This window comes from Canis lupus, chromosome 30, assembly GCF_011100685.1.
Source record: "Canis lupus familiaris isolate Mischka breed German Shepherd chromosome 30, alternate assembly UU_Cfam_GSD_1.0, whole genome shotgun sequence".
In the NCBI taxonomy this organism is placed as follows: Eukaryota; Metazoa; Chordata; class Mammalia; order Carnivora; family Canidae; genus Canis; species Canis lupus.
The window spans coordinates 20999741-21245992 of record NC_049251.1 but is presented as its reverse complement, the minus strand read 5'-3'; the positions used below and the strand labels follow the sequence as shown (position 1 = coordinate 21245992).

General features: G+C 36.7%; 6 protein-coding genes, 1 long non-coding RNA gene and 1 other non-coding gene across 27 annotated transcripts; 5 read left to right on the top strand and 3 right to left on the bottom strand.

Moving 5' to 3' along the window:
• Positions 1–14237: 14237 nt before the first annotated feature.
• On the bottom strand, positions 14238–15952 carry LOC111093355. Its single transcript, XR_005381356.1, has 2 exons — positions 15466–15952; positions 14238–15323 (listed from the first exon to the last, which is right to left on the bottom strand). It is a non-coding gene; the product is annotated as an uncharacterized LOC111093355 (long non-coding RNA).
• A 515-nt stretch (positions 15953–16467) lies between these two features.
• On the top strand, positions 16468–47459 carry PYGO1 (pygopus family PHD finger 1). The gene is made up of 3 exons (XM_038580484.1): positions 16468–16837; positions 37890–37975; positions 39550–47459. The coding sequence occupies exons 1-3, from the start codon at positions 16789–16791 to the stop codon at positions 40672–40674; spliced, it is 1260 nt and encodes a 419-aa protein (XP_038436412.1). The 5' UTR covers positions 16468–16788; the 3' UTR covers positions 40675–47459.
• Positions 47460–65625: 18166 nt separating this feature from the next.
• On the top strand, positions 65626–140182 carry DNAAF4 (dynein axonemal assembly factor 4). 3 transcript variants are annotated; one of them, XM_038580478.1, is made up of 10 exons: positions 65627–65825; positions 66194–66341; positions 70031–70164; positions 90138–90369; positions 100996–101141; positions 102646–102755; positions 117282–117435; positions 118846–118951; positions 121251–121379; positions 139601–140182. In XM_038580478.1, exons 1-9 carry the CDS (start codon positions 65703–65705, stop codon positions 121358–121360), a joined length of 1263 nt encoding a protein of 420 aa, XP_038436406.1. In that variant the 5' UTR covers positions 65627–65702; the 3' UTR covers positions 121361–121379; positions 139601–140182. The 3 variants fall into 3 exon arrangements, with proteins under 3 accessions (XP_038436407.1, XP_038436406.1, XP_038436405.1); XM_038580479.1 differs by lacking the exon at positions 139601–140182 and having other exon boundaries at positions 65626–65825; positions 66194–66338; positions 121251–121531; XM_038580477.1 differs by lacking the exon at positions 139601–140182 and having other exon boundaries at positions 121251–121531.
• Positions 127641–142251, bottom strand: C30H15orf65 (chromosome 30 C15orf65 homolog). The gene is made up of 3 exons (XM_038581107.1): positions 141865–142251; positions 141302–141772; positions 127641–128159 (listed from the first exon to the last, which is right to left on the bottom strand). The coding sequence occupies exons 1-3, from the start codon at positions 142249–142251 to the stop codon at positions 127812–127814; spliced, it is 1206 nt and encodes a 401-aa protein (XP_038437035.1). The 3' UTR covers positions 127641–127811.
• On the top strand, positions 141658–181314 carry CCPG1 (cell cycle progression 1). 7 transcript variants are annotated; one of them, XR_005381686.1, is made up of 13 exons: positions 141658–141860; positions 158730–158798; positions 161201–161321; positions 163145–163221; positions 164092–164293; positions 166238–166333; positions 168162–168413; positions 170016–170027; positions 173173–173294; positions 176451–177856; positions 180158–180255; positions 180797–180923; positions 181185–181314. XR_005381686.1 is itself a non-coding variant. In XM_038580469.1 (12 exons), exons 2-12 carry the CDS (start codon positions 158739–158741, stop codon positions 180811–180813), a joined length of 2463 nt encoding a protein of 820 aa, XP_038436397.1. In that variant the 5' UTR covers positions 141658–141860; positions 158730–158738; the 3' UTR covers positions 180814–181147. The 7 variants fall into 7 exon arrangements, 6 of the variants coding, with proteins under 6 accessions (XP_038436397.1, XP_038436394.1, XP_038436396.1 ...); XM_038580469.1 differs by lacking the exon at positions 181185–181314 and having other exon boundaries at positions 180797–181147; XM_038580466.1 differs by lacking the exon at positions 181185–181314 and having other exon boundaries at positions 141659–141860; positions 180158–180937.
• MIR628 (microRNA mir-628) lies at positions 167491–167585 on the top strand. Its single transcript, NR_049509.1, has one exon. It is a non-coding gene; the product is annotated as a microRNA mir-628 (primary transcript).
• PIGB (phosphatidylinositol glycan anchor biosynthesis class B) lies at positions 180909–218913 on the bottom strand. 8 transcript variants are annotated; one of them, XM_038580472.1, is made up of 12 exons: positions 218554–218809; positions 216598–216733; positions 216054–216174; positions 212693–212797; positions 210846–210976; positions 200893–201033; positions 192874–192925; positions 191596–191807; positions 190930–190994; positions 183917–184130; positions 181821–182001; positions 180909–181282 (listed from the first exon to the last, which is right to left on the bottom strand). In XM_038580472.1, the coding sequence occupies exons 1-12, from the start codon at positions 218684–218686 to the stop codon at positions 181169–181171; spliced, it is 1605 nt and encodes a 534-aa protein (XP_038436400.1). In that variant the 5' UTR covers positions 218687–218809; the 3' UTR covers positions 180909–181168. The 8 variants fall into 8 exon arrangements, 5 of the variants coding, with proteins under 5 accessions (XP_038436400.1, XP_038436401.1, XP_038436403.1 ...); XM_038580473.1 differs by having other exon boundaries at positions 216054–216171; positions 218554–218808; XR_005381687.1 differs by lacking the exons at positions 180909–181282; positions 181821–182001 and adding exons at positions 185243–185314; positions 186229–186389 and having other exon boundaries at positions 184062–184130; positions 218554–218913.
• Positions 218160–220836, top strand: PIGBOS1 (PIGB opposite strand 1). 5 transcript variants are annotated; one of them, XR_005381690.1, is made up of 3 exons: positions 218160–218295; positions 218615–219163; positions 220463–220498. XR_005381690.1 is itself a non-coding variant. In XM_038580483.1 (2 exons), exon 2 carries the CDS (start codon positions 220544–220546, stop codon positions 220706–220708), a length of 165 nt encoding a protein of 54 aa, XP_038436411.1. In that variant the 5' UTR covers positions 218574–218866; positions 220463–220543; the 3' UTR covers positions 220709–220836. The 5 variants fall into 5 exon arrangements, 4 of the variants coding, with proteins under 4 accessions (XP_038436411.1, XP_038436410.1, XP_038436408.1 ...); XM_038580483.1 differs by lacking the exon at positions 218160–218295 and having other exon boundaries at positions 218574–218866; positions 220463–220836; XM_038580482.1 differs by lacking the exon at positions 218160–218295 and having other exon boundaries at positions 218575–219080; positions 220463–220836.
• The last annotated feature ends 25416 nt before the right edge of the window (positions 220837–246252 follow it).

Genomic DNA, 246252 nt, shown 5'->3' with positions numbered 1-246252 from the left:
AATTGGTTTTGTTTTTTAATATTCTTATTTTAAAAGGTTAAGAAATACTAAAAATGCTCCCACTAGATGGTCTAGAAATAACAGATAAAATAGGGCCTAAATAAGCTTTTGTAAGATGGCTGAATTCTTACTTTTTAAAAAAATTTCCTGATTTGGGAAATGAAAGGGAAACTGAAAAATAGAAGAGTAACTTCTTGAAATGATGTTGTACTGATTGTGGAGAACATAGAGAAGCATAAGAGAATAAGAAGCTATTTTTTAAAAAGTATATTTAAAATGAATATATTCATATTTCAGGTTTATTTCTAGAAATAAAAAGGTACAGTCATTGAATTTTTGAAAATCTGTTAAATATACCAAATACACTGAAAGAATATTCTAAAATTGGAAGATGTAAGGAAATTAACCAGGATGCAACACAAATAGATAAACAGAAAAAATAAAACAGAGGTAAAGAGAAATTTGACATACTTCTGACAGCCACTCTAAAATGAAAGAATGAAGGATAAAACAATATTCAAAGAGAAAATGACTAATTTATGAACTCATCAGATTGAGGAAGTACAAATCTCAATCTAGAAATATAAAAATAAATCCACATCAGATATCTCAGTGAAACTGCAGAACATCAAAGACAAAATGAAGAACTAAAAGGCAGAAAGAGGGAAAAAAGATTATACAGATTGCAGTGGGAGGATTTCTCAGTGATAATAAAAGAAGATGGTAGTATAGTATCTTCAAAACATCACAAAGAAAAATAACTACAATATGGAGCTCTATACCCAAATAAACTATCATATAATAAGTTAAATATGCATAATTCTAGATTAAGATTGAATTTACCACTCTTACACCTTTGCTAAATAAAGGGTATATACTTCAGAAAGGAAGAAATATAATCCACAAGGAATCTCCCTCTGCCTGTGTCTCTGCCTCTCTCTCTCTCTCTCTCTCTCTCTCTCTCTCTGTCTCTCATGAATAAATAAATAAAATCTTTAAAAAAATCCACAAGGAAGATATGAGAAGCAAGAAGCAATAATGAGCTGGAAATTCAAATCAAAAAGGCAGTGAGATATCACCTCATACCCACTAGGATGGCTATAATAAAAAAGATAGGTAATAACAAGTGTTGACAAGGATGTGAAGAAATTAGAATCCTTATGCATTACTCATAGTTATGTAAGGTGATGCAGCCATCATGGAAAATAGTTTAGCAGTTAAACACAAAATTATTATTTGACCCAGCAATCTCACTCCTAGTTATATACCCAAGAGAAATGGAAACATATGTTCACACAAAAGCTTGTACAGATGTGCATGGCAGCATTATTCCTTACACCCAAATGTCTACCAACTGATAAATGGAAAATGGATTGTGGTATATCAATTCAATGGAATGTTGCTCAGCAATAAAAAGAAATGAAGTACTGATATATGGTACAACGAGGATGAACTTTTGAAAACATGATAAGAGAAAGAAGCCAGTCAGAAAACCCCACATATTGTATGATTCCATTTGTATGGAATGTTCAAAATAGGCAAGTCTGTAGAGACAAAAATAGATTAGTGGTTGCATAGGACTGGCAGGTTTCAGGGAATAGGACATGACTGATGGTGGGTATAGATAGGGTCCTTTGTTGGGGATGACAAAAATGTTCTAAAATTGATTGTGGTGGTGGTTGCCACCACAGATGGTGGTTCACCACTGTGTATAGGCTTCCTATACTAAAGACCATTAAATTTTACCCTTTAAGTGGGTATATTATATAGTATATGAATTCTATCTCAATCAAGCTGTTTTTACCAAAAAGCCTGTTAAGCAAAGACATAGAGACATGTGGGTAAATCTAAATCAGCACTGACTATATATGACAAAAATATAAAGACCTTCTAAAATACAAGAAAAAGACTAACAACTCAAACATCAGCAAAGGAGTTGAATTGACATTCCTCCAAAGGAAGATGCAAATGGCCAATGAGCATAAAAAGATGCTCAACATCCTTAGTCACTGGGGAAATGCAAATCAAAACCACAGTGAGAAACCACTTCACACTTACTAGGATGTATGTAATAAAAATACTGGCAAGGATGTGGAGAAATTGGAAACCGTATACATTGCTAATCAGATAAAATGGTGCGTCCACTTTGGAACAGAGTTCAGCTTCCTCAGAAGAGCTAAACATAGATTACCATATGGGCTAACAATTTCACTGCTAGGTATATACCCAAAAGAATGAAAATAGGGACTGAAACAGATATACTCATACAGCGATTTTTATTGATAGGATTATTCACAATAACCAAAAGTTGGAAATGACCTGTGTCCATCCACAGATAAATGAATAAACCCAATGTGGTGCATCTATACAGTGGAAGGTTACTCAGCCATAAAAAAGGAATGAAGTTCTGATACGTGCTACAACATTGACAAACCTTGAGAACATTACCACTCCTCTTCAATAATGTGCTAGAGAAGCTAGACAGCATCACATACCTACATAGGTAGGTAGGATTGCTAAGGAAGAAAGAAAACTTCATTATGTGCATATAATGTGAGCACCTATGTAGGAATCCAAGAAAAATCTATAACCTATGAGTCTAAACAGAGGGGGCAAGTAAGACTGATGGGTTATGAGATCAAAATACAAAGTGCAATCAAGTTTGTAAATATCAACAAACCCCCAGAACATACAGTTTTAAAGAAAAGTATAATTTGCCATATCAACAAAATTAAGGACTAAGAATAAATCATACCAAATAGGTGTAAAATTATAAAACTATTGAAGGGTATGTTTGAAGACCTATTTAAAGAAGAAGGTAGGACATGTTTATGGAAGAAATATTCACTATCTCAAAAATGTCAATACCCCCGATCTCTATGTAAGGCAATTCAAAAGAAAACCCTAATATGGTTTCTCATGGAAATGTCCAAATGAAAAAGAGAATATTAGAAGCTTACCTCATGCCATAAATAAATGAAGAAAACATTCAAGGCTGGACTGTGAAAAATACAGCTAAATTGTTAAACTCTAGAAGAAAATGAATGTTTATGATATCAAGAGGGGCAAAGATAGTTTAAAACATGTAACTAAAAGCAAAAACTACAACTAAAAGATGGACAATTCAACTACATTAAATTTTATAGTCTTTCCATGACTAAAGATAACCTATACGAAATTAAAAGCAAAGCATGTACTAGAAGAAGCTATGTGCAAATACTAACCTCAAAGGGTTGGTATCCAGACTTTATAAAGAATTTCAAAAAAGCAATAAAACTTCAAGCCACACAACAGAAAGATATAAAATAGGCAATCTACAGAATAGGAAATCCAAATGACTTACAAATCATTGGATCTAAAACAAGGAAATAATTCTTCATACTCGTGATGTTGACACACATGAGAAAAGCCTGACAATAATAACTATTTGCAAGAATTGAAAGCTCTAAGATCCCTTAACCCTCTTCTAGGAGGGATATAATAAACTAATGCAATTACTTTGAACATCAATCTGGCAACTTCTAGCAATTGCATTTTGAGGTATCTATTCTAGAAAAATACTTTTTCATAGGTGCACAAGGAAATACAAAATTTTCCCTGGCAGAACTATTTATAATGGTAAAAATCTAGAAATAACCTTTCTCTTAGCAGGACAAGTAAACTACCATTTAGTTAAATTGTGGTGTATTATATAGCAGGTAAAAAACAAACAACTACTTATACCACCATAAACCAAGATTTACTATAAAACCACAATCAAGACAGTATATTTTCCATACCAAGATACACAGGACGAAACAGAGTACAGAACCAGACTAATATATATAGACACCCAATTTATGCCCAAAGTGCCAAACAAACTCAATAAAATTTAAAATTTAAGGATATTAAATTTAGTAGCTTCCTTTTCTATTTATTAAAAATTATTGATTGATCCAGGCAAGAATTTATTTAAATATACAATGTTTCAATGTTCCAGTTCACAGGGGCAGGAAACAAATATTAAAAAACAGAATTTTAAAATGTCCAAAAAATATGCAAGACCTATATTAGTGATTTTTATCTGAAGAGGCTTTTTCAAATTATTCACCACCTTCCCCTCACAACCCTCAACCCTGAGATTCTCATATAAAGCTTTATTAGGGCTCCATTTCACCAGAAGAAAGAGACAAACTGAAAATAGCAGTGAGTTGAACAAAATAGAAGTTTATGTCTCTCTCTGTAAGAAGACTGGAAGGGTTAAGTACAAGGCAGGTCAGGGACACAACAGTGTCAGCCTTGCAGGCTCTCTTTATCTCTTTACTCCACCTATGCATGGATTCCTTTTTGAGTTCATTTGCAATCATCTATGGCTGCTGGAGCATCATTATTATATTCACATCCTGTTCCAGCTGACATAAAGGAAAGAAGAGAATGGCTCCTACTTTTAAGGACATTTGCATCTCACGGCTCAGAGCATAGTCTCTTGTTACACGTTTCTGCAAGAAAGCCTAGAAAATATAGTCTTCATTCTAGGCATTTTTCCAGCTAAGTATAGAGACAGAGTTCTGTTACTCTGAAAAGGAAGGAAGGAAGGAAGGAAGGAAGGAAGGAAGGAAGGAAGGAAGGAAGGAAGGAAGGAAGGAAGGAAAAGACAGAGGCAGGAAGGCAGTTGAGAGACAACTTGTAGTCTCTACTGCACCATCGAACCACTACGAATCATTTAGCGCGAGACATTGTTGATGGTAGGACATGCCCTTTGTGGATAGGATGGGATGGAAGCAGAAAACGTCATTGAAAACCAATGGAGGAAATAGTTTTCCTTCCTCTTGGAGGAAGGAAATTCAAACAAGTTACTGAAGGCTATACAACTTAATTCAACTTTTTACAGGGCAGTTTGGCAAGAATATAAAATTATCAAAGTGCACAAGATATATGTACAAGAATGTTTAGCACAGTTTATAATAGGAGAAATGGAAACATCCTGTCTCATCAGTAGGGGTTAAAAATTAAGTTAGAGTACACCCATATAAATGACTATTATGATGCCATGAAAGAGAATAAGGCAGGTCTTTACTCATTGGTGGGGAAATAAACATAGGGAATATAATCGAGTTCACGTAACAGGTATATAGTATTTGATTCTATCTTTGTAAGAAAACAGACTAAATGCAGCAATAATAGCAAGCATTTACAAAGCACTTCCTGTTTTAGGCACTCTTCTAAGCACTCTATGTACATTAACTCATTTCATCCTCACAGCAACTTTATGAAATACATATTTTTATTGTCCCTATTTTGCAGATGAAGACAGTGAGGCTCAGAGAGGCCAAAGATTACACAGCTAATATACATTGAGGCAGGATTTGGAGTCAGGCAGCCTGGATCCAAGAAAATGAGCACTTGACCACTCTACGTACACTGACTCTATATCACTATATGTACTGATGACATATGTTTACACAAATATTCATGCTGAGATCAATGCATACATAAAAGAAAATTGATCAGTAGAAAGCTTTAACTTTGTGTATTATCTGACCCTCCCCTACTTCCTTTGATCCTTAATTCTCTCTGTCCCAAACTTCTTCACCTCCAATTCCCTCCAACTCAACCTCGTGAGAGCTATCTACTAATTTCTGTGTAAGGTATTAACTAATTATAAAGCTGTAATTTACATTTTAATAGATAGCTCTTCAAAAGCAAAGCAATTTTACAATCCAAAAGAATGAAGACATAATAGTAGAGTGGTAAGTGGTAAGGTTTGCATTTTGGGAAAAGAAGACCTGACTAAAACTCATTAAAATGAATGACCATATACTCTCAAATGATCTGTACACATATACATGAGTGCGTGTGTTTGTAATTTGTGTGTGTTGTTAATACAATTTTGAAATTAGAAATGAAAACTGTGCTTTCACATTTTGCTTATTTAATGACAAAAGCCCTAATAAAAATGGGAGCTCAGGGAACCAGAGTTCTCACCGCAGGGGAAGATACAAAGAGAGAAGGGATAAAGGCAAAGAAGAACCATATGAAATTGGCTCAGAATTAGAGGTACCCACATGTATTGATATGAATTCATGATTTAATATATGTGGTTGAACTATATGAAATTGCATTCCCTCCTTCTCCCCCCCAAAAGCCTGTAAGCAGTGACACTTTAGTGGCAATAGCAAACCAAGCACTCAGAGTTTGTTTTCTAATTCTCATTCCCCCCACTGGGGTATCTGGGTGGCTCAGTTGGTTAAGTGTCTGTCTTAGCTCAGGTCATGATCCCGGGGTCTTGAGATCAAGCCCCATGATGAGCTCCCTGCTTAGTGAGTAGTCTGCTTTACCCTCTCCCTCTGACCCTCCCTCCTGCTCTCTCTCTCTCAAATGATTAAATAAAAAATATTTTTTAAAAATATCATTCCCCACTAAAAAGGGACCAAGGCTCCTTGGGGGAAACTGCTAATCCCAAGGCTGGCGCAGAGACAGTACTGGATTCCCGAACGTCTCATTGAGTCAGAAAGTAAGGAAGTGTTCAAGGAATTATGGGATATGTTCAAAAGATCACAGCAGCCACCCGAGGGGCTCTTCACAGCCAATCTGGGACAAATTGAGTATCAAAAATGAAAAATGAATAATAATATAACCCATTGAATAAAATAAGCTTATTCTGATAGGAAGGAAGGAAAAGGAAAAAGAAGTAAGGCAAGATCTTTCTTACAGTAGAATTCCAACTAAGAACCATAGAATGAATGACAGAATTAAAAATGACTGTTTTTGCAACTAGGATAATAATAGCTGATTAGGTTAGGAATCATTAATGGATGTAAAAAGTAGTGAATGAAAGCTTCATGAGGAAAGGAACACAATCTCAAAATATTTTCCCAGAGAGTATTTACTAACTTTACAGCAATGATGAGTTTGTAGTAGAGAAATGTAGAGGACACCATATTAACCAAGTGATCAAAGTTAACACCACCAGTAATAAAACTTTGGTATCATGTGCCTCTATTGCAATGATGCACCGAGGAGGACACAGCCTCACTGATCCATTATTTCTGCCATGAATGCAAAAATCTTAATCAAATCCTAAGAAAACACCACAGAAATCCAAACGGGGCATCATTCTGTAGAACAACATGATTTCAGCATCATGAATGACAAGGGAAGACTGAAGCAGTGTTCCAGATAAAGGAAGACCAAAGGGACATACATAATGGTTAAATGGAATATGGATCTTTGATCACAGAGAAAAGACTCGTATGAAGGACATTACTGGGAATATTAGTGATGTTTAGATATGGACAGTGTATTAGATACTAGCATTTTACCAGTGTTAAACATTCCTTAATTTAATCATTGTCCTGTGATATGTAAGATATATAAGCCATCTCATAATTAGGAAATACACACTGAATGTACTAGGCGTAGAGGGGCGTGATGGTTCAGAAAAATAATAAGAGCAACAAGGATAATAATGTGTGTGTATAGAGGGAAAAGAGCCTGAAGGAAAGGAAATGGGGCTAAATGTTAGCTCATTTATCCGGGTGAAGGATATATGAGAGCTCTTTTGATTGTTCTTGTACCTCTTCTGTAATTTTGAAAATAATTCAAAATTTTAAAATTTAAGAGGGGAATGTTCTGTACACCCTTACAGTGGCATATTGTTTAGCCAGAAAAATGAATGAATGATACATATGATGGAGGAACCTTGAAAACATTATGCAAAGTGGAAGAAGCCAGACACAAGAGGCCATATATTGTATGATTCCAGTTCTAGAAAATGAAATATCCAGAGAGGACAAATCCATAGAGACAGGGAGTAGATTAGCAGTGGCCAAGGCTGGGGGGTTGGGGTGGGGGAGAGAAGGGGAAATTCATGATTGAAGGTGGCTGCTAACCACTACAGGGTTTCTTTTTGAGGTGATAAAAATGTTCTGGATTTAGATATGGTGATGGTTGCACAACTCTGAATATACAAAAATATACTGAAAAGTGAATAAAATACTACATACTGAATTGTACACATGACAACAGTGAATTTTATGATATGTAAATTGTATCTCCACAGAAAATGTGAACTTACAAAGAAATGGGGAGACTCGAAGGTTATTGCACGAAGTTGTTATTTGTTATTACCTTGCCTTCTTTTTCCTGCTCTTCCGTCCAAACACACATACAAACCAAAAAGGCTTAAAATTGCACATTTTCTGTCTTTTCAAAGAGATTTCATAAAATGCCAATTGTTCCATATTTACAGTCTGTTGTTTTAACACCAAGAGTTGTCATGTTTCTTAGGTAGTCCTGCTTTGCTGTGTTTCATTCACGAGTATGCACATTTCTTGCTCATTCCCACATGCTCTTAAAAAATTTCTCAAGCACCCACAGTGTTGCAGTCTGCCTATGTTGGCAGTATTTACATCCTGAAAAAAATCTGCCTCTTTTCCCATTGCTATAAGAAACAGAGCAAAACAAGGCAAAAATCCCACATCACTTTGCCATATTGGTTTCATCAGCTGTCACATAAAAAGCACATGATTCACCATCTTTAAAATCAAAGATCAAAAACCGGTGCCTCACTCGAGTCACCTCTACTTAACTATGAATATTTTTAACCACATTTTCTCAGGAAAGGTATACCATGGACTTTCTTATGATGGTTATGTTAAACAAAAGTCTTTGGGCATTGATTACAAAAGATTTGTCAGGTTCATATGACAATGATCAAACTGGGGAGCTACCCAGTCATTTGTTCCCTTTTTTGACATCTAAGCCTCCTTAATACTTCTAAGGAATTACAAATGCCGTATTAATCCTTTCCTTATTTATTTATTTTAAAATGTATTTATTTATTATTTGAGAGAGAGAGCACAGAGGCAGAGGGAGAAGCAGACACCCTGCCAAGCAGAGAGCCCGACATGGGGCTCAATCCCAGGACTTTGAGATCATGACCTGAGCCAAAGGCAGATGCTGAACTGACTAAGTCACTCAGGTGCCTCTCTTTTTTTATTTCCCAATAATATTTATCTAATAGAATATTTAAAAATAAATCTTAGCTGAAATAATATATATTTCAGAATGTATTAACATCAACTGTGTATGGATCTGAAATTCAGCTAAAGGAATCTGTTGCTTGGCAGACTACCCTGATCATGAGTAATTAATTATCTTTTTCCCCCACCAGCTTTAGAGTAGTTAATACATCTTAAATAATGGATAAACACAATTACTGAATATTAAGGCTTTGACATTGAATTCTTTGCAAGTACATCATTCATTCATTCATTCATTCATTCAAAAATTAATGTGTTTTTTGTTCTTTTGTTTTTAGATTTATTAATTTATTTTTAGAAAGAGAGAGTGCCCATACGTGAGGGGCGAGTTGGCAGAGGGAGAGGTAGAGAGAATCTCAAGCACACTCTCCACTGAGCACAGGCCCAATCTCAGGACCCCAAGATCAGGACCTGAGCCAAAACCAAGAGTCAATGCTTTCCTGACTGCACCACCCAGGCGCCTCACAGAAAAATAATGTTTATTGAGCATCTGATATATGCTAGACAATACTAAGCAAAAATCAACACAACCTTTGCTCTCATGAATTTTAAAGTCTGGCGGTGAAGACAAAATTTGATTAGATATTCACATAAATTAATATGTAATTTCAAACTGAGAGAGGTGATGAAGGAAAGGATAGATGAAAAAACTGAACCTGAGTTAGACTAGAAGGAGGCTTCCCTGAGGATATAAATACTTGGGATAACTACTTCAAGAAAAAAAGTCAAGGGACGCCTGGGTGGCTCAGTGGTTGAGCATCTGCCTTTGGCTCAGGGTGTGATCCTGGGGTCCTCGGATGGAGTCCTGCATTGGGTTCCCCGCAGGGAGCCTGCCTCTCCCTCTGCCTGTGTCGTTGCCTCTCTCTGTGTGTCTCTCATGAATAAATAAATAATTTTTTTTTTAAAGTTGAATTTGACTTAATTAGATGAGAACCTGGGAGAAGAGGACTCCCCAAAGAGGCAACATTTACAAAGCCCTCATGGCAGGAGAATGTTGGAGGAAATTTTTAAAGGCCAGTGAGCTTCAAGAGCAAGGGGTGTGGCATAGGATGAGGCTGGAGAAATCAGTGGAAATCATATTCTATAAGCTTTATAGTACATCTTAAGAAAAATCTAGTCTTAATTATAATAGCAATGGAAAGCCATTGAGGAGTTTAATGTAAAGTGATGACAGGATGATTTCTGTGTTTTAAAAAGAACACTCCACACTCTGGAAAATAGTTTGGCAGTGACTTTCAAACTAAAAATGGGCTTACCATACAACCCAGCAACTGCATTCTTGGGCATTTATCCCAGAAAAACGAAGACTTATTTTCACACAGGAATTTGTACATTAATGTTCATAATGGTTTTATTCATACTAGCCAAAAAGTAGAAACTACCCATGTAGTCTTTTTCAGTGAGTGAATGCTTTATCTGTGGCATATCCACACCGTGGAATATCACTAAGTAGTTAAAAGGAACAACACACTGACACACACGATGCAAGGAAATTATGTTATATGGGGGAATAATACTCAAAAGGTTACATACTTGATGATTTCATTTGTGTAACCTACATGAAATAACATAATTATAAAAATACAGAATAGATTAGAGGTTGCCCCTGTTGGGTTAGGAATGAAGGAGTGAGTGGGTGGGGCCATAAAGGATAACACAAGGGACTCTTGCTATCAGGGAGTCTTGTGGCATGATATTGTTGAGTATCTTGATTGCAGTGGTGGTCATACATGTGATAAAATGACATAGAGCTCTATATACCACACAAATATACATACAGATGCATACCACTGCATGCATAACTGGTAAAATATGAGTAAGCTTTATGGATTGTACTAATGTCAGTTTCTGGGTTTTGATACTACACTGTGGTTGTACATGATGTTGACATTGGGGGAGGCCAGAGTAAGAAGGCACAGGCCTTTCCTGTATCTCTTGTGAATCTAAATTTTTTCAAATGAAAAAGGAGCATTCTGGCTACTGAGTGGAAAATGGATTTGAATAGAGATTAAGGTGAATGTGGGGGAAACTACTGTGTGATTAGGGTATTAGTCTAGAAAAGATATAAAGGCAGGAATAGAGCATGAACACATCTGAGAAATGTTTAGGAGGTAAAGTTTATGGAATTTATAAAATTAATGGATGGGATATAGGAGGTTAAAGAGAATGACTTCAAGGGTATTTTGAAGTTAAACTTTGCCTCATATTTCATAGCCTTGAAAACAAATATACATTTAGGACAAGATAGCAAAAATTTGGAAGGCACTATTTTTTGATAGAGCATATTCCAGAACTAGAGGTGCTGTTGATAATGAGGTCACTTAGGGAGGTCTCCTAGGTTAAAGTGCATGCTAGCACTCAACCTCAATTTATCCTTCACTCCCTGCTCTGCAAAAATTAAGATAGATCCCCCTTTTTTATATACAGAATAACCCCCAGTGCCCGTCACCCATTCACTCCCACCCCCCGCCCTCCTCCCCTTCTACCACCCCTAGTTCGTTTCCCAGAGTTAGCAGTCTTTACTTTCTGTCTCCCTTTCTGATATTTCCCACACATTTTTCTCCCTTCCCTTATATTCCCTTTCACTATTATTTATATTCCCCAAATGAATGAGAACATATAATGTTTGTCCTTCTCCGATTGACTTACTTCACTCAGCATAATACCCTCCAGAAGATAGACCCCTTTTAAATGTTCTTGCTTTCCAGCTGGGATGATGTTATACTTTGTCAGTAGTGGGTGCAGGAGGAAGGCGCTTGCCTTCCTGTTACGGTTGCTTCTCTTGGTGGGCAGCACCCATGTCTTTTCCAGCCTCCAGCTTCTGTAGTGTTGGCAACTTATCCAGGGCCAGGCTCCATACAGGCAGCACGCAAGAGCCGACAGCTTCCTCTGGCAGTCTCCAATTAGGTCAAAATCTCAGCTTGGAAAGAGAGGACCCTCTCCTTTGGGTACTCTATCTCAGCCTTAAGAGGAGTGGCTTCTCCCCCCTTAAGGGAATGCTTTTCCCACATTCTTTTTTTTTTTTAATATGAATTTATTTAAGTAATCTCTGCACCCAATGTGAGGCTCAAACTCAGGACCCCAAGATCAAGAGTCACATGCTATCCTGACTGAGCTAGCCAGGTGCCCCTGCTTTTCCCACATGCTTTAGCCTTCTTTTGACTTTTTACTATCCAATCCCTCCCTACAGCAATCTCCTACCATAGTTAATAATTCTTTGTATTAAACTTACCCTATTCAAATTACTGTGTGGCTTTTGTGTCCCAATTGAATCCTGACTCAAGCCATCCTCAAAAGTTTGCTGTTGTGATTCTTTCCATTTTGTGCTTTCTTTTTTCTTATTCATTTATTTTTAAAGATTCCATTTTTTTTTTTTTTGGAGAGAATGTAAGCGGGGGAGGCGGAGAGGGTGAGGAGGAACAGACTGCCCATTGCACAGAGCCAGGATTCAGGGCTTGATCCCAAAACCCTGAGATCATGACCTGAGCTGAAGGCAGACGCTTAACTGACTGAGCCACTCCGGTGCCCCCAATTTTGAGCTTTCAATAACCCATCTATTTTTGTCAACAAAGGGCTCCTGGATGTGGTTGACTAATGTACAGAGGTTGCTAAACTGAGCACATTTGCAATTATATCAAGAAAGGATTTAAACCAATGTTGTAAAACTCCCGAACACCTAGATTTGGTTTCTTTTTTCTATTCAATTTTTTAAAGGATTTTATTTATTTATTTGACACACACACACACAGAGGGAGAGAGAGAGAGAGGAAAGAGAGAGCACAAGCAGGGGGAACAGAAGAGGGAGAAGAAGTAGGCTCCCTGCTGAGCAGGGAGCCCAGACTGGGCTCTCAATCCCAGGACTCTAGGATCATGACCTAAGCTAAAGGCAGTCGCTTAACCAACTGAGCCACACAGGTGCCCCTCTTTCTATTCAATTTTAAACACATTTATGATTTTAAGTGTTTGAATATAGAACTTACGGGAATATTTTTTCTTGGAAAAAAGTTTACATGTAAATCTAAACCAACTTATATCAGTCTTTATACTTAAACACATCATTATGCTACCTTCCACAATACAGATAAGCAAAATTTGAGATGTTATATATTTAAAGAAAAAACTATAAATTCAATACTTCAAAATATATGAAACAAGGAGTTTAGTAGATTCCAGGCAAAGGATGGCTGCTGACAGAAATGAGTACTTCTTTCTGCAGCATGTGATAATGTTGATCATTTCTTTTTTTTTTTTTCTTTCAATTGCCCTAACAGTCTTGTTTTTTTATTTTTCATTTCTTTTCAATTTCCTTTACAGGTTCCTCTACCTCTACCCATCTTTTAAAATACCAGTGTTAGGGCGCCTGGGTGGCTCAGTCAGTTAAGCATCTCACATTGGCTCAGGTCATGATTCAGGGTCCTGGGATCAAGCCCCTTGTTAGGCTCAGCAGGGAGTCTGCTTGTCCCTTCTTCCTCTTCTTCTCCCTCTGCCTCTCCTCAACCCCCACTTGAGCTCTCTCTCTCAAATAAATAAATAAAGAGAATAAGATAAAATATCAATATTTCCCTGCATTCCGTCCTTGGATCTCATTTCTCATTGGTCCTGAGTAGTTTATCCATTTTTAGCTAATGCCCCCTTCATTTGTATCTGCAGCAGAGGCCTGTCCCCTGTGCTCAGAAGTCCTTTATGTGATCCAACCTCCAGTCTAGGAGTCAGCAGATTAGTTTCTGGCTGCCCGTTTTTATAAATAAAGGTTTAATGGAACACAGCCCTATCTATTAGTTGACATATTGCCTATGATTGATCTCCTACTACAATGGCAGAGTTGAGTAGCTGTGACAGAGAACACAAGGCCTGTGAAATGTATAATATTTATTATCTGGCCCTTCACAGAAAAAGTTTGCTGACCCTAAGCTGTGCTTTCTACTGAGTTTAAGGCATAACTGAGCATGTATTTTTAAACAGTGGAGTAAGCCCACCAACAAAAGATTTACCTGAATCTCTCTTTATGAAAGAGGGAGTAAAGATGAACTCCGGAATTCATAATCAAGTCTCATGGATAAAACTACAACAGCAAAGTGAAGGGATATTTTCTGTCATACTGGAAGCATAAGGAATATAAAGCACAATTCTCATTGCTGCAGGATCACACAGAGAACATTTAAAGACAGATTTCCAGACCTCATTCTCAACAATCATGACTCAGTAAATCTGGAGAGAGGTTTGGGAATCTGAAATTTTATTTTTTAAAAAGATTTTATGTATTTATTTGACAGAGAGAGAGAGAGGGAGAGAGAGGACTAGCAGGGGAAACAGCAGGCCCAGAGGGAGGGAGAACCCCTAGGGAATGTAAAATTTTAGAATGCCCTCCAAGTAATTCTGGTATGTAGCAAGTAAGTAGTCAGAATTTGGAAGTCAAATCAATCTAAAAATCCATCGCTGAGTAAGATGGTCTTTTTATTCTTGATAAATCGTTAGAAACCGGCCAATTCGCTTCTCTTGATTTACATATTATTTCTGAGTGTCTACCTTTAGGGAATTACAATAAAGAATTCAAAATCTCTCAGCAATGATTTTGCTCAACCACTCTCCTCGCACTTAGGTTTATATAAAGAAAACTCTACATTTCCATATTGGCTGATATTTCCAAAGTACATCTCTCAACACCCTGTAAGGTATAGGGTTTTGCTTTATCATAAAATTAGCTTAGGCTTTATCACACTCAACAAAACCGTCAATCCTGTCATCCCAGAGCCATTTTCAGTCTAATTCACACGTTCATTCAACAACAACAGAAAATGTTGAACACTTGCCCATCATTGTTAGGGACCAGAGGAGACAGTAGTGAACTGGATGAAATTCCTGCCTGCAGGGAGCTTGCATTCTAGCTGCTGAAGGGTGGGGAGGAGGATGGGCTTCCCCTCCTATGTGCCTCCTGTACAAAATTTTCCTCAGTCTCCATCTTCTGAGACATTTCCTCAAAACTTACTAGAGAAAGGGTGAAAATTGTCCCCTGGACATCCATATCCTTTTAAAGCTGCTTCTGAGGTGCTTGCCTGTTACGTAGCTGTTAGGACTATACATTGGCTTCATGTTTGTTTTTGTCCTTTTACTGTATGTGCTGTGGAGTGAGTTTTAGGAGTCTTGTCTCCGGAGGGATGAGCCGCCTCTTGTTTGTGGTTAGTCCTCCTACGATTCATGAGTGCTTTTCAGTGATTCTAACACCGCAATAAGCTCAGTCTCACCTGACTGAAGTTCAGAGCCTGCACCTACAGATTCTCTTTAGCAGGATTACTGGGAAACCTATAAGCACAAACAGGGACAAGAGTCTTGTAAACGCACGTCAAAGAATGTCAGGACCAGAAGAGACCAGAAGAGGACCTCAGAGATGCAGCCCCGCGGCCTTTTATTAAAGACCGTGCAGTGTGAGACTCAGAGAGGTTACCTAGGTTGCCTCAGGTCACAAAGCCCACCTGAGGGATGGGAATCAGCGACCAAATCCAATGTTCAGTCGATCACACTGGGGCTCCTTCTCCGAAAGTGTAACGTGTACCTCAGGGCCGGTCTTCTCGCCGCCCCACCCCCCTCCCCTCTTGTATGAAATTCCTCATCTCTCTCTCTCTCTCTCTCTCTCTCTCTCTCTCTCTCTCTCGAAGAGTCAAGCGATTAAAACTTGAAGTTGGGGCACTCCACAAACAGGTGTCCCGACCACGGACACGGAGCCGGGAATGCGGATCTCCACACGCCGGCCGAGGACTCGCCGGCTCCCGCTTACAAAGTTTCCTCGGGTCCTGCGTTCCTCTCTCAGATCCCCGGCCGCGAGGCCAAGATGCCTGCTGTGGCCTCCGACGAAGTTCGGAGACGCCGTTTCCTCGCAGGAGCGCGGCCGGGCCGGGCCGTGCGGGCCGCAGAGCCGGGCGTCCGCAGGCCTGGCGGGCGGCGGGGGAGGCCGGGCGCGGGGCTGGGCTGGGCTGGGCTGGGCTGGGCTGGGCGGGGCGGCCCCTCGGCGCGCGACTGCCCGCCCCGGCCGCGAGGGCCGCGGGCCCGCGAGTCCCGGCGCGGAGCGAGAGGCGCGCGCGGGCCGTGGGGGCTGGGCCGAGGCGGAGCGCGAGACGGCGGCGGCGGCGGCGGCGGCGGCGGCAGGCGCCGCGGGACCAGGCAGCGGCCCCCGCCCCCCGAAGTCCGTCCCCGCGCGGGGCTGGGGAGCTCAGGGCGGGGAAGCCGCGGGGCCGCGCCACGTCCCTCGCCCGCCCCAGAGCGGGGTTTGCAGGCGGCTCCAGGCTGGGGGCTTTTGTGTCTGCGACTCGGGAGCGGCGAGAGCGCGGACCTCCTCCTCAGAGGGCGCTGTGAGTGCGCCGCCAGGGCCCGGCCGCCCGCCTCCTGCCTCCCCTGTCAGCGGCTCCCGAGGCGGCGGCGGCGGCGGCGGCGGCGAAGAAGAAGAAGGAGCGGGAGTGGGAGGCGGCGGCGGCGGCGGCGCGCTAGTCCTCCGCACATGCCGGCCCCGGGCGGGGGGCCGCCCCCAGGCCGCGCTCCCGGCCGCCGCCGCTGAGCCCCGCCGGCCCCCGCACGCCGCCCGGCCGCCCCGAGGCCTCGTCTTCCTCCCAAACTTTGCAAAGTCGGCCCGCGTCCCCGCCGCCCTCGGCCGCGCCTCGGCTCGGAGGCTCGCCTCGCAGCTGCAGCGGCCCCGCGAGGAGGAGGAGCCGCCGCCGCAGCATCAAAGAGACCGAATTCCCGCGGCCTGGGGGGGAGTCATGCTTTGCGGTCTGTAATGTCAGCAGAACAGGAGAAGGATCCCATTTCGCTGAAGAGAGTTCGAGGTAACCGGGCAGGGCGCGGGATTGGGGGGGTCGGGGCGAGCGGGGCGCGCGGGGGCCGCGTGCCCGGCCGCTGGGAGGCCACGGGGCTCCGTCCGGGCCTAACTCCGCGCAGCCCGCGTCCCGCCCGCGCCCCGGGGCCGAGGCTGCGGTTCGAGGCGCGCGGCCCCGGAGCCCGCTCGCCCCTAGACACCCGCGCGGAGCCCTCGCCTCCTCCACTTTGTGGTAGGCGGCAGTTGAAGCCGCACTCAGCATCCCTGCGTACCCCGCTCCTCTCCCACCTTGGCTCATTCGCAAGACAGCACAATAGGCACCTCGAAGGGTGAGAAAGAAACACCCCCCGGCAGAGACCACGAACGATGCCCACCCCCCGAAAAGTAAGTTGGACCGCTCAAGAGTTGCCGCTGTTGAGGACGGTGTGCCACCGGGCCTTCGCGTTTCCCCCAGCGCCCCCGGCCCCCCCTGCCCACCCTCCGAGGCAACAAATCGACAGCTTATTTTCCTTGGGTTTAAGAGGAGACACTGTATAAATTCAAAAGGCATTTTCTTTATTGGCTTATGGATGAGAATCAAATCACCTAAAAGCAATTTTATACGTGATTGGTTTGCTTCTTCCTTGCACGCTAGTTAGGAAATTTCCTGCTGCCTTACTATCTAAGAAAAATCGGAGGGAACGCTGTACCAGACAAAAGATAATGCATGTAAGTTCACAGACGCCAAATACCGGCTGGAAATTTGGGGGATATCCGCCAGCTTTTATTTTCAGCTCTAAACAGGGTTAAGGCTGAAAGTCCCAAAGTTGAAATAACACTGTTTGTTCATTAAGCAAATATTTAGTGAACATGTACTGTGTGCTATGCACTGTTCTTGGCACGGGGCGGGGGGGGTACAACAGCGAACAAAGCATGAAGAGTCTTCACCCAGCAGGAGTTCACGCTCTAAACAGATAATAAACAAAAGGCTTAGAATGTCAAATAGTAACAGCTCTGGAGAAAAAACAAAGCAGGTGAAGTGGTTAGGTGGAGAGGTAGGGATTATAGGTACGAAGACTCATCTGGAAAATGATGTTTCAGGCAGGACCCAAAAGAAGTGATAGACCAGAGCCATATGGATATGTGTGGGAAGAGCAGTCTCGGCAAAAGGAACAGCAAGTGCAAAGGCCCTGGATCTGGAATTTGCCTAGTGTATTCAAGCAACAGAAAAGAAGTTATGGTAACCAGCAGAGATTGAGCAAAGGGAGTGCAGTACGTATGAGCAGCGTAGAAAGATAGGGTGAGAGGAGTTATATAAATATATATATATATGTATGTGTGTGTGTATATATATATATTTTTTAACGATTTTATTTATTTGAGAGAGAGCATGAGCATGAGGGGGGAGGGGCAGAGAGAGAGGGAGAAGCAGAATCCCCCCCCCAACACGGAGCTGGACACTGGGTTCAATCCCAGGACCCCGAGATCATGACCTGAGGCAAAGGCAAACACTTAACCAACTGAGCCACCCAGGCACCCCAAGAGTTATAGTTTTAATAGGATTTCTCTGGCTGTTCTGTGGAGAATAGACCCTAGGGAACAAGGGCCGAAGCAGGGAAGCTTGTTAGGAGGCTATTGCAATAATTCTTTCATCCAAACAGGATAAAGTGCTTTATAAATCAGTAAGTAGTAAGGTAGATTTCCAATTGACTTAAGTGTTATAGAGATCAAGAACCACAGTCATTCATCCATGTTTTTGTTCCACATGACTAGAGATTAAACCTATAGAACTGGATTGTAACACAATGACAATGTGGTATCCACAAAACAGCAGAATATTGTTTTTAAGGCTTAATATCAACACAGTCTTTCATTGAGTAAAGGTTTTCTATTTCAGCTTTCTTTTCTGTCTGTGGTTTTGAGTTGCCAGACCCTTTACGGAATAGACCTTTCTGAGATACAATTATTCCTCTGATATTTTTGCCATATTATTTTGCCTATTATTATAAATTACTTTGGGGCTGAAGGAAAAGAAACAGAGGTTTCAAGTTTCTACCTTTGAACTCAATTATCAGTCTTAAATGTAGTTTTTTAAAAAGTGGATGGGTATTTTATTGTAGGTCTAGAGCACAGCTTTGTCTTTAATTTGTTTCAGTTACTGCTTTTAAGTTTGGTGCCTTAGCTGTTTGCAGTTGCCTCAGGTGTCATCTTAAGAATATTCTGTGAGTTAAGTAGCAGAATAAAAGGCAAAGCACTTTTTAAATTAAGTCAATATGAGGAGGGGTTTTTATAATAAGTCACTTTATAGTGACTTTAATGTTAATTTTTAAGACATTCTGGGTTATTTTATAGAAGGTACCAGAATATCTACATGAGCTCTTCTGAAGCACAATTCTGCTGAACTTCACTGCTTTGGAACTTTTTGTTGCAATTTATATTCTAAGACTGCATGCAGGATGTGGTCTTTGCAGAATATAAACTGTGAGCAGTGCTTCTTAAACTTTTCCCATCCACTGATGTATACAGATAGACTTTTAAGTAAGTTATGTCTTTATTTTGTGTGTATTATAAAAAAATATGTTACCAAACCTCTTGTTTAGGATAAGGCTAAGATACACAGTTTCAATTCAATTTAAAGAAATTAGTTAAGCAAATAATATTATACATGGAGCTTAGATATGGCAAAATTATGACAACATGGATGACTAAGGACTTTACAGTAATATGCTCTGTAGACCGGAAGTATATCTCATGGGATATTTGTTAAAAAGAAGGTGTCTGGAACCACAGAATCAGGATTTCTGGGAGATTTCTCTGCATCTTCAACTAGATCCCTTGGTGATCTTTATGCCTACTAGGTTTTGAGAACTGATGATGATAGACCTGAATCAAGAAGGTGAGTGGGCCAGAGGAAGCTGATCTGTAGTCTTCTAAACTTGTCCTGATATTTTAAAATTAGATTCAGAATTTCTATTTAGTGGCAAAGTATCTCTTATTTTTTACCAGTTCTTACCATCCCCAGACCCTCAGCTCTTGATTATAGGAAAGATCCATGAAGATAGGTACAGTATCTTAGTTATCTTTCTATTTCTCCCCTCATTTTTGCCTGTAGTAAATGCCAAATGAGTGAATACATGAAGTAACTCATTCATATATTTATGCTGCTTTTTGATTGTTCTCTTAGAATGTTACCTTGTCATCCTTATTTTAACCAACATTCCCACTATTATCCAATATTCTTAGAACTCTTAGGTGTTGATCTGATCACAATATCCATTCATTTATTCAGCAAATATTTATCGAGCAGTCGTGGTGCCAGACAGTGGAAATATTGATTAAGAAGGCATAATGCTGTCTTCAAGAAATCTTTAGTCTAGCATAGAGACAAATAAGTAATTACAAACAGCATGATAAGTGCTGTGGTCATCTACAGGAAATAATAGGACATATACCCATCTTTAAGGAAATCAAGGAATGCCTCCTGGAGAAGAGTTCTAAGAAGCAGTGAGTATTCCTTTGTGGGAGTGATGTAGAAAGAACATGAAAAAGACCTAGTAAGTCAGCAGTGGTTTTAAGAAGGCACTTTTGGTGGGCAGCCTGGGTGGCTCAGCGGTTTAGTGCTGCCTTCAGCCCAGGGCATGATCCTGGGGTCCTGGGATCGAGTCCCATGTCAGGCTCCCTGCCTGTGTCTCTGCCTCTCTGTGTCTCTCATAAATAAAGTCTTTATTTTAAGGCACTTTTGGGAGAAAACCACATCTTAAAGTAGTGAAAATTAAGTGATAAAGATGTGATGTAAAGAAGCTTGGTGGTAGACAGAAAGACATAGCCAGTAGCTTGGAAAGATAAAGTGTCTTTTTATTTCCCTTGAAAAATGACAAACATTATTTGTAGACTTACAGAAGAACCTGAGAGGGGAGAAACTGAAAAGCAGCAGAAGAGTGGATAATTCATTAATAAAGCATTCAATACATGTTTTAAAATATGTACCACGTGCTAGGGGCACTCAATGTGGGAAACTAGGGATGAGAGAGACAAGGCTGCTTTCTCAGAAGTCAGATCTCTGCAGGTGAGAGATGGGAATAGCATCAAGGTTTCAGTGAAATGAAGAGGTAGTCTTGGAGGAAGGAAAAAGAGAATGAAGAAAGAGAAATTTAGAGAAGAAGAAGGAAGTTGAGGCATTCATTCCAGGTGGAAAGTTTTTAACCAGAGTTAGCAATTACATTGGAGAGGTTAGGAATGTATTTTATATATATTTTTATTTATTTCATATACATATATTTTTAAAGATTTTATTTATTCAGAAAGGTAGAGGGAGAAGCAGGCTCCCCATGGGGAGCCTGATGCAGGACTCTGTCCCAGGACCCCAGGATCATGACCTGAACCAAAGGCAGATGCTCAACCACTGAGCCACCCAGGTGCCCAGGGTTGTGTTTTAGAATGGGAGAATAGCTTAGAGATATCATAAAAGTACTAAAAGTAGACATTGCTAAAAATGTAGGCACATGTCTAATGAGTATATGGAGGATTTGGATGAAGATTGGAGAAGCAACATAATTTATGTAGTCATAAAGTGGAGGGGAAGAGCCAATGAAAGGAAAGATTTTAGGGAATTTTGTTGTTATATTTCTTAATTGGTGCATAGGAGGGGTAGGCAGAAAAGTAGTTTGATTTTCAGCACATTAAACGAATATCCCCTTGGGTTGCTTCAATGTGCATAATAGATCTACATGGTTTGAAACTGAGGAAAGTGGGCTGAGCCAGAAATAGAGATCTGGAAGTTATCAGTAAACAAGTGAATACTAATTGATGCCTTGGGAGTATATAGCTCACCCAAGAGAGTGGAAAGTAAGAAGAGAAAAGCATTGAGAAAAGCAACTTTGGGAACGCTGATATTCAGGAGACAAAAAGGAAAAGAGGACGCTGAAAAGCAGAATATGAAGGAGTAGCCTGAGAGGCAGAAGAAAAAAAAACAAAAGAATAGTGTCACAGGAATATTAAAGGAAGAGCAGATTTATGAAGGAAAGATAAATGAATTTTGTTTTTAACATATTGATTGAAAGGTACCCATCTATGGGTTGTCCAGTATGCTATTTCTCCTACCCGGTCTTGGTGTATATCATTTATCCAGTGACCCTACCCATTTCCCACTCCCACCCAGCACTGTTCCAAAGTCTTAGAATATCTGTCTCCTTACTACTTTTTGTACCTACCATCTCCTTGACCTTTCTATAACCACTTCTTGAGTTCAGACTTTATTTCTTTATTATCATGGGTCTCTTGCTGGTTTCCTGGCCTCCTGTTTTATCCCTCTTTATCCATTTTCCATATTACTATTGCTGGTGATAAATAATTACTACCTATTGACCACTTACCAAGCAGTCTGTTAATTGTTTTATTTATTTAAAAAATATCTTTTTTGTTAATTTGTTTAAATGGATGTCTTGTTTGATCCTCTCAGTAACCCTTTTGAGTTAGATGTTATTATCATTCTAGGTTTACAGTTGACGAACTGATGCTCAGAAAGGTCAAGTACTATGTGGTTAAATAACATTCAAGTTTACTCAGCTAGTGTCAAAGCTAGAGCTAAACTCTGGCTGAAAGTCTTAGTTACTATGTTCCATTGCCACTGTGCTCCAAAACACAATTCAGTCGTGTTACTCTTTTTTGGTAAACTTCTTCAGTAGTTATCTCTGGATAAAAATCCAACTTTTCTTATATTGGCTCTTTTTTATTTGGTCCAGGCCTGCCCCTTAGTTCTTCATTCTTCATACTCCATGAAACACTCTCCTATGCTCCAAGTGTGCTCCTTTCTAGACGTCATGGCTTCTCTTGCCTTTAAGCCTTTCTTTTCACATTTTGTTCCTTCTGTTAGGCTCGCTCTCTTTTTTCCCCACCTTTAGTAGGTTACTCATCCTCACAGCATCAGCTTTTTGAAACTGCCCAGGATGTCTTTCCTAATAGTCCTCCCTCAGTCAAAATTAGATGGGACTTCTGGGGATCCCTGGGTGGCTCAGTGGTTTAGCGCCTGCCTTCAGCACGGGGCGTGATCCTGGAGTCCCAGGATCGAGTCCCGGCGCATTGGGCTAACTGTGTGGAACCTGCTTCTCCCTCTACCTGTGTCTCTCCCTCTCTCCCTCTGTGTTTGTCATGAATAAATAAATAAATAAATACAAATTTAAAAAAATTAGATGGGACTTCCTTTTGTTCCCTCAACATCTTGTGCTCATCTCGATCATAATATTTATCACATTAAATTTAAGAGTTTCAAGAAAAGAAACATTGTTTTCTCTAGATTATGGGAGAGAATTCCTCTTTATGGGGAGGAATTATTATTTATATTTCTATATTTAAATAAGCTCAACAGATGTTTCTGAAATCTAATTTGATGAATGTTGACCAAGAGGTTTCAACAACTTAGGTAATTTAGTAATTTAGTCTTCCAAGTTTGCTTTCCCAGAGGTGGGGAGGGGTTACCTCTTAGGAGAAGATTATACAATTCTCTCTTCTGACCCTCTTATTGCAGGAAATTCAAGGGGGTATAAGTCATCTTTGCCTTTAAGACATCCCTAACTTTAGTCAAGAATGATTATAGGTCTCTTCTATTCCCAGTCTCTATAGACATGGTAATAGCAATGCTGAAAAATAATACAGCTTTTGTCTTTGGAGCCCAACTGCTGGGTTCTTATCCCATTTCTACTGTTTACTATCTATGTGGTCCTTGGCAAGTTACTTAACCTCTCTGTGCATCCGTTTTCTCATGCAATATGAAAATAATACTTGTATTTATGTCATAGAGTTGTTTAAAGAATTCATTGTGTTAGTATATGTAAAAGCACTTACAACACTGCCTGGTACATTTAAAGTTACCTGTTTACTTTTAAAACAGAAATAGAATATGCATTCTAAAATACTCATTCTAAAATACAAGTAATGTGATCAACATTGACGTTTAGGTATATTTAATCAATTACTAAGTAAAAGACAGCATATTTTTTCTTGTTTTGATTGGGAGTGAATATGAACTGAACAGAAATGAAGACTCTCTCCCTTTATAGAAAAGACAACCAAAAAAATTTATAAAAGCAGAAACCCCTCAGATTTCATAGTTTTGCTAAGCAAATAAGCTGTTTATTACACGATTTTTATGAATATTTGCAGTTTTGTTCTCCTTTATTTCTGAAATTTTTTGTTTAAAAAATTTGATTGACTTTGTTAATAAAATAAGCTTATTATTAGAGGCATCCTTGTATAGAGTCAGCCTCACACATGAATGCCATCCACCCACCCTCCTATAAATAAGCTTTACATTTGTTCGCAACTTCATTTTTTTAAATTAAAATTTTAATTAATTAATTTATTTATTTGACACAGAGTGAGAGCACACAAGCAGGGGGAGCCACTAAGGAAGGGGGATTAGCAGGTTCCCTGCTGAACAGGGAGCCAACTCAGGGCTCTGTCCCAGGACCCTGGGATTATGACCTGACCAAAAGCAGATGCTCAACTGACTGAGCCACCCAGGAGCCCCTGTTAGCAACTTTAAACCTCATGCACTTCAGTAATAAAAAGATCATTAGTCTGGGGAGAACAGCTGGTCCAAGCATCACAAATATTTGAAATCTTAAATCACAGATGTTGAGGGTTTTCAGAATTTAATATTTATTATATACCCAGATTGCTCTAGGTTCTGGGCATCACATGGCGGACACTTTCTGCGTTACATTCTAAAAGGGTATAATGGCATTTTCATTTCAATCATATAAGGCCATTTCTTAGAATACTGTATTCACATACTAATTCATAATTTTGCCATTTAATGGTAGAGACCAGTATTAGAGAAGTACATTTCAGATGAAGGCAAAACTGTTAGCTAAGATGTTCACATCCATAGTAAATGATAGAATAAACTGACATTATATCCCAGACTTCTGTGCTACTATAAAATACTGATATTTGATTGTCGACTGAATGTGTTGACAATGCTTAACATTAGATCTTTTGATAGGGTGTTAAATATTATAGAAACTCAAATGAAGTGGGACACCTGGTTGGCTTAGCAGTTGAGCATCTTGCCTTCAGCTCAGGGCATGATCCTGGGGTTCTTGGGGTAGCATCCCACATCGGGCTCCCAGTGGGGAGCCTGCTTCTCCCTCTGCCTATGTCTCTGTGTCTCTCATGAATAAAAAAATCTGAAGAAAGAGAAAGAAAGAGAGAAAGAGAAAGAAAGAAAGAAAGAAAGAAAGAAAGAAAGAAAGAAAGAAAGAAAGAAAGAAAGAAAGAAAAGGAAGGAAGGAAAAGAAAAGGAAGAAAAAGAACAAACGAAATAGAAATGAAGTCAGCTTATGGTATAGTTTTGTCTAAAGGAAAGCAAAATGAAAACTAGTATTTGAGGGTCCACTGTGTGCCAGGCAGTGTGTTAAGCACTGCCTTAGCTCAGGCTGCTATAACAAAATACCATAGACTGGGTGGTTTATAAACAATAAGCAATTTAGCACAATTTTGGAGGCTAGGAAGTCCAAGATCAAGGTGCCAGCAGATTTTGTATCTGGTGAGGGCCTACTTCCTGGGCAGTCTTCTTGTTGCGTTGTAACATGTGAAAGGGCCAGAGGAGCTCTCAGAAGTCTGTTTTATAAGGACACTAATTCCATTCATGAGGGCAGGGTCTAATTACCTCCGAAGGCCCCTCCTCCAAGTACTATCAAACTGGGGATTAGGATTTCAACATGTAAATTTTGGGAGGGACACAGACTCAGTTTGTGTCATTTAAGCAGCATACTAATTAAAATGTATACTTATTTGAACTACTCTTGAAGCAAAGCTGTTTTTGAAGGAAAAAATAGAAAATACTAAACCTTTTTTTTAATTGAAATAAAATTAACACACTGTTAACATTGGTTTCAGGTTTGCAACACAGTAATTTGACAACTATTCGTTATACTATGCTCACCACAAGTAGTTGCACTACCATCTGTCAGCATACAATGCTATTATAATATTCTTGACTCTGTTCCCTATGCTGTACCTTTTATCCCCCTGACTTACGCATTCCATAACTGGAAACCTCTATCTCCCACTCTCCTTCACCAGCCCCTCCCCTCTGCCAACCACTAGTTTGTTTTCTGTATTTATGAATCTGTTTCTGCTTTTTAAATGTTTTTTTTTTTTTTTTTTTAGATTCCACATAAAAGTGAAATCACTTGGTATTTGCCTTTTTCTATCTGGCTTATTTCACTTAGCATAATGCCCTCTAAGTCTACACATGCTATCCTAAATGGCAAGATCTCATTCTTTTTTATGGCCGAGTGATAGTTCTAGTGTGTGTGTGTGCGCGCGCATGTGTGTCCATCCGTCCGTCCCATCTTGTTTATGCATTCATCCAGCAATGGACACTTAGGTTTCTTCTATATCTTGGTTATTGTAAATAATGCTACAATAAACAGAGTTGCATATGTTTTTTTCAAATTAGTGCTTTTGTATTGAGTAAATATCCAGTTAGTGGAATTACTGGATCATATGGTATTTCTATTTTTAAATTTTTAGGAAGCTTCCATAGTGTTTTCCAGATTAGCTGCAACAATTTGCATTACCACCAACAGGGTCCAAGGGTTCCTTTTTTCTCCAAATTCTTGCCAACACTTGTTATTTCTTGTCTCTTTGATGCTAACCATTCTGACAGGTGTAAAGTGATATCTCACTGTGGTTTTGATTTGCATTTCCCTGATGATTAGTGATGTAGAGCATCTTTTCATGTGTCTGTTGGCCATCTGTATGTCTCTTTTGGAAAAATGTTCATGTCTTCTGCCCATTTTTAAATTAGATTATTTGTTTTTTTTTGGTGTTGAGTTGTAGAAGTTCTTTATGTGATATTAATTCCTCATGAGATATGTCATCTGCAAATATCTTCTCCCATTAAGTATGTTATCTTTTCCTTTTGTTGATGGTTTCCTCTGCTGTGTGAGAGCTTTGTTATTTTGGTGCAGTCCCAATAGTTTATTTTTGCTTTTGTTTCCCTTGTCTTAGCAGGCATATTTAGAGAAATGTTGCTAAAGCTGATGTTAGAAAAATTGGTTCCTGTTTTCTTCTAGGAGTTTTTATGGTTTCGGGTCTCATGTTTAGGTCTTTAATCCATTTTAAGTTTGCTTTGTGTGTGGTGTGAGAAAGTGGTCCTGTTTCATTATTTTTAATGTAGTTGTCCAGTTTTCCCAGCACCATTTATTGAAGAGACTATGTCTTTTAAAGATAGATTTATTTATTTATTTATTTATTTATTTATTTATTTATTCATTCATTCATTCATTCATTCATTTATTTATTTAAGAGAGAGAGAGAGAGTACTTGTGTGAGCAGTTCGGGAAGGGCAAGGAGAAGGAGATAGAATCTCAAACAAACTTCCCACTGAGCGTGGAGCTTGACATGGGGCTTAATCCCATGACCCTGAGATCATGACATGAGCTAAATTCAAGAGGCTGATGCTCAACCAACTAAACCACCCAGGCAGCTCTTGAAGAGACTATTTTTTTCACCATTATGCCTCCTTTGCATAGAGTAATTGGCTATATTAACATGGGTTTATTTCTAGGCTCTCTATTCTGTTCTCTTAATCTATGTTACTGTTTTGGTGCCAGTACTAAATTGTTTGATAACTGTAACTATTGTAGTATAGCTTGAAATCTGGGATTATGATACCTCCAGCTTTGTTTTTCTTATTCAAGATTGCTTGGACTGTTTGGGCTCTTTGTGGTTCCATACAAATTTGGTGATTATTTGTTATTTTTCTCTGAAATATGCAATTGATTGAGCTACCCAGGCACCCCCATTATTTTCTTACTTTTAATTATATCCTTTTATTTTCCACTTAGAGAAGTTCCTTTAACATTTCTCATAAGGCAGGTTTAGTGATAATGAACTTTTACTTTTGTTTGGGAAACTTTCTCTCTCCTTCAATTCTGAATGATAATCTTGCTGCCTAAAGTATTCTTGGTTATAGGTTTTTTTCCTTTCATCACTTTGAATATATCATACCACTCTGTTCTGGCCTGCAAAGTGTCTTTTTTTCTTTTTCTTTTTTTTTTAAAGATTTTATTTATTCATGAGAGATACAGAGAGACATAGGCAGAGGGAGAAAATGGCTGCCTGAGAAGAGCCTGATGTGGGACTAGATCTTAGGACCCTGGGATCATGACCTGAGCCAAAGGCAGATGCTCAACCACTGAGCCACCCGGTGTCCCTCGCCTGCAAAGTTTCTGCTGAAAAATCTGCTGATAGCCTTATGAGATTTCCCCTATATGTAACTATTTTATTTTCTCTTGATGCTTTAAAATTTTTCTCTTTATCTTTAATCTTCAATATATTTTTAGATGATTTTATTTATTCATTCATGAGGGACACACAGAGAGAGAGAGAGAGGCAGAGACACAGGCAGAGAGAGAAGCAGGCTACATGCAGGGAGCCTGATGTGGGACTTGATCCTGGGTCTCCAGGATCATGCCCTAGGCTGAAGGTGGCACCAAACTGCCAAGCCACCAGGGCTGCCCAATCTTCAATATTTTAATAAATATATGTCATTGTGTGGACTTTCTTGGGTTCATCTTGTTTAGGACTCTCTAGGATTACCAAACTTGAATGTCTGTTTCCTTCCCCTGGTTGGGGAAGTTTTCAACTATTATTTCTTCAAATATGTTTTCTGCCCCCTTTTTTCCTACTTTTCCTTTAAGAACCCATATAATGCAAATGTCTGTTTACTTGTTGTTGTCTAAGAAATCCTTTAACCTATCTTCATTTTTTAAAAAATTCTCTTTTCTTTTTGCTATTTGTGTTGGGTTCTTTCCATGACTCTGTCTTCTAGAATACTGATCCATTCTTTTGCATCCTTTAATCTACCATTGATTCCCTCCAGTTTTTGTAATCTTCAACTCTGATTGGTTCTTTTTTGTATTTTCTATCTCTTTGTTGAAGTCCTCACTAAGTTCTTCCCCTCTTTTCTCTGGTCCAGTGAGCATCGTTATAACCATTACTTTAAACTCATTATCAGGCATATTGCTTATCTCTAGTTCATTTAGTTCTTTTTCTGAGGCTTTGTCTTATTCTTTCATTTAGACCATATTCCTGTCTCATTTTGGCGGACTTTCTATTTTCTGTGAATTAAGCAGAACAGCCGCTTCTAAAGTCGAAGGAATGGTCTGATGTTATGCATGATCATCCTCTGTGTAGACCATGTGTGCCTGGTGACTTTGGCTGCCTGGTTGGAGTATGGCTGGCTGGACTGGTAGTCTTGGGGAATTCTGTGCTGGGGCTGCTCTGGTGGGATGGTCTGAGCTGAAGTGGGTGTGGGCCAGTGTGGTCCTAGGACTCTCCAGGCACAAAGCACCCTGGCCAGACAGCTGAAGCTGAAGCAGGCTGGGTTGGAGTCCCAGGCTCTGTGAGAGTACCCTGACAAAACCACTGAAGGTGAAGTGGATGCATGCCAAAGGGTGAGAGTGGTCTTGAGGCTCAAGGGGCACTGTAGCTGGGTGTATGGAACCAAAGCATACACAGATTATGGGTCCTGGGATGTTCCACATAGAGGGCATTGGAAGCCAAAGCAGGCACAGGCCAGGAGGTCCTAAGGCATCTGCACCAGGTGTGCCCTGGCAATTTGTCTAGCACTAAAGTGGTGTGGGCCTAGAATGTTCTGAGGTGCTTTGCACTTTTGTTACCTTGGCCAGAGGGCTGGAACTGTAGTGATTTCTGAACAGGGGTGTCCCTGTGCGTGCTATACTGGGGCTACCTTGGTGGAACAGCTGGGGATGGCTAAAAGCCTTGGGCTCACTGAGGTGGTAGGTCAGCCAGGATACCTGGACCCTGCTCCTATCCACTCTATCAAGGTGGAGGGGAAACATAAACCATGGTGCTCGCCAGTCCTCCAACCCACAGGGTTGCTCCCCAATCATTTGGCAAGAGTTCTAGGCTGGTTCCTTTTAGTTCCCCTTTTAGTACCTTTTTCTGTGCCTCAGAGGTGATGAATGTGCTCATAGTCGGCCTTCAGTGCTATCCCTCCCCACTAAAGATTGCAGCTGTTGAGGGTGAGGATTCCCTTCATTACTGTGTTTCTTGTTGTTCTCTATGTGGTCTCTATATCTTTTGTTGTGCAGAAGCTGTTCAGTTAGCCCTCAATTGTTCTTCAAGAGGAATTGCTTAATAAATAGGTGTAGATTGGTGTGTCCATGTTGGAAGTGAGTTCAAGATCTTCCTACATCACCAACTTGGATTGGAACCCCATTATAAAATGTTAAAATAAAACACTCACTATTTATGAGAATAGTCAGTATCACAAACGAAACCATTATTGCAAATAAGGTGAAGATAAAAATGAAAACTTAAATGACATAAAAGGTATACCACATCTAGTGTACAGGACAATACCCTTACTTCCTTTTTAAGGACTTTAAAGTGAAATAGATTCTTTGGGCAGCCCTGGTGGCTCAGCGGTTTAGCGCCGCCTTCAGTCCAGGGCGTGATCCTGGGGTCCTGGGATTGAGTCCCACGTTGGGCTCCCTGCATGGAGCCTGCTTCTCCCTCTGCCTGTGTCTCTGCCTCTCTCTCTCTCTCTGTCTCTAATAAATAAATAAATAATCTTTAAAAAAATATTCTTTAATAGAAGAAATAAAAAGGTAGAATTTATATAATATATAATTAGAGCAAAAAAAAATACATAAAATCCCTAGAGCAAATACTCCACAGTTTACAAAAATAAAAAGTACTTAGAAGTAGAAAAAATAATTTTATACTTACAAATAGATTTCAAACAAGAAAATCTTTAACAATTTGTAGATTCTGGGATGGCTGGGTGGTTCAGTGGTTAAGTCTGCCTTTGGCTCAGGTTATGATCCTAGAGTCCTGGGATCGAGTCCTGCATAGGGCTCCCCATGGAGAGCCTGCTTCTTTCTCTCCCTATGCCTCTCTCTCTCTTGTGTTTCTCATGAATAAACAAATAAAATCTTTAAAAAAATAATTTGTAGATTCTTTAGATAAGAAAAATTGCCGGGGGATCCCTGGGTGGCTCAGTGGTTTGGCGCCTGCCTTTAGCCCAGGGCGCGATCCTGGAGTCCCTGGATCGAGTCCTGCATCGGGCTCCCAGCATGGAGCCTGCTTCTCCCTCCTCCTGTGTCTCTGCCTCTCTCTTACTCTCTCTCTCCCTCTCTATCATAACTAAATAAATCTAGAAAAAAAAAAGAAAAATAGCCTTAATATATTAGACTTTTCTGTAAGACTATGAAGAGACACATAACTTCAACTTTCAGCTTTAGATGAAGGTTAAAGGGTAAAGACGAGATAAGAGATTTATTTTGTTTAGTTGAGATTGAGTGGCATAACATAGGGTGATAATATCTAGAGAGATAAAAATTTCTTTGCTTTCTTAAGATAAAAGAGTCTTCTTGTTCCATTGTCATTACCTTTTCCCACGTCCATTGTCCATTTGGCTTGTACATTCAGAGGTCGCTGGGCAGGTAGGAGTGAAGAGATGAGATAAAGAAGTTCAAGTATTAACTGATTAAAAGGATCACAGTGGCTAGTGTTAACAGTAAGCTTTGACAGTTCCCCTTTTCTTGGTTTTCTGCCCCACAGCTTTCAGCTCCTGATTGAGTATTCATGATTTACCTTGCACAGTTAACAGCAGCAGCTATATAGAGCAACTACAGAGAAGCTTTGGTACCTAAGCTCTGAGGGTAACCTAAATGACTAGATATAATCACTACTTTCCCTTTCCCCTGAATCCTGGACTTTCACTTTATTTTTAAACAGTAAGAATCATGGAAATTGTTGGTAGCTTGTATTCTAATTAGCTTTATCTGATCTAACATAATGATTACCCAATAGTGAAGAACTACCAGTATTACAGGCAGCAGGAAGGACCCAGGTAAGACCAAGAGTCAAAACCATTGAAAATGTTATATATTTAACTCTTTAGACAAATAATAAATGGAGCAACAGACACCAGTGGGAACTTGAAAATTTGCTTTATCAGGGGGAATGTTAGACTCTTAAATAAAAAATTAATACCTTAAAAGTCAGTTTCTAAAAAGGACTTAAGGTGGCTTTATTCAAAGATTACTTGAAAATAATAAAATTTATTTAAATAGTCGCAAATGGGGGCAGCCCAGGTGGCTCAGCAGTTTAGTGTCACCTTCAGCCCAAGGCCTGATCCGGATTGAGTCCCACGTTAAAAAAATTAAAAAAAAAAAAAGTCCCACATTGGGCTCTGCAGGGAGCCTGCTTCTCCCTCTGCCTGTGTCTCTGCCCACCCCCCCTCTGTGTCTCTCATGAATAAATAAACAAAATCTTAAAGAAAAAATATAGTTGCAAATGTCAGAGCCTTGCCTTATAGTGAATACAAACAATTGTTATTCAATTTTTGGAAAGTGAACAGAGATGTTACATAACATTAATTAAGGGTGCTTTTTGTCCATCTTTAAATTACAGCATTTTAATTATAAAATTATAATTTTTAAGTATTCATTTTTTAAAGATTTTATTTATTTATTCATGAGAGACATAGAAGGCAGAGACATGGGCAGAGGGAGAAGCAGGCTCCCTGCAGAGCCCAATGTGGGACTTTTTTTTTTTTTTTTTATGATAATCACAGAGAGAGAGAGAGAGAGAGGCAGAGACATAGGCAGAGGGAGAAGCAGGCTCCATGCACCGGGAGCGTGACGTGGGATTCGATCCCGGGTCTCCAGGATCGCGCCCTGGGCCAAAGGCAGGTGCTAAACCGCTGCGCCACCCAGGGATCCCTCAATGTGGGACTTGATCCCAGAACTTGAGGATCACGCCTTGAGTGGAAGGTAGATGCTCAACCACGAAGCTACCCAGGCATCCTATTTTTCAGTATTCTTAATGCTATAAGTAGGAATTTATATATTCTAGGTTGGAGATTAGTGACTAATTTATTAGTAATTGTTTATATTTTTAGGAATTATGTTTTTCTTTTTATATTTTTGTTATAAAATACCTATGACAGATGTTAGGAATATAGGACTTTGTTGTTTGGTACCTTTGTTTATTTATATAACACTCTATTATTTGACCTCTAAAATCATTGCTAATTCTTTTTTCCTACCACATTCATCAAAATTTCTAGGTATTCATATTTGAGAACAACACATTTCTGTGCTCAGCATATCAGTATGTACTGTTAAGGAAAAGTGAATACGATTTGTTAATATGGAATCATCAGTTTATTTTATATGGGCTACTGGACAGTTATAAATTAGTAATAGATTCAATCATTCTTGAACCATCAGAGTTTGGATCAATGACTGAGAGTTGGACTGGATCTCACTATTAGTTCTTTACTTACCATCTACTAAAATGGGATTCCTACCACATCAAAGAATTTAAAAATAGGAGCTCCTGTAGTTTGAACCAGAAGTTTTCATTTTTGTCTTTTGTGGTAAGATTTTAGGGAGGCAGGTTAGAATATGAATCTAGTTCTATCCAAACAAGCAAAAGAAAAATAGATAAATTGGAGTTCATCAAAATTAAAAATTTTTATGTGTCAGAGGACAGACACTATCAAAGTGAAAAGATATGCCACAGATTGGAAGAAAATATTTGCAAATCTTATAACTGATAACACTCTAGTATCCAGAATACATAAAGAATTCTTACAACATAACACAAAAAAGATAAACAACTTAACTAAAAAATAGGTAAATGTGACTGGAGTAGACATTTCTTCAAGTAAAAAATACATATGAATGGTTATAAGTATATGAAAAGATATTCAATATCATTAGTAATTTTGAAAATGCAAATTAAAACCACAATGAGAGATACCAGTTCATACTCTCTAGAATGGCTGTATTTAAAAAACAGAAGAGTCAGTCAGTTGAGCATCTGACTCTTGTTTTCAGCTCAGGTTATAATTTCAGAGTCATGAAATTCTACCCTGCGCTGCCTTTAGCCGGGAGTCTGCCTTAGATTCTTTCCCTCTCTCTCTCTGCCCCTACCCCTGTTCTCACTCTTTCTCTCAAATCTTTAAAAAATAAAATAAAAAAGAAACAAAATAAGTGTTGGAGAGGAAGTGAAGAAATTGGAACCCTTAGACTTAGCAAGTAGGAATGGAAAATGGCACAGCCAGTATGGAAAAACAGTTGGGCAATTCCTCAAAATGTTAAACTTAGAGGTACCATATCACCCAATGATTCTATTATTGGGTATATACTAAGAGAATTGAAAACATATGTTTATATAAAAACTTGTACATAAATATTCATAGCAGCATTATTCTTAGTAGCTAAAAAGTAGAAACACCCAAATGTTCACCAACTGATCAATGGATAAATATAATGTGGTATATCCACACAGTCAGCTATAAGAAGGAAATAATACATACCATAACATGGATAAACCTTGAAAATATTACTCTAGTATAAATGAAAGAAGTTATAAAAAGCCACATATTGTGATTCCATTTATATGACATATCCAGAATAGGTAAATATGTATGAGTAGATTTATGACTGCCAGGGCCTAGGGGACTAGGAAATGACTGCTAATGAGTATATGATGGGGTGATGATAATGTTACGGAATTAAATAGCGGTAATGGTTATACAATCTTGTGAATATGGTGAAAAACTTAAAAGGAAACAAAACTCTGGTTTTAGATTTCAGTGCTGCTTTTTACCAGTGGTATGACTCCTTTACATTCTATTTCTTTTTCTTTTTTAAAAGAGTAGAGCTGAGAAAAAAAAAAAAAAACTAAAAAAAGAAAAAAAAAGTAGAGCTGACTTACATAGCTTACATTAAATTAAATGACTACTCTTTATCTTATTCTTTTGAGTAAGAAAAAAATGCATGAAATAGAAGGTTTAAAAAAGAGAGAGAGAAGGAGAACTTTCTCTGACAAAAAAGAAGTCTCCAGGGATATAAATTGAATCAGGGAACACAGGGAAACCTCCCATGAGAATGGGTTACTACACCTCCTGACTAGGTAGATGAGCATTTAACAAAATGTCAGAATTAAAAACCTGGAGGTTCCAAGGAAACACAAGAAGTTAATCTTAATACTATAGGCAAGCATTCTAAAGAGATATCTCCAGTCACATGAAAATAATAACATTCATATAAAAGTGAGTATGTTGGCTTTATTTCAGGAATATCAGTTTTAAGTTGAACACACATAATTTAAAGGGAGGGAAATCACATGATTATTTCAGTACATAAAGCATATCTCCTAACTGAAGTAATCTTAGATGTGAATAAAAGAGAGTCAGAAAGCACCCATGTTAAATCAGAGCAAATAAAAGATCTAGACAGAATTGCAAGGTAAAAATAAAAGCACAACTGTGCAAACATGCTAGAGTAAACTAATGAATTAACAAAAGAAAGAAAAAAGAAATAGCATGCAGAAGATGAAGACTCATAACCTAAAGGACAGAAGGAAATATCTCATATGTGCTTCAAGTGGTAGACCTTAATGAAAAAAAACAAAAACAAAAGTAAAAATAAGAGTTCAAAGACAGGATGATAATACAACAAAATTAGATTAAATGTAAATTGCAGAACTCAGGAAACCAATTGAGGACTAAACCAACATAATTATAGAACAAATAAATTAAAAATAAAGAACATAATATATATGGTTAGCAATTGAGTTATAGATAGAAAAACTACAGATATTTAGATTAAGTAGATAAGAAAAACAGTAGTCAGAAGAGCTAATTAATAGATATGCTGCTATAAGTTTCTGTAGTGTAATGATAACTGGTGCCCCCAAATACAGTACTCGACAAATAGAGCAGAAAAAGTATTCAAAGATGTGATAAAAGACAATTTAGCTGAAATAAAGAATTGAATCTAGATATAGAAAAGTAGATGGATGGAAACAGGATGGAAAAAGTAGAATAAGATGTGATACCATATTATCTTAAACATTCAATGTTTTTTTATTACATTATAATAAAGTTCAGTGCTTTTATTTAAAAATAGTATCCCATCTTTGTAAAGGTATTACTGTTGCCCTGTATTCCAGAAGGAGAAGTAGGTAGGTAATAATCTGGATGTCTGGAATGATGTTAACTTAATAGTAATGACAGTTTCTGGCTAGTGGCACTTGAGATATATATCAGTCAGGATCTAGTCAGGAGATAGAAACCATACCAGTTATTTTTAGTAGAAAGAATTTAAGGTATTGTTAACAGACATTAAACTGAAGTGGCACAATAGGATACTGAAGTTTCCACAGAGGTATCGACTAGGAAGCAGCTACCATTCCTAAGGCCACAGGAAAGAAGCTGGAATTATTAGAATGTGTAAATTCACAGGAGGGCCATTGTGGAGTTTAAACTCAAATCTCTGAGAAGAAGGTGTTGCTTATTCTAGTCTTGGTCTGCTTGGGTTGCAAGAACAAAGTATCTTGCAAGACTGGGTGGCTTAAACAACAGAAATTTATTTTCTTACTGTTCGGAGGTTGAGAGGTCCAAGATGAAGGTGCTAGCCAATTCACTTCCTGGTGAGTACTCTCTTTCTGGCTTGTAGATGCCCACCTTCTTGCCTGCGTCCTCACGTGGTCTTTGCTGTGTTTGTGCTCCACAGTGGGGTGAAGAGCACACTCTTCTTTCTCCTCAGGCTACTAATCACATCATAAGGGCCTGACCCTCATGACCTAATGTAACCTTCATTACCTTTTTCAAGGTAATGGGTCCTACCTCTAAATACTATCATATTGTGGGGTAGGGCTTAAAAATAGAAAATTTGAGGAGACACATTCAGTCCATACTACTCTAAATGATCTGGTCCCTCCCTATCTCTTTAACCTCTTCTAGTGGCATTCTCCAGAGTCCCTTAACACACTGGTCTCTCTTAAATTTCTCAAACACATTGGGCTTCTTTCTACTTAAGAATCTTTACATATGCTCTTCTCTGCCTAGAGGCTCTTATGCTGTTTACATGAGAGATTTGTTATCCTCCTATAAGTCAGTCTATTTTTTAATTTAAATTTTTTTTATCCTGTTCATCTCAGTTTAAAGAACCTTTCTCAGAATCCACATATGTGATCAGGTCTCCTCTAATTGTCAACTCACTGAACTTATTAATCTATTACAAATGTGTATCTATATATGTATCATAATTTTATTCTATCTACTTTTTTAATGATCAGAATCCTCCACATAAAAAGTGTTTTTCAAATGGGAAAAAGTTCTCTTGATAAACTATTTTTTTTAGATCATGTCAATTCTGTACTTTTTGGTTTTTATTTTGGTAATGTCTATATAACATAAAACTTTCCATTTAAACAATTTTTAAGTATACAAATCAGTGACACTAATTCATTCACAATGTTATGTATTGATAAATTTTTAAGCCTCTTTAATTCACAGTTGACCTTTTGCTTTAGCTTGATCATATACTGTTGAGAAAATAATACATACATTATTGTACTTTGACAATTACCCTTAAGAATTTAAAGACCACATACCTTTAATGTCATAATTCCTGTTCTATGAATGATTTGTACATGCATTTAAGAAATGTCTGCATTTCATTGCAGACAGCAAAGGTTTGGAAACCACCTAAATATCCATTAATAGGGAGAGAGCTAGTTTAATGAATTATGGTATAGTCATGCCATGAAATACTATTCAGTCATTAGGTGATGGAACAGTTCTGTATGTAATTACATGGAATGATTTCCAAGAAGAAAGCAATATATAGAGAGCATTGTGTATAGTATGCATGCCATGGTTTGTGTACTCCTGTCCAAAGATACTATGCTGGAATTTATCTAGATTACCTTTTGGAAGATAGAGCAGAAACTAGTGGTTGCCTCAAGGATAAGAAACCAGATGACTAAAGCTTTGAGGGTAAGATAGAGACTTTCCCACTGAAAGAGTAATAAAAAATACTGTGAGAGTAGAGATGAATATTTCTGGCTGAAATTATAGGGAAGACTTTTTTGAAGGATAGAGATTTAAAAAAAAACTTAGTATAGCTTTTATCTAAGAAAAATAGAACACATATTAACAGATAATTATGATATTGATGTGAGAGATATAAAATGATTTCAGTTACAAGTGGAAATGTTACCTGGATTTTATTTTTTAGGTGGTGATAGTGGACTGGATGGGTTAGGAGGGCCAGGTGTACAACTAGGAAGCCCAGACAAGAAAAAACGCAAGACAAATACACAGGTAAATTGACATTTTCTTTAATAACAGTTTTTGTTCACTTATAAGATGAAGCTGATGAGGTAAATTTAAATTTCGTCATGGGTTTGTTTCCTATCCTCATTCATAACCTAAGAGTGAATTCTGCAGTGATTTTTAAATTATTTTTTACTCTGCAACTAGTGGTTATTTGGTGGTGTATAGGCCTAAAGTGGATATTGCAAGAAGGAAACATAGACAAATTAAAATGCCTATTCTTAAATCTAACTTAAAAAGCATAAATATTTGGGACACCTGGGTGGCTCAGCAGTTGAGAGTCTGCCTTCAGCACAGGGGTGATCCCAGAGTTCCAGGATTGAGTCCCACATCGGGCTCCCTACATGGAACCTGCTTCTCCCTCTGCCTATATCTTGACCTTTCTCTCTCTGTGTCTCTCATGAATAAATAAATAAAATCTTTTTTAAAAACCATAGATATTTAAAAGATTTTAAAATAGATGGACACAGGTTTAACCTGAAGCACTGTTCAGCTGTTAGAATGATTCAGTAGAATGTACATATCATTAAGCAGTCACAGAAGTATCTTTTGTATATAACCTGTGCTGGAATAAATAGTCACAAAAACCGGCTTTTTTGGTTTTATCATTTGAAAATTTGAAGCCCTGTTTTATTTTATTTTATTTTATTTTATTTTATTTTATTTTATTTTATTTTATTTTATTTTATTTTATTTTATTTTATTTTATTTTATTTTATTTTATTTTTAATTCCATACTTTATTCAGCTACCTTCATTTTTACTTAACAACCTTTTTCTTTTCTTTTTTTTTAAATTTTTATTTATTTATGATAGTCACACACACACAGAGAGAGAGAGAGAGAGAGAGGCAGAGACACAGGCGGAGGGAGAAGCAGGCTCCACGCACCGGGAGCCCGACGTGGGATTCGATCCCGGGTCTCCAGGATCGCTCCCTGGGCCAAAGGCAGGCGCCAAACCACTGCGCCACCCAGGGATCCCTACTCTGTTTTTATTTTAAAGACTGTGAATAAATATGATGTGTGTACAGATTACTTTTTCCCCATTTTGGCTACCATGTGTTAAACTTGCAATGTGGCTAAAACTAGAACTATATTTTCCATTCTGAGGCCGGAAGCATAGTAGTTAGTGCATGGGGAAAACTTTAATAGCTACTCCCTGAAGTTAAGCTAGTAAAAAAAACTTAGATCCTATTTATAGTTACTTAATTTTATTGTTTAAGTGAAAGATTCTAGAATTATGGTTACGCATATTAAATGAAAATTATATAATGAAGCTTCTTTTGAAGATTAAATACCTTTGGAATTTGAAGTAACAATGAGTTTGAGCTCAGAAAAGCATACCTTCTTTCCTTTTGTAAAGGAAAGAAATATACACATTTTAATCATTAAATATAATTAAGTATGAAAAACTATTTAGAATTGAAAGGTCAAATGAAGAATTAGATTTTCATAACACATAGCAAGAGAAATTTGATTAAAGCTAGGTTCTTACATGTTAAGATAGCAGTTTTAATGACTTCTTTGATATAAACCTATATTTTACTCTACATTCTCATTTCAGGGGCCTTCTTTTCCTCCATTGTCTGAGTATGCTCCACCACCGAATCCAAACTCTGACCATCTAGTGGCTGCTAATCCATTTGATGACAACTATAATACTATTTCCTATAAACCACTACCTTCATCAAATCCGTATCTTGGCCCTGGTTATCCTGGCTTTGGAGGCTATAGCACATTCAGAATGCCACCTCACGTTCCTCCAAGAATGTCTTCCCCATACTGTGGTCCTTACTCACTCAGGAATCAGCCACACCCATTTCCTCAGAATCCTTTGGGCATGGGTTTTAATCGACCTCATGCATTTAACTTTGGGCCACATGATAATGCAAGCTTTGGAAATCCATCTTATAACAATGCACTGAGTCAGAATGTTAACATGCCTAATCAACATTTTAGACAAAATCCTGCTGAAAACTTCAATCAGATTCCTCCACAGAATGCTAACCAAGTATCTAACCCTGACTTAGCATCTAACTTTGTCCCTGGAAATAATTCAAATTTTACTTCTCCATTAGAATCTAATCATTCTTTTATTCCTCCCCCAAACACTTTCGGTCAAGCAAAAGCACCACCTCCAAAACAAGACTTTAGTCAAGGAGCAACCAAAAACACTAATCAAAATTCCTCTACTCATCCACCTCACTTAAATATGGATGACACAGTGAATCAGAGTAATATTGAATTAAAAAATGTTAATCGAAACAATGCAGTAAATCAAGAGAACAGCCGTTCAAGCACCACAGAAGCTACAAATAACAGCCATGCAAATGGGACACAGAATAAACCACGGCAACCAAGAGGTGCCCCAGATACATGCACCACTGAGAAAAGCAATAAATCCTCTCTTCACCCAAGCCGTCATGGCCATTCTTCTTCCGACCCAGTGTATCCTTGTGGAATTTGTACAAATGAAGTGAATGATGATCAGGATGCCATCTTATGTGAAGCTTCTTGTCAGAAGTGGTTTCATCGGATCTGCACTGGAATGACTGAAACGGCTTATGGCCTCCTAACTGCGGAAGCATCAGCAGTATGGGGCTGTGATACCTGCATGGCGGACAAAGATGTCCAGTTAATGCGTACTCGAGAAACTTTTGGCCCACCTGCAGTGGGCAGTGATACTTAGTCACAGGAATTAAAGTTTTTTTTTCCTGTGTCTTACAGAGGTTTGGTGACACAGGATTTTAATGTTTGACATTATTTTTTTAAATGCACATGCAAAAAGATTATTTGCCTTTTAGTTTTTATTAATATTCTACTTCATCACCAGTGCAAATTTTGTATTGTCTTTGTTGTCTTAAATGAGACTATTGTATATGGGGGTGCTTTAGAAAGTACTATACAAATAAATGTTAGTTGTTGTTGTTAATCATAAACATAAAAGCCTCTTGAAGCTTCAAAATAATATATAGCAAATGTAGGCAAGTTTTGACTTTTAAAAGTTAGAATCATTGAAAAATGTACATTGCAGAGCTGAACTTTGGCAATATTACATTAAACAGTTCAAAAATCTTTCAAGGATCTATTTGACATGTTTTCAGAAAAAAGTATATGTAGCTATAACATGGAAGAAAGCATACATTTTAATGGATGTTTTAAAAAGATAATAGGGTATGATACCAGATTTCTTCCCATTAGGGTCCTTGAAACTAGTGATTTTTCTATTTTTGAGTCAGTCTTTCCAAGATATCTGTTTGTACAGATACGAGATGGATGTTAGCATATAGTAGATGCTCAGTAAGTATTTGTTGATTAACTTGTGGATTGTACCACATGAAATTGCTAATATTAGATCAGTTGAAAAATGACTGCAATTAGAGTTGAAGTGAAGTATGTTTCTAGTTGTGCTGTTTAGAATTTTAATAGTATGTTCTTCAGTTTCCTTTGATTATTGTTATTTTATTATTTTCCAGAGAAATAACATAATATCCTCGGAAGATTTGTGAATACGTCTTTTAATATGATTTCAAGCCAGGACATACTGCAAATGAGATAGGTGGAAATATCAAATTGGCCTTAGAAGGCTCAGCTGATAAAAGAACTGCTCAGTGGTGGTTTGAAAAATCTTGTTATGGGGATCTGGATTTAAAGACAAGCCTCAGGGGAGATGAGACTCCATTTTGAGCAAAGACCAATTAAGAGCCAGGGTGAAAGCTAACTTACAAACAACAATTTCAAGGCCTTGAAGTAGGAGTTTCTCTGGTGACTGGGGAAAGTGTAAAGATGGACCCAAGAACATCCTCCTGGGAGATGATCAAGAATGGAGACAGAGGTATACTCATTAAGATTCAGAACAGTGGAAACCTGTTTTTAGAGCGGATCATGACCTGTGACAAAAAAAGAAAAAGAAAAGAAAGAAACTGTATGACAATTCATAGCAATTCATACAATGGTTGGATGTTGGTGAAGCTCCCAAACTTGGGCCACCATTAATGATTGTAACCAAAAAAGTTCTGAAGACCATGTGGTGATCTGCGAAAGATAATTAGTTACTACTGTTTAAACCCTGGTGAAATGACAGTAGCAGCATATTGCCAAGAAATTAAAATTATGCATGAAATTTTTGATTAAAAAAACATCGTTTGGTTAATAAACATGAGCCCACACTATTACATGGCAGCACTTGACCTCATATGTCAGAAGCCACTAAAGCAAAGTTAATTGAATTGGGATATTAAATTTTGTCCTGTCCATTATAGTTACCAAACCTTTATCCAGCAAACTACCATCTTTTTCATCATGTGAAGCTTTCTTATTAAGAAACGTGTTCTCCAATTAAGCAGTAATTGGGGAATATGAACAATTTATATAGTTGAACAAATGACAAGTTTTTAAAAAATGAAATATTTAATATCCTAGTAGAAAATTATTAATGCTCATGCATATTTTGATTGAATAAAACTTATTTTTTTAAATATAGCATTTTAATTTTGACCTACAAAAACAGCAATTTCATATGGTACAAGGTAGTAGAAGGTTTTCTCCATTTACCTGTGACTAGTTAGAGGTGAGTACAAAATATTTTCAATATAGTTGTAAATTATATATCTTTAAAATTTTAGGAAATGAAATGGCATAGACTCTAATACTAGGTACTCCTTGGTGTGACAACTTTACCAATTGAAGCAGGTTAAAATGCAGTATTTTTAGCTGACTCTGACATTTGATGTGTTCAGTAGCATACTTGAAGATCCCATGTTGCTTACTTTATAGTTTATATTAGAAATACATGATTTTATAAATCTTTAAGGACCTAGTTCTTGAAATCCTAGTGAGTGCTGATTTTGAAGAAATGATGCACTGCATGCTACAAGCCCAGTCTTAGCATTGAATCATGGTTTTTATGACAACATAGTTAGATATTGAATAGGATCTTCCAGTGTCCTCAGAAGTTAACATTTTACATGGTAGTACTTGAGTTGTACTTATTGTTAAAATCAATTCTGCAGTTTCTTAAGCCATCTGTTGGTTACAGTTTAAGTAGTTTTGTGAAAGTAAGGTAACTTCTTCCAAGCTAGTCTAAAGGTACTTGATTTGTAATGTGATTCTTTTCCGTTTCCAAATAGTTTTTGAAAACTTACAAGTGAATTTTTATTCAAATGCTTAGGTCTTCAGAGCACCTTATTTAAATAAGAGTCTGTAAATATTCAAAAGAAAAACCCATGATTGACTACCAGTGAGTCATGGGCAAACTATAATCATAGTTTGATCAAAGTTTGTGAATCTTTTCATGTATTTGAATTACTCTTCTTAACTAGTTCGACATTTGTCTCTATGTGACACTAAGTCAAAAACTACGTAGATGGTTTTTGATAGGAAAATTGAGGAACTATAAGAATGTTCAATTTGACCCAAAGAAGGCTATTATACAAATTGGTATGGCTTTGTTAGGACAAGTGATGAGTTGCCCTGAACATTTAAAAATATTAAGTAATGGAAAGAAATACACATAGGTGGAATAATCTTCCAGTAGCACTGCACCTTTTTTCATGTAATCCTTTTCCTTCATGAAAGGCCTCATCTCACATGCACACATATACACAAAGGCACATATACACAACTAAGAAGGAAATCGTGAAGTTTCTCTTATATTCTCAAGTTTTGTCTAAGTTTAACTTGACTAACTCTCAGCAATGAGGCTTTCTCATGACAGCTAGGTTGTTGCTGATAGTTTTAAATCGTCAGTTCCTTTCCCAGAACTTGCTTTATTCAATTCAGTAGAGAATTCCTAGTCCATTTGTTCTAGATGCTACTGGACTCACTAATGCTGAAACAGCTTAGCTGAATAAAAGAAAAATTATTCAGATAGAGTGTTTAGAATTAGTTTTGTGAACAGTGTTTTCCTTTGGTGTGAAATACTTTTATAGTACTGCTATTAGGATTCTTGTTATCCAGATTAGGAGATTATGTACATAAAGCAAGATTTTCCTGTAGTAGGGTTTATTCTTCATAGATTAGCACAATATAAAGAAATCATTTTTTTAAAGACTTCCAACTCTGCCTACTGGTAGGAAAAAACCTCAATAGTGTGGGTCACCATGAATTCTGCTGACTTTAATCATCCAAATAAGTATCAGGAGTCCTTATCTAGTATTCTTTCAAACTTGTTTGTCTTGAACATATTAAAAATGCTAGTACTTATTGTCCAGCATACTATAGTAATTGTATTTAACAGGAAAAAATATGTAAGTAATGATTTTTTTAAGGGAGCTCTAAAGAATTTTTGGATTTCATTTTCTTACAGTGTATAGAGGTTTCATATGCATGAACATTTGTGCTATTTTAGTTTTTTTTAATTAAAAAGTTCAATTAAGAGCATCCAGGCTCCCAAAGTTCATTTGTAAATAGTAGTTTGGAACGTTATATAAAATAATTAGATTGTTAGGAAAGCTCATAAAAGCTTATTTAAACCATAATGTAGTTAACCAGTAGTAAACCAGCGCTCAGTTTTCTTTAGAGAACCAGTCAATGTAGGAGGTAGAAAGAAACAGAGGTCTTTCCTTTTTCCTAATGTGATTCAGGAGAGTTAAGTTTCTTGGTGTTAGTGTTTCCTAGTTGCCCTCTTTCCATCCTAAACCCTCTGGCGGAATACAATACAAGCCAACTTGCCTTTTCCCCTAATGGATGCTCTGTGCTTCAAAATTTCATCTTTCCTCCACTTAGAACTCCCATTTTTTTTTCCTGTGGTTATGGCTGGCCAGGTTTAAGGGAAAAATGTTTTCCACCAAAATGCAAATGAAGATAGTGAAGAAAGTGGGATTAAACTTCCTTTTTAAGGCTGCTTATTCAGAATAGATTTTTATCTAATATCTAAGATTTCCAACAATAAGACCACATTTCAGGCATTGTGGGAAGCAGTCTTTTTATTGAATTGATGGATGCTATCTTGAGAGTACTTCCCAATTTCCTTTAATTGTTTGGACTTTTCACAGTTTTCTTTCCTCAACTTTTGAACTCAGAGTTTTCTCACTTCCAAATGTTAGTAACTTGCCCCTTTTGCCTATTCTGTTTATCCAGTAGAACAGTATAGAAGTCGCATCTGCATTTTTCTAACTCTTGGTACAGAGGTGGAAGTTTAGAGGTACTCCTGGAGTAAGGAGACTAGGGCTGGCATTAACATCTCCCAGGACATAGAGTCTAGGGGAAATGAAAAATGGCTATCTCAGACATGAATACATCAGAGGCCTATATTTAGTTTAAAGTTTTTAATGAAACTCAATGGATAATCTTTGTCATAGTTTGTCAAAATCCATTACTTGCAATTATATTAAAACTTACTCTAAATACTTGTACTTTCCTTGTTCTGTAGGTGATATAGATGATGTTGCTTGTTAGTTAAAATATCTTTTATAAAAGAAAGTCCTGCTTCTTATCATGATGTATGTGACTTAAATGACTGTTTCATATTAAAACTATTTCTTCCTTATGTACTGTTTACATATACCTCTTTTTGGGATATTAGTTCAGTACTTTTATACAAATCTGAGTGTGTTCCACATTGGTGACATGTATTTTTGCAGTAATTTTTTTGTTTTGTTCTTAGAGCATGTCTAAAGTAACACATGCACTAGTGCTGTGGTCTGTGGCAAAATTACTGTAATTCAAATTGGAAAATAAAATGTTTCCAGACTTTGTCCAACATTTATTCCTATGGCAAAGGAAATTACTATGTAATACTAATTATTTCTTATGCTGGTATGTTTAAGCTACTCTATGAAGTATGTGAAACATCAATATTTATGGATTAGTAGATGGCCTGATGTTTTGAAATGGGAGAGGGGGTAAAATTAGCAATTCATAACACTCATAATACAATAAATACTTCTTAAAATTTTTATTTTCCTCTCACAGTTATCACTAAGGAATTATTATCTTAATTGATTGTGCATATTAGGATTTTTTTAGCCTTTACCATTAAAATTACATACTAGACTTTGAACCTACTCTGATATCTTCCAGCCAAAAAAAGATTCCATTCACTTCACCATAGCAAAATAAGTAGAAATGCTAATATTCATTTAAAGCTGTTACAGTACCATAAAAGTCCTCTAATTTACTTAGAATTTGTAACCATTGATCCAAGGCTTAAATGGTGTTTACTTTGTACTATCTGATGAAAAGATTTGTTAATGAAAGTCATAATGAAGATTTTAAAGAAAAAAATGTTTGATCTTGGAAGAACGTTAAGCTTTATAGAGCATTTATTTGAGAATATCATTTAAAAAAACATTCTTTTGTCTTTAAACAAGTACCCAAATGGATTGTAATATGTAATATTTGGCCAATGCAAATTTGTATATTTGAAATTGTATACTTGAAAGCAAAAAAAAAAAAAAAAAGCTATGAGTGCTTAAACTGCATATCTTTTTAAAGCATTCAAATTTTTAGACTTTTATCAGTTCAAACTATCCTGAATAAGGTTTTACTATATTAGTGATGTATATTACAAGATAAATGTTTACCTATGTTACATAAATGATATCTCTATACAGCATCATTTTTGGCGTGGTTATGTAGTGTATTTTGTAATTTGATTAATTATTGATAAGACTGACATAGCAATAAATCTGATTTGGTTCTTAATGTTTTTAAAAATGCCATGTATCATATGGTAGTATAATTCCATTATATTTGATTTGAATGTCCAGTGTTTACATGGGTCTGTTTTGGGGGCTAAAAATTTAGAATTACATGTTAAGGATTAATTTTTTTCTTGGTATCTTCACATACAATCTCTTAGAAATGAGTCTGTTTCTATTTAAATCATAGAGGTTTAAAGAAGTATTAGTATTAAATGATTCATGAATTGCATTGTGGAAAGATTTTAAGTTATGAAATGACTAGGTTACCCCCAAATTGTTTATTTTTTTTGTATGGTTTTGTACAAGTTACAGTTTTCAGAGAAATACAATTGGCTTGGTAACTGATTGAATATAGTGAATAATGGATAGTTTGTCTAAGGGCTTCCAAGTATTAAACCAAAAATTATCAATTCTGAATTACTTTTTAATAATTACTATTAATAGTGGTAAGCCAACTTTACTTTTTCTTTTTAAAATCTTTAATTCTTATAATTTCCTCCTTTTGATCCCTTTCTTTCTTCTTTAAACACCATGGTAAAATTTAAGAAGAATTTATCTTCCACATTTTAGTTTTTTATTCTGTAGATAAGTAGCAAGACAAATAGAGGTTCTATCAAAACAGTCCATGTTATTGTTGGCCATTCTTTGTAAGGCTCATACTAAATGTCATTTGTGCATTGTATAAAGAATGTTATTTATCAACATTTAGACCTACTATTAGTAGAAATTATGTGTGGCAGGCTTTCTTGAACAATATGTATTGTAAGTTTGTTCCTATAGTGTTATGCTTCGGATTCTTTTGAATAAAGCTAGTTTTTAAAGAGAAAAACAACTGTTTTTTTAAGTGCTTGACATTCAACAGAACAATCTTAGGTTATAGGTATGACAGTCGTGGTTTTGAGTAGGAAATGTTCCAGAAAACATTTACCAGGGCAATAACCTGCAACTTACCAGGAATTTTATTTTATTTTAATTTTTAAAAATTTTTTAGGAATTTAACTTTATACTGAGGACCAAGCTAGTATTTTTGGATAGGTCGTGTTATATGCATTCTTTTTTTTCCCCTGTAAAGTTTATACATAACACTGAGTCCTCAGTTTCCCTTAGAACATCTGAGCATAACCTATCTCTGATTGATTTTAACAAATTAGGACTTCAGTTCCGTTAAGAGAAAATTAATTGGAGAAAAGTTCTACAACCTCAGCAGCTTAACAATCCCTGAAACAGAGACACCACTATAGCAATATTAAGAACAAACTTGCCTGAATTGTAAGATCAGGTTTACAAAAGACCTCCAAAATTTGTTGGAAATAACCATTAGGTTTCTAGAGTCTTACATGAAAAGATGTATGTAAGTGTGTCAGTTGATGCAACTTGGCATAAGAGGTAATAAAAATGACAATAAGAAAATTACATCAAGGTAAACTTTGAATGGATGGAAGTTCTATTTAAATATATGAAAGGGGCTCAGTCTGTTAAGTCTCCAACTCTTGATCTCAGCTCAGGTGTTTTAGGATAATTTCAGATTTTTTAAAGAAAAATTGTGAAGTATGTATTTAAAAAGTCACAGTTTAAGTCACAACTAAAATATAAATACAATAAACTTTAAAAAAGGGTAAAGCAGAATACAGAACATTTAATAAGCCAATAGAAGATAGGAAAGCAGATAAAAAACAAAAATGGAAATAAACCAAATTATCAGTAGTTACATATATGTAAATGGATTAAATTCACATATCTGACAGATCAGACCAAAGAGTTTTTTTGGGTCCAAATACTATTTACAGGGACACATGCAGAAATTTCAAAAGCAAAGAAATGAGGGATGTACAATGATATTCATTAAGAAGTGGAAAAGCCAAATTCTAAATGATTCTATACTTTAAAAAAAAGCAAGGCTATCTATATAATGTAAAATTATGAAGAATTAAAACTTCATGCTGTATAGAAAAGTGGAACAAATGATGACAATTGTTGAGTTAAAAACTTAAAAAAAAACAAGTAATATACAGGATGATCACAATTAGTTTTTAAATAATTTATATATTCATGTATACCTACCTAGAGATAATTGTCTGGAATGGTTACATGCCAAAATATTACTGTGGTTATTCCTGGATAATGAAAGAATGTGTGACTTTCTCCTTGGTATTTTCAGCAATAAACATGGATTCTTTTGGTCATCAGAAAACATAATTTTTAAAGTAAAGAGATAGCAATATGTATAACAGGAAAATACTAATCAAAAAGCTACTGTAATGTTAGTATTAGACAAAATAGAATTTAAGGCTATTATCAAAAAGATAAGAGGTAACAAGTATTATGAGGGTGTGGAAAAGAGGGAATCCTTTTGCACTATTGGTGGGAGTGCAAACTAGGGTACGCACTATGGTAAACAGTATGGGTTTTCCTAAAAAAAATTACAAGTAGAACTATCCAACAATTCCAATTCTGGCTATCTATCCAAAGGAAATGAAATCTCTATGTCAAAGAGACAATTGCACCCTCATGTGCATTGCAGCATTATTTACAATAGAATATTATTCAGCTATAAAAAGGAAGTTCTGCCATTTGCACAACATGGATGGACCTTGAAGGCATTATACTAAGTGAGATAAGTCAGAGAAGGACAAATATTACATAATCTCACTTTAATGTAGAATCTAAAAAAACTGATGTCACAGATACAGAAAATGGATTAGTGGTTGCCAAAGGCAGAAGGGTGGGGGTCACAATGGTCACAATGGGTAAAAGAATCAAAAGTTATGAACTTCAGTTATAAATTTATAATTAAGTTCAGGGGATGTAATGTGCAGCATGGTGAATAATATTGATATATATTTGAAAGTTGCTAAGAGAACAGATCTTGAAAATTCTCATCATAAAAAGATTCTGTGAAGTGATGGATGTTAACTTACTGTGGTGATCATTTCACAGTATATATATCAAATCATGTACACCTAAAACTAATGTTACATGTCAATCGTATCTCAACGAAACGGGGAAAAAAGATTTGTTTTGTTTTTTTTTAAAGATTGCACAAAAAATAAGGACAAAAATATCAGTAGGAAGGAGAATATTTTGGAATTATAAAAGTAAAAACCCACCAAAATGATGGGATAATCATGAATACATATGTTTACAACAGAGCCTCGACATACATAAAGCAAAAGTTAGAATTACAGGAAGAAAAAAGTAGCAATTGTGTGAGATTTTAAAAAAATTTGTATATGAAAATGAGACCTCAAGTATATGTTCTGCTTATATATTAAACAAACATATATCAGGATGCATTTAGAATATTTAACCAAATGTGGCAAAAACTATCATTTTATTATTTCGCATAAAATGAACTTTGAAGATAGTTCCAGGACCAGTTAATTCATCAGCTCAGTATCAGGAAACCATGTAGATTTCTCTATGGTTCTCTTAGCTTTCCTCTTAGGATTGCAAGATGGATACCACTGCTCCATATATCCATTTTCTTACAGAATAACATGCAAAGCAAGCAGGAAACGAGGCTCATGTTGCTCTATTTTTATGAAAGAGGAAGATCCTTCAGAAGTCTCCAGCAGACTTCCCCTTTGAGAAATAGGAATCATTAGTTTAGACCAAACATGATTCTTCCTTTGGAGCTAGACCCAACTTTTCTGAAAATACTGCCATCCAAACAAAATAGAGGTTCTGAAAGCAAGGAAAAGAGGAGAATGGTTTTTAGATAAGCAACCAAGAGCACCTGGCCCCAAAATGAACAAGCTTGATCTAGTAACCGGTGCTAAATAAAGAAATAAACATTCCTTTCAAACACTCAAGGAACATTTGCAAAAACTTTTCCATATCCTAAGTCATGGAGTCTGAACACATTTCAGAGAATTTTTATCATGCACACTATGTTGCCTGGCCAAATGGTATTGAAAAGAAACCTATATATTTAGTAAATAAAAATAACCTCTTAACCACTTAAAACAAAAGTTATTAACATTTAAACCTGAAGACAATTTAAATACTACATATCAAAACTAAAAGCATAAGTTTAGGATATAGAAAGTTACAAACAACTTCACTTCCACCCTAACAATAAAAGAAGTTGGACAATCTTACAAAACCTTAACTTTTCCTAACATCATCAGAGAGCTGATTGCAAAAGCTACAATAGCACAGAGGGACAAGCCTTTCCAATGAGAGGAGCAGTACATTAACTGTTTCATGCGCTGATAAGACTTGTGCTAACAGAAACATTAAAGTTCTGTAGGTGAGATTAGACCAGAGAGAAACTACACCAAAAAAATTAAAAGAATGTTGGAAATGGCAAAAACAGAGGTTAAATATAGAAGACTTTTTTTTTTAACTGTTTTGATGCACATATACACAGTCAATTGATTTTGGAAAAGTTGCCAAGAGAAGTCAGTTGAAAAATGATTCTTTAACAAATGATACTGAAACAACTGGATAACCATATGCAAAAAAAAAAAAAAAGTTGCCTGGACTTACACATGTGACACTGTATTTTTAAAAAACTCACAATGGAACTCAAATCTAAATTTAAGACCTCAAACTATAAAATTTCTAGTTGAAAACAAAAACTTTGTGAATTTGGGCTTGGAAACCATTTCTTAGATAAAACTCAAAAGGACAAATATTTTAAAAGTTGATAAATTAAGCTTTATCCAAACCACAGAATGTGAGGAAATACTTGAAAAACATGGATCAACAAAGGACTTGTATCCAGATATGCAAAACATGCTCACAGCGCAAAATAAACTATTTTTTAAAAAAAATGATTAAAAGATTTTAACAAATACAAAAAAGCACATAAAAAGGTGCTCAACATCATTTGTCTCGAGGGAAATGCAAATCAAAAGCATAAGAGATACCAATACATCTATTAGATTTGCTTAAAAAAATTCTTTTTTAATAGGGCTAATGTCAAGTGTTGGCGAATATACAAAATAACTGAAACTTTTCATACATTGCTAGTAGGAATGCAACATTTGTACTTTTGAAATAGTTCTGCAGTTTCTTGTAAAATTCAGCATACACCCACCATATGACCCAGCAATCCAATTTTCCTGTTGTCTACTTTTAACCCCTTGCTAACCTGCTAAGCTGCAGCTGTAAGATTCTTATGTTTTGGGCCATCTACAAGTGAAAAAAGCCGTTATCTCTGCTTATTTAAGTGAGATACAATCCTACCTCTGGGCTGTATTAATAAATTTTAAAGTTCTTAAAATAAAGGCGCACTATTCTGATTAGGTTTACAGCAACTGTCCCCTTCTCCCCTTGAGTACAATGTCTAGAGATATTTCTGGTTGTCACAACCCGGAGGTGTTTCTGGCATCTGGTGAGAAGAGGTCTGGCATGCTGCCAAACACCTCACAATGCCCAGGCTAGCCCTGCACATCCAAGAATTAGCTGCCCTCCATGTCAGTAGTGGCAAGGGTGAGAAACCTTCGTTTATAGAGACTAAAAAGCACTTATATAAATCTAATCATTTCAAAATTTCCCCAAAATGAACTCTACAACTAATACTTTAAATGTGGTAATCTTTTAGAGAAAAAATTATTCTCACAGAAGCTGCTAGCTTAGAAGCATTTTTTTAAAATAAGAAATCAAGTTCATGCAATCAAATCAAACTTATTTGATAATTTAGGTTTAAAAAACAGCTATACCTTCTTCCTGATTATATCAGTGTGAAGTAAAATACAAATACACATTTTATTCTTTTTAAAGATTTGGATTTGCTTTCTCTTAAAAAGAGAACTTCCTGCGTTTTCTATATAGAATGGATCTGATGAACCAACATGGCTCCTGCATATTCAGGATAAGGAAAAATGAAAAATTTTGTTTGGGGCGCCGGGGTTGGTACAGTCCATTGAGCAACTGACTCTCGGTTTCCACTCAGGTGATGATTTCAGAGATTCAGCCCCTTGTTGGGCTCCAGGCTCAGCCCATAGTCTGCTTGAGATTCTCTCTCCCTCTTCCTCCACCCCTCCCATTCGTGCTCTCTCTAAAATAAATAAATCTTAATTTTTTTGTTTAACCTAGTTGCTTTATAATTCTAACAAAATTTTTTTTTCTAACAAAATTTTTAAACATCAAGAATATATTATGTCCTATAGTGTGTCAGTTTAAATGTTAACTTTAAGACCTTGAACTATCTTAAATTGAGTTAATTAATTAATAATCTTTGGATGCTTTGATAACTTCTAAGTAATATAGAATGTTACTCTGTGCCTAATTTTCATGCGTACAGTTTTGGATTATATTCTTTTGGTTACAGAGTAGCTCTATTTTTGGGTCCTGTTAATGAAGCTTAAAGCATGAAAGAGATGACTGGCCATATTATGTGTACTTATGAGCTGTACTGCTCCATTAAATGCTTGCTGTATATGACAGGTAATCCTCAGTGGTCTCTTCCAGTAGTTTCTGTGAAGTGTAAGTAGTTTCTTTGGTTGAATGTGAGTGATTGAGACCATCCTAGGTGCAGTAGTGGCAAGGAAGTATGAAGAGAGTAGTTTTATTCTAAAGTATTTGATATGGAATGTTAAAGAAGATAAGAATATGAGGAAAATTATAGAAGTTATACAGAAAGAACTTTATTTGCCTTGGCTCATTATTTGCACAGAGAATGAGTCTAAATAGAAGCAATGAGGAAAGCCTGTGTGGCCCAGCGGTTTAGCACTTGCCTTCTGCCCAGGGTGTGATCCTGGAGTCCTGGGATCGAGTCCCACATCCTGCTCCCTACCTGGAGCCTGCTTCTCTCTCTGCCTGTGTCTCTGCCTCTCTCTCTTTCTCTCTGTGTCTCTCATGAATAAATAAATAAAATATTTAAAAATAAATGAATAAATAAATAGAAGCAATGAAATGTGTTACAGTTTCTGGCAAATTTTGCTTAGTTTTTATTAAGATTATATTTAAAAATTTAAGATTTTTTAAAAATTTAAGATACATCTATTGCCAATAATCATATCAATGCAAAACTGGAGTTTGTTTTTTTCCCTTACATTAAAATGATAAATTGGTTTTAGAGCATTTAGTCTGTTGTTAATGAAAAGTAGTTAAAAAAAAGTTATTCTTTACAGTCTGTAATACACCCAGATAACTAAAATTTTGTATCTCACTGGGAAAGTTTCCAAGTTTTCTGTGCTTTGTGGTGATTTTGTCATGCTCTTGATTACTAACATGAAAACAAACACAGAAGTCCTCAAGTCTAAAAAGCTAAAGTTCCTTATAATGGTGTTACCTTCTATGATTTCTGTCACTTCCAGTGTGCCTTGGTTAATAAATAGCCAAGTAAAACTCATTCATTGTTTTTTTACTTCTATGACCCTTTCTTAATTGAGTGACAAAATCTCCCATGATAACTTTTTTGATTATGCTAAGATTAGACCCTACAAATAAATATAAATATATTTTTATTCTATATTTTAATATGTTAAATATATATAATACATTTCCAGAATGTCTTTTAGACCTAAAACATCTGTTTCCAAGAGGTTCCCTGGGAAGTCACAAAGATTTGTTCTTTTACCTTACAAAAAAATAGTAAATGGTAAAAATATTTGGGATTGTCAGATATATTTCCTATTTCTTAACTGGCTCAACATGATTGCAAGAACTGCATCAGAAGAGGTGTCAAATCAAAAGGAAATTTCAATCTTCTCTAGGTCAACCTTTAGGTAAGTACTCCTTATACAAAAATATTTCAAAGATTATGAACTAAGGATAATATGTCAATGTCCTCACCATCCACAGTATGTTTTTCCCCTTGGGGGAAACAGTGATCAAATCCTTCTTATATAGTCATGTATTGCATCCTAATAGAGAATATTACTCTCCTTCATTCTCATTTAGCTTCAGCCATTCAGTCTTATCATCAGAGCTTATTTCTGTTTTTCTCTCATACTTGCTGGAGTGTCTGCTGTAAGCTGCAGGCTAGAAATTGGGTCTTCAGTCAAGGAGGAGAGTCTTGGGTCTTGAAGATAAGATTGTATTAGATACTCTCAGATACTTGGTTGCTTACCTAGTTATTCTTCTACTAGGTGATTACTGATAACTCAAGAAATTAAGACAGTGGCAGTGAAAAGTGAATGGATCTGAGAAATACTCTAGACTTGGAGATTGGATTTGTAGTCTCTATCATAGCATAGTTGTCAAAGTCAACAGCATTCAGTTCAAGATTATTAAAAGATTCACCTTTATTCTCACACAGGTGGAAAGCCATTTCATGTCCAGGATGTGTGTCAGAAAAAAATGCTTATGCTGAAGTAGAGGAGAAAAGCCCTGGATCTGTTCAAATATCTATATAGCAACAATAATGAGCACTTTACACAAAATCCTGTTTAATCATCCTAATGCCCTACAAATAGATATTATTGCCTCTATTTTACAGAATGAGGAAACTAAGGGTCAGGGAAGGGGGGGCCGAAATTGCTCAAGATCATACAGTTAATAAAAGTAGAGTGGGGTTCTAACCCAATTAGCCTGATTTCGAATACTAGATTGTAGTACCAAATTTTACCATCAAGTGTAAAATAATCAAACAATCAGTGATTTTAGCTGGAAAGGATGTTAACATTCCCCAAATTCCTGCCTTGGATCTTGAACCCCTTGCTTTTGAGGGCCCTTCTCTGACCTTCTTCTATTTGCACTTTCTCCAAAAGGCAAAGAAGCTGTGGGTCAAGAGGATGTACCACCATGCTCCCTCTTCTAGACCATGTTTGGGCTGCCCAAATCTGGAATTCCTGCCCAGTATCCCTAGGAACATCATAAGTCTTTTGTTAGCTAGCTTGCAGAGGGTGGCCTGTGCTGCTGCTGCTTTTTCTTTTTCTAAACTGAGCTAAGATTTATACATAACATTATTAGTTTCAAGTGTACAATCTAATAATTTGATCTTTGTATACACTACAAAAAATCACAATAAATCCAGTTACCATCTGTCACCATACAATTAACCTACCTCACCCATTTTGCCCACCTCCCACCTCCTTCCCCTCTTATACCCACCAATCAGTTCTCTCTATGAGTTTTGTTCTGTTTATTCTCATATTTTCTTATATTCTCATATATATATTCCACATATAATTGAAATCATACAGTATTTGTCTTTCCCTGTCTGACTTATTTCGCCTAGCAAAATATCTTCAAAGTCTACTCATGTTTTTGCAAATGGCAGGATTTCCTTCTTTTATGGCTGAGTAGTAGTTATATATATTATATATATATATACACTACTCATATATATATAGTAGTATATGAGTATATGAGTAGTATAAATATAGCATAGTAGTATAGTAGTATAATATATATATATCAGATCTTCTTTAACCATTCATCCATTGATGGGCATTTAAGTTGTTTACATATCTTGGCTGTTGTAAATAATGTAATGAACATCGCAGTGCATATATCTTTTTAAATTCATATTTCATTTTTTTCAGATACACAGAAGTGGTATAGCTGGATCATATGCTTAATTCTAGCTTTAATTTCTTTAGAAACCTCCATACTAGTTTCCATAGTGGCTGCACCAATTCGCATTCCTGTCAGCATTGTATGAGGATTCCTTTCCCTCTACATCCTCTCCAACACTAGCTATTTCTTGTTTTTGTTTGTTTTTTAAGATTTATTTATTTATTTATTTATTTATGTATTTATTTATGTATTTATTTATTTATTTATTTATTTAAGACAGACAGCAAGCAGGGGAGGAGCAGAGGGAGAGGGACAAGCAGAATCTGGACTGAGTGAGGAGCTTGACCCCAGGACCCTGAGATCATGATCTGAGCCTAAATAAAGAGTTGGGATGCTTAACCAACTGAGCCACCCAGGCACCCCTGTTTTTATAGCTGCCATTCTATAGGTGTGAGATGGTATCTCATTGTAGTTTGGACTTGCATTCTCTAAAAATTAGTGATATTGAAGATGTTCTTATGTGCCTGTTGGCCTTCTCTATGGCTTCTTTGGGAAAATGTCTGTTTGAATCCTCTGCCCATCTTTTAATTGGACTGTTCATCTTATTTGCTTTTGAGTCCTTTATATATTTTGGATATTAACTTCCTATCAAGTATATGATTTGCAGATGTTTTCTACTATTCAGTAATTTACCTTTCACTTTATTGATGGTTTCCCTTGCTGTACAGAAGCTTTTTAGTTTGATGTAGTCATACTTGTTTATTTTTTCTTTTCTTGCCTAAGCTTTTGGAGTAAAATCCAAAAATGCAATGCCAGCATTGTCAAGAAGCTTACCACTCCTTCTAGGAGTTTTATGGCTTCAGGTCTTATATTCAAGCCTTCAAACCATTTTGAGTTAATTTTTGTTTATGTGTAAGGTAGTTGCCCAATTTCATTGTTTTGCATGTGACTGGCTAATTTTCCCAACACCAGTTATTGAAGAGATTGTCCTTCTCCCATTGTATATTCTGGGCTCCTTTGTCATGAATTAATTGATCACACATGCACAGGTTTATTTCTGCGCTCTCTGTTCTGGTCCATGGATCTGTGTGTCTGTTTTTATGCTAGTACCATACTGTTTTGATTATGATAGCTTTGTAGTATAGTTTGAAATCAGGGTGTGTGGTACCTTCAGCTTTGTTCTTCTTTCTCAAGATTGCATTGGCTGGCCTGTACTTCTTGTGTGTATATTTCTTTGCTGAAATATAGGCTTTTTCTCTGCTATGTTTCTTTTTTTTTTTTTTTTTTAAAGATTTTATTTATTTATTCATGATAGTCACAGAGAGAGAGAGGGGCAGAGACACAGGCAGAGAGAGAAGCAGGCTCCATGCATCGGAAGCCCGACGTGGGATTCGATCCCGGGTCTCCAGGATCGCGCCCTGGGCCAAAGGCAGGCGCCAAACCGCTGCGCCACCCAGGGATCCCTCTGCTATGTTTCTGCAGAAAACTCCAGGAGACTGAGAATTCAAATTTGAATTTGGCCTTCCAGGTCATTTTGACAGTATATTAGTCCAAGTAAGAAAACAGAGCATATTTTACTAAATACTTTGTTGTCTTGTTTTAGAACTACTGTAGAGTAATGGGTTAATATTTCATTAATAATATTAATTGTATTAATTTTTATATTAATGTAATATTTACTGATATTCTTTGATAAATATTGGAACTTTTAACCGTTGAATGTTATGGTAACAAATATCTACATTTATCTAAAGATAAAATTTTAAATTAAACTCAGTTATACATTTTTTTTGGTTTTGGGAGAGAGGGGTGAGGAGGGGCAGAGGGAGAGGGAGAGGGCGAATCTTAAGCAGGCTCCATGCCCAGCACAGAGCTGGACGTGGGGGCCTAATCTCACGATCCTGTGATCATGACCTGAGCAGAAATTAAGAATCAGAGGCTTAACTGAGTTACTCAGTTATAAAATGTTTTAAAAAATTGTTGACAAAACAAAAAATTTATATTTGTTTATATTCTTCTCTTATAATACTCTTTAGTAACTGGCATACAAAATTCTCCTAAGAGCTGTTCTTCTTAATGATAAATTAAGATTTTTTTTCTTTTTTCTTTTTTTAACATACTTTATATTTTAGAGCAGTTTCATTTTCACAGAAGATACAGAGCTTCCCCATATCCCATTGCACAGCCTCCTAGAATGGTACATTTGTTACAGTTGGTTAACCTACAATGCCACATCATTATCATACAAAGTCCATGGTTTACATTACGGCTCATTCTTGGTGTTTCACATTTTAAGGGTTTGGAAATGTATAATGACATGTATCCATAATTATGTTATACAAATCCTTTGTACTGTACCTATTCATCTCTTCTTCTTCTCTCCAGCCCCTAGCAACCACTGATTTTTTTTTTTTTTTTTTTTTTTTTTACTGCTTCTGTTGTTTTGCAGGTTATACAGTTGGAATCATATAGTATGTACTTTTTCAGATTGGCTTCTTTCTCTTAGTAATATATGCATTTAAGTTTCCTCCTTGTCTTTTTATGGCTCAATAGTTCATTTCTTCTTAGTACATAATAATATTCATTATCTGGATGTACCACTGTTTATTTATTCATTCAACTACTAAAGGACATCTGGGTGGCATCCAAATTTAGGTAGTTATGAATAAAGCTACCATAAACATCTGTGTACAGGTTTTGTATAGATGTAGGTTTTTAACTCTTTTTAGCAAATACCAAGGAGCTGGCTGGATCATACAGTAAAAGCATGTTTCATTTTGTTGTTTTTTAACTTTTAAAATTTATGTTTGTTTTTTAGTTTTATTTATTTATTTACTTATTTATTTTGAGAGAGAGAGAAAGAGAGAGAGAGAGGAGCAGAGGGAGAGGGAGAGAGAAAATCCTAAGCAGGCTCCATACCCAGCACAGAGCCTGACTCAGGGCTTGATCTCATAATCCTGAGATCATGACCTGAGCCAAAATCAAGAGTTGGATACTTAACTGACTGAGCCACCCAGGTGCTCCAAGTATGTTTCATTTTTTAAGAAACTGCTAAACTGTTTTCCAAGTGGCTTTACCATTTTGTATTCCTACCACCAATGAATGAAGATGTTGTTTCACATGCTCATCAACTTGGTGTTGTCAACGTTTTGGATTTTGGCTATTCTAATACATGCATAGTGGTATCTCGTTGATGTTGTTGTTTTTATTTTCATTGTTGTTTTCATTTGCATTTCCCCGATGACATAAGATGTGGAGCATCTCTTCATATGTTAATTTATCATCTGTATATTTTCTCTGGAAGTGTTTTTGTTAAGGTCTTCAGCTCATTTTTTTTAATTAAAAAAATTTTTTTTAAAGATTTTTATTTATCCATTCATGCAGTATTGAAGGAGAAGAACAAAGTTGGAGGAGTGACAATACCCAACTTCAAGAGTTGGTACAAAATAAAGAAGAAGAAGAAGAAAGAAAAAAGACTTGGCACAAGGCTGGCTATAGCTCTTTGGAGATTTCTGGGAAGCTTGTATGTCTGGCCTCACAAAATGATTTAGAAAGTATACCATTTGCCTCTATCTTCTGAAAGAGATTGTAGAAAATTGGCATAATTTCTCCCTTAGAAGGTTAGTAGTACTCACCAGTGATCCTATCTAGGCCTGGTGCTTTCTGTGTCAGGAAAGTTATTCATTATTGCTTCAATTTATTTAATAGGTATAGGCCTACTTAGATAGTGTATTTCTTCTTCTGTGAGTTTTGAGAGCTTGTGTCTTTCAGTGAATTCATCCATTTCATTGAGGTTATCAAAGTTGTAGGCATAGAGTTGTTCATAGTATTCCTTTATTATCCTTTTAATATTCATGGAATTTGTAGTGATGTCCCCTTTTTTATTTCTGATATTAGTAATTTGTGTCCTCTCTCGTTTTTTCTTAGTTAGCCTGGCTAGAGGTTTGTCAATTTTGTTAATCTTTTCGAATAACCAACTGTTTTATTGATCTTCTCTATTGAGTTCCTGTTTTCAATTCCATTGATTTCTGCTCTAATTTTTATTCTTTTTTTCTTTCTCCTTACTTCAGATTTAATTTACTCCTGTTTTCCTGGTTGCCTAAAGTGGAAGCTTAGATGAATGACTTTAGATTTTTCTTCTCTAATATATGCATTGGATGATATAAATTCAGTTAAATTCTGATAAAACTCCAGTAGGTTAGGACCTGGTTAAATAGTTTCTTCTGAGGGCAGATCTTGCTAAAAAGAACAGAATGCTCTGCATATTTCAGAATGGTTCCTTTTCTCCTCTCCCATTGGGAGCACCAGGAGATTTTTCTCTTATGTGGACTGTGAGAATCTGGCACAGCTTCAGGTAGTAAAATTCACAAAAGTGTAGGGGATCCCTGATGGCGGGGTGCCCATGGAATTTTTGTCTGGGACTTACCCACAATGAGCTCCAGTGATTTGTAAACTACAGTTCAGGTTTCCTACCTTGATGCTGGTTCCCATGGAGATTTCTTCTCTGATTGGTTGTGATTCTCTGTATTCATTTGTTGGTCTCTCTATTTTGGGGGGTAGTGATTTGCTCTGGGACCTTGCTTTTTTTATGGATCTAAGAAGAGGTGTTGATATTTTGTTTTGTTCAGCTTTTTACACAGGTGGAGAGGTTACTTTCAAGCTCTTTATATGTTAGATCAGACATTTTAAAACAAATTAAATAATTGATATTGTGCTAAAGGAATCTAATAGGAAAAATCATCATGAATTATACTCTGTAACTATAAATCTAAGGTATATGGACCAAAAATAAAAGGAAAAGAATAGGCACTTTATAATTTCTAAATGAGCTCTAACCTATATATTCTTGTCTAATTGCAAACCACATTGTCTTTTTCTAAAGCCCAAATTTGAAATAGTAAAATAATCAGTGCATGTAAAATCTAGTGCCTAGATTTTGGTCTGAAATGCTATTCGCCATTAAAATGAACTAAGGTTCGTTTCTTGGAGAATGACTGATTCCATTTCCTAGAGGAAAAAATTTCAAAGTGAGTCTAAATCATCGTGTTTTAAGAATAGAGGATCTTTAAAGGGCTTTTAAAATTCTAGAATGGCATTAAAAGTCCTAATCAACCCTTTCCAATTGCCAATATGACAATTTGAACATCAAAAATAAACAAAATTATAGTTACTTAATTTTAGGTTAAGAATAACAAATCAGATTTAATTGTTGCTTCATAATGTACATTTTCACTCCATAAGAACTTCACAGTATGTAGGAAGAAAATAGAGACCTTCCTCTACCATAGAGCTAGTTTTTAAATTTTTACTTTAATACAAATAGTACATATCCATCACCCAAAATTACAGAGAGAGAAATATAACTTGGCAATTTCTTTGGTGCTCTGACGGCTTGCTTTGATGTAATTAATGGAATCAAATGAAAATGATTTTGGGTGTTTTCCCTGGGTTTTCTTAGGAAACCAGCCAAAAGGACCTGGACCTCTGGTCTTCCAGTGGGAGGGACTGCATCTGAACTCAACTGGCCATGGTACTATCTTACAACTAAACTTTCCATGTGACTCAAAGTGTGCAGATACTGAGTAGCTGACTTTCTTGGACAAGCCTTTTTTTTTTTTTTTTTTAAGATTTATTTTATTTTAGAGAGAAAGAGAGCCCGCAGGGGGAGGGGCAAGGGAGAGAGGGAGAGAGAGAATCCTAATCTCCCCATTGACCATGGAGCCTGAGCTAGGGCTCAATCCCACAACTATGAGATGATAACCCAAGTGGAAATCAAGAGCTGGACGCCTAACTGACTGAGCCACCTATGTGTCCATCTTGGATAAATCTTATAAATAGTTGCACCTAAACCAAGACTGCCTGGTGTCCCAGTGATTACCTTACTGGCAAGATTCTTTTCATGTTTGCCCTATAAGAAGGGAGAGCAATGAAGGGATGGAATTTCTCTCCTATAATGTAAGCTCACACCAGATCCAACAAAGTGCTCTGGCCCCAATATACTTCTCCTTGAGATAATGGCAGATGACCGGAGCCTGTGTTTTTTCCTTAGCTTTGTAAGCAAGCTTTCTTTTTCACCAATAAATCCTAGCCCTTAACCTAGTGGTTCTAACTTTGGTAGTGGGTCAGAATTACCTGGTGGGCATGGAAAAACACAGATTGCTGCGTCCCACTTCCAGATTTCTGGTTCAGTAGACCTGGAATAGGGTCTGGGAATTTGCATTTCTAGCAAGTCCCCAGATAATGCTGATATTATGGTCAGGGGACCACACTCTGAGAACCTCTGTCTTAATTCATGTGTCTATGTGTACATCAGCCCACAAAGGGTCCCATTGGCACAGCCTTCACCTAGGAGTTAACCACTGTCCTTTCTTGTGCCCTACTTTTTTTTTTTATTGTTTTACCACATAGGTAAGAATTCTTTTTTTTATTTTTTTAATTTATGATAGTCACAGAGAGAGAGAGAGAGGCAGAGACATAGGCAGAGGGAGAAGCAGGCTCCATGCACCGGGAGCCCGATGTGGGATTCGATTCCGGGTCTCCAGGATCGCGCCCCAGGCCAAAGGCAGGCGCCAAACCGCTGCGCCACCCAGGGATCCCTTTTTTATTTTTATTTTTATTTTTTTTTAAGAATTTTTTTTTTAAAAGATTTTATTTATTTATTTATGAGAGACGAGAGAGAGAGAGAGGCAGAGACACAGGCAGAGGGAGAAGCAGGCTCCATGCAGGAAGCCTGATGCGGGACTTGATCCCGGGACTCCGGGATCAGGCCCTGAGCTGAAGGCAGATGCTCAACTGCTGAGCCACCCAGGTGTCCCATAAGTAAGAATTCTTAACAGATAGATTACTTACTCTTCTCACTCATCCATCCAGTGTATAACCATAATTAATTCATTTTCACTGTTCTATGATATTCTGTTGTGTAAATATAACTATTGATAGACATTTGGCTTGTTTTCAGGTTTTTGCTTGGAAACTGCTATGAAGAGCCACATCTTTAAGTAATCATAGAATTACCCTTTCTTTCTGAAAGAACCCAATCTAGAGGGAATCCTTCTTCCCTCCGACCTTTCCTTAAATTCTAACATCCTCTTACTGAGACACTCAGTGGTATGTATTCTACCTTGCTCAGTGAGTACTGAACTCAACTTGTTCAAGTACATATGTGCCTGTAGTATTTGGCTGAAGGGTTTATATGTAAAATATCTTCACATTCCTTGTTGCTGGGTATGTATTTCTAATAGCCAAACTTTTGTGTTTAGTTCATCTGAAATTCATTTTTGTGTATGACACCATATGCATGTAGAAATCTAATCCCACTTTTTCTTGGTAACTATTTCTCATAGCAACAGTGCATTCAATGTCATTCCTTTCTGTGCTTTTTCCCTATCACATGCAGAGCCACCTCTGCCATATACCAAACTTCCACCTAAACATGGGTTAAATTAGATCTTATTCATTTTAAAAATGTAATAAGAAATAGTTTAAGACTTTAAGATTGAAGGTTTCAAGGCTGTGAAACACTGTTTAAATATGTAAATCATAAACCAATGTATACAAATTAATGTTTTAAGTTGGTATTAGTTGATGTAATGATTCAGTAATAAAACTTATCAATATTTTAAAAAGATCATTCATTCAGAGGGTAGAAAATTTAGTAAGACTATGGTAGTCCAGAGAAAAACTTAAATGCAGAGGTGTGTATATGCTTAACAAAGTGATTGCTAACAATTTTTTTCAAGGCCCAAACCACACAAAGTATCCCTTTCATTATCTTCCATACGGTAAAGAAAATATAAAAGGGACGCCTTTTATACTTTTACCTGTGTCTTTATATAGTCAGAGAATCTAATATTTAAAATTTTATATGAAAGAAATGCATAAATCTTTTCAAGACACAGGAAAGTCTGAAACAAAATGGTAGAAGTAAGAATAGAACCAAAGGGGAGAAAATGCCAAAAGTGAGGACAAGTGAAAAGAAGCCTAAGAATGGCTCCCAGTATTCAAAGTTATAGAACCTTGAGATGATGAACCCTTGACAAAATTGGATAAGACACACAAGAGTGGCCTGTTTGGGGGAAAAGATGATATTTTTTTTTCTTCCCAAGTCTCCTGCTCCTAAACTGTCCTCTAAGATATTTTCAAGAAGCTTGAAATTTGGTTTAATGGCTGGCAAAAGTAAAAAGTTTAAAATCCATAGGAAGCAAGTGGTTCATTGGTGCTTAAATTTCATGTAAATTCACTGTCCTTTTTTGCTCGCCTTTTTTTTTTTTTTAAAGAGATTTAATTTATTTTAGAGAGAGTAAGAGAGAGTAAGCAGGGAGAGAGGGGGAGGCAGAGAATCTGATAGACTCTTTCCAGAGCCTGCAGCCCATGCCTCTGCTCTCTGGCTCTGAGATCAGAGCCCCAATGGAAACCAAGAGTCAGACACCCAATGGAATGAGGCCAGCCAGGAATTTTGAACATGTAATTCCTGTAACTTATAGACTGAATCTAGAGGAAGCAACCTGGAGAACGATCATCGGAGTTAAGAGATCAGGATTTTAATCACAATTCTGCCACTAATCTAAGTGGCAATGGGGTTAAGTGTGTGTGTCTCCAGTTCCTCAAACATGCGGGATGAACTACATCACCTACAAGTTTACTTCCAGAGCTAAAGTTCTAAGTCTTAAGCAAATGTAAAATGTATCCCTGTAAATCCAAACTATCCTACAGCTGAGTTGCAGCCAAGCATTTGTCACGTGAGTCAGGGCCATTTCTTCCCAGGTCTTAAACCCTACCTCTTTTTTTTTTTTTTTCTTTTTTTTTTTGGTAGCCTTACAGTTGACAAGATTTGGAGCACTACAATAGTTAAGGCCGAGCTCCCAGGACTTGACATCTGTATGGTCAGGAAATCTCCAAAACAGGAACACCAAATGATGTTCTGACAGCCTCCATCAGAACAAAAGTCAGGGCTGCTTTGACCTGGGGACTTTGCACTCTTTTCCTTCCTCCCTCCATCCCTCCCTTTTTTTTTTTTTTTTTAAAGATTTATTTATTTATTCATTCATTCATTCATTCATTCATTCATTCATTCATTCATTCATGAGAGGCAGAGACATAGGCAGAGGGAGAAGCAGGCTCCTCACACGGGGGCTGATGCAGGACTCGATTCCCTGACCCGGGATCATGCCCTGAGCCCAAGGCAGGTGCTCAACCTCCACCGCTGAGCCACCCAGGTGTCTCTTTTATACTTTCTTTACCATAACTAACTTCCTTCCTACCCTCCTTCCCTCCCTCCCTCCTTCCCTCCCTCCCTCCTTCCTTCTTTTTTCCTTCTTCCTTTCCTTTCCCTTCCCTCTCTTTTTCTTTTTCTTTTTTTTTTTCGCATTCTCAGACGCAAGCCTCCTTTCTTAAAACGAAGCCCTATTTCTTGGATGATTCACTCAGGCCAGGGGAAGCGACAAGGGCCGAAGAAGTCCTCTAGGCCGGCGCAGGTGGCCCGGGCCGGCACCAGGCGAGCTCGCGAGGGGGCTGCGGGGGCGCGCCCGGGGCACGCTGGGAAGGCCGGGCGCCGCGGCCTGACCCGGAAGAGCTGGCGCGTGGTAACCCCGGCTTCCCTGGCAACCGAGCAGGTGCCAGCCCTACCCATCCGCATCCTCTGGGACAGCCACCGCCCGGGATGCCGCTGCTCGTTAGCGATTACAACTGGCAGCAGACGAAGACTGCGGTGTTCATCTCCGTGCCTCTGCGAGGCGTCTGCGTCAGGGACGCGGACGTGTTCTGCACAGAAAACTATCTGAAGGTAGGAGCTGCAGTTGGCCCGCCGCGTCCCGGGCTCGTGGTCCGCAGCCTCTGAGCGCTGCTGTGTGCTTGCCTCGGCACAGGCGCGGCCTTGCAGATAGATAAGCGTCCTAAAATTTAGTTCTTTTTTTTTTTTTTTTTTTTAACTGAATCCCATAAGGTGATACCTCATCCATAGACAGATATCATCAGACCAGAGATTATTTTATCCACAATTTCCTCATATGCCTTGTATCTTTCGCGACCTCGAGTAAATTTATAACAGGCATTAAAAAAAAATGATTTTGGCCTCTATCATTTTTTTTTTTTTAAGCCCGTGTCTCTATTTTGTGTGACTAAATTAACCTCTGTTTACCCTTTTCTGAATAGGTCAACTTTTCTCCATTTTTATTTGAAGTGTTTCTCTACGCGCCCATAGACGATGAAAACAGCAAAGCCAAGATTGGGAATGACACTATTGTATTCACCTTATATAAAAAAGAAGCGGCCATGTGGGAGACCCTTTCTGTGTCAGGTGGTAAGTTTTTTTTTTTTTTTTTTTATTAAAAGATGTTCATCTGGTTGTGCTTTTTATATTTTATACCTTAAAATTTTTTTCCAAAACAATTGTTTCTCTTCTAGAAGAAAAAATAGGAATGTGAGCATGATTTAAATGACATAGTGCTTCAGCTACCACTTAAATAACTTAAAGATTGAATAATTCAAAAGTTAGAGCACATTTATAATACTTCTCAAACATGTGGCCTTGTATCTTCAGAGGATAAAGCCTCTAGGTATGGTCTTTATTGAGCACTTATTTTGTATTAGGTAATCCTCAGAACAACCTATTACTTGGATTACCCCCCACTACCCCATTGTTTTTTTTTTTTTTTTAAGGCAAGGCTACTGAGGCACAGAAGGGTTGAATAATTGGCACAGGTCACACAACTACTAAGGGGCAGACTGGAACCGGAGCTTTAGCGGTTTGACTCTAGAGCAGTGGTTCTTAAACCTGGCTACATATATGAATCACCTACATAACTTTTATTTTTATTTTATTTTATTTTAAAATTTTATTTATTTATTCATGAGAGATAGAGAGAGATACAGGCAGAGGGAGAAGCAGGCTCCATGCAGGGAACCTGATGCAGGACTTGATACCGGGACCCCAGGATCATGCCCTGGGCCTGAAGGCAGGCGCCAAACCGCTGAGCCACCCAGGGATCCCCATAACTTTTAAATAAGACAGGTCTGAAACTTACCCTAGACCAATCGAGTCAGTTTCTGTGAGTGGGCAAAGCTTTCCAGGGATGTGCAAAGCTGAGATCCCTGTACTCTGTACTCTTAATAAGTACTCTATTGGCTCTGTGGGTCAGTAATTGCCCTCTATTGCTTTACCTCTATTTTCTTCTCCCTGTTCTAGTTGTCATATATTCTAGGGATTTATACCTATGGCCTAAAATTTCTCTTAGGCCTCTGGCATTGAGTCTTGAGTAGGAACTACTGAGAATGGGAAGATTGCAGTCATTCTTTTTGTTTTTAAGTAATCTCTACACCCAACATGGGTCTTGAACTCATGACACCGAGATCAAGAGTCACATACTCTTCTGATTGAGCTAGCTAGGCACCCTGCAGTCAGTCATTCTTTATATTAATTATTTCTTGATATCTTGCAGTGGAATTTAATTTTGGAATCCCCAAGACCAGGTAGAATTTTTCTCTAAAGTGAAAAAGTGATTTAGCGCCATTTTCAGCCCAGGACCTGATCCTGGAGACTTAGGATGGAGTCCCACATCAGGCATGGAGCCTGCTTCTCCCTCAGTCTGTGTCTCTGCCTCTCTCTATCTCTCTCTATCTCTCTGTTCTCATGAATAAATAAATTAAATATTTCAAGTCTAGTATTCAGCTCAGGAAGTACTGGTTAAGGTAGATTACCATAGCCAGACTACTTTAGCTCTTTAATCAGTTCCAGACAAACTTAAGAGTTTTTCAAAACCAAATTCTTGCTGTCCTACTCACTCCTTCCTTTGTGATTCAGTAAGTCTGAAATGGGGACTAGGACTATGTCATGAAACTTACCCAGGGTGTTCTGACTTTTTACCTAAGATTTAAATGTAAACACTTTAATTTATTTCAACTCTTATTGATAAACTTAAATTTTAAAGTAAGACGGGTCCAGAACCATCATCTACTATAATGGCTTATTTTAAGATAAACAGATTGGGAGTGGTGGGACCCCAGGTGATTCTGATGACTGACCAGGCTTGAGAACCACTGACTTAAATGTGTGTGTGTGTGTGTGTGTGTGTGTGTGTGTATCTATGTGCGTATCTGTCTCCAGGAAACATTTAGTCTGCCAACATTTTAGGATATAAAAAAAAAAAAATCATATCAGAGAACCTGTTACTTTTCCTTACATGACAGTTTCTTCTATGTCAAATTTCCTTCTTAACCTCTTTGGCCATCTTTTCCAGGAGTGGGAATGGTATTTTTGTTCTTAATCATGATCTCCCTCTCTGGTTTATACATCTGCTTTCGATGCATACCTGCTTGATTCTTCTCTCATGGTAATATGATCATCCATTCCAAATTTTGACCACTTAAACCAAGGTTTAACAATTTTTTTCTGTACCAGATAGTATTTTGAATATTATGAGGCACATGGTCATAATTACTTAGTTCTGCTATGGTAGCACAAAAGTAGCCAATAAACAATACATATTTATTGATACCAAAATTTGAATTTTATCTAATTTTTATATGTCACAAGATATTATTTTGATTTTTCAACTATTTAAAAATGTAAAAATTATTCTTAGCTTGTGTGCTTGAGGAAAACAGGCAGCAGGTTATATTTGGCTGTAGTTTGCCAACCTCTGATTTAGACTAAAACAGCCTTAAAACCAGCTTATGTAATAAGTATTGAACATTGATTTTACTTCAAAAACCAGGCTTGAGATTCCTTTAGAAATCAAACTCAGTTACACATGCAATTCAGTGAAATTATTTAACAATATTATTTTTCATGTACAGTATGTGGAACTCTAGTCTATATACCTAGCCGTCCTCATTTTTTTTTTTTTATTATTTATTTATGATAGGCACACAGTGAGAGAGAGAGGCAGAGACACAGGCAGAGAGAGAAGCAGGCTCCATGCACCGGGAGCCCGACGTGGGATTCGATCCTGGGTCTCCAGAATTGCGCCCTGGGCCAAAGGCAGGCGCTAAACCGCTGCGCCACCCAGGGATCCCCGTCCTCATTTTTCAAAACATATTTGCTTATTTTTTTTCCTGAAAATTTTTCTTGATATACTTTTCATTTCTTTTAGATGTGAAAGTAGGTTCTTTTAGTTATCTTTGCCCCTGAAGCTGGTCCAATTGTCTGCTAGTTTATTATTAAACAGGATGAGGGCTGGGAAAGGCTTCAGACTTAATTCCAGTCTTAAGTCCTAGCCAAGATTTTTGAATGAGTAAAAATTCCATGCTTTTTTTTCTTTTTAAGACAATTTCTTTGAAAATTAAAAATCCATACTTTTTAACTGCTAACTGAAATTTAGCATTCTCAACAACAGTTACCAACAAATATCACAAGTACATTTATATCACAAGTACATTTATCTTTTGTACTTACTACTTTGATATTATAGTATTTATTACACTTGTTGCTATATATTATTTAATGCATTAATGAAGAAGTATATATATTTATGTGATATTGTAGATCACAAAAAAAACCTCATCTCTTCTAGGAGACTTCATAGTGATGACTTATTATGATTCAGTTTATAAGCAAATAGCTCTGGTTGCTTGACAGAGAAGGAGAAGGATAAATATAGACTCTTTCCCTCCATACTGTCCCCTCTCCCTCTCTTTACTGCTTCCCCCTCTCATTTCACTACTTGCTCTCTCCCTTCTATGGCCCTCACCCTGTCCTAATCATCCCTTATTCATCCTCTCTCTTGTTCCCACTTTTTCTCATTTATGTTTTCTCTCTTTCTCTCTCATTCTCTCCCTCTGTAGTAATTAATTGCTGTTATAATTGCTTGCTTACTTTTTAATGTTAGCTTCTTGGCCAGTTTAATATTGAGAAAGGTTTTCATTTCTCCATGTGAAGTTGGGTACCCCCCCCACACACACGCAGTCTCATCCTGCATCAGTATGTTAAGCAGTCTTCTTGTAAGTCAAACATTCATCAAAATCCTAACTTAGTGATATTTCTTATTTTAGTTGACAAAGAGATGATGCAAAGAATAAGGGAGAAATCTATTTTACAAGCACAAAAAAGAGCAAAAGAAGCTACAGAAGCAAAAGCTACAGCAAGACGAGAAGATCAAAAATATGCACTAAATGTTATGATGAAGGTAAATAGCAGATTGATAGGAAAGTTCTCTAATTAAAGAGATAATAGTAAACTGTGTAAGGATAATTTATTCCAACCACTGTACTTCTTCACCTCTTCATTCAGACTTTGGTTATAGGACTTACTGTGTTAGAGAGGCTATCTACTACTTACATGTGTGAAAATCTGATGAAAATGAAGAGTATAAAGGTTGAACAATAGATTGTTTTAGGGAGAATGTTCTGTTTCCAAGGGAGTAAAAATATTATAATTTTCTATGATAAAAGTGTTTTACTTCTTTTTAAATTTTGTAATAATAGACATTATTTAAAACAAGATCCTAGCTAAACACTAAATATTGATATTAATGTCTTTCTAATTGTTGAGGCTTCCAAGTTAAAGCTTTTTAAAAGAAAGATTTATTTATTTATTTTAGAGAGAGAGAGAGCAGACAAGCAAGGGGAGGGGCAGAAGCAGGAGAGAATCACAAGCAGACTCTTACTCCCCGCTGAGCTTGGAGCCTAATGTGGGGCTTGATCTCACACCTTGAGCCAGAATCAGGAGTTGGCCACTTAACCAGCTGAGCCACCTCAAGTTAAAGCTTTAATCAGCAATATATTTTTTGAGGATAATTCACTTACCAAGAAATTCACCTTATGTAAAGTTTACAATTCATTAGTTTATAGTATTTAGAGATGTGCGTCCATTACAACATTGGGGGATATTTTCATCACGCCCAAAAGAAACCATGTGCCATTTAAGAGTCACTCCATTTCTCCCATTCACTCCAGCCCCAGGCAACCATTAATCCCACTTTTTTTCTTTATAGATTTACCTATTCTGATTAATTTTTACAAGTAATTTCTTATCTCATATTCTCATTTTGACATATTGAAATGATTAAAGAATCTATAACTGACATTTCCTCAAGAGCTCAGTGTTCATTTTGCAATTAACTTTATTCGATTAATTTGAATTTAAAAGATTAGGGTTTAAGTAATAAAGAGGACTTGACTCATCCAGCGGGAAAAGTTCAGAGATAAAGCAGTGATCAGATATAGTTAAAACAAGGCTCTGATTCCATGTCTCTACATCATCCTTTAGCACTGCCTTTTCTTTGTGTCTGCTCATCCTTAGGTTGATAGTGAGATGATCCACGTCTGCATATAACAAGGCCCAGTGGAAGACAGGCTCCCTTGTAAGCCCCACAAAACAATTGCTTTAGATGTTGTAAAATGATACTAAAATTTGGACACATTGCAACACATATTCAAGTGAATCTTGAAGTCTTTGTTGCTTACCACTTGGTTTATAGCATCAGCTTTTTGGTATCTTTGTGCTGATCTATCATTCGTTCATTTTAGAGTCATTTATTGAATACTGTGAAAGGTGTTGCTGTGAGTTGAACAAGTCTTCACTTTCAGTTTACTCGTGATATACAGAAGATGACGGACAAGAAAAAAGAGATTACATCATAGGATGCATGAGAAGTCATGGGAGGATAAAAAGAGAACACTGACAAAAGACTGGTATCTCAGTCTGAGAGTATAGGCAGGAAATACGAGGCAGTGTTGTTTATGCTGAGTATTGGAGAATGAGTCACAGGTATCTGAGGAATAAATGGAAAAATTACAGACAGCTTGGATAAATCCATGACAGAACATGGCCCAATGAGGCAAGATTTGTTGGTCAGAATAAAATCTTAATATTTTGAAAATTTTTCTGAAGGTAATAGGAACTCCCTAGGGATTTTTCAGCAAGACTATCAAATTAATTGGGTTTGTATGTTGCAAAAGCTCATTCTGGCTAATGAGCATGAAGTGGTTGCCAGGGTGGAGGCAGAGCTTTTGTATTGTAAGATGGAAAGAACCTGAGTGTATTTATATATTGAAGGAAGCTAGTAAAGAGGGAGAAGTTGATAGTACAACCAAGGGAGGGGATTGATGGTGATGGAACAGGGTGGGATGAAGGTTGGAACAGCTGAAAAAAATTAGTCTTAGCTAAGAGTGGGATATTTTATCTTTGGACACTAGAGGGCAGGAATAATGAATAACAGGATTTGGAAAATTCTTAAGGACACATAGTTAAAAGAAGCCTTTGTTTTCAGGATGAAGGAAGCAAGAGGGAAAGATTGAGATGAAGGTATGGGTTTTGAAGTGATTAATGAAAGTTTGAAATACTGATGCCAGGCTAATCATCTGAAGCAGGCTCTCTTGTCTGACAATTTTGACTGCTATGGCCTGCTTTTTCTCTTCTTTCCTGTTTTAGAGATTGCCCTCTTCTGAGTTTTCTTTTTGTTTTCTTCTTCAGGGGAAGTACTACTTCACTTTTGCCCTCTAAGCTTTTAATCTAGGTAAATTGAATTTGAAGTGCTTTCTTCTACTGTCATTTTCCTGAAGTTGAAATCAGAAATCTCAAAGTATGAAACAACTTTGCCTACTCATGCAGATGAGGTATGAATTGCTTTCTGTAATTGTCTGGGTTTTACTATAGGGCCTTAAAATGTTATCAGTGACCCAGATGCCCTGTTTATTGGAAATGTGTACAATGTACAAAAACACCACAAGGAACTGCTTGGCTCTTTTTTATTCTATTTTTTAATAGTAACGGTCATATTGCTAGCATTTTTTGTGTCTCCCAGGCCCCCTTTTTTTTTCTGTGTCTTCTTCCCTTTCAGTGTACCTCAGCACCTTGTTGACCCTATTGATTCTCTCACAATCCTGATTCTTGGTTTTACACATTTAGCATTTTCCCTATAAACCATTCTTAGGACTCTGTGCTTTTGGTATCTCCTGTTCTTTTTTTAAAAAAATATTTTAGTTATTTATTCATGAGATACACAGAGAGAGGCAGAGACACAGGGAGAGGGAGAAACAGGCTCCATGCAGAGAGCCTGACATCGGACTCTATCCCAGGTCTCCAGGATCACGCCCTGGGCTGAAGGCAGATGCTGAACCGCTGAGCCACCCCGGGATCCCCGGCATCTCCTGTTCTAATTTTTTTGATCTACTCTTTATATGTGAAATCTTCATTCTCTTACCTTGTTTGTTATTAACAGTTATTAGCATCATAAGACACTTAATTATGCTGTTAGTATACCCAGTCTTTGTATCACTGTTCCTTTTGAATTTTACTTTTCTTCTTTATTAGCTTTGATATTTCTTATTGAGAAGTTTTACAGACCAAATACACTTTGTTGTTTGTTATTCCTTCAAAGTGCTGCCATGGTGGCTTTTATTTTAAGTATTTTGTTTTTTAGTTATATTGAGGTGTAATTGGCATAAATTGTAATATATTTAAAGTGTATAATGTGAACATTTGATATACATATATTTTGTTAAAGGAATCCCATAGTTAAGTTAATTAATACATATGTCACTTCATATAATTACCCTTACATTAGATCTCACCACTTTTAGCTAAAAATTTGTATCCTGTTATAACTTCTTCCCCTTTACCCCGCCTCCTAGCCCCTGGCTACCACCATTCTGTTCTTTGTTTCTATGAGTTCAACTTAAAAAAGAAATTCTAGGGGAGCTGGGTTGCTCAGTGGTTTGGCGCCGCTTTCAGCCCAGGGCATGATCCATGTCGGGCTCCCTGCATGGAGCCTGCTTCTCCCTCTGCCTGTGTCTCTGCCTCTCTCAGTCCCTCTCTGTGTCTCTCATGAATAAATGAATAAAATCTTTTTTAAAAAAAAAAATTCTACATGTGATACCATGTAGTATTTCATATAAACCATGCATATATTATATAAAGTATATACATAGTATATATAGGTGTATGTATACATAATGAACATAATGACTGTATGTGTGTGTGTATACATATTTATCACACTTTCTTTAACCATTCACCCATCAATGAACACTTAAAATTGTTTCTGTAGAGATGCCTGGGTGGCTCAGTCAGTTAAGCATCTGACTTCTGCTCAGGCCGTGATCTTGGGGTCCTGGGATTGAGCCTTGAATTGGGCTCCCTCTCCCTCTGTCCCTCCCCCCTCAAATAAATAAAATCTTCTAAAAATATATTTTTTTAAAATTTTTTATTTAAATTCAATTAGCCTACATATAGTAGTTTCCAATGTAATGTTCAATAATTCATCAGTTTTGTCTAACACCCAGTGCTCATCTCATCATGTGCCCTCCTTAATGCCCATCACCCAATTACCCTATCCCCCAATCCACCTCCCCTCCATCAACCCTCAGTTTGTTTCCTATAGTTAAGAGTCTTTCATGGTTTTTCTCCCTCTCTGATGACATTCAGTTTTCCTTCCCTTACCCTATGATCCTCTATGCTGTTTCTTATATCTCACATATGAGTGAAACCATATGATAACTGTCTTTCTCTGACTGACTTATATTTCACTCAGCGTAATACCCTCCCTCTTCCTCTGCCCCTCTCCTCTCTCAAATAAATAAATAAAATCTTTTTTAAAAAGTTTGCTTCTCTATCTTGCTGTCATGAATAATACTACAGTGAACATGGTATGATAGTATAGACATTTCTTGGAGATAGTGGGTTTTTTTTTTCGAAAATATACACTTGTCATTTATATATCTTCTTTGGAATATGACTAGACAGATCCTTGATCCATTTAAATGTTTATATTTATTTTCTTGCTACTGAATTATATGAATTTTTCTATATTTTGCATATCAACCCCTTACTGGCTAGTGGCTTGCAGATATTTTTCCCATTCCGTACATTATCTTTTCATTTGTTGATGTTTTCTTTGCTGTGCAGAAGCTCTTAAGATGTTGTTTCACCTTTTTTCTTTTGTTGCCTTTCCTTTAGTGTCAAGACTAAAAAATCATTGCCAAACGAATATCAAGGAACTTACCATCTATGTTTTCTTATAGAAGTTTTAGGTTTCAGATCTTACATTCAAGTCTTTAATCCATTTTGAGTTTTTGTACATAGTGTAAGGCAGGGATCCAGTTTCATTCTTCTGTATGTGAATATCCATTTTTTTCTAGCACCATTTATTAGACAGACTATCCTTTCATCATTGTACATTTTTGGTGCTTTTGTCAAAAATTAATTGATCATACATGCACAGGTTTATTTCTGGGCTCACTGCACAGGTTTATTTCTGGGCTCACATGCACACGTTTATTTCTGGGCTCTCTAGTATGTTTCATTGATCTGTGTCTCTGTTTTCATGGCAATACCATACTGTTTTAATTACTATAGCTTTGTAATACAGTATGAAATCAGAAAATATGATACCTCCAGCTTTGTTCTTCTTGCTCAAGATTCCTTTAACTAGTTACAATCTGTTTTTGGTTCCATACAAATTTTAGGATTGTTTTTTTCTATTTCTGTGAAAAATGACATTGGAATTTTGATAGGGGTTGCATTGACTCTGTAGATCACTTTGGGTAGTATGGACATTTTAACAATATTACTTCTTCCAATCCATCAACATGGAATATTTTTACATTTATTTGTGTCTTCTTCAGTTTCTTTCAGCAATGTTTTATAGTTTTTAGAGTACAGGTCATTCATTTCTTTGGTTAAATTTGTTCCTAAGTATTTTATTTTTTGATGCTATTGTAAATCAGATTTTCTTCTTAATTTTTCTTTCTGACAGTTTGTTATTAAAAACTATCAGAATTAGATATTTGTTATTATTAGAAACTAGTAGAAATGCAACTGATTTTTTTATATTGATTTTGTGTCCTGAAACTTTACTGGATTTGTTTTTTTTGTTTTGTTTTTTTTTTAATTTTTATTTATTTATGATAGTCACAGAGAGAGAGAGAGAGAGAGGCAGAGACACAGGCAGAGGGAGAAGCAGGCTCCATGCACTGGGAGCCCAATGTGGGATTCGATCCCGGGTCTCCAGGATCGTGCCCTGGGCCAAAGGCAGGCGCCAAACCGCTGCGCCACCCAGGGATCCCTGGATTTGTTTATTAGTCCTAACAGGATTTTTTTTTTTCCTTTTGAGTCTTTAGAGTTTTCTATGTATGTCACTTGCGAACACAGATGCTTTTATGTCTTCCTTTTCAATCTGCATGACTTTTATTTCCTTCTCATGCTGAATTGTTCTAGCTTAGACTTTAGTACTGTGTTGAGTGGAGATGGTGAGAGAGCGTATTCTTGTCTTGTTCCTGATCATAGAAGAAAAGCTTTTAGCTTCTCACCATTGATTATGATGTTAGCTATGGGTTTATCATATATGGCCATTATTATGTTGAGATATGTTCCATATAGACCTAATTTGTTGAGAGTCTTTTTTTTATCATGGAAGGATGTTGAATTTTGTTAAGTGCTTTTACTATATTGATTGAAGTGATCATATGATTTTAACTCTTCATTTTTTTAGATTGGTATATGACATTGATTGATTTGCATATATTCGAACCAGCCTACATCCAGGGGATGAATCGCATTTGATCATGGTGTATAATCCTTTCTTTTTTTTTTTTTAATTTTTATTTATTTATGATAGTCACACAGAGAGAGAGAGAGAGAGAGAGAGGCAGAGACATAGGCAGAGGGAGAAGCAGGCTCCATGCACCGGGAGCCCGACGTGGGATTTGATCCCGGGTCTCCAGGATTGTGCCCTGGGCCAAAGGCAGGCGCCAAACCGCTGCGCCACCCAGGGATCCCCAATCCTTTGAATCAATGTACTGTTGACAATTTGCAAATATTTTGTTGAGAATTTTTACATGTATATTCATCAGGGATATTGGCCTACTGTATTTTTTTCTTGTAGTGTCCTTATTTGACTTTGGCACCAAGGTAGTGCTGGCCTCATAAAATGAATCTGGGAGTGTTCCCCACTCTTTAGTGTTGGAAGATTTTTAAAAAATGATATGTATTAGTTCTTTCTTAAATATTTGGTGGAATTTACCAGTGAAGCCATCTCATTCTGGACTTCTCTTTGTTGGGAGGTTTTTTACGACTGATTCAGTCTCTACTTATAATTGGTCTGTTTAAATTTTCTCTTCATCATTCAGTTTTTGTAGGTTGTACATTTCTACAAATTTATCCATTTCTTTTGGGTTTTCTAATTTGTTATATCATATTCTTGGTGGTTTCTTCTGATCCTTAGTATTTCTCTGTTATCAGTTGTGATGTCTCCTCTTTTATTTCTGATTTTGCTTTTTGAGTCTCCTCTTTCCTTAGTCTAGCTTAAGAGTTGTCAATTTTATTTATCTTTTCAAAGAAGCAGCTCTTAGTTTCACTGATCTTTTCTGTTGTCATTCTTGTCCTACTTCACTTATTTCAGCTTTGATTTTTATTATTTTTTTCCTTCTTCTAATTTTGGGTTTAATCCACTTTTTCTAGTTCCTTAACATATAAAGTTAGGTTATTTATTTGAGATCCTTTTTTTTTTTTCTTAAGGTAGAGGTTTATCAGTATAAAGTTCCCTTTTATAAATTGTTTTTCCTTCATCACATAAGTTTTGGTATTTTGTGTTTTCATTTTCATTTGTTTCAATATACGTTTTGATTTCCCTTTTATTTTCTTCTCTGACCCATTTGTTGTTCAGGAGAATGTTGTTTAATCTCCATATATTTGTGAATTTTCATTTTCCTCATTGCTGATTTCTACTTTTATGGCATTGTGGTCAGAAAAGATGCTTGAGATGATGAATAGTCTTAACATTTTAAATACTTTTTGGTCTAACATATAATCTGTTTTGGATAGTAGCCATCTTAGTAGGTGTGAGATGTCATTTCATTGTGGCTTTGATTTGCTCCTCAATGCTATTTTAATTTGAAATGTATCTTTGAAACCCACCTGTTACCTTCATTATTATCTCTGAGATTAAAACCTAAGCTGAAACCAAGAGTCAGATGCTTCATTGACTGTGCCACCCAGGTGCCCCATTTTTCCTACATTTAATTTCTTTTTGCTCTAATAGGAATGTACTAATTTTATGTGTAAATCTAACAAATTTCTAAGCATGTGAGATATTAACTTTACTCATTAATGTGGTAACATTAGAAAAGGCAGTATTCTCTAAAACTGCCTTTCTTATATATGCATTTTGTCAATTATGCTGACCTATTTCCTTTTTGTCTAAGTATATTCCAGGTTCACAGCATTTGTATAGAAGTAGACTTTTAGCAATCCTACATATGTCTACTTTTACTTCAAGCTTTTTCATCTTTTCCAGAGGCATGGTTAAAATTAATTAATTAATTAATTAATTTTACCCATTAGGGTATTTGTTGGCTTTCAAAAGAACAGTGTGTAGAAGAAGAAATACTTTTATTTAGAGAAAAATTGAAAGAACTGAAGTTGTTGAATGGTTCCTGTCTTCTCAACAGCAAAATCGGTTGAGATGGAAGTAGCAGAATGCAGTTAGGCATCTCTAAAAAGGAAATTGCAAAAGTCAATCATCAGAGACAAATAAAATTATTACTGAGAACCAAGGATGAGATAAAGGGCAGGATACAAAAATATATTAACTCATTTTCAGTAGTCCAAACCTGGTTTGAGAAGCAGTTTTCCTTCTCCCTCAATTCTGTCATTGTTTCATTTCTTGAATTTTTTTAAAGTATTTATTCTTTTTTTTTTTTTAAAGATTTTATTTATTTATTCATGAGAGACACACACACAGAGAGAGAGAGAGGCAGAGACACAAAGAAGCAGGCTCCATGCAGGGAGCCTGACATGGGACTCAATCCGGGGTCTCCAGGATCATACCCTGGGCTGAAGGCGGCACTAAACCGCTGAGCCACCGGGGCTGCCCTAAAGTATTTATTCTTAAGTAATCTCCATACCCAGCATGGAGCTCAGACTCACAACCTGGAAATCATGAGTCCTGTGCTCTACTGACTGAGCCAGTGAGGCACCTTTGTTCCTTGAATATGAAGGCTAGTCAAAGGGGAACTTTGTAAAATACATAACATTAAATACATCAGTACTGTCTCTGTGTATAGTAAACTTGGGTACTGGCTTAAGGAAAATTTCTCCATCAGTAAGCTGAAACTGAATCTTTAAAAGGTACCAAACGATCATGACAGGGTTGTGAAATTATATAGTGTAAAAACAGATTTTTCTACCACATAATAACTTCCATTGAAGGAGAGAGAGAACCAACTAGCGTAATGAGAGTTTGCTTTTATCCTTGTGTACATGTGTAGTTTCCAAGTTACTTACAAATTCTTAGGCTTTTATAGTAAGTTCAGATGTCAATTTAATGAAGTAAATTTAAAAGGACAATAACTGGGCAGCCCGGGTGGCTCAGCGCTTTAGCACCACCTTCAGCCCAGGGTGTGATCCTGGAAACCCGGGATCGAGTCCCATGTCAGGCTCCCTGCATGGAGTCTGCTTCTCCCTTTGCCTGGGTCTGTGTCTCTCTCTCTGTCTCTCTCATGAATAAATAATAAAAAATAAAATAAATAAAGAGAGAATAACCTATGTCCAGATTTGTTGGAAAGCTGAACAAATTCCTCTCAGTAATTCATGAGTTTTATTTTTGGTTTGTGAATTAATTAGCCATTGGCTCTCCTTATAGCTCTTACTGTTTTCTTTGGGCCCCTTTCACCTATTTTGAAAATCTGCCAAAGGGAAAAGAGAAGTGTCTTAGTTGGCTCAGGCTATCATAACAAAAAATGACAGAGTGAGTGGCTTAAGTGACAGAAATTTATTTCCTCAGTTCTGGAGGCTGGGAAGGCCAAGATCTAGGTGTGGGCCAATTCACTTTCTCATGAGGACTCTTTTTCTGACTTACAAATGACTGCCTACACACTGCATTCTTACAAAGTGGAGAGAGAGAGAGAGAGCTCTGGTGTCTATTTCTTATAAGGACACTAATGCTGTTGTATTAGGACCCCACCCTTATGGTCTCATTTAACCTTAGGCCTTATCTCCAAATATTGTCACATCTGACAGGACTTCAACATGTAGATTTGGGGACCATGATTTAGTTCACAGTGGGAAGAGAATTAAAATAAAAATCAATTTTGTTACATTTTAGCTTTGGCTGTAACAGATGCTTATATCATTCTTAAACATCAGATTCTCATTTCCATAGAACACAAACAACTACATAATTTCAGAAGTTTACAACTTCCAAGAAAAATTTAAAAACCTTATTTATTAAACTTCAGACTGAATTAGTATTTTAATTTTCTTTCTTAAGGGAATTCATTGTTAGAAGTATATACAGCTACATGTGTATGATAATACTTTATGGTATTCTTACCTGGGCCACCTGGGTGCCTCAGTTGGTTAAGCATCCAACTCTTCATTTTGGCTCAGGTCGTGATCTCTCAGTCATGGGCTCAAGCCTGGAGTCGGGCATTTTTGCACATTGTCTATTTTTTCCATTAGAATTCTTAACATATTAAACAGTTATTTTAAATTTCATGTCTGATCATTCTGTGTTATATCTTGAATCTGGTTCTGTTGATTATTGTCTTTCTATGTTGTGTTTTTCTTGCCTCTTGACATGTCTTGAAATTTTTTTGTTGAAAGCTAGATATGTATTAGGTGGTAGAAACTGAGGTTATTAGGTTGTTGGGGTATAGATTTATTTTAATGTGGCTGCTATGTTTAATGTTAGCTGTGGCTGTAGATATGAGAGGCTTTAAAGGTCTCTAGTGCCTTTTTTTTTTTTTTTTTTAAACTCCTCCTTTGACTCTTGGCTTCTTCAACTGTTCCTCCTCTGAGGGAGTCTTTATTGTAAGATTCTCTTATATAATATACTCTCATTATCCTAGAACACTTTCGGTGTGGTAGTACATTACAAGGGAGGGGAAGCGTCCATAATCTTTCAATTCAATATCACTTTTTTGGGGGGCCTATAACTTGGGGCTGTGATCTTTACAAGTCTTCCCCTGGTGAGGCAGCTTTTCCGCACTGTCTCCTATTCCCTTCCTTGGCTGTAGTGCCAAGGTTTATTTTCTTGAATCCCTGACTATTAACTATTTTCTTCTTTCCTTAGGTGGGGGACAGGAAGTCTGGAGAAGACTGGAGTGGGAGAGATTCTTTTCCCCCAGCAGGGATAAGGGACTTCTGCTCTGGTGGGGTCCTTTTTTTCTGGATAGTAGGTCTTTAAGGAGAATGCTCTGGATATTTCTGTAAATCACAATGATTATTCTTCCCCTCCCTTTGCCAGAGACTCAAAGTTATCCTATCCAGAGCTTCACCATTGTAGCCTAATGAGGTTTCTGGAGGTGAAGCCCACAAAAATATGGGGGCACTCCTTAAGACTGGGGCCTCAAAGAGTTTATCCTTCTCCTACTAGTCCACCCTTAGGCTCCAGTATTTTGTCAAAATTACCATTTAAGTGTTCCTACTAGTTTATAGCTCTAGTTACTTTTGCTACAGGCAAGCAGATCCTTGTCTTTTGGGATACATCTTTCTCTCCAGATTTCAAGGTAGCTGTTTGCCCTGCAACTTTCTTCTCTGATGAGTCCAAGAACTCTAGTTTTCAGTTTGTCTTTTTTTGTTGTTGCAAAGATTGGAGTGACAACGTCTAAGCTTTTTGCATGTCAAAGCTGAAACTAGAGCCCCTTTATAATATATATATTCAGGTTGCTATAATACTTAAATGGTTGCTAGATGTATCTTTAAGTTATAATAATCTACTTCAGGTAAACACTGACTCAATTCCAATAAGACATAGCAACTTTGCTGTAATACAACACTATTATCACTATTATCTTTGGGCTGCTTTGCCATTCATGTATATATATTTGTTATAACTCAACAACACCTGTTATAATTTTACTTTGAAAATTAGCACTTTTTAAAAAATCACAGGTTTTTAAAGAAATAAAGAGGAGTAAAGGCAAAAAAGTCTGTATTGTCTTTTCTTTTCTTGACTAAACAATGTAATATACTATCAGCAGTCCTCTTTTCCTCCCTCATGATTTGTTTGTTTTATAACTGGAAATGTATATCTTTTAGCCCCTTTTACTCATTTCACCCAACCCAGCATTCCATCCCTGGCAACCAGCAGTTTGTTCATGGTATCTAAGAGCTTAGGATTTTTTTGTTTTATTTTTTAAAAATTTTTTTATTTATTTATGATGGTCACACAGAGAGAGAGAGAGAGAGAGAGAGAGAGGCAGAGACACAGGCAGAGGAGAAGCAGGCTCCATGCACCAGGAGCCCAACATGGGATTCGATCCCAGGTCTCCAGGATGGCGCCCTGGGCCAAAGGCAGGCTCCAAACCGCTGCGCCACCCAGGGACCCCCGACTTTTTTGTTTTAGATTCGATATATAAATGAGATCGGATATTTGTCTTTCTCTGTTTTGCTTCACTTAGCATAATGCCCTCAAAATCCATCCATGTTGTTGTAAATGACAGGATTTCATTCTTTTTTTTGTGGCTAAACAATATCCTATTGTGTTTATATTCCGAATTTTCTTTATCTGTTCATCCTTTGGTAAATATTTAGGTTGTTCCCATGTCTTGGCTACTGTAAATGATGCTGCAGTAAAGCTGGGGCAGTGCATATATCTTTTGAATATGTGTTTTCCTTTTCTTTGGAAGTAAAGTTACTGGATCATATGGTAGTTCTACTGTTTATTTTTTGAAGAACCTCCATATGGTTTTCCATAGTGGTTGCACCAATTTACACTCCCCCCAACGGTGCACAAGATCTGTATCCTCACCAACACTCGTTATTTCTTTTCTTTTTGGTTTAGCCATTCTAACAGGTGTGAGGTGATATCTCACTGAGGTTTTGATTTGCATTTCCCTGGTAATTAGTGATGTGAGCATCTTTTCATGTACTTGTTGGCCACCTGTATGTCTTCTTTAGTAAGATGTCTATTTGGATCTTCTCTGTTCATTTTTTAATTGAATAGTTTGTATTTTTGGTGTTGAGTTGCATGAGTTCTTTATATATTTTGGATATTAGCCCCTTATCAGATATTTTAATTTGTAAATATTTTCTTTCATTCGGCAGGTTACCCTTTCATTTTGTTGATGGTTTCCTTTGCTATAAAAGCTTCTTAGTTTGATATCCCCATTGTTTATTTTTTTGCTTTTCTCATCTTTGCTTTTATTTTTTTTTTTTTTTTTTTTAATTTTTATTTATTTATGATAGTCACAGAGAGAGAGAGAGAATGGCAGAGACACAGGCAGAGGGAGAAGCAGGCTCCATGCACCGGGAGCCCGACGTGGGATTTGATCCCGGGTCTCCAGGATCACGCCCTGGGCCAAAAGCAGGCGCCAAACCGCTGCGCCACCCAGGGATCCCCTCATCTTTGCTTTTAATGTCAAATCCAAAAAACATCATCAAGACCAATTATCAAGAAATTTACTGCCTATGTTTTCTTCTAGGAGTTTTATGATTTTAGATCCTACATTCAAGTTTTTAATCCATATTGAGTTAAATTATGTGTTTGGTGTAAGATAGTGGTCCAATTTTATTCTTTTGCATGCAGATATCTAGTCTTCCCAATATCATTTGTGAAGAGATTGTCCTTTCTCCATTATATATTTTGGTTTCTTTGTCTTAAATTAATTGGCCATATATGTATCCGTTTATTTCTGGGCTCTCTATTCTATGCCATTGATCTATCTGTTTTTATGCTGATACCATACTTTTAAGTTTCAGTTACTATAGCTTTGTAAAATAGCTTGAAATCTGGGGGGTTGATGCCTCTAGCTTTGTTCTTTATCAAGATTGTTTGGTTATTCAGGGTCTTACATGGTTCTGTGCAAATTTACTGTTGTTTTTTTCAATTTCTGTGAAAAATGCCTTTGGAATTTCAGAGATTTCATTGAATTTGTAGATTGCTTTGTGTGGTATGGACACTTTAACAATATTCTTCTAATTCGTGAGCATGGAATATTCCATTTATTTGTGTCTTCTCTAATTTCTTTCATTAATGCATTAATGTCTTATGGTTCTCAACATACAAGTCTTTTACCTCCTTGGTTAAATTTATTTTTAGTCTTATGGTTTTCAACATACAAGTCTTTTACCTCCTTGGTTAAATTTATTTTTAGGTATTTTATTCTTTTGATGTAATTGTAAATGGGATTGCTTTCTTTTTCTTTCTGAAAGCTCATTATTAGTATACAGAAATGCAGCAGATTTTTTTTTTAACATTGATTTTATATCCTGCAACTTTACTGAATTTAACAGTTTTTTGGTGGAATCTTTAGGGTTTTCTTTTCTTTCTTTTTTTTTTTTAAGATTTTATTTATTCATCAGACACACACACACGTGCGCGCGCATACACACACACAGAGGCAGAGACACAGGAAAAGGGAGAAGCAGGCTCCATGCAGGGAGCCCGATGTGGGACTTGATCCTGGGACTCCAGGATCATGCCCTGGGCCAAAGGCAGGCGCTAAACCACTGAGCCACCCAGGGATCCCCTCTTTAGGGTTTTCTACATATAATATCATTTCTGCTGCAAATAGTGACAGTTTTACTTCTTCCTTTCTGATTTGGATGTCTTATATTTCTTGCTTTGACTAGGGACTTCTAATACTGTATTGAATTATAAGTGGTGAAAGTTTGTATTCTTGTTTTGTTCCTGATCTTAGAGGAAAAGCTTTTAGCTTTTCACCATTGAGTGTGATGTTAGCTGGGAGCTTGTCATATATGGGGTTTCTTACACTGAGGTATGTCACCTCTGTACCCACTTTGAGAGTTTTTATCATAAATGGATGTTGAATTGTATTGTTTTTTTAAACTTCTTAAATTGTGATATAATATACATTACATAAAATTTATTATTTTATTCCTTAATTGTTCAGTTCAGTGGCTTTAAATACATTAATGTTGTGCTACTTTCATCACCATCCATTACCAGAGCTTTGTTCATGTTACAAAAGTAAAACACTGTGCCCATTAAACAATAATAACTCCCCATTCCCACCTTCCCTCAGACCCCCACTTTACTTTCTGTTTCTATGATGACTACCTTAGGTACCTCATGTAACTGAAATCATACCATATTTGTTCTTTCATGACTGGCTTATTTCATTTAGCATAATGTCTTCAAGTTTATTACATAATAGCATGAGCTTGTGTCAGAATTCTCTTCCATTTTAAGGCTGAATAATGGTCTATTTATATACCACATTTTGTTTATCCATTTGTATTGTTTCTTATATTTATGGACACATTTACCATTTCCCATGCTCTTCATTCCTTCTTGTGGATCTAAGTTAGTGTCTGGTGCCCGTTTCCTTTCAGCCTAAAGAACTTCCTTTAGTATATCTTGCAAGGCAGGTTTGCTAACAATAGATTTATTTAACTTGGAATATGTTTATTTCATCTTCATTTATGAAGAATGGTTTTGCTGAACATAGAATTCATAGTTTATATATTTTTTCCATCAGTATATCGAACATGGCATTTAACTGTCTTCTGTCTTCCATTGTTTCTAATTTGGAATTAGGCTTGTTTGGATTGTCATTTCCCATATATGATGAACCTTCTTTCTCTTGCTACTTCCAAGATTTTCTTCTTTGTTTGGCTTTTGTATTAACTTAGCAGTTTTCACTAAGTTTTATCTAGGTATATCTCTTTGTGTTTATCTCTTTGTATATATCTCTGGGTTTCTTGAACTTCTTGTTTTCATCCAATTTGACAAGTTTCTGTTACCAATTACTTTCTGAACATTTGTTGGTTGAAAACTATACCATTTGTTTTATTTACTTTTTCAAAAACTATACATTTTAGTTAATAGATGATAGCAATTCTGGGTTTTGTTTTATTTTTGTTTATAGTTTACTTATTGAGGGCTGTTTATTTTTTAGTAACTTGCCTGTACTTTGTGAAGTGAGTCTAGTCTCCTTTGACACACAGCTGCTGATGTCTCTGTTAAGTTTTTTAATTCTTTTTTTTTAGGCTGGCTTCCTTAGGAATCTTTCCTGTGTCTGCATAACTTAATTGTTAACTAATGATATGGGCAGAGGTGGTAGAGGCTCCCACCCTTTGCTGATTGGTTTATGGATAGCTTTTAGAATACATTCGAAGTTGGAGCCAGTTTTCAGACTTTCCTTGGCTTCATTTTTATTTTTTTAAGATTTTATTTTTAAGTAATCTCTTACACCCAGCATGAGCTCAGACTCACAACCCTGAGATCAGGAGTCACACGTTCCACTGACTGAGCCAGCCAGGTGTCCTGCCTTCTTCACTTTATGCCAAGCTTCCTCCGGTCTCCCTAACAAGTATATAGCTTTCTGTTTAGCCAGAGTTGTATGGTAAGCTTGTCATAGACTTTCTGTGGTTTCTTCATTTACATGATCTTCTTGTTAATTTTCTGACTAGTCAGGCACTCACCTTAACCAGGACTTCAACTGCAGACCCCAATTTGAAATTTTCCTTATTCATTACCAACCAAGTCTATCACTTTTATCCACCAAAGCCATGGATTTTCACCTCCCCACCCTGAAATGAGTCTACCCTTTTTGCCAACAAAGTTGTTGGGTTTTTCTTGCTAGTTTCATGTTGGCAGAACTGCCAGTCTCATTCAAGCTGGCAGTGGGTGGTTGGCAGCAACCTCAGGCAGGGCACAGCATCTTACTGTTTTTACCTGTAACTTTAGCATTTATTCTAGAATGAACACTTCTCAATTTGCAGGCTGTCTTTGCTTAGTTTCCAGTGCTCTGAAATGGTTCTCTTTGATAGATTTGTCCAGCTTTTACTTGATATTTGTGCATGGGAATTGCCAACCCCTTAGTGCCTCTATAAAATCTGTACTTTTTTTTTTTTTTTTTTTTTTGCAGGTGAATTTCACATTTACCTATCAAGCTCCCTAAGAAGTACTCTTGGTATTTTGATTAGATCTACATTGACTTTATAAGTTAATTTTCACAATATGAATATATTTACATTATTGAGATTTCCGTCGGGGAACATGGCATTTATCTCCATTTATTTGGACTTACCCCTCAGTAAAATCATTGTTATTTATTTATTTATTTATTTATTTATTTATTTATTTGAGAGTGTGTGTGCAAGCAAGGAGGTAGGGGCTGAGGGAGAGGAAGAGAGAGAATCTTAAGCAGGATCCATGCCCAATGTGGCTCAATCTCACAACCCTGAGATCATGACCTGAGCTGAAATCAAGAGTTGGACGCTTAACCAACTGAGCTACTCAGGAGCCCCCTCAGAAAAGCTATTTAACATACAGCTAGGACTTACTCATATTTTGTTAAGTTTATTCTTGACATTTTAAAAATTTGTTATCAGTTGCTAATGAAATTATTTTTCCATTTTATTTTTCTAATTGTTTATTGCCAGTTTGTAGGAAGGTAAGTTTTTATGAGTTCATATAAGTTGATCTTGTATATGACTACTTTGCTGAACTTAACTTTTCTAATAGTTCTAATAGTTTGTCAGTTTGTTATTTTGGTTCTTTTAGGTAATAAACTATGTTATTTACAAATAATGACAATTTTATTTCCTTCTAATCTATATTTATATTTTTATATTTATTTTAAAAATCTATTAAAACATAAAACTTTAATACATATAAAATTTTATATTTATTTTAAAAATTCTATTGTATAGGTTGTGATCTCTAGGAAAGTAACAAAACAGTAGGCATACTGGATTTAATGACTTTGCTAGAAATATTTTTAATTCTTCACCATGAAGTATGACATTATAGGAGTCATTTTATTAAGCTAAAATTTTTCTTTTGTTCCTAGTATCAACTGCTGTTTTGGCATGTACTAAGATCACATTGTTTTCCTCTTTTGATTTCCTAATATCACAAATAAGAAATGTGCTATTTTATCAAGATGCATTATAATTTTAATTCCCTCACTTCAATTTGCTAATATTTTATGATTTTTGCATGTAATTCATAATATGTATTGGCTTATAAAGAATAATGCCTTAATAAACTAGACATTCATTCCAAATTAAGTATAGATTTCCCCTTCTTCAGGAATTTGGTTTAGGACCTGTTCATTATCCCCCTATTATTTACATTTGCTGTCTATATTAAATTAATACTCCACACTAAATGGCATCTTTTTATTTTTAATAGTACAAAGCACTTAAAATTCAGTTTCTTCGTGTGATGATTGTTTTTTTTTACCTTTCTGAGTTTTCCTGTTACTATACAGTCCTTTAAGTGCTATGTTTCCCATATTATATTTTTTAATAAAAGAACTTCAAGAATTTTTAGTATTTGTCTGTCATTCATATATTCAGTCTCCCCTTTCCTTTTATTATAAGGAATTTTGTAGTATTCTTGTTTTTCTCTTCATTCTAGTCTCTCACCTATTCTATGAAGCCTTTTTTGATCCCTCCTCTTTCCCATTACCTCCTGAAGAGTTAGACTTTTTTTTGTTTCTTATAAAACTTATTATAAATTAAGTTATACATGTATGTATATATATAGTTCTCTCAATTACCTCACCTTTGGTGTAATACCATAATTTTCCTATTCCTTTTGGTTATAAGGACAGTCTCCTCTTTGGTAATTAAGACTTAGTCTTACACATTTTTAAAAACTTCTCAAAATTCACTCCACTTATAGGAGTTATGAGGGATTGAGGGTGTTCTGACTCCACACACTTTTCCTTTCTTCCATGTGTTGGGGCAGAGAGGAAGCAGGAGAAAAGGCAAACCCATCATTAAACTGGGTGAAGTTTTCATCTTCTCCTTTTAGGTTGTGGCTGCCTCTGGCTCACACTGACTGGTCATCATGCCCTGTTGTCAGGCATTTAAAGGCTGGCTCATTGCCACATGTAAGATTCTTCCTGGCCTAACCTACTGGCAGCTCACTGACGAGTCTTTGGACTTAGAACATGTAAAAATTATTATCTTTGGTGCTTCGTTTACGCCTTATATGCAATTCTGGGACTATAGGAATCTCCTGTTCAGTAATATGTGAAATTTATTTTAAAGCCAGTGTTCCACAGTCCAATAGGAAAATAACAAACAGTCTTCCAGAGGAGGGTATTAGGTCACTAAAGAACACTTCTTTAGTGCAGTTTCATACCTATGTTTATTCTGTATCCTGAAATAATTCAGCCTCTAGGAAACTTCATCCCAACATGTTATTCTAGAGCTGTGCCAAAGGTACTATTTAAATGTAAATTAATTTAAATTTACATTAATGAAACTTGATGAAATAAAAATGTAGTTTTTCAGTCACATCAACCATATTTTAAGTGCTTAATAGCCATGTGTGGCAAGTGGCTTCTGTATCAAATAGCACAACATTACCATCATTGAGAAAATATCTATTAGCCACTGCTTGTCTAGAGGACAGGGATGAGAATTTTTGTTTTCTAGAGGATAGAGGTGAGAATATTTTGTTACCACAGGAAAATCAGACACATAGAATCAATTATATACACCAACCAGTTACTCTTTCACAAGATTTTCTTTCCTTGCCCATATGAAGGAAGTCTGTGAAAGGGAGAAAAGTTAGCACACTCCTGTACAATGTACTGCTTTCAAATTCATCTGATAGTTAGCTTTTCTTGTGGAAACTTCAAGTAATTGTTACTGCAAATGTAGTTGGCAGCAGCATTCGAAGTTCAAACATTTCCACCCACCATAGACAAACCCCCTAGTTTATCCTTCCCATTTCCTTTCTTACTATTCCCTCATTCCTTTGGGGAAGGTTGGCACAACTTCAGTCCCAAGACAAGGGGAGACTGGCATAAGTAGAAAGGCAAATGTGTGTGTGTGCGTGCATGCATGCATGTGTGTGCGTGTGTGTGTGTGTGAATTTTGGGAGAAGTGAGTTGATTTTTAGAAAAATAATTTTTTTTTACCAAACCCTTAGATATCATTTAACTGAATGCCTGCCCCCATTTTACATGTGATAAACTGAGGCTAGAGAAGATTGCTCAAAATTTTATCAATAGTTAATGGTAAATCTGGAACTAAAAAACTAAAACCTTTATTCCATGACATTCCATGACATCATTTATCGTTCCCATTTTAATTTTTAATTCACTATTCTGCTTCATATACAATGACAAGAGTTTAGAGGTAAGACTAATTAATTATAATGAATTTATTATTTTTAAAGTGTTGCATTTTGTATATTTTAAGGTTTTGATAATTGTAATTTTTCAGATTGAAGAAGAAGAGAGGAAAAAAATAGAAGATATGAAAGAAAAGGAACGAATAAAAGCAACTAAAGAATTGGAAGCCTGGAAAGAATGTCAAAGAAAAGCTGAAGAACAAAAAAGAATTCAGAGAGATGAGAAATTTTGTGAACAAGGAAAGAAAATTGAAGAAGAGAGAAACAAATTAAAACATAAGAGCCTTACTAAAATTTCGGAATCTAGAAATCTTGCCACGAAAGGTATGATTACTTTAATATTTTCTGGGAAAGTGAGTCCATTTGAAGTAGACATATCCCTTTTCTTTGTAATCTATTTACAATATTAGGTCATTATTTTGGTATACTGAGAACAAGTACTACCATATAGAGGCTAAGGTGAAGGATTTATTTCTTCCTTTAGGAAATAGTGACATTTTCAAAATACAATGAGCAAGGATTCAGTGTTGTTTTTGCTTGCGTGCTTCATTTTGAAATGTATGCTGGTGTGGTTAAATAAGTGTTTAACTCAGATCCAAAAAGACTATTTGTAGACTAGTAATGCCAGGGGCATTCATTTATTTCTTTAGAGAAAAGAAACTAGGAATTTCATTAAAGACTTTTTCCTCACATGACTCAGGAACATGAGTGCTATTGCACAAACTTAGTTGTAAGCAAATAGGAGCTCATCTCACATTTGATCCTGATGTGTTCAGAAATAAAAGAACATATTTATTTATTGATAGCTAAGAGTTTGATTTTATATGATTTTAGAATATTAAACTTTGTTTCAGGTATATTTAGTAGTGGAACATTTTGTAATAAAATCACTTATATAATAATAATAATTAATTAACATTTATTGGGTGATCTCCCTATGCCAGGTGACTTTATTGGTATACCACCCAGTCCTTAAAACAACACTTTGGAATAAGTGCTGCTATTCTTATTTTAAAGGAAACAGATATTCAGAAAAAATAAACAACTATCCAATAAGTAAACCTGTGGGATTTGAACCCACATCTATCTGGATCTAAACCTATGCTCTAGGCTATATGTCTTTACTACTTTAAGTAAGATCTAGTGTGTTGAAAAGTCAATAAATGAAACTATGAGTTAGGAACCATGATAATTCCCATTTTCCAGGTGAGGAAAGGCACAGAGAGTCTTACCAGCCCAAGGTAATACTGCTAACAAATGGCAGTCAGAATTTGGACTCAAGTGATCAGGCTTTAGAATAGGTGACAACTGCTGTGTTATATTGCTACATGGCTAAGACAGGCAGATTAGCCATGTACATTATTTAATTCATAACATATTTTAGCAGGGTCTGTCTGTATTATATGGAGATATTTTCACTCACAAATGTGTTAGGGAAAAAGTACTCAACGTGTATAATCCTGGTTTGGAAAACTATTACCTTCTAAGGCATCCCAAAGCCTTACAGTAACTTTCAAGAGTGATTCAGTTTGTGCTTGATAAAAATATTACTAGTGATGAAAAAGGAAAACCTCAGAAGTTTTAATTACCAATCCCATAATATAAGGCACACCCCACTAATTTTATCTCTTAACGTGAAGCTAGAAGTCTTAGCTATGACACAATTACTTTGCAGGCATAGGACTTAAAATGTGGTATGAACTCCATACTCTTCTGGACTTAGAACTGAAATATTGAGTGGTGTCATTTTGAAAACTGCTTAGTCATTTATATTAAGATGATTTTATAAGCAAAACATTTCAATAAGATTTTATGTGGTTTAAAAAATTATCTTAGATGTTTGGAATTTGGGTTATTGTACTCCTGTTCTTTGACACATCAGCAAGTAAGACTCATAATTTGTAATATGAGTATATATAATATATATTAGATAAGCCACTTTTATATACACTATTATAATACAACAGACAAGCCACTATTTTTTTTAAGATTTTATTTATTTATTCATGAGAGACAGAGAGAGGCAGAGACATAGGCAGAGGGAGAAGCAGGCTCCCCATGAGGAGCCCAATGTGGGACTCAATCCTAGGACCCTGGGATCATGCCCTGAGCCCAAGGCAGATGCTCAACCACTGAGCCATGCAGGTGTTCCCAAAGCCACTTTTTATATACAGAATAAAATGGTATGACAGGTGCTGCAGATTTCCTATTGAACAGATATTCTCCCTTTCTTTTTTACCAGCTGAATCATGGTTTGAGGGAGAGGGCAGAAGAAATGTGTTCAGCTAAAAACCTTGTCTCTTGGAAATTTAAATAGCAATTGGATATTTGTAGTAATGAAAGAATAATTACATTTTTCCCTTTAGATGTGATAATGTAATTGTAGTTAGATTTAGAAAGTTCTTATCTCATAGAGATACCAACTGAAATATTTATGGATGAAAAATATATGTCTGAGATTTGCTTCAGAATAATATAGTAGGTGAAAATAGATAGAAGTAAAGATGAAATAATATTGGCCAGAAGTTGATAACTGATAACAGTTGATAACTGAAGTCAGGTCACAAATGCATGACGGTTAATTATTCTATTCTATCTACTTTTGTATCTGTTTGAAATTTTTTGTTATAAAAAGGAAAAAATGGATCCCTGGGTGGCTCAGTGGTTTAGCGCCTGCCTTTGGCCCAGGGCGTGATCCTGGAGTCGTGGGATCGAGTCCCATGTCGGGATCCTTGTATGGAGCCTGCTTCTCCCTCTGCCTGTGTCTCTGCCTCTCTCTCTCTCTCTCTCTCTCTCTCTGTCTCTCATGAATAAATTAATTTAAAAAATCTTTAAAAAAAGAAAAAATAAGGAACAAAGCACATCAAATTATTTCTACAAAATAATTTTAAATTAGTAAAACAAAACATAGCAAAGCAAAACTCATTTACCCAGACTCTCTTGTAACTAGAGATAGTCCAGTGACAAATTCTGACTGATAAAATACAAGAAGAAATCTGCTAAAGATTTATAGAAAAGTATTAATACTTTCTGCTTGTTTCCCCTTTCCTTTTTGGACCTAAGATGAAGGTCTATGCCAGAAAATTCAATAGCTATTTTAAAACCACAAAGAGGTGGGGATCCCTGGGTGGCGCAGCAGTTTGGCGCCTGCCTTTGGCCCAGGGTGCGATCCTGGAGACCCGGGATCGAATCCCACGTCGGGCACCCAGTGCATAGAGCCTGCTTCTCCCTCTGCCTGTGTCTCTGCCTCTCTCTCTCTCTCTCTCTCTGACTATCATAAAAAATTAAAAAAAAAAAAAAAAAGATTGTTAAAAAAAAAAAAAAAAACACAAAGAGGCAAGCCAGACACTAAGAATGATGGAATAGGAAGAAGGAGCTTGGGACATTAATGACATTGCAAAGCTGGTACCTCTGCACTGGATTATCTTCTTTTAAGCTTCTTAAGTGAGAAGATAAACTCATCCTTGATTGAACAACTGTAGTCATGTTTTCTCTTCATGTAGCCTAGAGAACTTTTGACTGATAGAAATGGATAATGGAATGCAAGGTTGGTTTAGCATTTGAAAATCATTCAATGTAATTACCTATATTAATAGAGTAAAGGAAAAACATATGGTCATTTCACTATTGCAGAAAGGTATTTGATAAAACCAGACACCCATTTATGAAAAAAATTTCTCAACAAATTAGGAATAGAAAGGTATTCTTACTTTGATGAGGTCCTTCTACCAAAAAAATGTATGGTAAGTTTCATATTTATTGGTGAATTAATGAATGCTTTGCCTTGCCCTGTAGGTTCAGGACCTAGGCAAGCATGTCCACTTTTACTGTTTCTCTTCAACATTATACTGAAGGTCCTAACCTTTACATTAAGACAAGAAGAAGAGATGAGAGCATAAAAGTTAGACAGGAAGAAGTAAAACTGTATTTGTAGGTGACATGATTGTGTATGTGGAAATCCTTAAGAAATTGAAGAATAACTGCCAGAATTAATAACTGAATTTACCAAGATCTCAGGATATAAGATTATAAAAGTCACTTAAAATATTATCTATCAGCAGTAAACAACTGGAAAATTAAATTGTAATTTATTTATAATAGCACTAAAAGAGAAAATACATAGGAATAAATTTAAGAAAAGAAGTGTAAGATCACATCACTGAAAACTGTAGAAAAATTGCTGAGAGATATTTCAAAAGTCCTAAATAAATGTAGTGATAGAGCATGTTCCTGATTTGGAAACTCATTGTTTCTGTATTGGAATATTCCATATTCCAAACATACTGTTAGGATGTCGGTTCTTCTTAAATTTATCTATAGATGTAATGCAATTCCATTAGAAATCCTGGTAAGCTTTTTGTAGAAATTGACAAGTTGATTCTAAAATTTCTATGGAATGTGAATGACCTAGGATAGCCAAAGGGATTTTTAAAAATAAGAGCAAAGATGTAGAACTCACACTACCTGATTTGAAGACTTAGCATCAAGCTACAGTAATCAATACAAGGTGGAATTGGTGAAAGGACAAACATAAAGAACAGTACAGAGACCAGAAATGGATCTACACATGTATGGTTCAATGGTTCAATGATTTTAATAAAAGGCAATTCAATGGGGGGAAGGAAGGTCTGGTACATATGGGAATATCTTTATGGAAACAAATGAAGGTATGCTCTTGCCTCACTGTGTACATAATAGATACATAAGAAGACAAATAATCCAATAAACAAGTGGACCAAAGATTTGAATGGATTTGTCACAGAGGATGATATGACAGCCAATAGACACATGAGTATATATGTTCAACATCATTTGTTAGTAGGGAAATGCAAAGTGGAACTACAGTGAGATACAGTATGTAGTGTGTATGCACTAAAATGATTAAAATGGAAAACTAAAGACCATCAACACAAGTGTTGTTGAGGATATGCTGCAACTAGAGCTCTTGTACACTGATGGTAGAAATGTAAAATGGTACAACTACTTTGGAAGAGTGGTTGGTTCTTTCTTTAAAAGTTAAGTATACACTTATCATGTAACTCAGTCATTTCCTGTCTTCAGTATTTACACAAGAGAGATGTATCAACCTGAAGACTTCTATTCAAATATTTGTGGCAACTTTATCCACAATGGTGAATAACTGGAAATGATGTTCATCACCAGTTGAGTGAATAAACAAATTCTCATATATTCATAAAGTAAAATATTACTCTGCAATAAAAGAGACCAAAACAGTCCAGACTGCATGAAATTCTAGAAAATACCAGCCACTTTATAATGACTGAGAGCACATCTGTGATTATCTGGGGCCAGAGATAAAAGGAAGGGATGAACTTCAAGTGACTATAGGGGACTCTTAGAAGTGATAGAAAATTTCTGTCTGGTTTTGATTTCATAGGTGCAAACATCTGTCAGAACTCATTGAATTAATGCACTTTAAAATGAGTACAGTTTATTTTTTTTAAAAAGATTTATTTGAGAACAAGAGGGAGCATGTTTGCACATGTGCATAGGAGAACTGGGGGAGGGGCAGAAGGACAGGGAGAGAATCTCAAGGAGACTCCCAGCTGAGCTTGGGCCCATGACCTGAGTGGAAACCAAGAGTTGGATGTCTAACCAACTAAGCCACCCAGGCACCCCGAGTACATTTTATTGTACATGAATTATTGCTTTGTAAAATTGAATAAATTTTATTGGGAATACTTTTAGGCAGAAAAGCATCAAATGTACATGATTTCCTCAAGTTCTTGTTATTCCACACTATGCTTAAGGTCAGCCATCATTAAGCCTCCTTTGACATTCCTGGCCCTTGTACTATTGTGTATATTTATAGGAGACTGGGAAAGAGGAATCACTGAGCTTCTAAGTAATTAACTACAGGGGCTGCCTTATCTTGTTAGAAAGAGTTCAGTTACTGGTATCAGACTGCTCTTCTGTTGAAGTAGTTTTGACTTGCTTGCTAAGCAATTAAAGCATTGTAAAGGGAGAGGTGAGACTTTAGGCCATGTGAATCTGTCATTTTTCAGTTTGGAAGAACCAGGAACCCCTAAAGGTAAGGGCAAATGTAATTTTTTGGGGAAAAAAAGGATTAGTTTAAAATGTGTAAATACTGGGGGTTTACTTTCTGCATAGTTGAAGACTGAATGAGATTCTGCTCTGAAAATACAGAAATCAAGTGCAAAGTCTGCATTGTAAAAATATAAATACCAGTTGAAGGGATCCCTTCCTGCACTCCTCTCCCCTTACATGCACATATGCTTGCACAAGCCCAGTGCACCTGGGATGCAGATTCTAGAATTCTTCTATAGGGAAGCTAATGAGTGTAGGATGAAAAAATTCTCACATTTGTAATGGACCAGCTGGTTCACCCTGCTGAAACTTACTAGTAAACAGATTTTAGAGTCATGTACACAGAACTTCCAGTCAGAATGTTTATACTTTATTTCTAATAGGAAGCAATAGACAAGATACAGAAAAATGCAACTTGGAACAACTGAGTAATGCAGGGAACAAAAGAAAACTTAATTATAACTAATGTTTCATAGAGAGGAAAACAAATTTTAATCATTAAACAAGAACAAGAGGCTATAGTAAAGAATATTAAGAGAATAAAACAGTTTGGAAATTTAAAATGTGATAAAAATGAAAAATTTAATAAAACAGTTAGTATATGGTTTGTAATTTTTTCAGAAAGTAGAGCAAAAGGACAAAGGAATTTAAAATAGAAAAGATAAAACAATCAAAATATCCATCCAGGATGTTCAACATCAAATAATAGGATATAAGAAAGAGAGAGGGAGAGACAGAAGAGAGGAGATGATATTACAAAAATTCTGCAAACTTAAATGAATTTCCCCATTGAAAGAGTCTATCATCCACTATGGCAGATTTTATAATATTCATGCCAAAGCACATGAAATTCAGCAACTTTATTTATTTTTTCTTTTTTAGAAAGAGAGAACAAAAGCACATGAGCCAGGAGGAGGGGCAGTGGGAGAGGGAAAGAGACACTTAAGCAGGCTTCACACTGAGAAATGTATAGAATTGTTGAATGATTGCATTATACACCTGAAACTAATATAACATTGTATGTTAATTATATTTTAATAAAAAATGTGTAACTTAAAAAATAATAAAATTTAATTGAATAAAAAATCCCAAAGATGTGTATTCTATTTTTGTTCCTTGATTAATATTAAATTTTTTGTATATGTTTTGGTACATAGATATAATTCTAATTATTAAATTGTAGCATGCATATTAAACAAATATTTAAGGTTAATCTCTACATAGTTGTAAATATTACAAAGAAATTTAGTACATAAATTCCAGTTATACCCATATTCTATGAAATTGTCTAAACATTTTAGTCATTTCTTAGGGGGAAGGAAGATGAATTGACTTCACTTTATTTTTAAATCCCTAAATATAGTCATTATTGTTAGTGTGGGTTTTTTTCCCACTGTATAGTCATACTAGTTTAGATGGATGCATATTTATTTATTTTTAATTTGTCTTTGCTTCTTGTGTTCCACTTCTATGTGGGTTAAATTACCTTCCCCTTACAAGTAAATCCTTTAGTAGTTCTTTAATGAAGATTTGTGGATGTTAAATTCAGTCAGTATATATACTTCTTGAAGGATGGTTTTGCTGGTTGCAGAATTCCACATTGATAGTTACTATCAGTAATTTGAAGATATTTTTCTATTGCCTTTTTGCCCCCTAATGTTGCTGAGAAGTCTGTTCTTGATCTATTGATCCTTTATAAGGTAAGCCATCCTTTGTCTCTAGTTGCTTTAAAATTCTTCACTTTGATGTACTTTTATTAGTCTTTGTGTAGTTTTATTTTTGTTTCATAATGTCAGAACTTGGAAAATACACTTTTATTCAAAGAATGTATGTCTTCAATAAAGTTCTGAGAAGTCCTAAGCTATTATCTTGAAATACCATCTTTCTCTGTTCTCTATATTTCTTGACGCATTCTTTATGTTATCCTCAGATCTCTTCTAGTTTGCATATTTTCTTCAATTATGCCTAATGTGCTGTTAAACTTATTCTAAAAGTTTTAAAATTCAGTGACAATATTTTTCATTTTGGAAGTTCCATCTTTTTTTGTTTGTTCTTTTGTCATTAACTTCTTCATTTTTTATTATGGATTTATCCCATCTTTGCTCTCTAAAATAAACATGTTTAAAATTATTTTAATCTCTTTCAGATTGTTCTATTCTTTCAAATTCTTAGGAAGCCATTCCTCCTGTTTTGTCATGTCTGTTCACTCTCCTTTTGTACTGGATTGTTTCCTCATGTGATTTGTAGTTTTTGATTGTGTTCATCTTCAGCAAGGATTTTTTTTTTATGCGTGCCTATAAAAAAATCTCAGTTGTTCTGGTTTGTGGAAGTGACTTGCTCACAAGGGACACCTGGAGTTTTGATTTCTCACAAGAGACTTTTTTTTTGTGTGTGTGTGTGTCTAAAGCTGTCTAAAGCTTCCTGTCTAAAGCCCCAGGAAGAATAGGCTTCACTTTTCCTGGACCAAGACAGTGATTTTATAAGTATCCCACTAAGATTGCAGCCGTTCTAAGCTTCCAGTTCCATTTCCAGTTTCCCACCTCTGTAATTATATCAGCATTAAATTTCCAGGATTTGGCCTCTATATATGATTTCAGATATAGATATCTTTCCAAACAGCTTTTTTTTTTGTCAGGTTTTGCATTACAGAGTAAATCATTGATAAGACTGTAAATCACTGATCACTGCTATAAATCACTGATAAGACTTTCTTTGCTTACTTTTTAAACTGAACTGTATATTTGAACCTTTGTCATATTTTTATGAAGCATTTTATGTGTTTATAGCATTTTATCCAGAAATTGTAAGTTTTTAAAAGTTTAACCTATGCTAAAAACAGCTAATTTCTTTTATGTTTTATTGCTTGTCTTATTTTACAGTAAGAGTTTGAAAGTTCAGATAATTCTGTTTTTAATGTAACTGGTGGTCACTTTAATGTTTCTTCATGCACATTTAAAAATGTTTATTTTAGCAAAATTAATAAGAAAATAATTTTTAATTATGGAAATAGTGCTACTCCCTTCATGTTCTGTATCCTAGTAAACATTAATATAATAATCTAAAGTTATATACTTCATTTTTTTTCTTCTGTTTTCCTTCCGTTATACTAACATTTAAGGATCTTATTCACAACATTTTTAGTGTTCTCCACTGTGGAGAAAACCAGTCCTTTTAATTTTTACCCTTAAATTCCCTATTCTTGGGTTCTTAATTTCATTTCTTCATGTTCTGGAACATTCCTTTGATTAATTTACTTGAAAAGATGGTGAGGTAGTATATTTACTTAGTTCTTATGTATCTAGGAATGTCTTTTGCATTTATAAGTAAGCAATTTACTTCGATATAAAATTCTTGGGACATTGTATTAGGTAGGTTAAAGCTAATTGTTATAAGGAGATCCAAAATTACAGATCAAATAAAACAGAATTTAGTTCTCCATAATTTAATACTTATTATGTAACAGTGATCCATGTTGGCCTGATAGATGACTTTGTTCTATAAGGCCATCCAGGCTAGTGGCCATCTCTGTCATCGCATCATTTGGCTTTTATCTCTTGATCCTGCAGCTGGCATTGTGTTTTAGCCAGTGGGAGGAAGGGAAGAGGAGCCACAGCAAGCAGGCTTACCTGTAAGATGATCCATTATATATATCACTTTTATTTACATTTTGTTGTCTCAGATTTGGTATATAAGCACACCTAATCTTAAGGAAGGCTGAGTTATGTAGATTATAGCATGACACAGTCATTTGCTTAGCTTAGAACTCAAATTCTATCTCTAAAAGGAAGAGGGGAGAATGGATAGGATCCTGAAGGATAGATGTATCAACCACAGGCATCTGTAGAAAATTTGCACTCAAATTTTTTTTGATACTGCTTTCTTGTTTGAGTCGTTACCTTTTCCTCCTTGCCCTGCTCTTCCATCTCTTGGAAATGTCAATGTAGGCCATTTTCAAATTTTTTAATTTAGAAGTTTTTTCTTTTTTGTATGTATTCATTTTATATTAAGGATATTCCTCTTCATTCACATTTGTGGAAAATCTGTTTTTAAAGTTTTGACATTGCCTTTTAAATCAGTGTATCGTATTTTTTGTACTTTTGCATCGTTAAAGTTACCTTTTTTTTTAAAGTTACCTTTCCTTCCTTTTCCTCATATATGTTATATTCTAACGCATAATTTCTCCTCTTATATTGACTTAATCATTATTACATCAAACTGTATACAAAAAATGTACAGCTTTTGGGCAGCCCTGGGGCCGTGGCGGTTTAGCGCCGCCTGAAGCCCTGGGGTGTGATCCTGGAGACCCAGGATTGGGTCCCACATTGGGCTTCCTGCATGGAGCCTGCTTCTCCCTCTGCCTGTGTCTCTGCCTCTCGCTCTCTCTCTCTCTCTGAATAAATAAATAAATTTTAAAAAATAAAAATCTTTAAAAAATGTATAGCTTTTCATTATTGCTCTGTTTATTTTCATTAGCTATCTCTGATGGCTGAAAAATTTTTATACTGTGATAAGGAAGCTTATAGAAGATATTGCTGTAGGATTTTAAGGGAAATAGAGAGAGCATTGGTAATGATGGCTTTCTAAAGTGGATGTAGAGTTGCTCAGGGTGCCCTTCCCTGGAATGAATGTAAATTAAAATTCTCTTTCTGTTTTAACAAAGAGAATCCTAGAAAAGTAGCTGAAGTCATTGATTAAAGAACAGATAACTAGGTGCCACACTTTTGATAATGGATTTTACATTGCTTCTAGCAGAGATTATCTTTGGTTTATTTGTATAGAATTTTAGAAGTAGCTTTGATGTGTGATTACTTTAAAGGTCAGTTTGATTGTTATCTAGAAAATAAGAGAAAGATAACTCATTTGCTAATATTGCTTTTGAAGGAAGAAATTCAGAAAATATATTTTTGGAGAAGTTAAAGGAAGATAGTATTCCTGCTCCTCGCTCTATTGGCAGTATTAAAATCAACTTTACCCCTCGAGTATTTCCAACTGCTCTTCGAGAATCACAAGTAGCAGAAGAAGAGGAGGTAGATATACTTGTTCTTAGTTACAGTGATCACAAATGAAAATACTTGATTTTTTATTTCATCTATTAAAACTAATACTGGGTTTTGAATTTCTTAAATATTTATTAGACTTAAGATATTACTTCTTGAATACATTTCAGTATTTTGTTTTGAAAAAAAAACTATATTTTGCAGAATTTTTTTTGCCTCCTGAACACTGATGAGAGAACATTGATTTAGTATGCAGTATTATTGCTTATTCCAGAAGATAAACTGTTACACTTGCCATCTGTTTTGTCAAATGCATCACTTCCTATCTTAGATTTATAAACTTGTATTTTAGTAAGGGATCAATATGTGTTTGGTAAGAGATTTGGACATGTATTGTTTTAATGTTATTACAACTAATTATTATTAACATCAGTAATTTCTAATATGACATTCTAGAATATCTCTCATTCAGTTTATAAATTTATAAATTCCTGGGTCCTGGGATTTTGAATGTTGTATCTTTAGTTGTATGTAGGCACTAAGAACTGCATTTTTTACTACAAGGTATTAATTGTTGCCTCTCACAATTGAAAAGTTGTGGAAGTAATTAAAGATCCTTAAGACATGATGACAATTTATAAATATTACTATTTTCTTATTAAACAATGTATTCTAGGGATCCCTGGGTGGCGCAGCGGTTTGGCGCCTGCCTTTGGCCCAGGGCGCGATCCCGGAGACCCGGGATGGAATCCCACATCGGGCTCCCGGTGCATGGAGCCTGCTTCTCCCTCTGCCTGTGTCTCTGCCTCTCTCTCTCGCTCTCTCTGTGTGACTATCATAGATAAATTAAAATAAAATAAAAATATTAAAAAAAAAATAAACAATGTATTCTAAATTTTATTATTTGTAAAATTATTTCTAGAATTAGAAAATTATAATTATTTAAAAGTCATTTATATTTTTTCAATATGGAAAAACAAATATATTATGAACAAGAAAAATAAAATAATAATCACATGAACTCCCAGAAATTTGTAGGAAATTTGCACTAGAAATTTTCATACATTTGATCTTGACCAGCTAGTAATGTTAAGCCAAAAGGACAAAAACTGTAAGTTTAAAATCACATTATCAAATAGTATATTAGTCTACTCAGGCTACTCTAACAAAATATCCTAGACTGGGTGGCTTAAACAACAGAATTTTGTCAAAGTTCTGGAGTCTAGAAAGTCCAAGATCAAGAGTACAAGGAGTGGTAGGAGAGCTGTGCCTCTTCTAATGAGGACATTAATCTCATCATGGGGTCCCCACCCTCATGGCCTCATCTAAATCTAATTACCTCCCCAAAGTCCTATTTCCAAATACTATCATATTGGGGATTAGAACTTCAAAATATGAATTTTGGAAAACACAAATAATTAGTCCATAACAAATAGTATTTCCATCTTATGGTAGAAGCTGAGATATCTCAAAGTAGCTGTTAATAAAAATATGACTTTTGTGTCCTTCATTAGACTTTATTCTCTGATTTCAGTGGTTACACAAACAAGCAGAGGCACGAAGAGCACTGAATACTGATATTCCTGAACTTTTTGATTTAAAAGAAGAAGAAAAGAACCCAGAATGGCTAAAGGACAAAGGAAAGTACGTTGCTTGAACTCTGGCTATGAGATTTATAATAAATTAGGTACACTTTAGTCTTAAAATATTTTCAAGATATCTTGACATATGTGCTTATGTGTATGTGTTGTTGGGGAAAGATAATGCAAATAAGCAAATTAGGTAGGCGGGGCTTCCATATTTAAAAAGTCAGATCATATTAACAAGGCTCCTATTTTTGTTTTTGTATTTAAATGTCACAGAAGTGAAATATATGACATCTTTTGGTTACTTATTAAAATCCCTTTTAAAATAGCTTACATTTAGCATTAGTTCTTCCTCATACCTCTCTTAGCGATGTGTTTTTTAGGGTTACCTGGGTGGCTTAGTCAGTTGAGCTTCCAACTCTTGATTTCCACTCAGGTCATGATCTCAGAGCTGTGAGATTGAGCCCTGTATTGGGCTGGAGTCTGCTGGGCATGGAGTCTGTTTAAGATTCTCTCCCTCTGCCCCTCCCCACTTAAAAAACCTCCCTCTCTCTAAAAAAAAAGTGTTTTTTTTTTTAGAAATTAGAGCTTCTTTGATTCTTCATATCCATCTTTAAAAGATTACCAAATTATCTTATAAATGATCATGTTATGTCCAGGAAGTCCTTTTATTTATTTATATGTTGATCTATGTATGAATATTTTATACAATTATCAAAAACAGTGAATTTTGATACATTATGAATGGCAATTTGAATTCATATTTTGAGTTGTAGATGTTACTTGTTATATTTCATTTCATATGCTTTTATAATATTTTTCTATTGTTGCCATAACAATCTACCTTAAGTTTTGTGGCTTCAAATATCACAAACTTATTATCTTACAGTTTTGGAAGTCAGAAGTTCAAAATGGGTTTCACTGGGCTAAAATCAAAGTAATGGTTGTGTTTCTTCTAGAGCCCGTAAGGAAGTATCTATTTCCTTTATTTTCCAATTTTCAGGCTGCCTATATTCCTTGATTTGTGGCCTCCAGCCAGCAATTACATCACTCTGACCTCTGCTCCCATAATCCCATCTCCTTCTCTAACTCTGATTCTCCTGCTTCCCTCTCTCTTTTATAAGGATCCTTGTGATTAGAGTAGTCTCATTTGCATAATCTTCCACCTGAAGACCTTAATTTAGGCCTATCTGTGGAATCATTCCTGCCATGTTAGGCAACATAGTCACAGGTCCTGAGGATTAGGATATAGACATCTTTTGGGGAGAAGATTTCCTTTTTTTCTTTAAATAAAGGTTTTATTTATTTATTTATTTATTTATTTATTTATTTATTTATTTATTTGAGAGAGAGAGAGAGAGAGAGAAAGGGAGCATGAACAAGGGAAAGGGCAGAGGGAAAGGGAGAAGCAGACTCACCTCTGAGAGGAAGCCTGATGGAGGGCTCAAATCCAGGACCCTTGGAATCATGACCTGAGGCGAAGGCATATGCTTAACCAGCTGAGCTGCCCAGGTGCCCCTGAGAGAAGGTTTCCATTATCTGTCTACCACAATGTCTATATTTTTCTTTTCTTGTCTTTTCTCTGTTCTTTCTTGTTTTTTTCTCCTGTTACACCAGGGATTTATATGTGGAGTTGAGCTGAAATGACAGTTTTTCTGAAGGTCAGAGGCCTGGGTCTGACAGGTTGGTTTCTCTTACTTCCACCACTAAAGCCCTACATGATCATTCCTCCTCTTTCTCCCCTTTCCCTCACTCCCCTATTCCCTCCCTCCCTTCCTCTCTATTTATTCAACCATTAAATAAACATCTACTGATTGCTTGCTATTTACCAGACTGTAGGTTAGGCTCTGAGCTACAAAGATCAGTGGAGGAGACAGACATACACACAATAGTTATTATACTATATGGGAAATACAATATATAGAAAAGAACAAGGTAAAATGAGAATGGAGAAGAGGGGCACCTACTCTTAAAGGGAGGAAGGTAGGTTCAAAAAAACCTTCGTAGAGAATGTAGCACCTGAGGTCCTCTTAGTGACAAGTAGGACTCTTAAGAGAAAGGGAAAGAAAGGCATTCATTTTAAATAATGGAGACAATATGAACAAAAGCTGAAGAGACAAGAAATAATAGTGTGATATATAGGTTAGAAACTATGTCAGGAGAGGATGTAGGTTAAGTTCAGTTTATAATATGTTGAGTTTGAGATGTCTCTGGGCCAGTCTGGGTGACACTGTCCAGCAAGTTTGAACCCAGAGGAGAAGCCAGCACTGTAGAAATAGATTTGGAGGTTATCAGCATTTATACTGTAGTTAAATTTATAAAAGTAGCCGATATATCCACAGAGTGTATAAGCCAGGAAAGTAGTAGCCTAAGGATAACACTCCGTGACCTACCGACATTTGAAGGTCTTACAAAAGAAAGGAGTACACAAAAATACTCCCAGAAGCCAATGGAGTAGACAATTTATTTTATTTAATTAATTAATTAATTAATTAATTAACTTATTTTTGAGTAGAAAATTTAAAGTGTTTTTGTTTTGTGTTGTTTCCTTAAGAATATAAAAGATTTGAATAGCTTTGGAAGCAAGAGAAAGAAGAGGTGATTGAAATCTCTCTGAGCTGAGGGAAGAAAATTAGGTGAAAGCCAAGAATGAATGGATTGTCTTGATTTTGTTTTCCTTTTCCTCTTTTTAAAAGTTGCATTCACCTAAAAATTTTCAAATAACAAATATTTTGGGCAGGGGCAAAATTTACACAGCACATATTAAATGGAAGTCTCTCTTGTTTTTCACCCATTTTCCTTGGCTAACTGCTTGCACTGCCCCCCAGCTGTAACATTCTAAGTCATTGCTTTAATTACATTTGCTTATCTCTAAGCTGCTGTCATCAAGATCACAGATAATATGTTCATCTCTTATGATAGTATACAGGAGCTTTTGTGTATATATATCTCATTAAATCCTAACAACTGTAGTTAGGTAGAACCTACTATTTATGCACTATTCAACAAATGTTTATTGAGAAACTAGCAGCTATACACAAAATAGCTCACATGTTATTCCTATAACAATGTGACTAGTTGTACATTAGTATTTTTATCCCCATCTTGCGAACATGGAAAACAGGGAGAGATAAGTTAAGAAAACATGGCTAAGGTGATGCTTAATGAGTAAAACCAGGATTCAATTCCAGGTCAATATGATTACAAAGCTTGTATTCTAACTACTTCACAGATTAATAAAATCCACTTCCTGTCCTTGGATCCCAGTTGTGAAGGCAGTCTTAAGTGGTTTGATTATAAATTGCTCCTCCTTGCAATCTGAGAATGCTGAAATGACCAAAGCTGAATGGGCTCTCCTGTTGGATTGATTACTTTGCTCTAGAAAATGTTGACAGATTGACTTGGAATGGACAGATACTTCATTTTCTGAGACGGGAGGAAAGAAAGTGAAGACAAGTATGGGCCTAGATAAGGGAAATTGATTAGTGCATACTGTTAGCCCTGCCAGGTTGGAGAACATGAATTCTTAGAGATGTCAGTATAGCTGTGTAATTTATCTCCTATTGTGTTTAGTCTTTTGGATTTAAGAATAGATCTTTGGGCCAGAGTGGGAGTTTTAACTGACAAGTACAGTAAAAGACTAGTAGTGCAAGGGACTAGATTGTTCATGGGAAAATAGCTCAGATATTTAGCCATGAAGTCCAGGATGGGTTAGAAAGGAAGAGGTGGGGATCCCTGGGTGGCGCAGTGGTTTGGCGCCTGCCTTTGGCCCAGGGCGCGATCCTGGAGACCCGGGATCGAATCCCACGTCGGGCTCCCGGTGCATGGAGCCTGCTTCTCCCTCTGCCTATGTCTCTGCCTCTCTCTCTCTCTCTCTGTGTGACTATCATAGATAAATAAAAATTAAAATAAAATAAAATATTAAAAAAAAAAGAAAGGAAGAGATGCCACGAGGGGCCCATTGGGCTAAGAAAATGGAGCCATTAAGAAATTAGAGGGCATTGTATGATTGAAGATGTAGTATAAAGGGAAAGGTCGTAGAATAGAAAGTTCTGATTAGCGGCTGGGATTCCAGAGTTTGCTATTTCTAAGGTAGTGCAGTTCAGGCGATGATGGAAGCCAATGTGTGGCCCTGGCAGTGGGTAGCAAAAGTAGAGTTGAAAGGAAGGTATATTGAGTAGGTGTTCTAGGTATTTTAAGACTAAATTGATAAATGGGTTATATACATAAACCTTAGAATCTTCTGGAATCATGGCAGAAGTTGGGATAGAAACAGATGATGGGAACCAGGTTTCAAAGCCCTTAATGAATATCAGAAGAGTGATTTTAAAAAGCCAGTACCAACAGTGACTAAAAGGGTATAGGGTAAAGATGTCAGGAGTCCCAAAGGATAGGGACTTCTATAAAAGAGTTATAGCTTGGCTCTAGCAGAAGAGAGCCAAGACAATGCCAGTTCCTGCAGTTCCACACCCTCATGTGGGGAGTTGGGGGGAGAGGGTGGTAGAGATTAAGATTAGCACTGCCTTCAGGGCAGAGCCAGGTTTATGTTAGAAAGGATTCTGTGGAAAAGTTGAGGGTATAAGACAGGACTGGGAGGTAGAGTCTATTATGGAAAGAACTAGGAATAAGAAAGTACAAATGAGGAGTCCCTGGCTGCCTTGATCAGCAAAGCACGAGACTCTGGATCTCAGGGTCTTGAGTTCAAGCCCCAGGGTGTGCACAGAGATTACTTAAAAAAAAAAAAAAAGTGCTAAGGAGTAGAGGGGAATGTGAGGATGGGAATAGGAAAGGCCAGCAACATAAAGACAAGGGAGAAGTGTGCTTTTAGATCAGTGCTCAAAGATAACAGGGTTGATTGACATGGTGAGACAGTCTTTTGGTAGAGATGTCATGATGCTGGGCCTGGCTAAAGGTGCTAGGCAGTGTTGGTTTGGTCTTCTGATATGCTAATGAAGTGATTTGGATTTAAAAGTAGAAAGGGCAGATAAGATTGTTGAGCCAGGGTTGGAATTTTGACTGACCAGTGCAGTAAAACCGTGTGTGTGTGTGTGTGTGTGTGTGTGTGTGTGTGTGTGTGTGTGTTAAAATTAAAAATCAAAACATAGAGATAAAATTGACTGCTGGCAAAAGCAAAGAATTGGCAGCAATCTAGTGCAAAAGTAAAATTTGCAGCAGACATGACTGGTAGATTGTTGTTACTTTTAGTCTCTTGGTTTTGTACCATTTTCCTTACTACCTCTAATTAGATAGAACAAGAAGGAAGCAAAATAAGAGGACCAACAGAAGAGAGTTGAAAATGAGGAGGGATGGAAGAAAACTTAGTAACTAATAACACCTAGAGAAACAGAGCAAAGTACAGTTAATCATAGTGCCAAGTACAAATAGATAAAAGGAAAGGTAAGACTTGTTAGAAATGTATCCTTGCTAGCAATGTAATGCAGTACAAAAGATAGAAGTAGACATAATAGAACTGATTCAGAAGTAGTGTGTTGAATTTAAGCCAAAGGATGAAATACTTTTATCTCCAGAGGCTTTGTTTTGTGATAGCCTTCTATATTTACACAGACAAAAACAGTCCAACTGTTTTTTCTATGCTAAAACCCATGGGACACTTGTTTCACAAAAGGGTAGAGGTGGGCAAGCCTTTCAAAAGAGCAATAGCTTTTTCATTTTTCTTTGCCTAACCTTCCACTGCTGTCTTAGTTTTAAATGCCAAATGTCTATCTTCCGGGAAAATATATAAGCTTAGGTAATTTTATTTGCTCATGAGAGCATTTTACCTTTTCCAATTAACATTATGTACCACACAGCTTTTTACTGAGAACGTCTCATAAAAAAGAGTCTAGATGCTCTAATTTAGATATGTCCATGGTATGATATTATTTAACAGCCTTACATGACTCAGAATCTGTAAATAACTTTAATAGCTACCCTTCTAGACACTTGTAATCATATAAAGTAAATGGACCATTTTTCTGTGTCACTGACATTACTCTGTACTTGATTTTTAGCATAAGTTTTTTTGGACCCTGTCTTAACTTCAGATTTAAATCCCTTCTTTTCCCACCTTAGGGCCACTTGAATCCCATCGTCATACCTCAGTCTCTACAGCAAATGTAAAGTTATATAGGAGGGAATTAAGGATATATATTATTCTACAATCTAGTTCCCAGCCTCATTTTGCTATTATCACATAAAGTCGTTGTCTACCCTATCTTAAGTCTGAATTTTCTTTTCTTTTCTTTGCACTTGGAGCTTAAACTCATGAACTCAGGATCAAGACCTGAGCTATGATCAAGACTCAGATGTTTAACCGACTGAGCCACCCAGGTGCCCCCTGAATTTTCTTTTTGTTCTTTTGGCTTAAGTGCCAGATTTTGTAGCTTGCCTAATATTCTAGTCCTTTTAAGATTAAGGAACTGCTTTGCTTTTGCTTTTCCTTTTGCAACCAGACTAATTCTACTTCTGAACCCCAGGTTTGTTTGTAGAAGTCTGGTATCTGCTAACAGACTAACCTAGTCTGCCAGTCTATATTTTTGCTTGTTTGTGTATGTTCTGTGGTTGGATTCTATCTGCCTGTCTGGATGTCCTTTAACTTCATGTTGGACTTTTTGATGCTGATTATTGACCACGTTCTCCCAACACAGTATACAATTCTATTTGCCAAATTGAATTTCATTCTAATCCTTAGGTTTGGGTCAATGCCCTGGCACGAACTGTGAAGGGTTAGCCTACCACAGTTTCATGGATATGGGGGAGAAGACTCATGAGTCAGAGACAAAGGACTATTATCAAGGCAGAGCAAGCGCTGTGAACTTCATGTTGGTTCTCTTTGCCTCTCAAGTCCTACAAGCCAATACAAAGGCAGGCCCAGGTTTGAGCCATAGCTGAGGACACCATACTTAAAGAATATAATTTTTTATAAATTTACTTTTACTTATTTTAGAGAGAAAGAGTGTGTGTGGTGTGTGTGTGTGTGTACAAGTTGGGGCGGGGGAGGGTGGGGGGAGTAGAGCAGAAGGGAGAGACAAGGAGACTCTGTGGCATAGGAGCCAGACACAGGGCTCCATCCCAGGACCCCAAGATCATGACCTGAGCTGAAATCAAGAGTCAGGCGCTTAACAGACTGAGCTATCCAGGTGCCCCAAGGAACACAATTTTTTATAAGAAGATTGTAACCAAACATGTCCAACTTTTGCCCCCCAAGGAGATACTATCCTTTTTTAATACCGAACAGCAAATAATCTGTTCTTTGTCTCAGAGGAAGACACTATCTCTATTTTCCAAGGCTGTGTGCTATATAAACATCTTTGAAAAGATTGTCCCAATTAAAAGCTGTTGATGCATCTGACATAAGACATTCATAAACAGAAGATTCCCATGGAGAATCGTCTCCCAACAGTCCTTTGCACCTGCCTGCTTTCAGGACAGAGCTGCCAAATTTGCCTTGCTCTGCTACATTTTAAAAACTGTTTCTGGAGATAAAGCAACTTTCTTATACTGCTACCTTTTGCCTGACTTAAGGAAGTTTAGAATCCATATTCTAAGGTAATTTCTTTGAGGTAATTATCATTTTGTTCAGTTGCTTGTTTGTATGCATTTTATATTATAGCCCATAATATTCTGTTGTGACACAGTACCTATTATAGCCTAACGTGTCATTTTGTTTAGTATGTAGTTTCCTCTTCCTGTTTCCTTCGTGATTGCTAAGTCGTACTGCTTGATGTACCCTCACTAAGGCATGCTGATACTCAGCTTTAGAAGCTCTCAAGAGACCCAAGAATGTTTTCTGTTTTGAACAATGAGATGCTGAAAGAGACAAGGACTTTTAAAGTCCTTTCAGGGGAAGGTGGCTGTTCCAGTTCTTACTGCCCACACAACAGAGCTCTTCTGTCTTCTGTTGGAATGTGTTGTTCCCACCCCTAGTGCTGTGTCTAAGCCCTACTACTTCTGATTTCTCCTAGCTTTCCTCTGCCCTTTTCTTTACTTCGTCCTACAGCTCTTCTTTCCTATTGGTCCTGCCCCTGGCTGCTTCTCCCACACTCAACTCTTGTATAAAATGGTTGGCCCTTTTGGCCATTGCAAATCAGAATGTTTCTTTCTTTATAAAGGCATACCAGTCAGTTATCATTAAAATGACAGAATGTCTGCAATTGTCCATTTCTCTTTGTTCTCACTGTATGTACCATATAATAAGCACTCAGTATGTGTTGAATTAATGAGTACCTTTGCATAATTCTTTTCCCTGACACTGCCTTTTTTTTTTTTTTTTTTTGGAACATTAAGGGAGACTTCATGGTTATTAGCTTCTCTATTTAAATTTGATGTTCAGCAGTTACTGCACTTTAGTTACAGGTTTAATTTTATTTCCCTTTCCTTTTGAAATTTGGCTATTTCCACGTTTAACATCATTCTGAAAGCCATAAAGCAAAACTTTGGATGTTTGTAGTGGCATTGTAATGGCATTACATTAAAAGAATGTAATGTTCATTTGGATTTATGTTTTAATATGTATATGTAAACATTAAAATATTTTAATGCTTCACATTTCTTGCTATTATGCCTTCTACAATGGTTCTTTTAATAGTGCTCATTGTAAACTCTTTTTCCCTTAGAACCTGGGAGAATTTTTCTGACATAACTGTTCTATTATAAAACTATATACTTACATTAAGGATGAAAAATAGAACTGTTCTTCATTTAATTTTTAATTATTAGTTTAGTTTTATTTTTTTAGAGTTGGGAGGGGCAGAGAGGAGAGAGAATCTGAAGCAGGCTCCCAGTGCAGAGCCTGATGGGCTTGGTTCCACAACCCTGAGATCATGACCTGAGCCAAAATCAAGAGTCACATGCTTGGAGCACCTGGGTGGCTCAGTTGGTTAAGCATCTGCCTTCAACTCAGGTCATGAGCCCAGGGTGCTGGGATCAAATCATGCGTTTAGCTCCCTGCTCAGTGGGGATCCTGCTTCTCCTTCTCCCTCTACCTCTCCCCATTGCTTGTGCTGTCTCTCATTCTCTCTCTCTCTCTCAAATAAATAAACAAAATCTTGAAAGAGTCAGATGCCTAACTGAGCCACCCAGGTGCCTCCAGTATGGAACTGTTCTTCAAATGTGTATGTTATATAAGATTTCTAAAGACATATAGACCCAATGGAATAGATGGTCCAGAAATAGGCTTCCCTTCTATGATCAAATGATTTTCAACAGTTTTTCAATGTAGAAAGGATAGCCTTTTTAACACATAGTGGTGAGAAACTGGACCCTTACTTATTAACACCTTACATAAAAATTAACTCAATTGTTCAAAGACCTAGACATAAGAGCTAAAACTATAAAATTCTTAGAATCAAGGACAGAGTACATTATAACATTGGATTTGGCAGTATTTCTTGGATGTGACATCAAAAGCACTGGAGTGCCTGGGTGGCTCAGTCGGTTAAGCATCTAACTTGATTTTGGCTCAGGTCATGGTTTCAGAGTCTTGAGACCAAGCCTTGAGTGTGGCTATGCACTCAGCAGGGAGTCTGCTTGAGATTTTCTCTCTCCTTTTGCCCTTCCCTTTTCTGCTCACTTGCACTCTCTCTCTTTCTCTCTTTAAAATGACATCGTTTTTTAGTTTTGTTGACTGTTTCTTTTGCTGCAGAAGCTTTGTATCTTGAGTAAGTCCCAGTAATTCATTTTTGCTTTTGTTTCCCTTGCCTTCATAGATGTATCTTGCAAGAATTTGCTGTGGCCAAGTTCAAAAAGGGTGTTGCCTGTGTACTCTAGGATTTTGATGGATTCTTGTCTCACATTTAGATCTTTCATCCATTTTGAGTTTATCTTTGTGTATGGTGTAAGAGAATGGTCTAGTTTCATTCTTCTGCATGTGGCTGTTCAATTTTCCCAGCACCATTTTGAAGAGGCTGTCTTTTTTCCAGTGGATAGTCTTTCCTGCTTTGTTGAATATTAGTTGACCATAGAGTTGAGGGGCCATTTCTGGGTTTTCTATTCTGTTCCATTGATCTATGTGTCTCTTTTTGTGCCAGTACCACGCTGTCTTGATAATCACAGCTTTGTAGTACAACCTGAAATCTGGCATTGTGATGCCCCCAACTCTGGTTTTCTTTTTTAATATTCCCCTGGCTATTCGGGGTCTTTTCTGATTCCATACAAATCTTAAGATTATTTGTTCCAACTCTCTGAAGAAAGTCCATGGTATTTTGATAGGGATTGCATTAAATGTGTAAATTGCCCTGGGTAGCATTGACATTTTCACAATATTAATTCTTCCAGTCCATGAGCATGGAATATTTTTCCATCTCTTTGTGTCTTCCTCAATTTCTTTCAGAAGTGTTCTGTAATTATTAGGGTATAGATCCTTGACCTCTTTGGTTAGGTTTATTCCTAGGTATCTTATGGTTTTGGGTGGAATTGTAAATGGGATTGACTCCTTAATTTCTCTTTCTTCAGTCTCATTGTTAGTGTATAGAAATGCCACTGATTTCTGGGCATTGATTTTGTATCCTACCACACTGCCGAATTACTGAATGACTTCTAGCAATCTTGGGGTGGAGTCTTTTGGGTTTTCTATGTACAGTATCATGTCATCTGCAAAGAGGGAGAGTTTGACTTTTTCTTTGCCAGTTTGAATGCCTTTTATTTCTTTTTGTTGCCTGATTGCTGAGGCTAGGACTTTTAGTACTATGTTGAATAATAATGCTGAGAGTGGACATCCTTGTCGTGTTCCTGATCTTAGGTGAAGGGCTCACAGTGTTTCCCCATCGAGAATGATATTTGCTGTGGGCTTTTCGTAGATGGCTTTTAAGATGCTGAGGAATGTTCCCTCTATCCCTACACTCTGAAGAGTGGAAGGAGCCTCGGTGTCCATCAAAAGATGAATAGATACAGAAGATGTGGTATATGTATACAATGGAATATTACTCAGCCATTAGAAATGACAAATACCCACCATTTGCTTCAACATGGATAGAACTGGGGGATATTATGCTGAGTGAAATAAGTCAATTGGAGAAAGACAAACATTATTTGGTCTCATTCATTTGGGGAATATAAAAAATAGTGAAAGAGAATAAAGGGGAAAGGAGAGAAAATTAGTGAAAATATCTGTGAGGATGACAGAACATGAGAGACTCCTAACTCTGGGAAACGAACAAAGGGTAGTAGAAAGGGAGGTGGGTGGGGGTTTGGGGTGACTGGGTGATGGGCACTGAGGGGGGCACTTGACAGGATGAGCACTGGATGATATGCTATATATTGGCAAATTGAACTCCAATAACAAATAAATAAATAAATAAATAAATAAATAAATAAATAAATAAATAAATAAATAAGAACTCCCCCCAAAAAAAGAATCTGATGAGACTGTTGACCCCTCCACTTCATATTTTTAGCCATTTGTGAAACAATTTAATTATCTCCAGAAGATGTATTAAATTAAATACAAAGATAGATATACTAACAAAATAAATAAATAAAATCTTTTTTTTAAAAAAACACAGGCAACAAAAGTAAAATAGGTTAATTGAAATGCATCAAAATTAAAAGCTTGAAAGACATGCATGAAGGACACTATTAACAGAGTGAAAAGACAACCCATAGAATGGAGAAAATATTTGCAAATCATGTACTGATAAAAGGTTAAAATCCAGACTACATATAAAGAACTGCAGGACCCCTGGATGGTGCAGTTGGTATAGTTTCCCACTGTTGGTGTTTTTGGTTCAGGTCTGAGCTCAGGGTCGTGAGATCAAGCCCCGTTGAGTGCAGAGTCCTCATGAGTTTCTGTCTCCCTCTCTTTCTGCCTCTCTCCCCCCAACCCTGCTAAAGCACATAAAAAGATGCTGAATATCACTAATTATTTAGAAAATGCAAATCAAAATCACAATGGGATACTACTTTACATACATTACAATGACTATGATGAAAAAAAAAACAGAAATAACAAGTGTTGGTGAGGATGTGGAGAAATTAGAACCCTTGAACATTGTTGGTAGGAATGTAAGATGGTACACAGTATGGAGTCTCCTCAAAAAGATTAAAAATAGAATTACCATATGACCCAGCAATCCCATTTCAGAGCATATATACAAAAGAATTGAAAATAGGGACACAAACAGATATTTGTAACCCCATGTTCATGGTAGCATTATTCACAATAGCCAGGAGGTGGAAGTAACTCAAGTGCCTGTTGATGGATGTTTTGGTAAACAAAATGTGGTATAACCATACAATAGATTATTATTCAGTCTTTAAGAGAAACTCTTGTTATATGCTACAACATGGATGAACCTTGAAGACATTATGCTAAGTGAAATAAGCCAGTTACAAAAGGAAAAATAACTGTATGATTCCACTTATATGAGGTACCTAGAGCAGTGAGATTCATAGAACAGAAAATAGAATGGTGGTTGTCAAAGATAGGAGGAAAGGGACTTCATGTTTAAGGGTACAAAGTTTCAGTTTCAGAAGATGAAAAAGTTCTAGAGATGGACTTGGTGATTGATAGTTGCACAACAATTTACATATACTTAATGCCACTAAACTGTACATTTTAAAATGGTTAAAAATGGTAAATTTTACGTTACATATATTTTATCACAATTAAAACAAAAGGCTTGTAGTAGACACTATAGGTTATCTAGCCAAAATGTATGTCTCCCTTTATCCTTACTGGCTGAGACCCTTTTTCATTTAGGTATGTAGACCTTATCCGTGTGACTTAGGATGGGGACCCTATTCAAGTCCCAGGATAAATTCTGATTGACTTCAACGAATTAGGGTTGTTTTCATTACACTGCTGGTGGGTTTGCTTGTTTGTGTTGTTGTTTTGTTTTTAGCTAGATGTACAAAAATATGTATTAAAATGTTGTTTATAAAAGCAAAGAATTGGGAAACAAAAACTCTGTCCATCAGTAAGAGGAGACTGGTTTCAGAAATCTTGGCTCAGATCCGAGACTACTTTGTAAAAAAAACAAGAAACAAAACACTGTAAGACAAGTGTATCTCCATATATCTTAATATGAAAAGATGATCATATTGTTGAATTTTCTTAGATGCTCCAAAACAGCAATATATAGTACTAAGGAGTAAAAGTAAGGAGAGAAAGACAAGGGTGGGGGGAGAAAGATTGAGGAAAAGAAGGAGAGACTGGTGGTTTTAGTAAGGCAAAATATTTTTTTAAGGGTAGGTACTTTTGGTCAGTGAGATGGGAAAGGAGGTGAGCCAGGAGATTTCTGGGAAAGGTTTTCTTGCTCTTACAGAGCATATGCCAGAAGATACTGTCCCATTTTCTTCTAATGAATATTGTCCTTGAATGTTGCACCTGAAACTATGCAGCCACCTTACATGCATAAGGAAAACCAGCCTTACAATGAAGTAGCTGCTGAGTACAGTAGAATGGAGAAATGGAAGGAACCTTAGGCCTTAGGATAACATCCTCAAGCGGCTGATTTCAGTGGGCATGTAGCCTTTCCCTCTGGACTTTTTAAATGTGAGATAATTTATTTACTTACTTGTTTAAGCCAGTTTGTTGGGATTCTGTTAACTTTCATTCAGAAATATCCTGGCTGGTATGAGGCATTTCAGAAATGTAAACTGTTACCAGAGAATTAGCTTTTCCAGTGTGTGCAAGTTATTTTAAACTTGAGTCAGGCTTAGGTTAGATGTCACAGTGGTGTCATCTTCCCTTTTACTAATGATTTACTGGGTGCTTTTACTTTTGATGGTATCATGTTCTAGAACTGTACAGTATGCAGTACAAGCAACTGGAAATGAATGCAAAGTGTTATATGGTACTTTTATTTTTGGTATTTTCTATTTTCCTTATATTTATGCATTTTTCAGAATTCCAAGAATTTTCATAAAAAACACTTTACATTTTAACTAAATATTTTAATTAGATACATCTATTTGAAGAGAATTTTGGAAGATTTGATCTATTAGATGGTTTTGTTTGCAAGTAACCAAAAAAAAAAAAATACAAATTTAAACTGGCTCCACGTTAAAAGGAATTTATTGGTTTATATAACTAAAAAGTTAAAGGTTTGTTGCATTTTAAGTAAAGCTTGATCCAGCAGCTTAACTATAACACTAAGGACTCCATTTCTGTCTGCCTTTTTTATTCTTTTCATAATTCCAGCTTAATTATGGTGTTTCCATGGTGTTAAACATGGTCACCAACAGTTTTGGGCTCTGTGCTTTCTTCATTTGTATCTAGCAAGAGGAATTTTCCTAATTTTTCATTCTCCAACTTTGGAAACAAAGTCATAGGTTTCATTCTGAATAGATCAAGTTAGGTCACAAAACTCTCCCAAGCCAATCATTACGGTCAAGAGGATGGAAATATGCCTATTGGTTTAAACTACAGATGATTACCCTTGGAGTTGGGGTCGAGGTCAGTCCCTTTCAGATTACATGCTGATGTACGTGGAGGAAAGGTGGAGTCAGTGCAGTCTATGAAGTCCATTACACAGAGGATAAAAAGGGAGGTATGCCATCTCCTCTGCCTAATATCATTAGATATTATTTCTGTGTTTGTATTTCAATGTTATGTTGTTTTCCTTTTCTCTTTTTGTCTCATTAGCAAATTGTTTGCAACAGAAAACTACTTGGCAGCTATTAATGCATACAACTTAGCCATAAGACTAAATAACAAGATTCCACTGTTATATTTGAATCGTGCTGCTTGCCACCTAAAACTAAAAAACTTACACAAGGCCATTGAAGATTCTTCTAAGGTATAGATATATATTTATTTATATATCGTGCTTTAAAATTGTTACTCTCTTATTTATTGGTTTAAATGATGCCCTTAATCTTTTTTCTTTTAAATTTATGTAATTGAGGGATCCCTGGGTGGCGCAGCGGTTTGGCGCCTGCCTTTGGCCCAGGGCGCGATCCTGGAGACCCGGGATCGAATCCCACGTCGGGCTCCTGGTGCATGGAGCCTGCTTCTCCCTCTGCCTGTGTCTCTGCACCTCTCTCTCTCTCTCTGTGACTATCATAAAAAAAAAAAAAAAAAAAAAAAAAAAAAAAAAAAAAAAAAAAAACCATAACAATTACATAAATTTTTAATTTATTCAATTACATAAATTTATTTTTTTTAATTTTTATTTATTTATGATAGTCACAGAGAGAGAGAGAGAGGCAGAGACACAGGCAGAGGGAGAAGCAGGCTCCATGCACCAGGAGCCCGACGTGGGATTCGATCCCAGGTCTCCAGGATCACGCCCTGGGCCAAAGGCAGGCGCCAAACCGCTGTGCCACCCAGGGATCCCGAAAGATTTTGTTTTTGAATAGGCAAGGAGCTGGTGTTTTTGTTTTTTGGTGTTTTTTTTTTTTTTTTGAGACTTCAAGGTACTATATTGCCTCAGTGTATCAGGTGAAGTTCACAAGGAAATTAGTAAATGCTTGTCAGTTTGTGCTTACCCTTTATTTTAGTAAAGCTTTGCAGACTTAATGCAAGGTTGAAGAAGGAAAACTTGGTGTTTTCATGCTATCACTACCACCTACACAATAGAAGAATAGCTCTATAATAATTTCCCAGTGTTCAGAATAACCTATTATATCCTAATTTCATTATTAATATCATGTCATTATCTTAAACATCTAGTTTTTTTCTTTTTTGTTTTCCCATGTCAGAGTAACCTGTTTTAAGGGAAAATCACGTGCCAAATCTCTTATGTGGCTCCTTGAGTTTGAAAATATGAAGGATATAACCACATCCTCATACTTTGATCTCATTAAGCTATTGAAAGATCTGACAATATTTTTATGATCCAGTTTTCCCTTTACTATCACAATTTTGTGCACAAATATTTATCGAATAAATGAATAAACTGGATCACCCAATTTGAATATAAAGACCTCCAATATTCTTTAATCATTTCTGTTAATAAAGGTAAAGCTGTAGAGGTTTCACAGTTATACCAAATCATCACTTTGGGAGAAAGGGTAGGAATATTGTATCAGAACAACTGAGGAATTCTTTAAATTGTTCAACATAAATAGAAGTATTTGATAAATTTCTATGCTAGTTAGTTTCAAACTTTCAGTGGGTGAGGCTAGAGGCTTGTTTTAAAGTTAAGATTTTATCATGTTTTTGCTCAAGTTTGAATTAGTAAATTGTCTTTATTTTATTTTGTAAGGCACTAGAATTATTGACACCACCTGTTCCAGACAATGCTAATGGAAGAATTAAGGCATATATACGACGTGGGACAGCATTCTGTCAACTAGAATTGTACATAGAAGGTAAGAAATTGATAGAAATGTTTTTAGTTCCAATTTATATTCCAAAAAGAAGTATTATTGGGATTATTTAAGATAATAACTTTTTAGAACTCTACTGTTTTATATTTTTAGCACTTAATATATTCTTTGCAATTTATCTGACAAAATTAAAAATGATTTTGAAATATTTAAAAAATTATTGTTGTAGAAGGGAGTTAAAACAAGATGTGAACAAGTTTAGATTTAGGAAAATGCTGTAGTATCCAGACAACTTTTCTATGGAAAGATGTGTGATAAAGGTTATAAATGAGTCACTTAGGAGATAGTAGAAATTTAAAATGAACTGCTTTAGTCATATAGACAGACACACATATGAGCTCAGAAACAACTGATCTACCACATTGTATGATAATTTGCTTATATTTGTGAGACTGTACCAAGTTTGGTTTCAGCCTCATTGTTTATAGAAGCCATTTATTTTTTAATTGTTTTTCATTTTTAATGTATTTAGGGACCATTTTCAGTTATTCATGTTGCTCCAAAGGCAAAATTTTGTGGTAGTCGGCATTTTATCTTTAATGTTCTTCCCATTCCTCCTTACCCAGAGGGCCAGTCAACTTTCTTTTATTCAAGGCCTAAAGGCATACTCCTTTATGATGCCTTTCCAAGGAATGGTCTAGTCTAAAAGGTTTTATTATTTCTGACTTTTTTTTAAAGATTTTATTTATTTATTTACCCATTAATTAATTCATTCATTCATGAAAGACACAGAGAGAGAGGCAAAGACAGGCAGAGAGAGAAGCAGGCTCCATGCAGGGAGCCCACTGTGGGACTCGATCCGATCCCAGGACTCTGGAATCACCCCCTGAGGCAAAGGCAGACGCTCAACCACTGAGGCACCCAGGGTCCCTCTGACTTTGTTTTTAAACTTGTTTCTTTTTTTCTTTTTTCTTTTAATTTTTTAAAATATTTTATTTATTTATTAGAGAGAGAGAGAGAGAGAGAGAGGAGGGAGAAGCAGGCTCCATGCAGGAAGCCTGACATGGGACTTGATCCCAGGTCTCCAGGATCACTCCTGGAGGCTGAAGGCAGCGCTAAACCGCTAAGCCACCCGGGCTGCCCTTAAACTTGTTTCTGACATTTTTAGGAGGTTTTTCTAACCAAAGTATCCAAATTAGATTTATGTTCCCATCCATTTTTTTTAAGTCTCTTATCCAGTTTCATGAAGTTAAAAATTATCAAGACAGGAATAAAACATTTTAAAGCATTCTTTAGAAATTATAGCATCATAGACTTTTTGAGCTAAAAGTACTCTTCATTTTAAAGATGAGAAAATGGAGGCTTGGAGAAGTTAAGTGATTTTCTTCAAGTGTTTTGGCAAATCAGTAGCACTTGGTACTCAAGTTTCCTTATTCTCAAAGAAATTTTCTCACTGCTTATCTTGGTAAAGCTTTAGACTCATTTATGTGTATTTAACAAATAGTCCACAATGCTTTCCTTTTAAACCAATTTTCCTCAAAGGAATTCTGCAGATGTATCTATAAAAAAATCACAAACTGTAGTCTATGAATTATATAAAGTATGGATTGAGTCTACCAAAATGATTTTTTTAAGTCTGGAATTTCCAAATAAGATGCCATTTATTACTTTTTCAATGAGGTAATAAAAATGTCCTTTATATATGTGAGTTTTATTGAGTCTGTTTATGCTTTCATGAGTTTATACTCTTAGTTTATTTGTACTTGAATTTAAAATAAATGCTTTTGGGATGCTTTGAGGGCTCAGTCCAAAGAGTGTGCAACTCATGATCTTGGGATCATGAATTTGAGCCCCACATTGGGTGTAGAGATTACTTAAATACATTTAAAAATATTTTTTCAAAAACCCCAGAATTGAGATGCCTGGGGGCTCAGCAGTTGAGCATCTGCCTTCAGCCTAGAGTGTGATCCTGGAGCCCCATGATTGAGTCCCACATCGGGCTCCCTGCATGGAGCCTGCTTCTCCTGTGTCTCATGCCCCTCTCTCTCTTTGTCTCTCATGAAAAAATAAATAAAATCTTAAAAAAAAAAAAACAGAATTGCTTCTTACTAAATCCTGAGTGTAATGAGTGTAAGTATTCCTGAAATCACTGAAAAATTTATGCAATCTTTTGGAAATACTACATAGAGACACATATGCGAAAATGAGAATCTGATTGAAAACTTGATACTTGTCCTGAACCATGTTCTTAGTGGTTATTTTTATTAAAAAATATCCTCCATATAACACAAGTATTTATAAGATATTAATTTTATCGACCATCATTACTATTTAAATATAGGCCTACAGGATTATGAAGCTGCCCTTAAGATTGATCCATCCAACAAAATTGTACAAAATGATGCTGAGAAGATTCGGAAAATAATTCAAGGAACAGAAGTAAAATCTTAATGACTGCTGAAGCAACTAGGTACTGTACTAGATATTGTTTTAAGTTTTTCAAAAATAACTGGAGGCATTAGAAATCTTTGTAAATATTATGGCTGATTGTACAGAATCACTTTCTTTTTCATTCTCTAGTTCTGTAGAGGACAAAATATTATAAATCTACAAAAAATTAAATATTTGATTTGAATGGTTTCTGTATAAGTAAATCAAATTAAGAATGATTTAATTCTTTGTTCTTCAATACATAGATTAATTACATACACATTTTGTTGTTGTTACTGAATTCAGCTTGCCCTTATAACTAACAAAATATTTCTTGATGTGACAAGTATGGGGACATTACTGATTCATTTTTGACAAGGTAAAATTTGAAAATGAAGGACCATGTTTATAACTTTTTAAATTAAATATACTACTTAATTGAATGGTTTACCTTAGTATAATCAGTACTGATGTTCACTTAGAATTCAATGCACAAAACCTTTATTTCTCCATCTTCTGTTGTGGGAGGGTAGACCAGTTCAATCTAGCAACACAACTCTTTAGGAAACCTTATTTTTTAACTATATGTAGTGTTCCCCAAAACATTGATCATATTTCATACTATCTGGTGAAGGTAAGTTTTCTAATGAGATGTTTTCTAGTACCTTCAAGTACAACAGGAAAAAGAAAAAGACAGCAAAGGGTGAAATTAGCACAGAATATTATGATACTGGAATTGGATCGTACCACTGTGATGATGCAAACATTAAGCAAAAATAGTACAGCTTCCCTTTTGTATATAGCAGTTATCAAAATTGTATTTACAGGATTTTTAGAAAAACAAGACAACTTTTAGGAATAAGTTTTTATAATATTTGACAGATGAATGACATCTGATATCATTCAAATGGACCATAAAACAGCTTCATTCTTCCTTTTTTTTCCCCAACACAATACTTTTTTGAATATGTTTGGGTATCCTAGTTCAGCAACCTTGAGAGTTTTACTTTTATAAAGCAACTTTAGACAACTTACATAGCAGCCTTTTCCAGTTAATAGAACTTCTAATAAGGCAGGATTGCTTTCTCTTATAATCAACATTGGTTTGTTTTTTTTTATTTTTAAAAATAAACATTACCAAAGTAAAGATGGGTCTCCATGTGTGTCAAATACCAGTTTGATATTCAAAATGTTAACCAACCTAGTGGTTCTTCAGGCTCTTCTTATTATCATCCTCCACCCATCTCCCCCTCCCCCCACCAAAAGACTGGGCCCAATAGCTGTCTTAGGGGCAAAAGATCTATCCTTGGAGGAATAGAAGGGCTAATCTTAATTAATTATTAATATTTTTGATCCTATTCTCTAAATGAAATCTTGGACTTTATTTATCGCAATAGATGAGTTTGTATTCACAAAATACTTGACCTCTTTTAAGCAATCTCCTTTAGTCTGCAAGGGACTTTTGTCTTAGATTGAAGTAGTGACAGAGTTAAAATTCAACACTCCCCATCTCCTTTAGTGCCAATTATTATTAAGGCCTATGAATAAAAGATAAGTAAAAATTCTTATGGTAGTCCTTTAGTTTTTTTTTCATAATGTCAATCATTTGATTGAAATTAATTTTAAGATACCAAGTGGATATTAAGCTAAATGTAGCTGTTACAGAAATTTAAACTAAAGGGATCTTTAACTGCCTAAAGGGATCTTTAATCCCCTACTACTATGTGATTACCGTACATAAATACAAAGTATATCTGTTTATTAAAGATAAAATTTTGACAGATTTGGCTATGAATAAATATCAAAACTGTATCAAAATACTTATTACAAAGGAAAGATCATGACTAGCCCATTTTTGCAGTGGATGCTATATAGGAATAGGAAATTATTGTTAGACTTAATTTTAAAAAATAATATTTTCTAATGTATCACTTGTCCTTTGACTGATAGTCACTTGAGAGTCAGCTAGGGTAGATGGGTAACCAGTTTCATGAAACTTGTCTTTGTCTCATTAAAGTACTTAATGAGGAACACTCATTTTTCCCTTCCCAGAAAGAGGTTTGTGAATTACATCAAGCAAAAATGGCTTTTCCCAAACCAGGTTTGGTGTAATTTTTCTTTTATACATTTTAGCTCTTTAGTGACAGAAATAATAATATCAGTCCTAATAAATAAATGCTATCAAATAGCTTAATGGAAAGCAAACACATACGTTTATATAAACATATCCTGTCCTGGTTTCCTAGAGTCAGGGAAGACGGGAGCTGGACAGTAGTTACAGCAGTAAAAACAGATTCCACTTGGGAACTACTGCCTACTACAGTATAGGATAGGAGACTCTAGTATAGAATTGGGGTCAGTTCCATGGACAATGGACAAGTAATGATTGATAGCTAAGGAGCAAGTTGGGGGTGGAGGTTGGGGTTGTAAGTGGATGGAAAATTACTAAGAGGAAACATCAGTGGTAGGGAGATTCTGGTTAAACTGACCTAACTGGATTCTTGCTGAAGGCAGGCGAGGATGACTGAGTATCATCTGGGGGATTGTGGGGGATGAAGAATTTGGTCAGATATTGAAAGTGATAGGGATCCTTGGGTGGCTCAATGGTTTAGCGCCTGCCTTCAGCCCAGGACATGATCCTGGAGTCCTGGGATTGAGTCCCGCATTGGGCTCCCTGATGGGAGTCTGCTTCTCCCTCTGCCTGTGTCTCTGCCTCTCTCTGTCTCTCTGTTTCTCTGTCTCTCTCTCTCTCTGTCTCTGTGTCTCTCATGAATAAATAAATAAAAAATCTTAAAAAAAAAAGAGAAAGTGATAAAAATCGATGGTGGGGATTCTGGCTAAACCAACTTAGCAATATTCTTGCTAACAACAGGCTCCATGCAGGGAGCTCGACGGGGGACTCGATCCTGGGACTCCAGGATCACGCCCTGGGTTGAAGGCGAACATTCAACCCGTGAGCCAGCTAAGTGTCCCCTTCTGCCCATTCATTGACGGGATTATTTGTTCTTTGGGTGTAGAGTTTGATAGATTATTTCTGGATTTTGGATATTTGCCCTTTACCTGATAAGACATTTGCAAATATCTTCTCTCATTCTGTCTGTTGTGTTTTGGTTCTATTGACTGTTTCCTGTACTGTGCAACCACTTTTTGTCTTGATGAAGTCCCACTGGTCCATTTTTGCTTTTGTTTCCCTTGCCTTTGGAGATGTGTTTAGCAAGATTGCTGTGGCCGAGGTGACAGGTTGCTGCCTGTGTTCTCCTCCAAGATTTTGATGGATTCCTGTCTCAGAGTTAGGTCTTTCATCCATTTTGAGTGTATTTTTGTGTATGGTATAAGAAAATGGTCCCGTTTTATTCTTCTGCATGTGGCTGTCCAATTTTCCCAACACCATTTGTTGAAGAGACTTTTTTCCATTGGAAATTCTTTATTGCTTTGTTGAACATTACCTGACCGTAGAGTTGAGGGTCCATTTCTGGGTTCTCTATTGTGTTCCATTGATCTATGTATCTGTTTTTGTGCCAGTATCATGCTTACGATGACAGCTTTGTATTAGAGCTTGAAGTCCAGAATTGTGATGCCATCAGCTTTGGTTTTCTTTTTCAATATTCCTTTGGCTATTTGGAGTCTTTCCTGGTTCTGTACCAATTTTAGGAATATTTGTTCTAGCTCCGTGAAAAAGGTTGATGGCACTTTGGTAGGGATTGCACTCAATATGTAGATTGCTCTAGGTAGCATATTTTGATAATATTCATTCTTCCAATCCATGAGCATGGAATGTTTTTCCATTTCTTTGTGTCTTCCTCAATTTCTTTCATGAGCATTCTATAGTTTTCTGAGCACAGGATCCTTTGCCGCTTTGGTTAGGTTTATTCCTAGGTGTCTTACAGGTTTTGGTGTGGATGTAAATGGGATAGACTCCTTAATTTCTCTTTCTTCTGTCTCATTGTTAGTGTATAAGAATGCGACTGATTTCTGTGCATGATTTTATATCCTGCCACTTTGCTGAATTCCTGTATGAGTTCTAGCAATTTGGGGGTGGAATCTTTTGGGTTTTCTTTTTTTTTTTTTTTTTTTAATTTTTTTTAATTTTTTATTTATTTATGATAGTCACAGAGAGAGAGAGAGAGAGAGAGAGAGGCAGAGACATAGGCAGAGGGAGAAGCAGGCTCCATGCACTGGGAGCCTGATGTGGGATTCGATCCTGGGTCTCCTAGGATCGCGCCCTGGGCCAAAGGCAGGCGCCAAACCGCTGCGCCACCCAGGGATCCCTCTTTTGGGTTTTCCACATAGAGTATCATGTCATCTGTGAAGAGTGAGAGTTTGACTTCTTTGCCAATTCCATTGCATTCCCATGACTTCTAAATGATGGAGTTCCCTAGAGTTTAGTCCTTAGGTCTCTTTTCCATGAATATTTTATAGTCCTATTGGGTCTCATCATTTCAGATAATTTCATTGTGTGGTTGTTGTTCAAATTGACCGTATTCAACTTGGGCTTCTCCCTTGAACACCAGACCACAAATTCAATTGTTTCACAACAGCTCTACATTCCCCAGATACTTCCTTCACTTGCTTCATGGGTGTGGTCAAGCATCAATTTATCAGAGACCTTCCCTGACCAATCTACCAAAAATAATGCTTTGCCCAAGCACTCCCTTTCCCCCAACCCTATTTCATTTTTCTCCATATTTATCACTTGGCATGTTTTATATGTATATGCAGGCATATATATTCATATGTAATTATGTATACATAATTTACATATGCATACTTATACATATGTATAAATGTAAATATATGCCTATATGTATATAAAACATGTATAACATGTGTAAACATATTTACAGTATGTAAACATGTATATATACTTAAACACATATATATCTATACATATGGTTTTGGGTCTTTTATTTTCCTCCTAGAGTATACTAGAATCTAAGTTCCATCGGGGTAGGCCCTTAGTGCCTAGAATATCCCTGGACTTTAACAGGCCCTGAATGATTACATAATGGCCCAGATAATGAGCTTAATTCTGAGACATAGCCTATCTGAGAATTTTTGCAACAACAAAACAAAGGCCTCACCACCTGCCATAGTAAGAAACTTTAGATTATTATCTGGATTCTAAATATTGAAAAGTTGACCTCCCTTGCCACAAATTGAGAACCTTCAACAAAGGGGAAAAACAGGTTATATAACAGATTTTGTGGAGAAAAAGGTACTAAACTCAAATTTTTAAATTTGCATTATTCATCTGGATATCTTGTACAGTTCCAGGATTTTTGATGTTTTAGAGGAAGTGAACAAAACTAATTTTTGTTTTTGCTTGTGTTATCAAATAGAAAATCTTGAGGTATTTGGAAAAATTTAATGAGGCAGAGTTTGAGCTATTTCCTCACATCAAACCATTTTTTTGTTAACATAAGATCCAACTTTTCTGATGCCCTAGCAACTCACAAGATTATTTTTCTAATTCGATATTAGTATCTGGAACCTGAAACCAACAGTGATTTTTTTCAAGTAAAGATACTCAAACTAAAGTGTGGTTTCAACAGATGGCAGTTGAAATAAATAAATCTCTGTATACAGAGGAATTACAGAATTTGAAGAATAGTATAGTTCTTATCCACCACTGCTCACACTGTGTTAATGATATATCAAATTATTTGCATTTATAAGAAATGTACCACATCTCTTGCATCTTTGTTCTCTTATTATGTATTGCTTCTTCTTACTGAACTGAACTTTCCTTTGGTTTTACCTTCTCCAAGATGCTTCTCCTGATGTCCTTTGTCTCAGTTTGAGTAATCTGTCTTTGTGTCTGAAAGACCTCTTGCATATTTTACATAAATTATCACATTTACTAATTTGCTAATCTCAGTCCCCTAAAATACAGTTCATTGAAACTAATAAAAGATACTGTCTTTTATTTCTGTGTTCTATTTGTATTGTATGATGCCTGTCATAAACAGGCATTCTATAAATATTTGCCAAAATGAATGAATGAATAACAAGACTTCTCTTCTACTAGCCTAGCAGTGGAAACTAACATTTCCCCCAGGTTCTAAGCCTTTAGCTGAAATAATAGAAAAGTGGGAAATTACTAGATGTTCTTGCTTAATTCAATTTTTTTCATAGTGCTCCTATATTCCTTTGTCTTAATGAATATACTCAGTGGACAATTGAGATCCTGAAAGCCTTTTTAAACTTTTGGAGAACATGTACTAAATAAAACCAAAATGCACTAAAATGTGTCTACTTTTTTCTATTTTGAAGCACATTTTTATTTAAGAAGTCACTATCATTTACCAGTTCAAATGCTTTATTTCTTTTTTTTTTTAAATGCTTTATTTCTTAAAGGTATTCTTTACCAAATTAAAATACTTTTAAATTCCAAGTTAGGTATTCTAGCCTTGGATTTAAAGCTCATCTTTCCTGAATATATTTTCTCTTAAATATGCAAAGGAATATATATTCATAGAGTGTGTTGAAGATTAGGAAAATCAAGGGTTCTTGTTCTGTCAGGTGCAGCATTTAGAGAGTTATTTTGATAAAATCCGGTAGCTCTGATACGGCTTGAAAATACTTGCTCCCTTGGAGTATAATTGCAAGGAAAAAATTGTGGCATAGGTAAAAATTCACCATAATTACTTGAATTGGTTTTATACATAATCATCTTAGGTTTTGATAGTGAGGTGGCTGTCTGGAGTGTCTTTGGGTCCAACATACATGAAAACACAGGATTGCCAGGGTTCACACAAGGAGGAAGTTGTTCAGGTTTCATTTCTGTGCCTGAATCTGAAGCTGAAGCACATTTCTTGTCCTGAAATATAAACACATCAAATCATTCTCCATTACAAAATTTTGGGGAAAAAAAACAAAGTTAGCACCAACCCTGTCTTATACCACTCACAAACATTAGCTCAAAATTAGTTACTTAAATATAAAACCTGAAAGCACAAAGCTCCTAGAAAAGAACACAGGGGAGATCTCTGTGATGTTGTTCTTAGCATTGATTTTTTGGATATGACACCAAGAGCATAAGCAACAAAAGCAAAAATAACAAGTGAGACTGCATCAAACTGAAATGCTTCTGCACAGCAAAAGAAATAATCAACACAATGAAGAGACAACCTGTGGAATGAGAGAGAATATTTGCAAAACATATTGATCAGGGGCTAATATCTAAAATATTCAAGGAATTCATACAATGTGCTAACAAAACAATCTGATTTAAAATGAGCAGAGAACCTGAAAGACATTTTTCCAAATAAGATATACGGATGGTCAACAGATTCATGAAAAGGTGTTCAACATCATTAATCATCAGAGAAATGCAAATTAAAAAACCAATGAGATATCACCTCACACCCGTGAGCATGGCTAGTGTCAAATAACAAGGGTTGGTGAGGATGTGAAGAAAAGGGAACCCAAAGAATGGCGATTGCCAGGGTAGGGGGGTTGGCCAAAGAGTACAAGCTTCCAGTTATAAGAAGAATAAGTTCAGGGGATCTAATGTACAGCATGATGAGCGGAGTTACCAATACTGTATTATATACTTGAAAGTTGCTAAGACAGTAGATTTTAAATGTTTTCACCACAAAAATAACTTTAATTATGTGAGGTAATTATTGTGGTAATGATTTTACAATACATACCTACAAGAAATCAAGTAATACACCTTAAACTTATACACTGTTATATGTCAAGTATATCTCAGTAAAGCTAGAAGAAAACAAAACAAAAAAGCACGTCCACTTCACTTTTTTGGAAATTCTGTTCTCTTGAGGGCAGTGGCTAGTTGTCATTAAGTGACATAATCTCTGTACAAAGCAAACTTATCAAAAGTATGTATAAGATAGCTTTTAAAAATCCTGTATTAGAATCATGAGAATTTATCAAAACATCTGGAAATCTTGGAGAAAATCTGTAATAAGGCATAGTTAGAAGAGGACATACTGCTGAATTCTAGAATGAGATGAGAACAAAATAAACATTTAGGGATTTTAGCCTTGCGGGCATACCATTAAGCAAATAATTACACAACTAATAATTACAATTGTGGTAAGTGCTATGGAGGGAAAAAATACAAGATATTTATGAAAACTTCTAGGGGGTACTAACCTAGTATGGGGGCTAAGAAAGGCCATTCTAGTGAGTGTCACTGAATCTAAGACAGAAAAGACAGAAGTGGGAATAAAGAAAAACTCAGCGAGGCCAAAGTCAAATAAGTTAGAGTGAAAATGGCTTGAGATGAGAATACAAGGGCAGGGGCCAGATCTTAAGGGTCTTGTTGACTCTGTTAAAAATCTGGATTTTCATGTTAAAAGCAATAGAAGGCTATTGAAGGATTTTAAGGAGATGCATGTCATTAAGGAACAAGTTTAGTATGATTACTTTGGCTGCTGTTAGCGCTTTGAATGGATATAGAAAGGAGCTACAGAAGGACAAGTGATGATGACAATGATCTATAGTAGGGTGGTGGTATAGAGAGGGAGAGAAATAAATCTGAAATATATTTTGGAAGTAGAATTCACAGGACCTGGTGATTGATTGTGGGTCGTGGTGAAGAGGGACAGATCAAGGATGACTACTAGGTTTCTGGACAAACACTTGGGTGGTGTTTACTACAATTTACTACAAATTTTAATATATAAATATTTAAAATACAAATAATTTACCTATTCGGGGATGTGAAGGAGCGAGATATTAAAAAGAATGTATGCAAAAGTGCCTGTAGCTTCCTAACATGTGCACATAATATGCTTTATCCTTCATAATGTCAAGTCTATTAAAAACATCAAGCTTTGTTAATGAAGATAAAAGAATTCAAATGGAACAGACTATATAAACTTATTCATTCATTCATTAATTCAGCAAATACTTATTGAGTACTTACTGTGTGCTACACATTGTTAGATATTGGAAATGTAATGATGAATAATACAAAATTCCTAAGCCTTACAATTTATTTTATGGAAAACAAACATATAAGGAACCAACTCAGTAAATGATGTTGGGAAACTAGCTAGCTATTTTTAAAAATATAGATCTTTGGCCTTCAAATATTATCAAAATAAACTTCAAATGAATTACATACTGATTAAAAATCACATTATAGAAGAAACAAACTAGGAGAAAGGTATTTTTAACCCTCTGACAAAGGAGGACAATATAAAACCATATTCAATCAACTCTTCAGTCAACTATTAATGTTCTACTTGAAGAGTATCCTTAATAAACTTTATGAAAGTAGTTTTCTGTGGATAAGGGATTTAAAAATCTGAATTAAGGTTAGCGAAAAGAGCACTGGAGTTACGAGACCCAGGTTGTAGTCTTCTAAACTTGCCAGGAATGTGAAAATTTGGATAAGTCTGATGCTCTATGCTTCAGTTTCCTATTTGTAAAATAAGGGAGCCTGGATTATTTCTTCTTTGGATATCATCTAGAGACTCCATTTATTCCATAGAATTTATAAAGTTTGTAAATTTATAGTTTATAAAATGAAGTGGTATCATAGACTGTTATACTATGTTCTCATGCTTTGCCTTAATGACATACACAAGGCAAAGTAACTTTTCAGAAGAATTTATTTAAACAATTTTGAGAAATCTTTTGGATCTTCTTGAAAATCCAGTCCAAGAGCACTTGTTTTACTGCTGCATTTGCATAAGGGGAAAAAGTCTTTTTCTTATTGTAAATTACCCTATTGCAAACAGGTGTTAGAGATGAAATTGCTGGTCTTTTTTCCTCAAGTTCTCCAGGTTAACCATCCATTTCTTTAAAGATTGACATTTTAATTGACAAAGGTTTGAGGTACTTATTGTACTATTGTCTTAATATCTTGAGCTCAGAGCCTTGATCTTTGGCCTCAGAAAAACTTCATTGGTTACTTCTTGGGAATTAGATCATTATTTTATGAATATTTCTCTTGATAGAACTACTGACCTAGCCACCTTTAAAGCCCACTTCATTCTTTTGACTTTACTAAGTGTTTTATCAATAACCCTGAGAAGTTATCTGGAACCAGAAGTCCATAGTAGTGTTCTCTTGTACAGTGCTTCTCTTACCTTTATGTACATATAAAATATACAGGAATCTGGTTAAAAAGTAGATTCTGCCCCTGGTCTGGTGTAGGGCCAATATTCTGCATTTCTAATAAATTCCCAGGTAATGCTCAAGCTGCTGATCCCTACATAAGGCTGTGAGTACTGGGCTACACACACTTGTTATGAAAGATGTGGCTAAGCCATGGTCAGGAGTTAAAGGCCTTTGGGAGATAGGCAAAGGAGTGTGGGGAAAGAGAGGGCCATAATCATACCTGCATGGTTTATACAAGAACATGTCAAGCAGACTAATTGGGAATCTTGTTGGTATTTGTGTATCTTCTGCTCTAAGAGTTGTAAAAAGCACCTATTAGGTGTCACCAGTTCTGTGTTCTGATACTGGCACTAATAGCTTTGTGAATTTGATGAAATTATTTCACAAGGATTCAAGTTCCTTGTCTATAAATATAAAATAAAGGAGATGGACTAGATTGTTTTGTTTCCTAATCTGAGGACTTGAATATCAGGACCTTCCAAATGTAACAATAGCAACTGTTAAAAAACAAAATTCAACCAAGTAAATTTGAAGATCTAATTGGCTTTTCATGACTCAGGCAGCATCCTATCCAGGAAGTGGAGGGTAGCTTGGAGGAGTGGTACAAAATGGAAGGTTTTCATAGGAAGGATAAATTCCTAGCAAAAGAAAAGATTGTTTCAGGAATTAGGGAAGCTGGCTGCAGTGAGCAAGCCTGTAGTAGGCATTCAGCTTGGGATTGCCATAAACGGTGAACCAGAGAGTGGTAGTTGGGCAGCCAGTCTCTGTGCAGGGGACCCCAGGGGGTGGCAGAACCACCGCAAGACCCTTCCCCTCCCTCAGGAGGAGCAGTGCAGATGCGCACTGCAGAGTCTGCAGGGTTGGAGACTTGAAATGAGGTCGTGCGCCTGAGATAGAAACGTTGGGTTGCAGATTAGGTGAGCATGGAGTGCAGATGGAGGCCAGAGAGCCGGGAGGGATTGACAGCTTCTCCCTGAGGGCACACTGAGGAGTGGGGGTGTGAGCTTTCAACAATGGGGCTGTAGGTTGGGAGGCCACCACTTTCATTTTTATCCTCTAAAGGGGCTCGAAAACCTTCAGGGAACAAAAGCCACATAGAGCAATCCAGAGCCACTTATTTAGCCTGGCTCCCTGGCAAGGGTGGTGGAATTCCACCAGGGGCAAAGTCACTTGAGAATGAGCGCAACAGGCCCCTCCTACAGAAGGTCAGCCAGAACCTTTGGCTAATTCCAAGCTCACTGCTCACAGAGAACTCTACCACTCCAATACAGAGGAAATAGTATATAGAATTTATGGCTTCTTCCTCATGATTCTTTAGTCTTTTCATTTTATTTTTTTCTCTTTCCTTTTCAACCTCTTTCTTATTTTATCAACTTTTTTTCAGTCACTTTTAATTTTCATTTTTACAGTTGCATTTGATCCTTTCATTGTATTTAATTTTGTATATATATGTTTTTCTTTCTTCACAATTTTGGGATATGGTTTCTTCCAACAGACCAAATACACCCAGAATCTATGTATTGCTCTGTTCTTTTCACTTGTCTGATCATATTCTCTTTTTTCCCTTTTTAAAAAAGTCTTTTTAAATTTTCATCTTTACAGTTACATTCTAATCTTTCAATGTATTTTATTTTTGTATATATATATATATTTTTTTCCTTTCTTTACAATTTTGAGATGTAGTTTCTTCTAACAAACAGATAAAATAAAATATACCTAGGATATAGGTCAACACCTTGACATATAATAGTGAAACTAGCAAATCTGAGAGACAAAGAGAAAATCCTGAGAGCAGCTCCGGACAAGAGGTCCATAACCTTACAAAGGTAGAAACATTAGACTGGCAGCAGCCCTATCCACAAAGACCTGGCAGACCTGAAAGGACTGGCATGATATATTTAGATTGCTAAATGAAAAAAAGATGTAGCCAAGAATACTTATCCAGCAAGGCTGTCATTCAAAATAGAAGGAGAGATTAAAAAGCTTCCAGGACAAAGAGAAACTAAAAGAACTTGTGATCACTAAGCCAGCCTTGTAAGAAATATTAAAGGGGATCCTTTAAGTGAAGAGAGAGCTTAAGGTAACACAAACCAGAAGGAACAGAGACAATATACAGAAACAATGACTTTACACTAATACAATGACACTAAATTAATATTTTTCAATGGTTACTATGAATGTAAATGGGCTAAATGCCCCAATCAAAAGACACAGGGTATCATATTGCATAAAAAAGCAAGACCCATTGATATTCTGTATGTAAGAGACTCATTTTAGACCCTAAGACACCTCCAGATTGAAAATAAGGGGATGGAAAACCATTTATCATGCTAATGGACATCAAAAGAAAGCTGAGGTAGCAGTCTGTATATCAGACAAATTAGATTTTAAACCAAAGACTGTAATAAGAGATAAGGAAGGACACTATATCATCATTAAAGGGTCTATCCAGTAAAAATATCTAACATTTATAAATATCTATACCTCTAACATGGGAGCAGCCAATTATATAACAAAATTAAAGAAACACATTGATAATAATACAATAATAGTAGGGGATTTTAACATCTCACTCACTGCAATAGACATCATCTAATTGAAGATTAACAAGGAAACAAATGATTTGAATGACACACTGGACAAGATGGATTTCACAGACATATTCAAAGCATTCCATCCTAAAGCAATAGAATACACATTATACTCAAGTACATACAGAGTAGAATAGAATACATACTGGGTCATAAATCAGTTCTCAACTGGTACCAAAAGATTAGGATCATTCCCTGCATATTTTCAGACCACAGTGCTTTTTTTAATTTAAAGATTTTATTTATTTATTCATGAGAGACAAACACACACACACACACACAGAGAGAGAGAGAGAGAGAGGCAGACACACAGACAGAGGGAGAAGCAGGCTCCACACGGGGAGCCCAATACAGGACTCGATCCTGGGGCTCCAGGATCAGGCTCTGGGCCAAAGGCAGGTGCTAAACTGCTGAGCCACCCAGGGATCCCTGACCACAGTGCTTTTAAACTTGAACTCAACCATGAGAGGAAATTTAAAAAGAACTCAAATACATGGATGTTAAAGAGCATCCTGCTAAAGAATGAATGGGTTAATGATACAATTAAAGAATTTTAAAAATTCATGGAAACAAATGAAAATGAAAACACACCTGTTTGAAACATTCGGGATGCAGCAAAGGTGGTCCTAAGAGGGAAGTATATAGCAATACAAGCCTTTCTCAAGAAACAAAAATGTCTTATTTTTTAAAAAGACTATTTATTTATTTATTTATTTTTGAGAGATGCAGAGAGAGAGAGAGGCAGAGACACAGGCAGAGGAAGAAGCAGGCTCTATGCAGGGAGCCGGAGGTGGGACTCGATCCTGGGACTCCAGGATCACACTCTGGGCTGAAGGTGGCGCTAAACCGCTGAGCCACCTGGGCTGCCCAGAAAAGTCTTAAATATACAACCTAACCCTACACCTAAAAGAGCTGGAGAAAGAACAGAAGACAAAGCCTAAAGCCAGCAGGAGAAGAGAATTAATAAAGATTTGTGCAAAAATCAAAAATAAATAAATAAATAAATAAAAATTAAAAAAAAACAAAGATTTGTGCACAAATCAATGAAATAGAAACCAAAAGAACAGTAGAACAGATCGATGAAACTAGGAGCTGGTTGAAAGAATGAATAAGATTGATAAACCCCTGGCCAGACTTAGGAAAAAGAAAAGAGAAAGGGGACAAAGAAATAAAATCTTGAAAGAAAGCGAGATTACAATCAATACCAAAGAGATACAAACAAAGAACCTATTATGAGCAACTATATGCCAACAATTAGGCAATCTGGAAGAAATGGATGCATTCTTAGAGACATATAAACTACCAACACTGAAATAGGAAGAGAAAACCTGAACAGACCCAAAATCAGCAAGGAAATTGAAGTAGTATTCAAAAATCTCCCAACAAACAAGAGTCCAGGGCCAGATAGCTTCCCAGGGGATTCTAACAAACATTTAAAGAATTAATATCTATTCTTCTGAAGTTGTCCCAAAAAATAGAAATGGAAGGAAAACTTCCAAACTTTTTCTATGAGTCGAACATTACCTTTATTCCAAAATCAGACAAAGACCTCACCAAAAAGGAGACAAGCCAATATCCTTGATGAATGTGGATGCCAAAATTCTCACCAAAATACTAGCCAATAGGATTCAACAGTACATGAAAAGGATAATTCACCACAACCAAGTGGGATTTATTCCTTGGCAGCAGAGTAGTTCAAAATCCACAAATCAATCAATGTGATATACTACATTAATAAAGGAAAGGACAAGAACTATATGGTCCTCTCAGTAGATACAGAAAAAGAATTTGACAAAGTACAGCATCCTCTCCTTATTTATTTATCTTTTAAAGATTTATTTATTTATTTGTTCAATGTAGACAGAGAGAGAGAGGCAGAGACACAGGCAGAGGGAGAAGCAGGCTCCATGCCGGGAGCCCGACGCGGAACTCGATCCCGGGACTCCAGGATCGCGCCCTGAGCCAAAGGCTGGTGCTAAACCGCTGAGCCACCCAGGGATCCCCCCCATCCTCTCTTTATTAAAACTCTTAACGGTGTAGGGGTAGAGGGAGCATACCTCACTATCATAAAAGTCATATAAAATCCCACATTGAGTTTCATTTTCAATGGGGATAAACTGAGAGCTTTTCTTCTAAGGCCAGAAATATGGCAGGACATCCAGTATCACCCCTATTCAACATGGTACTAGAAGTCCTACCCTCAGCAATCAGAGAACAAAAAGAACTAAAAGGCATCCAAATTGGCAAAGAAGTCAAACTCTTACTCTTCACATATGACATGATACTCTATGTGGAAAACCCAAAAGATTCCACCCCCAAATTGCTAGAACTGATACAGGAATTCAGCAAAGTGGCAGGATATAAAATCATGCACAGAAATCAGTTCGCATTCTTATACACTAACAATGAGACAGAAGAAAGAGAAATTAAGGAGTCTATTCCATTTACATCTGCACCAAAACCTGTAAGACACCTAGGAATAAACCTAACCAAAGAGGCAAAGGATCCTGTGCTCAGAAAACTATAGAATGCTCATGAAAGAAATTGAGTAAGACACAAAGAAGTGGAAAAACATTCCATGCTCATGGACTGGAAGAATGAATATTATCAAAAATGCTACCTAGAGCAATCTACATATTGAGTGCAATCCCTACCAAAGTGCCATCAACCTTTTTCACAGAGCTAGAACAAATATTCCTAAAATTTGTACAGAACCAGGAAAGACCCCGAAAAGCCAAAGGAATACTGAAAAAGAAAACCAAAGCTGGTGGCATCACAATTCTGGACTTCAAGCTCTAATACAAAGCTGTCATTGTAAGCATGATACTGGCACAAAAACAGATACATAGTTTAGTGGAACACAGTAGAGAACCCAGAAATGGACCCTCAACTCTACGGTCAGCTAATGTTCAACAAAGCAGTAAGGAATATCCAATGGAAAAAAGTCTCTTCAACAAATGGTGTTGGGAAAATTGGACAGCCACATGCAGAAGAATAAAACGGGACCATTTTCTTATACCATACACAAAAATACACTCAAAATGGATGAAAGACCTAACTCTGAGACAGGAATCCATCAAAATCTTGGAGGAGAACACAGGCAGCAACCTGTCACCTCGGCCACAGCAATCTTGCTAAACACATCTCCAAAGGCAAGAGAAACAAAAGCAAAAATGGACCAGTGGGACTTCATCAAGACAAAAAGTGTTTGCACAGTACAGGAAACAGTCAACAGAACCAAAAGACAGAATGGGAGATATTTGCAAATGTCTTATCAGGTAAAGGGCTAGTATCCAAAATCCAGAAAGAATCTATCAAACTCTACACCCAAAGAACAAATAATCCCGTCAAGAAATGGGCAGAAGACATGAACAGACATTTCTCCCAAGAAGACATACAAATGGCCAACAACACATGAAAAAATGCTCAACATCACTCAACATTAGGGAAATACAAATCAAAACCACAATGAGATACCACCTCACACCAGTCAGAATGGCTAAAATGAACAAGTCAGGAAAGGACAGATGTTGGTGAGGATGCAGAGAAAGGGAATGCAAGCTGGTGCAGCCACTCTGGAAAACTCTATGGAGGCTCCTCAAGAAGGTGAAAATAGAGTGACTATGACTGACCCATCAAATGCACTACTAGCTATTTACCCCAAAGATACAAATGTAGTGATCTGAAGGGGCACTTGCACCCCAGTGTTCATAGCAGAATGTGCACAATAGCCTAACTGTGGAAAATGCTGAGATGTCCATGGACAGATGAATGGATAAAGATGTGGTGTGTGTGTATATATATATATATATATATGATTCAGCCATCAAAAGAATGAAATCTTGCCATTTGCAATGATGTGGACAGAACTAAAGGATATTATGCTTAAGCGAAATAAGTCAGAGAAAGACAATTATCATTATGTTCTCACTTGTATGTGGAATTTATGAAACAAAAGGATATATAGGGGAATAGAGGTAAAAATAAGATGAAATCAGAGAGGGAGAAAAGCCTTGAAAGACTCTTAATCATAGGAAACAAAGAAGGTTGCTGGAGGCATGTGGCTATGGGTAGATGGGGTAATTGGATGATGGACATTAAGGTGGGCTTGTGATGTAATGGACACTGGATATTATATAAGACTGAGAAATCAGTGAACTCTACCTCTGAAGGTAATAGTACATTATATGTTAAATAACTGAATTTACTTAAAAAAGAAAAAATTGTTTTAGACAAGGTCACCTTCCCTTAGGGCAAAGGACAGAGGGTCTTGTTATGCAGATTACCCCCAATTTTTTTTTTTGGGGGGGGGAAGAGGGCAGGCCCAGGTGACAGATCATCTTATTGGTGCTTAATAGAAAATTTCTGATTGATTAGCTTAAAATTTCACTCCTGGAGAGGTTGATACTGCAATTAAGTGTTGGTTTGCTGTCCTGGGGGCAAGTGATTCCACCTTAGCCCCTGGTTTTCTTTTTATCAGAACTAAGTGATTTTGTTATTCATAAAGCATAAAGGAATATGTAGATTTATTCATGATAAGGTCTCTGATTTGTGATAAGAATCGCTTAAAAATACAACAAAAAATTTGGCAGCTTCTGGAATACTTAAGACCTAAATCCTTCCAGATCAAAGGTTACATTATTATATCTAAATTGCTTCTAGGTGGTTTGCAGGGTACTGTAACTGATCTTTTGAGGTGGTATTAAATAGATTGTTTATATGCATTAAAGTGCCTTTTATTTGAAAATTCTAGAATGGATACTTGTGATGCATGTGGCTGAGGCCCTTTATAAATTCTAAATCTTTAATACCAGTAACATATAATCTCAATGTCTCCCACTCTAGAATGAAGATTAGAATGTTTACAGAGCTGTTGTGTCAGATTTAAATAAGGATTTAAACCTTTTTTGGGTTTCACATTTGGGTCAGATTAGTCAGGTCCCTCTTTAGCATAACCTCGCTCATTCTGAATTCCTGGGTTATTTAATTTAATGTCTCAGCAAAGTTAAGTTTCTCAAGGTCAGGGACCTAATCTGTTTTGAAAGCTGATTTCTATTCCGTAAATATGAAGTAGTTAATCCACTTTCTTTTCCTTTGTTAGATTTGAGTGTTGGAGGAGTAGCACTGGGCAGGAACTGTGACCTAGGTTCCAATACCTTACCATGATTTCACCTCTTTCATCTGTAAATTGGTTAAAACAAAACTTGATAAAGAAAAAAATCTACCGGGATCCCTGGGTGGTGCAGCAGTTTAGCGGGATCCCTGGGTGGTGCAGCGGTTTAGCACCTGCCTTTAGTCCAGGGCGTGATCCTGGAGACCTGGGATCAAATCCCACGTTGGGTTCCTGGTGCATGGAGCCTGCTTCTCCCTCTGCCTATGTCTCTGCCTCTCTCTCTCTCTCTCTGTGTGTGTGTGACTATCATAAATAAATAAAAATTTAAAAAAAATAATAAAAAGAAAAAAAAGAAAAAAAAACTACCCTAGTTCTTATTGTTCTGGAGATAAAATGAAAGAAAATTGTAAGTGATAAATTGCTATATAAATAGAATTAGTTTTTACCATTTCCTTTCAGGTACCTCAATGCATATGGATGATGTTCCAGGATTCAGTTCTGAAGTTTGCAGGTTAATAACACTACATTGGTATAGTACAGTTTACTAATACTTCATATTCATAATCTTGAAGGGAGGTGGCAAAGCTGGAAGTAGAACTCATCAGATCTTGCTACTACTTTTTTCGTTGCCTATTAATTTGTTTTAAACATCAAGAGCAGACATTGGATAATAATAGGAAGTCACCAGAATCGAATGGTATCTCTCAACAGATCAGCTTTTCTCAAAGTCTAGGTTTCTGGAGCAGAGGGAAAGCTTCTTGAGTGGAAGGTGGCTGCCCTATGACTTGTAGGAAAAAGTACCAACCCTAACTTACTTTATGGACACCCAGTCAGGTTGCCAGGGCAACCTCAGTCACAGAGGGACTCTCTTTCATCAATCACCTTCTACTACATTCTGGTTATCTTTGGCCCAAAATGGAATACAGTAAACCAAATCTAGCCAAAACAGAAGACGAATTAGCTGATAAACTCTGTTAGCATAATTTGTACCACACAATCTGGAAATGTGTCTACCAGAATCTTTCTGACTTCCAGGATAATTAAAAAATGTTTACAGACTTAGAAACAAAATACTCACTGCTTTTACTTTATGTCATAGGCCTCAGTGCAGTTTTCTTATTTGGGTTTTACTCTCTTCAAATCTGATATTCTTAAAATGTGGAGTTCAAATTAGATACAATTAAAAACCAAACAGCCTAATTCAAATAATTATAAAAGGATTATTTCAAATGCTTTGTCAGTTTACACACAGGATCAGCAAATATTATTTACTTAAGGATAAAAAAAGTTAATTTTAAATGATTCCTTTGAAATTGATGTCTTAAAAAATTAAGACTATGAAAGTGCCTTGAAAAGAATAAAAATCTACAAAGACATGGTATTAGCTTTCTCACAAATGTAGTTCTCAGGCTCCCCTGGAATTAGAGAAAGCCAAGCCACTGTCACTTTTCAGACTTCTCTGTTATAAACACATACACATTTTAAAAAAAGATAAACAAGAACAAGCCATTTAGATATAATAAAAATGCTCTTTATGGAAGGTGTAATTGTAAAATTAAAAATCGTGGTTTTGTTTTGTTTTTGGTGGTGTGTCACAGGCGATGTTAACCATAGCAACACCAAAAGCAAACAAAAACACCCTCCGAAAGTCTAATTTTGAGGAACCTTTTTGTATCTTCTCAGCCCCATCATCTGCCTCGTTAATCTTGTTAATGCTTTTCTTATTTAATTCTTTTTTTTTTTTTTTTGGCCACAACTGGGGAAAAGAACCTTAACTTTAACCTTAAACCTTAACTTTCTACGTTTCCACCAAGAGTGAATACAAGTGCACCATATTTTTTTTTTCTGCTCCTGTCCTTTTTGAACGAGGCACAGTGTAAGAAAATGTAAAGTTAACAAGGCACGTCCTCATTTAAAGCCATCACCATCACCGCTGTTTTCAACGAGGTACGAGTTGCACAGCATCCCCAATTGTATACTTTCAGGGGCAATTCTGGCTCAACGCGATGCACATTTACATCTGTGTAGCCCAGTGGTTGCCTAGGAATGTATTTTGGGGGGGGGTGGGGCGAGTGGCGGTACAAGGTGCTCCAAATTTATAGTAAGGAATAAGAACTGTCAAAAACATTTAGCCCTCTACCCAAACCCACCCAGTCGTACTCGGTCATCCTCGGTATCTTCTTTATTTTTTCCGTAAACGCAGTCTTTCCCGGCAGCGGTTGGCAAGACCAGCGAACGCGCAGGGTTTTTACTACACCCAATTAAAGCAGCAAAGAGAATGTCAACGGTCCGCCGGATCAATAGGTATCGACTAATCCGCCTAATCCAGAGAGCAGCCTCCGAGGTGAAACCGCGAATCCTTTGGAGAGGTAGTAGCAGCCCGTCTCCATAGCAACCGGCCGCGGAGCAACTCAGGGGCCGGGGCCCGGATGTTGTGGGGATCGCTGTCGCCCCGCCCAGCTTCCGGCAGCCGAGCCGCGGCGGGCTGCGCTCGTCTTTGGGAGTAGTAGTTCTTGCCTCCTCCGGCGCGGGACCTGAGGAGCTGGCGGGACTACGAGTTCCGGCATGCGCTGCGGCGCCCCGCCGGCCGCCGCCTCCCGGCTGCGGACGCCTGCGAGCAGGTTGTTGTTTTTAAGAGAGGCGTCACTGTGCTCGGAGCTGTGACCGCCGCCGCCGCGACAGTCAACACAGTCGGTCGGGGGTGGCGCTGCCCGTTCAGGTACGGCCCTAGGCGGGTTGGAAGCCCGCGAGAGGAGTCGCGGCCGCCTGTCGGGGACCGTCCGGCATCCGCAGCTGAGTGGTCTGGCGGAGGCAGGGGCGGGGTCTTCTGTGAGGCTCCGCTTGCTGCTGCTGGGGCTGCTCCGGGGGCGGAGGAGGCGCCGACTCCTGGCGGGAGCGCGCGCGGGGGAGGTGTCTGAGCGCGAGTCCGCAGCCCCCCGGGCTTGCGCCGACCCCTGTGGTGTCGGGTCGGGAGGTCTTGCAGCCTCTGATCCCTGCTCGCTTACCCGAGCGATGTGCCAGGGGAGTGGGGGAGCTGATGGCCCGGGGGACCCTCCTTCCTTCCCTGGGCTGACCTGGGCTCTTCTTGGTCTTGGTGGGTTAGAATCCATATGGTAAGATGTTATGTGCGTCACCCGGCCGGGTTTCTCAGCCGGCCCATCTTTTTTGGTGACGTTTGAGCCCCGTGATGCCAGGAATAGAAAGATTAAATATTAAATAATGCAGCTGAGATTTCTACTTAGACGCCAGGCTGACGGGTCAGATCTTCCTTATCCTTTCCCCCTCAGCCGGCCCATCTTAGCGTGGTCTTCCTAATAGGTGACTCCTCTGGAGCAGCTTTCCACGCAGTTCCTTGTATGCGCTACCTACTTAACCTTTGTTTAACGAATCCAGCTCTGCCATCGGGAGCGGAAATTTTAACGAACTCCGTCAATTACGGTACTTTGTTGAGTGGGTGAAATTTGCCCTGCTTTACATTTGCTTTATTTAAAAACGAAGTGGAGCTTTCTTGTATCTGGAATAGGGAGTCTTGCGAATTTTAGATTTGCCTCCACGAGTAACGTTACATCCATTGGATGGTACTTGGAATGTCTTAGCGCTTCATATTTTTGGTTTAGGGCTTGAATCTTACTAGGTCCCACGTTTCTCAGAAGGATATAATTTATCACACCTTGGACGCTAGTATGAGTGGTTTAGTTTACTATTCTTTCCCGAGTTCCTATCATAAAGGTGAAGGGACAGAGAAAATGAGGGTACTTTTTTTAATGCATAATTTTTAACCCTTTATGCTAAAGACAGAATTCTAATTAAAGAAGCTATTAAATCATTCTCAAATGATTACCGTAATATTCAAGGGTGTGGGAAATACCAGTTTTTAAATGAAAAGATGTTAGAAAATAGTATAATTCTAATTTTGTAAACGCAACTGTAGAACCAGAAGTGATCATGTCTACTAGAAATAAGCTCAAAGTTATAAAAGTGATCAGATGGTGAAACTACAAATGACCTTTTTTTTTTTTTTTTAATACATTCTGGTGTCTTTCAAACTTTCTGAAGGAAAGAACTTAGTTTTTAAAAGGATAGAAGTGCAGCAAATTCCATGGACTCTAAACCTTGCTTTAAAAAAGCGAATAAGGAACAACAAGAAAACCTACATAGAGCCCCTGTTATTCCATCCACAGAATATATGAATAACAATTGAAATGTAAATTATTTGGAAGGGGCAAGAAATGCATTAATTGGAATTAAAAGGAAAAAACCCTCCAAATATGACAATAATTCTTAGCATTTGTACCTCTCATTTTAATCTGTTTTCATTTTGTACTTAAGATCAATGACAAAATTGCTTCGTGTTTAGTTGAGGCAGTGTAATCTTGATTATTCCTGTAAATCTATCAACTGAGAAAAGATGGGCATATTAATCTGAAAAGATCTGGAAATAGGAGAATTTTAAATTTATTATTTGTAAGCATTTGCTCGTGGAAATAAAGAGGTTAAGCGATGATGAAATGAGGGCTTTTAAAACTTGTTTTCGTTGAATCACTTTGAGTACCTGATTTTATATGGTACTGATATTTTGGATTGTGCTTACTTTTATTTTCTATTATGGATATGTTGGATATGGGTGGGTAAGAAGCATATTATTTAGCCCACATTTTGTTTTCTGTTGTAAAGAAAGGGTCCCATTGGTCTTCTGTAGGAATATTCTGTGTATTTTTGCAGTTATCAGTCCTCAAAAATTGAGGTTTAACTTCAACTCCAAGTATTCATGAGGTCTTAATAAAATATCCATTGTAAAGCTTTTTTTGTTTTTCAAGTTATATTTTATTTTCTTATTCTTTGAAGCTTTGCTTCCTCCCCAGATTTCAATTCCTTTTCACTGTTTTGTACTTTGAATTTGTATATTTGTGTATTGTGTTGGCTCAATATCCTTATTAGATATTTGGGTCCACTTTCAGAGCATAAGAAACATTGATGAACGTGTTTGATTTACTAATTGGTTCCACAGTATTATAGTTTAGATTGTGTAGTTATATTCTTATCTAAGTTAAATAAAGATTTAAACAAGCTAGGTGAGTATGAACTGCTAAGATCTCAGAGCAGTAGTTTCTTACATGTAAAGAACATAGACACAGCAGCAAGGCCTGTTAAGCCCAGGATATTTTAAAACAGAAAATGCAGACTCATCTAACAATGCAGAACTACTAGAGGCTGGATTGTTTGCATGCTTATGTGTGGTTAGGTGAGGAAGTTGCCATAATGTATGTGATAACTTATATTTTCAAGAATTTCCTTGCTGGCAGTTTTATAGTTTTGACTAGATTAAAACAAATTAGTGGTATGAGTGTGTTTCAGAGGTCATGTCCAATATATTGCACCAGATAAACTTGAAAAAAGTTCCTCAGTTTGAGTTCTAAGGTGTAATTTAGCCCTATAATGTGGGAAGGATTATAAGTAACTGATAAGTTTAGGGATTTTCTTTTTTTAAAGGACATATGATGTGTGGAAACTTGATTAAGGGCCAGTAGGGTTTTCTGAAGGAAGTATTAAAAAATTAGTAAAGTGAGTCAAAGATTTTCTTCCTTCATTACAGGAAGTAAGAAGTCTAATTTTTCTTTAGTATTTGTCCATAAATCATTATCCTAAAGCCTTCTGGTTCATGTTGCCATCATGATGAAATTACTGTAAAAAGAGCATTGGATTGGGAGTCAGGATGTTTAATGATGTTGAGCACATAATTTATGACTATCTTATTTCCATGTGTACGTTGTACATAATAGCCAGTTGCTTTATTTCATGGAGTATTTGTGAAGATCAAATCAGGTGTGAGAATGATATCACTTTATAAGTGGCAGAGTGATCTGCCCATGGAAAGTATTATTGGCCTACATAAGTAACATTTACATAAAGTACATTGTACATTTGAAGTGTGATTAGAATGTGATACGTATTTCTTGATTGCGAAGTTTGATGGATAACAGTTAAATGGGAATCTTAATTTGACGTTTTTGGTAGAGCTTTTTTGGCTTTTTCTAGGTTGAAGGAAACCTGGCCCCTCTCCTGACTGTGACTTTGCACTCTGCTGCATTAAAGGTCCTGAAACTGCAGTGTGCTTTTATGGTTGGGCTTTTGATTTTGGTTTTGATTTTTTTTTTTTTTAATCGCACATCTAAAGTCTAAGAAGATCATCAGTTTAAGTTCTAACAGTAGGAAGTGGATGTTTTTTAATGTTCTAAATGTGTTTAATATTCTAAAATGTCACTTTAAGTTGATTTCATAACAGTGAGCCTACACTGAATATCAAATCCTAGGTCCTCTGAGAGATACTTTGCATGTGTAAGCATTGGTCTTTCAGAAATAGTTCAGAGCTTAGACACCTTCTGGGGGAGTCAACCCTGCCTATTATAGCATCTATTGTTGAGATTAACTTTAAGGTGGACATACAGAACATTCAAGTAGGAAAGTCTTTTAGAAACTTTTCTGAGGACTTTATGAGAGTAAATATAAGTGAAAGTGAAAGGCAAAGAAATATGTATCATGCATCAGTTGGTAACAGCTGTCATATGGTTAGTTGTTGATAACTCACTATCTTTACTAACTTTCTAATATTAATACTAAAAAGTAACAATGGATGTATATTTCATTGTTCTGTATTTATAAATGGAAAACAATAGAAGTGCAAAATCCCTTTGGTTTTCATAAAATTAGGATGAATTAAAGGGTATAGATACATGATGGATATGTATTTTATAATAAGCAAAAATTAGTTACTTTTTAAAAATTTGAGAATAGAGGAAAACAAGCAAAAACCCAATAGTTTACTTATTTATTCATGAAAGGAAAAAAGGGGCCACCAGAGCCTCATGGTGCCCAAATGAGTATGGAACTTGGTCAAGTTTTATGTATATGTTGGCTCTTTCAGGTTCTTCCAGATTTAAGATAAAACAATCTCAGAAAACCAGGATTTTTTCTCAGAATGAAACACCTGGTGAAAACATTGTTTACATATTAACAGGCATCTTAATTTCCCTATGGTGTTTGAATTCATATTGTTGACTCGGGTCATTTCAGACTTTTTATTAAAGGTGTGGCTGGCTTCCTTTAGAGGGAAACAAAAAAAGAGTACTTTTATATTCAAATATGGCAGTAGTTGCTTTTGTTTCCCAATTTGAGGGATGTTACATCATAGAAGGAAACTTGTGAAGAAATTGTGTATTGACTCACTTCTTTATTTATTTTCTAGATCAAAAAGTTAATTTGCTGCATGTCACTATGTTGATGCCTTTTTCTGGGCATGGGTAAAGTGAAATTACTACTCTGTTCTAGATTTTTTTTTCCAGATACCTATCTTTAGTGATAGATTTCAGTGTTTTTAAATGAAATTCCACTCCATTAGAACTAGGAGAGGGTAACTTACTATAGATAGGTTATGGTTATCTTTGTATCCACTCACATGATGAATATAGTAACAAGAGGCAGGGCAGCCATAGGACCCACATCTGATTGCCATAATTACTGCACTGTGGCCTCATCAAAGCTCTGTTTCATCAAAGTGTCAGTTTTCTACAGTTGACTTCTCATTCCTCAGATGGGAAACATTTTTCTAGGACTCCTTTAAGCCCTTTAACTTGTCATCTTCAGAAGATGATTGGATTTGTACTTGTCATATACTGTACTTTAAATTGGGTTTGTCTTTTTATTTTAGAAAAAAAATTTTTTTCTGCTGACTATAAAGTTAGTAACTGGTCACTGAAAATTTAGCAGATACATATAGTTTTGGTTTTATATTTTTTAAATATAATTTTTTTAAATATTCAAATTCAATTTGCCAACATACTGTAATTTTAGTTTTTTATATTTGAAAGATACTCTAACATTTTAATATTGCATATAGATTAATGTAAATAGCATTTTAATATACATATTTGTCTTGCTTTTTAAAATGTATTGATATTTCTCCATGACAGGACATGTTGATCTACTCTATCTTTTTAATGGCTGCATTAATTATAGATATTACAAATTTTAATTTTAATAAATTCACTCTTGGTATACCTTTTGCTTTCTAATTTTATGTTGTAAAAACTGTTCCATCAACCATTCTTACATGTAGGTGTATATATTTTTATACTCGGGTGAGTATTTCTATCAGATAATTCCTAGAAATGAAATGAATAGGAAATGAAAGAGAATTAGTGGGTCACAGTGTATCTGCCTATAAAATTTTGTTGTTAAAAATCACTGAAGGAAGCGAAGCCTGGCTGGCTCAATCAGAAGAACATGTGGCTCTTGAGCTAGGGGTCGGGAGTTTGTGCCTCACATGGGATGTAGAGATTACTTAAAAGTTAAAAGAAATCACTTAAAGGATGATGGTATACATTTCCACTGTTTACAATGTCTGTTTTCCCCTAACTTATTAACCTGTTGAGTCTTTGTTAATTGGTTAGGTGTTAAAATAATTTTGCTTCTCCTTTGTTATCTTTGGTATTAAGTTTGAGTATTTTTTTCACTATTGTAAATTTATTTTTATGTTTTCCATAAATTGTTTCAGCATGTTCGTTGCTAAATTTTCCACTCAGTGTTATAGCCTTGTTCTTACTGGCTTATTGGTGCACTTGAAGTGTTTTGAAAACTCTGTCATACATATCACAGATATCTTTCCAGTATATCATTCATATTTATATATAGTGACTTTTGGCAAATAAGTTTATGCTTTTTAAGATCTTTTCCTTTCCAATTTCTGAGTTTGGTGTAAAGCTTAGAAAAATATTTTATTTACCTCAGGATTATAAAGCTATTTTCCATTTTCTTTGAGTCTTTGTGGTTTCATTTTGTATATTTAAATCTTTAGCCCTATTTTACCAAGTGATCTTAAAATTTTATGAAGTCTTATATTAATGCTGATCTTTCACAAGGCAAACAGAAAATGATGTATTGAAAGTCTTTTGTAACATCACATTTATGAAATTTAATGGAGACTGCGATTCCTGAATGATGCAACTTGGCAAAAAACTGATTTTTTTCCTTTGAGAGGCAAGATAGGAGAACAATGAAATTCGCTTTCTTTTTTAATTCAAAAGTATTTTATGTGAAAGTGGCTGTTTTATTTATGCATCTCTTTCATCCTCTACCTTTTACACCAATGGTGGGAAGCTTTTATGTTGTGTTTTAAGCATCCAAAATGGCAGCCAGAACTTAGTTCCATATTCAGAATTACCTGTCAGATCTTTTGTCCTTGATGTTTTTGGAAGGCCATTTAGCTTTGCTTTTGCTTGGTGAAAATATGTTGCAAGATTTATCTACTGTAAAGATTAAAAAGTCCTACAGAAACTTAGTCTTTTTCAAATAAAGGGTTTACTTGATCTTTCTAGCCAGTAAGCTTGAAATCAACCTCTCTAGGGTAGTATTTATGTTTCCCACAGCACAAAAAGGCCTACTGGGTACTAGGGACTCCTAAACTAGGTTTATTTATTGCTAGCATCTGGGGACAGAAATAGGGTCAGCATTGTAAGTGGTTAAAAAAAAAAAAAAAAAGTATAAACTGAGCCATCACTTAAGATTAAACTACTTTGAAAAAAGAAAAATAAAATGGAAGGTTTTTCCCTCCCACAGTGAACAGCTTGAAGACTCCTTAATTCCTGAAAGAGATACATTTCTCTCACCATCTAACTACAGGAGTATTTATGCCAATATTGTTTTAGGTGGGGAGATGGAGAGGGAAAGAGAATTTTAAGCAGGTTCTGTGGCCGGCATGGAGCCCAAGGCGGGGTTCAATCTCACAACCCTGAACTGAAATCGAGTTGGGTACTTAACTGACCTGAGCCACCCAGGTGCCCCTAGTCAAAATAACTTTTGAAATGTGAATTTGCCAGATTACCATAAAGCATAATGTCAGAACCATCTAACTTAAAGTCTTTGATGACTTTTTTTCTTGCATCACTATTTTTTGTTTTCTACGATTTTATTTATTCATGAGAGACACAGAGAGAGAGGCAGAGACCTAGGCAAAGGGAGAAGCAGGCTCCATGCAGGGAGATGCAGGACTTGATCCCGGAACTCCAGGATCATGCCCTGAGCCAAAGGTAGACACTTAACCGCTGAGCCACTCAGGTGTCCTGTATCACTGTTTTTCATTGATGATAAAAACCCATTAGCAACTTAAACGTCCATTAATAGGATAATAAGTTATGATAGATACATAATACATTATGTAGTCATTAAAGTCATTTTAGGGGACACCTGGGTGGCTCAGTAGTTGAGAGTGTCTGCCTTTGGCTCAGGTCATGATTCTGGAGTCCTGGGATCAAGTCCTGCATTGGGCTCTCCATGGGGAGCCTGCTTTTCGCTCTGCCTATGCCTCTTCCTCTCTCTCTGTGTCTCTCATGAATAAATAAAATCTTATTTAAAAAGTCATTTTTAATTTTTAAAACATTAAATAATTTGTTATATGGCTAATTGGAAAAAGTAAGGTAGGGAACTTGTTGACCCCAATGCTTATATAAAATGTTTGGAAGGATATATCCCAGGTGCATTTAAATTAAATTTACAGCAAAAATAAACTGTATGTACTTCCACTGTTGAGGAAGACCTTCTTGCCCATGCTTTTTGTTGCCATTATTTATGGTCTCAATTTTACCTGAAATACCCTCCACACTCTTATCTGCACATTTTGCTTCACTTTGCATTTTGCCTAATCAAAGTCTATTTTATGCCCTGAAGGATAGTAATTGTAATAAAAGGATTTAGAATAGTTTTATATAACTGGTGTTTAATACATATTTGCAGAATGAATGTGAATGAATGAATTTATCTTGTTGCCAGAAGGTTGAAGCAACTTAAAGAGGTAGATAAAATGCAGGAAGGTAACAAAAGAAGAGTGAGACAGAGGGAACATAGTGATAGGAATTATAAAATGGAACCAAGGATAAAGATACTCTTCTACCCACAATATACATTACGATGTCTATATTTTTACCAAGGCTAGGTATCATGAGGGAAAACTCTTCTATTACTGAAGCCAGCTGTTCAGGATAAGCCATTTAGTCTAACATTACAATCAGAAAGAAATTTCTACTGATGATTTTTCTAAAGATGCTTGAAAATGTAGTGAAGTATGTGCTTACTAACAGTTTCAAGGAACAAGATAATGAGTTCAGTAGGGCTCTTTTTTAAAGTGACTTGTTAATGTAGATCAGTGGCATCACAACAGTTTATGTTGGGTTGAGGTTAAAGTGTAGCACTTTAAGGAGGGCTGTCTGTGCTACAACAGTTAGAGAGTAAAATGCCTTGGCATAGATCTAGACTAGACTTCACTGTCTTTAATACCAAACTGAGAGCATCTTCAGTATTACATCAGAAAGGCTGGTCTGATAGATGCAAGAGTATCATCATCTATGATTGCTGAAAGTAAGATGAAATGATACAGAAGCCAGCTCCAGCTGGAGACTTCCATCTTTTTTAAAAAATAGATTCTGCTAGGCTTTTGTAAGAGGTCTTTTTAGAGCTGAGGAATACAGTAACCTTGTAAGACCGCTGGGTGATGTTGTATTAGACATCATCAAATTTTCTTTCCTTGCTGCTGGAGACTTTGCTGGGAAGCGCTGAAGAGTGGGTGAAATTGTTAGATAATAGTGGATTTCTTTCTTTTTTTTTTTTTGATAATAGTGGATTTCTTAAGCTTTTCTATTTCGACGTCTTCATTGTGGTTAGTGATTTTAGTGGCTCTCAATCCCTTTTGAGAATAGGCAACATTAAAAAATATTCATAACTGTGCTAAGTTTAACAGGCAAATTAGGGGTGGGGTTAAAATTGGAGGTTTTTATCAAAGCCTTGAATGTAGTACTAATAAGCAAAGTTATTCAAGGAAAAAAGTAATATAAACTACCATTAGGTACGTTATGCTAAGAAGTAAGAAGTAAATACCGTAGATTCAAGGGAAGGGGAGAGATAATTGTGTCAGATACTGTGATCTAGGAAAACTTTTTGGAGGGCTGAGCCTTAAATATAAAAATCAGAAGAAAGGAAGGAGGAAACCATTCCAGGAAATAGAACTTGAGTAAGTGAAGATGTGGAGGTAGGACTGTCCATTCTGTGTCCTGGAGGCAAACAGCAAGTTTGTCCAGATGAGAGTTCAAGAGGGAGACCTAAGTGATTGGTAGGTTAGAGCCGGTAGTGAAAGCTTCTGAATATCTCCACAGAGTTTGACTTTTTATAGAGAATACTTATTCTCAAGGTCAGGGGGAGACTTTTGAATGGGAAGAAAAAAAAATTGTACTTGGAGTAAGTATTGTTTGTAACCTGCAATCAGTTCATCGTTGTATGTAAGTGTTTAGAGTGGTTGTATATGTTTAGGAAAGAGTTGAAATATGGTACTAGTGATAAGTACCATAATATATAAAATAGCATTGTATTGGTACAAGGAATATAGATCAGTGGAATAGAATGGAGACTACAGAAACTGATTCATAAATCTGTAGAACTTTATATAATAAAAAGTGGCATTTCAAATCATAGAAAGTATGCAATTTCAATAATCAGGACAATTTCTAATACTAAAGGGAAAAAATCTGGATACATAGATTTAAATAGCTAAATGTAAAAGCCAAAATTGAAAAAGTGTTAGTAGACAATATAGGAGAATAATGTTGTAATCTTAGGAAAGACTTTCTAAAGCAAGATATAAAATACAGGTGTTCCTTTTTTTTTTAAGATTTTATTTATTTTTTCATGAGAGACAAAGAGAGAGGGGCAGAAACATAGGCAGAGGGAGAAGGAGGCTCCCTACAGGGAGCCCGATATGGGACTCGATTCCGGGACTCTGGGATCATGCCCTGAGCTGAATGAGCCACCCAGGTGTCCCTAAAATACAGATGTTCTAAAGAACACTTTGTTCTCCATCTTCTATCTTTGACAACATAAAATTTAAAAATATATCTATGATAGAAGAAATTTTTTAAAAATTGAAGCATTTTAGAAGAAAATATTTGTTGTGTTAACAGTGAATTATTTCATGACCCATTTTATAAAGAACTACACATCAATAAAGATAACCCAATAAGAGAGTGTAACATAGGAACATTAGATAATTTACAGAAAAGGAAATAAGGATCACCAATAAACATTGGAGATGTACAATCCCACTAAGTTATCTGGGACATGCAGATTAAAATGAGGAGATCATTCTTGCTCATGAGATGATTAGAAATTAAAGAGGGTTATTTATTACTCTGTTAAGGTTATGGAGAAATAGGTATCCTCCTGTTTTGTAGGAGACCTTCCCTAACCTTGTTTAAAATTTGAATCCCTACCCACCCTCCATTCCCTGCATTCAGTTTTCCTCTTTCATACTTTGTTTTTTTCCCCGGTACTTGCTGTCAACTGGTTTACCGTATATTCTGCTTATTTGTGGTGCTAGAATATGAGCTCTCTTCAGGGAAGGTGTTGGTGATTTAGTACCTCACTGTGCTGTATCCTCAGCACTTGTATAATTCATGCACGGCACATAGCACTGGCCCAATAAATATATGCTGACTGACTGAATGAATGTGATATTTATGTTCCAGATCAAGGTAGGCTCATTTAAAACATTTCTGTGGGGTTGTTACTGGACAAAAACTAGAGTATAAAAGACATCTTAAAAGTTTTTATTAGTTGAGATCTTGGATTCTTTTCCCTTTCTTAAGATGATCTGGTTTAAACCATGATATCCTTTTGGGGAGGTGAAAGTTCCAGAGTCTTTGAAAAGCATTTAGAAATAGGTTCTTGAAAGCTAGCTGGACTGACTCATCTTTAAAGTACAGCAGCATTTCTTGGGACCTTTGCTAACAGCCCATTGGTTGGCTTGCTTTGGAATTTTGGATGTGTGGGAGAATAATGCCTCCATTCTCCATCCTGTCTAATTCTAGAAGATATGGTGGCAGGAAACCGTACACTTTTCCATAGTAAAATGTAGCTACTCAGGAAGGATGAGGGGCACCATCATATCAGGTAATACTCACTCTAGTTGTACATTATGAGATAAAATTGTTGCTGTGTTATTTCTTTTGACAGCTGCCACCTAAATTATTTTACAGTTACATCTTTAGACTATAACTCCCCTAAATTCAGGCCTCCAGCATCTTGCTTGATGTTTTTACTTGGATGTGATCATCACTGTCTCAGATTTAACATGCCCCCAGACAGTTCACTAGTTTTCTTTTCATAACCTACTGCTTTTGAAGCCTTCCTGTCTCAGTGGCAATTTCATTTTTGTATTTGTGTAGCCCAGGAGTCCTCTCTCACACCTTACGTTCAGTATTTCGGAAAGTGCTATTAGCTGTACCTTCAGAATACATGTGTTACCTGTCCACTTCTGACTGGTCCAAACCCCCATCATCTCTCAGCTAGATTATTGTAGCTTTGTAAGTGACGTACCTGCTTCTGCCTTTGCTCTACCTTCACAATGCTGTCTCAGTAAGGCTACCAGAGTGCTGTTTCTTTCCTCATAATTCTTGTGACTTTTAGTTTATCTCAGAATAAAAAGCTTAAAAAAGGCTTAGGATCCGTAAGGCCCTACATGGTCCATCTCTGCCTGTTAGTGCTCGGTTCTTGTCTCTTCCTGCTTTCTTGCTAGGCCACTCTTCTCTACCACACAGGCTTCCTTGCTGTTACTCAGAGATGCAGGCAGGCTTCATTCCAACTTTGTACCTGCTGTTTGGTCAGAAACGCTCTTCCACCAGTTAACTGCATAATGATTTCCTCACCTATTCAAAATAGATGGTAAGATATATTTTTTTAATGAAGCTTTTCCTATGTTTTTAAAAATGAAAAAAATAAAAAATAAAAATGAATCCTCTCCAACCCAGCATTTTCTGTGCTACTCTCCTTTGTTTTGTCCATACTAGGAAATAAACCATCAAATACACCTAGCTGTTTATATTGTTGATTGAATGTCTCCAGTGTGGAAAATGAAATGCACAGAACAACTGAGATGATTTTAATTCAGGTTATTACAATATGGAGAAAGTTCATTAATGAGAAACATCTCGGAGAAAACCAAGGGGTTTTATAGGGACAAGTAAACAAGGGAATCATGAGGAGGGATGGAAATGACTCTTAACTGCGTTTTGTGAGGGCAAGTTGGTCCTTTGCAGTTAGTCATTTGTCAGAAGACAAAGCAGGACTGGGAGACTTTTTCAGTGTTTCTTGCTTTTGTCTAGCACAGGGCCCAGGTAAAGTTCAACATAGTTCTACTACGAATAGAATTTAAGCCCCAGGAGGTAAGACTCCTATTTGTTTTGAATCTTGGTGTATAGCATTTTCAATACCTAGCAAGTGCTAAGACCTCAGTAAATGTTCAACAGATGGATAAAGGAATGAATTTAAAATGTTATTCACCGTAGGCCTCCTGTTTGCTGAAGAATTTGATTATACCAGTGTAGAATTGGACTTTTCTGCTGTAAGTAGCTTCATAAACGAGATGAGACTCCATGGAATCCTGTTATCACCAATATGTGTTATATTCTGTGTTGAAATCATGTTTGTAATGATTATTGTCATTCTCTTCCATAGGGTTCTACATATAAAATCTTATGTGTTGTGAAGAAATATTCTTTAAGATTTCTTAAGAAGTGAGAGTCAATATAAATAATGTCTCCTGTTCTGAAATCTCTTATTCTGGGACTTCGGGTTTTATCTTGAAGGCAGTGTGATTCAGAAGTTTAAATGAGCAGATTTAAGTTTTAGAATAAACTTAGTGTAGTCAGCCTTATGTAGGAGTGACTTGAAGGAAATTGATTGCCGGTAGAGATCCATTAGGGAACTGTTACTGTAATTGAAGTGGGAAATGATGAAGTTGGGTTATGCAGTGGAAGTGGGGAATGGATAAGGAAGGAGTTAGACTTGGTTGGAATTTTGGGTCAAGGTGGGGTTTGAATTATCCTAAATCTAGGATTTTTGATCTGATATTTTGTGGCTTTTCCTTATAGCCAGATTGTTTTTGGCTGATGCTTTTCTCAGAAACCAAAGACAGGAAGAACAGCAGGAAGTGATTTTAGTTTTGTAGAGATTATATTTGAATACCCAAGAAACCTAAGCAATTATGGATATGTATGACTGATTAAAGAAACTACTCAGGAATGAAAGGAAGCCTGAGTGTAGAAAAGTGCTTCAAGCTTAATTATCTTCATAAGGCACCCTTAGCTTTATAACTTTGTATTTTTTTATGCCTTGTAACTTTCCATAAACTCTGCATATTTCTGAACTATTAGTAAAGCTAATAATTAAGGGTTTGTGCATTTACATTTGGTCAAAATAACAAACCTCATGGGTTCCTCTAGAATCTTGAGTTCCTTGAGGAACACTTAGACTTGTGTTACTTACTGCATCATCATCCAGAAGTCTTTACCTTTCTTCTTTTTGAGTGCCTAATATGTGTCAAGCAATGTGCTGTGTGTTGGGAATATATAATAGGTAAATAAGTAATTACAGCACAGCGTTCTCTTTCAGGTAGTAGATTAGGGAAAATACTAGTCTTTGGGGATGGTGTCAGGGAATTGTTCACAAAGGAAGTAATGCATTAGCTGAGATACCAAAGGTGGGTACAGGAGTTTGGGTTGAGGTAATGGGATAGGGAACTGATTAGAATATTTGCAAAAGCCCTGGAGTTAAGGGAAAGCCAAACCTTTTAAGGGAATCAAAATCATGAGGGGAAAGGGAGTGGATGGAGAGAGGATGAGGTGTTAGAGATAAAGCATTAGCTATACAATGCCTTTGAGCATTATCCTAAAGACCATATGAAAATCTTAACATTTAAAAAAAAAAAAAAGAAAAATTTAACATTTTAAAGAGGTAATATAATAAAATTATCATTTTAGGAAGATCACTGTCAAGTGGGGAAGTTCAGATACAATGGCAGCTTTTAGAGTCAGTGTGTCTAAAGTGGGGCTCAGAAATTTACTTTTTTAAAGTTTTAATTGCAGTGCACCCAACTTTTTGAGAACTGCTGACTTAAAATGATTCTTTAGTAGGGCTGTGAATTTTACTTATCCAAACTGTTTCTGGTGTTGTGGCCAATAGGGATTCTTTTTCTCCTTTGGCCTAGATGTCAAACTTGTTCTTCCTTCAAGATGAGTAAATAAAGAATTAAACTGGGCCCTGATTTAAGTGAGCTCTTTGATTTGAAAAACTCAGTTATGCAAAAGTCATCTCAATTCAGCATTGTATATAACCTTATTTTGAATTGTTGGCATTGTTAATTTCATCAACTGAGCTGTTAGATTACTTTGTTGGAAAACAAAAGCTAGGAATTTATCTGTTTAAAAGAACTGTTTAATGGAAATTACTTAGAGAAGGGTAGGAGATAAACACATTAAATATCTCTGATTGGGTTTGGTAACCCACAAATTTTGGAAGATTATTAACAAAATAAAGCTGGTAAATCTCAGGGATGAGATGGAGCATGAGAATGTGGGCTTCAGAGGAAGTTAATTACCATCTTCCACATGGTGAAGAATGCTTTTTAGGCTTCAGCCAGCTTTCCTTCTTGTTCCATATAGAATGGTTTTTCTGGTTAAACCAGAAACCTGGGAGTTCTCCTACCAATACTCTTTTCCTCTTCTATATTTAGTTATTCAGTCCTTTTAAAAAAAAAAAAAAATCTTTCATGTTTTCTAAAATCATTCCCAATTTCTCCCCCTCGTCAGTCTTGGTTAAATGTAGGCGCTCATCTTCTCCAGGGATTATTGCACTGATGGCTTGTATCCTGCAGGTTGAGGGCTCTTGAATTGCTTCCTCATCTTAATATATGCACTTTTAAAGATTCCTATCTGATACTCTTTTAATATTCCACTCATGCTGGATTAGTGCCTTCCTTAGAATGTTCATACTTGATTTTTTCTGCCTTTGTTTTTGTTCTGTGATGCTTTTTCTGTTCTTTTGGGAAACCCTTCCAGTGTCTTTTTTTTTTTTTTTTTTTTTTTAACGAGGAAACAACTTTATTTTTTTGTAATAACTCTTAATGCGAGAGAGCATGTCTAAAAAACATTGCAACCTTATTTATAAAGCCTTCTTTGACCATTCTCCTTTCCTCTTGCTAAGTTAATTACTGTCTTGTGTAGTCTCATACATCAACCAATAATTTTCAGATTATTATTAAAAAAATGAAGTACAAATCGTAACATATCATAAGTTTTTTTAAACTCATGAAAACTGGTTCATGAGGCATTGGGAGTTATATATTCAGTTTAATAAGGAATACTGAAATAAAATTGCTAAGATATACAATTGGTTAATACTCTGTAAGGTATACAGACTATAACCTTTGGGGTAGTCTTCTCTACTGGAAAGAAAACATTTATTGCACTGTAGTAGTTTACCTTTAGATTTGTAGTTATAAACTGCCTGGGCCCTAATCAGTTGTAAGTAGGAAATCAGGTAATTGGTGATCTCAGGTAACTTATTAGAAAATGCTCTAACATGACTGTAAAAGTGATACAGTCATCTTTATATCTTATTTTAGATTTTGAATAATTTTTCTGAAAACATGCTAATTTTTATATCATTTGTGACTTAAGCACCTTCTCATTTTGTTATTATTCTTTGGAGGTAAGGGTAGGGGACAGAAGGAGAGAGAGAGAGAGGGAGAGAATCTTAAGCAGGCTCCATGCTCAGTGCAGAGATGATCTGCGCTGAAATCCAAGAGTCTGATGTTTAACAGATTGAGCCACCCAGGCATCCCAACACCTTCTCCTTTTAAAATAATAAAATTTTTAGACCACTCTTTTTTGCCTTGTTCTTACTGGAACACTGGTTCCATATTAAATTGTCTGAAATAGAATTCTGTTAGAACACCAACCATCAAGATGGATTCTGTGTGTTTTCCATGTATGTACAATAATAAAAGCATTTATAGGACTTAAATATATACAGCAAAGCCAGTAAGATTACCATTTAGTTAGCTTGGTTTTGAAGTTTAAATAGGAGTTTCAGATAGAAAGGGGAGAATAAACCAGTTAGAGTGACCAGTATATATATATATATATATATGCTGGTTTAGGACTTAAGTTTACGTTATTGTCAGTGACCACAAGTTTCTAACCGATCTCTGGTCGTTTTCCTACCATTTTAATTTAGGTGAAGTATTGCTGACACCGTTATTTTCATAAAAACTGTTTGATCGTGTCGTCCCTGCTTGAAAAATCTCCATTGCTTCATGTAGCCAGTACTTTAGACTTCATTTTGCTTGGCCTGGGAGCTCTTCCCCTATTTGATCTTTTAATGAAACCTTGATTTACCCACACAAAGTGGCTTCTTTCCCTTCAGTTCTGCTTGGCCAAATCTTACATTTTCTTTCAGACCACAGCTTTTTTATTCCTACAGTATGACTGTCTACTATTCTAGTTCAGGAGGATCTCTTTGTCTTAAAAGTTTGGTTGTATTTGTTCATGCAAGTATGCAGTTATATGTCCTGTGTGATAAATCTGTGGGTGGGTTGTCTCAGTTTCACCTAGAAGGCAGGCAGTAAGCCACTTTTTGCATTTGGGCACATATAGTGCTTCCTATAGAATTTTTAAAAATGTATCCCATGTGACAATATGTTTTTTATTTGTAGACCTGAAAAATGTCTGAAAATTCCAGTGACAGTGATTCATCTTGTGGTTGGACTGTCATCAATCATGAGGTATGCTATTTAACATTTTTATAAGGCCATTTGTAATATTATAGTGTATCAGCTGTTTTTTTTTTTTTTTTTTTTTTGAAGGTCAGTATTTTTCTACATTGAAACCTGAGGTTCCATTGTCTATAGTTTGGACATTTTCCCACCCACATTAATCTTCACTTCTGAAAACTCCTCATGAGCTAATGTCTTCTGCATTATTGTACATTGCTTTCCTTGGCTTTGAGACATTAGGCAAATATTAATTGAGGGTTTATTATTATTTAGGCCCTGTACTTTACCTACATTCTCATAGAATTTTGAACAACTTCTGTGGTATAGAGTGTTTTCATTCTCATTTCTTAGATGAGAAAACTAGAGCTTAGAGAGGTTAAGTAATTTGGTGAAGGTTATGTAACTAGAAAATGTCAGAGTCTGCATTTAAACAGATCAGAAAGGAGCATGGGGAACATGTGTTCTACTTTGGATATGTTATGCTACATTATGTTACTAACAGAACTTGATAGAAAAAGGACTACGGTTAGAACACTTTAAAAAAAAAGAGTTTTATTATAGAAGTATAATATTACATAGCTGGCATATAATAAGCATTAATTTATTTTCCACACTGGAAACATATGTGTTTATTGTAGAAAAGTCATAAAAATTCTGATGAGTAGTGGCACCTGGATGGCTCAATTGGTTAAGTGTCTGCCTTCAGCTCAGGTCATGATCTCAGGGTCCTGGGATCGAACCCCATGTTGGACTCCCTGCTCACTGGGGAGCCTGCTTGCCTACTGCTCCCCTTGCTTGTGCTCTCTCTCTGTCAAATAAATAAAGTCTTTTAAAAAATTCTAATGAATAGAAGCACTAAGTTAAAAATCATCTATATCTAAAGTTTTAATGGATTTATCTATAGATTTTCTATTTGTTTTTCGGATCTCTTAAGCCTTGACTTGTTTTCTTTGATTAATAAAAATTTAAATGGTATTTTTATAATTACTTTGATAATTTAAGGTTTAGACAGTTGGTTACTCATGTCTTCTTAAAATCAACATTAACCAGAAGAGATGTTTTATTCTGCAGTAAAGTTTGAAAATTTGATAGCAGCTGTATCAATTGAGATTGAGGTGGTTTCTGTTTTCTTTTTTTAATAAGTGACTTTTCTATTTTTAACCTGTTTTCTGTAAAGCATAGATCATCTCCCATAGGAATAACTTCTCCTTCAGGATAATTAATAGTATAGGATCAAGGAAGCTGTGAGAGTCTTACTTGTGAGTCTGTAGTATGAAGCAAGATAGTAAACCTCTGGCACTCAGCCAAGTGTGTCATTGGAGTATTCTGTAATAGAGACATCCTGTCTTACAGTAGATCATATTTGTATTTTTATCCTCCTTCCCTTTGTATCTAGTTTTCAGGTTCTGCTGCTAATGTCTCTTATGCAGGTTTCCTTTTCCTTTCCCTTTGCCATCATTCCCTTTGCCATCATTCCCTTTGGCACCATTCCTAGGCCAGAACTGGTCTCCCCTGCAATCCCCAATTCAGCCCTAACCTTGCCTGTTTCTATCATTTTCCTGCCACCTTAAGCAAGTGTCTTAACACTCAGAGTTCTCATTCATGAATTCTTTTTACTGTTTTGAGTTATATATGTCAGGAGAACTTAGACCTTTCGATTTCATGGGTCAGTAAACCACAGGAAAAATTGGGAGAGAGGCATTGGGGATAGGCAGAAGGAGCTTAGTGGCTAATTTTATTTTGCTAATTAATAAAGGATTAAAAAAAACTAAGATCCACTGTTTTATTATAGAGAAGACAGTCTAACATTACAGTAGGGAGGACAACTTTGGAAAAATAAATAATACTCTAAAGTTTTATAGGGAAGGTTTACTCCATTCATTCTATAGATTCATTTTAATCCTTGCCCTTAGGCTTTTTAGTTTTCTACATTGTCACAGTAAATAGTTATTTGCATATGGAAATTTCTCTGAATAGGCTATAAACTTGTATTTTGGATTTGTATTTTTTATACCTCATAACACATAGTGAAGTGCCTTGCATAGTACTTTCATAAATGTTGAGTAGAAGTAAATTAATAGAAATAGCTAAAGTTTAGTTTAAAAACATCCTCTGGGATCAAATTTATTGCTTGGGCTTATTATCGAGTAGAGCATTTGATTTTTGGTTGACTTTTAGAATTTAAATTTATATATATATATATATATGAAGAATCTTAGCCTGTGATTCTATCCTGCCATTTTCCTGCCATAGGTCTTTATGGACTAAATTGAATAAAAGGTAGTTAGATTAGATACCACTCCCTTTGGAGTATGGCATCTAGGACTTTTAACACTGGAAATATCTACCTGTAGTCGTGTCCAACTTTGAGCAGCTGATAGACATATAACTGATTATCACTTTTTCCATAGGGGTCTGATATAGAGATGGTGAATTCTGAACATGGTACAGCCAGTGACAGCTGTGAGCTCGCTCCAGAATGTACATCTTTAGAGCAAGAGGAACTACAAGTATTGCAGTCAGAGCCGGGAGGTAAGATATTAAAAAAGGTCTTTTTTTTCTTAAATATGATGTGTAAACAACAGGATGAATCTTTAACCTTTTTTCTAGGTGGGCAGCATTTCTAGCTAACTTAAGTGATCAGGTCACTGAATGACTAGAATGTTAGTGTGGATTAGGTAGGTAGTGGTACCTAATGCCCAGAGGTTTGTTTATTTGCAGCTGTAGTATATATTTGGGCCTCTGTATAACTCTCTGATACTACAAGTGTAACAAGTAGCTAAATACTGCTAATCATTGATTAAGGCTAGTGATTTACAAAATAATTAATCATAAGGGATTTACTAAACTCGGATTCTCTAGTTATCATGCTTCAAATTACTGTTGGTTAGAGGTGGTAAAAGGTATTTAAATGCTGTACTCTTCATTTTTAAAGTACTTCTTAAACTTTTTTAAAAAACTGCATTAAAATGTAAACAGAACATTTACTCAGGAGATTAAAGTGAGTATGTCATGCCTAGAAGTATGATAGATTATACTTCTTAATCTTGTCTTCAGCCTATATTGATTATTCGTGTTGGAACACTGATTCTCATCATTGATAGGTCAGAGAGCTCTTTGAGAATCTGAAAGCTGTGGATTATTACTCCCAAGTAATGCATATACTCACATATGTAAAAGTACTTTGAAACTTCCTTGAGAGTCTTTGGATCCAAGTCCATCTTTGTTGAAGAGTCTTAATTTCAGATTAATATTTTGTTAGGGGCTATGGAACACATACAAATGGGATAGTTTTTCTTTTTTTCTCCTGTTTTTTAATTTTTGAAGGGGCTAATTTATATGAGAAATACATGTTCATGACAGAAAAAAATGATGAGCAAAAAAAATTTTAGGTCACCTTTAATTCTTTTTATCTGGTTGTAAGTACTGTTAACATTTGGTTGTGTTCTTTGCTATGCATAAAATGTATATGTTTATCATTTTGTAGTATTTTTAACTTGTATTAAACTTTTAATAGCTTTTTTCATTAAAAATATAATTTTATGAACTTCAGCTTTTTTGTACACCCTTTTATTTGAGGAGTTTCTTCTAAAATATATCTGTTATAGTGACATTATCTTATTTTTTGTGTTCTTTTGAATCTTTTTTATTGCAAAGAATTCATAATTTGAAGCTATAGTTTTGATTCTTGCGTTACCAGGCATTGACAATCATTAGAATAGTAATACTTTTAGGAATTTTGAATAAACGTCATGAACTCAGAAAATGTACCATCAGATGTCTAAAAATTGGTTTTCCAAATTAACAGATTTTTTTTTAAAGATTTTATTTATTTATTCATGAGAGACACAGAAAGAGAGGCAGAGACACAGGCAGAGGGAGAAGAAGCAGGCTCCATTGCAAGGAGCCTGATGTGTGGGACTCAATCCTGGGAATCTGGGATCAGGCCCTGAGCCAAAGGCAGATGCTCAACTGCTGAGCCACCCTAGGCATCCCTCCAAATTAACAGGTTTTTACAGATACCTTGGATTCATTACTTTGGTATTGTAAAGTAGAGATTATGTTTACAAAAAAAAAAAAAAAAAAAGATTATGTTTACTTAGAGATTTATATTGTTTTTTAGTAGATCTTAAGTGAATTCAGTATCTGAAATAATTCCGACAGTTTCAAATAATTTGAATAGAGAAATCTTTTTAAACGCAAAGGTAGAGTGACTTTTATCATTGTATATGATATTTAATTAAATCCACTTTTAAAAATTAGGAATAGATTTTATGTACTCAAATTATAATCTTTGTGAACTACAAAAACTCAGTTAAGTGTAATTGATTGAATTGATCTTTGCTTTTTATCAGAGAGTAGCCAAAATGGCACACCATTAATGGGAGAAGCTGCTTATCCAGCTTTGGAGGAAACGAAGTCAGCACTTGAGGTAAACTTGTGTTGTACTCTATGGATATATGACATACAATATTTGTTAATTAATACTAAGGAATAATTAAAGCTTCCATTTCAGGTTGTGCATTCTATTGCTTTATGAATTATAAACAACTTCTATTAAAAATTTTGAGACTCCATAGATCAGTCACCTTTATGATTAGAGTTAGCTTCTGTCTTAAACTCTTAGGTGAGATGTCTTTTAACTTACCAAAGTAATTGCAAAAGTAATTTCTGTTCATTTCCCCTCTAATATGCTTTTCTTTGGAAATAGATTGCATTCTTGAATTATATTGAGAGATTACGTTATTAGGATTTACCTAAAAATGAAGGTTCGCTTTTAAATTTGAGAACAAACTGAATCTTGTTTTTTGATGTTTTACTTGACTTCTGGATAAAACTAGATGATTTGTATATGACATAGCTATTGAAGTTTGTGATATGTGTAACCAGAGAAATTTGTAATCACTCTTTTCTGGGCTTTCTGACTACAGAGTTATGCTCAGATAAACCCATGGAATTAGTGAGAAATGAATTCTCTCCCTTGTGTGGTCCTTGGCTTTAAAGGTGGGCCTATCAGCTTCTGCAGCCTATGATGATTAGCAACAGTTTGATCTAATTCTGAGAGAATTGCTAAGGGGTTTGATGGTGTTTTCAAACTAAAAGATGAACTTGGTATTGAGTAATCTTTGTCTTTTGGGCAGGACTCCTATCTTTTATTTTAAGCCCAAATTACCATACTACTTAAATCCTGGTATACACTTTGAACTACATAGAAAATAGAAAATATAAGGGTGTTAAATAACTTACTTTCTAAATTTATTAGACACTGACAGTAAATTTATTGTCTAAAATTATTCCTTAGAGAGAAGAAGAAAAGTCATCTGAAGACAATGTCTATTTTGGAACTGTCAGTGATGATTCTGATATTGTTACCCTTGAGCCACCTAAGTTAGAAGAAATTGGAAATCCAGAAACTCTAATTGTTGAAGAAGCACAGAGTCCAGAAGACTTAAACATGGGCTCTTCTTCCAGCAGCCAGTACACATTCTGTCAGCCAGAAACTGGTAAGAGCTGCGTAAAGAATACACTGCTAGAGATGTAAGGTCTCCTGGGACCACATTTTACATAATGGACAAGTTTTTATTACAGTTGAAATTTTTTTGGTAAAATCTACTGTTTAGTGTTTTCTTAGGTCACAGGGCCTACAGCAGAATTGTTATAACAATAAATGCCATCTTTTATTAAGTAAAAGATGAAAAATAATATCTTCAAGGAGATTTGTTATTGTCTTAAACACTCCAAAATGAATTTGACATATTTTAGATATTAAGGATGGAAGATTGAGCCATTATAACAAAAAAGCAGAAGAAAGTCGATTTCTACTTAGAATGATACAAATTTTGTATTTTAGAAATTGTGAAATAGCTTCTTATCGAAGTCTGTTAGATCCTTTCAGTTATTAATCATTTAGCAAACATTTATTGAATGCTACTTATGTGCTAAACAGTGTTCAAAGAGCTAGCAGAACAACAACATCCCAAAACCCCTGACCTTTGTATCTTTCATTTTAGATTGAGTCATGGAAGGGTGCCTATTTTAAGTCACGTTATTAATGCACTTAATGCCTACTATTCAGACAGTGATGTAGAGGTTAAAATTGAAGTACTTAGCTTATTCCTTTCTGTTTCTTTGGCTTAGCTTGAGGGATATATATTACATCTTTCAAGGTGGACATAAATATTTAGACACAAAGTTACTGGGAAATAAAAGAAGCAGACCTATTATGATGAACTCACAGTTACTAACCAAGATTTGTAACTCAAGGATGAATTGGGAGAAAGACAAGTTGGAACACTGTCAGTGACTCCTAAAATTTCCTAATTTGATGCAGAAATAAGGATGTGTTTATTTCAGGTCATTTTCTTAGAGTTTACCATTCTTTAATATTTATACTTGCCAGAACCAGGAATTGCTGTTATGCCATTTCAAGCTAATAAAATGTCAAATAGAGATTTTTAGCTATCTCATTTAATGACAGTTTGCTTATAAGCAAGAGTTTGAAAACACTTTTTTCAAATATTTAAATACTCCTCTGGCATTCTTAGTGGCCAGCCTTCGCCAGAATGGTATACATAGTGTATGTATTACGAGGACTAATGAATTGACTTCAGAATCTTTTTTGTTCAAACTTATTTTATTCATTTAGTTCCAGGGTCTGTGCTGTACTCAAGTAGTCTTCTTTCCCTCTTTCCTTTCTTTTTTGGGAAGACTATAGATGGTGGTTGAATATGAGAATATTCATGGGCCGGAAAAAGTCACATTGAAGCAGGAGGATTGCAGAAGGGTCTAGGCAGACATTTAAGAAATTGATCTTACAAACAATGTTTTCAGGAACTTGGATACTTCAAAGCTCATTACTCTGATTTTTATCTCCTTGCAGCTCTTGGGAGTTTTACAGTTTCAGTTAAAAGGCATATTTTATTAGGAATATTTTTATCCATTGCTATCTCTCCTGAAGGAATGAATTATTTCAATAAACAAAGTGCTATAAAGTTTCAAAAAATTATATTTTGGATTATGTTGAAAATATTATATATAAATCAGTTGCCAGGGGTCTTCGTTCTTTCACCTGTTTTTCTTGGTCTGTTAATCCCTACTACCTGTTGCCTGGTTATTTTGATTTTTCCTTTCTTCTCCATTTCTGTAGGATTTCAACTTCAGGTTTTTTCTTCTGAATTAGATTCTTATGGCAGTATACTTTTTGTTCATGTAAGAATACTATCCACTGCCCCCACAGGACTTCCCCCCAAGAAAGCAAAGTTGGGAGTTGTAGAAAAGTTTATATTGCACATACGTTTTTTTTTTTTTTTTAAGGCGTGATCAATTTTGATGGAGCACAAATAACAATGTTGAGTGATAATTAAAATAAGTATTTTCAATTCTCTCTTTCCTTTTTAGTCTTTATATTAAAGCTTTATACATCTTTTTTTCCTGTTTATTCACAAAAGAAAGGTGGTGGGAGAAGCTGTGGAAGATTCCTGAATGCATAAGGGGATGGGATGATCAGCTGAAACACCATGTTCCTAGCCAACTCGCTTTCCAAGGTGGTGTGACTAAATCTGATCAGCTTTTCTAGAGCTGAGTGTGCCTAGTCACATTTACTATTTACTGAGTGCTTTAAAGATAACTGTTGTCATCTGTGATACTCTAAACAGGTGTTCAAATTGATCTTGTAATAAAGCTGGCTAAGCTTATTGCATGCCTTTGCATTGCCTGCATCTTGGACTCTGGGCCAAGTTAAGCTTTGAAAGAAATTTAAAAATCAAAATATTTCAGCTATGACATGTATGGGTTAAAAAAGATGGAAGCATTGGATAAGGATATCAATTTATTAATATGGATGAGGCTGGCTTGTTTACTTAGAATCTATATGAAGGCGATATGCTATTGTAGAATTAAATTTATTTAAGGAATTTCGACAAATGATTTGTTTTTACATTTACCCATTTTAGTATTGTTGAAATCTGACTTAAATATCCAGCCATGATCTTGAATGCGATGCCTTTGTATTATGTAATGCTTTGTTTAAGTCTTCCTTTCTTTCTTTTTGTCCAAGAAATGTAACCTCACAGCTGAGGCGACGGCATCTGGGAAAAACTAGTGATCAAGAATAACCAGATAAACATGATGGGCATAAGGGTCATGACCAAAAGATCTCTCAGTGGCATCTGTATCACTGAGTATTAGGAATATTCATTCATTCAGTAGTTCTTTTTGTCTTTGTGTTTGTTGTTGTTGGTGTGAAAGTTAACTGAATCCTTTGTGACCCATCTTTAAAAATTACTGCCTAACCCAAGTCACTAGCTTTCCTGTGGCATGGATATCCTGTCTTCTAAAGAACTGTTTTACTTTTTTGAAGCATGAATGTTTGTTGTTTTGGAGCTGTTTGTATCAAATTGAGGGTCACATTTTATCTCCTTACATTTGGTGTTTTTTTTTTTTCCCTTCTTTTAACTGGCCTTTGGAAATTACATCTAACCTTCTGTGTCAATATGTAGTTTATTTATTGATGGAACATTGTTAATAAGCTCTACATTTGAAAAAACTGAAGGTGTTTTGTTTTGTTCTTTTTGTTTTTTGTTTTTTGTTTTTTTTAGTGGATATATTACCACGACTTTAGATTTCTTATGGATTTTTTTATTGTTCTTTTTTACTATTCTTTTCATAAAGGAGCAGCACCAGACTAGTCCTTAATATCGGAATAGCTGTTGTGTCACTTCCTCATGCTGACATATTTACTAGAGGGTAAAATTAATAACCTTCTAGTAAGAGTGGCAGTCGAAGGGAAGGGCTCATCTGACTTCTGGAAACCTGTGTTAAACTGTATAGTTTTTGAACATTGATTGTGGACTCAAAGGATGGAAATGAAACTAGGGTCCAGATATACCCAATAGAGAACTTTTGGTAGTTCTGGTACTTTGTAAGTCACAGGAACTGTTCATATACTTCCCTGTGTTCCTTAAGTAGTTGAACTTAAATTCCCTCTATTTGAAATTGAATGAAGAAGAGAATTTTTTTCTTTCTAGAAACTGTATCTGTTTATGGTTCTAATAGCAAAGAAGTTTACTAGTTTATGAGAATGATGTTCTAACAGTGTTAACTATAAGAGAGGTTTTAAAAATAAAACCAGATAGATCCTCAAAGGCACAGAATATGATTAACAGATTCTTATGTGTCACAATTGAAATCTTTTGTTTTGGCTTTATGTGGATAAACCTGAAAACTTTGAGTTTTCATTTGTGTTGTTTTGGTTTTGTTTTTGGCTGTCTTATGTAAAAGGGCATGTAGGGATGGCATTGATTATACTAAAACATATTTACTGGAAAAGCTTTTCTAAAATTTTTAATATTTACATTTTTCTTTTTAAAATAGTATTTTCATCCCAGCCTAGTGACGATGAATCAAGTAGTGATGAAACCAGTCATCAGCCTAGTCCTGCTTTTAGACGACGCCGTGCTAGGAAGAAGACTGTTTCTAGTTCAGAATCTGAGGAAAGGCTACTCCCCGAACAAGAAAGTGAACCCTCTAAGGAGTTGTGTAAACGCCAGTTCAGCAGTGGTCTCAATAAGTGTGTTATACTTGCTTTGGTGATTGCAATCAGCATGGGATTTGGACATTTCTATGGTAAGTATTTGAAGATTTGATACACGTAATTTGATGGTATAGTGTATGGGCATTTGCTAAGAGTGAGGAATTCTGGGATCTGTTTTCTGTGTCATCATTAATTTTATGACCTTGGAAGGCTTATAGTCTATTTAAACCTCAGGTTTTTCATTTGAAAAACAGGAATAGTGCTACCTAGTTCACAAAGCTATTTTTGCTTACTAATATTAGGTGGTGTTTATTTTAAAAATGTAGGAATTTTTAGCACGCATGTTTATTTTTAATTTTTGTCTTTTTTTTTTTTAAGATTTTATTTATTTATTTGAGAGAGCACAGAGCAACAGAGCACAAGCAGCAGGGAGGGGCACAGGGAGAGGGAGAAGCAGGCTCCCCACCGAGGGGCTCGATCCCAGGACTCCAGTGACCTGAACTGAAGGCAGACACCTAGCCAACTGAGCCACCCAGGCACCCCTAAGCTTTGCTTGTTATTGTCCTTATTAGTATTTATGTATATTAAGTATCTTTAATGCAAAGCTTTTAAAAGTGGATGAAAAGAGGAAGGAATTCCATGTAATTTTTCATTTGGCAGCCTAACCATTGAGTCTTTTTTTTTTTTTAATGTTTTATTTATTTATTTATTTGAGAAAGAACACAAGACAGAGCAGAGAGAACAAGTTGGGAGAGGGAGAGAAGAGCAGAGGAAAAGGGAGAAGCAGATACTCCATTGAGCAGGGAGCCTGATGTGGGGGCTCAGTCCCAGGACCCCAAGATCATGACCTGAGCTGAAGGCAGACACTTAACTGACTGAGCTATCCAAGTGCCCCCCATTCTTATTTAATGTGTCTGTAAAAAGATGAGACTGAGAACTGAACAGTTCACACTCGTTAACATACTCTATATCAGAATTTTGAAAAAAAACACTTTAAACAAATGTTTAGATCTTGTCAACTTTATAAATTTCAATTTGCCTTACATGAAATGAAGTACTTCTAGATTTTTTTGCTGATGTGATCTACAATTTAACTTTTGGAATATTCCTGTTTTGCTAATTCCTTTCAACAGTGTGTTCCTTATGCAAAAATTGAATAGTTAAAGGTACCTTATATTAATTTGTGGAAAAGATACATTATTCAACATAGTGTAATGTTAGAATAAACTTGAGACAACACTTGTTTAAAGTTAGACTCCGGGGATCCCTGGGTGGCGCAGTGGTTTAGCGCCTGCCTTTGGCCCAGGGCGCGATCCTGGAGACCTGGGATCGAATCCCACGTCGGGCTCCCAGTGCATGGAGCCTGCTTCTCCCTCTGCCTGTGTCTCTGCCTCTCTCTCTCTCTCTCTCTCTCTCTCTCTCTCTCTCTCTCTGTGACTATCATAAATAAATAAAAATAAAGTTAGACTCCGTAAAATGTGTTTCTTCTGGTTTAACTTTATATTGATAAAAATAAGTGGTTAGACTTCTGGTGGATGCCTGCTTGAATTTAATACTGAAATACTGTAATTTGTATCCTTCCTTGAAGCTTATTGTAATGAGATTTGACTTGAAGTACTACGCTTAATTGTGTTTATTATCTAGCTGGAACAAATGTATGAATGTATTTTTGAGCATGATTTTTTTCCCCACAGGTAAACATGGAGGTAACAGAGGAGAAGGTCTTATCTTAATCTTTTCTTTCTTACTAAAATAGTTGGGCAATGATTTAATGTTCATGTTGATTGCATTAAAACCCCATCAATTGCATGACCTTTCAGTGCTTTATAGAAAGAACAATTTAGAGAGGAGTGCTTTCAAAATGGAGATTGCTGCTCTGTTTAAGGTTTTGGTTACTTGTAAAACTTACTTAAATGATTATATCTAGTAAAAAATTTTCCCATACTTTTTAAAATTATCTTTTCAGAATATGAAAAGACTGGATAATATGAAATAGTTTTTCATGGTGATGAGATCAGCTCAGTAAACATATAAAAACTTACCTAAATGATTGTTAGCTTTTCAAGGTCAACATTTTTTTTTTTCTTAGTTCTGGCACTGATCTCAACATACCAAGAACTCCTTGAAGTTGATTTCAGAGCCAGTTTGAATTTCTCATGCACCATGAAGTTAGTGCATACTCCATAATCATTCTTTGCTTGCTAATTATTTAACACAGTATACTATTTAAGTGAATCACTCAGAATGTTCACCAGCCTTAGCTCTATAAATTTGGAGAATCCTGTCTGTCCTAGAAAGAAGGGAAAACTAGCAGGATCAAGGATAGTAAAACAGTGTACTACAGGTATTTGGTACTGCGTCAGATTCTGAAAGGGCTTATAAAAGTTTAAAAAATCTTCATGTATGAAGCACCAGTCTCCCTTACTCTTTCTTTACATTGTAGGCTGTCAGTATTCTAATCAGCAGAAGAGTTCAGTTGATTTGATTTTCTCATGGATTTACTTTAAGTATTGACAGGCTACCCAGCTCTTCAGACACTATGATAGAATATGACTAGGTGCTAAGTTATGTAGCACAGACAGGGATTATAGTCAAGGGCTATACTTACTGAGTTATGCTGGAGGTGGTAGGATTTGAGTGGGGTGTGGTCTTATGCTTGCTTATGCTAGGCAGTGGGAAAGTGGAACATTGCAGCAATGGAGAACCGATAACCTGAAAGTAAACTTTGCTGGTTTTCGTAGCAGTGAGAAGACTAGCTGGACTACAGCAGAGTAGATAAATTAGAAATAATGAAATAAAATGTTGGAACATGTAAGCTGGTGTCAGTGTTGTAAATTATAGAGGTCTGTAACTCAAGGTTATAGAGTGACCTCGCAGTAATTTTTCAGAAAAAGTGCAGGAAGGCATATGGTATGGGAAAAATTAAGACAGTCAGGTAAGAGGGTTTGTAATCCTGATAGTTGGTCATCAGGACTTTGAAAATTATAGTGAATGGGGATGAAAAAAGTGAAATAAGGGACACCAAAATAATAATGGAAAACAAAACTTTGAGTGAGGATACTTGTGATATTGGTAGTTTCAGAAGTGTGGTAGGTTCTTTATTTTTGGAATTGAGGGTGTTTCTAGGAAAGGCTTTCTAGATGATAAATAACGCAGTTTGATTTGTTTTTATCCAGCTTTATTCGGCAGGTATTAAGGTGGGGTTTTTTTTGTTTTTGTCTTGTTTTGTTTTGTTTTTGTTTTTTGGTGAGAACTCTCCCAAAATTGTGCCCAACAGGCAGCTAGGTGTATTGGCTGGAAGCTCTGATAAGATTGGAGTCAGAAGAGAACTCTTACATAGCAAAACTGCGTCATAGCAAAAACTGGTGTTTTAATAATTAAAATAGGCAAATCTGTAGACATGACAAGAAGGCCAAAGATTGTACTTTGGGTGGTAACACTTTATAGTTAGGTGGCTGAAGATGGAAAAAAAAAATCCCAGTAGTTACTAGATTAGGAAAGGCCACATTAAGATAATTGTCCAACATAAACTATATAATAGTACTGCAAATTCAGATCTCAACAACATAGGTTATTTTCCAGAGGGCGAAGGAATTCATCCTGTCAGCAGTTTGAAAAGAAAAACGATTTCTGTTACTCTGATAGTTACATTTAAAAAATGAATTTCAACATTTAAAAAATCCAAAAATCTTTTGAGTAATATTGAGACAAATTTGCCATGCTTATAAATTGGAAAATTGAAAGAGAGGAAGTGAACCTTAACAGAGGAATATCATAGCTGGTAAGAGTTGTTTGTAATTTGGCAAAAGTTTTCTCCTTAGTGTTTTTCAGGATCATTGAAGAAATTAAAAGGTTTTTTGTTTTTTTGGGTTTTTTTTGTTTTTTTTTTTTAGCAGTAGGGGAAGAAATAATAAATATCATTACAAAATCATTTTCATTACAAATCCTATGATATCTTTATATAATAGTATGCCACTTGATAGATGTTAAGGTCCAGGTTGCCAAATGCCTTTTGCCTTATTTTTGCAGTGTTCTTTTTTCTCTCTCGTGCATGAGGCATGCAACAGCATGTGAACAGCATGTCTTGGCAAATTAACAATTTGGTTTCTAGGGTGAAAATACAGAGAATCCTAGTTGGTTTAAGACTGGTCACTGCAGGTATGGGGATGGTGGTCCTCTAATATAGACCTAACTAATGCAGAACTCTTAAATGATTTAGATATGAGAATGGTTGGATAATCGCAGCCAGTTATTTTCCTTGTTGTACTTTTTGGGCTGTTACATCATTTATTAGGCAAAATATAGTGAGAAAAAATAGACTTTTATTTTTCCTTATTGACTTCATCCTGTGAATAGATTCCATGGTTTGTTTCTTTCCCTGTTTTAGGCAACACTTTATGTACCTCAGCAAACTCTCAAAAACAACAAACTTGAGTGCCGTTGATATAGTAAGATTAAAAACATTATATAAGTTTTTTTTTTTTTTTTTTTTTTTTAAGGGTAATGTAGCCTGGCTTGTTTTAGTCAAAAGGAATAGTGAACTGCTTAAATGTCCCTTGGTGTATGCTAAAAAAAAATATTAACCTGCTTGGACTTATTTGTATTAACATTCATCCACCACCATTTGATGATGGCCATCATGAGATTTTACTTATTCTTTATGTAATCAGAGTTATAGAACTGTGAAATGCTGGCCTTGAAGAAAATAATCCTATCCAGATTAATTAGTATATATACAGATTAAATGTTTTATTTTATGTTTCAAAATATTGGTCATCATAACGTTTGTGGTGTGTGTGTGTGTGTGTGTGTGTGTGTGTGTGTATCCCTAATAAAAATGTCATTTTTCAGGCACAATTCAGATTCAGAAGCGTCAGCAGTTAGTCAGAAAGATACATGAAGATGAATTGAATGATATGAAGGATTATCTTTCCCAATGTCAACAGGAACAAGAATCTTTTATAGATTATAAGGTATGTACTGTTAACAAAGTTTATAAAAAAGCATTGTTAGCTAATAATTATTGCACTATTCAGATGTAAGTACAAAGCAGATTAGTGAGTCAATAATAATATTGTAATAATTGTTGATTATCCTAGTCACTGCTATGATTAGCTCACATACAGAATTTCTCTTACTGCCCACCGTAGCCCTATGAATTAATCAGGTATTAGCTTCATTTCATACATGGGAAAGAGATTCAAAAAAGTTAACTTTTCCAAGGCTACCAATCGGTGGAGCTGAATTTATCTGACTTCAAAGATGTTCTTTCTAAATTACTATAATTAACATCATTAATAATATATATATAAAGAATTGTTATTAACATTTTCACAGAACTAGCCAAACATTTTCAGTCATGAGAAGAAGGAGAGTTTGTAGCTTCTCTCAAAGATCTTTTCTTGAACAAGGGAAATAATCAGCCAGTCTTTTTCTTTGGTTTCTTGTTATGTCTGATGGAAGAGAGTGTGTTATACTTGCCTACTGAAACTCACCTAACACAGGAGGACTGGGCTGTCCATTAATACCTTTGTGGGTTTATGAGGACCAGTGTAATAGCTGGTCTCCTGTCTGGTTCTTCATAAGAAGGGTGTGGTGCTTGTAGATAAAATTCAGGGTAGAAAAGTAAACTCTTCCTTTTTTATTCCATTCCTCTAGATTTCCTTCACAATTTATGTATTCCTTATAGTGTTAGGATTATCTTACTTTAGAAGGCAGAATCTCACTTGACATCTGGATTTTTGTCTTTTAAGCAGGGACTACTGAAGTTGTTTGTAAATAGTGTAGTTTTTCCTATCTTGATCAAAGGATGTTATAAAAAGAACAGGCATATTCTTCTTTACCACCAAGATTTCTGGTTCCATTGGATGTTGTTGGCTTTTAGGAGACTGACCCTGCATGGATCTTTACTGGGTCTTAGGGATCCCTGGGTGGCTCAGTGGTTTAGCGCCTGCCTGTGGCCCAGGGTGTGATCCTGGAGACCCAGGATCGAGTCCCACGTTGGGCTCCCTGCATGGAACCTGCTTCTCCCTCTGCCTGTGTCTCCGCCTCTCTCTCTCTCTGTGTCTCTCATGAATAAATAAATAAAATCTTAAAAAAAAAATCTTTACTGAGTCAGTTCTTGCAGGCATTTTACCTCCATCTATTAAGTGTGGTTTGGATTTTAGAGATCTTGGTGGGAGACCTGCGCAGGATTTACTTATCAGGCACTTAATTCAAGATTATGGAGTTTACTGAATGCAGAATATACCTATCAGTCACTGTGGCCCCTTGTGCTTTTGCATTTAAAGGTAATGAATGTTACATTAGTCCGTACTACCCTATGGTCCACTTCTATGGGTACATGAAACTTGTTTTCTCTCACATGCAGCACAGATGAAATGATTATAATGACATTTTAAAAACAATTTCTTTAGAGAGAGAAATAGCATGAGCAGGAGGGGAGGGGCATAGGGCAAGGAAGAGAGAGATTGCCAAACAGGCTCCACACTCAGCCCTGACTCAAGGCTCAATCTCAGGATCCTGAGATCATGAGCCTAAATCAAGAGTTGGATGCTTAACTGACTGAGCCACCCACGTGCCTCTAAATATAATGAAATTTAAAATTTTAATTTGTTCTTTGGTGATTAATGAACCAGATAGTGAGCCATCCATTTCAGATAGTTATTTTTCTTTTTTTCTTATTTATGTATTTATTTATTTATTTTTATAAATTTTTTATTGGTGTTCAATTTGCCAACATATAGAATAACACCCAGTGCTCATCCCGTTAAGTGCCCACCTCAGTGCCTGTCATCCCGTCACCCCCACTCCCTGCCCACCTCCCCTTCCACCACCCCTAGTTCGTTTCCCAGAGTTAGGAGTCTTTCATGTTCTGTCTCCCTTTCTGATAGTTATTTTTCAAGTGGAAATACTGTCATTGTCCTAAAGGACATTTGTTTGTTTGTTGTAAGTATCATTTGCTGATTTATACATAAGATATTTTAACCGGGTAATGCTGTAACCATTAACCTGTTTAAGTATGTTGTTTAGTTTCTTGCTGTTTTAGTGAAAGTTGGTTACAGATATGTATGTTGAAAGAGATCATTTAAGGCTACTTTGAAATGCAGCAAAATTCTGTAAATCTAATTGAACATGGTTTCCTCTCTATCAAGGGTGCTGACTCGGCTTACATTGCTAATCTGGTGATAGTCTTTTCAGGAGATTATTTGAAATCAGAGAAATTAGTTATAAATGTTACCAAGATTCAGTGCTGTTTAAAGTGCTGGGAGAACTTGGAGGACTTACCTGAACTTGTTTAGGGATGTTAATTTGCACAAAGTGAAGATCTTTCAGATAGGAATAAGATTATTGAAATGTTTTCCTTTTAAAGAGTGTAGAGAATATAAATAGAATTATTTTGAATCCTCAAATCATCTCTAATTTTCCTTTTTTTTTTTTTTTTTTTTTTTATGATAGTCACACACACACACACAGAGAGGCAGAGACACAGGCAGAGGGAGAAGCACCGGAGCTCCATGCACCGGGAGCCCGATGTGGGATTCGATCCCGGGTCTCCAGGATCGCGCCCTGGGCCAAAGGCAGGCGCCAAACCGCTGCGCCATCCAGGGATCCCTATAATTTTCCTTTTTATAGAAGATCATCTTCTTCACCCAAGGGTCAGAGAAGCCTTTAGTCCTGTCTAAGTTCTCTTTAGGAGACTTATTAGTAGGAGAGATTGGAGTTCTGTAGTCAAAAGATAGAGAACCGATCTCTTTTATTCTTGACTTGTAAGTGAGCCTAGAAACCATTCAGGCTTTCATAGGATTATGGGAAATAATCAGTAATCACTAATAAATACTAATCAGAATTACCCCTGGCTCTATTTTAGAAATCTTACTGGGATGGATCAGGCTCTCATTTTTTCCAGTCTTTAAATTCTTCCAGCATGCTGTTACTATTTTGATGTAGCTCTGTGCTATCCATTTTCCTGCATATAAACCTTGTGTTTTCTAATTTTTATGTATTAAAATCACTACAAATCTATATACTGCATAAAGGATACTCTATATAGGGTTATGTCTTAAAGATTTAAATTGAACTTTTAAATAAAGCATTTGACATTTTTCTTTTCTTTCAAAAAAAATTAGGCATTAAAGGAAAAACTTGCAAGATGCTGGGCCCTTACTGAAGAAGAGAAGATGTCCTTTGAAACTCAGAAAAAGAACCTTGCTACAGAAAATCAGTATTTAAGAATATCTCTGGAGAAGGAAGAAAAAGCCTTATCTTTATTACAGGAAGAGTTAAGGAAACTAAGAGAACAGATTAGGATATTGGAAGATAAAGGGACAGGGACTGAATTAATCTCAGAAAATCGGAAACTTAAGCAGCACCTGGAAGAAGAAAAGCTGAAGACCCACAGCTTCCTGAATCAGAAGGAGACTCTTTTGTCAGAAGCAAAGATGCTAAGGAGGGAACTGGAGAGAGAACGACTAATAACCATGGCTTTAAAGGTGGAACTCCAGCAGTTAAGCTCTAGTGAATCTTATGGCAACCCAGACTCTCCCAATGTAGCGACTGACAAAAAGGAAATGGAAATCTTACGGGAAAGACTCACGGACCTGGAGCAGAAGCTAAACTTCGAACAGCAGCGTTCTGATTTGTGGGAAAGACTGTATATTGAAGCAAAAGATCAAAATGCAAAACAAGAAATGGATGGAAAAAAGAAAGGGAGCAGAGGAAACCACAGGGCTAAAAATAAGCCAAAGGAAACATTTTTGGGTTCAGTTAAGGAAACATTTGATGCCATGAAGAATTCTACCAAGGAGTTTGTGAGGCATCATAAAGAAAAAATTAAACAAGCTAAAGAAGCTGTGAAAGAAAATCTGAAAAAATTTTCAGATTCAGTTAAATCCACTTTCAGGCATTTCAAAGATACCACCAAGAATATCTTTGATGAAAAGGGCAATAAAAGATTTGGTGCCACAAAAGAAGAAGCAACTAAAAAACCACCAGTCTTTAGTGAATATATACACCCACAGTATAAGGCACGTACACAAAACCAGAATAGAGGCCCTACTATGAAAAAAGAAGGAAGGAAAGAAAAGCCAATTCACTTTGAAGAATTTAGAAAAAATACAAATTCACAGAAATGCAGTGCTGAGCATGACTGTAGTGAAAATTATGATTCTTTCAGAAAGTCTTGTTCTGGTATATTTGAATGTGCTCAACAAGAATCCATTAACCTTTTTAATATGAAAGTGTTGAATCCTGTAAAGATAGATGAATTTAGACAGTTAATTGAAAGGTATTTATTAGAAAAACTGGATAGTTTTCATCATTGGAAAGAACTTGATCAGTTCATCAATAAGTTTTTCCTAAATGGTGTCTTTATACATGATCAGAAGCTCTTCACTGACTTTGTTAATGATGTTAAAGATTATCTTAAAGACATGAAGGAATATCAAGTAGATAATGATGGAGTGTTTGAGAAGTTGGATGGATTTATATATAGACACTTCTTTGGTCACACTCTTTCCCCTCCATATGGACCCAGGTCGGTTTACATAGCACCATGTTATTATAATAGTTTTTAACGTTTATAGATTGGGTGGCATTTTTATCATTTTAACATCTTGGAATGTTACTATCCATAAAGTGTTTTTTGTAAAAATAAAAGTGCTATTTGTAAAAGTCCTTTATTGCCAGAGAACTTAGAATAAATTAAGTCAAAAGATAAAATTTTAAGTTAATAGCTATGTCAAACTGATTATATAAATTTTCAGTTATAAGATCTGAAAATTTTATATAATCAGTTTGACTTGAGCAAATGGTTTAATTTCTGCCTTAAAAATACATTAAGATTATGCAATCCTATTTTAGCTTCTTTTGTTTCTTTTCATTCTAGTTTATGAAAAGATAATCACCTTTTTTTTTTTTTTTTTAAAGATAATCACCTTAAGTGAAATGATTTTCCTTTAGTCTTTTACTCATTTTGGGAAGCTAGGGTGAACTATACAGATTTCACTCTGAAATCAGAAGAGCTCATATGTAACAATTTGGATTGGCCCACTTATTTTGTCTATTCCATTTACCAATTAAATTATGATACCTAATACAGTTACTACACAATTATTGTTCATAAAGGTAGAGGCAAACTTAGGAAGCCACAAGTTAACAATGTGTGTGCTTTACATATATTTCTAAAAATGACTATCCATTGCTTATCAGCTTTATATTCTGTAAATGAAACTCACCTAATCTTCAAATGTTAGCTTTATTTTTATCTTTGAGTTAGTTATATATATATCTTTTGAATAAATGTAATGTGTCTATAAAATAATGAGACTGATTTTGGTGTCTTAAGTCATTAAATATCTAGTGCTGAAATGAGCAAAACATTGTGAGGCTGCCCTTACAAAACATGAAAAGTTCTTGCCATCAAGGAGCTCACAAGCTTTTGGAGAGTTAGGTAAATATAAGAAATACATTGCATATGGTGGCCTTAGCCCAGAGATGTTTGAGAAGGCTTCAGGAGTGAGGTGGTCTTTGAACTGAACTTCTTTAAACTGGATTTTGAAGGAGAAATGAGAATTTGCTAAGCAGATAGAGTAGGACATTACATTGAAGGAGAACTTCATTTGCATAGATTTGGAGATGTGAAGATAATGGCTCTTTTAGGAGGTAGGGTAGTGCTAGGGTATGAAAAGATTTCAGAACTTTTGTGAAGATCTGAAGGACCTTGTTTTATGCTAAAGGACTTGCTTCATTGCATTCTGGATCACTGGCAACAGCCTGGAGGAATGGTTTCAAAGAGTGAAGCTAGAAGCTAGACGCTGGGCTTTGAAAAAAAAATAGATGTGAGCTGATGAGTATCTGAACTAGAGTAACAGGAGTGGAAGGAGACAGATTTGAATAACATAAGTAAAATTGGTGGTATTTCTTGTGAAAAGAAAAGTAGATAGTAACAATTCCAGATTTCTGGGTTGGGTCACTAGTTGTATAGTGGTATCACTAAGGTAAGGGATACCAGATGTTTTGGGTAAGGGGAATTGGAGATGAGAACTGTGCCTTGTACCTATTGTCAGCCAAGTAGAAAGAATTAGTTGGCCATTAGTTCTGTGACTCTGTCTTGCCCAGATTCTGTGTGTGTAGATAGTCTAGGCTGGGGTATTTATGAAACTCCTGGGGCACATTAACACCTACAGGGTTGTAGAGAAAGAAGGCTAAGAATACCGGAATGTGGTGGCATGAAAATCCAAAGATCATCTCAAGTGAAATGAATATATGTGTCAAGTGCTTTAAACATTAAACAAGAGCCTGGATTTCTTAGTTGGGGAATTGGGTGGCCGTGAATAGCATTCTGAACTGTTTCAGTGAGGTAGTGACAGAAGTAGCCTAATCATATGGAGTTTCAGGAGAGCAGTAAACATAGACCTTGCTTATGAACCTTAGCTGTGGCTATAAGAGAGGAAAAGGAAAAAGAGACTTCCTTTGTGAAAAGAGACTTCCTTTAGTTTGTGAGAGATGTATATATTCCAGCTGAGGAATGAAGCCAGTGGGGAGGGGTTGCTTCTGAATGAGAGGAGAAATAACGGAAACACATCTCATTATTTTATTGTCACATTTCTATTTATCTGTTGAGTATTTCTCCTTTTTGCCACTACAGTATGCTTGTCTATTTTTTCTGTAGGATAAAAGTAGAATACTGAATCTTTTTGGTATTGGTTGTGTTAGGATTATACTTCAGACTAACATCCTTTTTCAGAGTGTTCAGATAATTAATGGAGAAAAACATTAAAATTGTTTGTTTAAATTTAACTCTAACATAGATGAAAAATGTGTTTACTGCTTTCAGTCGACCAGATAAAAAGCAACGTATGGTAAATATTGAAAACTCCAGGCATCGAAAACAAGAGCAGAAGCACCCTCAGCCACAACCTTATAAAAGGGAAGGTAAATGGCATAAATATGGTCGCACTAATGGAAGACACATGGCAAATCTTGAAATAGAATTGGGGCAATTACCTTTTGACCCTAAATATTGATCATCATGATTAAGTTAAATTAGAAAACAGTAACAGAAACATGGATGCTTTCTACAATGTTTGGTGTTGAAACTAAAATGAAATTATCAAGATAATGTCTTTCTATTATTTCTAAGTATCAGTTTGATGACTTTATTACTCAGAAGCATCAAGCAAAAGCTTACTAACTTGCATTTTCCTGTAGTTTAGCTTTGCTGAATTTTTTTGGCTCTGGAAATGTTCAACTGTAGTTTTAAGGAAGCCGGGCATGCAACAGATTTTGTGCATGAAATGAGTCTTCCTTTCAGTGTATGAGCTTAAAGCAAGCTCAAATCATATGACAAAGTGTAATTAACACTGATATTTGTGTTAAGTTTGCAGTAGAGCTTGAAAAAAGTACATTGTGATGGAATTTCATCTTTAACATTTTATAATCTTACACTTGCTTCTTGTCTTTTTGTGGGTTCAAGAGCCCGTTGACTTGTGAAGAATTTGCTGCCTTCTTATGAGCTTGCTGACTTGTTCTCTTGTGAAATTTCTTGCACATCTGAATATTGTGGAAGAAACAATAAAACTACACCATGAGGAAAACTAAAGGTCTTTATTTAAAATCTGGCATTTGTATTAATATATTTTATACTTTGTGACATTTTTCATACATTTCCTCAGTAGTGATATTTGGTAAAGCAGTTCAGTAGTTTTTTTTCCTAGATCCATGAATCTTACTCAGTGTTTACAGGCATATTTATGCAGCATCTGAATATTTGTACCCAACAATGTCTATTTCTTCAGGAAAGATTTAAACACAATTCAGAATTTCATCTTCTGTTGAGTGTCCCTTTTTATTTCCGTTCGTAGACATATATGTGACTTCCAGTTCGACCTTCTGGCAAGTGAGTGTGGAAGAACACAGCAGTTCTCTCATAGTTGCTTGCAATTAGGAAAGCACTTATTTCCTATAAGTAAATAAATGTTTACATAAAGGCTACATTTTGTTGAGTCTGGTTTCAAAACTTTTAGAATGACCTGATTGGCGCCTCTACCACTTGTTTAATAAAACTATATTTTCTTTTTTAAATTGATTTTAGAGAGTGAAAGGTAGCACAAGTGGGTAGGGAGGTGCAGAGCAGGGGTGGGGAGAGAATCTCAAGCAGCTCCATGCTGAACATAGAGCCTGACTCCGGGGCTCAATCTCATGACTCTGAGATCGCAATCTTGAGATCCCAACCTAAGCCAAAACCAAGAATCAAACACTTTTAACTGACTGTGCTACCCAGGTACCCCAAAACAATATAATTTATTAATAAAAGAATTTACTCCTGGTAAGTAACATATATTTTGATAGTTACAGAACTGAGATGGATTTTGACCAGGGAAAAGAGCCAATTACAAAATAATGGGAGTTGAAAGGGACCATAAAAAAGCTATGCTATTTACCTGAGAGCTAAACTAGAGGCGAAATAGTGAGTTTTCCCTTTTTTCATATTTCCTTACCTCCTCTAAAATGCTGAAGATGATCAAGTGAGTAGGCAATGTTGAATCATTGTGAAACTCTTTATATAGCCAGTTTAAGGGATTTAGGTAGAATATATCTGCTTCATCAAGGTACTGACTCTTTCCAGTCAGGTCTGGGGGACACTGGAGAAATCTCATGGGAAGTGGGTAGTGGACATGGCTGTAAAGAGAAAGTTACCATTTAGTTAAGTTAAAAAGGTCAAAGTTTTCCAATTAGTCTCCAGATCTGTCATGTTCACATGATAAAATGTGAAGTCTGAATCTAAACCAGGTCCCATTAAGGTTAAGAAGCAAGCCTTTAATGTACTTTCCCCTGTGCAGCAGCAACATAACTTTCACATCCAAGATTAAAGCATGAAACTCCATTTCAAGGTGAGATAGCAGTGTGGGAGACTCCATATTCTAACATTAGTATGCTTTTCCAAGAATGGAAGGGGCCTTTGGGATGAGCTGAATGACTTGTTAATAAGAGAGTAAAATTCCCTATAGGCTTAATTGGCAAGGTAGAAAACTTCATGAACCAGAAGGGATTCCCGTTCTCTTCCCTTTCTGCTCTGAAAAGGGATGGATCACATCCTTAAATAAGTTGTTCCTGTGTGTGTGTGTGTGTGTTTCTTTTTTTTGTTGTTGTTGTTCCTCTAAGATTTAGTAAGAGGGAGCAACATATGTTCACTGATTAAAATCCAAATAAGTAATGGTTTTATTGTGGCATAGACTAGAATACATGCAAAAAAGACTGATTGATGAATTATGACAACTTAAGGCAGTCACTTGGGCCCTGCAAAAGCCATGTTTGTAACTGCCACAGGAAGAATAAATACATGATAGAGGTTTATGTTATTTATGAACTGCATTCAAAGTAAATTTACACAAGCCCTAATACTTTAACTTGTATGATTTAGAAGAGGAAGCTCTTGCTTCAGGGAAAAAAAAAAAAAAAACAAGCTGAGAAAAAGCTGCAAGTCTTTCTACTGCAAAGTAAGCATTAGAGAATTTTTTTTTCTCCATTGTGCAATTTGAAAAACCATAAGATGAGAACTTGGTGAAGTACTTACAGCCTAAACCTAAGACATCAACAACTACAACCATGTATGGAGACTATCTTGATGGCTCTAGAATTCCTATTCTCAGCAGTGTTACTGCTAATGTGAACATGGAGGGACAGTGAATGTACCACTCTCAGTTCTTTTTACATAGTAGATGAACCTCACAATTTGAAGGGATATTTGGGTATTACATATATCCTGTGGCTTTTGCCAGCAGTCCCAACTTTTCCAAATTGTGTATTAGTGATTGGCATGAATGACCAAGGTAGAGTATTGCAAAAGTGTTAAATTATCTTAAAATGACATTAGCTTTGATATTTAGTTGATTGAATGTGCACATGGAAAATCAACTTCAGATCGATTAAAGTCAGGTTAAGTAGGTATAGAACTTTTTAAAGGAAAATGGTTGGTTTACCCTCATACTGTTATTGGGCAATTTGGAAGCACTGGACCAAATGGATTTCTTTTTAAATGCCCTGCATAGTTAAGGTAGTTTTAGTGATGTATTTCTCAGAAATACTTAAATCAAGCATTAGAATAGTATCTAATTGAATTTCCTAATTTTTACAGGTGAAATAACTAATATAAAAAAAGAGATTAAAAAAAAAAAAAAACTTGTTTAAGACCAGGGCAGCAGTCCAGTATTTAAATCTGGATTAGAATCGAGTGTTTTGAGATAAATTCAAAATCATAAAAATTTAAGATGTATTACAAAGATCTGTAGGAAGTTCAATGATAATTTCTTTTATTAAGGGTACCTTCAAATAACCTATAAAATATTTTATGACATTTAAAGTGGATCATTTAAATGTAAGTCATTCACATTTTTAAATTAACACAGTATTTAAAAGTGATATATATGATTTTCATTGACATAGTTCAAATGGCTTTTAAAATTCAATGAATATATATGAGTGGAAGTTTCAGATTTCTTCGTCATTTGAACAGTTAATTAAATTCAGGAATCTGAAAGGAATTTTAAAGTAGTTTCATTTTCTTAATAGCACATAGTGGAACAACTTTTATTACCTATAATAAGGAGTAGAGTGGCAAGGCATCATGATAAATACTGAAGCTGAAGATTTATTGCGATTATTGTAACAGAGTTCTTGAATGTGAGTCATGACATCAAGAGTACCTCGTTGATGAACTAAACCAGTATAGAGGGCGAGAAGCATATTCGATAAAAATAGGAAACTGAGAGCTGGTTTCTTCCATGTTTTCAGGTGGTTTAGTGAGTACCCTGTATGAAGATAGACATGTTGAACTGTAATACTGGCCATTCTTGTTTTAGAATAGCTAAGCCAATGTTAACTGCAAATACATTTGTAATTTTTAATGGAAGTAGCACAGACTGAAATGGTGTCATGGAAAAACAAGAAATAAGCAGTAGGTCATCTTTATAATTTCTCCAACTATTCACTCTCATTGTCCTCAGGTCTTTAGCTCTTTCTAGAAAAAAGGAGGGATAGTGAAAACTATGGCTAGGGATTCCAGCAGACCCAGATTTGAATTCTCACTCTGGCACAAATTGCTTTACTTTGCTGAGCATTATTTCCCCCATCTGCAAATGGGGGTACAGTAACTTTTCCAACAGTATCTTGTCCAGTGCTTGTCCTGTTACACAGAAGTTCATTTACCTCTCTCTCCTCTTTAATCTCCCAAACACTAGCAATGGATTGTGTCTCCATAATTCTGGAGGATGTGTGGCAGTGTGTCCTCTTAAAAAATACACCACTAGGAGATTTTCAGTAGTTACTATGTGTATGGTGGCATGAATATCTTTTTCTGAAAAAGTATGTCTTATCTTTCACTACAGTGTTGGGCAACTCTGAGATGCTGAACAATTTTTCTTTTTTAATTTGTAAAAGTAATTCTTGCATGTAGCAGAAAACCGAGCAGAACAAATAGAGTAAATTAAAAGTCCCCTGTCCCTTCCTATAGTCCTATTCCCCAGCAATAGTCCCTCATATTAAGCACATAGGATCTGTTGAAAGTACCTATAAAAGAAAAGACCTTTGCAATGGAAAAGAATAGGCTTATTAATGAACTTGACATTTTGTTCATACTCCACATGTACTGTCTCCATGGAATTAGATAATTGTTCTTTTGGAATTTGGGTATCCAGGATCCAGTCTGTGGCTTGCCTGCAATTTTAGCACTAATTCCTGCTGGGGACAAGGCACTGTTTTCCATGATCATCACCTAATTGACTGCTATCAGCTGTCTTAGCTTGGCTCAAACACTGACAGTAATTGAACATGAATAAAATTAATTTCGAACAGTTGCCATTTAAAGACACTAACATAAACTTGGCCTCAGAAGGGCTGTTCAAAAACAGAAGTAAATGAAGACCTGTAATTTACTTGAATCACATCTGGTACTTCACATTAGCTGAAGGCACTCATTTTTGCAACTTAGCCATTTCTATAAATTAAAAAAGAAACAGTATTAACATTCAGTTTAAGAAAAACTGAAGGTACATTTTGTTGTACAGTTAAATGTATCTTAATTAGGTAAGGTGCCTTTACAGATTTTATCTGTTTTCATCGCTTTGAAGATTATAAATAATATATTGTACATAAATAACATCTAACAATTGAAAATAAAATAGGCATGCCTGGGTGGCTCAGTGATTGAGTGTCAGCCTTCCGCTCAGATCGTGATCCCAGGGTTCTGGGATCAAGTCCTGCATCGGGCTCCCCGCAGGGAGCCTGCTTCTCCCTCTGCCTATGTCTTTGCCTTTCTGTATGTCTCATGAATAAATAAAATCTTAAAAAAAAAAAAAAAAAGGAAAAATAATAAAATAACTTCATCTATTCCAAGATGAAGTTATTCTAAGATCTCTGATACCTGCCACTTATTTGATAGCCGAACCAAATTTGGTCAAGGAATCTTAGATGCTCAATTTTGTTCCTCTATGCAGTTTTAGGTTACCTATAATTCATTCTATTAGTTGGAATGTCATGTATCCCTCACTCTTACTACTACTTGAACTAGCTGATTAGGCAAAGCATATTCTAAAACGTAGTGTGACTAAAAAATGAGAAGATCAAGAAAACTAAACCTACATTAAAACATATCTAGATTTATGTTTGCAGTGGTAAAATGTGGAACCTACTGAAAGTTTGAGAACTAGAATTAACTTTATTAAATTGAAGTAGGATTCCAGAAGTTCTCTTATCTGTAATAGTTATAGGTACAGAACTAATAGGCCAGCAAGCTTAGGAGCTATGCTTTGTTGGGTAGAGAAGTTAAAGCTAAATATACTTAGTGGCCTCAGATTATAAAAAGCTACATTAAAGCCTACCCTTAGCAAGGCATTTTAGAAGACAACTTACCCTCAGGAATATTCAAATGAAGCATAACGTGGGCATTATGAAATGTTCACTCATCAATAGTTTGTTCACTCACTAAATACTCCTTGAAAGCTTTTCAGAAGCTGGCATTAGGGACACAATAGAATGGGTGATAATAAAACTGGAGTACATGGCGGTGAATGCTGTAAAAAAGGCATTGTGGGTAGAATGCTGGAAGAAAATGTGCTTGTATTTCCAGCAGTTTCAGTAAAGAGAAGAGTCTTAAATTAGGTAATGCTTATATTTTCTCTGTGGTGATATTAGGATGGATCCTGTCAGAGAGAACTGAATCTCCCTCTTTGGGGAAAAAATATATAGAAAATGCTGGGAAGAGAAGGGAAGAAGGAACAGTTGAATAGACTTGAATTTGAATACTCCCAGGGTTTTCAAACTATCTGACACTGAACATTACCAAGGGGATTTCAAAAACTGGCAGTTGTTAAATGGAGAGCTGGAAATACATTACAGCTGCAGCGCTTAGTCTGCACCACAAGAGAAGCTTAAGATTCATGGTTTTCTTACAGGGAAGCAGTATGGTTTCTTCAGTATTCACAAAAGGTAACACGATCCTAGTAGCTGCCATCCAGTAAGTCTGTGTAATTGTATGTACAAATCATATACACACACCCTTCTCACTGAAAAGATCCACCCTAAAATGAGCTAGCTTCAGAATGGGATGGATAGCACAATGTAACGTAAGCATTACCTAACCTGAAATGTGAAACTCCCTCTGCCAATTACTTGAAGATTCTGCAAATACAAGCTTTCTTCTGTAAACCACTTACAGAAATCCTTCAGCCTCTCATGTAATTTCCATGAGAATAAAAACTTACTGTCTGAACAGTAGTTCCCCCCTTCTCTGTGGGGGATCCATTCCAAGACCCCTCCATGGATGCCTAAAACTGCCGATAGTACAGAACCCTTACTCTTTTCCTATACTCCTGTGTTGAAGTTTAACTTACAAATTAGGCATGGTACAAGGTTAATAACATTAGTAAAATACAGTAATTGTAACAGTACACTGTAATGAAAGTTATATGGATGTGGTCACAAAATTTATTTTACTGTAGCCATCTTCCTTGTGATGATGTGAGATGGTAAAATGCCTATGTGATGAAATGAAGTATGGTGAATGATGCAGGCATCGTGACATAGCGTTAGGCTACTACTGACCTGAAGCTAGGTCAGAAAGGGGATCATCTTCTCGACCGCGGCTGACCGCAGGTTACTGAAAACTGGAAAGTGAGTAGTGAATAAGGGCCTGCTACCACAGTAACTCTAACTCAGGGCTAAATAACATCCCAGAATATTGAATTTGCTCCTGTTATTTATGCCAACAAAAAGATACATAAAAGAAGTTGTAAGAATTTATAAGACTGATAATTATCTCTGGGAAATGGAGTTAGATGATTAGAGGATGGCACTATAGGGTTTTTTTCTTTTTGTACCATGAGTTTATAATAAGCATATTGGACTCTTAATCACTATCATCAGACTAATATTAAAAGTTGTAAGTCCATTATGTCCCAGCTGACTACTCTTCAGGATAAAATCTAAAAACTTGAGTATGTAAGAAGGCCCTGTATGAGTTGGTTCATTCTTTACTCAGCCATATCTCCTAATCATCCTATGATTTATCTTGATATACAGTTATTTTTTAAGTTACGGATATTTAAGTGTTACAGATTGTACAGATTAAGCAATGATACCAGTTCCTTCTTACCAAGGTGTAAGGTTCATTGTAATGGAGAAGTTAAGGGCTGTACGTTGCTGATCTCATCAAACACGGGTAGGAAGGATGCACCCATGTTTTGGCAAGACTAAACAGAAAATCTGATCTAAACACCCAAGAAAAAGATCTCGACCAAGTTCTACTAACCAGAGATGTTTCCTTGGGAAAGCTGTTTGGTTAACTTAAATTCAGTGTTTGCATGAACGAAACAAAGAGTGGTTTAATTCTGTGATGGAAAATACAGGAGAATGGGCCTGGGAAAGAGACTTTATTTTTTAATTTTTATCTTTTTTTCAAGAGAGGCTTTATTAACAATAAGGAGAATATTAGGCACAGAGGTATCGGGAGAATTTTACATTGCTACTTTGCTAAGGAAATAAAACTATTTTCATAGAAGTCCTAAGTAGTGCCAAAACCAAAGATGGTGAAAGGCATTTGGTGAAAGGCATTATCAGCATTTTATGTCAAGAGATTAATTATCCAAATAACCACCTGAAAGAGTGAAAATGTCCCTGAGGAGGGGAATGGGGAAGGAGGGCAGAGAACCATTGTTTTTTAAAACAAGTTAACGGAATGGCTTTTGAAACATGTATGTGCAGTTTTGATAAGACAATTAGCTTATGGAGAAAGTGTTCTAATCAGAGACAAGCAAGTCTGTATTGGCTTCTTTGGTAAAACAGATGAAGCAGATACCCAACCTAGAATTAGTAGCAGGTGTTGGAAACCTCAAATGACAAGAGATTCAACTAAAAATTTCAATGTTATTAGACCAATGGCACCTTCCTTTACACATAGGGAAATGGAGGCACAAGATTATATAGTTCACTAAGGATCAGAGCCAGTTACAGAAGGTGTGTTTTCCAGAGTTAGTCCTATTCTGGATAGAGCTGAGGGAAATTCAGATTAGGCAAGAGAAGTTACTGTAGTTTGAAAACATGGCTGCAGTTATCCCTCTTTGTGTGTCTAATCCCTACCTGAGCCGGAAGTTTCTCTCTTGAATCTGGCCTGGCTTTGTGACTTGCTTTGTCCAAGAAACTGGTGGAAGTGACAGTGAGCCAAACCACAGACAATAATAAAGTTTTAAGCTATGGGGTCTTAAGGTGGTTGTCGCACAGCAATTGCTGATTTAGAGTTGTCATGTTTATATAAAAATCAGGTTATAATTGGTCACAAAATAATAAAAAGATTGGAGGTACAGTAAAACTCAAGATTTTATGTAGTTAGAAAAGACCAACGAGCCATTTAAAACTACTCCAAGAGGACACCTGACGCTGTTCCTGATCATCCAAAGACTGATGTCCAGGTGAGCTCACTGCTGACTCTTAGTGGGAGAACAAGTCTCCTAGGAATTAGAATCTTCAGGTTCAATTCAAGGACCTTAGGTATATGTGTCCAGAGGAGGCATCACATCCTCTGAGATGAGGGGTTTTGCTAGCTCTCAGTCCTTTAAAGATCCTTCTGAGTGGACAAAGGACGGAACAAAGGCTGATTCTTGTTCATTAGGGATCATCTTCAACCTCATCAACATTTTATCTCAATCTTTGGGATTGGAAACAGGTTACCAGGAACCTGCCACTTAAGATTCATTCTTTTGGACTGAGAATGAGGATTCAGAAAACCTAGTCTTTCTCTAAAACTCTATAAAGACATGGCACAGAAGTAGATTGCTAGAAAACCTCATATTATAAAAATGGAATGAAACCAAGTTCCTAAACTATCAAAACAACACACAAATATTTGTCCTCCAGTATGGCAACACATCTGGGCAGAAACCAAACTTGATTTAATTATAACTCTAATTCCAATTCAGGTGGTTGTAAAGAAAAATTTTAAGTCTGAACAGTGATTCATGTACAGATTTGCAGGTTTGCTTTGGTGACTGGGCCCACTATTCTTATGACTTGCCAAATTGCTGTTAGATGCCTATATTTTGTGCCTACATCTGTATATGAAGTGAGACTATAAAGTAGTGGCAAAAATGAACTTTTAGTTTCAGTACTTCGGATGTATCAAATATTTAGATGTATATGGGTGTGTGTATATACATACATCAATTATATATGTGTTCTTATATAATGTTTGTATATCAATTGGAGAGAGTACATACATCTGAGATTTGTAGACGATGTATACTTGGTCAAAGGTGGCTGCTTAACTCTGGGTTTTTTTGTGTTTGTTTTTAAGTATAAAAAGTTTGATACCATTAACTCTAGTTTTTCCCAGCTTCCAGTCTCAGCTGTATACTTATTTCTTCCCTCCTCAGTCCCGTGATTTTTTTTAAGTGATTAATATTTGAGGGAAGCCAACAGTCATTATTATGACTGTTATTAGCCCGAAGTTAATAAAGTTTCAATTCATAGTTTTCCCAAACCAACCAATGTAAAAATTCACATTTTCCAGAGCTGAGTAATATAAGACTTTGTAGAAGTCACATGTAAAAAAATTACTGCAAAAGACCTAGAGGAAAAATGGAGAAAAGGCCAAAAATAAAATCAGGCATGGGGATCACTTTAAAAACTGCATATGCATTAGAATGAGTCTTAAAGGGGGCAGATGGGTATGAAGAAGCATTAAAAAGTCTCAACAGCTATAAATATATTTGTGGACTGAAGAATTTCATAGTTTAATCATAAACTTAAAATGCTATTCTAAAATAGACAAATTTCCTTACTTTAAAATGAAAGATTCCTACTAGCCAGAAACATCACCACCCAAAGGTCCTTTGGATATTAAATCCTTATGTTTTTATATCACATTATAGGACACAGAAAAAAGTATATTTGGGCTGCAAAAGGAATACTGCAGTAATATAGCTTATAATTAAGAAGCATTTCTCATTTAGTAATTGAAAAGTATTTTAGTGTCTAAGGAAAATTTATCGTCCTATTTCTATATTGTCTATTTCTCTATTGTCTATTTCTCAACTTTTTCTGTTAAACAAAAATACTTACCACAAAACACCATACAAAATGGTAAAACTGGATAGATAAACCTGAATTCTTTGTGGCTCAACATGCTATAATAAAAAAAGATATTAAGAGAAAATATTATTTTTCCATATTACATGATAGTTGGAGAAATAAATATATTGAAAATATAATCTAGTTTTCTAAATACTGAGACTGAATTTCATGATTCAGGATGTAGTCTCATTATTTTTTAGTTATAAGGTGGTGATATGTTAAAAGTAATCCTAATCCTAACATTTGATGTCAATGTGAAGTTGTAAAGTACAATTACATTCTAAAGAAGATTTCTATTACCAATCCAATTAAGTCATATTACTCAAAATTTGGAATAATGATATATATACATTTTCATTAAAAAATATAATTTCTCTGGTCCTTCAATACTCAAAATTGTGGTAGTTTCAGTTTTTAAAACCAAATACAGTTTTTTCAACTTCTTAAAAATTGTATTCCTTGTGAACTGTACATATCAGAAGTATTCATTCTGAGCATCAACCTAATTATTACCTTTTCTGTCTGCTAAATAATCCCCACTAACAAATCATAGGAGTTTATACATTTGCAGAAGATAAACAGTTTATTTTTTTGAAGAATTTAAATTCTTGGTAACATTAAAAAATTTAATGATTTGGACAAATAAAATCTTACCTATAAATTAGCAGTGTCCACAGCACAGTTACCAAAAGTATTCGGTACCTCTTTGGGGCCAGAAAGCAGCCATGAATAAAGAAGGGTAAGTGAGTACCCAAGACAGCTGGAAATCCTTGACTGAAGTACCAATGCCATGGATGAGAACCGTAAAATGTTCCCAAATTCTGCAGCACGTTAAATTTCAAAAAGTTATACTGAACCAAGGTCCACTGGCATAGTTGATAGAAAGAGAAATAGAAATGTATTAGTGCCAAGTATGAATCTTTGGGATTAGGGAATTTGGCAGAATCCTGAATGAACTCTAAAAACCAAATAATGCTTTAAATAATTTTGATTAATGACCACATGAAATCATTCATTTTAATGTTCTAAGTTTTAATGTGTTCTGCTAATATATAAAAAATCTAGGTTTCTGCAATTCAAGAAAGCATGAATAAACATGTATTTTAACAATGTAAATTACACATACAATAAGAGATAAGATCCTCAAAGATAGTTTTTTACATGAGTATGCGTGTTACCCATGTTAAAAACTTTAGTACCTTATGATATCACACATTAAGATAAAGTTTTGAAAACATCACCTTTGAATTGTAGCACAAGGTAACAGCAATAACAGCAGTTAACAGGAAATGCTCATGTCTGCCAGTCACTAGTGTAAGCATTTACATGCATTATCTCACCTAATCTTCAACTTTATAAAACAGGTACCAGTTATTTCTAGTTAAGGAAACTGGCAAGAAAGGTACATAACTTATCCAAGGTCACATAGCTAATAATGAGGGCACTAGGTTTCAAATTGTGGTAATCTGATTCCAAAGCCCCTAAGTGACTTAAAATCAGGGAACTTAAAAACAACTATACACCGTTACCAACAGTCGTGACATTAAAATGTGAAATAAAATGCAAATAAAATGCTTGAAGAAGAGTATTCTGATTGTTTGAAGTTCTGGATGATTAACTTGAGGCCAATTAAAATTATTTAAAAATTTAATCTTTATCGTTACAAACCTGACTAAATTATGCAAACTTGACAACAATGCCATAAAATAGAATCCTTTTAACTGCAACTAGGAATACGCAATTCTATTTTATGGAAAACAGCAAATTGAATGAAAGGCAAATGCCAATAGTTTTTTTTTTAACACATCCCATAAAATTTTTAAAAAGTTATTTGCCCGTGTTCCCAAATACTCATTAATAAGTCAGATTGAGTTTTTAGTGTAATAATGGTTAGATTAAGAATAGTTGTTAGCTTAATATATTTTTACTTACTTGACCAAAAAAAATACGATCAATTATCAGAGACAAAGTTAAAGTGACAAACCTGAAAAACAAAATAGAAGAGTGATTTACATTCTGAACTTACTTACTGAAAATTCAATATTGGCATAAAGCTTTGAAAATGCTTGGCATCAAGAGTCACTGTAAAAATCCTTTACAATTTTTCCAACTGAATATGGATTTACACATTGAAAGATCTTTCACTGATAGAAGCTGTATTTAAGGAAAGTTTCTAAAAGTAATAAATACTGTATTATCGTTGCACAAAAAAAAAAAAAAAACATTGGCAACTTAAAACTATGCACATTTAATACCTCATTGTTCATCAAGGGTCAAGAATCCAAGTGGAGGGATCCCTGGGTGGCGCAGGGGTTTGGCGCCTGCCTTTGGCCCAGGGCGCGATCCTGGGGACCTGGGATCGAGTCCCACGTCAGGCTCCCGGTGCATGGAGCCTGCTTCTCCCTCTGCCTGTGTCTCTGCCTCTCTCTCTCTCTCTGTGTGACTATCATAAATGAATTAAAAAAAAAAAAAAAAAAAAAAAAAGAATCCAAGTGGAACTGAGCTTGGTGTCTCTGGGTCAAAGCTTCTTCTGAATTGTTAAAATGTTGGCTGGTGCTAGAGTTTCATCTAAAGGCTTAACTGGTTCTGGTGGGGAAATCTCCTTCCAAGCTCACTCAACATGGCTGTTGGGAGGGCTCAGTCTTCCAAACGCGACCTTTTCTTTTTTTTAAGACTACCTCCTGACAAGGAGACTGGCATCCCCCAGGGTGAGCCAGCAAAGAGAGAGTAAGATGGGCATCTGACATAGATGCCACAGCCCTTTAATAACCCAATCATGGAAGTGACATCCCTTCTGCCACATTTCTGTTTGTTAGAATTCAGTCAAAATGTCCAGCACCAGCTCAGGGGAGGGGAGGCAGAGGATACAAGAAAAAGGTGTGAATATTAAGATGATGGGATTAGTGGGAGCCATCTCAGAGGCTGCCTACCATAAACATGTGCACAGAAAAGAACACTATAAGCCTTCCTGAATCATCACTATATGGACACAACTGTGTAACTGTCATATAGACCAGGATAGAGAGCATTAGCAGCACTTCAAAAGGCTCTTCTGTCTTTCCAGTCAATCTCCACTCCCTTCCCAAAGGTGACCACAATCCTGACTTAGGATACTGTGGATGTTTTACCTTTTACTGAGTTTTACAAAAATGAAATCACACTGTAGACTCCTTTCCAGTTCCTTTCAATCATGTTTTTGAGATTTCACTACACTTTTTATACATTGCAGTAGTTCATTCATTTATACTACTATATAGTATTCCACTGAATTAATATACCACAATGTATTTATTCTGTTGATGGACACTGCTTAACTTTTTTAGCTCTTATGAACAGTGCAATGAACATTCTTCTATGCACCTTTTGTTTTATATATATATATACATACACACACACACACACACACACACACACACATTTCTGCCTAGTATATACCAGGGTTGAATTACTGGGCCCCACAGTGTAAGTACAATCAGTTTTAGTTTTAGCAAATTCTTACTGTTTTCCAATGTGGTTGTATCAATTTATATTCCTACAGGAATATATAAGGCCTCTATATCCTTTTAGGACATTTGGGTAGATGTATACTAGCATGTCATGGTGGGTTTAATTTACATTTCCTTGGTGGCTAATGAGGTGAGTACCTTTATACCTCTTAGCCATTTAAATATCTTTTGAAGTACCTGTTCAGGTCTTTTAATCAATTTTCTATTATCTTTTTCTTACAGATTTGTATGAGTTCTGTATATAATTGATAGAAGTTTTTTCTTGGTGTTGTGCTTTATACTGCAAACGTCTTCTGGTGTGAATCTTATAGACAAAAAGTCTTGAATTTTAATGTATTCAAGTGTATCTATCTTTTCCTTTATAGTTAATACTATATTCTATTTAGGAAAATTTTGCCAGCCTCAAGGTCATGAAGACATTCTATCATATCTTAGAGAAGTGCAACTCTTTTACCTTTACAGTAAGGTCTATAATTCCCTGGATTATTATTTATTTTTTTGCTGATGGTGGCAAGTAGGGGTCAATATTAATTTTTTTCCCATATGGATATTTAGCTAATTATATATTTATTAAAAAGACTATCCTCTCTCTACTGTATTACCTTATTGCTGTTATCATAAATGAGTGACTTTTTGTCTGGGCCTATTGCTGGACTGTTGTGTCCCACCATTCTATTTGTTTTACCTTGCACTGATTCTAAGTAGTCATAATTACTGTAACTTTGTAAGAAATCTTAATATCTTGTAGTGTAAGTCATCCAATATTTCTATGATTCTTTTAGTTAATATTGGTATTTTGCATTCAGCCTAAAAATTTTATTTATTTATTTTTTTATAGCCTAAAATTTTTAAATCAGCTTTATCAGTTCTGGTGGGGAAATCTCCTTCCAAGCTCACTCAACATGGCTGTTGGGAGGCTCAGTCTTCCAAACGTGATCTTTTCTGGGCTTTAATTGGAATTGCACTGAATATACATATCACAGTTTGGGGAGAGATGATAGCTTTAAAATATTGAGTCTTCCATCCATGAACATGGTATACTCTTCCACTTACTAGGTCTTAATGTTTTGGAGCTTTCTGTGTAGAGTTCTTGTGTATCTTTCATTATTTTATTCATAGACATCTGATTTTTTTGACACTACTGTAAATGATACTTGTTTTCCTTTTAATTTTTTATTTTGACATAATTTCTGGGAAAAGTTGCAAGAATACTATAAAGAATTCCCATATATCCTTCATCTAGATTCCCCGAATGTTAACATTTTACCATATTTGCTTTATCCTTTTCTCTTTTTCTTTATGCATTTTTTTTTCTGAACTGCTTAATAAGTTGCAGACATCATTCACCTTTATCCCTATACTTCAGTGGGTATTTCCTAAAAACAAGAAAATTCTCTTACATAAATCACAATTAGAACCAGGAAATATTAAATTTTCATGGCTATCTAATTTATACCTTGTTCAGATTCTGCCAATTGCCCCAATAATGTCCTTTATACAAAGAAAAAGAAAACCGTGATTATTTGTGTTCACTTGCATCTCCGTAGTCTCCTTTTAATCTAGAATATTTCCTTAATATTTCCTTGTCATTCATGACTGGCATCTTTGAAGAATACCGGTCAGGTATTTTCTAGAATGTACCTCAGTTTGAGTTTGGCTGATGCTTTCCCATGAACAGATTCAGATTATGTGTTATGGCAGTAATACCAAAGAAGTGAAAGGGTGTTTTCTTTGCTTCTGATCAGAAATCTCATTTTAGTGATCTGTCCAAATACTGGAAATGTTAACTTTGATCATTTTTTCTTTTTAAAATTATCTACTTTTAAAAGATTTTTATTTTTAAGTAATCTCTTTACTCACTGTGGAGCTTGAAGCCACAACCCTGAAATCAAGAGTTACATGCTCTGCTGACTGAGCCAGCCAGGCACCTCTTAACTTTGATCCCTTGGTTAAAGGAGGTGTCTGTCAAGTTTCTCCATGGTAAAATTATTATTTTATCCTTTGTAATTAATAAATATTTTATGGGGAGACACATTGAGACTGTATAAATATTCTGTTATTTATTTCTTAAACTTTTACCCACTAGAAACAAACAAGGGGTAGTGGAAGGGGGGGTGGGCAGGGGGATGGGGTGACTAGGTGACAGGCACTGAGGGGGGCACTTGATGGGATGAGCACAGGTGTTATACTATATGTTGGCAAACTGAACTCCAATAAAAACAATACAAAAAAAAAAAAAAGAAAGAAAACCTTTTACCCACTAGTTTTAGCATCCAGATAAAAATCAATATTTGTATGTTGACTTTGTATCCAGTGAACATGGTGATCTTGCTTACTAATCATACTAGTTTACCTCTAGATTCTTTTGGATTTTCTACATACAATCATGCCACGTCATTTTATTTCTTCCTTTCCAACCATTTGTTGTTCTTGCCTTACTGCACCAGCTAGGACATCTACTAAATAGCAGTGGAAGTAATGGGCATACATGTATCATTCCAGACCTCAGGGAAAAGGGTTTCAGTGCTTTAACACTTAGTATGGATTTGCTATAACATTTTATAGAAATATCATATTAGTGAAGTCCCCTTATGTTACACATTTTCTAATGGTTGTTGTTCCTCTTGCATCATGAGTAGGCTTTTCATTTTATCATATGGCTTTTCTGTGTCTATTAAGATTGTTGTGGGCAGCCTGGGTGGCGCAGTGGTTTAGCACCACCTTCAGCCCAGGGCATGATCCTGGGGACCTGAGTCCCACATCGGGCTCCCTGTGAGGAGCCTGCTTCTCCCTATGCCTGTGTCTCTGCCGCTGTGTGTGTGTGTGTCTCTCGTGAATAAATAAATAAAATCTTTAAAAATAATAAAGATTGTCTTATGAATTTTCTCCTTTATTCTGTTATGCCATGAATCCTACTGACTGATTTAAAAATACTAAACCTACTTCACATTCCTGAACTAACATTAATCTTGGTTATGATGTATTATCCTCTTTTTTTTTTTTTTAAAGAGAGAGCGTGTGCACAAGTGGAAAAGGGAGGGGCAGAGGGAGAGGAAGAAAGAGAATCCTAAGCAGGCTCCACACCCAGCATGGGGCTGGATCTCACAACCCTGAGATCATGGGCCAAGCCAAAACCAAGAGTTGGATGCTTAAATGACTAAACCCCCGGGCACCCCACTCTCCTTTTTAATATATTGCTAAATTCAATTTAGTAAGATTTGTTTAAGAATTTTGCATTCATGGGATCCCTGGGTGGCGCAGCGGTTTGGCGCCTACCTTTGGCCCAGGGCGCGATCCTGGAGACCCAGGATCGAATCCCACGTCGGGCTCCCGGTGCATGGAGCCTGCTTCTCCCTCTGCCTGTGTCTCTGCCTCATTCTCTCTCTCTGTGACTATCACAAATAAATAAAAAAATTTAAAAAAATAAAAATAAAAAAAAAAAAGAATTTTGCATTCATAGTCATGAGAGATACTGATTTATAATTGACTTTTCTTGTAAAGTCTTTGTCAGATTTTGGAAGGGTATCTTCATTAAAGGAGCTGGGAAATGTTATTCTTTTCTATTCTGTGGAATTTATTTTATGTGGATTGACATTTCTTCTTCCTTAAATATATGGTAGCATTTACCAGTGAAGCCATCTGAGCCTGATTTTTCTTTGTTTAAAGTCCTTAATTACAAATTCACTTTAATATATATAGTACTATTCATATTTACTATTTCCTCTTGTGTCAGTTTTGATAAGTTGTATTTGTCTAGGAATTTGCCCATTTCATCTGAGTTGTCAAATTTATTAGCAAAAAGTTGTCCATAATATCCTCTTATCTTCTTAATGCCTGTAAGATCTATGATGATATCCCATACCTTTGTTTTGTCTTGCTAATTGTTGGTGAGAATGTGGCAGCTGAAAGGCAACTGAATTATATTTGATTTTACAGAATGAATGACAAAATGATGTCGTAAATTTCCAAGGTCATGTAAAAGGCAAAAAGAAGTAGATCCATACATATTAGAAATTTTCTTAAGACTAATGCAAGACTTTTCTCTATATTTAGAGATTCTTGATATACAACTGTTTTTTTCTTTCTTTCTTTCTAATAGAAAATCAGGTCCGAGGTGCTAGAGATTTGGTGTTCTAGTCCCTGTTCTGACCCTGACCAGCCCAAAGACCTTGCAAGTCTCATTTCCTTCTCTGAACCTCCACTGTCTCATCTGTAAAGTGAGGTGTAGATGAATTTTGTGTTCTTTTGAAGTAAAATCTACTCCCAGTATGGGGCTTGAACTCATGACCCTGGGATCAAGTTGCATGCTCTATCAACTGAGCCAGCCAGATCCCCTGCAACTGGTTAGTTTTAATGGGTGCTTAATACATAAAAGGCTGTTGGTTGGGGCCAACTCAATGCACCAACACTTGACACTGTAAGACTAATTAGATCTGTGAATCATATTTGTTGCACTGTACAATTTCAATTTTCACATACATCATCTCATTTGTTCTTTCATATTTTTCCCTTCAAAATAAACAAGATAAGCATTTTGATTTATATGAATAGGCTCCTTCAGGCCTTTACAGCTTTAAGCATGCTGTTTCCCTAGGCCTGGCAAACTCATGTTTATTCTTCATATTATTTAAAACATCATCTACTTTATAAACCCTCTATTAATGTTTCCCCTGCAAGCAGAATTAGGCTTTTTTATTATCTGTTCTCCTACAACATTTTTTTTTTATTATTATTTATGATAGTCACAGAGAGAGAGAGAGAGGCAGAGACATAGACAGAGGGAGAAGCAGGCTCCAAGCACCGGGAGCCTGATGTGGGATTCGATCCCGGGTCTCCAGGATCGTGCCCTGGGCCAAAGGCAGGCGCCAAACCGTTGCGCCACCCAGGGATCCCAACATTTTGTTATATAACACTTGGAACACTGTATATTGCTGGTCAAAAATTTGATGTATCTCTTTTCCCTCACCCCATTTTGACCTTGGGAGAGACACTGCAACTTACTTCTGACTCCTCAAATGCTTGATATAAAGCACGCTAAATTCTTGTTGAATGAATATATTATCAGAATACATTGTATTGCTGATGAGAAAAAAAGCTTTTTTATCTCTCCGTGTAAAAGCTTACATGATCTGAGCTCCTGCTATCTCTCTGACCTCATTATCGTATTCTCCCAAGTTCACTCTCCTTTAGCCACACCAGTCTCCTTGTTGTTCCTCAAATATGTCAAATACATCTTACATCAAGGTCTTTGCACGTGCTGATCTCTTTGCCTGGAATATTCTTTGTCTCAATTCCTTTGGGTTTTGGCTCCAATGTCACCTTATCATGGCAGTCTTCCCCAATTACCCTATAAAAAATAACAATACTTCCTTCCTACACCAGCATTCTATCCTTATCTTTCATTATTTTTCCCTATAGCATTATCACTTGACAAATATATATTTCTCCTATGTTTTTAGTTTTTTGTCTTCTCCCACTAGAATATAAACTCCATGGAGGCAGGGACTTTGTTAAGTGCTATATCTCCAGCATCTGGAATAGTACCTGGTATGTACTAGGATTAAACAAGTATTTGCTGAATGAATGCAATACATTAAAAACAATATTAATAAATCTGAGAAATGACAACAGTGGCAACTTGGCTTCTAGATGATTTAGTCCTTTTTAACTCCTACCCAAAAATACTCATACAGAATGAATACTAGTATATTAAAAAGGTTACTGTTCTAGGAGTCAGAATGCATTCAGCCCTTCAGAAAATAACTTTTGGATACTCTACTAGATACTTGGGATAAGTATGACCCTAGGAGCTCAAAATTAGAAGACATAGGTTTTTGTTTTGCTTTTTGTTTTTTTGCATAGGGGCCATGTTAATCTTATTGTATTATTCCAATTTTAGTATATATGCTACTGAATTGAGCACAGAAGACGTGGGTTTCAATCCCCATTCCATCATAGCAATCAACCCACTGACTTGGGCTAATGCATTTTTAATTTCACCAAGTTCCCCCTACCCCCACCCAAACCATTTCCTCTACTACAAACTAAAACACATTGTCTAGATCCAAGACCTGTGAAAGTCATGAGGTAATATGTAAATACACATTATAAATTACAAAGCCTTATACAAATATAAAAGAATCAAGTATCTCTAAAACGAAAAAAAAAAAGTATCTCTAAAACGTACTTAAGGAATATTTAGGAAATGAAGTGTAGAAAAGTTCTAAGTGAGAAAAATCAAAAGATCCCCATTTAAGCGAATTAAAATAATTCTATTTAATCGCAATTGTAAATATAAAAATATAAAATATAAATTTGGAAAGTTTCCTTAGTCTGATAATTCTCATTGACGTTAGAAGATACAATTGACAAGATGTAAAATCTTGTTCATAATCTGTAATTTATAGGTTATTGAAATTAATAGATGGATTGTAGCTATACTTACCCTATAGGTAAAAACTGGTGCAGAATAAGATTAAGCTTTTTTCGTTCTTGCCAGAAATGTCTGAAGACCAAAGGTATCCATGGAATGACTGCTGTGGGACGAATTATGAAGGCAAGTGCCACCAGGGAGGAGTACTTGACACTATAAACAAGGAAAATATGTCGTCAAGACAACTAGGAAATGAGTTTATAAACTTTCTATTATTTATGCTGTGATATAACTTTTTTTAAAAAAATAAGAGCATTTCCCTTTTGGTATAAATAGCTATGTGTACTAGGGTATGTTACTTATACTTTTTGGCTCTTAATTTTTCTCATCCATAAAAAGAGGTAATAACAAAGATCTTTTTCTATTCTAATATCCTAACTCTAGTATTTTAAATTTAGAAGTTATTCTATGTCTTAATGTTGGCCTTGTTTTTCCAGAAGGCATACTAACTTTTAGCCATACAACTGCCATTTGCTTTCCTGATGGAAAAAGATATCAAGTCTCTCCTAAGAAGATAAAAGAAAGTCACACAAAGCCATTTTCTAAGAAAAAATTAATGAATGCATTTAAGGAAATATTAGGATTATTTAAACAATACTGGGCTTCTGAATATATACAATTTTGTTTTGAAAGTAAGGTGCTAATTTTATCCAAATGAAATACCTATATGTATAATTGATAAAAAGCCTACCATACAAACCTCTAAGATCATGGATAGAAATGTGGATTTTTACTATTAGGACTTCTCTCAATAAATGGCTAAAGAACACTATAATAATTTACTTCTGAGGACTATGGACAGTAGATTATCACATGGGAATAGTGTTAGCTCTGCTAAAAATTGAAAGTACAAAAAATAAAACTTTGTGGTACCATTACATATCTACTAACTAATAAGGAGTTATAGAGAAATTTCTAATGTTGGTGAGGATGTTAAGAGCAGGGATTTCAAATTCAGATGCTTACAGAGACCACATAAGTAATAAAAATAAGTGATGTAGACCATAGAGGGAGGTTCAAATACTGTCGTGAAGGAATCCTGGTGCAAAATGTTGCGAAGCCTCTCATTTTTTCAAGAGACCCAGAAACCCAGATTTTATGTAAGATCTCCCAATTTTAAAACTTTGCCAAGTAATTTCCTCAAAAAAACAAAACAGGGACCCTCTTGTCCTAACTGAATCCAGGCAGCCAATCTAAGTCTGGCCAGTGTAAAACTATGTCCAAATAGTGATAATGACATTTAAAAGACCTAAGTCAGGGCAGCCCAGGTGGCTCAGTGGTTTAGCGCTCCCTTCAGCCCAGAGCGTGATCCTGGAGACCCGGGATCAAGTCCCGTGTCGGGCTTCCTCCATGGAGCCTGTTTCTCTCTCTGCCTATGTTTCTGCCTCTCTGTGTCTCTAAAGAATAAATAAGTAAATTCTTAAAAAAAAAACCTAGGTCAGATTTTCTGATTTTGAATGTGAGAAAGTTGGACAATTGGTAGTGAGGACAGAAATGAAGACTAGCTAAGCCTTAAAATTTGAAAACTAAAACAGATTAACAGACTGGGCTATTGACTTTTCCTCAAAACTACCTTGGATTCTACATAATTCATCCATTTCATTTATGTAGCTGAGATATTCGGTAATTTTCTTCCAAGAAAAAGGTGCCTTTTTCTTATTTTTACTTTTAGCCTTATAAAAAAAGCTCTCATCATATTAGTAAATTTAAGTGAATGCCTTTTCTTGCAGTCAGGAGTCTACTACAGAAATAATCTTATTTGATTCGATTTTCCCAATAACTCTTCTATATAGGAAGAATGGATAGTAGCTTCTTAACTAGACCAAATTATGGCTTTCTCCCTTTCAGTATATCCTAAATAAATACTGGCACTGCAAGAGAATTCTTTCTAAATATTTTATTATGTCATACTTTCAAAAGCTTTCAAGAGGTCCTTACTACCTACAGAAAAAAGTCCAAATACTGGAGAAGGGCAAAGTCCCATTCCAGCCTCATCTCTTATTCTTCCCTTCTCCCATGCTTCCTACCATGTGTATGGTAGGATGGACAACCTGGCCACAATAAAATGAAGCCCTTTTATAGCTGTTTGTTTGCTCATGTTGGTTGTTCCATTTGCTTTGTATTTGCATCCCCAGTTTATATAAGCCCAAAGCTGGTCCATATATTTAATTTATTTAAAAATTGAAGTATAATCAATATACAGTATTGTTATTAGTTTCAAGTATACAATATAGTGATTCGACATTTATATACATTACAAAATTCTCACCACAAAAAAAGGTGTTATGTTACCATACAAAGTTATTACAACATTATGGACTATATTCCCAATGCTATACTTTATATCCTCATGACCATTTATTTTATGAATGGAACTTTGTACCTCATAATCCCATTCATCTATTTTGCCCATCCACCCATTCCTCTTCCAATCTGGCAACCATCAGTTTGTTCCCTGTATTTGTGAGTCTGTTTATGTTGTTTATTCATTTGTTTTGTTTTTTAGATTCCACTTTTAAGTGAAATTATGTGGTATTTATCATTCCCTGTCTGACTTCTTTCACTAATATCACTTATCTCAGTAATATCCTCTTGGTCCATCCATTGTTGTTGCAGATGGTAAGATTTCATTCCTTTTATGGCAAGTAGAGCACACGCACACACACACACCTTCTTTATCTGTTCATCTATTAATGGATACTTAGGTTCCTTCCATATCTTGCCTATTGTAAATTAATGCTACAGTAAATATAGGAGTGCTTATTACTGTTTGCATTTTCTTTGGATAAATACCCAGACATGGAATTCATGGATCACATCTATAATATTTCTATTTTTAGTTTTTGGAGGAACTTTCATACTGTTTTCCACAGAGGCTGCACTAATTTACATTCCTACCAACAGTGCATGAGGGTTCCCTTTTCTCCACATCCAAGCCAACACTTGTTATTTTTTGTCTGTTTGGTAATAGCCATTCTGACAAGTGTGAGATGATATCTTATTTTTTTTTAAGATTTTATTTATTCATGATAGACACACACACACAGAGAGGGGCAGAGAGACAGGCAGAGGGAGAAGCAGGCTCCATCCCAGGAGCCTGACTGAGGACTCGATCCCGGGGCTCCAGGATCACGTCCTGGGCCAAAGGCAGGCGCTAAACCACTGAGCCACCCAGGGATCCCCCTCTTATTTTGGTTTTCATTTGCATTTCCCTGATGATTAGTTATGTTGAACATCTTTTCATATGTCTGTAGGCCATCTGTAAATTTTCTTTGGAAAAATGTCTACTTAGGTCTTCTGCCCACTTTTTAATTTACTTTTTAAAAATTGTATGAGTTCTTTATGTATTTTGCATATTAGCCCTTTACAGAATATATCATTTGCAAATAAATACCTTCTTCCATTCAGTAGGTTGCCTTTTCATTTTGTTGGTGGGTTTTCCTTTCTGTGCTGTTCATAGACCCAATAGTTTGTTTTTGATTTTGTTGCCCGTGCCTGGGGAGATAGATCTAAAAAAATGTTTCTAAAACTGACATCCAAGAGTTTACCACTTGTTTTCTTTTAGGAGTTTTATGGTTTCAGGTCTTACATTTTAAGTTTATATTTTGTATATGGGTTGATAAAGTTGTCAAGTTTCAGTCTTTTCCATGTAACTATCCAGTTTTCCCAACACCATTTTTTGAAAAGACTGCCTTTTCCCTGTTATATATTCTTGCCTAGCTTTGTTGTGGATTAATTAACCATACAACTGTGGGTTTAGGGGCATGTGGGTGGCTCAGTCAGTTCAGTTAAGCATCTGCCTTCAGCTCAGGTCATGATCTCAGGGTCCTGGGATCAAGCCCCATGTTGGGCTTGCTGCTCAGCAGGGAGCCTGCTTCTCCCTTTCCCTCCACCCCTATCCTCTGCTCATGCATACTCCATCTCTCAAATAAAAAATATAAAATCTTAAAAAAAAAAAAAGTGTGGGTTATTTTTGGGCTATTTTGTTCCATTGATCTATAGGTTTATTTTAGTGTCAGAACCATACTTTTTTGATTACTATAGCTTTGTAGTATAATCTGAGATTTGGGAGTGTGATACTTCCTGCTTTGTTCTGTCTCAAGATGGTTTTGGCTATTCAGGGGTTTTTGTTTGTTTGTTTGTTTTTGTGGTTCCAAACAAAGTTTAGGATTATCTTTTACTTCTGAGAAAAATGCTATTAGTACATTGATAGAGACTGCACTGAATCTCTAGATTGCTTTGGGTAATATGGACATTTTAACAATATTAATTTTCCAATCCATGAATATGGTGTATCTTTCCATTTACTTGCATCATTTTCAATTTCTTTCATTAATGTCTTAGAGTTTTAAGAGCACAGGTCTTTGGTTAAATTTATCTTTAGGTATTTTTTAATGCAGTTATAAATGGGATAGTTCTTCTAGTTTCTCTTTCTGCTACTTTGCTAGTAGTGTATAGAAACAACGGATTTCTGTATATTCATTTTGTATCCTGTAACTTTATTAAATTTATTAGTTCTAATATTTTTTTTTTGGTGGAGACTTTACAGTTTTCAATATGTAGTATGTTAGCTGCAATAATGAGTTTTACCTCTTTCTAACCAATTTGGATGCCTTTTCTTTTTCTGGTCTGATTACTGTTGCTAAGACTTCCAATACTATGTGGAATAACAGTGGTGAGAGTAAGCATCCTTGTTCCTGACTTTAGATGAAAAGTTTCAAGCTTTTCACTATTGAGTATGGTTATTACCTGTGGGTTTCTCATATATGGCCTTTATTATGTTGAGGTATATTCATTTATTATGTTGAGGTATATTCATGTATTGTATATTATACAGAATGAATAAATGGATGTTGAATTTTGTCAAATGCTTCTTCTGCATCTATGGAGATAATCATATGATTTTTAACCTTCATTTTATTAATGCGGTACATCATGTTAATTTGCAAATAATGATCCCTGCATTTCTGTAATTCCACTTGATTGTGGTGAATGATACCTTTATTATATTATTGAATTCAGTTTGTGGTATTTTGTTGAAGAATTTGAATCTCTCTTCATTAGAAATACTGGCCCATAATTTTGCTTTTTGTTTTTGTTTTTTGGTATATCAGGGTAATGCTGGCCTCATAATGAATGAATTTAGAAGAGTTCCTTCCTCTTTAATTTTTTTGAAATTAATTAACTCTTCTTTAAAAGTTTTGTAGAATTCATCTGTGAAGCTATCTGATCTTGGGCTTTTGGGGGGAGTTTTTTGACTACTGATTCAATTTTATTACTAGTGATCAGTCTATTCAGATTTTGTTTCTTCCTGATTCAGTCTTGAAAGATTATGTTTCTAAATTTATCCATTTCTTCTAGGTTGTCCCACTTGTTAGAATATAATTTTTTGTAATAGTCTTTTATAATCCTTTTTTATTTCTATGGTGTTGGCTGTAACTTCTCCTCTTTCATTTCTGAGTTAAGTCCTTTTTTTTTCTTTGAGCCTGGCTAAAGTTTTTAAACATTGCTTATCTTTTTAAAGAATCAGTTGTTAGTTTCACTTATCATTTCTAATTTTTTGTCCCTATTCCATTGTGATCTTTATTATTTTCTTCTGCTAACTGGGTCTTTGTTCTTTTTCTACTAAATTTAGATTAGGTTAGATTGTTTGGAACTATTCTTATTTCTTGAGGTAGGCCTGTTTTGTTATAAACTTCTTAGAACTGCTTCTGTTGCATCCTAAGGATTCTGGAATATTGTATTTCTATTTTAATTTGTCTCAAGGTATTTTTGAATTCTCTTTGATTTTGTTGACCTATTGCTTGTTTAGTAGCATGTTTTGGGCCTTCATTTTTTTCACAGGTTTTTTTTTTTTTTTTTAATTGCAATTGATTTCTAGTGTCATACTGTTGTCAGAAAAGATGTTAAGCATCTGCTTTCAGCTCAGGTCATGATCCCAGAGTCCTGGGATCTAGTCCCTAGTTGGGCTTCCAGCTCAGCAAGAAGCTTCCTCCCCACTCATGCTCTTACAATCTTTATCACTATCTTTCTCTGTCAAATAAATAAATAAAATCCTTTAAAAAAAAAAAAAGATGCTTGATAAGATTTCAATCTTCTTAAATTTATTGAGACTTATTTCTGGCCCAACGTGATCTCTTTTAGAGAATGTTCCATGTGTACTTCAAAAAAATGTGCATTCTGCTGTTTGGGGATGAAATATTCTATGTCTGTTAAGCCAATCTGGTTTAATGTGTCGTTAAAACTACTGTTTCCTTATTTCCTGTCTGGACTAATTATCCATTGTCGCTAGTGGGGCATTAAAGTCTCCTCCTACTACTGTATTTCTCCTTTTAGGCCTGTTAATAATTTGCTTTATATATTTAAATGCTGCTATGTTGGATACATAAATATTTACAATTATAGCCTCTTGTTGGCTAGATCCCTTTATCACTATTAATGCCCTTCTTTGTCTTTTATTATAGTCTTTGTATTAAGGTCTATTTTTGTCCAAGTATTACCACCCTCATTTTTTCTTCACTTCCATTTGCATGGAATATCTGTGTTCATTCCTTCACTTTCAGTATGATTTTTCGGTTTGAAGGGAGTCTCTTCTATGCAGCACACAGATGAGAGTTTTGTTTCCTTTTTTAAATCCATCCAGTCATTTCATGTCTTTTGGCTGGAGCATTTAGTTCATTTACATTTAATGTAATCATTGATAGGTGTGTACTTATTGTTATTTTGTTAACTGTTTTCTATTTGGATTTATTTATTTATTTAGATGAAATTTTAAACTGAGAATGTCTTCCCCCCCGCCTTTATCTTTTTTAAATTAAATTCAATTAATTAACAATGTATTATTCGTTCCAGAGATAGAGATCAGTGATTCATCTGTTTGTTTTTGTAGTTCTGTTCTTTTCCTCTTTTCTTGCTCTCTTGTGATTTCATGACTTTCATAATGTTATGCTTGGGTTCCTTTCTGTTTTGTGTGTGTGTGTGTGTGTGTGTGTGTTATGGGTTTTTAGTGCCATGAGATTCATTCTAGAAGCACAGTACATTATCCTTTCATTATGTATTTGATATTATATTTTTTGTATTTTTATTTTCTCTTACTATGGATATAATTGATTTTACTAATTTTGTCTTTTAATTTTTATACTAGCTTGAAGTGATTTATCTATTTTTTACTGTATTTTGTTTTTGCCAGTAAAATTCTTCTTTCATAATTTTTAAAAATTTTCTGCTTAGAAGATTTCCTTTCACATTTTTTGTAAGACTGGTATAGTGGTAATGAACTCCTTTAAACTTTTGTTTGGAAAACTTTTTATCTCACCTTCAATTCTTGCTGGGTAGAGCATTCTTGGTTGTAGTTTTTTTCATTTCAGCACTTTGAACATACTTCACACTAGTTTCTTCTGGCCTGCAAAGCTTCTGCTGAAAAATCAGCTAATATGGGTGTATGGGTGTTTTTTTGCATATAACTGGTTGCTTTTCTCTTGCTATTTTTAAGATTCTCTCTTTACCTTTGGACATCTTAATTATTATATGTCTTATTTTAGAACTCTTGGTTCATCTTGTTTGGGGTTCTCTTGTGCTTCCTGGACCCGGATGTCAGTTTCCTTCCCCAGGTCAGGGAAGTTTTCAGCTATTTTCTCTTCAAATAAGTTTTCTATCCTTTTCTCTCTCTTCTTCTAGGACCCCTATAATGTGAATGTTAGTCTGCTTAATGTTCTAGAAGTCCTTACCCTATCCTCATTTTAAGAAATTCTTTTCCTTTTGCTTTTCTGTTTGGATGATTTCCACCACCCTGTCTTCCATATTGCTGTTCTGCATCTTCTAATCTGCTGTTGATTCCCTCAGTATATGTTTCATTTCAGTTATTATATTCTTCAGCTCTCGTTGGTTCTTTTTAATATTTTTCTATCTCCTTAAGTTTTCCCTGAGTTCATTCACTCTTCAAAGTTTAGTGAGCATTTTAGGACTATTACTTTGAATTCTTTTTCAGGTAGATTGCTTGTTTCCACTTTGTTTAGTTCTTTTTCTGAGGTTTTGTATTGTTCTCATTTAAAATATATTATTGTATCTCTTTGTGTTTGTTTCTTGGTATTAGGTAGGTCAGCTATATTTCCTGGGTTAAAGGTAATGTCCCATGGGCCTAGAAGTACAATTCTTCTTGGTCACCAGTACCAGGCATTCCAGGACTATCCTCTGTATGGGCTGTGTGACCTCCTTTTGTGACATGCCATAACTGCTGTGGGTGTGCTCATGGGCAGGCTAGCACAGGCCTGGCTGTGGCTCCTGTGGGCATGCTGATCGATGGCATCAGGCCTCAGTGTAGCTGGTTATGAGGCCCATCCACAACTGGTATGGGTGAGCTGATGGGCAGAGATGCCTCCCTCACCCAGGGCTGGAATTACTATGGAAGGGTAGCAGTGCCAACAGAGGCTGCCCCCTGGTTATGGCATGGTGGCAGCTGCTTTGGAGGGGCACCTGCCAAGTTGGGTAGGGCAGGTCTGCAGGGGAATGCCAGAGTGAGGCAAACTATGCTAGCAAGGTAGATGGAAAGTATCACACTGTCATTTGCCAGTGTTGGCAAATGTTGACTAGCTGGGTGAAGATGGGCCAAAAAATGGTGTATATGAGAACTCCTGTTCTTGGGAAAAGTGCCCAGCCTTTATGGTACATGCCTTAAAATCTGTCAATAAATCTTGATGTCTAGCTCAGATGATTTTTAAACTGCTGTTGCTTTGCTGGTTTTGAAGAAAGTGATACTGTTTGCAGGCCATTTAAGAGCAGAGTCTAGGTTTCCTATAGTTCTCGGGGTCTTCTGGAGCTAAACCCCACTGATGTCCCTGAGACATTACAGGGATTCATATTCCTGAGTCCCCAGGCAGGGGGTCCCTGATGTGGAGTTGAACTCTTTGCTCCACAGGGACCACCTTCACCTCTGATATCCCTCCTGCTATGGGTTATTGCTGGACACTTTTCAAATGTCTATTTTTCCACTGGGTCTCAAGGGTAACCAAGACTTCATGTGAGACTTTCAAGTGGGGAATCTCAGTTTCCTATAGAACATGGGGCCCCTGGATGTCAACTTGTTGACTTTCCATGCTAGATGTTCTGGGTGCTTGTTTCTCTAGTGCAGATCCCAGGGGTCAGAGTGCCTAATGTAAGGCACCAACCCCTTGCTCTTCTGGAAGAAATGCCTAGCTGGTGTGTGTTGCTATACTGTGGGTTGGATTTTTTTGTGACAGTGTCTCTGCCTCTTCTGTCTTTACCTTTTGTTGTGGACAGCAATTTATCTAGTTTTCAGATTTTCTGGAGGGAAATTGATCCATAAGTTCCTATAGATGTGGTATGTCTGAGTGAGGAAGTGAGTTCAGAATCTTCCTATGCTTCCATCTTGGACGCAATCTCTTGGGTTCATATATTTTCTATTTGCCCTTCCAGATCTGTTTTCCTCTATTCTTCACTTGCTCTATGTGCAGGAAAGCTGACCTGTCTGGACTATATTAATGAGCTCACTTGCATTCTGGCTTCTGACTGGCTTTGACTGATTGGAGCGTTTCAGAAGAGTTAAGTCAGGGTATTTTATTCCCCCAGCTCCCTCCTTGCTATGGCGAGCTGTGCCTGTCTCCTACTGGGGAGAGTTATAGTTTTATATGGATTGCCATAATAATTACCTCTCCTTAGGGCCAAAGGGTAGCAGAAACTTCCCCCTATGATTAACCCTGGGGTACTATGGTTATTTCCTTATTGGCTTTTCTAAACATTGCCTAAACATGTATACATAGTCCTTTTATTAAACTGCCCTTCATTACCTGGTTTGCATATATCTGTTTCCTATTATAATAAATGTATCAACTGATAATGTGGTTTTAATAAACCTCATGAACATCTGGGGGTCCACTGGACATTATAATATGTTGATACTTAAGATCTTTCATGTTTTGTACATAATTATTAACAGTAATATATCTCACCTGTTCATAGACTTTGAACCTTCCAAAGGATAGTAGAAAAGAGCAATTATAGTAAGAACAGTTTCCATGGTGTTTGTAAGAGTTCTGGTACAGCAATACCATGTGAACCAAGAGCTTAACTGGCAAAAAAACTAAGAACAATTATAAGCAAACATATAGGGAGGGAGAATTGGAAAAGCTCAGTATTATCTTCTTTTATGGAAAATATCAAGTCTACATATTGCAAAAAATCACATCAAAAGATAAACGATATTGAAAATAGTCATGCCCATTGTTTTTAAGGAGTTATATTACACATAGGTCTATAATAATACCAGATATATTATATGTGAAAGTTAGTAAGTTCATACTTTCAGGTAAATTGACTAAAATAAAAAAAAGTTTTTGGAAGAACATGCAAACAGAAGCATCAAATCTACAAAGCAACTGTCTTAAAAGAAACTTGTTAGCTAGTGCAAGGATGTTAAACATGTGGTACTGGCTTCCTATCTCTTCAAATACAGCCTTTAAAAAATGTTCCAAAGTTTTGTAGATATAAAGGCTTTTCCTAAACTATAACAACTTAGTACTTTAGAGGAAGAATTTCAAAGGTATTACATTCTTGCCATTTTAGGTTGAGCCTTCAGCAGTGTATATAAGCACAAAATAAGGAGACTGATTTCATCCTTGAATCAATTAACAACCACTCAATCACTAAACCATGCTGTCTTCTTAATGCAAATAAAAACACTACCCACAGAAATATCTTAATAATTAGCAAATTATAATATTAATAAATTAATAAAAATTATATTCTAGAAATTTGTTGATAAATTGGTCACTTGGAATTCAGAACATATTTTCCAGTAGAAACTATTAAAAAGGTAGTAACATTTCTAAGCAGGCTTATATAAGTTTACTTAATTTAAGAAAGAGCCAAAGGAGGTTAATCACAGTACTAAAGAATCCAGTCACTCTTCAGAATATAGTTTCAATGAGAAAATCAAAATTTGAATGTGATATCAGGAATCTATCTCCCCACTGTGAAATAAGCCAGTTTGACAAAGGACAGTTTTCTACACATTTTCTCCCTTACAGAGTTTATTTCAAACACTAGCTAGAGGTGAAAGAATGCTTCAGTGAAAACATACTTCTTAGGCTCAGTCTCAGGTATGAGGTAGTGAACAATGGATGTAAACAGTGGAGGCGATTTGTGAGGTAGCCAATAATTAGAACTATTCCTACTGGGGGCACCTGGTGGCTCACTTGGTTAAGCATCTGCCTTTGGCTCAGGTATGATCCTGGAGTCTTGGGGTAGAGTCTCGAGATTGAGTCCCAGGATCGATTGGATGAAGCCCTGCATCAGGCTTCCTGCTCAGTGGGGAGTCTGCTTCTCCCTCTCCTCCTGCTCATGCTCTCTCACTTTCTCTCTCAAATAAGTAAAATGAAAGAAGAAAGAAAGAAAGAAAGAAAGAAAGAAAGAAAGAAAGAAAGAAAGAAAGAAAGAAAGAAAGAAAGAGAAAGAAAAGAAAGAGAAAAAAAGAACTATTCCTAACTGAATTTTATAGAAAGTGAGGCAAGGATTATGACAGGTTTGACCAATGAAGTGAAGATGTTTCCAAAGGCTGCTCCTAGGGTTCAGACTCTCAAAGATTTTGAGGGCATCGGTGGCTTCAATCACCCAGGGTGCAATCAGAAGGAGATATGGCATGCACCACTTGAATTTTGTTGTTCTTCATTATGGAAGTACCTCTATAACACTGTTCAAATTATCTTTTGAAGCTGTTTTAAGAATTGATATTTTTCCATGTGTTTTACGCTGTTAGGAATGAAATAAGTGACTAGTTTCTAAAGGGTTTAACACTTACCACCCATCTTGCCATTTGCTGATTTTCTAGTTGCTTCATTAAGGAGTAGAGTCTGATGTCTGCTATAGCAGATAGGAGTGCTTGGGCAAGTCTAGGAATCCAAATCTTCAATAGTTTTTTTTTTTTTTTTAATTAAAAAAAGAAGATATTTAAAAACATGTACCAGTTCACACTGAATTAGCATAAAAATCAACAAACTGATCCAACTATCAACTGAAGGCCCTTCTTCTTAGTACAAAAATAGACAAATATATTAGTCTATTCTGCAAAAATACCTGTTTTCGACAAAAATTACATTAATTTTTCAGGAAAATGCCCAAAGTAGTTTTATCATTCTCATTCTTTCTCTCTGTAATTTATATATTACAACACTACTGCTTTTAATTTAGATAGCCAACAAAATAGTTCGTTGCGTTAAGGTTCTATTTTGGAAGCACATTTAGTGATTTCCATTAGCATAACAGTAAGTTAAGTTTTTATGAATCATTTATAATAGTGTGTGATGGGTATCATACCAAGTACTTTATATATATCACCTCACTCAGTCCTCCTAACAATCCCTGTGAGATAGGTACTGCTTTATAAGTGAGGAAACTGAGGTACAGAGACATTAAATAATTTTCTCAAGGCTACAAACCTACTTAGTGTCAAAGCTAGGATTCAAACCCAGGTCTTTGTGATTCTGAAGCCTGTGCTCTTAACTACTAAGTTACATTGTTTTTCATCCTGCAATACAGATGATAAAATTATTTACTTTTTTTTTCCCCATAAAAGGACAAGTATTCTACAATTACAAAAACACAGTAATCAGATGACATTAAAAAGTAAATTTAAGAGTAAAACTAGGGGCAGCCAGGGTGGCTCAGCGGTTTAGCGCCACCTTCAGCCCAGGGCCTGATCCTGGAGACCTGGGATCGAGTCCCATGTCGGGCTCCCTGCATGGAGCCTGCTTCTCCCTCTGCCTGTGTCTCTGCGCCTCTCTCTCTCTCTGTGTTTCTCATGGATAAATAAATAAATTCTTAAAAAAAAAAAAGTAAAACTAAAGAGTAAATGTATTATAACTTAATTACAGTTAGTAATTCTAATATTACACAATGACATCTTTGAGAGTTTTTAAAAAAATGTGTCCGAGCTATCATTAACAAAATAACACACTGATAGAGCACAATTTAATCTAGGTTTGTTCAAAAGATGTGTTTCTAAAAATATATTTAAATTTGTATTTTTGTTGGACCAATCTTTATTAACTTTAGAGTAGCTTTACTTTCAGGTGTCAGTGGCTTCTAACACTTTTGTTTTATGTTCCTCCTCTTTGTCAGTAATCTGTAAATATTTAAGTCTTAAAGGTATGCTGTACTTCATAATTTCACTTAAAAAAAATAATTGCCCTGTAAAATAGAGCAAAAGGCATCTATGTACATACCTTTTGTTTACTCTGCATAGAGATCTATATTCTTCTTACCTCTAGGCCTGAAAGTAGTTCATGTGAAAAGTTAACTTGGGGCAAAGAGAAGGAACATGCAAGGGGTAAACCTTGAGTATGATACTGTGTTGGCAGCTTACCATTCTCCTGTTCTTTAAGCTCCTGATTCCTCCATTAAGCTTCCAGAGGCCAAATGCCCTTGTATGTCTTCTGACTATTGAAAGCCCCCACTGTGGAACCCCATTCAGGTCTCCCTTCTATATCCCTTTCTTCTCACGTGTTCTAAGCCAGTGCTGTCCAGTAGAAATATAACACGAGCCACGTACATAGTTTAAAATTTTATAGTAGCCAAATTAAAAAATTAAAAAAAAATCCCAAACAGGTAAAATTAATTTTATTTATTTTGTTTAACCCGACATATCTAAAATATTACCAATTCGTCAAAATAAAAAATTATAGAAACATTTTACATTTTTATTTTGTACTAGGTTTTTGACATCTAGTATGAATTTTATAGTAATAGCACTTCTCAATTTAGACTAGCCACATCTCACATATTCAATAGACACATGTGGCAGTGGCTACCATGTCAGACAGTGCAATTCTAAGCCATTCCTAATTCTATACTCATAGAGAGTATGCAGTTTAGGGAGAAGCTGTCTTGTAAGAGCTCAACATGCTGTGACCTTGGTCTATTTATTTCACTTCTCTGAGCCCTTCTAGTTTCAAAATTATGTAATCTACATTCAAAAAAATCAGTATGACAGGTATGAATGACTGATAGCATCTTAATGTTTCTCTACCTGGTCAAGTTCCAGATAGGATGGAGGTTTTTTGAGGGGGACAATGGGGTGAGGATGGGGGGGAGGGCAAGAGGCGGCTTACTTTAAAGCACAAGATGGCCCCGTGGGTCAGCTACAGGTTGAGGAGAGTGGCTAGGTCCTGGAGGAATAGCAAGTTTTCTATCTTGAAGACTCCTTCATTCATAATATAACCTACTTCTTGGGATATAAGATATCCTTGATGACATCATGCATATTTGCCTGTGGTTCCAGACATTATGGTTACTCTACATAATTTAGAAGACCTGACAAGAGAAGCAAATTCACAGCTCCTAACTTCTACATGTGTCAATGGGAGAAACTCTGCTAATGCTCTACATTCTCTTTCCCCATGATCTTTCCATGTGTTTCCAGGCTCCAAGAAACCCTCAGGATTTGGACAGCCTTTGGAATTCTGGGCCACTTCCCTAACAGAAAATGGGGAAGGCCCAAACTTCTGAGTCTAATCTGAGGACAGCTTAAAGGATTTTGAGAGTGAGTTTAGAAAAACTTTGGAACCACTAGTTCTTCACTACCCTTTCTTGGCAACTGACACCAAAATTCATGATCTAGGAATTACAACATTACTATTGCTGCCTAATTACTACATATATAGCACAATGATTGTACATATCATTAAATTGTCAAATTAATTTTCTCTAAGATTTAATTTCAACACTAAATCCTGAGTAGGTTTATATACATTTAGTCTTCATAAGCTCATATAACATGGTGTTCTGCTCACAAGTTAAAAAAACAAGATACAACACTGCTCTCACGTGATGCTTTCATGAAGGAAGAATACTTCTAAGGTCCAAATAATTAATGTATAATGTAGTCATTCTGAAAGTCTGCAAATTTTAACAGGATTCCTTCAAGTAAGTGTTTTTGTGTTTTAGCACATAATAAAGGGTTACACATCACAGTATGTCTTTGTAACTGTGGGCTTCCCAGATATGGTCAGAGTTTAGCAACAAGTATCTTTAAAAACAAACAAACAAACAAACAAACTTTGTGATACCAATAATGTCATTTAGTTAATATACATGAGCCTTTTAAAAAGGGTGGAATAAATCTACTTTTGATAACTATTTTCATTACTTTTATATAAACTTACCAGTAGCTGAACACTATCTTTTCCCAAAAGATGCAGAATCTTGTAAATGCTTGCAAAGATTAAGGGGTATGTGTAACCCCTCAATCTTTCTGTCCATTCCCAGGTCAAATAACCATAATTAGTGATATTAAGGACTAATGTTGAATAGCACTGAAACAATCTGTTTTAATGTCTGTGCATAAAAAATTTCTATTTTTTTGATAATGAAACTTAAAAACACAGCATTTCACACTGGTTATTTGAGTTAAAAATGCAATGGCCAATTAAACTCATAATTTCTTCATGAAGGGAATGTGTTTTTTACTTCATCTATATTTTCCACAGTACTGAGCACTATGGGAAGACCTGCTGGTTAAAGGTTGAGTCAAGTGTATTAACATCAAAGAAAGATATAGAAGAAATATTAGTATAAAATAATGGTGTACTTTGATAAGTTAAAATTACTTGGAGAATATATGGAAAATTGAAAAAATACAATAGAAGCTGGCACAATTTCTAAGATGAATACACATTTCTAATTTGGAAAAGAAACTACAAAGGATATTTGAAAACCATGTGATGTGCAACTTCAAGAGACTGCCAATATTCATCTGGAACAAAACTTGTCTGGACTAAAAAACAGTTACATATTCGTAATGCTATGGTAAATGAGACCAAATAAACGTTTTCACCAAGAAGATCTAAAAAAGAAAACAAAACAGGTAATTGTGGCACAAAAGTCAGGCAAGTTCTACTTGCAGAACTAAAATCTGCTGTTCCAGTTGGAGCCTTGCTCATTGCTCAGACTCAAGGCATAGTAGAGAACTCTGGCTGACAGACAAGGGCTGGAGCTTTCCCAGTGGGTAATCATCACTCCTTCCATTTAACCAATCTTTCTTGCAATTAATTGTATAAAGAGAATAGTAAGGATAACAATGAAAAAGAGATCAGGTTAACTAAGGCCTTAGGCTAATTAGGTAATAGCCTATATAGGTAGCTAATGACAGAAACCAGCTAACAAATTACTAATTTAGGAGTCAAACAGTGGCATATCAAATGGTCCTCTGCATGTTTTTAAATAGCCCTTATTGTTGTTTAGTCTGTGCGAGAGTTCATTCCTTCATGTTGCCTTATTTAATCCTCCAAATCGTGCGAAAGGGTAGGTATTGGCCCCATTTTACCTATAAGGAAAACAAGACTAAGAAGTTAAACTGCCTCGTCCAAAGTCAAAAAGGTTGTAAATGGCGAAACAGAATTCAAAACCAGGGCTATCTGCTGCCTCTTTGCCACAAGTGGACAGCCTGCAGGCTGAATACAGAGTATTTTTTTTTGAATGTTAATTTATTTGTCAACATTTAAAAATCCGACTTTATATTAAAATCTGTATTGCTGCATTCCTAAAATAACATCTGACAACAGAGCTCAACTGGCAACAACTGGCTGGTTCTGAGAGGTGCTTTAATTTATTCAGACCTGCCTGTTTGTACTCTAATCCATTTTGAGTCTTTTGCTATAGTTCTAGGTTCCTGCCACTGTCCTCCATTATTCTCCAGGAACACATTTAAATATTTTTCAGATAACTGGTACATTCAACACAACACACACGCCCCATCTCAACGTTCATCCTTCAGAAGCACTTAAAGAAACATCCCGACTGAACTACAGCCGCTGAAAGAAAACCCTGTGAAAAAAAAACCCTTTTACTCTGTGGACTGGTGCAGAGTACACAATACTCAGAACTGGGCCCTGAACAAGTGATTGTGAATACCTAAAGGTTCAACTATGTCTGTGACAAGTGCGGTCATTCATTTATAATCTCGTTACTCTCCTTAACCCTGAGGGATCCAACTTCTCTACCGAAGGAAGGGTCAGGGGAAAAGAGCGAGTCGAGAACTCAGGCCCAGCGGCCCCTCACCCTCTCCCCGTCACAATCCTCCTTCATCTGGCAAAAATGATTCTCCCTTTTTCGTCTCAGGTCTCCACAGGGGAAACTCAGCATTCTTTTCATGCCGCTTACACAGTGCTTGGCACATTCAAGGCGCACAATAAATATTTATTAAATGCAGAAGTCCATCCTTATATTAAAGACCGCCTCTGACAGATCAACAGCCCAGCTGCTGGGGGGTGATTTGGTTCCTGTCAACATCCTCACAGCGTACCAAAGAGAAGGCTGGAGGCGGGAGAGGGGCTGTAATAAATGGAGTGGGAGTCAGACCTGGTCTCACCCCAGGAATCAATCCCTGTGCAGCTGCGTAAACCTCAGGTAAGTTGCCCCCGTTCTAAAATGCGGCCGGCTACGTCACGTCAACTCACCCCACCGGGCCGCGGCAGAATTAACCCACGCAGAATAAAACGCCGCACAAGCGGCCAGCGAAGGAGAAGCGCGGCTCCAGCGCACGGCGATTTCTCGGCAGCCCCGCCCAGCAGATGGAGCCCTCACTCGCGGTCCGCGGCTTCCCGCCACAGCCGGGGAGCTTGGCGCCCTCCCCCCGCCCCCGCCCCCGCCCCGCCCGCCCCTCACCTCCGCGGCGCTCGCTGCTCTTCCGGGGGCTGAGGTACAAAGTTGACTTTCTCTTTCGCAGCTTCACCTTCTCGTGGGAGCGGCCCTGGAATCCGCGGAAAAAGAGCCGGCCATCGTCGCCCCCTTGCTTCATCCTGCTCCCACTTCGAGGTCGGCTGAAGATCCCCAGCCACCTCAGACCCCGCAAAGGAGGAGCCGGGAAGAGCGCGCGCGTTGCTCTTCCGCTCACTAAACTTGGCCTCTGCGGCCGCCGTCGCTCGCAGGCGCGGGGGTAGCTGGGAAACGGCAGTGCCCCGGCACAGGAACCTCCGAGGTTGGTTGGTGTCCGCCGCTCAGTGCGGCGGCTTTGTTTGCCTCGGGCTTATCGTCCTCGGGACACCGCTGCCCGCCTTTGGCTTCGTTGTCTCTGCGCCCGAGCTTCTCTTCCGGAAACCGCTGGAAGGAACCGGAGCGCCGCTAGGCTGGGGCCAACGGGAGGCTGGTCAGCGACGCGAAGCGGCCGCTCGATGGTCCGTGGTGCCTCAGTGGTAATAAGAATAGTGATGATCATTGTAAACGTGTTGGTGTAGCATCTCACTCTTTGGTGGTCTCACAATAACTGTCGGACGAGGTAGGCGGCCTAGGGATGATTCAGCCTTTTGCACAGATGTGGAAAATGAGGTTCGGCAAAGTTAAAGGACTCGGTCAGGGTCACTTAGCAAACTAGTGGCCAAGGGTTTCCTATTTCCTGTGGTTTATCTTCCAAGGAGCTGACTTGAAAATGGCTCCCCTACCTCCTTTTTTTTTTTTTTTTACACTCAGGCAATGAACCATAGCATGCTTGGTAAACTGTCGTTTATCTGGTTAACCGCAAGAGCCCAGGAGCAAACGGGCATTTCTTTCCCAGATTAATTTATATTACATTTTACTGATGTTAAGGACAACCTAGTTTCTGGTACTAGTTCTGCCACTAGGGATTTTTGTAACCTCGGAGGTCTAGAAGACGGTGAAAGGTTAAGAAAACGTGTAAATCCGTCGCTTTGTTTTCCTCTTTCATAAGCCTCTGTTTTCTCCAGAGAGTATGGTGCTCACAACTATAATTTTCTGAGAAATAATGGAGTCTTTACTTCTCACGTTAAAAGTAAAATCTGTCAAATCTTTATTTTTTTTTTTAAGATTTTATTTATTTATTCATGAGAGACACACAGAGAGAAACACAGGCAGAGGGAGAAGCAGGCTCCATGCAGGGAGCCCGACGCGGAACTTGATCCCGGGTCTCCAGGATCAGGCCCTGGGCTGAAGGTGGCGCTAAACCGCTGAGCCACCCGGGCTGCCCAAATCTTTATATTTTTATATATAAAAAAAATGGCTGGCCAGTTATTTACATGTGTGTGTTTGGTGACTACTTGTACCTTCTAAAGCATCAGAATGAACTCCAAATCTTTTAGCCTGTTGTGAAAATTTTTAATCATGCATAATGGCAAAAAAAAAACATGAAGTAGTAAACAAAACAAAACAACCCAAAAGGCTAATAGTGAAAAGTAACAATTCTCTTTCTTCTACTTCCAGATTGGATGGCAGTCACTTTAAACTTTTGTGGGGAGCTGTTTCTTGTAGTGGTTAGTTTTATAATGGTATATGAAGGTGTAGATTATGACTCTTCCCAGCCTCATTGCCATTTTAAGAATTACCCACTTCAAACCATTGAGAACATACTGTAATGGGACTTAGCTTTGTCTTACACCATGCCCTAACCCTCATTTGTCATGCTTCCTATTTATATTCCTGTCTTAGTTAAACCAAGTAATATTTACATATTATGAAAATTATGATGAAAATACTACTCACTCTGAAAGAAAGTAGTGACATGGAATCTTTTAAAGGATGTATGCTAAGGTATTGCTTTGTTTTTCATTTTCTTTGTACACAGATCTGAAGATATTTTCCTGGATGTGGACTAATTTTTCAAAACCACTGTGTGGGGAAAGCATTGTATGCCATTTGTTGAAAAATGTTTGGGAGATTGACTCTTCCACAACTGCTTTTTGCTAGCATCCTTGGAATTGCTGGAGGGATGTATATTTATCAACCAATATTTGAACAGTACCACCGAGATCAGATGGAATTAAAAGAAAAGTTGAAATTGGCACAAGAATCAGAAGAGAAGAAAAGTTAATACTACATGGAGTTGAACTGTAATTGTTTAATGTTCTATTGAAATTATACATTGACTATAAATAATCTAATGAAAACTTCTCAAATATGTTTTAAACACAAATAAATCATGTAATGATTTTAAAACAAGCGCTGTCAATTTTAATGTTTACTTTTATTTGCTTCTTTTTTTTAAACTAAAATGAATGTCTTACTTTTATTTGCTTCTTTTTTTTAAACTAAAATGAATAAATGAATGAATATTTTGTTTCCTAGTTGAGATTTTGTTTTTCTAGGAATGCAGGAGCAAGAGGTGACCAGACTGTTTATAAAATAGCTAGGAATGGTGTTTATAGTACTGGTTATAGATGAAGTAAATAAAGTTAACCATTTTGGGCAGAATGCTCCTCAAATAGCCTACAATTAGCCCAGTTTAATATACTTGAGCAGTTTTTCAGCCCCGGGCAGAATGGTGGAGTAAATTGAAAAATGATGTATTTCAGAGCAAGTTGAAGTTTTAGAGAAAATAGATGATATATAAGATGGCAAATATGACACAGATCTGTTTGGTAACCTAAACGAATTTGCATTAATAATGGTGGTAAGGGTGGAATTAATTTGTTATGAAGCTATTTTTCATATAGTGTTACTGAAATTGGTAGGAACTGTTCATTACCTTTTATTCTAATCTTAAACTTGTATTTTCAAAGACAGCTATCAGTGTAATCACATGTACAAGATGCTTTATTTAAATCAACTCATTTTTATTATTGATTTCTTGAAAAGTAAATTTATTATGACTTCATATAAGCTATCTATGTTGAATAGAGGCCAGCATAGGTAATTTTTAAAAGAGTGAAGAAAAAAAATTATTAAAGTAGTATATGTACATTAAAAAATTCAAACTACAGGAATGAACAAAGTGAGAGGTTGAAATTATTGTATACATTTATTTAATCAGCACATTCAACAGTTTAGTGTGAGCTTTTGAGACTTTTTTTAAAAGATTGTATTTATTCATGAGAGACACAGAGAGAGGCAGAGACATAGGCAGAGGGAGAAGCAGGCTCCATGCAGGGAACCTGATTTGGGACTTGATCCCAGGACCCTAGGATCACGACCTGAGCTGAAGGCAGATGCTCAACCACCGAGCCACCCAGGTGTCCTTTTTCTTCTATGCACATAAAAGTATACATTAAAATTCTAATTCATGTACCAAGTATTTACCACGTGACAGGCTTAGCTTTGCTTGACTACAGCTAGACTGGGATTCTGTTGCAGGAGTCTGTTTGTTGTGGGACCCAGGTTCAAGGAACATCCCCTTTCTGGGATGTGGCAAATATAGAATTGAGACCAGGAAACAAGGAATGATAATCCTATCTAACATAAAGTTAAATTGAACTGATTTTGATCCTCCTTTTGAGAATGATGCATTGGTCAGTTTAGTGGCAGAGAAGGAGTTAATTTTTTTTGTTTGATAAAGATACTGCAGCCATTTATATCAAGGTCACAATGAGATACCACTTCATAAACTTAGATGACTACAAACAAGATGGAATAACAAGCATCAGCAAGAATATGGAAAAATTGAAACCCTGATACACACGTCACTGGTGGGATATAAAACAGTGCAGTTGCTGTGGAACAGTTTGGCAGTTACTCAAAAAGTTAAACAGCATTACCATATGGCTCAGTAATTTTACTTCTAGGTATATGTCCAAAGGAAGTGAAAACATCCATACAAAAATTTGTGTATGATTGTTCATAGCATCCTTATTATAATAGCTTAAAAAAAGTGGAAATAACACAAACGTCTGTCAATGCATAACAAATTATAACACGTGATAGAATATTACTCAGCCATAATTAAATAGCGACATGCTACAACATGAATAACCTTTGAAAATATGAAAGAAGCTGGGCACAAGAGGCCATTTATATGACATGTCTGAAACAGGCAAATGCAGAAAATGTAGATTAGTGGCTGCTAGGGTACGGGGTTTCTTTTTAAGGTGAAAATGTTTTGGAACTAGATAGTGGTGGTCAGTGACAACCTTGTCAATTTATTGTATTGAATTGTACACTTTCAGACTCCTTTTACAAGGCTAGCCTTACCCTAATGCCAAAACCAGATGAGGATACCACACACACAAAAAAATGTTATCAGCCAACATCCCTGATGATCCCTGAACTGTACACTTTAAAATAGTGGACTTTAGTCTTTGAGAATTATATTTCAAAAAAGCTGTCTTCAAGAAAGAAAAAGGATGCTGTATACAGAATAGCTACAATTGAGATAGTCCATTGTTTTCTGTCATAATCCATCTAGTTTGTTTTCTGTGTGTGGTAAAAATTACATAGCATGAAATTCATTATTTTACAGTTTTTAAGTGTAGAATTCAGTGGCATTAAACACATTCACAGGCAGCCGAGGTGGCTCAGCGGTTTGGCGCCACCTTCGGCCCAGGGCCTGATCCTGGAGACCCAGGATCGAGTCCCATGTGGGGCTCCCTGCATGGAGCCTGCTTCTCCCTCTGCCTGTGTCTCTGCCTCTCTCTCTCTCTCTCTCTCTCTCTGTCTATCATAAATAAATAAAAATAAATCTTTAAAAAAAAAAAGAAAAAAGTACATTCACATTGTGTAACTATTACCATCCATCCATCTCTAGAGGTTTTTCCATCTAATTTTTGTAAGGCCCAAAGAGATTAATTGAATGGGGTATATAGAGACCCTCTGGCACATCCTTCAAATCTTTGAAGGTAGCATTAATGTCTGCAATTCTTTGACTAAATTGCTTCTAATTTACTGCCTTAGGGAAAGCAGATAGATTAAGAGGCTTTGAGTTGGTTCTTTCTAAAATAAGGATTTGGTAGGGACTAAGTGTACCCCCCTCCCTAGAGTCCCTGGCAAAATTCGTTTATTGAATCCCTAACCTCCAATGTGATGGTATTTGGAGGTGGGACCTTTGGGAGGTAATTAAGGTAGGAGTGTGGAGCCCTCAGGAATGGAATTAGTGCCCTCATAAGAAGAGCTACAGGAGAGATGATCATCCTCTTTGCCATGTTAGTATATAATAAGAAGGTACAAATGAGAAAAGGGCCTTCTTGCCAGGCACCAAATCCACCAGCACCTTGATTTTGGACTTCACAGCCTTCAGAACTGTGGGAAATATTTGTGGTTTAAGCCACCCATTTTATGGTATTCTGTTACAGCAGCCTAAGGCAGGGTTCTTCCTATAAGGTCAATGGTCACAGTGTATGATAGTTTTAATGTATTGTTGAATTTGTTTTGCTAATATTTCACTGAGAATTTTTGTACCTATATTCATCAGGGATATTGACCTGTAATTTTCTTTTTTGTGGCATCCTTATCTGGTTTTGGAATTAGGGTGGTAATGTGGGCCTTGTAAAGTGATTTTGGAAGCATTCCCTCCCCTTCAGTTTTTTGTTTGTTTGTTGTTTGGTTTTCTTTTTGGAAAAGTTTGAGAAGGATAGATATTAAACCTTTATTTTGTAGAATTCACCAATGAAGTCATCTGGTCCTGGGGTTTTGTTTGTTGGAAGGTTTGTGATTACTGATTCAATTTCCTTACTGGCAATTTGTCTATTCCAATTTTCTATTTTTTCATGATTCAGTCTTGGAAGATTGTATGTTTCTAAGGGTTTATCCATTTCTTCTATGTTGTCCAGTTCATTGGCAAATAATTATTCATAGAGGTCTCTTATTATCCTTTGTATTTCTGTGGTATCAGTTATAGCTTTTATTTCATTTTTAGTTTTACTTATTTGAGCCTTCTCATTTTGGTGAGTCAAGCAAAAGTTTTGTCAATTTTTTTTTATCCTTCCAAAGAGCCAGTTTCATTGACTTTTTAATTTTATTTTTATTTATATTTCATTTATTTCTGTGATCTTTCTTCCTTCCTTCCTTCCTTCTACTAACTTTGAGCTTTATTTATTCTTTTACTAGTTCCTTTAGATGTAAAGTTAGTTTGAGATTTTCCTTGTTTCTTGAGGTAGGCATGTATTGCTATGAACTTCCCTACTAGAACATCTTTTGCTGCATCCTGTGGATTTTGAATTGTTATATTTACATTTCATTTGTCTCAAGGTATTTTCTGATTTCCTCTTTGATTTCTTTGTTGACCCATTGATTGTTCAGTAGCATGTTGTTTAATCTACATTTTATGATTTTTTCAGTTTTCTTCTTGTCATCACTTTTTAGTTTCATGCCATTGTGATCAAAAAGATGCTTGATATGATTTTGGTCTTTTTGTTTTGTGGCCTAACATGTGATCTGTCCTGGAGAATGTTTTATATGCACTTGAGAAGCATGTGTATTCTGCGGCTTTTGGATTGAATGTTATGTATTTTTCTATTAAGTCCATCTGATCTAATGTGTTGTTTAAAGCCAATGTTTCCGTTTTGATTTTCTGTCTGGATGATTGAGGAAACTGGTGTGTTAAAGTCCACCATTATTATTGTATTGCAGGCAATATCTCCATTTATGTCTGTTAATATTTGCTTTATATATAGGTGCTCCTATGTTGGATGCATAAATATTTATAATTTTTATATCCTCTTTTTTGATTGACTTGCCTTTTCATTATGTAATGCCCTTCTTTGTCTTTTATAGTCTTTGTTTTAAAGTCTGTATACCAGCTACACCAGCTTTTTTTCATTTTCATTTCATTTACATGGAATATTTGTTTCCATCTTTTCCCTTTCTGTCATTACTTCTGAAGAGATTCTCTTTTAGGCAGTATATAGATGAGTCTTGTTTGTTTTTTTTTTTTTTTAATCCATTTAGCTGCTCTATGTCTTTTTTTTTTTTTCACTCTATGTCTTTTGATAGGAGGATTTAGTCCATTTACATTTTAAGTAATTATTGGTAAGTAGGTACTTATTGCTATTTTAATTGTTTTCCAGCTGTTTTTGTATTTCCTGTCTGTTCCTTTCTATTTCTCTTGCTTTTTTCCCTGTGGTTTGATGAATTTCTTTAGTATTATGTTTAGTTTTTTTTTTCTCATTATCTTTTGTGTTATCAATAGTAGGTTTTTCCTTTGCAGTTACCATGAAGTTCATATATAACAGCCTGTGTATATAGCAGTATTTTTTAAGTTAACAGCAACTTAAGCTTTTGACACATTATAAATCTTCTACATTTTTATTCCCCCACCATGTTTTATGTTTTTGATGTCATATTTTACATCTTTTTATTTTGTGTATTTGTTAACCAATTATTGTAGTCGTGGTTATTTTTGCTACTTTTGTCTTTTAACCTTAGTACTAGCTTTATAAGTGGTTATTCTCCTAACTTTACTATATATTTGTCTTCACCAGTAAGATCTTTAGTTTTATATTTTCTTGCTGATATTAGTGCATATTCTTTTCTGCTTAAATAAGTCTCTTTAACATTTCTTGTAAAGGTGATTTAGTGGTGATGAACTCCTTTAATGCTTGCTTGTATGGAAAACATCTTTATCTCTCCAGTTTTGAATGATAGCTTTGCTAGGTAGAGTATGACTGGTTGGAGGGTTTTTTTCTTCTGTACTTTGAATATATTATGCCCCTCTCTTCTGGCCTGCAAGTTTCTGTTGAAAAATCTGCCAGTAGTCTTAAGGGGCCCCCTGTATATAAGAAGTTCTTCTTCTCTTGGTGCTTTTAAGATACTCTCTTTAACTTTTGACACTTTAATTATAATGTGTCTTGATGTGGATCACTTGGATTTATCTTGTTTGGAGTTCTCCATGCTTCCTGTACCTGGATGTCTGTTTCTTTCCCCAGGTTAGGGAATTTTTTATCCATTATTTCTTCAAATAAATTTTCTGCCTTTTTCCTCTCTTACCCTGCATTACTAATCTTACTCTGCCTAATGTTCTTTAAGTCTCTTAAACTATCTTCTCTTTTTAAATTTCTTTTTTCTTTTTGCTGCTCTGTTTGAGTGAGTTCTACTGCTCTGTCTTCCTGGTTACTGATTCTTTTCTCTGCTTCATCTAGTCTATTGTTGAACCCCTACTGTGTATTTTTCAGTTATGTCCTTCAGCTCTGTGATTTCTGTTTAGTTCTTTATTATATTTTCTTCCTCTTTGTTGAACTTCTCACATATTTATCCATTCTTCTGAGTTTGGAGAGCATCTTTATGCCCATTATTTTGAACTCTATCAGGTAGATTACTTTTTTGCATCTCATTAAAGTCTTTTTCTGAGGTTTTGTCTTGTTCTTTTTTTGGAACATATTTTTCTGTTTCCAATTGACTTGACTCTCCATATTTGTTTCTAAGTATAATGCAAAACAGCTACCTCTCCCAGTCTTGAAGGACTAGTCTTATGTAGGAGATGAACTTTATTGTTCAACCTCGCTCTACCTCTTTTTTGTCTTTGAAACCTTTGTGATTTTCTAAGTAGACTGATTTATTCTTAATGGGTCCCAACTGTTGATGATGTGCTAAGACCTGTGATCTCAGTCAATACCTGGGTTCAGGCTAATTGGAAGCCAGATCCTTAAGCAGAACTTTTAAATTATGTGAATACATATAATCCTTTGGACGCACAATTGTAGACCCTGCTGACCCCTAGACCAGGAGATACAGAGGTATCCCCTCAGTTAGAGTTGTAAGAATTGGGACTTCAGATGAGTGTATAAACTACTTTCTGGGAAGTACCAGTTAGCTGTGATGAAGCCTAGGGAGGGTGCAAAGATGGTGTTTCCCTGGCTATGTTCCTAGTAGTGCCTCTGTAGTCTGAGATATCTGAAAAACCTAGAGTTTGTCCATCAGTTTAAAGCTGTGAAACAAATAAATGGGCCTTATTTACAGGCAGACTGGGGGCATGTTTTGGTTGGTTGTGCAGTGCCCTCAGGATAGTAGCTTGCCCTGAAATGACTTTCCAGTTGTTACAATCCTGTAGTTCCCAGGAACACAAGCCCTTTTGGCCACGAGAGCCAAGTGATCCAGAGGCACCCCCTGTGTGGAGTGCACTTACCTGCAGGCTTTAGCAAGGCCTGGGACCAGTGCTGGGGACAGGGAATGCCTTTAGCTTAAGTGAGTGGGGATTCTTTTATTTCTAGTTTATGCTAGGGAGACCTGTTGCAGCAGCATCTTCAACTGTCAATCTCAGCCCATAAAGCGCAACCACCATTGAGCTTTTCATTTTTTTTTTTTTTTTCCATTGAGCTTTTCAAACATGTCAGTGGCCTCCTCACCAATGTCATCCTGAAAGGAGTGTCATCAGTGCCTTCCATGGAAAAATCAGGTGGTAGTTTCTCCAATTTCATCACAAATTGAATTTCATCACAAAGAGAATTCTAAAAGTTCTTTAAAAAAAAAAACTATTGTGAAATAATGCCACATTTAGAGAAACGGTGCAAAAATTGCACAAAAAATTTTTGTATACCTGTTACCCAGATTCCGCAAATGTTGGCATTTTACTACATTTGCTTTAATCTCTCTCCATATATGTGTATTCACACATGAACACACACATTATTTTTTTTTTAAACCCTTTGAAGGTAAGTTGCCCACGTGATACCCTTTTACTGCTAAATATAGCAACAGAGATACTGTGACCAGTTCTGTGACTAGAGTAAGAAGTGGTAGAGAGAGGGTTTTTGAATTGGTATAAGATATATTAAACATATTTAGTTTTTCTAATAACTTTTTCTCTTTGTTTTCTTCCTACTTCCCTGGGCACTCTTTTCTCAGACTTTGGGTTTTGTTTCAAGCCTCCTCTTTGCCCTCTTAGTACATTTTCTAGACTAGCTCGTTGACTTTCATGTCTTTGAGTATCCCTTGGGCAATAACTTCCATTCATGTCTTCTGTGCCTCGGATCAGTTTATTCAATTGCACACTGAACAGTCTCACTTGTACGTTCTCCCAATGCTGATATGTCAAGTTAAAATGTCCTACACTTGTTCATTATGGCTTATTTTACCCTGTTGCAACAGGACTCTCTTCCTTTTGCTCAATGGTTCCTAGTTGCCCAAACCAGAAACAGGCATTTTCATGGATTTCTCCCATTCCCTCACCACCTACAATCATGTCTTCTTGATTTACTCTCCTAAGTATCTCAAATCTGTTTATTCACCTTCATCCTGATGGTCATGTTCTTAAACCAGATTACTATTATACCTTACTTGGATTTCAGCATGCTAATTGGCCTCTGAAACCCATTCTTAACCTTGTAGCCATTTGAAAATGAGTTTTATGTTCTAGTCCTGACTGTGCCACTTTCAGCTGTATAATCTTGGTCAGGTTGATTCATTGCTTTAAGGCTCACTTTATCTGTAATTTAGAGACAGAAATAGTCCTTATTTCAGAGGGCAATTTTGAGAAGTATATGAGGGGATATATGCAAACTTCTTAGCATATTGGCTGACTCATAGTAAATGGTAAATAAATTATAATCATTCCAGGTTCTTCAAAATCCAGCCTCTGCTCTTCCTCCAGTTTCTCCTCTGATTCCTTCTACTCGGTTTTTCAGCTTTTCTGAACTTCTTTCAGTTGTTTTAATACCTGATGCTCTCTTTTGCCTCCAGGTCTTTCTTCTGCTCTCTTTTCCTTCATCTTCCTACCTTGTTCACCCTTCTTAATTTAGATGTCACTTTCTCTGGGAAGTCTTGATTTGGTGTCACTTGTGTTCCAGTAACACTCTTACTTCCTTTATGGAAGATCTTATCTCACCACATTGGAATTAACTACTTACTTGTTGATCTATCAAGCTACTGACAACAGGGGCCAATTTACCTTGTTCACTATTACATCTCTAGCACCTAAATTGGACTCCGTGAATGAAAGGGAAATGAATGGGCCACATTACCATTGTCTATTTTTTTTTTTATCTCCTTCTTGATAAATTCCTGTTACAGCCCTGCTTGGCTTCAGGAGTGGGGAAGATTGAAGGGGAAGTCTCTCCTTGTAGCATATCAGCCATTAGCAGTTGATGCATTGTTGGTACCTCAGTTGTTAGCTGATCAGTAACTCCCAGAACTGCTCCTTTACACATGAACATGGGTCTACTTTTCCTGTCTTAGCCGCTACCAACAACAGTCTTTTGGCCTTTCTTAGCTGGGGAACATCCCTTGACACTATCACCCTGATGAAACCAGTTATCTCTCACTCTGACATTACTCTGTTATATTTCCCTTTAAATATTACATTGAATGCATATTCAACATTTCACAATTTGATATAATTTATCCTATAAGTGATTTTGTAAATTGGACATATATTTGAAAAGCTAATTGTAGTATAAACTGTGAGTAGCTGCAGACTGGAGTATGATGGGGTTGGGTAGGTGGACCTGGGACAGCTGAGATTTGTGGTGGAAGTAGACACAGATCAGTGAGATGGAACAGGTGGTAAGAGAAGCTGGATTAGATTTTCAATCATTTTGCTCTGCTTCGATGTGGAATTATTTGGTTCAGAGGTGCTTTGCCTGGGAGTCCGCAGAATTAAGGCCACTGTCCACAGCCCGACGCCAATGGAGGAGAAATTTGGTTGCCTCTGAGTGGTAACCCGGGGTGGCCTGAACCACCTTCACAGCTGCAGATCCAAGCAAGCGCACGCACACACTCGTCAGCGCTAAGAGGAGGCCGCTGGGAGGCAGCAAAGGCTCGCAGTTTTCACCTTACAGCTGCTATTCTCCAGGGTGCTGTATTTTGCCTTTTTTTTTTTTTATAACGATTTGCTCTCTTTTAGAAATTTAGAGTGATTTTATAATCCGAACTAGACTGTACAAGCAGAGACCTCGTTTGTCATTTCCTTCTCAGAAATGCATTATTTTTTTCCTGCCAGAATTTTACTTTTTCTCCTTCCTGTCATTTCCAAGAACCCCAGAGCTTTCCCTTGCCCCGGCAAGGCCAGGCCCCAGCCGGATCCGAAGGAGGAGCTGGCGAGGCGGGATGGAGGGTGGCAGAGCCGGACGTTCGGCACGGATGTGGCCCCCGGGGAGCTGGACCAGGGAGCACCTGGCGCAGGAGCCCCCTGGGCCTCAGGAACCCTGGGTGGGACCGGCTTTGCCGCTGCTGCCCAGGACCCCTACGCCAGTGGGGACGCCGATCGGATGCCCTGGAAAACACCTTTAGAACATGGCTTTTGGGGGGAGGACATTTGGCGCGGGTCCCCAAGCCGCACCCCCGCAGCTCACGGATCCTGGAGGTTTGTGAGTGCCCCCCCCCCCCCCCCGCGTCTCAACACGAGGACAACTCTCTCTCTCTCTCTCTCTCAAGATTTCACGCTTTCCAGGAAAGGCCGGTGGAGACCCGGTGGCGGCCAACGAAGCGTGCGGGAGCCGTTCCGTGGCTCCCAGGAGGGCCCCGCGCCGGGTGCGGCGGAACCGGGAGCGGCGCGCGAGGGGGCGCCCGCCTAGCGCCCCGGCGGCGTGGGGCGGGGGTGCTCCCCGAGGTGGCAGGAGGTCCCGCCCCCACCTCGCTCTCCTTTACGGGAAGTGATGTGGGGCCAGACGGAAAATACCCGCCAAGGACCCAAAAAGGGCCGCCCGGGTGGACGCGGCGCGCGCGCAGGCCCGCGGCGGGGAGACCTCGAGGTGCGGCCAGGTGAGCCCCGCGGCTGCGCGAGGTGTGGGAGGCGCCGCGCGACCCCGGCGGCCGGCGGGTTCCGGCTCCCCCCGGGCGACGGCGGGGCGGCTTCTGGGGCCAGACCCCGAGGCTGCGAGCCCCGCGGGCGGCTGGCGTCCGAGCCCGCCCCACAAGCGGCTTTGCCTCCCGCCGGCCCTCGGCGCGGGGGTCGGGCAGCCTGGGCGAGGCGCTGCTTAGCTGCAGCTCCAGGTTGCGGCGGGCGCCTCCGGGACGGCCAGGTGCCAGGGTCCCCAAGGGGGGCGACGGGGAGGGAGGTCCCAGGAAGCTCCCAGACCCCCTGCTCTGCCCCATAGTTCTCTCCTCCCCCCTGTTGTTTTCAGCTTAATTATTTAACGCCTTTGCACCCCTGTCGATGAGGCTCCGGGTGCGAGAGGGCCCTCCCGGCTGTGGGCTGTCGGGCGGGCCGGAACCGCAGCCTGGCAGCCGGGCCGGGCCCTTGGTAGGGTCTTGTCCGCTGGCAGCGCTGATGTGGAGACACCTTAGATAACCGTTGCCAAATCCTTGTCTTTGTCCCAGTAGCTCACCAGTTAATTAAGCCAAGTCAGGCCTGAATGAAGCAAATCTTGCGAGCCCCCGACTTCTTCTTCCCAGCTTTTTGGCTCCTGCTGGCCACCTGGGCCACATGGCTTCACAATGCTCTGCCCCAGGGTCCTCTTCCTTACCTCTGTGGGCTAACAGCTGGTTTTTTTTTTTTTTTTTTTTTCTTATTCCATGGATTATCCCGTTAAGGTGGGCTCTTTACTCGGGTGTTGGGAGGGGGGGAGTAGTGTTACCACCTAGAAGTTTTCTGTAATAATTGCTGAGTTAATTTGTTCGTGATCCATTGTTCCTAACCACCCCCCCCCCCGGCCCCCTTTTTGCCTTCCTAAAAACTTGCTTTACGGACAAAACAATCTGGAAAACAGGGTTCTACAGATGGTTAGAGATTAAGAAAGGTTAATAAAGTACTGAAAGATTCTGACTGAAGGTCATTTTTTCCCTGTATTTTATGTCGGTTTTCATTCCTACTTTCTTCTTTCTTTCTTTCTTTTCTTTCTTTCTTTCTTTCTTTCTTTCTTTCTTTCTTTCTTTCTTTCTTCTTTCTTTCTTTTTTCAATCATGAATTTATTTTATTTTCATGCCTGAGGAAAACTCATTTAGCTATCTCAGGCTTTCTTCCTACCATCCCACCTTCTTTCCTTTCTCCTAACCTTTCTTTCTTAACTTGTAAGGATTCATTTCTATTCCCTTAATTCTACTCCATTCATCTATTTGTCTGTCCTTATGCTGGTATCATAGTGTCTTTATTATTGTAGTTATGTAGTAGGTTTTGAGAGTAGGACGTGTGAGTCCTCCCATTTTGCTCTTTTTTTTTTTTTTTTTGAAATGGTTCTGGCTATCCTGGGTCTCTTGAATTTTCATATGAAATTTAAGATCAGTTTCTCAATTTCTGTTGCTCTGGTTTAGAACAGATGTAAGGGTTTGAGAGTGGGCAGCAATCTCTGGGAACCAGACTCTTGATTTCCCCCTTCCAAATTTGCTTTTCACTTAATCTTTCCCATCTCAGTTGATGGCAATTTTACTCTTCTAGATTCTCAGACTAAACACTCTGGAGTGACCCCTGATTCTTTTCTTTTTCTCATTCCCACATCTAATTCTTCAGCAAGTCTCAATGGTTCTACTTTGAAAAAATATAATCTATATAGGATTAAAAACCATCTCACCATTTCCACTGCTTCTACCAAGATCCTATCGTTTCTCTCACTGAAATTACTTCAAAAGCCCCCTGCAGAGCCACCCTGCTTCTGCCCTTACACTCTACAGTCTACTGTCAACGCAGCAGCCAGAGCTCATTATGCCACTCACTCCTCTGTTCACAACTCTCCAAGAGCTTTTTATCTCAGAAGAAAAAGTCCTCATCATGGCCTACAAACACCTTATGTGGTATGTGGCTTCGTCTTCCATCATTCTCCCCTTGTCTACTCCACTTCACCCACACCTTAAGACCTTTGCATTTACTGTTTCCTCTGCCTGGAATGTTCTTCCTTCAAATGTCTTCCTCAAATGTTCTTCTCACTTGTTTCATTCAAGTCAAAAGTCATTTCTTTAAAGGGGCTTTCTTGAACCATCCCATCTAAAATAACATCCCTCACCCCACCCACCATTTTTTGCCCTCTTACCTTGCCTTGTTTTTCTTTTCTTTGGAGTATCTATAGCAGTAACTGTCATCACACACACACACACACACACACACACACACACACATGCCGCTATTGTCTCCCACTGGTAGAATAAACATCATGAAGGTCAGAAATTTGTCTTGTTCCCTATGGGGTACATAGCACCTAGAATGGTTTCTAGCATGTAATAAGCTCTAAAAAATATGTGTAGAAAGAATGAAAAGGGAATGAGAGCTGAGAAATGAGGATCACTCTACTGTTGCTTTCTCTCTGATCCTTCACACTTCACCTAAGAGAAGCAATGTCCATAGTTACACTAACATCTCCTATGTCTCTTCTATTCTATCCTCTTATTCTCCCAAGACAATGGCTTTAGCCTCCTTGGAAAGGTAAAGGCTTTGGGTTCTTCCCACGGTGGCAGTGAGGAGCCTGGGCGGAATGTGTGGGGGCATTTGGGGCCTGCCTCCAGTGATACTGCTGCTTGTGCTGAATTCCAGTTCAAGAAAATGGAAATTCATTTATTGATGAATATTTTGCACTACAATTAATCTCTCTTTGGCTTCTAACTGAAATTGCAACTCCGGACACACATTTTGGCATTTAATTACATAATTGCTTCAGACTATCAACATCAACTGTTTATGCATATGTTGCCTTCTATGTCTTATGGCTAGGTTGTAATATCCTGGAGGCTATTATCCTGGAGGAAGAGCATGACTTCAGCTCACTTTTTGAGTTTTTGTTTTTTTTTTTAAAGATTTTATTCATTTATTCATGGGAGACACAGGGAGAGAGAGGCAGAGACGTAGGTGGAGGGAGAATCAGGGTCCCTTAGGGAACCTGATGCAGGGCTTGATCCCAGCACCCCAGGATCACAACCTAAGCTGAAGGCAGACACTCAACCACTGAGCCACCCAGGTGCCCTCATTTTTTGATTTTTTGAGTCTTATATGTTTGATAAGCTCTTGCTGAGTATGCCAATAAGTTAATGAATAAACCTGGATTTATTTTTATAATTGAAAACTTATAGTCTATACATTTAATTTTTCTTAGCCAACATCTATAAATATCTTATTTTAGTCCATCTTGTCCTGCAGCTTCTGATAGAGCAGTATTGGCTACAGTTGAGTAGGATTTCCTGCTGCCCTTTCTCAGTGAAAATGGAATTAATCAGCCTAGAGAGTATGGAAATTGACCTTATAAGTTATTTAAAACTTGAATCTGCCATCCATTATTATTTAAACTTATCTTGGAATGTGTCTGTCCTATCTGTATCTTCACTGCAAAATATGGAAAAGGATTATTTTTACATATACATGGGATATATATATATTTTTTTCCCTAGTAAATTATATATTTGAAACCTCCTGAAAATAAAAGAGCTTGCATATTTAAAGTCTGAGCTCCTAGCTAACTAGGTGGGTGGGTGGGAATCCTTTCACAATGTAAATGTCCATCAAATTATCATGAGTGCACTTTCAATATCTTGCAATTTTATATGTCAATTATCCTTAAATAAAGCTAAAATTAACAAAAAATAGTGTGAGCCCCTGAAAAGCAAGATTGTATGGTATTTTTTTTTTTTTTAAGATTGTATGGTATTATCAAAACAAGATTATCTTCTGAAGAGAGTAATTTTTCCCTTTCACTGCTTTTGCTGTTCATGCCTTGTGCAGTTTTTGCTTAGACCACATTTATTCCTCTGCCTCTTGGTCAGGAAGTTTAAGTTTATGATCTGGTTTCCCTTAAGCTGATTACTTTGGAAGCAGACAGGAGCACTGAGTTGGAGGATGAGATAAAGGGTTTGTAATTAACTTTATGTCCGGAGGGTGAGATGTGGAGCAGTGAGTATCCAGCTTGGTTGGCCTCCTGTGTGGTCAAGCAGCACAGAAGGCTCACCACATTCTTTGTTTTGTATGAGTGAGGTCTACTCATATCTTACCTACTGTTAACTAAAATTTGATGCCTCACTTACTCAAGAGGAAAACTGAAAGTTATTTTTTCTTTTCACTTATTTGTTTGTTTATTGCCTCTGTATATGCTACCCTTGAGAAGGCCTCCCATTTAGGGCACCAGCCATCTTAGAACTACCCACATATATGGAATCAGACTTTTGTTTCTTAAAAATCAAACTTTTAATGTGGGGTCAGAGGTAGGATGCTACATTTAGCAGGTAAAAAAAAAAAGAATTTGCATTTTGGTTAAACAATGAATAACTTCTTACTATAAGTATGTTCCATAAATACTTACATGAAGAAACTATTTGTTGTTTTTATGCAATGTAAATTTAACTGAGTATCTTGTACTTAATCTGGCAACTCTAGTTTGGTAAACCCCTGTTTATGAATAGGAAATGAATTGATCATGATAATGTCCAAAGAATGACTGAGCTATGTCTTATTTTGGTGACTGCACATGTGTCCATCTTAAGGATAGACAAGTGGTGCCTGGCTGGCTCAGTCAGTGGAGCGTGTGACTGTTGATCTCAGGGTTGAGGGTTCAAGCCCCACATTGCATGTAGAGATTACTTTAAAAAAACTTTAAGGACAGAGAGGATTGACTTGTAAACTCAAGGAGTATAAGAAATAGAAGGAAGTTGAAGAAGATTTAGTTTTATTTTAGTCTTTTATAGTTAAGGAAATTCATCTCCACAGACTCTGAGTCACTTTGTAGGATCACAGAGTCAGTGACAGAGCCAGGACTGGAATTCCAGGCACAGTGGATTGTCTATTGCATAATGCCTTCCCATAAGATATCTATATCTATATATCTATATTTATGTTTTATATATATATATATATATTTATGTTGACCGTTAGTCACTTCTTTTTTTTTTTTTTTTTAATTCTAGTAGGGTTAACATACAGTGTTATATGTTATATTAGTTTCAGGTGCACAATATAGTGATTCAATAATTTCCACTCTAAATCACTTCTGTTGTCACCATCCTATGATCACTCCCTTATCATACTGTCCTTCCAGTCCTCAGATCCAAATGTGGCGGGCAAAGCCACTCTCAAGAGACACGCTTGACTTTTCTCTGAGAGCCAAAGGACTGTCAAAAGCAACCATTTGGTTGTATTCCCTGTGATGATGCCAGAAAGCCTGTCATTCAATGTGTTTTTATTCCTTTTGAGGTAGTGTTAACATTTTTATCCCTTTTAAGTTTTTATTATAAGATGCCTTGATTACCGTGGATTTACTGACAATAATTCCACAACAACCCAGTATTGTCTTCTTGACAGCCTGCTTGCTTTGTGGCCTACTCCTATGAAATCCCCCATCCCCTCACATTATGATACAATAAATATGGAAGAGATATGGGAAGGATGAATAAATTATATAGATACAGGTACCTTTCCCTATCGATAAGTGTTCTTATAAAACACTGGGTTATTTTATTATTATCTTAAAATTATACCTATTTAAGAAAGCAGCCTTGAAAATGAACATGCTTTCTCTTGTCACTAGAATACCATGTTTCAGAGCCACTAATCTTGTTTTTTCATAGGTTTGTTGATTCATATGCATATAAAGCCTTGCCAGCTGCCAGGTCAAAGCATAATAATAAAATTGGTTGCCAAGAGACTAAAAAATCTGTTCGTTCTTATTAACTGCAGTTTATCTATCCTGCCTTGATCCCACCACATGAGGGGCTGGTCAACTCTTATCTGGGTATGACTGGTTACTTATCTACTGTGTATTTGTATCATTAAAAACAAAGACAGGTTCTCAGCCAACTAACTAAACCTTATGATAAGGTGTTTTTATTCTGGTTATAGTAGCTGTAATATAGGGAGGAATAAGATGCATAGAAATAGGTTATGACTTAAATGTTCATTTGAGATACCCCCAAAATTTAAAATGTAACCTATGGTGGTAGTCAGGATTTCTTTGTTTCTTACAACACATGATTAATTTTCATAATAAATCTCACCACTACAAGGGAGTGACCCCAAGAATGAGTAAAAAGGTCTACAGCCTTTGAAAAGGTAAGGTGTTATTCTAGTTAAATACAGGAGACCAATGTGGCCAAACAAGCTGCTGGCTATTCCTGACTGGGCTTCCGTGTTCAGAGGCAAGGTTAAGTGTCCATTGCTCTGCTCTGCTTAGGCACAGAAAGCCATGAATTGAGTTGTGATGCTTCCTCAGGTAGTGACTCATCCCTTGTTCTGGAGCTCCTGCTTGAATGTGGGGGAGCCAACCTAGCTGGGAGTTTGTAGCCTGGGTTTTAGTCTCTAATATTGCTGATAATTATGTGATATCATGCCAGTGGTTCCTGGGTCTGATTTTGACCTCCTCCTTCCCTGGGGACATTTGGCAATGTGTGGAGACAGTTTTGGTTGTCACAATCAAGGAGTTACTACTGGTATTTAGTGGATAGAGAGGCACAGGACAGCCCCTCATGACAGAGGATTATCTTGCCCAAAGTTTAACAGTGCCGAGAGCGAAAAACTCTGCCTTAGACAAATCACTGAATCTCCCTTGTCTGCATTTTCCTGAGTTACACATTCTCTCCATCAGATAAAGTTAACTTAGCTTGACTCTACGACTGTTGTCTTTCACATCTCTCTCTTACTGTAATTCTAAGTCATAAAATGTAGAATAGGGCATAGATATTGATATTGTTTTTAAAGTCCCCACAAAGGATTCTCTTGGGTATTTGGGACTGAGAACCGTCACCCTCCGAGGTCACATGGAGTAGGTCCTTATGGGAATGCCAGGTGGACCATTTGATAGAAATGGACCCTGTGATGACAGCCTGTCTGAAGTCTGCCATGTGATTCAGCATAAGTGGAAGCCTGCCAGAAACCCACAGAGAGCATTGTGACTAAAGGCTTGGTCTCTAAATTCCTCAGAGACCTGTGCTCTCAGCACCTATGCACGATGAGCTTTCAGCTGGCCAGGAGTATCTACTCCCCAAATTTCCACCCAGCAACCATACACTTGTGCCAGGGGTACCTTGGACTTTAGAGTTTCTCAAGGATATATTGAGATGGACAATTTCTTCATTCATACTGGTTTTCTGCTTATCTAGAGCCTCCCTGAAAGATTTAAAGGTCAACAACAAAAACTGCCTACCCTAAGTCATCAGCCCGTTTTGCCACCCAGCTAAGGAAACCTTATTTACTATACTTACAGCATCATGTAATTTAAGGGCTGGTAGGCTGTAGAAACCGGGTAGCTCAGCCTGCCTTCTACCTCAGAGGTTTAGAACTGTGTTCAATGCCACATGGTTAATTGATGACATTGAAGGTTCTAGAAAACAAGTCTGTCTGCTGGTTCTCCATTGTGTTCTCTCCATGTCCCTATGCTAATATTTCTTGATTGTAACCAGGTGTAACATGGGCAAGACAAAGTTGTGTTGTTTTGTTTGAAGGAAATGACTTTCGGGTGGAACTTTAATAACCAGTGTCTCTTCCTTGACCTTTCTGAAATATTACAGGAAGTGAAACAAGTATATTAGGATTTTTTAAAAAAAGATTTTATTTATTTGTTCATAAGAAACACACACAGAGAGAGAGAGAGAGGGAGGCAGAGACACAGGCTGAGGGAGAAGCAGGCTTCATGCAGGGAGCCTGATGTGGGACTCGATCCCGGGTTTCCAGGATTACACCCTGGGCCAAAGGTGGTGCTAAACCGCTGAGCCACCCAGGCTGCCCAGTATATTAGGATTTTAACCTAAGTTAAAGCCATCCAGAAAGATCTGAGTGCTCACTATGGCCGTGTGCCAGCTGCCAGTTAAAGGCCACCATGATTTCTTCCCTGTGTTGCTGCTTTTCTGGTCCTATTCTTGCCCCCTCCCACTGCCTCTGCCACACCTCATTCCTCACACAAAGCCAGTGATCTTTTAAAAATGTAAATCAGATCACATCCTTCTTCTGATTTAAATTCCTCTGCCGTTTCCCATTGCAGTTGGTACAAGATTCAAATGTTCTGACCGTAGTCTGTTGGGGTCCTCATGATCTGGGCCATCCTGACCTCCATGATCTCAGCTCATCCCTGTGCCTCCATCTTCCAGGCTCATCTCCTTCCTTTCTGTTCCTAGGAGATGCCAAGCTCATTCTTTCCTCAAAGCCTTTGCACTTGCCCTTAACTCATCCTCGATGTGTTTTTCTCTAGATCCTTACCTGGCTGGTCCCTTGGCATCATTCAGATTTCATTTTAAATATCATCCCCTCAAAGAAGTGGGTGATGGCTTTCACCCTGGTGACTGTTGAAAGTAGCTGCTGGTCACTCACTATCCTGTTATTGTGTTGTTGTCTTCACAGTGTTTATTACTATTAGAAATATTTTTATCCTTATGTTCACTTATTGTCTGTCTCTTGCTGCTAACATGTTCTCTCCACGAGGGCAGGAACTTTGTGTGTTTTGTGAAGTGCTATGTGCTTAACCCCTAGAATCATACATGCACATGACAGATGCTAAGTTAATAATGAGTGACAGTAAATGAGCAGTTGGTGATAGAGAAGATTACTTTGCAGATTTTGTCCTATGTGATTCCCATTTTCTCTTACATTGGACTTTGTTTTTTAAACTAAAACCAGAATGCTAGTTTATTGATATGTGAGAAGTGGAACTGTTAAGCAGCCTAGATTTTTTTCTTTGAGGACTAATGTACTGTAGTAAAACTCCATGGGGAGCAAATATAAAAGAAGACAGTTACTCGGTAAGCACAGACTCAGGGCATAGGGACTTAGAAATCAAAAAGATCCGAGAGCTGAACTGCTGGAAGAGGCCTGAAAGATCACCCTGGTAATGGTTCCTCACATCTGGCTGCCTGTGAAAATCACACAGGAAGACTTATTAAAACATACCCACACAAAGCCACACATTTTTCTGTCTCTCCTTTGGTGATCCTAATTTGTTCGTTTACAGTCAGGGCTGGGGAATCCATGTTTTCTTTGAAATGCTGCCAAAATGGTTAATGGTGCACGACCAGGTTTGGGAATCAGTGACTGAGCCCACCCCTGTTTCCAGATATGTAAACCGAGGCTCAGAGAGATCAAGTGTCTCACTCAGGGTCGCACATAGGGTGAGCAGGGAGATGGCCTTCAAATCTCCCAGCCTTCTCTCTGCACTGTTCACAGAACATGACCACAAAGATTCTCAAGGGCAGAGGCAGCAGCACCTCGGAAATTGCTGGTTTATTACTTTTTTCTTTATTTACATAGAACTAACCAGTCTGCTGTCAAACAGGAAATGCATATAGCATAGTTTTCCCTTTTTATTACAAAGTGTCAGATCAATTAGATTTTGGATTCTGGGGCTGCAGAGTGATGATCAGTGTGGTTCTGGGGCCGACCAGCAAGCACCATATGGAACTTGCTAGAAATGCAGATTCTCAGCCCAGAAGTAGTGAATCTGAAACTCTGGAGGTAGGGCCCACAGTATGTATTTTAAAACCATCCAGAAAATTCTGATGCATACTCAAGTTTGAGAAGCTCTGTCCATAGGGACATTTGCAATTCAATCATTGGTTAAAGCTGTTGGCCTCCGCCTTTTAGTCCGTGACTTATTAACATTAAGGCTCAACTTAGGCTAGCCATCTGCTTTCTTTGGTGACATTTATTCAAAAAAGGGGCCTGTTGCTATAAAATTTCATTAGAATGCAATACATAAGGAAGGAGGGGGCAGGATTAATACTTATTGAGCACCTATGTGTGAGAAACCGTGTTCAAGGCTATTATTTACCTCATTTAATTCTTACCACCATCCTGCTAGGTGAGTATTAGTATCCTTATTTTACAGATTTGAAATAGGAGGCTGGTAGAGGTGAAATATGGTCTTCTTTACAGGTCATTTGACCAACTGTAATTGTATGTTTTGCTATCTGTTGTCTCCCTAGAACAGCTGCTCTCAAACCTTCTTATAGCTAACCAGGAATCCCCTGGGAAGCTTGTTATAAATGCAAATTCCCTAGCCTCTCTCTCAGAGATCCTAATTCAGAAGCCTGGATAGAACCCAGGACTTTGGATTTTCATCAAGTACTCCAGGTGATTCTGCTGCCAGTGGGCATCAGGCCAGTTTGGAGAAATCTAGTCCTGGCTCCAACCCCAATGGTTAGACTGGGTGCTCCTCAACGTTTTTGAGGTTCTGTGGTTTTCCAGTATTTCCTGTGCTCACAGGCTTTGGGCACCAGGTGGGGATGTTGGGAGAACAAAAAAGAATGTCAGGTATGATGCCTGATGTCCTTTGTGAGGTGGCATGCTGATTGGTCCAAGGTTTGGAAGCAGCTACTCACATAAATACCCCAGGTCTCCCATTGTATAAAAAAAGATACATGTGTCAAAAGATGGTTAGATCCTCCCAGGCTTTTGCCCAGTGGAGATGTCAGCAATGTTGAAATATTAAATATCTTTAATATGTCTTAGTCCCTGAAATAAAACTGTGTAGGACAAGGGCAGAAGGAAATTCACAGAGGCACACATTTCAGTCTCCTAATATCTATTGTATATAAGGCACATTATTTTTGCCAGGAAGAAAATAACCAAGTTACATGGTAAGCATCTAAGAAAATTTATTTTGCCACTGATATTAGAGTTGGTAACTGTAACTAGTACAGTAGCTAGAGCTACCACTTGGTGCTTACTATTTTTCAGGTTGTATACAAATATTCTCTCATTTAATCCTCAACAGACTTTCAAAGTAGATATTACCCTTTATTTTACAGATGATGAAACAAGCTCAGGAAGGTTCTCAGGGCTGGGACTGAGGTTTTCAGGGATGCAAGACTGTCAGTGCTAAAACAAAAACAGTCCTGGATAAACTGGGATGGTTGGTCACCCTAAGTGTCACCCAGCTTACTGATCTACAGTTGATAGTTAGGAAGTAAGCCCAAAAGGGTTCTGAGTAGTCAGATAGATGGTTCATATATTGAAACTTGTTGCTCTGCCTCACAGAGAGACTTTCAGAACATTCCTTGGTGCCCACTTTCCTCCATTTTATGTGCAGTTTTTAAAAATTTTTTTAAAAGATTTATTTATTTATGATAGACATAGAGAGAGAGAGAGGCAGAGACACAGGAGGAGGGAGAAGCAGGCTCCATGCAGGGAGCCCAACATGGGACTCGATCCTGGGATTCCAGGATCGCGCCCTGGGCCGAAGGCAGGCGCTGAGCCGCTGAGCCGCTGAGCCACCCAGGGATCCCCAATGTGCAATTCTAAGAAGCTTGATTATTTGGTTCCCAGGTGCTTTGTCAATTAGAAACAGCATTGGAAGGGGAAGTGGTTATTCTAGGAACGCATTCTGATTACTATGATGAGAGACATCTGGCTGGAGGTGGGAGCAAGGAGAATTAGTATAAATGAATAAAAGGTGGAATCAGTATGGTGGTCAGGAGGCATTTATTACAGGGGGAAACAGACCTTAATAAAGATAGCTGTTACTGAACACTATGGGCTGACCACTATTTTAAGCACTTATATGTATCACATAATTAAATTCTTACAAAATAGTCCTATTATTATCCTCGTTCCACAGATGAAGAAACTGAAGCACAGAGAGGTTAATGAAGTTGCTGAAGATCACACAGCCAGTGAGTGATAAAGCTGAGATTCAGAGTCTCCAGAGCCTAGATCCCCAGCAGGGGATCTAAATACTGTAGGTCTTAGATGCTGAGGAGGTAGCACAACAAGTTAGTGATGTTTATTGTGATGCCCTGAATCTCCAAGAAAAAAAAAAAGTAAAGCATGGACATTACATTTTTTTTTTAATTTTTTATTTATTTATGATAGTCACACACACAGAGAGAGAGAGGCAGAGACACAGGCAGAGGGAGAAGCAGGCTCCATGCACCGGGAGCCCGACGTGGGATTCGATCCTGGGTCTCCAGGATCGCGCCCTGGGCCAAAGGCAGGCGCCAAACCGCTGCGCCACCCAGGGATCCCTGGACATTACATTTTACAGTAGTTCCCCCTTATCCACAGGGAATATGTTCTAAGGTCCCCAGTGGATGCCTGAAACTGTGGATAGTACTAAACTCTACGTATACTATGTTTTTTCCTATACGTACATACCTACGCTAGAGTGTTTAACTTATAGATTAGGTACAGTAAGAGATTAACAATAATAGAATAACTATAACAATATACTGAGTAGAAGTTATGTGAATGTGGTCTCCATCTCTCTCCCTTTCAAAATATCTTTTTGTGCTGTACTCATCCTTCTTCATGTGATTATGTGAGATCATAAAATGCCTACATGATGGATGAAGTGAGGTGAGTGACGTAGGCTTTGTTATGTAGCGTTAGGCAGCTATTGGCCTTCTGACGAATCCTCAGGGATCATCCACTTCTGGACCACTACTGACCCCAGGTACCTGAAGCCCCAGAAAGCAAAACCATGGAAGGGGAGTGAGATGTACTACTGTATTTTGTATGAGTTAACTTTTAAAATTTTACTAAGGTTATAGATGGACAGGCCTGTTATAAAAAAAACCATTAGTTCCCTCCCCCAGGTCATTTCCTGCTCTGCAGAGACAACTGCTTTCAGTTCTTATAATTGGGTGACTTGCTCGTCAGACATTTAGAGACATCCCTTGTCTCTAAATGACATACTGGATATTTCTATGGTCGATTTTCAGTTTCAAGCCTTATTTAAATGCCTATGACTAGACGCTTTACCATGGAGAAAGACAATTTTAACTCGTTTCCCCACCTACCTCTATCACATGTGTATGCCATTTCCATCCCCACCCTCAACAGTTATTTCATAATTCTAGTCAGATCAGTATGTCCCAGGCTTGTTTTTTTCCTTTAGGTCTTCCCTCTGGGGCTAGGTGAATTCTCCAGAGAAGAACATTTGAACCACCTGCCTGTGGAGAATGCCTGCATTCTGGAAGTTCTAGCATGTAGGTGGGAGGTGGAGGTATCTCAGTATTTAGAGAATTGGGATCTAAGCAAACTTCCATTATTTTTAGTCTTGACTTTACCATCCCGTCACCTCCAGGAATGTTTGGGGGCTCTGAATGCCTGAGCTCTTTTGCAGATCCTGTGATGACTTGCTTTTTGGCTTTCCCTAGTGGCAGATAAAGAATTACCTTTCCCAGGTTTGGTAATCAGTTATCTCTTGTCCATTTACTTTCTAGCTTCCACGTTTTGTTGCTGTTGTTTCTAATCATTTTCTCTTTGTCCTTGTGAGTTAATGTCTAAAAGAAAACCCATCTATTTTTGCTGTGTTAGATATGGGGATGTAGCAGAACTAAGGTGTTTTAGAAAGCCATCTTTATCCTGAAGTTGGAAAGACATTTTAGAAAGCTTTCAATACAGAGGGGTCAAAAAAAGTTTGCTGTAATGGGAAGACCAATAGTTCTATGCAAAATAGAAGTTTTACCTTTACCTGCTACTCAAAGTGCTATTCTTGGATGAGGACCATCAGTAGTACCTGGGAATCACCCGGGTACTCGTTAGAAGTGGAGAACTGAGATGTATTGAATCAGAATTAACATTTTATCGAAATCCCTATGAGAGTCCTAAGCATGCTGAAGTGCTAATATGAAACTTTCCTCAACTACTGTAATTAAGAAAAGCTAATTTAATGAATTTTAATCTGGGATTTAAAAATCTTGGTACATTCCCTTATTATTCTTCAGATTCTAGAGGTTACTGTGAGATAATATAGAGGAGTACGTAAATCTTCATGAAAATGCACTCTCTCTCCCTTTATAAACCATGTCTGTCCATCTGAGTCAACATCAGATGTGAACCAAAAATTCCATGACATTCACCCTGAGAGATTTCAGATTGATTATGTTCGGGCTTTTTTAGTTGCCCACAGTTCTTGAGGTTAGTGATAGGAATTTATAGATTGGATAGGCTTTTCAGTCATACATCAAGCTGCCAAAGTTAGAGGGTGGCTTCCTCTAGAGGCAAAGAATAGATTAATTAGTTTAAGCCCAGCACCTCAGGGACACGTTATATGCTCAGCAAGTGATTGTGGGATGAGCGAACTAAAGATACAATTCCTGTCTCCAAGATAGTTACCAACCAAGAGGGAGGAATAAATTGGATATCACCATTAGGGTTGACCAGCTCTGGGAAAGAGTAAGCACAGAGAAAGGGCATCTAACTTAGTGTTATTGGCAGAAGGAGCCAAAGGGCTACTTGTTTTGGTGAACCTAGCTTGGTGGGCTTAGAGCAGCGGTTCTTGGTTTCTTGTGTAGTAGAATCACTTGGTGGGCTTGTTAAAACAGAGACCATGTGGCCATCCTGATGTCTTCTGATTCAGTACACCTGGAGTGAGCCCAAGAATGTGCATTTCTAACCATGTCTTGCTGATGCTGATGATACTGATTTCACATTTTGAAAACCACTGGTTTTAGAGAGTTATAAATAGTTCTTGTGGCTAGAGTCAGGGAGCAGGGGATGGTGGGTGATACCGAAGGCAGAAGTCTAAGGAGTAAGGATTTTATTATGGAGCTTGTGAGGAGTCAGTGACGGGTTTTGCAGAGGAGAGTGATGGACATCCATTTGCATTTTGGAAAGATCATTTTGGGTGTGGTGTGGGAGGTGGATTGGTAGCAGGACCAGGTTGGAGTCCAGAAAACCAAGTAAGTGGTTGATTGTAGCTGTCTAGACAAGAACTAATAAAAACTTGGAATAAAGGTGGGAGGAGAAAGGATCTCTAGAACTTGGTGGCCAGTTGGAAATGGGAGGGGAAGAGAGGGAGGAGTCACCGCGGACCATCAGATTTCTTGTTGGGTGGGTGTTGGGATTGTGTTACTCAAGACACAGGAAGAGAAGGGGGTCTAAAGCAGGGTTTGGAAAGAAGAGCAAAGGAGGTAAGTCAAGGGCAGGATATGTTGAATTTGAAA

Excerpts from the sequence above, each read along its gene's own strand:
- PYGO1 (XM_038580484.1), top strand. The coding sequence starts at position 16,789 with ATGTCAGCAGAACAGGAGAAGGATCCCATTTCGCTGAAGAGAGTTCGA. Across the intron at positions 16,838-37,889 it reads TTCGCTGAAGAGAGTTCGAG|GTGGTGATAGTGGACTGGAT; the intron begins GTAACCGGGCAG and ends TTTATTTTTTAG. Across the intron at positions 37,976-39,549 it reads AACGCAAGACAAATACACAG|GGGCCTTCTTTTCCTCCATT; the intron begins GTAAATTGACAT and ends TTCTCATTTCAG.
- DNAAF4 (XM_038580478.1), top strand. The coding sequence starts at position 65,703 with ATGCCGCTGCTCGTTAGCGATTACAACTGGCAGCAGACGAAGACTGCG. Across the intron at positions 65,826-66,193 it reads GCACAGAAAACTATCTGAAG|GTCAACTTTTCTCCATTTTT; the intron begins GTAGGAGCTGCA and ends TTTTCTGAATAG. Across the intron at positions 90,370-100,995 it reads TAGAAATCTTGCCACGAAAG|GAAGAAATTCAGAAAATATA; the intron begins GTATGATTACTT and ends TTGCTTTTGAAG.
- C30H15orf65 (XM_038581107.1), bottom strand. The coding sequence starts at position 142,251 with ATGGATTCTAACCCACCAAGACCAAGAAGAGCCCAGGTCAGCCCAGGG. Across the intron at positions 141,773-141,864 it reads CTTCCAACCCGCCTAGGGCC|AAACAACAACCTGCTCGCAG; the intron begins GTACCTGAACGG and ends CGCCTCTCTTAA. Across the intron at positions 128,160-141,301 it reads AAGATACCGAGGATGACCGA|GACAAGAAATGTGCTTCAGC; the intron begins GTACGACTGGGT and ends TTTATATTTCAG.
- CCPG1 (XM_038580466.1), top strand. The coding sequence starts at position 158,739 with ATGTCTGAAAATTCCAGTGACAGTGATTCATCTTGTGGTTGGACTGTC. Across the intron at positions 164,294-166,237 it reads ATTCTGTCAGCCAGAAACTG|AAAGGTGGTGGGAGAAGCTG; the intron begins GTAAGAGCTGCG and ends TATTCACAAAAG. Across the intron at positions 173,295-176,450 it reads AATCTTTTATAGATTATAAG|GCATTAAAGGAAAAACTTGC; the intron begins GTATGTACTGTT and ends AAAAAAAATTAG.
- PIGB (XM_038580472.1), bottom strand. The coding sequence starts at position 218,686 with ATGAAGCAAGGGGGCGACGATGGCCGGCTCTTTTTCCGCGGATTCCAG. Across the intron at positions 216,734-218,553 it reads GAGCAGCGAGCGCCGCGGAG|ATCTTCTTGGTGAAAACGTT; the intron begins GTGAGGGGCGGG and ends TTTCTTTTTTAG. Across the intron at positions 190,995-191,595 it reads TGGACACTGCTAATTTATAG|CATGTTGAGCCACAAAGAAT; the intron begins GTAAGATTTTAT and ends TTTTTATTATAG.
- PIGBOS1 (XM_038580483.1), top strand. The coding sequence starts at position 220,544 with ATGTTTGGGAGATTGACTCTTCCACAACTGCTTTTTGCTAGCATCCTT.